Source organism: Rhinopithecus roxellana, chromosome 14 (genome assembly GCF_007565055.1).
Source record: "Rhinopithecus roxellana isolate Shanxi Qingling chromosome 14, ASM756505v1, whole genome shotgun sequence".
Taxonomy (NCBI): domain Eukaryota; kingdom Metazoa; phylum Chordata; class Mammalia; order Primates; family Cercopithecidae; genus Rhinopithecus; species Rhinopithecus roxellana.
Window position 1 is genome coordinate 68938666 of NC_044562.1, and position 243793 is coordinate 69182458.

At 38.1% G+C, this 243793-nt stretch overlaps 1 protein-coding gene, 1 long non-coding RNA gene and 1 pseudogene across 2 annotated transcripts; 1 reads left to right on the forward strand and 2 right to left on the reverse strand.

Moving 5' to 3' along the window:
• Positions 1-35644: 35644 nt before the first annotated feature.
• Positions 35645-243422, forward strand: CCDC141 (coiled-coil domain containing 141). The gene is made up of 24 exons (XM_010382868.2): positions 35645-35948; positions 38371-38493; positions 101312-101503; positions 104818-104926; positions 118513-118766; positions 134705-134821; positions 159964-160158; positions 173832-174004; positions 188045-188186; positions 189849-189968; positions 191634-191825; positions 199238-199417; positions 205130-205309; positions 205888-206013; positions 208120-208308; positions 209221-209400; positions 211527-211676; positions 218788-218928; positions 219650-219844; positions 221252-221435; positions 224723-224835; positions 230057-230173; positions 238128-238978; positions 241416-243422. Exons 1-24 carry the CDS (start codon positions 35847-35849, stop codon positions 241681-241683), a joined length of 4593 nt encoding a protein of 1530 aa, XP_010381170.2. The 5' UTR covers positions 35645-35846; the 3' UTR covers positions 241684-243422.
• LOC115893240 lies at positions 82350-83706 on the reverse strand (annotated as a pseudogene).
• On the reverse strand, positions 147280-164629 carry LOC115893268. Its single transcript, XR_004053251.1, has 3 exons — positions 164086-164629; positions 163165-163239; positions 147280-147400 (listed from the first exon to the last, which is right to left on the reverse strand). It is a non-coding gene; the product is annotated as an uncharacterized LOC115893268 (long non-coding RNA).
• Positions 243423-243793: the final 371 nt, after the last annotated feature.

Genomic DNA, 243793 nt, shown 5'->3' on the forward strand with positions numbered 1-243793 from the left:
AGTTCAGTTTTTATTGTGCCCTGTATTTTGTATTTTGATGTGCATAAAGGTGTAAACTATTTTTGTGATCCATATTGAAATATTAGAAGAAGCGAGTTTGGAATAACAATAGCATTATACATGGTCGAGAATGGCAATTGGAGCTATTTGAGGAAAGCAAAGACCTGTCTGCCCCAAACAGCTCCTCAAGGGGTTCCTATGCCTGAAACTTTAGCAATATTTCACTCCTTGAAAGGTTAAAGCCCAACCATGGTGATATATTAGCTAGAAGAAACAGCACTGGTTTGTTTATGTTACTATCACCACCCGTTTTCAGTAGGTAAAGTAAGACTGATTATTGAACAGAAAAGGTTCTTTTGTGATGAGGTTGAGGGAGTAGTGGAAAGCATGTATTGCTAGTAAGTCCCAGGTACAGCAATGTGAGAGAGAGTCACCTGGGCAGGGAAGTCCCGCAAATGGTGGTCAGAAGAGCAGAAAACGGAGTGGGAAAAAGTCTACCTCACAGTTTTGCATAGGGGATAGCTATGCTCTTACGGCACATTTTAGCGTTTAAAAATATTTTCAATATTGTCTTTCTTCAGTACCACCCAGCTGTAGTTTCTTCACACTCTGATGACTTTCTTATCCACTCTGTTTTACCTCTCCCAGCTGTTCTATTACACACAGCATTCACCTGTATTAGTCTATAAAATTATAATCATCTGTGTGTTTCTAATGCTCATTTTCAAAAATATGTATGGTTTATTCGATTTTTCCTGTTAATATTTTAAGGGCTGGGAAATTTGGCTTCTACTGTAAATCCTTATAATGTTCCACACATTGTAAATATGCAATAAAAATGTTAAAACCTATAATGGTAGCAGGTTTTGGTATGTATTTCTTTGATATATTGTCACTTTTGATTTCTATTAATAAAAATTGTTCATAAAATCTAGGGAGAATTAAGTCACACTGGTATCTATAAAATAATCTGATGAATTCTGCATCTTTGAATCAATTTGAATTATTTTTTGTAAAGGTTTAAATTTCTTCTAACAATGTTACCTAAAACCTTTTACTAAATCAAAAATGTAACTTGTACATTCTGAAACAACCTGGAGTCTTAGAAGACAGAAGCTTCTCCTTCCCTCTCCCGTGACCCCAACGCCCCGTTCCCACAGGCTTGGCACAGAAGTTCAGTGCTTTCTCTAGATCTTGTGTTGTTGTCAGAAATAGGTTCTCGCCATAATTGACAGTGGTTAAATTTCTTTTGTTCCTACTGAGAAGTCCATTTTTAAGGCATAAAAGATGGATGTGTATTTGGGGATGGAGGAGGCATATTAGAACAAAGCAATATTTAAAGTAAAGTCATGCTATAAACAATAGCAGTTCCAGAATGACTACTAGGGATTTCAGATTGCCAGAGTTTGGGAATTGGCAAGCCCTCATACCCTGTCCAATGAAGTTAACTACATTTGAGTGACAGTTCAACATACGAGCAAAAAAATATACAGAAGAATAATGTACATTTGTTATTAATAGATATGTTTACACGTTAAGAGTATCCACCCATCTCTAGGTTTTCCATTAGATGCTTCATGTATCCACAAACCTGTTTCAAACCATTGAAGTGATCTTACCATTGTGTTTGGTCAAAATAAAATTGGGAGAAAATGTGAATGAGTAGCAACGCTTGACATTCCTGTCTTTTTAATACATTTTATTCTTGTGTTTAGAACTTTTTCAGAATAGGAGTATCAGCTCCACTAATTGTATACATATACACAAATACTAAGAGTTGCATCCATCTGAGAGTCCTGTATTGATGGCAGTATCAGGCTTTCCTAGAATCTTCTGTTAGAACTGGGAACATATTTTCCCATAAAAAAATGATTAAAATGCAATTAGTCTTTTTCAACTACATTATGGGTTAAGCAAGCTACTTTAAGATGACCTACAAATCTAGCATTAATAATATTACTGTATAAGTTGTTAACAACTGACCTACCAATACGTTTTTAGGGTATGTCCCATTCATTAGTTGGAAGCCGCTCTTGTTCTAAGAAAATGTTTAGAACTCAGACCATAAAGATAGTACTGGTACTTAGGACATGAACATAGATTAAGTTCTAAAAGAGGAGTATAGTTGCATTATAGACATGTAGTTAGAACTAGAATATGTGTTCTATACCAATGGTTAAACGTGAATGTGCCTACAAATCAACTGGAGATATTATTAAAATGCAGTTTCTGATTCAGTAAATCTGGGGTAGGACCCAAGGTTTTGCATTTTCAACGTTTCTAGCTGCTGCTGGTGCTGCCAGTCTGCAGACCACACTTCTGACTGCAAGATTCTAGAGTACCTTTTATGAAAACTTCAGTATATAAACTTTTCAGAGACAACGTCTGATCATCCTGCAAATTACCTAATTTCTCTAATTTGAATAGAAGACTACAGAGATGGCATTTTGGGAATTATATACTTATAGGGACTAGAGAAACCAAATGTATTTATGAAGTTAACACATTCTGAAAGATTAGCACATCCAATCTATGGTAAAAATTATTAGCAAATTCAAAACAGTGAAGCCTGAACTGTCATTTTCCAGTATCTCATCACTGAGGGAAGGTTGTTTTCAAAACTGGAAATAACTAATTCCTTTATGCTTTATTCTTTAAAATTCTGTTTAAGAATAATGTGTAGTTACTATTTTTTACAGTAGTCTAGTAAATAGAGAAAAATATAAAAAGTAAAAACTGCCCATAATTTATCAATGCTGAGAACTTAACAGTTAATATTTGATATATTTTCTTTGTATTTAACCTAACAAGATTATGCTAGCATTCAACTTTACTTCCTGCTTTTTACAGCTATTATATCATTAAAAAGTTATTAAACTTTTTTCCAGTTTAAGTCAATAGCTGTGTAATATTCAATAATATGTAAATACCATGATTTAACTATTACACTCTTAGGTAAAACATTTAGTTTCTTTCTTTCTCTTTCTTTCTTAATGGTACTATAAGTAATGCTGCAATGAACATCCTTGCTCTTAACTTTTTGACAGCATCTCTCCTTGGGATTGATTCCTGAAAGAAGAAATCTTGGATTGGAATGTATCCATATTTTGAGGCTTTTAATAGATATGGCCAAATTGCTTTCCAGAAGGTTAGGTAGATGTATGTGTCTGTTAACAGTTACACATACATCGTGTGTGTGGCACTACTTCCTGTCTCGTGGCACTATTTCCAGCATGAAGTGTTGTTCTTTTTAAAGTCTTTACAAATCTTTGAGAAATTCAATTCACTGTACATTTCTTTAACCACCAGTGAGGCTAAAACAAATTTAGTGATTTATTATTATCCATTGTGTTTCCCTTCTGGTGACTTGTCTGTTACTGTTTTTGCATACTTTTCCTTTGGAGTTAGCATTTTTTCTTATTTGTTTGAAGAGGTTTTTGTGTGTTTTTTTTTTTAATAAGGCTAATAATCCATCATATTTGAACAAGTATTTTTCCTAGTTTGTTATTTATTCTGTCTTCATGAAGTTTGGTGATGTTATCGTGCTCATATTTATGGTGAAATTTATTAACAGATCGTCTTCTTGGTATTTTCTTTTCTTTTTTTTTTTAGATGGCGTCTCGCTCTGTCGCCCAGACTAGAGTGCAGTGGTGCGATCTCAGCTGACTGCAAGCTCCACCTCCCGAGTTTACGCCATTCTCCTGCCTCAGCCTCCCGAGTAGCTGGGACTACAGGCGCCTGCCACCACGCCCGGCTAGTTTTTTTTTTTTTTTTTTTGTATTTTTTTAGTGGAGACAGAGTTTCACCATGTTAGCCAGGATGGTCTCGATCTCCTGACCTCGTGATCCGCCCGTCTTGGCCTCCCAAAGTGCTGGGATTACAGGCTTGAGCCACCGCGCTCGGCCTTGATATTTTCATATTGTCTTAATGACTAGAAAATCTTTCCTCAGCTTAAATTTTGTTTCTCCTGTGCGGTTTATTACTCTAAACTCCTACATTCATAAAAACTGTTGGTGCCTTGTGTGAGGTGGTAATATGGTACATTTTTCCACATATCAAATGTTCTCAACATAACTTATTGGATAATCTATCCCTCCCATTGATTTCTGATACTCCTTTGAAAATATATAGAGTTGAGTTCTTAAGTCTTCTGGGGCTACTTCTGGGCTAGCTATTCTGTCCTGTTGATCAATGTGTTTATAATTTTGCCTATACCACACTGCTTTTAGTATTGCTTTAAAAATAAACAAAAAATAGAAAGTTCTTTTTTGTAGCATTGCAGAGAAACAGCTTTTCCTACTGAAAGAATTTTTTTTTTTGGTGGCATGGTGAGTATAGATGCCAGCAAATTTATGTGAGTGAAGAAAAAGTTTATATGCTTAGAGGTATTTTAGTCAAAACAAGAAGGGAAGTGAAGAAGTAGTGACTCTACAGCAGAGAGAGAACAACCTGTGCAGAATGCAGAGAGGAAAAAGTGCAACAGAAAAGATCAAACAGCAAGAGAACAGCACAAAATAGAAGGGAAGGAAAAAAAATGGAGAAACAACTGAAGATTTGTGAAAAGAATGGAATAGTAATGATTATAGTATTGCATTTACTGAGTATGTTTACAAACATATAAGTGTATTTACAGTAGTATATTTGAATATAACATGCAGAAACACACATACAAAAAGCCTGACCCATGAGATCAACAAAGACATACAAAACCAGAATGATGTATCAACATTAATGACAAGAAACAGACCGAGACAGAAACCCAGGTGCTCACACTAACAAAGTGCAACAGATTCTGTTGTAGTTGGATTGGCGGTCGAAAGAATTCACAAGTACAAGGCTCACATGACCTATCCTGAAATTAGTAATACATGTTTAATTTTTCAGTTTGGTAAAATCATTTATCATTGTTCCAATAGTTACTCAAAATCAGATTTACTTTAGACACCGTGACACAGAAAACAGAATACAGGCTTTGGGGTTTCATGATTTAGAGCCAGTGGTTCAGAATTCTGTTTTTGGTGTTAGGTTGGCATGGGTTAAGCCATATTAAACTTGTGATTTTGGATGTTATTTAACGTTTCTAGGTCAGTGTCCTCAATAAAATGGCATTAATATAGAAAATACTTCAGTGTTTCTCTAGTAATTAAGTGACATTATGTAAAATAAATCTTCAGCAGGGTATCTGGCACATGATGAGTGCCCTATATTGATATTATTTTCTCTGAGCTTCCTAGACAACAAGCTCCTGAGGGCAGGGATCGCATTTGTCTTCTTCCCTGATGTTTTCCTGGTGCTTAGGTCAATATCTGGTACATCAAAAGTGCTCAGCAAGTATTTGTTGAAAAAGAAAATGATAATTTGCATGGCATTTAAAATGTGAGGCAGGTGGAGTGGGTAGAGCAAGACGGTGGAATAGAAGTCTTCACCAATTGTTCCCCCTCAAGCCCCCTGCAAGAACATCTACACATGCACACACAAAACACCTTCATAAGAACGAAAAATCAGATGAGCACTCACAGTCGCTAAAAAAGGCAATGAAGTAGAACGAACAGTCTTGGATTACTGACACCACCTCCTCCTCCATCCCCTGAAAGTGGCAGTAAGATGAAGAGAACCTTGTGCCTTCTGTACCCTGGGAAGAGGAAGAGGGAAAGCACAGCAATTGTGAGGTATTGAACTCAGTGCTGCTACGTTATAGCAGAAAGCAAAACCAGACCCAACTCAGCTGATGCTCACCCATGGAGTGTGCATTTAAACCAGTCCTAGCCAGAGGGGAATCAAAGATCCCAGAGGTTGGAACTTGAGTTCCTGCAAGCCTCATCATTGTAAGCTAAAGGGCTTTGGGGTCCCAAATGAACTTGAAAGGCTGTCTAGGCCACAAGGACTGCAACATATAAATGAGTCCTAAGTTTGAACTGGGCCCAGAGTCAGTGGCCTGGGGGGACATGGGACATACTGAAGACACCAGCTGGGCTGACTAAGGGAGTGCTAGCATCACCCCTCCCCTAACCCCAGGCAACTCCAAAAGAGAATCCCTTCTTCCACTTGAAGAGAGAAGATGGAAGAGTGGGGCAGGTTTTGTATTGCATCTTAAATACCAGCTCAGCCACAGGAGGATAGGGCACCAAAGTCATAAGAACCCTATTCCAGGCCCTACCTCCTGGACATTTCTAGATACACCCTGGACCAGAAGGGAACCACTCACTGCCTTGAAGGGAAGGACCCAGTACTGGCAGGTTTATTACCCGGTAAATGAATAGCCCTTGAGCCCTGAATAACCAGCAGCAACACCCAGGTACTAAGTCAAGGGCCTTGGTTGAGACAGAGACTTACCAGGCACAAATGAGTCTCAGCATATTCCTAACTTGGGGTCTAAAGGGTGAGACTCCTGATTGAGAAAGCAGAGGGAAAAATAAAGGGGACTTTGTCTTGCACCTTAGATACCAGCTCAGCCACAGCAGGTTAGAGCACCAAACAGGCTCTTGGGGTCCCCAATTCTAGGACTTAGGTCTTGGATGGCATTTCTGGACCTGCCCTGGGCCAGAGGAGAGCTCATTGCTCTGAAAGGTGAGTCCCGGGCCAGGCAGCACTCACATGCTGACTGAAGAGCCCTTGGGCCTTAAGAGAACACCAGTGGTAGTCTGGCACTACTCCCCATGGGCCTGTTCCTCAACACACGGATCATTCTCAAGCATAGACCATATGTTAGGTCACGTAACAAGCCTTAAAATATCCTCCCAAAATTAAAATAGTATCAAGCATCTTCTCTGACCACAATGGAATAGGTGGCAATGGCCACCAGGTGAGGCTCCTCTGCCTTTGGAAAGGGGAGGGAAGAATGAGAAGGACAGCCTCTTGCGGTTTGAGTGTCAGCTCAGCTGTAGTACAATAAAATACCAGGTGGACTCCTAAGGTTTTTGACTCTAGACTTGGCTCCTGGATGGCATCTCTGGACCCACCTGGGAGTCTGGGGGAACTCGCTACCCTCAATGAAAGAACAGCATAGGTGTGACTGGCCTTGGCACCTGCTGATTATAGAGCCCCAGGGCTTTGAACGAACATAGGCGGTAGCCAGGAAGTGGTTACAGAAGACTTTGCATAATGCCCAGTGCTGTGCTGGCTTCAGGTCTGAACTAGCAGAATCCTAGGGGTGGTGGCCACCAGGGTGCTTGTGTCACTCCACCCCCCAGCTTCAGGTGGCTCAGGGCAGAAAGAGACTCTTTGTTTGGGAGAAAGTAAGGGAAGAGAACAAGAGTTTCTGCCTGGTAATCCAGAGAATTATTTGTCTTGGCCAAGACCATCAAGGTGGTAACTCTGCACTACTGGGTTTGGGGTCTGCCCTAAAGCAGATACAGATCAGAACACCCAAGCCTTTTAAAATATCTGGAAAACCTTCCCCAAAATGATAGTGCAAACAAGCCCAGACTGAGAAGACTACAAAAAAACAAAACAAAACACAAAAAACTAACTTTTCAATGCCCAGACACAGATGTACATCTACAAGTATTAATATGACCCAGGAAAACATGACCTCACCAGATGAACTAAATAATGCACCAGGGGCCAATCCTAGAGAAACAGAGATATGTGACCTTTTAGATATTGAAGTCATAATAGCTGTTTTGAGGAAACACATAAAGACAACACAGAGAATTCAGAATTCTATCAGAAAAAGGAACAAAGAGATGGAAATAATTAAAAAGAATCAAGGAGAAATTCTGGAGCTGGCAAATGCATTTGGCATAGTGAAAAATGCATCATAGTCTTTTAACAGCGAAATTGATCAAGCAGAAGAATGAGTGAGCTTGAACACAGGCAATTTGAAAATACACAGAGGAGACAAAATAAAAAATAATACAAACCAATGAAACACACCTACATATTTTAGAAAATAGCTTCAAAGGGGGAAATCTAAGAGTTATTGACCTTAAAGAAGAAGTAGAATGTCTATTCAAAGGGATAACTACAGAGAACTTTACAAACCTAGAGAAAGACATCAATATCCAAGTACAAGAAAGTTATGGAACACTAAACAGATTTCACCCAAAGTAGATTACCTTAAGGTATTTAATAAACAAACTCCCAAAGATCGAGGATAAATAAAGGATACTAAAAGCCACAAGAGAAAAGAAACAAATCGCTCCAATACATCTGGCAGCAGACTTTTCAGTAGAAACCTTTTAAGACAGGCGAGAGTAGCATGACATATATAAATTGCTGAAGGAAAATATTTTTAAACCTAGAATAGTACATCAGGTGAAATAATCTTTCAAACATGAAGGAGAAATAAAGACTTTCCCAGACAAAAAAAAAAGAAAAAAAGGAGAGAGATTTTTATCATCACTAGAGCTGTCCTACAAGAAATGCTAAAGGGAGTTTTATAATCACAAAGAAAAGGACAAAAAGGAGCAAGAAGAAATAATCTGAAGATACGAAACTCAGTGGTAATAGGAAGTACAAAGAAAAGCAAAGAATAATATAACAGGGTAACTGTGGTGTGTAAACTGCTATTAAGTAGAAAGACTAAACAATGAACCAATGAAAAAATAGTGACAACAAATTTTTATGATGTAGACAGTACAATAAGATACAAACAGTAACAACAAAAAATTAAAAAGCAAGGGGATTATTAAGGTATACAGTCTTAATTAGTTTTCTTTTTGATTGCTTGCATGTTTGTTTGTTTATGCAAACAGTGTTGTTATCAGGTGATCTCAAACCAAAAATCATACAACGTATACAGAAAAAATAAGCAAGAAACTAAATCATATAACCAGAGAAAATTATCTTAACTAAAAGGAGGACAGGAAGGAAAGAAGGAAGACAAGACCACAAAGCAACCAGAAAACAAAATAGTAGAAGTACATCGTTACTTATCAACAATAACATTGAATGTAAGTGGACTAAACTCTCCAATAAAAAGACAAAGTTTTCGATACAAAAAGCCAAAAAACATGACCTATTAATCTATTTTCTACAAGAAACACATTTCAACTATAAAGACACACATAAATTGAAGATAAACGGATAGAAGAAGATATTCCATGCCAATGGCAACCAATAAAGAACAGGAGTAGCTATAATTATATCAGACAAAATAGATTTCAAAACAAAAACTGTAAGAAAAGACAGAAGGTGACTATATAATGATAAAGGGGTCAGTTCAGCAAGAGGATATAACAATTTTAAGTATACCTGGGCCCAACCCTGAAACACTCAGATATACAAAGCAAGTATTATTAGAGCTAAAGAGAGAGACTCCAATACAATAATACCTGGAGACTTCAACACCCCACTTTCAGCATTGGACAGATACTCCAAATAGAAAATCAACAAAGAAACATCAGACTTAAAATGCACTGTAGACCAAATGGATCTAATAGATATTTATAGAACATTTCATCTAATGACTATAGAGTACATATCCTTTTCCTCAGCACATGGATCATTCTCAAGGATAGACCATATATTAGGTCACATAACAAGCCTTAAAATATCCTCCCCAAATTAAAATAATATCAAGCATTTTCTCTGACCACAATGGAATAAAACTACAAATCAATCATAAGAGGGATTTTGGAAACTATACAAATACATGGAAATTAAACAATATGCTCCTGAATGACCAGTGGGTCAAAGAAGAAATTAAGAAAGAAATTGAAAATTTTTTGAAACAAATGATAATGAAACACAATATGCCAAAACTTATGGGATACAGCAAAAGCACTTCTAAGAGGGAAGTTTATAGCTATAAGTGCCTACATCAAAAAAATAAGAAAAAGTTCAAATAAAAAACCTAACATAGGATTTTAAAGAACTAGAAAAGCAAGAGCAAACTAAACCCAAAATTAGTAGAAGAAAAGAAATAAAGGTCAGAGCATAAATAAATAAATTTGAAATTAAGAAAATAACAAAAGATGAATGAAATATAAAGTTGATTTTTTGAAAAGTTAAACAAAATTGACAAACCTCCAGTCAGACTAAAAAAAAAAAAGAGAGAGAGAGAGAAGATCCAAAGAAATAACATCAGAGATGAAAAAGGAGACATTACAACTGATACTGCAGAAATTCAAAGGATCATTAGTGGCTACAAGGAGCAACTATATGCCAATAAATGGGAAAATCTATAAGAAATGGACAAATTCCTAGACACATGCAAACTACCAAGGTTGAACCATAAGGAAATTTAAAACCTAAACAGACCTCTGACAAGTAATGAGATTGAAGCCGTAATAAAAAGTCTCCCAGTAAAGAAAACCCTGGGTCCTGATGACTTCACTACTGAATTTTACCAAATATTTAAAGAATAACTAATACCAATTCTACTCAAACTATTCTGAAAAACAGAGTAGGAGGGAATACTTTGAAACTTATTCTACAAGGCCAGTATTACACTGACACCAAAACCAGAAAAAGACACATCAAAAAAGGAGAAAACTACAGGCCAATATCTCTAATGAACATTGATACAAAAACTTCAACAAGATACTAACAAACCAAATTCAACAGTACATTTAAAAGATTATTCATTGGCCAGGCACAGTGGCTCACACCTGTAGTCCCAGCACTTTGGGAGGCCAAGGTGGGCGGATCATGAGGTCAGGAGATGGAGACCATCCTGGCTAACATGGTGAAATCCCGTCTCTACTAAAAATACAAAAAATTAGCCGGGCATGGTGGCGGGTGCCTGTCATCCCAGCTACTCAGGAAGCTGAGGCAGGAGAATGGTGTGAACCCAGGAGGTGGAGTTGCAGTGAGCCAAGATGGTGCCTCTGTACTCCAGCCAGGGTGACAGAGCGACACTCCATCTCAAAAACAAACAAAACAAAACAAAAAAAATTATTCATCAAGACCAAGTGATATTTATTGCTAGTTTGCAAGAATGGTTCAACATATGCAAATCAACCAATGTGATACATTGTATTAACAGAATGAAGGACTATAACCATATGATCATTTCAATTGATGCTGGAAAAGCATGTGATAAAATTTAGCATCCTTTCATGATAAGAACTCTCAGAAAACTGGATATAGAAGGAACATACCTCAACATAATAAAAGTCATACATGGCAGACCCACAGGTAGTATCATACTAAAGGGGTAAAAATTTGAAAGCCTTTCCTCTAATATCTGGAACACGACAAGGATGGCTTTCCCTGCTGTTATTCAACATAGTACTGAAAGTCCTAGCTGGAGCAATGAGGTAAGAGAAAGATATAAAGGCCATCCAAATTAGAAACAAAGAAGTCAGATTTGCTAATGATATATTATATTTAGAAAAACCTAGACTCCACAAAAAATCTATTAAAACTGATTAAAAAAAAATTTAGTCAAGTTGCAGGATACAAACTCAACATATATAGAATTTCTATATGTTAACAGAAACTGAAACTAAAGAAACTGAAAAATAAAAAGTAGTCCCATTTACAATAACCACAAATAAAATTAAACATGTAGGAATTAACTGAAGGAGTTAAAGATCTCTATAATGAAACCTAAAAAACACCGATTAAAGAAATTCAGGCAGGGACACCATAAAACACAAAGATATTCCATGTTCATGAATTGGAAGAATCAATATTGTTAAAATGTCCATAAAACCCAGAAGAGTCTACAGATTCAATGAAATGTCTATCAAAATACCAATGATATTCTTCACAGAAATAGAAAAAAACTGTGCTAAAATATATATGGAACCACAAAAGATCCAGAATAACCAAAGTCATCCTAAGCAAAAAGGACAAAACTGGAGGAATCACATTACCTGACTTCAAATTACACTACAGAGCTATTGTAACCAAAACAGCATAGTAATGGCATAAAAACAGGCACATAGACAAATGAAACAGAATAGAGAACCCAGAAATAAATCCACACACCTACAGTGAACTCATTTTTGACAAAGGTGCCAAGAACATACATTGGGAAAAAGATTCTTCAACAAATGGTTCTGGGAAAACTGGATATCCACATGCAGAAGGAAACTAGTCCCCTATCTCTTGTCATACACAAAAATCAAATCAAATCAAAGGGGATTAAAGACTTAAACCTAAGACCTCAAATTATGAAACTAACACAAGAAAACATTGAGGAAACTCTCCAGGCCATCAGTCTAGGCAAAGATTTCTTGAGTAATATCCAACAAACATAGGCAACCAAAGCAAAAATGGGCAAATGGAACAGCATCAAGTTAGAAAGCTTCTCTGTACAGCAAAAGAAACAATCAACAAAGTAAAGATAAAACCCACAGAATGGGAGAAAATATTAGAAAACTACTCATCTGACAAGGGATTAATAACTAGAATATATAAGAAACTCAATTCTACAGGAAAAAAATCTAAAAATCTGATTTAAAATGGGGGAAAGACTTGAATAGACATTTCTCAAAAGAGGACTTACAAATGGCAAACAGGAGTATGAAAAGGTGTTCAACATCATTGATCAAAAGAGAAATGCAAATCAAAATCACAATGAGATATCCTCTCATCTGAGATAAAATGGCTTATATCCAAAAGACAGGCAGTAACAAATGCTGGCAAAGATGTGGAGAAAAGGGAATCCTCATACACTGTTGGTGGGAATGTAAATTAGTACAACCACTGTGGAAAACAGTTTGGAGGCTCCTCCAAAAAGTAAAAGTAGAGCTACTACGTGATTCAGCAATCACACTGTTAGTTATATACCCATAAGAAAGGAAATCAGTATATTAAAAAGGTATGTATACTCATGTTTATTGCAGCTTTTGTCACAACAGCCAAGATTTGGAAGCAACACAAGTGTCTGTCGACAGATGAATGGATAAGAAAAATGTGATACTTATACATAATGGAGTACTATTCAGCCATAAAAAGAACGAGATTCAGTCATTTGCAACAACATGGACAGAACTGGGGGTCACTATGTTAAGTGCAATAAGCAAGGCACAGACAGACAAAATCAAAACAATTGAAACCATGGAGATAGAGAGTAGAAGGATGGTTATATGGTACAGCTGTGTCCTCACCCAAACTTCATTTTGAATTGTAGTTCCCATAATCCCCATATGTCGTGGAAGAGACCCAGTGGGAGGGAGTTGAATCATGGGGGCAGTTATCCTCAGGTTGTTCTCATAATAGTGAGTTCTCATGAGATCTGACGGTTTTATAAGGGACTTTGCCTGCCTTTGCTCAGAATTTCTCCTTGCTCCAGGAATGTGAAGAAGGATGTTTGCTTCCCTTTCCACCACTGATTGCGAGTTTCCTGAGGCCTCCCCAGCCATGCTGAACTGTGAGTCAATTAAGCCTTTTTCCTTTATACATTACCCAGTCTCAGGTATGTCTTTATTAGCAGCATGAGAAAGGACTAATACAGTAAATTGTTACTAGGTAGTGAGGTGCTGCTGTAAAGATATCTGAAAATGTGGAAGCAGCTTTGAAACTTGGTAATAGGCAGAGGTTGGAAAGTTTGGAGGGCCCAGAAGAAGATAGGAAAATGTGGGAAAGTTTGGAATTTCCTAGAGACTTGTTGAATGGTTTTTACCAAAATGCTGACAGTGATATGAACAATAAAGTCCAGGCTGAGGTGGTCTCAGGTGGAGATTAGGAACCTGTTGGGAACTGGAGCAAAGGTCACTCAAGAGACTGGTGACATTTTGCCCCTGCCCTAGAGATCTGTGGAACTTTAAACTTGAGAGAGACGATTTAGGGTATTTGGTGGAAGAAATTTCTAAGCAGCAAAGCATTCAGTATGTGACAGAGGGTAAAGTTAGGAAAATTTGCAGCCTGACAATGCAGTAGAAAAGAAAAACTCATGTTCTGGGGAGAAATTCAAGCCTGCTGCAAAAATTTACATACGTAACCAGCAGCCAAATGCTAATTACCAAGACAATGGGGAAAATGTTTCCAGGGCATGTCAGAGACCTTCTCAGCAGCCCCTCTCAACACAAGCCTGAAGGCTTAGAAGAGAAAAAAAGGTTGTGTGGGCAGGGCCCAGGGTCCCCCTGCTGTGTCCAGCCTCAGGAAATGGTGTTCTGTGTCCCAGCTGCTTCAGCTCCAGCCACGGCTAAAGGGGCCAAGTTACAGCTTGGACCACGGCTTCAGAGGGTGCAAGCCTTGGCGGCTTTCATGTGGTATTAGTCTTGCAGGTACACAGAAGACAAGAATTAAGGTTTGAGAACTTCCACATAGATTTCAGAGGATGTATAGAAATGCCTGGATGTCCAGGCAGAGGTGTACTGCAGGGGCGGTGCCCTCATGGAGAGCCTCTGCTAGTGCAGTGCCAAAGGGAAATATGGGATTGGAGCCCCCACACAGAATCCCCATTGGGGCACTGCCTAGTGGAGCTGTGAGAAGAGGGCCATCACCCTCCAGACCCCAGAATGGAAGATCCACCGACAGCTTGCACAGTGCACATGGAAAAACTGCAGACACTCAATGCCAGCCATGAAAGCAGCTGGGAGGGGAGCTGTACCCTGAAAAGCTGCAGGGGTGGAGCTGCCCAAGACCATGGGAACCCACCTCTTGCATCAGGATGACCTGGATGTGAAACATGAAGTCAAAGAAGATCATTTTGGAGCTTTAAGATTTGACTGCCCTGCTGGATATCGGACTTGCATGGGGCCTGTAGCCCCTTGATTTTGGCTGATTTCTCCCATTTGGAATGGCTGTATTTACCAAATGCCTGTACTCCCATTGTAGCTAGGAAGTAACTAACTTGCTTTTGATTTTACAGGCTCATAGGTGGAACAGACTTGCTTTGTTTCAGATGAGACTTTGGACTTGAACTAATTTTAGGTTAATACTGGAATGAGTTAACACTTTGGAGGACGGTTGGGAAGGCATGATTGTGTTTTGAAATGTGAGGACATGAGATTTGGGAGGGGCCAGGGGCTGACTGGTATGGTTTGGCTGTGTCCCCACCCAAATCTTATCTTGAATTGTAGTTCCCATAGTCCCCACATGTCATAGGAGGGACACAGTAGGAAGTAATTGAATCATGGGGTTGGTTACCTCCAAGCTGCTATTTCTGTGATAGTGAGTGAGTTCTCACAAGATTTGTTGGTTTTAAAAGGGGCTTTCCCCTGTTTTGCACAACACTTCTCCTTGCCGCCACCATGTGAAGAAGGATGTGTTTGTTTCCCCTTCTGCTATGATTCCCCTTCTGCTAAGTTTCCTGAGGCTTCCCCAGCCATGCTGAACTGTGAGTCAATTAAACCTCTTTCCTTTATACATTACCCAATCTTGAGTATGTCCTTATTAGCAGTGTAACAACAGACTAATACAGATGGTTACGAGGCTAGGAATGGTAGTGGGGCGGGGGGAGGTTTAAGAGGTGAGGATGGTTAATCGATACAAAAATATAGAGTAAATGAATAAGGTCTAGTATTTGATAGCACAATAGGGTAACTATAGTCGATAATAATTTAGTTTTACATTTAAAATAACTAAAAGAATATAATTAATTTTTTTATTATACTTTAAGTTCTGGGGTACATGTGAAGAATGTGCAGGTTTGTTATATAGGTATATAAGTGCCATGGTGATTTGTTTCACCCATCAACCCATCATCTACATTAGGTATTTTTCCTAATGCTATCCCTCCCCTAGCCCCCGATCCCCACAGGCCCCAGTGTGCCCCAGTGTGTGATGTTCCCCTCCCTGTGTCCATGTGTTCTCATTGTTCAACTCCCACTTATGAGTGAGAACATACAGTGTTTGGTTTTCTGTTCCCGTGTTAGTTTGCTGAGAATGATGGTTTCTAGATTAATCCATGTCCCTGCAAAGGGCATGAACTCGTCCTTTTTTATGGCTGCATAGTATTCCATGGTATATAAGTGCCACATTTTCTTTATCCAGTCTATTATTGATGGACATTTGGGTTGGTTCCAAGTCTTGCTATTGTGAATAGTGCTGCAATAAACATACGTGTACATGTGTCTTTATAGTAGAATGATTTATAATCCTTTGGGTATATATCCAGTAATGGGATTGCTGGGTCAGATGGTATGTCTCGTTCTAGATCCTTGAGGAATCGCCACACTGTCTTCCACAATAGTTGAACTAATTTACACTCCCACCAACAGTGTAAAATCGTTCCTATTTCTCCGCATCCTCTCAAGCATCTGTTGTTTCCTGACTTTTTAATGATTATCATTCTAACTGGCATGAAATGGTATCTCATTGTGGTTTTGAATTGAATTTCTCTAATGACCAGTGATGATGAGCTTTTTTTATATGTTTCTTGGCTGCATAAATGTCTTCTTTTGAGAAGTGCCTGTTGATATCCTTTGCCCAAAAAGGATATGGGGTTGATGGGGTTGTTTGCATTTTTCTTGTAAATTTGTTTAAGTTCCTTGTAGATTCTGGATATCAGCCCTTTGTCTGATGGATAGACTGCAAAATTTTTTCCCATTCTGTAGGTTGCCTGTTCACTCTGATGATAGTTTCTTTTGCTGTGCAGAATCTCTTTAGTTTAATTAGATTCCATTTGTCAATTTTGGCTTTTGTTCCCATTGCTTTTGTTGTTTTAGTCATGAAGTCTTTGCCCATGCCTATGTCCTGAATGGTATTGCCTAGGTTTTCTTCTAGGGTTTTTATGGTTTTAGATCTTACGTTTAAGTCTTTATTCTACCTTGAGTATGTTGAGTAAGTATCCTTGCATCCCAGGGATGAAGCTGACTTGATCTTCGTGGATAAGCATTTGGAGGTGTTGCTGGATTTGGTTTGCCAGTATTTTATTGAGGATTTTTGCATCAATGTTCATTAGGGATATTGGCCTGAAATTTTCTTTTTCTGTCATGTCTCTGCCAGGTATTGGTATCAGGGTGATGCTGGCCTCATAAAATGAGTTAGGGAGGATTCCCTCTTTTTCTATTGTTTGGAATAGTTTCAGAAGCAATGGTACCAGCTCCTCTACCTGTGGTAGAATTTGGCTGTGAATCTGTCTGGTCCTCGGCTTTTTTTTGGTTGGTAGGCTAGTAATGACTGCTTCAATTCCAGAACTTGTTATTGGTCTATTCAGGAATTCGACTTCTTCCTGGTTTAGTCCTGGGAGGGTGTATATGTCCAGGAATTTATCCATTTCTTCTAGATTTTCTAGTCTATTTGCATAAAGGTGTTTATAGTATTCTCTGATGGTAGTTTGTATTTCTGTAGGGTCAGTGGTGATATCCCCTTTATCATTTTTTATTGTGTCTATTTGGTTTTTCTCTCTTTCCTTCTTAATTAATCTGGTTAGCAGTCTATCTATTTGGTTAATCTTTTCAAACATCCAGCTCCTGGATTCATTGATTTTTTGATGGGTTTTTTGTATCTCTTTCTCCTTCAGTTCTTCTCTGATCTTAGTTATTTCTTGTCTTTTGCTAGATTTTGAATTTGTTTGCTCTTGCTTCTCTAGTTCTTTTTTTTTTTTTTTTCAGAATCTTGCACTGTTGCCCAGGCTGGAGTGCAGAGGCACAATCTCGGCTCACTGCAAGTTCTGCCTCCTGGGTTCATGCCATTCTCCTGCCTCAGCCTCCTGAGTAGCTGGGAATACAGGTCCCGCCACCATGCCCAGCTAAATTTTTGTTTTTGTAGTAGAGATGGGGTTTCACCTTATTAGCCAAGGTGGTCTCAATCTCTTGACCTAGTGATCCGCCTGCCTTGGCCTCCCAAAGTGTTGGGATTACAGGCATGAGCCACCGTGCCCAGCCTCCAGTTCTTTTAATTGCAATGTTAGAGTGTTGATTTTAGATCTTTCCCACTTTCTCCTGTGGGCAGTTAGTGCTATAAATTTCCCTCTAAACACTGCTTTGGCTGTGTCCCAGAGATTCTGGTACGTTGTGTCTTTGGTCTCATTGGTTTCAAAGAACTTATTTATTTTTGCCTTAATTTTGTTATTTACCCAGTAGTCATTCAGGAGCAGTTGAGTTTCCATGTAGTTGTGTGGTTTTGAGTGAATTTCTTAATCCTGAATTCTAATTTGATTGCACTGTGGTCTGAGAGGCTGTTTGTTATGATTTCCATTCTTTTGCATTTGCTGAGGAATGTTTTACTTCCAATTATGTGGTCAATTTTAGAATAAGTGTGGTTTGGTACTGAGAAGAATGTATATTCTGCTGAATTGGGGTGGAGAGTTCTGTAGATGTCTGTTAGGTCCACTTGGTCCAGAGCTGAGTTCAAGTCCTGAATATCCTTGTTAATTTTCTGTCTCATTGATCTGTCTAATATTGACAGTGGGGTGTTAAAGTCTCCCACTATTATTGTGTGGGAGTCTAAGTCTCTTTGGAGGTCTCTAAAAACTTGCTTTATGAATCTGGCTGCTCCTGTTTTGGATGCATATATATTTAGGATAGTTAGCTCTTCTTGTTGCACTGACCCCTTTACCATTATGTAATGGCCTTCTTTGTCTCTTTTTATCTTTGTTGGTTTAAATCTGTTTTATCAGAGACTAGGATTGCAATCCCTGCTGGGGTTTTTTTTGTTGTTTTTTTTTTTTTTTCTGTTTTTTTCCTTTTGAGATGGAGTCTCGCTCTGTTGCCCAGGCTGGAGTGCAGTGGCGCAACCTCGGCTCACTGCAAGCTCCGCCTCCCAGGTTCACGCCATTCTCCTGCCTCAGCCTTCTGAGTATCTAGAACTACAGGTGCCCACCACCACGCAAGGCTAATTTTTTTGTATTTTTAGTAGAGACGGAGTTTCATTGTGTTACCCAGGATGGTCTCCATCTCCTAACCTCATCATCTGCCCACCTCAGCCTCCCAAAGTGCTAGGATACATGTGTGAGCCACTGCGCCTGGCCCAATCCCTGCTGTTTTTTGCTTTTCATTTGCTTGGTAAATATTCCTCCATCCCTCTGTTTTGAGCCTATTTGTGTCTTTGCACATGAGATGGTTTTCCTGAATATAGGGCTCTAATGGGTCTTGACTCTTTATCCAATTTGCCAGTCTGTGTCTTTTAATTGGGGCATTTAGCCCATTTACATTTAAGGTTGATATTGTTATATGTGAATTTGATCCTGTCATTATGATGCTACCTGGTTATTTGTCTGTTAGTTGATGCAGTTTCTTCATAGTGTTGGTGTTCTTTACAGTTTGCAGTGGCTGGTACTTGTTGTTCCTTTCCATGTTTAGTGCTTCCTTCAGGAGCTTTTGTAAGAGAGGCCTGGTGGTGACAAAATCTCTCAGCATTTGCTTGTCTATAAAGGATTTTATTTCTCCTTCACTTTTGAAGCTTAGTTTGGTTGGATATAAAATTCTGGGTTGAAAAAATTCTTCTCTTTAAGAATGTTGAATATGGGCCACTACTCTCTTCTGACTTGTAGGGTTTCTGCAGAGAGACCCACTGTTAGTTTGATGGGCTTCTCTTTGTTGGTTACCTGATCTTTCTCTCTGGATGCCCTCAACATTTTTTCCTTCATTTCAACCTGGTGGATCTGATGATTATGCGTCTTGGGATTGCTCTTCTCGAGGAATACCTTTGGGGTATTCTCTGTATTTCCTGAATTTGAATGCTGACCTGTCTTGCTAACTTGGGGAAGTTCTCCTGAATTATATCCTGAAGAGTGTTTTCCAACTTGGTTCCATTCTCCCTGTCACTTTCAGGTACACCAGTCAAACGTAGGTTTGGTCTTTTCACATAGTCTCATATTTCTTGGAGACTTTCTTCATTCCTTTTTCTCTAATCTTGTCTTCACGCTTTATTTAATTAAGTTGATCTTCAATCTCTGATATCCTTTCTTCCACTTGATCAGTTTGGCTATTGATACCTGTATATGCTTCACTAAGTTCTCATGCTGTGTTTTTCAGCTCCATCACGTCATTTATGTTCTTCTCTAAAGCGGTTATTCCAGTTTGCAATTCGTCTAACCTTTTCTCAAGGTTCTTAGCTTCTTTGCATTGGGTTAGAACATGCCCCTTTAGCTTGGAGGAGTTTATTATTACTCACCTTCTGAAGTCTCCTTCTGTCAATTCATCAAGCTCATTCTGTGTCCAGTTTTGTTCCATTGCTGGCAAGGAGTTGTGATCCCTTGGACAAGAAGAGGCATTCTGGATTTTGGAATTTTCAGCCTTTTTGCACTGTTTTTTCCTCATCTTCAGATTTATCTACCTTTGGTCTTTGATGTTGGTAACCTTCAGATGCGGTTTTTGTGTAGATGTCGTTGTTGTTGATGTTGATGCTATTTCTTTCTGTTTGTTAATTTTCCTTGTAATAGTCAGGCCTCTCTGCTGCAGGTCTGCTGGAGTTTGCTAGACATCCACTCCAGACCCTATTTGCCTGGGTATCACCAACAGAGGCTGCAGAACAGCAGAGATTGCTGCCTGTTCCTTCCTCTGGAAGCTTCTTCCCAGAGGGGCACCTGTGAGATGCCAGCCAGAGCTCTACTGTATGAGGCATCTGTTGGCTTCTGCTGAGAGGTGTCTCCCAGTCAGGAGGCATGAGGGTCAAGGACCCACTTCAGGAGGCAGTCTGTCCCTTAGCAGAGCTCAAGCACTGTGCTGGGAGATCTGCTGCTGTCTTCAGATCTGGCAGGCAGGAACGTTTAAGTCTGCTGAAGCTGTGCCCATGGCAACCCTTTCCCCTAGATTCTCTATCCCAGGGAGATGGGAGTTTTATCTATAAGCCCCTGACTGGGGCTGCTGCTTTTCTGTCAGAGATGCCCTGCCCAGAGAGGAGAAATCTAGAGAGGCAGTCTGGCTACAGCAGCTTTGCCAAGCTGCGGTGGGCTCCACCCAGTTCAAAGCTCCCAGCAGGTTTGTTTACACTGTAAGGGGAAAACCACCTACTCAAGCCTCAGTAATGGAGGAGGCCCTTCCCCCAACCAAGCTCAAGCATCCCAGGTCAACTTCAGACTGCTGTGCTAGTAGCGACAATTTCAAGCCAGTAGATCTTAGCTTGCTGGGCTCCATGGGGGCAGGGTCTGCTGAGCTATACCACTTGGCTCCCTGACTTCAGCCCCCTTTCCAGGGGGAATGAGCAGTTCTGTCTCGCTGGCATTCCAGACGCCACTGGGGTATAAAGAAAAAAACTCCTGCAGCTAGCTCGCTGTCTGCCCAAATGGCTGCCAAGTTTTGTGCTTGAAACCCAGGGTCCTGGTGGTATAGGCACCCAAGGGAATCTCCTGGTCTGCGGGTTGCAAAGACCATGGGTAAAGCAAAATATGCGGACTGAATGCACCATCCCTCATGCCACAGTCCCTCACGGCTTCCCTTAGCTAGGGGATGGAGTTTCCAGACCCCTTGTGCTTCTCGGGTGAGGCAATGCCCCAAGCTGCTTTGGCTCACCCTCTGTGGGCTGTACCCGTTGTGTAACCAGTCCCAGTGAGATGAGCTGGGTACCTCTGTTGGAAATGCAGAAATCACCCACCTTCTGCATTGATCTCGCTGGGAGCTGCAGACCAGAGCTGTTTCTATTCTGCCATCTTGCCTCCCACTCAATGCAATTTTTTTTTTTTTTTTTTTTTTTTTTTTTTGAGACGGAGTCTCACTCTGTCTCCCAGGCTGGAGTGTAGTGGCCCGATCTCGGCTCACTACAACCTCCGCCTCCCGGGTTCAAGCGATTCTCCTGCCTCAGCCTCCTGAGTAGCTGGGACTACAGGCATCCACCACCACCCCCAGCTAATTTTTGTATTTTTAGTAGAGACGGGGTTTCACCATATTGGCCAGGCTGGTCTCAAACTCCTGATCTTGTGATCCGCCCACCTTGGCCTCCCAAAGTGCTGGGATTACAGGCGTGAGCCACCACGCCTGGCCTATGCAATTTTTTATAACACAAAAGATAAATGCTTAAAAGGATGGATACCCCATCTTCCATTATGTGATTGTTATGCATTGCATGTCTGTATCAAAACATGTACCTTGCAAATATATGTGCCTACTATGTACCCACAAAAATTTAAAATTAAAATAAACTCACATATCCCATAAATATATATACCTAGTATGTACCCACAAGTACAAAATGAAACATGAATAAAATAAATGAATAAAATAAAATGCCATGCAAATTTTTGCTGTTTTTTGTTTTTAGCCAGTTTGAGCCTTTTGGGGGGCTTTTTAAACAGAGATATAAGTATGATGATAGGAGAGGAGAGAGTGGACCAGGCTTACAAGTTTGCTTATTGAGGATCTACTCTCCTCTTGTAAAAACTCTTTCTTCTTGTTACTAATCCCCTTTAAATGCAACGTCATGTAGAAGAGGCCAATCTTTAAATCAGCATTAAGTAACACATTAGGCCATGTGCCAGCCCCTTAAGTGGGATCTGGTCCATGATCAGGTAAGGGCAGGAGTTATGGGACAGAAGGCAGAGGCCATGGCAGGTGGTGAGTGCCCTGGAAGAGGAAACCAGGAGGGCACAAGAACTGAACTCCTCTACCGTGAAATTCTCCTTTAACTGATATTTTTTTTTTCTGTTTATTTTATTCCGTAAAATTTGTACATCCAAAGGTAGTTGTGAGATGGAATTCTGTGGAGAAGTTTATAAAATACAGATTATTCGTTATCCTGGAGGGTACATTCTGAAATAAAGAGCTTTCTTTCAGTTCTGTGATCTCAAGGTTTTGCTTTTAAAGAATTGAGTTTGAATTCCTTATTGAGTTTGAAATGTGCTTTGGTCTCAGCCATTGCACCTCCCCAGCCCTCTTAACAACCATGAAGGAAAAAATGTAGAAAACTGTATGAATAGTGCTATACCCCAGATGTCCTCAAACCCAGCCAGTCTATGGATGCCAGTGGGGAGAGGAGTCCCCCGTTACAGCAATAACTCAAATTTCCTGTTTAACTATATTATTTGTTCACATGTTCCACCACCTGTTTCACCTGGCACGTTTGGTCTGCTCAGCCAAATGCACCTGTGACTTTAGAAGGACTGAGAACCGCCAAATCACCCACTCCTGGTACCAAAATCTGTATTAGTCAGAGCTCTCCAGAGGGACAGAACTATAATAGGATATATGTATATATAAGAGGGAGTTTATTAAGGAGAATTGACTCACACAATCTCAAGATAAAGTCCCATGATAGGCCGTCTGCCAGCCGAGGACAAAGAAGCCAGTAGTGGTTCAATATGAGTCTTAGAGCCTCAGAAGTAGGGATACTGACAGTGTAGCCTTCAGTCTGTGGCTGAAGGCCCAAGAGCCCCTGATAAATCATTGATGTAAGTCAAAAAGTCCAAAGGCCCAAGAACCTGGAGTCCAATGATCAAGGACAGGAAGCATCTAGTACAGCAGAAAGATAGAAGCTGAAAGACTCAGCAAGCCAGCTTCATCAGTGTTCTCCCACACATTCAAGTTGCAGGGTTCCATTCTTTTCCATTCAATGCCCTCACTTTAACAGCAGACACTTGGTGAAGCTGTGTGTGCACCTTCCATTGCAGGTCCCAGCCACTCACATCATAAGAGCTTATGTTTGATTTTCTGCAATTTCAGCCCTTTGTCTATAGGAGATAAGACTCTCACTCAGGGCAATCTTAGAAGATTTGAGCCTAAATATGTGCTTCTGGAGGCAGGAGTTGGAATCCCTGAGCTTATCATTTTCTTTCATCACTTTGTTATGCAAGCTTAGGAGCAACCAACCAACTTCATTACATTCCTTGTTTCTCCACATACAGTCAAAGGTATTATGTATAGGGTCACTAAACTTGCTTCTCAAGAGGAGTGAATCAGGAGTGTCAAATGCATTTATTTTGCATAACTGTTCATGCCAAGGACTATTAGTGTTCTCTATACTATTAGAAGTAGAGTCCTTAGCATTTTTGTGTCTAATTAGATTAAGCAGCCAACTCCCAAAACCCCCAAACTGACTAAAGAGATCCATCCTTAAAATTCTGTTCCTCTAGTACCACTCCTGGTACCAACTTTTTGTATTAGTCCATTTTCACACTCTTATAAAGAACTGCCCCAGACTGGGTAATTTATAAAGGAAAGAGGCTTAATTGACTCACAGTTCTGCATGGCTTAGTGGGCCACAGGAAACTCGCAATCATGGCGGAAGGGGAAGCAGTCACCTTCTTCACGAGGTGGCAGGAGACAGAAAGCATGTGAAGGAGGGACTGTCAAACACTTACAAAACCATCAGATGATATCTGATGGTTTTATACCTACATCTAACTTCTTTTTCCTTCCAGACAGTCTCAGTAATTATTGCCTTTCATGTGGGTTCTATGACAGAGGTGAGTGATATAATAACAGAAAGGAAGATGCCCATAGCAAGGGATAGCTATGTGAATGCTGGTGTGATGCGTTTGGCTTGGAACGAACATGCAGATCTGAACCAAACCATATTACCCTCACATCTTGTCCATGTCCTTATCAAGCCAGGTAGCAAAAGTGATTTTAAAGGTAAGAAGAAGAACTACGACACAAACCCAGAGCAGTTTTATTATAATGATTGGTTTACATCCATGTATAAAACTTGTTCTTGTATTAACATTGCTCACATTGATTTGGGGAATTATTTAAAAGGGTTCTTCTCATTTCCAAGGCATTTCAGTTTGGCATGTTTCCTAGATGTTGTCATCACATCTTCCTATCAAAATGCTTCACGTGTGTATTTCATCTTCCCCATTGTGATGGTAGGGTGTAGGGGTTGCTGAAAACAGAGATAATTTTGTACTTCTTTTGTTGTCTTTTAAGGGGTCTTGGTGCAGTGCTCTGAGTCAAAGGACTCTGTTGCAGGTGTTCAACTGTGTAGATTAGCTGAGTGACGAGTATGTGTGGACATTTGTACAAATTTGGATATAGCACTAGGATAGTAGAACTTACTCCCTGTGAGACTGGAGCAAGAAACTAAGAGGGGAGTAGTTGGGGTCTCGACTTACTGGCTTCATGAACTTGGATAAGTCACTTTACTTCTCTTGCCTCAGCTTTTCAACTCATATGGCAGAGCTAATAGTCTAGAATACAAGCCCAGAGTACAGCATTGTTGAGAGGCTCAACTAGATTAAATGGCTACATGTTTTACAAACCTAAAATAACTGGATGAACCTGGGCCTTGTGTACAGTGGGTGCTCAGCAAACATTGGTAGTGAGGCCATTGGCTCTCCCTGCTAGCAGGAGCTCAAAGCAGGAATGGGCCAGAAGCAGAATCCAAACTTTCCAGAATATAGGCTGACTTTGCTTTTGAAGTCCTTCCTTTGAGGGTGGAATTTGTGACAGGAAATGGGTTTGCTTGGAGTGGTGAGGGTTGCGTGGGGTGGGGTGCAGATGATCTGCTACTTTTGTTTCCATTTTGGATTTCCAGGTTTCTGTGAGTTTCTCTCATCTTGTTTCCTGTTTTTCCTAAAAGCCTGTGTATATGAATATCTTTTTTCCTGCAGGTGTTTCTAACTTCTTTTTCCTTCCGGACAGTCTCAGTAATTATTGCCTTTCATGTGGGTTCTATGACCGAGGTGAGTGATGTAATAACAGAAAAGAAGATTCCCATAGCAAGGGATAGCTATGTGAATGCTGGTGTGAGGCGTTTTGGCTTGGAATGAAGATGCAGATCTGAAAAACCATATAATATATATATACACACACACACACATATATACATATGTATATATGTATGTGTGTGTGTGTGTGTGTGTGTTTTGAGACAGAGTCTCACTCTGTTGCCCAGGCTGGAGTGCAGCGGCGAGATCTTGGCTCACTGAAATCTCACTGAAGTCCCCATCTCCTAGGTTCAAGTGATTTTTGCGCCTCAGCCTCCTGAGTAGCTGGGACTACAGGCATGTGCCACCATGCCCGGCTAATTTTTGTACTTTTAGTAGAGACAGGGTTTCACCATGTTGGCTAGGCTGGTCTCGAATTCCTGACTTCAAGTGATCTTCCTGCCTCGGCCTTCCAAGGTGCTGGGATTACAGGTATGAGGCAGTGCGCTCGGTCAGATTTTTTAAAACTCAGTTAAACTGTATAAAAATGATTTACTAAAGTATATTAAAATATGTGTTCTTCACTAAACTGATGCCAATAAACTATCAGTGAATCATCAAACATCACCACTGTACAATGGAGACAGCCCATTATAATATTACTTAAAACAGTCTCTATAACTTATATATCTATACCCCATATATACATTAATTTCTTCAATCACGTTTTAGTGTTTCTTAATAAAATCTTATATTTTAAAAACTTTCGGCCGGGCGCGGTGGCTCAAGCCTGTAATCCCAGCACTTTGGGAGGCCGAGATGGGTGGATCACGAGGTCAGGAGATCGAGACCATCCTGGCTAACACGGTGAAACCCCGTCTCTACTAAAAAATACAAAAAATTAGCCGGGCGAGATGGCGGGCGCCTGTAGTCCCAGCTACTCGGGAGGCTGAGGCAGGAGAATGGCGTCAACCCGGGAGGCGGAGCTTGCAGTGAGCCGAGATCGCGCCACTGCACTCCAGCCTGGGCGACAGAGCCAGACTCCGTCTCAAAAAAAAAAAAAAAAAAAACTTTCTCTTTTTAACTTTTTACATACTTTCTGCTTCGAATCCATCCACAGGTAATAACCATGCCATTTAGGCTATCTTATTTTTATTTATTAATAAAACCATGGGTTTTATTAGATCATTATTTCTTCCTTAGCAAGAGTTATTGCTGCTTGAGAAAGTGGTGGCTTAGCCTTAGTGTCACTGCTGTCTTCCCAAGCCACTGGAATGACTGCTGCTCTCTAGGTCTCCCTGGGGACTACTCTGAAATGGAAAATTCTCAGCCCCAACTGGAATTTAGCCACAGAGAGGAAAAACAAAAGAAATGCAGTTTTCCAAAATCAAGTTGACTAAGACTCCTCCTATCATTACATATAATCTCCCTGCCTCCTGAAGACTAACTCTTGGGACACTTCTTTGTGTAAAGAGGAATTATAACAGAGAACCCTGCTATGATGGAGCTTAAGGACACAGCTCAACACAGGTAGGAAGGCAGGTGACTTGAACTCTAAAAAAATAAATTTTGCACATGAAAGCTTTTCAGCAATTAAAAAAAATGTTTTCTGGCTTATTGTATACATCTTTCCCATTTAGAATAGAGTTTGCCCAAATCAATAATAGCCATATGTTTACCATTTATTTTAACTTTAGTCTACACATGTATTTGATAGTTTTCTAGATCATGCATAACTCTAACTAGAGACTATTCAAGAAAGATGTCCATAGTAATTTAACAAGTATTGGTATTACCTAGCATATCATTTTTGGCAAACCATTGGTTAAAACTAGAGTAAATACAGCATCTTAGTCTTTTGACCAAGTTAAGTATTCTTTAAATTTGCCCAAGTTTTGTTTTCTTTTCTTTAGCACTTATAGAAGGGAAACTTGCTAGATATAAAAGTTGCTTGTTTATAATTATTCTACCAGATCTTAGGGAGAAGCTAAGGATTCATATGTCATTAAACATGTTTAATTATAAGGAAATCTATGAAAGTCAATACATAGAATAAAACTGCCAGTAGGAGTCACAATGTTTTGGACATGTCATTCTTCTTAAGGAAAACCTAAATGTCCATAAAGAAACATCCCAAAGCAGCAATGTGTTGGCATTTGTGGATTAGGTGCTATGGAATTCATCCTACTTCCTGCTCCAGTCTCTTCTTCACAAATAGTTTTTAACAATGTTAAGTCAAATGATGTCATTTCTTGGACGTAAAGCCTGCAGTACTTTTCTATCTCAAAATTAAATCCAAAGTCCTTACCTATGCTTAACAGTAAGATTATCACATAATTCATCATACAAACGGGATTCCTCTGAAAATGAAAAGAACCTTAGGAGCAATCACTCCAGGCCAACAGGTGCAAACCAGAATTGTTCCCAAGCAAACCAGGACCTAGAGGCACCTACCTAGATGGCCCTAGATGAACGAGTCATCCCTCTCTCTCATATCTCATGTTCTATCACTGTCTCCTTCTCTCTGTCCTCAGTTAGCTCCAGCCACAACAACCTACTGCATGCTTTTCAAATATAACAAGCATGTCTCAGTTGCCTGGAATGTTCTTCCCCAAGATACTTGTGCAGGTCTTGCTGTTTTCATTTAATCCAGGATTTCTACTCAAATCTCATTTATTAAAGAGACTTTTTCTGAGGCCCTCCTAAACTAGCATCCCTCTTCCTCTGTTCACTCTCTCCACCTTACTCTGCCTGATTTTTCTTCATAATACTTATTACATCCTGACATAAAATATATGTACTTTTTTATTGTTTGTTTTCTTCCTTTTTTGTGTGAGACAAGGTCTCATTCTGTCACCCAGGCTAGAGTACAATGCCATGATCCTGACTCACCACAGCCTTGACCTTCCAGACTCAAGCAATCCTCCCACCCCAGACTATAGAGTAGCTGGGACTACAGGCATGCACCACCATACTCCACTAATTTTTAATTTTTTTGGTAGAAATGGGGATTTCATTATGAAGCCCAGGCTGGTCTGAAACTCTTGACCTCAAACATCTGTCCCACCTTGGCCTCCCAAGGTGTTGTGATTATCCGCGTGAGCCACTGTACCCGGTTTTTCTTGTCTAACTGGGTATGTCTCCCTCACCAGAAGGCAAGCTCCATCTGTGGATGAATTTTGTTTTGTTTATTACTGTGTGCCTGGCATCTAGAATAGTGCCTGGCACTGAGTACATATTTAATCATACTTGATCAGTGAACAAATGAGTGCATGCATGGAAGAATAAGTTGTTGTTTAAAATCGGAGGCATCTTTAAGGGGAAAGAGCAACTTTCATTTACTTTTGGATGGCAGTTAAGTGAGAATGCTTGTATTCTAAGAAATAAGTGAGAAGTACCAGGAGGAGCATTACATGATGTAAAGAATGAGTTGCGGAAAATTTTGGCTAATGTGAATGATGAAGGTATTCTAGAAATGGCTCACTGAAATGTTTTTACAACTGATTACAGTCAAATAACTTACTCCCTGGTGATGCATATTTTATGTGTTGATGTCATATTGAATCCATTCAGATTGCCTACCTTGTGTTTTAATTCAACTTAATTTTAAAAACTCATTTCAAATTTTGTGGCAGCCACTAGATTTAGGAAATCCCTTAACAGATGATGTTGCCATCTTTTGAATAATAATATATATCTATCAGACCATCACCTATGTGCCAGACATTATCTTTAGTGCTTTTAAGTATTATTTCATTTAGTCTTCTCACCGTATTATACGGTGTAGGCATTCCCATTATTCCCAGTTTACAATGAGGAAACTGAAACATGGAGAGATAGAGGCAGTCTGATTTCAGGGTCCATCAACTTCATCACATTGTGCAATGTGTTTTTTTTTTTTTTTATCGTTGTTGCAATCACTATTCGTTTATTATTCCCATTAATTTCTGTATTTCGATAGAAATATTTTAATAGAATTTCTGGATTTCCCTGGCAAATTCTAAATGTAACCTTTTGTGATTCAGTCTACTTAAACCACTACCAGTTGTTTTTCTCTTAGCTTTTATGACAGTGTGTTTTTTATCTTGGTTATTTATTTCACTGTTTATGGTCTATCTTTTCTTACTGAAATGTCAGCTTCTTGAGGGTAGGAACTTCTTTGTTTTGCTTACTGCTATATTACCAATGCAAAAATGCCTGGTGTATAGTAAATGCTCTGTAACTGTTGGCTGCATGAATAAATACGGAATGAATGAGTTATATTAATTAGTTGTATCCTTTTACTATATGACTCATGTGATTCAGTCAACCAATGTTTATAAGCACCAATTCCATGCCTAGCACCATGTTCCATATATGGACTTAAATGTCAAATCTTCTTCCAAGCACTTCATGTAAAGCAACTCTTAATCTCCACGGCAACTCTATGAGGTGATCTGCAAAGGTCCAAAAAATGTTGGGACATGGCTCTTTTCCAGAAGGAGCTTCAAATAGAATTGAGAAATAACAATAATGCAAGTGAAATAATTAGAAAATGATACAAGTTTATAATACAAGTATTTTAGGCCATTCTCATATTGCTATAAAGAAATACCTGAGACTGAGTAATTTATGAGAAAAGAGGTTTAATTCGCTAATGGTTTTGTAGGCTATACAGGAAGTATAGCAGTATCTGCTTCTGGGAGGCCTCAGGAAGCTTCCAATCATGGCAGAAGGCAGGAGGTGCAGGCAGGTCACTTGGGAAAAGCAGGAGCAAGAGAGCAAGGAAGGAGGTGCCACATACTTTTAAATGATCAGATCTTGTGAGAACTCACTCTCACAAGGACCACACCAAGGTGGATGATGCTAAACCATTCATAAGAAGGCCACCCCCATGATCCAATCACCTCCCAAAAGGTCCCACTTCCAACATTGGGGATCACCTTTCAATATGAGATTTGGGTGAGGACAGACATCCAAACTACATCAACAAGCATTTAATTATTAAATTTTGAGTTACAATTATGCTTTAAAGAAAGAAGTGTCAGGCCTCTGAGCCCAAGCTAAGCCATCATATCCCCTGTGACCTGGGGGTATATATCCAGATGGCCTGAAGCAACTGAAGATCCACAAAAGAAGTGAAAATAACCAGTTCCTGCCTTAACAGATGACATTCCACCACTGTGATTTGTTCCTGCCCCATCCTAACTGATCAATTGACTTTGTAACAATACACCCTCCCCACCCTTGGGATAATGTACTTTGTGATATTCCCCTGCCTTTGTGAATGTACTTTGTATACCATACCCTCCCTACCCTTGAGAAGGTACTTTGTAATATCCTCCTCCACCCTTAAGAAGGTACTTTGTAATATTCACCCCACCCTTGAGAATGTACTTTGTAAGATCCACCCCCTGCCCACAAAAAATTGCTCCTAACTTCACCGCCTATCCCAAACCTATAAGAACTAATGATAATCCCACCACTCTTTGCTGACTCTCTTTTCGGTCTCAGCCCACCTGCACCCAGGTGATTAAAAAGCTTCATTGCTCACACAAAGCCTGTTTGGTGGTCTTTTCACACAGATGTGCATGACAAGAAGAATATAGGTAGATATTTCAAATTTTTTAAAAAATTGATACTCATCTTGGCCTCAAAAGATGGGAGGAATTTGGATAGATGAAGGGAAGAGTGGAATGATATTCCTGGATAGAACAACTGAATTAAGGTGGAGAACAAGAATGACCTTTGGGGTCTGGGAATAATGGTATACATGACTGGGCAGACAGGGAGAAGCCAGCCATAGATAGGTTTGAAACCCAGGCAGAAAAAGTTGAACTAGAGGTGACTGGAATTAGTGAATTGCTGTGTGTGAATATGTGTGTGCATGTGTGTGTGTATCATTTGTAAAATTAAAGAAATGTTTTTTTCCAACCTTATTATGTAGATGAAATGGGATAAAGAGTGTAAAGCACTTATTCCAGTTCCTGGCCTGTATGAAGCAGTCACTAATTAGTAGCTATTATTACTACATTAGTGATAATAGCAGAGAAAGATTTGCCTTGAATTAAAAAAAATATTTTATTTTTATGTGTATGAATTTATGGGGTACAAGTGTAATTTTGTTAAATGCATAGATTGTATAATGGCAAAGTCAGGGCTTTTAGGGTATCCATCACCCAAATCATTGTACCCGTTAAGTAATCTCTCATCATCTACCCACTCCCACCCCCTCACCTGTACAAATTTTCATTGTCTATCATTCCATTCCCTATGTCCATGTGTATATATTATTTAGCTCCTACTTATAAGTGGTTTTCTGTGTCTGACTTGCTTCACTTAAGATAACTTTCCTTGAATTTTTAATTTGGACACATAGACTCATTCTGGGTTATCTATACCAGGTCTATCTAATTGGTCTTTATAAAGTTTAATATAGTTTAACCAATAATACTATCGATGAAGACAAACACCTAGGATCTTACTTAAAAATGAGCAGACCCCCACATACACTCCAGCAAAGAAAATGTGTTATTTTAATGGCGTCACCACTGACAGAGTTAAAAATAGTCACATGAAAAAGTTTTCAGACTACTGACTATTTCATTAAAAATGTGCTATTTGCAACTCTACTGAATCCAGTTATAGCCTTATGATTCCCCATGGAGGATATTTCACTAAAACTCAGTTGGTATAAAAACAGGCATTTCCCAGAGGGATAAACAGAGAAGGCATAATAACCTCTGTAAGATCCTCTATAAACTTCAAAGGTATGAGAATGCCTGGAAGGTTTTTGTTTTGCTTTGTTTTGGTTTTTTTTTTTGGTGATGATAGGGGAGGCAGAGTATAAATAAATTGTAACTCAAGAAGTTTTCAGTTCTTTAACATTAAAAAATCCATCTTAGTGTACTAATATCATTAGTACTATATATTCCACTCTAACTATTCTTCAAGCTGTTTGTATGAGTTAATGGTGCAACTTATAATTAAATATTATTCTAGATGAAGAAAACAAGGCCAAAATTCTAAATAAGCTAGTTGTGGATGGAGAGATCTGAGCCACAGGGCTTCTGTAGACGGAAGGACTAAAAAGTTTAGGAGGAAAAAAAAGAGGAACAGAAAACAAGAACAGAGGAGAAAAACATGATTCAAGTCCTTTGAAGATTTTAAAGTCAAGAGTTTAAATTTAAAATAAAATAGAAGCCAGTTAAATTCATGTACGCAGTTTGCATTATTGCTCATGTCCACCAATGCAGAAAACATTTCTTTTGTGCAACAGCTTGGACCTGCTCCATCTAATTAACAGAAAGAAAGGTCATACACACACACAGGGAAAGGCACTACTTTTGTTGCTGAATAGCTGGGTTAATCTTTTAACAAAGTCTTATATTTTTCTAATTCCCTTTGCCCTTAAACCTTGGAATTAACCACACTTCCAGCCATGTGTTCTCTCCTCTTCATCTCCTTTCTACTTTTCCCTCTGTCTGGGCCTGCAATTCCAGACATTCCATGCTATCTTCCACGCCCCTTACACAATCATCCATCCTAACTAGGGCTTTGTGGACACAGCCACTCTTAGCTTGTGGTCTTTGCGGCTTGCTGCCAAAACCCTTTCCCACCTGATGGCCTTTATGCAACTTGAGGCACACACTGAGTTTCTAGCAATAGAATTAACTTTAGGTGAAAGTGCATTGAGTTTATTTTTATTTATTTTATTTTATTTTATTTTATTTTGAGACAGGCCTCACTGTGTCACTCAGGCTGGATAACAGTAACGCTATCGTAGCTCACTGCAGCCCCCAACTTCTGGGCTCAAGGTGAGGTAGGAGAGTAGGATCTGGAGGCAGGGCACTTAAGGCCAATTCGTGCTGACTTCCTAAAGCTCAATCAAGGAAAAACATCAAGGTCTCGGGGCAGGGACTCTGAGGCCAATTTGTGCTGATTTCCTAAAGCTAAATCAAGGAAGAACACAAAGGCCTGGGGACAAGGAATCTAAGGCCAATTCATGCTGACTGCCCAAAGCTGGGTCAAAAGGAAAACACCTGGGTCTGGGTGCAGGGAGCCTAAGGCCAATTAACATCAACTTCCAAAAGCTAAACCAAAAGGAAAGACCCCATCTTCCCACACCAAGTAGCAAAAGTTCAAAGTTCAAAGGCTCCCTGCAACCCTCCCCCTTCCCCAGGGCCCAGATGGAAAGGGAGAGTGCCTTGGATTTGGGCCAAGTGTGGGCCATCCCTTCATCTTCATAGGGCATCAATTCACATCAGCCTTTAATTAGCCACAGACAAAATCCTTCATTCAGATAAGGAGTAGCCACTGGGGACCTCATAAGACATACTTAAAACCCAGAAAACGTTGCAACTCGGTCCTTATTCAGGGTGGGCCCACTCCCACACTGTGGAGTGCTTTCTTGCTTTAATCCCTGCTTTCGCTGCTTCGTTCCTGTGTTTCATTCCGTTGTTACTTTGTGCGTTTTGCTCAATTCTTTGTTCAAAATGCCAAGGACCTGGACGACTCACACTTGGCCTTCCTTCCGGTAACCTTAAAGGGATTGTCTCGCCTCAGCCTCCCAAGTAGCTGGGACTAAAGGGGCACGTCACCATGCCTGGTTGATTTTTAAATTTTCTGGACTCCTGGTTCAAGGAATCCTCCTGCCTTGGTCTCCCAAAGTGCTGAGAGTACAGGTGTGAGCCACCATGGCTGGCCTGCACTGAGTATTTTGAGCGCAAGTCACTATTTGCCGTTCCAATTGGCAAAGTACACAATGACAAGCTATGCTTCTTGGGCATTTTAGTTTACAGTGTAGATATTCTGAGACACAAGTGTCAACTCTTGCCTTTTCTTGAGGACAATTAGCTAAAAACTAGTTGTGATCAGTTCATTTTGGTTTGTTTGGACCAACTATTCGCTCGAGTGGAAGGAGCCTGCCTTCAACCTTCCAGGTCAGTTACCTCTCTGCAAGCTCTCCAGCCCTGCCATAAAATGAAACCCTTTGCAATAGTTGCTACATCATAGATTGCTTGACATATGCTTTCCTGAGCTTGCTACAGTTGTTCCCTTCATGGGGTCAGGTGAAGTTCGCGTTGCATAGGGACAAGGATCTAGGTATGGTTTCCATCTCACTGGGGCAGCAAGCAGATGCTGAGTGCAGAGGACCTGGGTGGTGGCTACACAGTTGTAGAGCAGCCATGACATGCTCTTGGAAACAAAAATAATTGTTGAACACTGAAGTATATGTAAAAGTACTTTTCCCCTTTGAATCAAGAATATGATCATGAACCTTAGCAAAACAAAGCAATGGTGCTGACGGAGTCTTCTGACCCTGAACCTACTATTAAATTGGGCTAAAAGGTTTACAGAGCAAGTGGATTCATTAAAACTGTTTTTTTGCTATATTCTCTGTTCTGGCTTTGTCCCAGAGATTTCCAATGCTTCCAGCAGCTTTGGAGTCAGTAACTCTGACATGTTTGCATCTGACTTCTGACCTAAACTTTAGTGTTATTTTCAGCTGTTCTTTGACAGGGAATCCAACAGCTGCTGTTTAATACCACAGACAACTTGTGACACAGGCTGAGTTTCTAGCAATAGGATTAATCTCCCAATGTGGGGCACTGATTTGAAGCTGGCTATAATTTTCCTGCACAGGAGGTGGGGGTAGGGAATAAAAATCAAGCCTGAAGTACAGTGCTTTCCTTTTTGTTTTTGTTTTTAATTGCAGCAAAATATATGCCTTAATAACCTTTAACCACACCAAAAAATTTTCTTGCTGAAATTAAAAGGTAACAGCAAAGTATTTTGCTTTCTCATGGTATTGATAACTGAACTTGAAAACCCTTTTCAATGGAGCAGAATAGTCACAAAGAAAATCTGAAATGATAGGTACCTATTTATAAATGGTGGTTGAAATATTTTTAAAAAATTCCTAAGAAATCTGAGGCTCTGAGAAAATGTGGTTATTCCATCTAAACTTCATTTGGCAAAGAACAGTAAGTTTTAGAAAAGCAGATTAATCTAAAACTGTCTTTTAAGCAATTTGTGACTTAACCCCAAGACAAATACCAAAGCTTTTTTAGAGTACACTTTGGTAGTTTTCTTTGCATGAGAGAGACTTCAAAAATCTTGAAAAGATTGATAGCCAGGTCAATGACTTACTGGTTTCAAAGTCCGTGGTTACAATTGCATAGTTTCGGTGGCAAAACTAATTTGGGTTGTCAGGATGTAATTTTTTTTTCCATTTGTTATCAAACATCAGCTGATAAGGAAAGAGCTTGAAGCTGTCCTCCACATTTAAGATAACAGCAAAAATAACAGGCACTTAGTGTTACCATACTAGGGGCGTGGCAGTTCTCTCTCGTTGGCTTCGCTCCTTTCTCTCTCACGATAAACTCAATGGGGTTGTCTATTTTTAACCTCCTGTTCTTTCCTTTTGGCAGAGTAATCAGTGTGAGCTGAGCTCTTTCCCTGAATGAATCCAAGTAACCCTGGTGGTTGCCTTCTGAAATGACCAGCAGACACACAACTGTCCAGAGGCTGCCCAAAGTATAAACTGTGGTTCTAAAGTACCATGTCCAGCCAAGGAAGTCCTAGTGTGGAGCTTTCTACGACGACAGTCAGTTCAGTTGCTGTGCAGGCTGGGGACTCCAAAATCGTTATAGCTGTCATAAAGGTAAGCTAACAACTTCCTTTTTTCTGGGCGGCTGTGGGCTTCTAGCTGTGTGTTGAAAACCCTAAAGAAAATCCCATACAATCGTCAGGACACAGCATAGAGAAGACAACGCAGCAAGCACTCTTACTGCTTTCTTAAATTGGCTACTAAGAGAAACCTCTACAAGTTTCAGCAGTTACCAGAGATTCTCTTTCCTTTCAGTCAGCCAGAAAGCATCTACACCTGCTTGATTTAAAAAAAAAGAAAAGAAAGAAAGAAAAAGAAAAGAAAACTTCTAGCATATACTATCAATTTGGTTTTTAAAAGCAAGGCATTGGTAATTGGAAGTTCATGATTGCCTGACTGAAGAATCCAATGGACCTGTGAAATGCTTGTGATTTTTGAGACTGGATGTGATGGAGGTGGAAGGAGGCAGGTCCTGACAGACATGGGGAGGGCACCGCTTTAAGCATGATGGAACTCAGAAAACACCTAAGGAAAGGGCTCCGACATGTACCCTTTGCAACACTGGTTTTGACATGGTAAAGACACTACTAAATCCTTGTTCAGTAATGAAGACCCTGCAGGGAAAGGTACAAAAGGTTTGTGTCAAATTTGTTCTTAACAGCAGGAAGTAGAAGCCACTTAGGGTTTACGATTACTGCATGTTTTATGACAAGCCATTTGCCCATTTGCAAAGATGACCACACATCTTTAGGTTGAAGAAGACATCGATGATTTTATTCTCCATGGAAATGCCCTGCAAAAAAAAAAAAAAACCTTTCAAGCACTAGGCTTGGGCTTTAGATGATATTCCACCTAAATAATTCAGTGTTGAATGAAGGGAAAGCTGGCAAACAAGCTGATGGTCACAAACCAGTTACTTTCAGGTCCCCACTAGGCTTAATTGAATGACTTTTCTGGCCTTTTGTTAGAGCATGGACAGCAAGCGTGCTTACTTTAACTTAATTGCTGTGAATTTTATGGTAATGTGAAAATTCATACCAGGAAAACAGCACTTGATATTGAGCAAAACGATTCACTGTAGAAGGACAGAATGGAAAGTGTTCCTACCAAGGCAGATTTTCTGGTGTTGTGAGACTTATCTCCCACAGGAACCAGGCCTCTGCTGACTTCCTCACCCTCCCATCTTTTCAGAGTTCCGGAGTGGAGATGAAAAGAAGCCTGGCGCAGAAGTGGTGCGAACAGACCACTTGCACGGGATTAATGATACTTTGAGTTAACTGCCGATTTCAGCAATGAGGGAAAAGAGACAAACTCACTATTTTTCAAAAAGTTAACTTTTCATTTCCTCAAATATGAAACATTCTTGGAGCAAGATGAGGAATAATATTAGAGGATAAATTACAGAAGAATCAGAGGTAGCTTGAACACAAAAAAATTACACTGGAAAATTACACAGGAAACTCTTATTTTAACTGAATTGTGTTTCTAAGAATGTTCCCCCACTACCCTCTCCTCAGCTCTCTTACCTTACTGCCATCTCCATACAAAACACACCCCAAGCAATTCAGAGTAGAAAGTCCATCTTAATGGAATAGGAGTGCCTGTGTGTGATTTATAGTGACGTTCCAAACTGTCTCATGGGACTGAATATATTCTAAAATAGAAACACGTTTTTCTAATTTCTCTTTAGTAATTCATGTATCTACATGCACATGTCTGTTAGTGGTTCCTTTTGCTTAATGAGTTGTTGCTTCTTAGAAAAGCAATTCCTCAGGAAATGCAATGACAAATTATGTCTTAGAGCGGTGTAAATCTTGTGTGGAAAGCAATTTGACTGTGCTCAAATGGCAGTTGTCACAGGCATCTAATTTTGTTAATATTTTCCTACATGCTTTGATGAATATTCAACAACTAAGGTTGGAAAACAGTATATTTTACCTTTGAAATAAGATAAAAATCAATTCCTTCATCTGATATTTATTATTTTCAGCTAAACCAGCAAGGCCAATGTAAAGACACTTATCAACCTAAACTGCATTTACAAGAACTTTCCTCTGTGGTGAAAATTTGCATCCTACTTGCCCAAGTGGAATTTCACTGTTTTTATTGAGTTCAGTTTTATGAGTGAGAGAGGATACAGTTGTGTAAATTATTCTGTAACTTTATAATATTCAGTAATACGTAATCCATTGTATGTTTTCCTCATTTGGGAATTTTTAACTCAAATCCCATATGCCATGAAAGAATAATTTATCCTAAGAATAAAAAATAAAAGGCAGGGCATGGATTTATATTAGATCTGCTATGTTTCAATTGAAGTAAACCCCATATCTATGGAAAGAATGGACAAAATAGAAAATAGAAAAAAGTGTTTACAGTATAACTGGAAATTTAAAAGATATATTGAAAATGAGAAGGGTGAAGAGGAAGGAACAAGAGGAACTAAAAGTGCACTTAATTTAATTTTTATTTTTAGTGTGGCAAATGGGTACAACTTCAACTGGCTGAATCACAGCCCAATCTTCTAGAAATTGGCAGCAGTCAAGATGAAACCAAAAAACTTCTTCATGATCATGAACTTCTTTTGGCCAAGCTCAAGGTAAGATGCTAAGATGTGAAGCAAAAACAAAATTAAAGAGAAATAAAAAACTATTTCTTATACTTCTTGATTCCTCTGCTGTTACTGGCCTAGTGCCACTTTAATATGATACCAGGTAGATAATGGAAAAATCAGTAGTTATTTACGCACAAACGGCATCAGAGAGAAGTAACAAGATTTAAAAAAATTTTCCCTAATGTGATAGAAAATATGGAATGATAATATTTTCACTGTGGAGAAAAAAGTAATTTTTTTTCCTGGCTGCCTCAGTGGAAAAAAAACTCCATCATTTTTTCATTTCATGCATTACACCATCAAGTCACAAAAACAGATCCACAATTTCTATTGTTAATGATACCTGCTGGCAAAAATAATTTAGAAGACTTTTCCCCCGTTGGACTATTGGAAATATCTGATTCCGTGCTTAGTATTAAGAGTTCTTGAAACCAAATAATACTTTTAGCAAAACCAGACATACTATTTTATATATGTTGAGAGTATTTAGTTAGAAATCTAAAAGTAACATTGGTTTGAGGTTGCCAGATAAAGGCCAGATAAGATCAGAGCCAGCTACATAATTTGTGGGACCCAGGGCAAATAAAAATTTGGGGCTTTTTGTTCAAAAAGCAGGGAAAAGCATTTTCTTGACCCGTCATGGTGAATTTTATTCATTATTTAATGTCTAGCTCCTTCATGTGTAAGATGAGTGCAGACCCTCACAGGTGCATGGCCTCACCCATGACTCAGTGCAAAGGACCTGGCTTTGACCCCACCCTTCTTAAGTTTCACCTTGGCCACAGCTCCAGCTATAGGAGGTGGCAACAGTCACTGAGTGGAGCTGAGGAGCAGACAGGACAGCCGACTCTATCTCCAGGAGATAAGACCACATGTCTGATGAGGTGCCAAGCCCTCAGAACTTGCTCTGTTGTCCCATTGGACTTAATTTACAAAATTTTCAACACAGTAACAGATACAGCATTAAACCCTAAACGGTGTTCCATTCTGAGGAACCTCTGAGGGAGCCAGCCCTGTGAGTAATAACCTCATAGACAAATGAAATATCTTCACTAAGATCAAAGAGGTTCAAAGAGGTTTAATGAGGATTCAGAGGACTGCAAAGACTAGGATGCTCTGCATTTTTAGTACTTTAATATTACTGTTTTCTTTGTTACATCTAGGCTGAAATTCATATTTGCTTTCTAGATTTAGAAGATTTGATCTGCATCTGATATATAGACAGTGGTTTTCTGCTTGAACAGTGGTAAAAGTAATTGAGTAAATAAAACCAAGAAGCTGAAGAAAGAATTAATACAAAGACGAAGGCCCTTAGAATGCAGAATTTATTCCCCTGTTTGACAGCTCCTTACTCTGGGATTTAGGTTGTCTTGCAAGGCAGAAATCCCTAGTTATTGGTAAGTCTTTTGTATGTAGGAAAACCCCATTATGACGTGGAAGATCAATGAACCAGGAATTAAAACACCTATTGTTTAGCTCTACTTATGTCACAAACTAGTGTGATTTGGCTAACAACTCAAGGTCTTCCTGCTACACAAAACGTTGTGTAAACTTGTCATGAATCCCCAATTCCATGAACTGTAGAAATGCAATACTTACTTGAAGTTTCTGACCATTTCCAGAAGTTTGCTTTCTCATGATCTCTTGTGTCCCCAGCTCCTTTGTATATACCAGCCAACTGTGTCTGCTGAAGCTAACCTGGGCTTGAAACCACATATTTTTCCCAGTTCCCACTAGTAATTCACGCCCAGCCAGCATTTCCCAGTCCACTGATAAATTGTGGGTAGTGGTGGGTGAGCTCAACTCAGTTTGGAACTCAGGCTACCTTGCTTCTCCCTTCATCCCTACTCCATCCAGGGCTACAGAAGGGAAATGCCTTCTTAGGTGCAGCAATTCAGCTCCTGCCTTCTACCCTGTGCTCAAATGTGCATACCTAAATCCATCCTGTAGCTCAGCTAAAAAAGGGTTTTCCTGTAGTATAGTTTGAAGTTGGGTAGAGTGATGCCTCCAGCATCATTCTTTTGCTTAGGATTGCCTTGGCTATTCGGGCTCTTCTTTGGTTTCATATGAATTTTAAAAGTTTTTTTCTTTTTCTTTTTTTTTTTTTTTTTTTGAGACAGAGTCTCGCTCTGTCGCCCAGGCTGGAGTGCAGTGGCCGGATCTCAGCTCACTGCAAGCTCCGCCTCCCGGGTTTACGCCATTCTCCTGCCTCAGCCTCCCGAGTAGCTGGGACTACAGGCACCCGCCACCTCGCCCAGCTAGTTTTTTGTATTTTTTAGTAGAGACAGGGTTTCACCAGTATTAGCCAGGATGGTCTCGATCTCCTGACCTCGTGATCCGCCCATCTCGGCCTCCCAAAGTGCTGGGATTACAGGCTTGAGCCACCGCGCCTGGCCAAAAAGTTTTTTTCTAATACTGTGAAGAATGTCAATGGTAGTTTAATGGGAATAGTATTGAATCTATAAATTGCTTTGGGCAGTATGGCCATTTTCACGATATTGATTCTTCCTATCCATGAGCATGGAATGTTCTCCCATTTGTTTGTGTCATCTCTGATTTCTTCAAGCAGTGGTTTGCAGTTCCCCTAAAAGAGGTCCTTCACTTTTCTTGTTAGTTGTATTCCTAGGTATTTTATTCTTTTTGTGGCAGTTGTGAATGGGAGTTCATTTGTGATTTGGCTCTCGGCTTGCCTGTTGTTGTTGTATAGGAATGCTAGCAATTTTTGCACATTGATTTTGTATCCTGAGACTTTGCTGAAGTAGCTTATTAGCTTCAGAAGTTTTTGGGCTGAGATGATGAGATTTTTCCTATATCTTTAGATGTAGGATCATGTCATCTGCAAAGATAGTTTTACTTCCTCTCTTCCTATTTGAATGTTCTTCATTTGTTTCTCTTGCCTGATTGCCCTGGCCACAACTTCCAATACTATGTTGAATAGGCATCCTTGTCTTGTACTGGTGGGCAAGGGGAGTGCTTCCAGTTTCTGCCCATTCAATATAATATTGGCTGTGGGTTTGTCATATATGACTCTTATTATTTTGAAGTATGTTCCTTCAATACCTAGTTTATTCAGAGTTTTTAACATGAATGGATGTTGAATTTTATCAAAGGCCTTTTGTGTGTCTATTGAGATTATCATGTGGCTTTTGTCTTTAGTTCTGTTTATGTAATGAATCATATTTATTGATTTGCATATGTGGAATGAAGCCTACTTGATTGTGGTGGATAAGCTTTTTGGTGTGCTGCTGGATTTGGTTTGCTAGTATTTTGTTGAAGATTTTTGCATCGATGTTCATCAAGGTCTGAAGTTTTCTTTTTTGTTGTATCTCTGCCAGGTTTTGGCATAAGGGCAAGTTAGGGAGGAGTCACTCCTCCTCAATTTTTGAATAGTTTCAATAGGAATGGTACCAGCTCTTCTTTATACCTCTGATAGAAGTCAACTGTGAGTCCATCTGGTCCTGGGCTTTTTTTTGGTTGGCAGGCTATTTATTACTGCCTCAATTTCAGAACTCATTATTGATCTATTCAAGGATTCAATTTCTTCCTGCTTCAGTCTTGGGAGGGTGCATGTGTCCAGGAATTTATTCATTTTTTCTAGATTTTCTAGTTTATGTGCATAGAGGTGTTTATAGTATTCTCTGATGGTTGCTTGTATTTCTGTTGGGTCAGTGATGATAACCCCCTTATCATTTCAAATTGTGTTTATTTGATGCTTCTCTCTTTTCTTCTTTATTAGTCTTGCTAGTGGCCTATCTATTGTATTAATTTTTTTCAAAAAACTAGCCTTTTGGATTCATTGATTTTTTTGAAAGTTTTTTTGTGTCTCTATCTCTTTCAGTTCAGCTCTGATCTTGGTTATTTCTTGTCTGCTGCCAGCTTAAGTGGTTTGTTGTTCTTGGGTCTTTCTTTTAGTTATGATGTTAGGTTGTTAACTTGAGATTTTTCTAGCTTTTTGATGAGGGCATTTTAGTGCTGTAAATTTCTCTCTTCATACTGCTTTAGCTGCATCCCAGAGATTCTGGTACATTGTATCTTGGTTCTCATTAGTTTCAAAGAACTTATTAGGCTGGGCACAGTGGTTCATGCCTGTCATCCCAGCACTTTGGCAGGCCAAGGTGGGTGGATCATCTGAGGTCAGGAGTTTGAGACCAGCGTGGCTAACATGGTGAAACCTCGTCTCTACTAAAAATACAAAAATTAGCCAGGCATAGTGGTGTGCAACTGTAATTCCAGCCACTTGGGAGGCTGAGGCAGGAGAATTTATTGAACCCAGGAGGCAGAGGTTGCAGTAAGCCGAGATTGAACCATTGCGCTCCAGCCTGGGTCACAGAGCAAGACTCTGTCTTAAAAAAAAAAAAAGAAGAAGAACTTCTTGATTTCTGCCTTAATTTCATTATTTGACCAAGAGTCATCCTGGGGCACATTGTTCAATTTTCATTTAGTTGTATGATTTGAGTGAATTTCTTAATCTCAACTTCTAATTTGATTGTGCTATTGTCTGAGAGACTGTTATGATTTCAGTTCTTTTGCATTGGCTGAGGAATCTTTTACTTCTGATTATGTAAGCAATTTTAAAGTAAGTGTCATGTGGCGATGAGAATAATGTATGTTCTGTTGTTTTGGGGTGGACAGTTCTGTATATAACTATCAGGTCCACAGTTAAAGTCTGCTGCGGTGTTAAAGTCTCCCACTATTATTGTATGGGGGTCTAAATCTCTTTGAAGTTCTCTAAGAACTGGGTTCTCCTGTATTGGGTACAAATATATTTGGGATATTCAGCTCTTCTTGTTGAATCGAACTTTTTACCTTTATGCAATGCTCTTCTTTGTCTTTTTAAGTCTTTGTTGGTTTGCAGTCTCTTTTGTCAGAAACTTGGAATGCAAATCTTAATTTTTCTATTTTCTATTTGCTTGGTAAATTTTCCTCCATCCCTGTATTTTGAGCCTATGTGAGTCTTTGCGTGTGAGATGATCTCTTGAAGACAGCATACCAATGGGTCTTGGGTCTTTATCCCGCTTGCCATTCTGTGTCTTTTAAGTGGGCATTTCCATTTACATTTAAGGTTAGTATTGTCATGTGTAGATTTAATCTTGTCATCATGGTGCTAGCTTGTTATTTGGCCAAAAAAAAAAAAAAAAAAAAAAAAAACCCACAACCAACCCCATTAAATAATAGGCAAAACACATGAACAGACACTTCTCAAAAGAAGACATACATGCAGCCAACAAACATTAAAAAAAAGCTCAAAATCACTGATCAATAGAGAAATGTAAATCAAAACCACAATGAGATACCATCTCACAACAGTCAGAATGACTATTATTAAAATGTCAAAAAACAGTAGACGCGGCCGGCCGCGGTGGCTCACACCTGTAGTCCCAGCACTTTGGGAAGCCGAGGTGGGTGGATCATGAGGTCAAGAGATTGAGACCATCCTGGCTAACACGGTGAAACCCCATCTCTACTAAAAATACAAAAAATTAGCTGGCTGTGGTGGCAGGCACCTGAAGTCCCAGATACTTAGGAGGCTGAGACAGGAGAATGGTGTGAACCCAGGAGGCAGGGCTTGCAGTGAGCTGAGATCATGCCACCACACTCCAGCCTGGGTGACAGAGTGAGACTCCATCTAAAAAAAAAAAAAAAAAAAAGCCAGGCACGGTGACTCACACCTGTAATCCCAGCACTTTGGGAGGCCAAGGCAGGCAGATCATGAGGTCAGGCGATTGAGACCATCCTGGCTAACATGGTGAAACCCCAGCTCTACTAAAAATGCAAAAAATTGGCAGGGCTGGGTGGTGTGTGCCTGTAGTCCCACCTACTCGGGAGGCTGAGGCAGGAGAATGTCATGAACCTGACAGGCGGGGCTTGCAGTGAGCTGAGATCACACCACTGCACTCCAGCCTGGGTGACAGAGCGAGACTCTGTCACAAAACAAAACAAAACAAAATGAAAAAACAACAGCAGAAGCTGGTGAGGTTGTGGCAAAAAAGGAATGCTGTTACCATGCTGGTAGGAGTGTAAATTAGTTGAATCATTGTGGAATTGTGGAAGACAGTGTGGCATTTCCTCAAAGACCTAGAGGCAGAAATACCATTCAACCCATCAATCCCATTACTGGGTATATACCCAAAGGAATGTAAATCATTCTGTTATAAAGTTATATGCATGAGCATGCTCATTGCAATACTATTCATGATGGCAAAGACATGGAATCAACTTAAAATCCCATCAATGATAGACTGGATAAAGAAAATGTGGTACATATATACCATGGAATATGATGCAGCCATAAACAGGAATGAGATCATGTCTTTTGCAGGGACATAGATGGAGCTGGAGGCCATTGTCCTTGGCAAACTAACTCAGAAACAGAAAACCAAATACCATGTGTTCTTACTTATAAGGAGGAACTGAATGATGAGACCACATGGACACAGTTGGGGGAACAACACACACTGGTGCCTGTCAGGGTGGGAGGTGGGAGGAGGGAGAGCATCAGGAAGAATAGCTAATGGATGTTGGGCTTAATACCTGGGTGTTGGGATGATCTGTATAGCAAACCACCATAGCACACATTTACCTGTACAACAAACCTGCCCATCCTGCACATTTAGCCCTAAACTTAAAGTTGGAAATAAAAAAAGGAAGAGGGGTTTCCATTTCTATCCTCTTTAGAAAGCACTGGTTCTAGAGTTAAACATCTTGTTCTTTGATGCCATTCAGGCTATGTGTGGACTAGCCATTTAAGTTTTCCAGACTTCAGACTTTTTATCTTTAAAATGAAGGAACAGGACAGATTAAAGCTTCATATTTATTGTGGATCTTACCATAATGTACCATTGTCCCTCCCTGCACATGGATCTAAGAAAATGAGGTCTCAAACAAAAAGATCTTTTACCTTCATCTAGACCTCTAGCCATAACCTCTTAAGGTCCATCTCTCATATTCTCCCCCAACTACTCACCACTCTCAATCCAGCCACTCAGCCCTAACAAACTTTAACTAGTAGTTTTATCATCTAGTTATACCTAAATCTAATATTATGAGTCTAAAAAAGAAAATGATCAAGGAGTCTGAAGTCTATTTCAGATTTGCTGAGAAAAGACTTTTAAAAATAATGAAAATGTAAATTCCATTTCACAAATGGATAGATCATAAATTCAACCAATTCACTAGTTAATATGCTGTCAAGATAGGCACAGATTTAACCTGTAGCAGAAAATTGTTAGATCCAAGATAGTCTGAATGTGAGCTTTTGAAGGATGAGGACATTAGTAGTTCAATAAGCCAATAATACTTAATATTTAATGTTTATTCCAGTCCTTGTTGTATGTACAGGGTCTTGCAATTTGTTCTAATCATAAAGAATGCTGTGAAAATGGCATTGGAAGGGTGTAGTATTTGGTGCTGAGTCCACTCTGATTTGGGCACAACACTTAGTCTCTCTGGTCTCAGGGTCTTTATTTGAGAAATCAGAATAATAACAGTTACCTTCACACACCTAAAAAGAAAATTTGGGGAAGAAATACAATAATATATGGAAGTACATGCTACTTTTCAAAGAAAAAATGGCATAATTATGTTAATGAGTACATCAGAGTAATTTGATATATTAAATGTTTAATTTAATAGAAAAGCTATTTTCTGCTTTCCACTGAAAATTATTTCAAACGCTAGTAATATAGACTAAAGAAAAAAATTCTGAAAACCCAGAATTTTTATAAGTGCCTCTAATGTGGGTAATATCTGTACCCTAGAGATCTTATTTTCCCTTCTGCGATGTACTTAATCTCAGTGGAGTGTCCAGAGAAAAAATATTTTCCTGTTTTCAGTGATGAAAATATAATCAAGTGGAAAAAACTTTAATTCCCAAAAGGCATCTAGATTTCCAAACCATATTCAAATCATTTACAATGAAAAAGAAGGATTCCGGAAAAGGTAGATTTAAACCAGGTAAAGAAGATCTGCCTGTGGCTACTATTGACATTACATCCTCAGGTGAGGTACAGAGTGTTAAAGAAAGAAAAAAAGTTGGAAATTCCTTAGGGAAGTTGCCAAGAATGTTCTTAACATCTGACTTTCCATTACATTGCTGTTGTCTGGGGGAATTATGACTGTAAGAATCAGGAAAACCTCCTGGGCACTGGCAACTGTAGTTGCAGTTAGCATTCAGTGAAGAATGACCGTTTAACGTGGTAAAACTCTGGAAAATTTCACCTCTAATTTGACTCTCATAAATTTACTGGTGTCCTGTTCTGACTGAATCTCCAATTCAGGGAATGCTTATTTTTGCCCTATTTCTATTTTCTGAGCTAGAAATGAACGTACTATGAATAGAATATATTAGTAGTAAAACTAAAAGTCTTGTAAAAGACTTACATAAAAGAGATAGCGAGGTTTTCTGGTGTTGATGTGAAATATTTACTAAGAATGCATTTAGAAAATATTTTTATTATGGTAGAATACACATAATGTATAATTTGCCATTTTATTCATTTTATATGTACAATTCAGTGGCATTAATTACATTCGCAGTGTTGTGCAACCATCACCACTATTTCCAGAACTTTCTCATCACCCCAAACAGAAACTCAGTACCCAGTAAAAAAATAACTCCAATTATTACTTCCACTGGTAAGCTCTAATCCACTTTCTGTCTCTATGAATTTGTCTTTTCTAGATACCCCATATAAATGGAATCACACAATATTTGTCCTTTTGTACCTGACTTATTTCACTTAGCATATGATGTTTTCAAGGTTCACCCATATTGCAGCATGTATCAGACTTTCATTCCTTTTTGCGTAATGAATAATAATCCATTGTAATGACATGGTACATTTTGTTTATTCATTCATCTGTCAATAGACACTTAAGTTGTTTCCACTTTTTGGCCCTTATGAATGATGCTACAATGAACGTTGGTGTACGAGTATCTGTTTGAGTATCTGTTTTCAATTCTTTTGAATATATATGTAGGAGCGAAATTGCTGGGTCCCATGCTGGGTATTTCTGTTTTTAGCGTTTTGAGGAAACATCAAAATATTTTCCACAGCAACTGCATTAACTTTTGTTCCCACCAACGTTATATGTGTTCCAATTGGTCCACATCCTGTCCATAACTTGTTTCTTGTTTGTTTCTTTTTTAAAAAGTCATAGCCATCCTGTTAGGTGTGAAGTGATATGTCATTGTGGTTTAAATTTGGATTTCCCTAAAGTGGATGATGTTGAGCATCTTTTCATGGGCTTATTGGCCAATGTATATCTTTTTTGGTGAAATATCTATTCAAATCCTTTATCCACTTTTAAAGCAAGTTGTTTGGATTTTTTGTTATTGAGTTGTAGAAGTTCTTTTTATATTTTCGATATTAATGGCTTATCACACACATGATTTACAAATATCTTCTGCCATTCCGTAGGTTGCTTCTCATTTTCTTTATGATATTCTTTAAGAATGTATTCCAAAGCTGTGTGACTTGAATTATTTATATTTGCATATTAGAGGAAATTTCATAGCATGTGTGTTGTGAATGTGATGAAACACTTTCAGACAGTGTTAGAAGAGGACTAACCTGTTTTACATTATCTATGTCACAGCAGTGTTTTACTCTAAATGCTTACTTTATATAGGAGCCACTTTATCTCTTTCCCTGTGCTCCTGTTGACCCACACCTTCAAGAATTTACTCTCTGAGAAGTGTTGGGGAAGATGTTTCCATTTATATCTCCTCACTTTCTCTTTCCCACACAAGTAGGGAGGCCTGTGTCACCTTATTGGTGAGACTGGGGGAGCCTCAAGGGCTCTTTCCACAGATCCACTTAACTATGGGCTGCAGGTTCTCTTTTCTCTCTGCTTCTGCTCACCTGGCCAGATGTCCCCACCTGGCAGACACAGGCCACAATCCCACCTAGGGCAGCCAGTTACATATCTGTTCCTCAGATCCGCCTCTCTCCACAGGGAGGTTCTATGGGATAGGTTATAGGGAGAAAATGCAGAAATGCAAATCAACTCCATCCTCCAGTCTAACTTTACCAGTAATAACAGCATATATTCTTATCCCTCACTCACCCGGATTTCTATTTCTCAGTTGATTCAGAATCTTGAAAGGAAAGGAATGAGATCAATTGGCACCTTCCAAATTCCAACATGTATTGATCTGTGTTCGAAATAGATGGTGTTCTTGTCTTCTGTGTATGTAAAGTTCCTGCCTTATTCTTCATGGATCATTTTGAAGAAGGTGACTGGAACAACGTGGGAACGATGCCGGAATTGTGGCCGGGTGGTAATTAGTTAGTGCTTTAATTTCTCTTTTAGGGTTTTGAAAATGGAGAACTTTTTCCACTAAAAAATGAAAATAGTGTTCTCATAACTATGAGGCAGCACAACTTCCTGGTGACTTTCCCTGCCTCGCTTGGCACCTTGCTTGTTTATAGAGTGTTTTCTTTCCCTGGTTCATTTCCAGTGACTAGAAGGGAGCAGTACAGTGGTCCAAGAGGCTTAAGTTTAAATAGCATTCTTTATATTTGAAAAGTGCCTTGGCCGATTCTGTAAAATATGGTTTTCACAAGTAGATGTGAGACATGTTGATTTAAGAGAGTCTAGGGTGTCCATTAAAATAGACTTCTTCAACATGAAGTTAGGGTACATAATATTCTGGATTTCACAAATAATTTACCAGTTCAGGTTGAGTGGGCGTTTAGAGTATGGCCATAACCAATGAGGTGCTGATGGAGTTGATTTACCAAAAGGGCAAGAATTCTAGGAGAGAATTTTGTAGGCAGAGACCGAAGAGTAAGAAAATTTACAAAAGACACTCCTGACCTCGGCCCTGTCCTGGCCCAGGCATCAAGGTTGGACTTCTTAGCAGAGGCTGACAGGTCTGTGAAAAAGATGAGGCACACGCCATACTTCTTTGTTACTGGGACACCAAATGACACAGAATAGGCAAAAAAGAGAGGTGTCCTCCATATTTCTGCAAGGAACAGAACCTGGCTTGGTTATAGCAAATACTGTCAACTCTTTTGGCAACTTTGAAAAGACCTAGTACTCAGGAATATTATGGTAGATGAAAGATGGCTATTAATTCTTTGAAATGTCTCCTCCTGAGAAGTGGGATCTATATCCCTTCCCTTAAAATAGGAGACTCTGTGACTGTTTAGAGTAATATGATGATGTTGTGCCATATTCTGGGCCCAGGCCTCAAGAGATGGGCTGCTTTTACTTCCTGAAACTTGGAATTGTAACTCTGGAAACCCACCCACCTTGTGAGGAAGTCAAACAGCACTGTAGAGAAGCCCATGTAGAGGAGAGCTTAGGCTCCCAGGTAACAGCTTTGGCTGAAATCCAACAATCAATCAACTTCCAGTCATGTGAGTGAGCCACCTTGGAAGTGGATTCTCCAACCCCAGTTGAACTTCCCAGCTGACTTGCATGGGTCAGAGACAAGCCTTCTCCACTGAGTCCTGCCCAAATTGAGAATCATGAACAAAGTAAATGGTTGCTGTTTCAGGCTACTAGAATTAGGGGTGGCATGTTACACAGCCACAACTGCAACAAAGTGCAAATGCAGAAGGAGCACGCTATAGGGATTTTGAAGGCAGTGCTCATAAATGAAAAGGCACAGGCAGAAGAAAACAAGAGTTTTTATGGGAAGACAGTGGATTAGTGGAACTGAGTTTCTCTAAAGAGAAAGATGGGGTGATAATCCTAATGATAAGTAAAAAGAAAATTCTGAATTTATGAGAGATTTACTTTATGAAGAGTGAATGAGAACAGATTCAAAGATATGTCTATCATAATGTTAGAGTGTTTGACTTGCATTCTGATAAATTTTCTTGATAGAAAAATGTTGTAGTTATAATTCAGCACACAGATATATACACAAACTATTATGGGTATATTGTAGAAAATAGGGTATTTAGTTCTTCCAGGAAAACCTTGACAGAAAAAGTGATATTTGAGCTGCCCTGGAGATGAATATGAGTTTTCCAGAACCCATAGACTAATTTAATGGACAAACAATAGATAGGGAGAAAAATATTTGCAATTTACATGGAAGTCAAATGGTTATAATCCTTCATATTGATAAGAAATACAAATAAAATAAAAAATGGACAATTTACAAAAGAGAAATAAATTTCCAGTAAACATTTAAAAAGATCAACATCAGAATTACCTGAGAAATGAAACAATAATTAAAAAGATACACCATTATTTGCCTAATATACCATTATGAATTCAAAATATCAATAACATCCAATGATGGTGAGAATGTGAGTAAAGACTGGCTGAGACTTTGGATTGACACAAGCTTTTGGAAACCGGAAAGCATGAAAATGTAAAATGCATGCATTCTGTGATCTACTAACTTCACCTCCAGGAAACTATCCTTGGAAATGAAAGCACTAGTAGAGATATTGATATAAAGATGCTTTTGATCTGATATTGACCATGTTTTCACATTTTTTTTAAACTTTTAAGTTCAGAGGTACATGTGCAGGTTTGCTATTTAGGTAAGATTGTGTCATGGGGGTTTGTTGTACAGATTATTTCATCACGCAGATATTAAGCCTAGCACCCTACTAGTTATTTTCCTGATCGTCTCATTCCTCCCACCATCCACCCTCCATTAGGACCCAATGTCTGTTGTTCCCCTCTATGTGTCCATGTCCATCTGTCCTCATCATATAGCTCCCACTTACAAGTGAGAACATGCAAAATTTGGTTTTCTGTTACTGCTTTAGTTTGCTAAGGATAATGGCCTCCAGCTCCATCTATGTCCCTGGAAAAGACATTATCTCATTCTTTTTTATTGCTGCATAGTATTCCATGGTGTTTACCACATTTTCTTTATTCAGTGTACCATTGATGGGCATTTAGGTTGATTCCATGTCTTTGCTATTGTGAATAGTGCTGCAATGAACATGTGTTTTTAGTAGAACAACCTAACTAGAAACATAACAATATACAATAACAGGGGAAATAAAATTTTAAATTGGTAATTTATGCTTTTTTCATACTGTGAAATATTATTCTGAGCCCTAGGCTTCTTACTTGTGACATAGATAAATACAGAAGTTTAAGCCAGTGTTCGTTGGGCTTTATGTTATTTGTCACTAAAAACATTTCTATTTGAAAGGCCAGGATCATAGCTAGCATTTTTGAAATCATAGGCCTGTAGTCTCCAGATATTAGTTTTCTATTTAGAAGGTAGTCCTTTAAAATATAAACCTACAAACAAAATTTTTTCATGGAAAATAGAACACATAGTCCTTATTAGTATGACAAAATGGCTCTAGGTCTGAGATTTAGACAGACAGGACAAAACTCTGACTGTTCGATGTAAATGAAAATGACAGAGATAAAGTGGACACAGAATCCATCCATCCCCTACTCCCAATCTTCAATACGTCTGAGTAAGATTAAATGTTAGGATAAAAATATACTTTTGTATTCTGTCAAGAAGGTAACAGTTCTTTCTACTCTAGGAAAGACATGAAATTGTCTCTCGGTCCCTATGTGGGATTGGTTCCAGGATCTCTGCAGATATCAAAATGCACTGATGCTCAAGTCCTTTATATAAAATGGCATAGTAGTTGTGTATAAGCTATGCACATCCCCCTTTATACTTTAAATCATCTCTAGATGACTTATAATATATAAAATAATGTAAACATTATGCAAATATTATACCACATTCGTTTCATATTTGTATTAATTTTTGTTATTTTTTTCTGAATATTTTTATACATGGTTTATTGAATCTGTGGATGTGGATGTGAAGAACCAACTGTCCATATGTATTGTACTTAGCCTAGAATGAGAGGATTTTCTTTTCTTTTGTTTTGGTTTGTCTGTGTGTTTTAAGTCCACTATGACTCCTGCCTGATTAGCCTTAGCCAGAATGAATCTTTTCTAAACTATAGACTTTGTCTGAGATATAGTAATAATGTATAATACTGTATAAATGTATTATATACATATATAAGAAATATAATGTATAAATGTGTAAAACACTAGAGATTTCAAGTGGCATGACTATATCATTCTCATGACAAGTTCCTCTAGCTAATACTCTTCGGGAGAATAAAGCAAACTTCTGACTCTGTGATTAGCCTTGTTCTCCAAATTGTCTGTGTACTCCATCTTCTTGCTACCGTATATTTGAAACTTAGGTCCTTGAGTGAAATTACAATTTTCGTCTTTTTTACTGGTTCTAGTACCACAAAAGATGAAATGAACATCCTCCACCCTGTCTCCACTAACCGCGACTATAAACCCAGGTGGAACGCGTGTATGACGAGGATGATGAAGAGTTAATGCCCACAGATAGATTGGGGGAAAGGATTAGAATTCCAAATACCACCAAACCAGCAGTGTTTTCATATGTCCTTGCTCTGGTATTTCCCAGGTTGAATTCAAAGACAAATTGACACTCTGATATATGTACCAGATGTGGACAGAAAAAGTTCCAGAAAAGCCCTCTCAGTTCTGAGCAGAGGAAAGAGGATCCAAGGGTCAGAGAGGGAGAGGGAAAATCCCTTGCTTTTGTTTTTGGCTTTTTGTGTTTCTATTGTCTCTGCCTCAGTCCAGGCCGCAATGGCAGTGGTGATAGTGAAAGTGGAAGCAACCAGGCAGATGCCTACCCTCCAAGAGAGAGGAAAACTCTCTGGCCAGAAGATCGATGGTCCCAGAGCTTGGAATGAATTCACATTGCTTTTTTCTCTCCCCACCCTTTCTGCTGCTTGGTCCTACAGGTGCCATGAGAGGATGTGCACAGCAGAGTGAGGAAGCTAAAGCCCCGGCTTTAATGCCAGAGAACCAGTAAGAGGGGCTTCCCTGGTACAAATTTCAGGCACTGAGTCAAGCCAGTAAAGTGGGAAGACAGAGAAGGCGAAAGAGCAGTCTCACCTTTCAGCTCCATCACTCATATTGTATAGATGGTTCTCTGATTTTTTTTTTAAGTAAGCTTAATTACTCTGTCAGTAGACAGGAAACTCTGAAGAACCATAAGTTCTCAAATTCAGTTTCATAAGACATGTTTTTCACTTTAACAGCCAACTCAAAACCCATCCCAAGTATTTCCGTAGTTGAAACTGGAGAAACGCAAACCACCCAAGGCTATTGCTGACTGCTTTGAGTGCCTGAGATTCTTAGGTTCAGTGATCCCATAGGCTATTAAACTTTTATTAACATGTTGAAAAGAAAACACTTTGCTAGTGTGTCACACTTCTTGGAGCAGCAATAAATAGAAATCCATAAGACCACAAATGCAAGCTGCATATGTAATTTAAATTTTTTGGTAGTCCATATATGAATTCTGGAGCATTAAATGTTTACATTACCAAATAACAAATGCCTCAAATTGATGATCTAAGCTTTTCCCTTAAGAAACTGGAAAAATAAGAGTAAATTAAAACCAAATCAAGCAGAATGATGGAAAAAATGAAGATAAAAGCAGAAATCAATGAAATTGAAAATAGTAAAACAATAGGGAAAATCAGTAAGATCAAAAGCTGGTTTTTTTGAAAGGCTTTCTCGGCCAGACTGAGAAAGGAAAGAAAGAGGGCAAAAATTACTAATATTAGGCATAAAAGATGGGTATCACTATAAACCCCACAGATACTAAAAGTATAATAAAGGAATACTGTGAACAACTCTATGCACGTATTCAACACTTAGATGAAAGAAACCAAACCTTAAAAATCATAAGCTACCAAAACTACTCAAGAAGAAAAGTAAAAAAAGAGCCAAGTGAAAATAATTTAATATGTTTAATTCACCCCAATATATAAAATTATCTCTTAGCGTCTAATCTTTATAAAAATTGAGATAGTTTAATCGTTTTTGTATTAAAACTTCAAAGTCCAGTATACACTTTATACTCATAGCACATCAGAATTTGAACAAGTCACGTTTCAGGTAGCTAGTGGCCTTCCATATTGGGTAGAGCAGATTTAGAGAATAAAGAAGACTACAACTTCTGGGGATGAAAATAGTTCATTTTTTTAGCCCAGGAAAAGCCTGCTTACCAAACTAATGCATACAGAGCCTGAAAAGGAAAATTGTGAGAGGAGATTTATTTCAAGGATGAGAAAAGAAAGAAAACCAGGCCAAATTATTTCTAATAGCCAATGTTTGAAGGCAACTAATAAAGCAGTATTATTAGACACTGTCATAGGATGAGTAGGAATATTTTTCTTAATGTCATATTTTCAAAAATAGGTATGCATGTAAATTTATTTGTATATGCATGTAGTAACTATTCCAATTATTTTACTTAGAAAAGCAATTTCTTTAAAATGAATGAATTATATAAGCATTTTGCAACAATGAAATGAAAACATACTAATCCAGTTTGAAAGACTAGCAGTAAAAGACAGTAATTAAATGGTGAATTGTCTGTTTACAAATTCTGGAAGCATTAATGCACATTTCAGTAATAATATTATATGTAATTAATTTGTTGTTCATTGTTCATCCGTTGCTCAAATATTGCTCAGTGGATTTTTTATGGTTATGTTTCTTAATAATGATAACAACATGGGAGGCCAAATGCAATTCAGATTCTAAAAATAGCTGAAAGGATTTTGTTAATATGCCTTAGTTAGTTTTGCTTAATGTTGGTTAACGGGTCATTAAAGATTTCCGTTAGCATATTTGGAAAATGAACTAACTTAAAAATTGTTTTTGGTATTGCTTTATTTATAAATGTTTCACATGTGACTAATTTTCATTTATGGTTGTAGATGATGGCCTAAGTTCTGAATAATAAACAAAGGGGGGGATATATATGTTATTTAAGAATGTGATCTCTAATAACTTCAGTGTTCTATCAATGTTTATAGCCATTTAATGTATTGTGCTTGGAGAGGAGAGAATTATGCTCTGGATATTACATATACAAATAGGATAAAGATTTAAATCTCTGGTAAAGCCTGTTCTCCAGGACTAAGCAAGACACCTGGAAAAAGTACTGGATAATTAATCAAGATTAGAAAGGCAAAAAATTATAAATTTTGGATTTTCTTTTTCTTCCAAGAACAGAAAACTTTCTATATCACCTGAGACTTAGAACTGGCCTTCAAAAAGGGTTAAACACAGGGATATCAAACTACATTTTCAATCCTGAAATTTCCGTCATAACCAATTGATTAGTTATCATAAGTGATTCCTTTTAATAAATCATGTTTATACTTCTAACCAAATAATCCCTGCTAAGCTTGCAAATAGGATTTTGCTGTAATTCCTAGAATGTTCATGATTAACTTATGGACCAATATGTAACTATGGGACACCCTCTGTGTAAACAGCTCAGAGTTGGTACACAAAGGATTGTGGATATGAAATATTGCAAAATAAAGTTTTTACTCCCTTGAAAAACTTATAGAAGCTATAATGGTTACTATCTATGAATCATCTATTATATGCCAGTCATTGTATTAGATGCATTAGATATTTAATCTTTAACCTTGTGAGATAGGAAATATTTTCATTTCACAGATGATTAAACAAATTCAGAAGTGGCTATGCCCAAGTCCCACAATGGCCTATTAGTCATTGCTACTCTAACTTATTTAAGGAGGTATTATTAATATTTAAAATATAGTCATGGCAAGATAATATGTGGAAGACTATATACAAAATGCTGACAGATGGCTCATAAAGAGTCATCAGCCCAAGAGAGGGAAGTATTTATTTGGATCTCAAAAGAAGTGATGGGTAAAGATTGGGAATCAGAGTGGCATTCCAGATTAGAGTACAGGATTAGCAAATATCCTGAGATATTTGCCTGAGACAAATATAAGCAAAATACACATGGGGCACGTGAAGAACTCTGTCAGGAAATATGAGATGAGGTTACTCTGTTGTGGAGAATAGGGCCCGGGCCTGAATGGCAGTACACACTGGGCTACACAGTTAGATTTGATTGTGGCCAAGAGTGGGTTTTTAAAGTGGGGGTAGATTTAATAAAATAGAGTTTTATGAAGGTTGCCTTTATAACAGATGTGGGATGGACTTGAATGGGAAATTTGGGGAGTTAAAGTAAGTATTTGGATACTATTAATAGGCATTGGAATTTAGTCTGGGGTTTTCAATGAGCGTAAATAGGATAAAATTTAAAAGGTTTTGTTTAGCAACATAGTATATTTGTATAGTATATTGATGAAGTAATTAATTATAAACTATATTTTAGAATCAATAATTTTACAAATAGTGAGGGAAAAGTCAAAGATAATCCCAAACCTTAAAGCCTATAGGATAAAAAACAACAGATATCCCACTGGTATTATTACATAATTGCCAAAGGGTACCATTTTGAATCAGAATGTCCTTTGTATTTGGCAGATTGGAGGTCACTGATATCATTTGCTAAAATAGTTTCACGGGAGCCATGATGCTGGATACAAAGTTGCAATAGTTTAATGAACAAATGTAAAGATAAAAATTTGCAATAGTAAGAGTAAACTATTGTTCCACTGAAGAGTGATGCTGACTGAGAAGCTTTTGTTAGTATGGGAGAGATGAGGGTTCAGGAAATGAGCAGCCTGCACTTATAAAGTATAGTGTGAGTGTTAGTGAAGAATTCATTGGCTATGAATCTGAATTTCCCAGAGATACAGTTGTGAAGTTTGGAAGGAAGTGAAGCAGTGATAGGAAGATTATAAAGCAGACAGATGACCAGTTCTTAGGTGAACAAAAACGGGAGGAATGTAAGGCAAGGTGGAGTTACCAGCCTTACAGTGCCCAGTGCTCATAGTGGAATTGATCTCATGGTATTCTGGTTGGGAAGTCTGGGATGGTGACCTCTTGCTCCAGTGTTCTCAGTCTGATGACTGTTTCTAGGCAGTTCAGGAAACCATGAGAGGAAAGGAGGTGAAAATGAACAATCTCATCTTGCATGTTCTCACCTGTAAGTGGGAGCTAAACACTGAGTACACATGGACACAATGAAGGGAACAACAAACACCAGGGCTACTTTTGGGTGAACTTTTAGCTTGTTTTCATGCTGCTAATAAAGACATACTGAGACTGGGAAATTTACAAAAGAAAGAAGTTTAATGGACTTACAATTCTACTTGGCTGAGGAGGCCTCACAATCATGGTGGAAGGCAAGGAGGAACAAGTCACATCTTACATGGATGGCAGCAGATAGAGAGAGCTTGTGCAGGGAAACTCTTCTTTTTTTTTTTCTTGAGACAGAGTGTCGCTCTGTCACCCAGGCTGGAGTGCAGTGGCACAATCTCAGCTCAGTGCAACCTCCTCCCAGGTTCATATAATTCTCCTGCCTCAGCTTCCCGAGTAGCTGGGACTACAGGCACTGGCCACCATGCCCGGCTAATTTTTTTGTATTTTTAGTAAAGATGGGGTTTCACCATGTTAGCCAGGATGGTCTCGATTTCCTGACCTTGTGATCGCCTGCCTCAGCCTCCCAATGTGCTGGGATTGCAGATATGAGCCACTGCACCTGGCTGGAAACTCTCATTTTTAAAAGCATCAAATCTCATGAGACTCATTCACTATCACAGGAACAGTGCAGGAAAGAGTTGACTTCATAATTCAATCACCTCCTACTAGGTTCCTCCCACGACATGTGGGAATTGTGGTTGTTACAATTCAAGATAAGATTTGGGTGGGGACACAGTCAAATCATTTCATTCTACCCTCACAAATCTCATGTCCTCACATTTCAAAACCAATCATGCCTTCCCAGCAGTCCCCCAAAGTCTGAACTAATTTCAGCATTAACTCAAAAGTCCACAGTCCAACGTCTCATCTGAGATGAGGCAAGTCCCTTCACACCTTGAGCCTGTAAAATCAAAAGCAAGTTAGTTACTTCCTAGATACAATGAAGGTACAGGCATTGGGTAAATACAGCCATTCCAAATGGCAGAATTTGGCAAAAACAAAGAGGCTACAGGCCCCATGCAAGTCCAAAATCCCGCAGGGCAGCAAATCTTAAAGCTCCAAAATAATCTCCTTTGACTCCATGTCTCACATCCAGGTCATGCTGATGCAAAAGGTGGGTTCCCATGGTCTTGGGCAGCTCCACCCCTGTGGCTTTGCAGGGTACAGCCTCCCTCCTGGCTGCTTTCATGAGCTGGCATTGTGTCTGTGGCTTTTCCAAGTGCACGGTGCAAGCTGTCAGTGGATCTACCATTCTGGGTCCTGGAGGAGACTGGCCCTCTTCTCACAGCTCCACTAGGCACTGCTGTGGGGGGAATCTGTGTGGGGACTCTGACCCCACATTTCCCTTCTGCACTGCCCTGGCAGAAGTTCTCTATGAGAGCCCTGCCCCTGCAGCAAACTTCTGCCTGGACATTCAGGTGTTTCCATACATCCTCTGAAATCTAGGCAGAGGTTCCCAAACCAATTCTTATCTTCTGTGTACTTGCAGGCTCAACACCACATGGAAGAGGCCAAGTCTTGAGGTTTGTACCCTCTGAAGCCATGGCCTGAGCTTTATGTTGGCCCATTTCAGCCATGGCTAGAGTGGTTGGGACGCAGGTCACCAAGTCCCTAGGCTACCCACAGCACAGGGACCCTGGGCCTGGCCCACAAAACCACTTTTTCTTCCTAGGCCTCTGGGCTTGTGATGGAAGGGGCTGCAATGAAGACCTCTGACATGACTTGGAGACATTTGCCCCATTGTGTGGGAATTAACATTTGGCCCCTCATTACTTATGCAAATTTCTGTAGCCAGCTTGAATTTTTTCTCAGAAAATGGGATTTTATTTTCTATCACATTGCCAGACTGCAAACTTTCTGAACTTTTATGCTCTGCTTCCCTTATAAAACTGAATGCCTTTAACAGCACCCAAGTCATCTCTTCAATGCTTTGTTGCTTAGAAATTTCTTCTACCAGATACCCTAAATCATCTCTCTCAAGTTCAAAGTTCCACAAATCTCTAGGGCAGGGACAAAATACCACCAGTCTCTTTGCTAAAACACAACAAGTTCTCATTTTCATCTGAGACTGCCTCAGCCCGGACTTTATTGTCCATATCACTATCAGCATTTTGGACAAATCCATTCCATAAGTCTCTAGGAAGTTCCAAACTGTCTCACATTTTCCTGTTTTCTTCTGAGCCCTCCAAACTGTTCCAACCCCTGCCTGTTACCTAGATCCAAAGTTACTTCCACATTTTCGGGTATCTTTTCAGCAATGTCCCACTCTACTGGTAACAATTTACTGTATTAGTCCATTTTTACACTGCTGATAAAGACATACCCAAGACTAGGCAATTTACAAAAGAAAGAGGCTTAATGGACTTACAGTTCCATGTGGCTGTGGAGGCCTCACGATCGTGGCAGAAGGCAAGGAAGAGCAACTCATGTCTTACATGGATGGCAGCAGATGAAGAGAGAGAGAACTTATGCAGGGAAACTCCCGTTTTTAAAACCATCAGATCTCGTGAGACTCATTCACTATGACAAGAACAGCACAGGAAAGACCCACTCCCATAATTCAGTCAATTCCCACTAGGTTCCTCCTGTAACACCTGGGAATTGTGGGAGTTACAATTCAAGATGAGATTTGGGTGGGGAGACAGCCAAACTGTATCTGAGGGTGAGGATCAAAAAATTACCTATTGGGCACTGTGCTGATTAACTGGGTGACAAATATCTGTATACCAAACCCCTGTGACACACAATTTACCTATATAACAAACCTGCACGTGTATCCCTGATTTTAAAGTGGAAGTTAAAAAAAAGAAAAAGAAAATGAACAATCTCCCTAAGGAGCAGTAGAGAAGAGGAAGGAAGTCCTAAGTAGGTGATTCTTAACTGGGCTGGCATCAGAATCAACTGAGGAACTTAAAAAAATAAATGACAGGACTCATATATTCAGGCCCCAAATCCAAAGAGTCAAAGAAAGGCTGGAGTGCCTGTATGATTTTTAAAAAAGTTTTTGCAGTAATTCTAAAACACAATGAAGAATAAGACGCTCTGACTATAACCTAAAGAAACATTTTTCCATTAAACAACAACATTAAAGTGCCATCAATGGAACTGAAAAAGAGACTAATGGAAAGTTAGAGGCAAAAATATTCAGGGTCCCATCACAAACATTTTGAGAAAAGGAAATTCTAACAGGTATTGAATAGTGTTGAAAACAGCCGTGTGTTTGAGGAAGCTGCCATGAGCTCTGACAATGAGGAAATTACCATTGCTCTCTGAAACCTTCTTGGAGTGCTTCCCACTTACCTTATTTGGCCATGATCTCCTCTGAGTACCTTCTATAACTTGTAGCCTACCTACCTCTACTATAGTATACGTTCCATGACAGACCATGAGTGTTTCGTTTTCATCTTTGTGAGATTGTGGACATATTTCTATCCATAGAGCCTAGCACTGTGCTTGGATTACATGTTCAACAAATGTTTGTGGAATGAATGAATGAATACATATATTCATGACATAATCACAGGAACAGTTCATCTCTGTGTAATAACAAGAGAAACACGCAAAAAAGGAATGTGGGTAAAGAAACAAAATAGTGATGATTTAAATGGTATTCACATACCTTGCTGTTCTTGCTTGCAACAGTTCTGAGGGTTTGAAGAAGACTCAATTATTAATGTATGGAACATTTGGGCTCCTAAGAGAACATGGTGGAACGGATGAATAATTAATGTTGTTAGTTTTTCTGATTTGTGTCATTATTCTTCTTTTAACTGAGCCAGAGGATGGATTTCCCTGTAAATTATAGATGTCCTCATTTTAGAATGTCAGTGTGGTCTCCTGAGCTTTGCCCTCGCCTAAGCCGGGCCTGTCTTTCTCTACTGTGCTTCCTCCGAGTTTCTCAACCAGTGTCTCATTATGCACAGTACAGTGTCACATTAATGTGGTACTTACACAAGCATGGCCTGTATAATGTATTTCAAGCGTGGCTTATGAAGTATTTACATTCATATCATCTTGGGTACCTGTTAAAGGGCAGCTCTCCAGACCTCTATGAGATAAGACTCTCTGTGGGTAGAGCAAGGCCATCTGCACTTGGCACCTGCAGCTCTAAGGCTCTTCCTCATCATTTAGCATTGATTTTAATGTGAGTTTGCTTAAATTTTTACATATGTATATATTTCTCATAAGAGTGTAAGTTTTCCTCAGGACAGAGATTGTGTTGGTGCACATTATTTTCTAGATAATTTTTGTCTAAATTTGTTGTAAGAAATTTAGAGCCCAAGTTGTGATATATGTATAAACATAACACAGTGGACTTTTATTGCATGACTGCTAGGTGCCAATCACTTTCAAAAATTTAATATTTAATTTCAAACTTTACATATATTTAAATGTTTTAAATGTATTAATCTGTTTAACCTTTAAAATAATCATATGCGTTAAATTTCGTAACAGGCAATGTAACTTAGCAGTTGAGTATGTATGCTCTGCCTGCCTGGATGTGTGTTCCAGTGTTGCTGCTTGGATGTGTAACTCTGGGAAAGTTACTTATCCTCTTTCTGCCTCAGTTTCCTCATCTGTAAAATGGAGGTAGTAATACCTACCTCAGAAGGTGGATGTAAGGATTTAGTGAGTTGAAACCTTTAAAGAATTTGAAACAAGGCTTCACACATAGTAAGTGCTGAATGATTACCTCTTATTATTTTGAATCTCCATTTTACAACTGAAGAAACTAATGCATACACAAGTCTGTATACACAAATGTATATACAGTCATTTGCCCTGGTCATACAGCGAGGAAGCTGTGGAGCTGGGGCTCCCACTCCAGTGGTGTGCATTTGTGCGATTCCCCATACCCAGCATGCTGTGTGCCCTTCAATCATTAACTGTAGTATGAGATCCCACTCATTCAGGGGATCACTTCTAAGCTGACTGGAAAGGACCACTCAGTAATTTCTTTAGCAATACTGAGGCCGTGGATCTCATAGGATTTGCAGGAACCTCATCACATAGCACCAAGATGGCCCTGCTCCACCTGGCTAGCTTCCCTGTCTACTATGTGCCTCTGTCCTTGGCATTGGAAGGGACACACACACAAAATGTAAAAGGCATTCTTGACCTCAAGAAATAGATGATGTATAATATATAGAGAACAAAATGACCCTGGTAGACTCACAAAGCAGTTAAATAACAGTGAAGTCACAACATCAAGGCACTAGCTGATTAAGTCCCCGGATGAAAGACATTGATAGTGCAAGTACCATAGACATATTCATGGAGAAAGAGAAATTAATTTAGCTGGAGTGGTTTCATGGAGAAGGTAGAATTTAAGGTCAACCTTGATGTACAAGGTTGTGGGAGTAAGTGACGTGAGACAGAAAAGTGTTTGTGGGAGGGAAGAGAGCTAGCTCTTCAAGTTAGAAAAGCTGCCTCTTTCCTCTGCTTTGGCTTCATCCTGTGAGCAGATGTTAGCTTAGTACTCGTATTTATTTATCCTTCTGTTTGGTACAAAAACTTCCTATTGCTCTAGCTTTCATCGAGTCTTAGGGAATGTGTTATTCTCTTTGTTGTTATTTTTGTATTTTATTCAAGCATGGTAGAGTTCAGATTCCCCAGTAAAACACACAATGGTGTTCTTGATAAGCCTCCAGGACTCTGTTTTTTCCGTCACTTGAAAGGCCACAGAACTCTGCAAAAAAGGTAGTGAGATCCAAACAGATCCAAGCGCACAGACAACCCCCTCAAATAGCAGAGACTACTATTAATTATTTGGCCCATACACCTGTAGATTATTTCTAATTACATTATTTACTTCATTTAACAGAAGAGTCATTTACATGCAAATATCCAAAAAGAAAAAACTAAGGAAACGCATTTATGAGAATTAATGTTGTAGAGCCTTTTAGATGCATTTGAAATCTGTTTTAAAATACCATCTTTTATTAGGCCTATGCAAAAGAAATATTTTTGGAACTTATTTTGCAGTAAACTGAGAAGAAAATGTCTGATCTGGTTCCATTTACAATGCACTTAGTCCTATGTAATTATAAAGGGACTAAGTTGTAACTGGCGTTTCCATTATAAACAGATTTTATGGTCCTTTAATACATGGTTCTAGTTTGAAAAGTGACCAAGAAAACACAAATCCTTATTTTTTTAATCCAAATTGACTGATTCAATACAATATCAGAATTTTCCAGGTTGCTTTTCATAATTTTGTCTCTTTCTGTTACTGTGTATGTCACTGACATTTCCTAGTGACAGCAGAACCATTTGATCTTTTACTAATTCGGTTTTAGCACAGGAGCCCCTGAAAATTAAAGAGCTGACACGAGAATTCTCAATTCACTGAGGGCTGTGGTCTAGCTTTCAGTTAGAGGCGATTTCCACTCGGGACAGCTGTGACCCTCAGGTTTTCAGCAGCCCATTAGCTGCAGCTTCTATTTCAAACTGAAGCCAATCAGAATACTAGTTCTGTCATTTGTGTGCCAGTTTGGATTAGGGGCAGCCTATACAAGTAGGACAGGGTAATACCCCCTTCAGATAGGCATGGGCAATTAGGTTTGCATAGCTAAAATTAAGTGGTGGTATGTTCATTTCTCTTTCACCAGAAAAAAATAGTTGAAGCCAGAAATTCATTGTGCCTGTCAACAGTATGTGTAAACTCAAAATCAAATTCAGCATGGTTTACAAAGGAAGGTATAACCTATTTGTTGACAAAATAAAGGCATAAAATGCCTATAAAAGGAAGTATGTAATTTCCAAAGTATCTATTATCTTATAATTATCTTACATTTTGGTTACTATTAATGATGATTATTATGCTAAGTTACTAACTTTTATGGAAGACTGAACGGTAGCCAGGTGATGTGCTAACAATCATATGCTAATTAGCCAGCATGTGAAAAAAGATTTATTATCAACATCAAGGTTTTCCTTACATCCCTGAAATCACACCACATATTTGCTTATTTATTCTGTCAACATTTATGGCTAACCCTAACTGCCATCAGGAAATGTTGAAGCCTGTAGAAATATAAGCATTGCATGTAACTGGCTGTAACCACTAAAATATCTTCACAGAATCCAAGTAAAACTATATTAGAATAATTAACATTACATAAATGCATACATATTTACTTTAGAGACTGCTTTCATATCATTGTCTCATTTTAGCATACATAATAAGGACCAGTGTGGTATGGACTCATTTTCACAGGTAAGGGAGCTGAGTCTCAGAGAGATTAAGGGACTTGCTCAGCTTTAGTAACTGACTGAGCTGGGACCCACACTCTGATTAAAATCTCATTTTCATGATCTTTCCATGATGTTGGATCCTGTGGCTTCCTGGCACAAACTGAGCATGGAAGCCTGCTGCTATCTAGAAATACACACCTGATCCCATGAGAAGTGCTGTCATATCACAGCCAACAGTAGTCTCATGGGATCAGGTGTATGTTTCTAGGTAAGCCTAAGACTGGCCCAGTTCCAGCATGGAGGATTCTGACATGCAGATCCTTAGTTCCCCTGCGTGGGGCAGTGTTGATCAGCCCAGAGTAGCACTGTGGCACGCTGGATAGGAGTGTGGGGGCCATGTAACTGACATAAAGAGTAGGAACATATTTAGGTAAAATTATGCTTTTGGATTTTAGCTCTAAAGCTCCTTACATTGTTGAGTGAGAGAAAAAAACACACACCTGTATTTGAAATACGCATGCCCTTTCTATGGAACTTTTTGGATTCTACGTGATGGTTATAATAGTCTTTAGTGCTAATAAATATGAAACTATGTTCTCTTATCTTGTCTTTCAAATGATCTTTCCAGCTGGGCATAGTGGTCCATGCCTGTAATGCTAGCACTTTGGTAGGCCCAGGTAGTCAGATTGCCTGAGCTCAGGAGTTTGAGACACATCTGGGCAACAAGGTGAAACCTCATCTCGAAATTAGCTGGACATGGTGGTGCGTGCCTGTAGTCCCAGCTACCTGGGAGGCTAAGGTGGGAAGATTGCTTGAGCCCAGGAGGTTGAGGCTGCAGTGAGCCATATTCATGCCACTGTGCTCCAGCCTGGCAGACAGAGTGAGATACTGTCTCAATAAAATGAATAAAATAAATAAATAATAATAAATATTTATAAAAATGATCTTACCATCACTGCAAAATAGACAAAGAGCTATACTGACATATTGGAAATATATTGTTTCACATTTAAAGTTAATATTAATTATTAAAGTGTAGTTTCCTACTATAGAATAATCATTTTACTTTTGATATGAGCCAAGTGTGAAGTAAAGGGGATAGAAATGGAAAGAAAATAAATAGCAGTTTATGAGTAGATTTTTCTTTCTGAACACTGCTAAAAACTTTCCTGTATGAAATAAATATTACGTCATTAAACTGGAATTACTGATACAAGAAGAAGTGATGTGCAGTAAGTATTGAGCAAACAAAGGGTACAATAGTGAGGCCCTGGTGTTGATATGTCTTTACGTGAATGCTTCTCTCTCATCATTAATGTTCTGCATAGATGAAGTAATGATTATGGGAGTCATTTTTTTTAATAAACATGCAGGTGTTTCACTTATCAGCAGTGTAGACCATGAATATATTTTGTTGATTCCTGGAGTCTCCAGGGAGATCCATCAAGATGATAGAAATATTGGGAAATATATTAAGTATTTGGATTTGGATAAGTGTTGGGAACCAAAAAGACTTTTGTCTTCTAATATAATATTGGCTTGCTGGACTGTGGAACATTGGCTCAGTGGACACAGTTTTATTTTTGAGTAACCAAATGGTAATTAACACTGACAAAAAGCCATGTTCTGAACCTGGAGCTGTGGGAGTCCAAAGAAGAAGGCCATGGTCTGGCTTTTGGGAAATTATAATCAAATGGAAATTGGATTTTTATTTTTGATTTTTAATATTTGCTTTTAAAGAATTATCTGAAACATATTTTATTGACTTCTCAGCATATGAATTTTAGAACATTGATTTGTACTTTTTTTGCTATTTACCTTTTTCAGTAACTTCATATTGTATTTAAAAAGAAATATTATACTGTCCAATAAGAAGTACAAAAATGAGTGAGACTGTTTTTGCTCTCACCTAGTTTATAATCTACAGAATTTAAAACTAGCTCACTCACAATTGTACTAAATAGTGAAACATAACAACCACATTAGGAAGGTGGAAAGAAAGTGACAGAGGAGTCCACGGCAAAGAGTTACTTTTTGCTGCTATGGAGAGAAGGGTTTCATGGAGGAGGCAGCATTGTAATTGGGACTTGAAGGCTAACAGGTTTTAGACAGGCAGATGTTAAAGTGTAGAACATGCTAGCTAAAATCCTTCAACAAAACAACAGCAAAAGCTAAAACCAATTCTTGATATTATTTGAAAGAGACTGAAAAAAAATAAAACTTAACCATTTACTGTTCCCCAAGTTTTTAAAAGTTTGTATTCTTTTAAGTGTCTTAATTACCTCCAGTTTAGTGGTAAAACTAAGTGTGTTTCTATAAACTAGAGACTCTACCTGTATCCCACAGTTTATGTTACAGATAGACTCCAATGTCAGGAAAACATATGCAGGGTATGCCACATATGTTTGCTCTTTTAGAAAATTGCTATTCAGGGGACCATTTAACGCTCTACTGAAGAGAAAGTCCATAATCCTTTTTTGTGGTCCGTGTAGCAGTTGAGGTGGTGCAATGTCTATAAAATATGCTGTCCTTAAAAGCAGCAATTTCAAAGCCACACTTAAAAAGACAGAGTGCATTTTTCAAGTATTGCCACACAGCCTTGGTTTCCTATCCTTTTGGAAGCAAAAGGGAAGTAGTGCCTTTTAGCGTTTTCTTAAATAACCAGCTTTATGATGTTGGCCAGAACATCTTTTTCTCAGATCCAATTCCAAAATATTTTCCTTAATGACTAAGCAAGCAGGAGAGGAAAACTTAAATTAAGCTGACCTTGACTGAGTCTTGAGGCAAGCCATTTTTCATGGGCGCTCTTCTTATAAGTGCTATGTCTCATTGTCAACACAAAGTCTGCTCACATTGTAAACTGGGCATTCCGTTTTGTTCCCTTAAACAACTAGTTTTAAAAAATGTTATTAATGCTGCTATCAATTTATCCAAGGGTTTTATTTGGTAACTGCCCTGATTTTAAAAAAAATCTGAGAATATGTGTTTTTTTCAAGGTAAGGACAAAAATTGATTTTTCAATACTTTGCAAATAGATTGAAGTGTATTTTTTCACCTCAGACAGGGTCTAATTTTCTTTTAGGATAGTTTGTGTAACCTAGCTGCTGCTTTCTTCAAGTTTAAAGATGGTACCAACATGAAGAAAGGACTTTATTACGCTTTAAAGCAGGGGAATGAGGATTTAAGGAAGGGCACAGAAATGACTTGAAAGTTGGGAACCCAGTGTGCTTAACTCCCAAGGAACAGAAAAGAAGGGTTATCACCCACCCCAGACATACCCCTATAAGGTATCTTTCTTCAAAAATCGATGTAAGTAAGAAGTGGAAGCTCATTTGTAAGATGGGCTTCTTTAGTTTACAATAGAATGATGTGATTCCTTAACACAGGTGTCTCTATCAAAAGATAGAACTAGAAGTATTATTATTATTATTTTTTTTTTGCAAAAATCAACTATTTTTCAGAAAGAAATAAAGAAAGATGTGGAGAACACTGGATAAATAGGCCACCAGTATGCACTTTCTTTTGTTGTAAATAATTATTTAAAAGTTCAAAATATCTGGATAAAGTAGAAAATTTGATAATCATAACTTACAAATATTCATACTGTATGAAAATAAAATCTGCCAAATGAATAGATTAATACATTTTTTTTGTGTGGGAGAAATCTCCTCCCTCCCCTATTAAAAAAAAAATTAGAAAAAGAAAAAACACTTCTTGAAGCATGGTGACCCACATAGGGAATATGTTTTGCATCAAATGTTTGCCTGGGGACCAATTGACCCAAACTTCAGCATATGTAACACCTTTTACCCTTCAGAAATATGAAGTCTCAGCAGTTTATAAAGCCCACCCTACTCTGCTCTTCACCCTCCACCCTGATGCCAACCCTCACCTTCTGACCTCAACCAGAATTCCACTTGTTTTCCACTAGGTAAAATTAACCAGTACATTCTTAAAAAAAGAAAGAAGTTTATTCTTGCTTATTCATGAAAAGGTATCAAGACATCAATGTGTCATTCCTACCACTTACCAATTCACTCAAAAGTCAGTAAAAGCATACTCTATGTCAGGTACTAGATTAGATTCAATCAATACAATTATGATTATGACATAACTCCTGTACTCTAGAAGCTTACGTGAAGACGGACCATTCTTAGCAACTTTTTATTTTGAAAAATTTCAGACCTGCAGAAATCATTCACTTATATGTTGCATATTTTCTTTCTCTTTCTCATCTTGCCTCTAAACATGTGTTTATGTGTATACATTTTTTATGGTGGGGGGAGAACTATTTACTTTTTTTCCCCCATAAGTTATTGGGGTACAGGTGGTATTTGGTTACATGAGTAATTTCTTTAGTGGTGATTTGTGAGATTTTGGTGCACCCATCACTCGAGCAGTACACATTGCACCATATTTGTAGTATTTTATCCCTCGCCCCCCTCCCACTCTTCCCCCCAAGTCCCCAAAATCCATTGTCTCATTCTTATGCCTTTGTGTCCTCATAGCTTAGCTCCCACATATCAGTGAGAACATATAACGTTTGGTTTTCCATTCCTGAGTTACTTCACTTAGAATAATAGTCCCCAATCTCATTCAGGTCATTGCAAATGCTGTTAATTCATTCCTTTTTAAGGCTGAGTAGTATTCCATCATTCATATATATATATATATATATATACATACACACACACACACACATATATGAATACTATATATATATATATATATATATATATATATATATATATATCACAGTTTCTTTATCCACTCATTGGTTGATGGGCTTTTGGGTTGGTTCCATGATTTTGCAACTTGAATTGTGCTGCTATAAACATGAATGTGCAAGTATCTTGTTCGAATAATGATTTCTTTTCCTCTGGGTAGATACCCAGTACTGGGATTGCTGGATCAAATGGTAGTTCTACTTTTAGTTCTTTAAGGAAACTCCACACTGTTTTCCATGGTGGTTGTACTAGTTTACATTCCCACCAGCAGTGTAGAAGTGTTCCCTGATTGCTGCATCCATGCCAGCATCTACTGTTTTCTGATTTTTTTGCTTATGGCCATTCTTGCAGGAGCAAGGTGGTATTGCATTGTGGTTTTGATTTGCGTTTTCTTTTTTTTTTTTTTTTTTTGAGACGGAGTCTTGCTCTGTCGCCTGGGCTGGAGTGCAGTGGCCGGATCTCAGCTCACTGCAAACTCTGCCCGCGAGTTTACGCCATTCTCCTGCCTCAGCCTCCGGAGTAGCTGGGACTACAGGCGCCCGCCACCTCGCCCGGCTAGTTTTTTTTTTATTTTTAGTAGAGACGGGGTTTCACCGTGTTAGCCAGGATGGTCTCGATCTCCTGACCTCGTGATCCGCCCGTCTCGGCCTCCCAAAGTGCTGGGATTACAGGCTTGAGCCACCGCGCCCGGCCTTGAGCCACCGCGCCCGGCCGCGTTTTCTTGATCATTAGTGATGTTGAGCATTTTTCATGTTTCTTGGCCATTTTGATGTCTTCTTTTGAGAACTGTCTATGCATGTCCTTAGCCTACTTTTTGATAGGATTGTTTGCTTTTTCTTGATGATTTGTTTGAGTTCATTGTAGATTCTGGATATTAGTCCTTTGTCAGATGTGCAGATTGTGAAGATTTTCTCCCCCTCTGTGGGTTGTCTGTTTACTCTGCTGACTGTTCCTTTTGCTGTGCAAAAGCTCTTAAGTTTCATTAGGTCCCAGCTATTTATGTTTGTTTTTATTGCATTAGCTTTTGGGGGCTTGGTCATGAAATCCTTGCCTAAACCAATGTCTAGAAGGGTTTTTCCAATGTTATCTTCTATAATTTTTATAGTTTCAGATCTTAGGTTTAAGTCCTTAATGCATCTCGAGTTGATTTTTGTATAAGGTGAGATATGAGGATCCAGTTTCATTTTCCTACATGTGGCTAGCCAATTATCCTAGCACCATTTGTTGAAAAGGGTGTCCTTTCCTCGCTTTATGTTTTTGTTTGCTTTGTCGAATATCAGTTGACTGTGAGTATTTTTATATTTCTGGGTTCTCTATTCTGTTCCATTTGTCTATGTGTCTATTTTTATACCAGTACTATGCTGTTTGGGGGACTGTGGCCTTATAATATAGTTTGAAATGAGGTAGTGTGATGCCTCTAGATTTGTTCTTTTTTTTTTTTTGAGACGGAGTCTCGCTCTGTAGCCCAGGCTGGAGTGCAGTGGCATGATCTCGGCTCACTGCAAGCTCCGCCTCCTGGGTTCATGCCATTCTCCTGCCTCAGCCTCCCGAGTAGCTGGGATACAGGCACCTACCACCATGCCCGGCTAATTTTTTGTATTTTTAGTAGAGATGGGGTTTCACCATGTTAGCCAGGATGGTTTCAATCTCCTGACCTCGTGATCCACCCGCCTCGGCCTCCCAAATTACTGGGATTACAGGTGTGAGCCACTGTGCCCGGTCTAGATTTGTTCTTTTTGCTTAGTCTTGCTTTGGCTATGTGGGCTCCTTTTTGGTTTCATGTGAATTTTAAAATTGCTTTTTCTAATTCGGTGAAGAATGATGGTGGTATTTTGATGGGAACTGCATTAAATTTGTAGATTGCTTTTGGCAGTATGATCATTTTCACAATATTGATTCTACCCATCCATGAGTATGGGATGTGTTTCCATTTGTTCATGTCATCTATGATTTCTTTCAGCAGTGTTTTGTAGTTTTCCTTGTAGTGATCTTTTGACTCCTCGGTTAGGTATGTTCCTGAGTATTTTTTTTTTTTTTTTTGCAGCCATTGTCAAAGGGGTTGAGTTCTTGATTTGATTCTCTGCTTGGTTGCTATTGGTGTATAGAAGAGCTACTGATTTGTGTATATTAATCTTGTATCTGGAAACTTTGCTGCATTCTTTTATCAGTTCTAGGAGCTTTCTGGAGGCGTCCCTAGGGTTTTCAAGGTAAACAATTATATCGTCAGTAAACAGGGGCAGTTTGACTTCCTCTTTACTGATTTGGATGCCCTTTATTTCTTTCTCTTGTCTGATTGCTCTGGTTAGGACTTCCAGTACTATGTTGAAGAGGAGTGGTAAGAATGGGCATTCTTGCCTTGTTCCAGTTCTCAGAGGGCATGCTTTCAACTTTTCTCCATTCAGTATCATGTTGGCTGTGGGTTTGTCATAGATGGCTTTTACTTGGCTTTTACTACATTAAGGTATGTCCCTTGTATGCTGATTTTGCTGAGAGTTTTAATCGTAAAGAGATGCTGGATTTTGTCAAGTGCTTTTTCTGCATTTATTGAGATGATCATGTGATTTTTTAAAAAAATTCTGTTTATGTGGTATATCACATTTATTGACTTGCTTGTGTTAAGCCATCCCTGCATCCCTGGTATGAAACCCACATGATCATGGTGGATAGTCTTTTTGATATGTTGTTAGATTTGGTTAACTAGTATTTTGTTAAGGATTTTAGCATCTATGTTCATCAAGGATATCAGTCTAGAGTTTTCTTTTTTGGTTATGTCCTTTCCCGCTTTTGGTATTAGGGTGATACTGGCTTCATAGAATGAATTAGGGAGAGTTCCTTCTTGCTCTGTCTTGTGGAATAGTGTCAAAAGGATTGGTACCAATTTTTCTTTGAATGTCTGGTAGAATTCTGCTGTGAATCCGTGTGGTCCTGGGTTTTTTTTGTTGGTAATTTTTAAACTACCATTTCAATCTTGCTGCTTGTTATTAGTCTGTTCAGGGTATCTAATTCTTCCTGATTTAAGGTAGGAGGGTTTGTATTTTTCCAGGAATGTGTCCATCTTTTCTAGGTTTTCTATGTGCATAAAAGTGTTCACAGTGGCCTTGAATCATCTTTTATATTTCAGTGGTGTCAGGTAGACTATCTCCTGTTTGCTTCTTAGTGAGGTTATTTGGATTTTCTCTCTTCTTTTCTTGGTTAATCTTGCTAATGGTCGATCAATTTTATTTATCTTTTCAAACAACCAGTGTTTTATTTCATTTATCTTTTGTATTTTTTTGTTTGTTTGTTTCAATTTCATTTAGTTCTGTTCTGATCTTGGTTATTTCCTTTCTTCTTCTGGGTATGGGTTTGGTTTGTTCTAGTTTCTCTAGTTCTTTAAGTTGTGACCTTGGAATGCCAGTTTGTGCTCTTTCAGTCTTTTTGATGTAGGTGTTTAGAGCTATTAACTTTCCTCTTAGCACCACCTTTGCTGTATCCTAGAGGTTTTGATAGGTTGTGTCATTATTGTCATCCAGTTTGAAGAATTTTTTAATCTCCACCTTGATTTCATTTTTGACCCAGTACTCATGCAAGAGAAGATTGCTTAATTTCCATGTATTTGCATGGTTTTGAAGGTTCCTTTTGGAGTTGATTTCCAGTTTTATTCCACTGTTGTCTGGGAGAGTGCTTGATATAATTTCAATTTTCTTCAATTTATTAAGGCTCGTTTTATGGCCTATCATATGGTCTATTTTGGAGAAAGTTCCACGTGCTGTTGAATAGAATGTGTATTCTGTGGTTGTTGGATGAAATGTTCTGTATATATCTGTTAAGTCCATTTGTTCCAAGATACAGTTTAAATCCGTTGTTTCTTTGTTGACTTTCTGTCTTGATGACCTGTCTAGTATGTGTTGTCAGTGGGGTATTGAAGTCCCCCACCATTGTGTTTCTGTCTATCTCAGTTTCTGTCTAACTCTATTAGTAACTGTTTTATAAATTTTGGAGCTCCAGTGTTAGGTGCATGTATGTTTAGGATTGTCATATTTTCCTGTTGGACAAGGTCTTTTACCATTATATAATGTCTTTCTTTGTCTCTTTTAACTGCTGTTGCTTTAAAGTTTGTTTTGTCTGATATAATAATAGCTAACCCTGCTCATTTTTAGTGTCCATTTGCATGAAATGCCTTTTTCCAACCCTTTACTTTAAGTTTATGTGAGTCCTTATGTGTTAGGTGAATCTCCTGAAGGCAGCAGATAGTTGGTTGGTGAGTTTTTTGGTCCATTCTGCAGTTCTGTATCTTTTTTTTTTTTTTTTTTTGACAGAGTCTCACCCTATCACCCAGGCTGGAGTGCAATGGTGCAATCTCGGCTCACTGCAACCTGTGCCTCCCAGGTTCAAGTGATTCTCCTGCCTCAGCCTCCCAAGTAGCTGGGATTGCAGGTGTGTGCCACCACACCCAGCTAATTTTTTGTATCTTTAGTAAAGACAGGGTTTCAACATGTTGGCCGGGCTGGTCTTGAACTCCTGACCTTGTGATCTACCCAACTCAGCCTCCCAAAGTGCCGGGATTACAGGCATGAACCACCATGCCCAGCTGGTTCTGTATCTTTTAAGTGGAGCATTTAGGCCATTTACATTCAATGTTAATATTGAAATATGAGGTACTGTTGCATTCATTGTGCTCTTTGTTGCCTGTGTACTTCGGTTTGTTTGTTTGTTTGTTTTTGCTTTTTAACTTGTATTTTTGTTTTATAGGTCCTGTGTGATTTATGCTTTAAAGAGGTTCTGTTTTGTTGTGTTTCCATGATTTGTTTCAAGATTTAGAGCTTCTTTTAGCAGTTCCTGTAGTGATGGCTTGGTAATGGCGAATTCTCTCAGCATTTATTTGTCTGAAAAAGACTGTATCTTTCCTTCATATACAAGGCTTAGATTCGCTGGATACAAAATTCTTGGCTGATAATTGTTTTGTTTGAGGAGGCTGAAGACAGGACCCCAATCCTTCCTAGCTTGTAGGGTTCCTGCTGATAAATCTGCTGTTAATCTGGTAAGATTTCCTTTATAGAGTACGTGGCGATTTTGTCTCACAGCTCTTAAGATTCTTTCCTTCGTCTTAACTTTGGATAATTTGATGATAATCCGCCTAGGTGAACATCTTTTTGCCATGAATTTCCTGGATGTTCTCTGTGCTTCTTGTATTTGGATGTCTAGGTCTCTAGCAAGGCTGGGGAAGTTTTCCTCGATTATTCCCCCAAATATGTTTTCCAAGCTTTTAGAATTTTCTTCTTCCTCAGTAACACCGATTGTTCTTAAGTTTTGTCATTTAACATAATCCCAGACTTCTTGGAGGCTTTGTTCATATTTTATTCTTTTTTCTTTGTCTTTGTTGGATAGGATTAATTTAAAGACCTTGTCTTCGAGCTCTGAATTTCTTTCTTCTACTTGTTCAATTCTATTTTGTGACTTTCCAGAGGATTTCACATTTCTAAAAGTGTGTCCAAAGTTTCCTGAATGTTTGATTGTTTTTTCTTTAAGCTATCTATTTCCTTTAATATTTCTCCCTTCACTTTTTGTATCATGTTTTGGATTTCCTTGCATTAGGCTTCACCTTTCTCTTGTCCCTCCCTGATTAGCTTAATAACTAATCTCCTGAATTCTTTTTCAGGTAAAGGGATTTCTTGTTGGTTTGCATCCATTACTGGTGAACTGATGTGATTTTCTGGGGAGGCCGACCAGCACAGAAATAGAGCATTAAACCACCAAAGCTAAGAACCCTCATGGAATCCACTGCACCCCAACCCCCACCCCTGCCACTTCCACTGGAACAGGTGATGGTATCTAAGGCTGAGAGACCCATAGGTGGTTTACATCATGGGACTCTGTGCAGACAACCCCCATTACCAGCCTGGAGCCGGGTAGACTTGCTGGGTGGCTAGATTCAGAAGAGAGAAAACAATCACTGCAGTTCAGCTCACAGGAAGCCACATCCATAGGAAAAGGGAAAGAATACATAGGAAAAGGGAACACCCCATGGGACAAAAGAATCTGAACAACAGCCTTCAGGCCTAGACCTTCCCTCTGAGAGAGCCTACCCAAATGAAAAGGAACCAGAAAACCAACCATGGTAACATGACAAAATAAGGCTCTTCAACACCCAGAGGGGAGAACTATTTAAAAGTAAGTTTCACACATCAGAAGTTGGGCATTTAAACAAATAAGCCCAATAAAGTTGTAACAGCTTCAGCAGAAACCCATATAAAATATAGTTACAAGGAAAAGGAGGGCATAGGAGACAATCAAGAAAGTCTTCCTCAGAGATGATTTGCCAGGTATTTTAGAGATGGGAAGACAGCTTGAGCAACAGGAAAAACGTGTATCAAGGTCCCAGGACCAACCCCATGCACAGCATTAGGAGAGCAGTAAGTAGTTTTGCATGGTTGGCCCATGTGCTAGGGATAAATAGATTGGGAAAAGCGTCATGAGAAAGATAGGATGGACAAGTAGGCAGTGGCTGAAATGCAGAAGGCCTCGTATGCAACTACAAGGAGGTTTCTCTTTATCTTATGGCTGACAAATAATCATTGACAAGGGATAGGCTGAGGAGTGATCTGATTTGTGCTCTGTATTCAGAACTTTATAGAGAGAACATCTAAAGTTAACAGAACAATGGTGAAGAAGGAGATTTTCGGCACTCTGATAGTCCTGTGGGTAGAGATATTTGGGGAACTCAAAGCTTTTCAAATGCCCCAATATCTTATCCATGAATTGGTGCCCTGATTTTTCCACCACAGAATATGTATGTGGAGCAGTGCTTCCAAAATATGGTTGTGTGTTACAGTCAACTGAGGAGTTTTAAAAGAAGCAGAGAGTCACAGCTTTTACTCCAGACCTATTGAGTCAGAATCCTCTGAAGTGGAACCTGGGGATCTGTATTTTCCAGAATTTCCTCCAGGTAGCACTGGTGCAGCCAGTTTACTGAGTGAGGTTTGGGCACATCAAGTTGCAGAGGGAGAGTAGGAAGCAATGGCTACAGAGGTCTTACAAAGGCTCAGTTGATCAGTGTCCGTGACACCTACCAAATGCTGTGGGAGCAGGTTGGTTATATTAGCCTGCATTGCTCAAGCTGCCATGTCATATGTCTCTTTGTGTCCTTGGAAAGTCTTGCAAAGTCAGGCATATGGTAGAGGCTCCTCAACTATTTGATAAATGAATGAGCATGGTTGAACCCTAATGTTAGCGAAGACTGGCAGTATGACTAACAGTGTGCTTGCATATTTTTATTTGACCAAAATACTCTAAAATACCAATTTGTTAAAACAAGAGATACATATAGCCTAAAGCCCAGTTATTTATTCAGACTTTTCAGCAGTTCTGTTCATTTTAATTTTAAAATTAGGGCTCAGTCATTTTGATAAAATATCTGCTCTGAAGAAGGTAACAGATCTTAGAACACAGAAGATGACATCAGTCATCTTGTGAACACTGTTACACTGAGATTTTATGAGCTAAACTAAGAAAATGTATTCTCTGGTACTACTTCTGATTCAATTATCATCACTGTGTGATTGTGATAGATAATCTAAGTGATGACAACTGGACATAACATTAGTAGTTAATTCAGACATATATTAAATAATGGAGACAGGAAAAATCATTTGAAGTTAAACTTGACAGTCATGGCGTGATGTTTATTTCAAACATGTTTTGAAAGAAATGTTTTAAAACATTTAATCTTTTTGCTTGGTAAAAGAAGAGATAGTATTATTGCATTCATTAGTTGAGGTTTTATTATAGATGTCAAAACCAAGACTCTTATTAGACATTAATGTTTTTAAAATAATTGTGTCTGACCCTCGCCCATTTAAAATAAAAATCTCATTTAGACATTTTATGTCTAGAGAGGTGCTGAATGGACAGTCAGAAGGTGGATGTTGGGGAAACAGAGCTGATCTTCAGGAATCTACAGTTGACTCTGTTCAAAAACCATGTTCCAAAGTAACATGCATTTTAAAGCAGCTAAATAATGTTTATCAGATGCAGCTCTTTTGATAAACAGAGGTGATTTAAAGATTTTAATTTACTTCACATGTTTATTAAGTTCAGTTTGGAGAAGCCGTGAAAAATGTGGATTAGGTCTCAGTGTTTATTTGCATAAATAGGAGACCAAGTTAGAAGCAGGCTGAATACAGGAATACTGTAACATTGTCAAGTCTCTGTCTCTCTAGCTCGTGGACAGTCTCTCTACACATGGCTGATGGTATGGCCAGTCAGCTACACCAAGCTCACATCTTACCAAATTTGTAACCAGTGAATAGAATCTTTACAGATACCCTCAGCAGAAAAGATTCTGTGGAACCTGATTTTCCAGACTTTGATCATTTTCCATCCTTGAATCAATCATGTTTTCATCCTTGGGCCCATCAACTCAATAATAAGGGGGAAGGCAACTCTTATGGAGCTGGCTCTATGTCATTACTTTCCCTTGTCAGTGGGTGGAGAAGCAGGTTGATCCTTCCCCAAATCCTGTGTCATGGATTTCTCACATGGAAGGGGTGTTTTACTAAGAGAGAAGAAAAGCGTTGTTCTATTGGCAAAAGGAAAAGAAAAAAGTCAACAAGTGGCTTAATTTTCCCATTAGTGTTTAATATGTTTAAGGTACGAAGAAAAATCAGTCTTTAATGGCAAAAACAAATTTTATGCTCCCAAGTGAGGAAACATTGCATCTCTTCAACAGTGAAAACAATGGTTTTATTCTTGTATTTCAGTAATGTCTTAGATGTTATATGCCTCTCGCCAACTCTGGGTCTAATTTTAAACTCTTGTATAAAATGTGTTAGACAAAAAAGTTAAACATTTCACATGCAAAGTTTCTAGATTTTAGCTACTCCTTGTGCCTTGGAAATGGTAAATACTCAATATCTGTTGCATAAATTAATTAATTATTGTATCACTGAACCATGGAAATAGATGGGTCCTTAGAAGGTATCTAGTTAATCTCTTGGATGGATGCAGATATTTCCTACAATGTCTTGCAGAGGGATCATTGAACCACTCTCTGAACACTTTCATGTGAAAACTCCCACTGATTTTGTTCTCAGGGAGTTTGTTTGCCATCTACCAACATCTTACATAGTTAACAGAAACTGGTAACACTGAACAAAGGGACATTCACAGTTTGCTTAATTTCTTTTTATCCTCCCCACCCCCATGTATGTTCAGATAAAAATAACAAATTGAATGATATATCAAGTAATATTATCTGCCAACGAAATGTAAATGAACTAGCTGGTCTTTGTTCAGGGGAAGTGGGGAAGAATTCCAATGAGGGAATTGATTGAGAGATAGAAGTCATGGACCATTGTTTCAGCCTTGAAGCTGCCTGAGAGGAAGTAATGATTCTCCTGGATAGTTGGTACCTGAACTGAGAGCTAGGCTGGCTTCTTTGTGGCTGTGGGAGGTGTATCTTCACTGGAATGACAGAGAAGAGGAAAATGAGGTTCTGTGTGATTTAGAAGGTAGGGAGGTACAGAGTATCCAGAGGCGTAGCTTATGTTAAGAAACACCAATACCACTGGGCATGGTGGCTCATGCCCACAATCCCAGCACTTTGGGAGGCTGATGTGGGTGGATCACTTGAGGTCAGGAGTTTGAGACCAGCCTGACCAACACGGTGAAACCCCATCTCTACAAAAAAATACAAACATTAGCAGGCATGGTGGCACATGCCTGTAGTCCCAGCTATGGGGGGGTTGGGGGAAGTAGAGGTTGCAGCGAACTGAGATCGCACCACTGCACTCCAGCCTGGGCGACAGAGTGAGACTCTGTCTCAAAAAGAAAAGAAAAGCAAGAAAGAAGCACAAACACAGTGTTGAAGCAGGCATAGGATGGTGAAACACAGGTTCCACATGTCTTGTAGTGTTATTTGTCACTTCTGGTGACAAGATTTTTTATAATGTAATATGCCTGTTCTTTGTAATGTTACTTTTTTATTGTTTTTTTTTAATAGATGAATTACATATGTAAATAATCTCTAAATGCATCTCATCTTTGAATTAATTTGCTTTGTCTTTTTATCCTGTAATATATACATTATAATGTATTTTAAAACTATTTAAATAATGTCGGTGTGTTACATTGTTTAATAATTTTCTAAACCTTTTTTTAAAAAATTCTCCAAATAATGTTCACAAGTATAAGAAAATCTGTGAATAAGTTCTTGTGGAATAGTTTAGATCCATTTACCTGAATATTTTTCACTACAGGTAGTCTAATTGGAGGGAAATCACTATCAATGAATCTTGTGTAGTTGAAAATATTTAAAGAAATTTGTTCATATTAGGTTTGAATAGAGCATTCCTAAAGTCTTCTCTAAATTGTAAGTTTGGTGATTTAAAAGCTCTCAAGAAGTCAAAAAAATTTTGTGACTTTTAAGAACTTAGTCTTTAGGCCGAGTGTGGTGTCTCATGCCTGTAATACCAGCACTTTGGGAGGCCAAGGCAGGTGGATAACCTGAGGTCAGGAGTTCGAGACCAGCCGGGTCAACATGGCAAAATCCCATCTCTCCAAAAAATACAAAAGTTAGCCAGGCACAGTGTCACGTGCCTATAATCCCAGCTGTTAGGTGGGGCAGAGGCAGGAGGATGGCTTGAACCTGGGAAGCAGAGGTTGCACTTAGCCAAGATCGTGCTACTGCACTCTAGCCTGGGCAACATAGCGAAACTCCATCTCAAAAAAATATGTATATATAGTCTTTAATGTTCTTTATTTAGGAAGCATTTTAGATACTTAATAGAGAGGACAAGATGTAGTTTCAAGAAAATTTCAGGAAATCAATATCCAGATGTCATTCATAGAATAGAAATTTCAGATGGCATCTTCATCTTGACTCTGAAATGATTAATTACAGAAATGGTTGGCAGTAGAATTAGAATCAAATTGACAATAAAATATTTATTAATTCAAATACCATTATTTCACATACCATGGATAACAGTTCCATGAACAATTTTCACATATAATTTACCTGTCAGGAAACGACTATTATTCTTCAAAATTGGTCATTTGTATGCATTGTATGATTTTTTGAAACAAATGTATTAGAACAATTATTAGCATTAGAAGAAGTAGCAAAAGATGAATATAAGCATTGGCAATATGGTAGCAATAATGACAGCATATGTTTGCTCTCACATATGTTCATTTTCTTTTAGTGAGGGATACCCCAAGGATTCATAGAGAGGAATATATCAGTATCTCCCTAATCATTAATGCAGTCTTCAGCCCAAGGGAACTGCAAATTCCAGAATGCAACATTTCATTCTTATTTTAACATGGATTTCAGAAACCAATGGACCAAATTTGATGAGGAAATTGGACTTACTATGAAGCCCCAAATGCTAAGACTTGAACTTTATACAATGTAGACTTTTGCTAAGTTTACTACATTTCTACATTCAGTTTTAAGTAGTAGATGTTTGTACTCTCCACCTCATCAGCATATGTGATACAATTACTTGTTTTCATATACAAAAAATAAATCATTTCACCACAGAGAATTAGTATGAAGTTTAAGAACAAAATGAATGATTGTGTTTTTATTCTGAAAAAAGCAATTATTTTAAAAACATATTCTAACATACATGTTTCTTGAAAGTAAATCATTGTTATTTGGATTCAGATTAAAATATCTTATGTTTTGAACTTTCATCGTTTCTGAACTTGTCATTGCAAGCTATCATGATTGGCGTTCCACGTAGACACTTCAAATCAGAAATAGGTTTTTGTTTCCTCTTGTGGGTATGGCGTCACTTAGTTTACTACTACTGTGACTTCAATATATTCTCTACAAGTGGTTTGATAAATACACAATAATAATAGTGTAAGAAGGTATACAAAAATATAAACATAAGTAAAATAATAGCTAATATTTATTGCATACTTACTATATTTGAGGCACTTTACTAAGAGCTTCCATGGATTACTTCATTTAATCTTCACAAAATCTTATAAGATAGTTACTATTAGTGTTGGTATTTTATTTATTTATTTATTTATTTATTTATTTATTTATTTATTTATTTTGAGATAGAGTCTCACTCTGTTGCCCAGGCTGGAGTGCAGTGGCACAATCTCAGCTCACTGCAACCACTGCCTCCCGGGTTCACGCCGTTCTCCTGCCTCAGCCTCCCTAGTAGCTAGGACTACAGGCGTCCGCCACTACGCCCAGCTAATTTTTTGTATTTTAGTAGAGACGGGGTTTCACTGTGTTAGCCAAGATGGTCTTGATCTTCTCGTGATCCGCCCGCCTCAGCCTCCCAAAGGGCTGGGATTACTGGGATTACAGGCATGAGCCACCGTGCCCGGCCTAGTGTTGGTATTTTATAACAGGCTGAGGCCTAGTGAGAAAAAGTAATTTTTAAAATGTGCAGAGCTCCTACCTGGTGGAGCCAGAATGTGAACTCCAGGGTCTGGTTCTTAATCACTATGTTACGCTGCATGCCATGCTTTGAAAGGAGATTTATTTTACAATGTGGCCACTCAAGGCAAATTCATCTCCACCACTGGAGAAACAACTCAATGTGCATGATTTTTTTTTCTGTTGGAAAACATAATCTTTATACATGAAAGATAATGTTATGTCAACATTTTCTTCATGACCAAAATTGTCTCCGTTTCATGAGAAGAAAACTTTTCAATTTTATTTTAAAAAGTTAATATAAGTGAAAATATAAGGTTAATTCCATCCAAAAACAATCACTGGGCAAAACAGATCTTTGTCCCATTTTCCAGATTGACTCAATACATCAATCAAGTTATATGAGTAATTGCTCAACTGTTTACTTATCTTTCTGGCAGAATATCTTTTACAACTATTTTGAGTTCACAAAAAGAATATCAGTCCTACTCTATTTGTGAGAGGTATTATTTTGATGTATTTGTGATGTTTCCTGGGAACTTTACCCCATTCATTACAGTGTCCTTTCTGGTCCCGACCTTCTTTTTGGGGAGAGTAGTCTGATTTTATTTACTCATTACTCAAAAGATATTATTATAGACTGGACTCAGAAGTAGGCATAGGCTGCATTTCTTGGTTGTCTGCTCCTGGCATATTTCTTTGGCTTCCTTCATTCTTTTGGCCAAAAGTTTAGCATGTTCCGTAGTATACTGTTTCTGCAGAGCAACATAGCAGCATTTGTGTTGTGAGACATCTGGAGTAACAAGATGCTGAATCTTGGGTGTTTTGGTCCTAGGCTTACCTTCTTTGTTAAAGGCCTTTCTTACCACATATTGTTGGACATCATCTTTTTTAGAGAGATTGAAAAGTTTGCAGATTCTGCTAGCTCTTTTGGGCCCCACGTTATGAGGCATCATAGTGTCAGTCAGTCCAGGAGTATTCTTCTCTCCCTTTTTTACAATAAGTTAGTCGAGAACATTTAGATTGGCATCCACAATGCAATCCTGAACAGCTTTACACTTTCCTTCTCCAGTTCTTCTGGGTGTATAACAGGAATGCCCTGTACTCAGTAGCAGGTGGACATGGTCATGGGCCAAGACATCCTGCTTCATAGGAAAACCTTCTTATTCCTACCACTGATTTGGACCACATAATCCTTCCATTCTTCACCCAGAGCATCAGCAGTTATTTCTGTGGTCATGTGCTTCTCATAAAAAGTATGAACTTTAGCCAGAAGTAGTGGCTTATGCTTGTAATCCCAACACTTTGGGAAGCTGAGAGGGTGGATCAGTTGAGGTCAAGAGTTAGAGACCAGCCTGGCCAACATGCCGAAACCCCATCTCTAATAAAAATACAAAAATTGGCCAGGTGTGGTGGTGCACACCTGTAATCCCAGCTACTCAAGAGGCTGAGGCAGAAGAATCACTTAAACCCAGGAGGCGGAGGTTGCAATGAGCCAAGATCACACTACTGCACTCCAGCCTGGTTGATGGAGTGAGACTCTGACTTCCATGAATTTCTGGCAGCTGGTGACTGAGAAGGAGATATTCAGCTGTTTCAAGAAGCAGCTGATTGCCTCCAAGGTGCCACAAAAAAGAGCTGGTCTCCACTTTCTTACATCAAACTCTGTAATGTCCTGTGTCTTCCTGGCTTTGTTAATCCTGCCATTCCTGCCTGTGCTCCCCAAGGTTCTCTGATTTCCAGATGCTCTGCTATCTAGCACAGCCCTCCATCTCTTTTTAACTCCTCCTCCTCTGATCTTTTTGGTTCAACTTTATGATTTTTTAAAGTTGCTATTCTCTTCATACCTTCCACAAATGCTGCAATCATAAGTCTGGAAAGGCAGAAGTGGTTTCTGGACAGTTGGAATATATTGACTCCACAGTTCGTTGGCATAGATGATCTCTGGTGTTGGTTGCTGACACTGCAGCTGCACATCAGCACATTTAGGTGTTACTCCCAAGGCTCCACTCCTTTCTTCATTTCCTCTGTTGAGCTGTTTCTCAAATTGTGCATCTCATGTCCCTAAGAGTTCACAAATATACTCTCAGAGATGCATAAGTACCTAAAATAATCTCAAATTTTGATTGTTTAAAAATATTTCATATAAGTTACCAAATTTCATTGCATACACTTGTACTTGTATTTTCATTTCATTGGTGCCAAAGGAATGGCAGTGTTTGACTTTTTTCATGTTTTCTCAAACTGGGGATTCATAGCTTGTTCTCTGAGTTCCTGTGCTCTCAAGATTGAGAAAAACTGCTCTGCAGTGCTTGAAATGGACGTGGGCAAATGAGCATCACCCAGGCCTGGCTATTCACTCCTCATGCATCTGTTGTGTACTTTTTGCATTACACACTGCGTTACACACAAGGAATGAAAAACGGTTCCTTTCAAGGGTTAGTGGGGAAGTCAGATAAGTAAACAATTTTAATCTATTATGATATTGCTAGTCAATTGGTACAAACTTTCTGGAGAACAATGAAACAATTGCATCAAGCCTTGTGGATAATCCTTAACCCAGTCATTTCACTTTTAGAAATTTATTTTATGAACACAAGAGAGGTCTACAAAGATTTGTATGAAGGACCCAGAAGACAAATTAAATGAGGATTATTGGAATTGACTCAGCTCAACATTATTTATAATAGTTATAAATGGAAAGCAGATTTAAAATTTAACAATAGGGGAATAGTTACATTAATTATGTACATAAACTCCCATCCCATGTGATGGGAGTTTAGATAGCCATTAAAAATATTATTTTGGCTGGCACGGTGGCTCATGCCTGTAATCCCAGCACTTTGGGAGGCCGAGGAGGGTGGATCACAAGGTCAGGAGTTTGAGACCAGCCTGGCCAAGATGGTAAAACCCCATCTCTACTAAAAATAAAAAATTAGCCAGGCGTGGTGGCATGCGCCTGTAGTCCCAGCTACTCGGGAGGCTGAGGCAGGAGAATCCCTTGAACCTGGGAGGCAGAGGTTGCAGTGAGCCGAGATCGCGCCACGGCACTCTAGCCTGGGCGACAGAGCAAGACTCCATCTCAAAAAAAAAAAAAAAAAAAAAAAAAATTATTTCTACAAAATATTGAAAACAAAGGACTCATAATACTATTTTAAGCTGAACAGCAACACACAGCTCTCTATACCAGAAGTCAACAAACTTTTTCTGTAAAAGGGTCAGACAGTGAATATTTTAGGATATTTTATCTACATTTTAAATCATTTTAGGTAAATATTTTAGAATCATGTTACTTTGTTAGTATTTAGACTAGGCTGTTGCATTGTGATAGTAGCTGTGGACAGTATGTTAGCCAGTAGACATAGTTGTGTTCCATAAAAAAACTTTATTATGGACATTGACATTTGAGTTTCATGTAATTATTATGTGTCATGAAATATTCTTTTTTAAGTTTTGTTTTCAACCACTTAAAAATGCAAAAGCCATTCTTACCTTACAGGCCATACAAAAACAGATGGCAGGACAGATTTGGACCACAGGCTATAGTTTGTTGATCTGTGATCTATACTATGTGATTCTAATTGTGTGTGTGGTGGCGGGGAGGTGGTGAATCTCTGAGCAGTGGAATTATGGGCAATTTTTATTTTTTATGGTTTTCTTGTATTTCTCCATTTTAAAATATGAACTTACATTACTTTTATAATCAGAAAAGCAAAAAATAAATGCACTACAATAATGGCTATAATGGTGGAAAGTGCTTTAAAGGGGCTAATACACTTGACCCAAGTAGGAGAGGAGGATGAGGGTCAGGGAAGGTTTGCTGAGACAACTTCTGAATAGTGTTGCAAAGGATGATGAAGAGTTGTTCAAGGATAGGTGAGTCACGGAGGAAATAAGGGAGAGTGAGAGGCCAAAAGGAAGAGAATTCTAGGCTGAGAAATAGATGATAGACCATAGGAGAGTCAGGGAACCACAAGAATTTCAGAAGGCTAGAGAACAGTGTTAGGGATTGAGCCAAGAGGGATAGGACTAGAAAAAGAATCAAGCACTGAGAATCTTATTTGGTATGCTTGGACTTTAATTTTTTGTCTTAAACTCAATTGGAAGCATGGAAAGAATCGTGAGTTGCTGAGTGACATGCTCATACTTCTGATTTAGAAACTTCTATATGGCATATGGGTAGATAATGGATTGGGTGAGGGTGAGCCTAGAGGCAGGAGAGCAAGTTGAAAGGCTGTTGTAGGAATTCGGGTGAGAAGTGTTGAAAGATGAAACTGAGGTACAGGGTTGGAAACAGAGAAACGAAAGGGTTCAAATCATATGTAGGAGTTGACTCAGTGGGCCTTGGTAACTGATTAAATCTTGGAGTTGGAGGAGATGCACAGGAAAGAATGAAGGTACCCTTCTGTGTTTTTGCTCCTGACAGTCAGGTGAGTTTCAGTGTAAATATAGAAGGTATGATCTATTTGTAGATGGTTTGAGTTTGAGGTAGTTGTGGAAAATTTGAGTGGAGATTTTCAATATGGAAAATTAGGAGAAATAAGTTAGTAGACAGTGGTTGCAGATATAAGAGCTGATGTGTTCACTTGGATGAGGGTGTTGAATAATGACTGCTACACTTTCTCCGCCATCCCTATTGGACTGTACAGAGATGCAATCCAATCAATGTTCACGACTTGCTGTGATAGTCTATTCAAACTTTAGAATCACTTGTCCTCAGGTCTCAGAGTCACATTAGCATTTCTGGAGTAAGTTAACTGTAGTTTGAAAAAGTCGCCCAGATGATTTTGATATATGCTCCTCAGACCCACCATTGATACTTGCTTGAGAAGAAAACATCAAAGACTATGATATCCTGAAACACCTAGATGTTTAAAAATAGGAAGAGAAAGTGAATCTGTAAAAGAGAACAGAAACACAGAAGAAAAATCAGAGTGCACTGGTAGTCAGTGGAAGAAAAAAAAATTTTTAATGGAGCATGCAGCAGTATTAATCACGAAGAGGTAATTAAATAAAGATTGCTGGTGTTGACCAAAATGAGGTCGTATAGACCTATACAAGAATATTTCACTAAGATGATGGGGACAGAAACCGTTCAGGAGTGAGTGGAGAAGTCGATGGGTATTAAGGAAAAAAAAAAACTGAAGCATGGAGGAAATGAAAACAATACAATAGCAGACTCCTCCTCAATCTTTTATATTTGTTACCACAATGTGTACTATTATACTTAAGAGGTCTTCAAAAATGCTTGCTGAATAACTGAGACAATGGATGAGTGAATACATTCATGAATAACTTCAGCTTCCATTTGATATTATCTTCGCTGAACTGTAAGGGTCATTGAGAGTATTATTTTATTTGAACAAGGGCAGTTTGGTTTTAGCTTTAATAGAGGATAAAGAGCACCTTTTCCATTCTAGTGAAGTACTTTCTATGGCTCCCTGTTGATTGAGAATGTTATAAGTGCTGTAGAATACTATATAAATTCTTAAACTAGAAATCAATATACAAATATTTTTATTTATATTGCAATATTATTGCTGAATTTATAAATAAGACATACAAAAATGAGATTTCTCCTGCTTTTAAGTGTGTTTTCAGATATGAAGTTGTCTTTCCATACCTTATGGTTTTTGATGGTCATCCATGGGGAAGAGCTGCTTCTCTCCATTTAGACAAGAAATCCATCTACAGCCAACAGCAATGGAGAGAGGTCACTTGAGGGGATGGGTTAAAGGCAGGAGCACCAGGCTCATTTTCAGTGTTCAAAATCATATCCTCAGGTTTGCCTGGTTTAAATCCATAGTACACAAATCTTATGAAATTGCTAAAATAATTCTATAGCTTTAAACAGGAAGTGAGAGAGAGAGAAGACTTAGAGGTTGTTATCAAGGGTTTTCCCAACATTGGAAAACTGGGAATCATGGCATTCTGGGGAATGAGGAGGAAAATTTTGATCTGGTCTAAACAGACTTCTAGGCCAGGCGCGGTGGCTCAAGCCTGTAATCCCAGCACTTTGGGAGGCCGAGACGGGCGGATCACGAGGTCAGGAGATAGAGACCATCCTGGCTAACACAGTGAAACCCCGTCTCTACTAAAAAATACAAAAAACCAGCCAGGCGAGGTGGCGGGCGCCTGTAGTCCCAGCTACTTGGGAGGCTGAGGCAGGAGAATGGCGTAAACCCGGGAGGCGGAGCTTGCAGTGAGCCGAGATCTGGCCACTGCACTCCAGCCTGGGCGACAGAGCAAGACTCTGTCTCAACAAAAAAAAATAAAAATAAAAATAAAAACACTTCTAATACCTATGGAAGACTCTGTTCCAAACTTAAGAGAGCCCCACCACTCTAGAATCAGTTCTGGGCGGCAGTTTTGTTACAACTTCCTAAAGTTGATGTCAGATTGGAACGTCTTCTCTAACAACTTGTGAAATAAAATAAAATAATTTTCAAGAGAAAGCGAAAGAAACCTCTTAGACTTTTCCCACACTTCTACCACAAACATTTATTGAGCCTCTGCTGTGTGCAGGGCATTCTGTGTTTCTCAGTAGGGGTGCTATTTGGTGGGACAATCCTTCCTCAAGCCCCTCCAATCACTACCACACACCATGTAACAACTAAAACAGTCTCAGAACCAGTGCTGGAACCGTAAATGTGAGTGAGACAACTTAGGTCTCTGTATCCCCTTCCCAGATCTGAAATCATTATCGTCGGCATGCTAGGGTATCATGCCCTGTAGCTGTCTCCATTAGTACCTCACTTGTGTTTGTGTTTCAGGCTGACTAACTGATAGATACTGCTCCATAGGGGAAGAGAAAAGAAAGAAGTAGCTTCCATGGAGGCTCAGCAATGGACAATAAAATAAAATAGTATTTCCTGAGTGCTGACAGCATATGAGCAATCCCCAGATTCAAAAGGGAAGGCCTGGCCCACAGGATGATGTGGCACATGGGCAAACAGAAAGCTAGACCACTAAAAGAACCACAAAGCCTTCCTAACACCTTTACCAAGGCTGAAGAAGTATCACAGAGACCCAATTACTCCACATCAAAAACCTGGATTCTGCCTTTGGGTTCAAGATCATGTTCTATTTCCAGAATCTCATAGGAGACACATTTTAACTGGTCACTCCTGAGATTTTGGATTTACTAGAAATATCCCTGCTCTTTAAATCCTGTCTAGTTCACTCTGTTTGAGTCCCTGTCTCTTCCAATATTTCAGATGATATTTGATAGGTCTTGGGAAGCATTGGGCCATACCTGGCCTCTGATCCCAGCAGCTTAAGAGCGATCTAAAATTCCAAGGAAACTTGAATCAGACAGTTTTCTACGATTCCCAAAGCAGAATGTCTGCTGACTTTCTTGGAGAAAATCCCAAGTGTAATTTGTACCAAATTAAATCCAGAGGGTTCTGCAAGAATGTTCTGGCCTTGGATCTGCAATGAATAGAACATTTTGTGGTTCACAGCAGAGGTCATGGGAGAGTCCCAACAAAATATTGGGAGCCGTAATCATAGTTCTTTAAATCGCTCTCCCTAAAGCCTTTATATCACTGATTTATAAATTGTCATTTGAGTGGGAAAAGAAAAATACTAAGAGGAACTTATTTTATGTGTTTAACAAGGCTAAGAGGTTCCAAAGGCAACCCTATTAGATATAGAAATAGCCCATTCTTGGATTTATTTTAGCACCTTTGTGCCAAATCTGAGAAATATTACTGGAAAGTTACATGTTTACCTGGTTTTCCCTAGAATGAATTCGTAGTCTATTATTCCTTATTCTTCCCTGTATCACTGCCATAGAATTTTCCAATTCTGGCTGGGTGCATTGGCTCACTCCTTTAATCCTAGCACTTTGGGAGGCCAAGGTGGATGGATCACCTGACGTCAGAAGTTTGAGACCAGCCTGGCCAACATGCCGAAACCCCATCTCTACTAAAGATACAAAAATTAGCCAGGCATGGTGGCACATGCTTGTAATCCCAGCTTCTTGGAAGGCTGAGGCAGAAGAATCTGGGAAGCAGAGGTTGCAGTGAGTGAAGATCGAGCCACTGCACTCCAGCCTGGGCGACAGAGTAAGACTCCATCTCAAAAAAAAAAAAAAAAAGAGAGAATTTTAAAATTTCATGGAATTTATATTTCAGTTATTACCACACTCTTTGTCATATGAAAAAAGTTAAAATTTAAAACTTTTAATATAATATTTTCATCTTATATATTCTTGAACTAACACCATTATAAGTGGAGATTGAGGCCAGGTTAACCTATTTTAATGTTAAAAAGTATAAAATGAAAAATATGCACAACACAAAATTAACCAGCCCTTACTATGGTCTCAAACTTGTCACACAAGAATGAAATGTCCAGTTATTATGCTCTCAAATAGATAGGTAAGAAAATACACACTTTTGGTCAAACTCTCTTGTCAATGTAGACACTCGGTTGTCTGTTTATTCTAATAGCAAAGAAAACAGAGCTGGCACATACTCATCTATCTCTTAGTGGATATTCATTGCCGTTTCTACCCAGTCTGCTGGAGACCTTTTTTGAGGTAGCTGTGAAATTATCAGTCTATGATCTAGATTTTTTGTTTTGTTGCATTATAAATTTTATTTTTTTCTTTATGAAGTATAAGAGAACCTTGGTGACAAAATGTACCAGTAAAGGATTTTTACATTAGTAAATGTATCTGTCAGCTTGATATGGTTTGGTTTTGTCCTCACCCAAATCTCATCTTGAATACCCCTATGTTGCGGGAGGGACCTGGTGGGAGGTAATTGAATCATGGGAGTGGGTCTTTCCTGTGCTGTTCTCATGATAGTGAATAAGTCTTATGAGATTTGATGGTTTTAAAAATTGGAGTTTCCCTACAACAAGCACTCTCTTTACCTGCTGCTATCCATGTAAGATGTGACTTGGTCCTCCTTGCCTTCTGCGTTGATTGGGAGGCTTCTCCAAATGGGTGGAACTGTGAGTTCTCCATTAAACCTCTTTTAAATTTTCCAGTCTCAGGTATGTCTTAATCAGCAGCATGAAAATGGACTAATACAGTAAATTGGTACCAGTCGAGTGGGACGCTGCTGAAAAGATACCTGAAATGTGGAAGTGACTTTGGAACTGGGTAATAGACAGGGGTTGGAACAGTTTGGAGGGCTCAGAAGACAGGAAAATGTGGGAAAGTTTGGAACTTCCTAGAGACTAGTTGAATGGCTTTGCCCAAAATGCTGATAGCAATATGGACAATAAAGTCCAGGCTGAAGTGGCCTCAGATGGAAATGAGGAACTTGTTGGGAGCTGAAGCAAAGGTGACCCTTGTTATGTTTGAGCAAAGAAACTTGTGACATTTTGCCCCTGCCCTAGAGATTTGTGGGGCTTTGAACTTGAGAGAGATGATTTAGGACATATGGCAGAATAAATTTTTCAGCAGCAAAGCATTCAAGAGGTGACTGGGTGTTGTTAAAGGCATTCAGTTTTATAAGGGAAGCAGAGCATAAAAGTTTGGAAAATTTGCAGCCTGACAATGCGACAGAAAAGAAAATCCCATTTTCTGAGAAGAAATTCAAGTTGGCTGCAGAAATTTGCATAAGGAACAAGGAGCTAATCCCCAAGAAAATGGTGAAAATGTCTCCAGGGCATGGGAGAGGTCTTCACAGCAGCCCCTCCCATCACAGGCCAAGGCCTAAGAGGAAAAAGTGGTTTTGGGGCCAGGCCCAGGGTCCCTGTGCTGTGTGCAGTCTAGGGACTTGGTGCCCTGCCACCCAACCACTCCAGCACGTCTGAAAGGGTCCAACGCAGAGCTTGGGCTGTAGCTTCAGAAGGTGCAAACCTCAAGCTTTGGCACCTTCCACACGGTGTCAAGCCTGTGGGTACACAGAAGTCAAAAACTGGGCTTTGGGACCCTCTGCCTAGATTTCAGCAGATGTATGGAAATGCCTGGATGCCTATGCAGAAATTTGCTGCAGGGGCAGGGCCCTTATGGAGGTCACTACTAGGGCAGTGCAGAAGGGAAATGTGGGACTGGAACCCCCAAACAGAATACCTACTGGGGCATTGCCTAGTGGAGCTGTGAGAAGAGGCCCACTGTCCTCCAGACCCCAGAATGAGAGATCCACTGACAGCTTGCAAATAGAAGCTGGAAAAGTCACAGACAACTCCAGCCAGTGAAAGCAGCCAGGAGGGAGGTTCTACCCTATGAAGTCACAGGGGCAGATCTGCCTAAGTCCAAGCATGACCCAGATGTGAGACATGGAGTTAAGAAAGATCATTTTGGAGCTTTAAGATTTGACCACTCGGCTAGATTTCAGACTTGAATGGGGCCTGTAGCCCCTTTGTTTTGGCCAGTTTCTCCTATTTGGAATAGCTGTATTTACCCAATGCCTGTACTCCCATTGTGTCTAGGAAGTAACTAACTTGCTTTTGATTTTACAGGCTCATAGGTGTAAGGGATGAGACTTTGGACTGTGGACTTTTGAGTTAATGCTGAAATGAGTTAAGACTTTGGGGGACTGTTGGGAAGGCATGATTGGTTTTCAATATAAGGACATGCAATTTGTGAGGGGCCAGAGGTGGAATAATATGGTTTGGCTGTGTCCGCACCCAAATCTCATCTTGAATTCCCACATGCTGTGGGAGAGACCTGGTATGAGTTAATAATTGAGTAATGGGGTTAAGTCTTCCCCATGCTGTTCTCATGATGGTGAGTAAGTCTCATGAGATCTGATGGTTTTAAAAATAGGAGTTTCCCTACACAAGCCCTCTTTGCCTGGCGCCATCTACGTAAGATGTGATTTGCTCCTCCATGCCTTCTGCTATGATTCTGAGGCTTCCCAGCCACATGTAACTGTGAGTTCTCCATTAAACCTCTTTCCTTTGTAAATTCCCCAGTCTCAGGTACATCTTTATCAGCAATGTAAAAATGGACTAATACATAGCTTTTATTAGCTAGGGTAACAAATGACCCCAAAATAGCAGTGGCTTACAAATAACAGATTTTATCTTACCATGTTGGCTGCATGGTAAATGCAGTTCAGGTTTGTGTGTCTCCTTTATTTTAGAATCCTGGATGAAGGAGTGTATTAGTCTGTTCTCATGCTCCTAATAAACACATACCCAAAACTGGGTAATTTATAAAGGAAAAAGGTTTAATTGACTCACAGTTCACTATGGCTAGGGAGGCCTCAGGAAACTTACAATCAGAGTGGAACGGGATGCAAACACGTCCTTCCTCACATGGTAGCAGCAAAGAGAAGTGCCGAGAAAAAGGGGGGAAAGCCCCTTATAAAACCACCAGCTCTTGTGAGAACTCTGTCACTATCACAGGAATAGCAGCATGGGGTAACTGCCCCCATGATTCAATCATCTCCCACCAGGTCCCTCCCATGACACATGGGAATTATGGGAACTACAATTCAAGATGAGATTTGGGTGGGGACACAGCCAAAACACATCACGAAGCAACCACTATTTATGGAAAGAGCAATGATAGACTCACTCATTGGTTCTTAATACTTCTACTCAGAAATGGCACACAAAACTTCTGTTCACAGTTTGTTAGTCTAACCAAGTGCATACAAGTCTGGTTTTAGGAGGCATAGAAGTACAATCCTCTTACAGAGAGAAACAGCAAATAACTGGGAACAATAATGTAATTAAAGTGTGTAATGTGTCTTAGAATATAATTTGGAAGGATAAAGAAGGAAAAGACTGTTCAAGAATAATAATTGGAGACAATTTAGGTCCATGATTCCAGTATAGCAATGGCATGTGTTGTTTTTCCTTTAAGAATAGGTCTATTTTACATAATTGCAAAAATAAAAATATTTCCTCCAGTAATAAAAATAACATATTTTTATTATAAAAAATTGAAAATATACAGAAAGATATAAATAAGAAGGTAAAAGTAACTGGAAAACCCTAGGTAAATACCTAGAGAAATTAAAATATATGTCTACCCAAAAACTTGTACATAAATATTTATAGCAGGTTTATATACAGTAGTCAAAAATTGGAAACATCCAAATTTCTACAGGTCACTAAATAAACAAATTGGCATATTCATCTATTCTTTTAGGGACATACTTGAGAAATTATTCAATATTTTCCATGGTGGTGGCAGTCATAATAGTGATGATGAGGCAGATGATGATAAGATTTCCTTGGGGCAATTTTGGTAACATTTTAAAGAAAATTTTCCATTTTATCCCCATTTTTGTTTTTATTTGTAGAAAATCCAAAACTTGCTATATGCATTTATAGCCCTCAATCTTAATATTATATAATTATGTTAAATAAAATATTTTAAATGATACATAATAATTGCACATATTTATGGGGTACATGTGATATTTTCGTACATTTTTACACTGCATAATGATCAAGTCAGGATAATTGCAATATCCATCACCTCAAACAGTTATGATTTCTTTGTGTTGCTGGCATTATAAATCTTCACTTTTAGTATTTTGAAATATATAACAATTAGCTATAGTCACTCTACTATCAAACACTAAGGCTTATTCCTTCTATCTAACTATTTTTGTAACCATTAACCAACCTCTCTTTATCTTCTTCTTCCTTCTTACCCTCCTAGCCTCTGGTAACCATCATTCTATTCTCTACCTCCATGAGATCTGCTTATGTTTTTTGTGTATCACTTTGTTCCTTTTAAAATGTCATAAGTTAAAAAAAATGTTTGAAGAGACAAAACTCATATAACATAAAATTAACCATTTTAAAGTGTAAAATTCAGTGGCATTTAGTACATTCACAGTGCTGTGTGTGAAAAGTTCAATATAGAAATGAACTTCTGAAATTAAAATGTTTTATTTGGGAGAAAAGTACTGCAATTCAGGGCATAAATGCAGACTGTCTGGTCTTTAGTATGTCTGAAAAACAAAGAGAAAGTTAGAGGTTTTATAAAAAGGAGAATATGTATTGCTCTTTGAGAAATTTCATTGCCACTAGTAAGGTTTTGAGGAGCTGGTAAGCTCTGATTGGCAAGTGACAATAGTGGGCAAAACTAGTTTCAGAGTTGCAGCAGGTTGTTTCAGTAGCCAATAGCTAAAACTGGTTTCAGGTTATAGTATGCAGTTTCAGCTTGCAGATTTGCATGGAATTACATTTTTGGGGCAATGTTTCGTGCCCTGAGTGGTTTTCTCCATGACCTCTCAACTCCATTTTTGTTGAGTATGACAAGAATGACCCAGTTCACATGATCAACTTTCGCATGTGAAACCATCACCTCTATCTAGATCCAAAACCTTTCCATCAGCCCAGAAGAAAACCCTGTACCCATTATGTAGTGACTCCTTATTCACCCTTCCCTCAGCCGCTGGCAAGCACCATTCTGCTCTTTATTACTAAGATTTTAGCTATTCTAGATATTTCCCCTCCCCTCCCCTCCCTTCCCTTCCCTTTTCTCCTTCCTTCCTTCCTTCTTTCTTTTCTTTTCTTTTCTCTCTTCTCCTCTTCCCTTTTCTTTCTTTCTTTTTTTCTCTTTTCTTTCTCTCTCTTTCTTTCTTTCTTTCTTTCTTTCTTTCTTTCTTTCTTTCTTTCTTTCTTTCTTTCTTTCATTCATACTATGTATCAATACTCCCTCATATGGATAAAGTACGTTTTGTTCATCCATTCACCAGTAAATGTACACTTGGGTTGTTTCTGCCTTCTGGCTGTTGTGAATACTGCTGCTGTTAATATGCGTGTGCATGCTTTTGTGTGGACATATGCTTTTACTTCCTGTGGATATATGCCTAGGAGCGTAATTGCTTGGTCATATGGTAATTCTATGTTTGACTTTTTGAGGAAATGCCAATATATTTTTTTAAAGCAGCTGTACCATTTTATATTATCATCAACTATATACATGGATTCTAATTTTCTCCATGTTCTTGCTAACACTTGTTATTTTCCTTTTTTTTTTTTTTTTTTTTTTTTTTTTGAGATGGAGTTTCACTCTTGTTGCCCAGGCTGGAGTGCAATGGCGCAATCTCGGCTCACTGTAACCTCCGCCTCCCAGGTTCAAGTGATTCTCCTGCCTTAGACTCTCGAGTAGCTGGAATTACAGGCATGTGCTACCGTGCCCGGCTACTTTTGCATTTTTAGTAGAGATGGGGATTCTCCATGTTGGTCAGGCTGGTCGTGAACTCTCAATCTCAGGTGATCCACCTGCCTCAGCCTCCCAAAGTGCTGGGATTACAGGTGTGAGCCACTGTGCCCAGCCTCCTTTTTTTTTTTAAGGTTATAGCTATCCTAGTGGGTGTGAAGTGATATCTCGTTGTGCTTTTGATTTGCATTTTTCTAAGATTAATCATTTGAGCATCTTGGTGTGCACTTGTTTGCCACTTATATATCTTTGTTGCAGAAATGTCTTTTCAAGTCCTTTGCCCGTTTTATGATTGTATTGTTGTCCTTTCTATCGTTTTATTTATTTATGTATTTATTTATGTATTTATTTATTTAATTTTTTGAGACAGAGTCTTGCTGTCTCACCCAGGCTGGAGTGCAGTGGTGTGATCTCGGCTCACTGCAACCTCTGCTTCCTGGGCTCAAGCAATTCTCCTGCCTCAGCCTCCTGAGTAACTAGGATTACAGGTGTCCACCACCACACCTGGCTAATTTTTGTATTTTTAGTAGAGACGGAGTTTCAACATGTTGGCCAGGCTGGTCTTGAACTCCTGACCTCAAGCGACCTGCCCACCTCGGCCTCCCAAAGAGCTGGGATTACAGGCATGAGCCACTGCACCTGCCCCTTTCTATTGTTAAGTTGAAAGAGCTCTTCATATATTCTGGATACTAGATGCTTATCAGATACATAATTTGCAAACATTTTCTCCCATTCTAAGGATTTCCTTTTTACTGATTTGATAATGTCCTTTGTACATAAAAGTCTTAATTTTGATGAAGTCCAATTTATCTGTTTGTTGTTGCTGATGCTACTGATGTCATATCTAAAAAACTATTGCCAAATTCAAGGTGATGAAAATTTACTTATAAAATTCTTCTAAAAATTTCTTAGTTTTAGCTTTTACGTTGAGATCACTGATATATTTTGAGTTAATTTTTATATGGCATGAGAGGTAAGAATTCAATTTTATTCTTTTACATGTGAATATCTAGTTGTTCTAGCTCCACTAGTTTAAGAGACTATTCTTTCCTAATTGAATGGTCCTGGCACCATTGTTGAAAATCAATTGTCCATAGACATATAGGTATATTTCTGAACTCTCAATTCTAGGCCATTGCCCTATATGTCTATCCTTGTGTCAATACACTGTTTTTGATTACTGTTGCTTTGTAGTAAGTTTTGAAATTTAGAAGTGTGAGTCCTCCGAATTTGTTCTTTTTCAATATTGTTTTGATTATTATGATCCCCTTACAAGTCCATATAAATATGAGGATCATCTCTTCAATTTCTGTCAAAAAGCCTGTGAAATGTTTATATTGATCTGTGGATTACTTTAGATAGTATTGCTTTTTAGCAACAGTGTCTTCCAATTCATAAACATGGGTTCTCTTTCCATTTATTTAGATCTTCTTCAATTTCTTTCAGTAATGATTTTTAGTTTTCAATGTACAAGTCTTTCACCTCCTTGGTTAAACGTATTCCTAGGTATTTTATTCTTTCTGATGCTCTTGTAAATGGAATTCTTGACTTTCTTTTTAGATTGTTCATTTCTTTAGAAAGAAACACAACTGATTTTTTTGTGTGTTGATCTCATACACTGTAACTTTGCTGAATTTATTAAGTAGTTTTAGCACCATTTCTTCTTTAAACATTTGGTAGAATTCACCAGTGTAGTCACCTGGGTCTAGTGCTTTCTTATTTGGAAGGTTATTAATTATTGATTTAATTTTTTAATAGATATAGACTTGTTCAGATTGCCTATTTTTTCTTGTGTGAGTTTTGGTAGATTGTGTCATTCAAGGAATTTGTCCATTTCATCTCAGTTATCAAATTTGTGGGCATAGAGCCACTTATAGTATTCCTTTTTATCCTTTTAATGTCCATGGGATCAGTAGTTGTGGCCCCTCTTTCATTTCCAATATTAGTAGTTTGTTTCTTTTCTCTTTCTTTCTTGATTAGCATGAGTAGAGATTTATCAATTTTATCGATCTTTTCCTAGAACTCGTTTTTGCTTTCATTGACTTTCTCTGTTGTTTTCATTTCATTGATTCCTCCTCTAATTGTTATTATTTTCTTCTGTTTACTAAAGATTTAATTTACTCTCTTTCTCTAGTTCCTATGGTGAAAACTCAGAATATTGATTTTAGGTCTTTTTTCATTTCATGTATATGTATATATTCAATGCTATAAAATTTTCTTTAAGCACTACTATTGTGGCATCTTAAAAATTTTGATACATCGTATTTTCATTTTCTCATTTAGTTCAAAATATTTATATTTCCCTGAGACTTCTTTGACCCATGTTTTATTTAAAAGTATGTTGTTTAATATTAAAATATTGTGGTATTTTTTGGTTATATTTCTGTTATTGACATGTAGTTTAATTCTTTTGTGGTCTGAGAGTACATTTGTATGATTTCTGTTTTTAAAAATTTGTTAAGGTATGTTTTATGGCCCAGGATATGGCCTATCTTGATGAATGTTCCATGTAAACTTGAGAGGAAGTATGTTATGCATTGTTGGAGGAATTATTGTATAAATGGCAATTAGATCAAGTTGATTGATGGTGCTGTTCAGTTCATCTATATACTTAATCATTTTCAGCCTGCTGGATATAATGCTTACTGATAGAAGGATGTTGAAGTCTCTATTTTAGTATATTTATCTATTTTTCCATGTAGTTCTATTAATTTTTGCCTCATATATTTTGACTCTCTGTTGTTAGGCTCATACACATTTAGAATTGTCATGCCTTCTTGTAGATTGACTCCTTTATTATCATGTAACACCCATCTTAATCTCAAATAATATTCCTTGCTCTAAAATATTATCTGTCTAGAATTAACATAGCTACTCCAGCTTTCTTTAGATTAGTGTTAGCATGGTACATCTTTCTCCATCCATTCACTTTTTTTTCCATCCAGCTTTACTGAGGTATAATTGACAACTAAAAATTGTATACACCTAAGTTATACAATACGATGTTTTCAGGTATGTATACATTGCAAAATAATTAACACATGTTAAATTAATTGAGCTAATTGACATATCACCTCACATTGTTACTCCACTTCATTTACTTTTAATGCACCTCTGCCTTTATATTTGGAGTAGGTTTCTTGTAGACAACATACAGTTGAGTCTTATTATTCTTACCCACTCTAATAGTCTCTGCTGAACCCAGGAGGGGTTGAGCAAGGGCATGTAAAAATATCTCAAAGCTTTTCTACCATTTTTAAGTCACCTTTTTCTTGCTTCAGCCTTTATTTGGTTGCTGTAAATCTTTGACTACTTTCCAGAGTTCTAACAAAAATAAGACAGTTTTTGCCTGCGTGTTTGTTTGTTTGTTTGTTTCTGAGGCAGAGGCTTGCTCTGTCACTCAGGCTGGAGTGCAGTGGCACTATCTCAGCTCACTGCAAGCTCCGCCTCCCGGGTTCATGCCATTTTCCTGCCTCAGCCTCCCTAGTAGCTGGGACTACAGGTGCCCACCGCTACGCTCGGCTAATTTTTTTGTATTTTTAGTAGAGATGGGGTTTCACCATGTTAGCCAGGATGGTCTCGATCTCCTGACCTCGTGATCCGCCCGCCTCGACCTCCCCGCGTTTTCTGATGTTTCTCTACAGAAATGGTCACTTGGAGCTATCTACTCTCCCATTTTTATTGACATCTGTCAGCTGTTTTAATATTTCATTGGCTTTTTAATTAATCAACTTAAAAAATCAATTCTAATATTTTAATCTAAACTGCTAATTTCTGATTTTGTATTAAATCAGTTTAACCCCCTTAATTTGTTGTTTTATTTATTTTTTAAATAATTTAGACCTAGATGTTGAGATAATTTGTTTTCTTTCTTTGTTCAAGTTGTCTAATACAATGTATTTAATCTGAGCATAAGGTTAGCTGTATATTTAAAGTTTTTAAATGTAGTAGCCTTATTATTTTTAAAAACAGTCTATAATTGTAGTTCTTATTCTCTGTTCATTTGATGTAAGATTGCTTATATCTACTTGAAATACTTCAGAGCCACAGATACAAAGGTTCATGAGTGTCTTTACTGTGGATTGCACTATTTATCATTATAAATGCCATTTTTAAGCATCAGTGATTTTAGTTTTGATTCTAATTTGTTCAATATTATAGTCCTGCTTTCTCTTGTCTGTCTTTGCCTGATATATCTCATCTCTTTATTTTCAAAAAGTATTTCTTTTTAGGGACACTCTAGGAAACACAAATTGGTTGAATTTTGCTGCCTTTTTTTCTCACTCTGATAGTGTTTGTCTTTTTGTTTAAAAAGTTAGCTCATCCACATTTTTTGTGTTAATTGATATTTAATTATGTACTTGTCATTTTGTTTGTGTGTGTGTGTGTGTGAATGTGTCCTTATAAACCTGCTCTTATTTCTTTTGTTTTCTTTGTTGTATTTTTCTTTATCACATTTTTAAGTTCCTTTTTATGTTGATGTTTTAGAATTTATTCATACTATTTTAGTCTACTGTACTCTTTAAAAATTATGCCTTTGCCGGGCGCGGTGGCTCAAGCCTGTAATCCCAGCACTTTGGGAGGCCGAGACGGGCGGATCACGAGGTCAGAAGATCGAGACCATCCTGGCTAACACGGTGAAACCCCGTCTCTACTAAAAAATACAAAAAACTAGCCGGGCGAGGTGGCGGGCGCCTGTAGTCCCAGCTACTTGGGAGGCTGAGGCAGGAGAATGGCCTAAACCCAGGAGGCGGAGCTTGCAGTGAGCTGAGATCGTGCCACTGCACTCCAGCCTGGGCGACAGAATGAGACTCCGTCTCAAAAAAAAAAAAAAAAAAAAAATTATGCCTTTATTTTGATGCTAACTTCAAGAATTATATGGAACTTATTAAATTCTCCTATCCCTGAATGAGACAATTATGTAAGCACATGTTCCTTTTCATTTTTCATATTTTGTTCAAACAGTAGATAATGTTGGTTACAGATATCTTAAATTTTAAATTATGACTAGTCTGGTTTAAAAATCTACTCTTAATATTTACATTAAGCATCACAGTCATATTAACAACTAATGACAATTATTTGCAATAAACAGTAAGCTTTACTGGGCTTGTTTCTCACAACCTTTATTCTTGATCACTCTTCTAGGTGTGTTCTTATTAATTTTCTTATTTTTTTTGGAACTGTGAGATTAACATAATATTCTATACCCCTTGGGAATGTAGACATGTGTCTTTAACAGATGTCAGCAGTGTTTGGACAATGTTTAAATGTGAATCCCTTTAGCCTGGCCATGCTCCCTGGCTCACCTCAATCCTGATCGCTCCTTCCTTCCTGTTTGATATACCTTCTTGTATAACAGTTTGTGTTTATAAATTATCTTTCCTAGACCACATACAATTTCTAATATCCAAGTATTTAAAATGTGATCCTGTGTTCTTACATTGAGTTAACATCCTGCCTTATGCCTTTTTCTTTTGTACTTAGGCTTTGGAAGATCAGGTATGGGAACTCTTGCAGGAAGCAGACAAGACAGCTGAAGAGAACAAGGATCAGAGTCGGGTCTACGATGCCATGGCCGAGACTCTGGGTGAAGCATGGGCAGCCCTGGTGTCCATGCTTGAAAGAAGAATGGAGCTCCTTAGGTTGACTTCTGAATTTTTTGAAAATGCCTTAGAGGTTTGCGCTTTAAAAAACTTCTCCCTTCCCAGCATCAGAACAAATGAATAGCACTCCTGAAAATGTTTGTTTTTCCACAAATAGACATTGCAAGCAGTTAAAAAAATGGCAGTATAACCATAGACAATATATTTAATTTTTGATTGTCAATAAATAAAATTATTACTATTTTAAGAGTAGGTCTTCAAACAAAAACAAAGTACAGTTAAGTAACTAAAATTTGGTAAAATATTAAGTAATAATGGGAATGCTCGTAAGTCATTATGATTATTTCCCTCTATTGAAGGTAGTAATACAGTTACTAAATCAAACAATTACCCTGATTGTGGGATTACTAAGAAATGCTGGTCTAGAGTGTTGTTCTTGGCTAAAAGTTGGAGAATAAAATTGCATTTTGCTGCCTATGTTTTAAAAAGATAATTATAGAATATTCCATAGGATATTTGATTCATAAATATAGCATTTTATAAGTACTTTCCTAAGGCGTATAGTTGATTTTCCATAGTTTGAACACCTTACAATACTAGAGAAGGAAAAAGTCCTTATGGACCTAAGAAGGTCATGTCTCCATGTGAGTTTTCTCGAATTCTACAATTTTTTGAGGTTTCTAATTTCAAAATGTGAGTTTCAAAGAACATTATCAAAAGAGGTATTATATTTGGTATAAGACAGTTATTGGAAATTTCACTTTTAACTTCTCTGTCAAGTGGCAGCCCATTCATTTTGATGTGAGAGCACTGCTTCATTATGATAAAGCACTAGCTTTGAAAAATATGACATTTTTAAACTAAAAATTCAGGACTTAAATCCAAAATAATGAAGGAACGAAGATTAGTAATAGAACCTAAAAATTGGAGTAGGCAATCTCATGCATCATGAACTTGTTTAAAAGCAAAAGGGAGGAATAAAAACCTTATTATAACTTTCAAGGCTTGTTTTTCACAATTTGAACACTGAAGTTTAACTCATTTCAGAGACCATCTTGGAAGAAGTTTCATACACAATCTTTCTTCCCTGAAAAGAAATAAAACAGCTGAAATACACCTACAGAGGCCAAATTATAGATATATCTGACTCATTCTAGCTTAGTAAGTAGGGTACAGGTGTCAACTGTCCTTGAAACTCAGCTGTTTTGAGTCCAGGAAATTTTCTTCTTTTTCTAGCATTAGAGCAATATTTGTTTCTCACTGTGCTTTAGTGTTAACGCTAGCTTATCTTCTCCATGATGAGTAAATTCCTTTCAGATATAACATGAAGTAAAAGGAAATAGCAGGCCAAACCATAATTCAACCCAACACTGTTATTCTTACACTTGTGTGAGCTTTTATTGCATCTAGTGAAAAGACTAATTATTACTTGTATTATTCCATTTCCAGTTTTGTAAATCACTTCATACTAAACTGAAGACAAACTGCTATATAATTCTTATGCCCCCTTTGTATGCCAAAGCCATTTTTATTAGTGATAAAAGAGAGTGGAGAAAGGAAAATACCGATAAAAGTAAACAGAACTTTAGGGAAGCTTTTTCTGAGTAAAGCATTGTTTGCTTATTGGTTTATTTTTAATTTGATAACAAACTGAAATATAAATATAAGTTAAACAGTGACCGTGGAACTTTTTGTAATGTTTTGCAGGTAACAAACAAACCACCTACTAGGAATTTTTTTTTCTTTTTGAAGATTCTCTTTAAATAATATTTTAAAAATCAGTTATTAGAAATTGAGTGAATTAGGGATGTAAATAATGTGGATATTGACTCCCTTATTGAATTATGTGCATGCAGAAATTTTTGAGAAATTAAAAATTACTAATGATTGCATGGTTTATCGTTATTACAAGATTATTTCAGGCTCACTCACAGACATAACTATCAGTTGGGTTATTCTCACCTCAAACACTGTGCTATAATTTAGAAACACTGCCCCTGAGTGGCAGCAGCAGATGTCCATCAGGTTGTTCTAATAGGATGACAGAGGCCTTCCTTTCCAAAACATGTCCCATGCTCTTCAGTCTCTCTCTCATCATTCCGTTTCATTTATAACTGGATTTCATATGGCTGTTGTAATAAACTACAGTCGATTGTGTTAATCAAATAGTTACATTAAAATATTAAGAATCCCCAGATTCAAAGATGATAGTTTGGAGAAGACTTGAAACAGAAGATAAGTAACATCACAAGCTTCTGTGTCTTTTACACTGATACTTTTCCTTAATTAGTTTATTCTAAACCCAATCCAAAGGTGAATATATTAAAATGCTCATATAAATAGTGATAATTACTGTTGAATCTTAGTGCTAAAACAAGCCAGCTATTTGTCTACCACTATAGACATACTATGACAGGATAACCAAATGTATTTTGCCATCTTCTAAAACTTGTTTCTAAGATTATTTTCCTGAGCATTTTAACATCACGTTAATTATCTCTCTCAATTTCCCACTGCCTCTATAGAGAAAAAGAAAAAGAGAGACCAGTCATATTCCTCACCATTTAGAGTGTGAAATTGCTATGCATTTTCCTTGTAAGAGAGGATAAATTTCTCACTTGTCATTCTTGCTCCATCTAATCTCATTTTATTTATAGATGTAATGCATACAAATTATTGATAAAAATGCAAACGGAATTACAAATTATAGATTCAAATATTAAAATTTTACCTCCTCTTGGTCATCCTTAATTTCATTTCTTCTCATTAAGTCACCATTTGGCGTGTATTTTTTCAGACCGCTTTCTATACAAATATATATATATTTGCTTTGTATAAAATATAGGATTAGACTATGTATTATTTGGAAACTTGCATATTTCACTGCTAAGTTCATTTATAGAGGGAAAAAATAACTATACTTCAACCTTCTCTCTAAGTGAGTTCTTAAGCTACATTTACTTGTAAATGTGTAGATTACTTTTTAGTTAACCTCTTCCTGGTTTCCCTTAGCTAACTATCTGCTTATTCTTAATTAAGTGCCTTAGAATGTTGAAAGTGACTGTATACATAGGACATTATAATTTTGTTTGAAAAATTTAATAGGCATTTGGACCGTAAAAAGGTTGGTTTATTTCAGCATACAAAATTAGATATGAAAGGAGAAGAAAATTCTTACCAATGACACTTTGTAAATTGACCACATGCAAACACACACCCTCAAACACCGTAAGCCAACACACACTCACACAAACACATACGAACATATACCCTTGCACAAACACACATCCTCAGTAGGGCTACTAATTTATGAAAAACATCTACAGGTAACTAACAATGGCACATTAATTTTTATACAAATGTCTTTCCTCTGTATTTCTATTGTAGTTTGCTATTAAAATAGACCAAGCTGAAGATTTCCTCCAGAATACTCATGAGTTTGAGAATGCTGAGTCCTTAAAATCACTTCTTCAGCTTCATGAACATCATACTAAAGGCAAGAAATACGTTTATTTCTCGCAGAAGTGTTTAGAGGTTTTAAAAGATGTCAATGTGAGAATGCTTATGTATGACAGTGTATTTGAAATTTATCTATTTATGTATACCTCAGCTTGTTCTAAGAAAAGTTAAATAAAGCTTCATTTTTAGTCATCTTCTGAAAGAAAGAAGTAGTTGTAGATATTCTGAGAGGACGGTAGAGGGCATGCCTCCAGGAGATTCTGTTATTTGGTCTGCTAGAGTTTAGCTCCTGAGGGCAGAGGCCATTTCTACCTTGTTCATCCTTTTGCCCTTAGCATCTAGCAAATGTTCTTAGTTGAATAAATCATTGAATTCGGTGAATGTTCCAAGGGTCAACGAATGAAGGTCATTCTTTAAAAAGCAGGTCTGGATCAGCAAAATTCCTCTTTCACTGTTGCAGTTAAAAAATGGAATAGTGAATTTTTCCAGATGCAAATCTAATAAAACACTCTACAAAAAGATTTTCAATTCCCTTTGAACAACTAGAAAGACAGTCTAGTTGTTAACCAACAATTTGTGTGCCAAGGCTTTCTACAAGAATTTGGTGTGGGCCAGGAGTGGAGTAGGGAACACATTTGTGGAAAAGTAGTAGTTAACTTGTCATCTTTTGCTATGGAAAGAGGTTAAATAAATAGATAGAAACAACCATTTCCTTTCTGCCTAATATGTCTTCTAGTTTTACTGCTAAATAGAACAGGGTCTGGATGGAAAGACTTCCTGAATTCATTTGTCACAGTTCTAACTTGACTTCTAGCTCCACCAGCCTGTCATTCTGGACTTTAAAAAACCAAAAGGTGTTTTAAAGTCACAAATAGATTGAGTGTTTATATTACCCTTCAAAAGACTCTAGACAATAGATCATTATGATAAATTACTTATCACAACTTTCTAAAACTCAAAGATTAATGGACTCAATTTTTCCTGTGTAAGATTAAAGGATTTAATCTTTCCTATGTAAATTCTTATGAGATCCTACTAAATACATATATATAATTTCCACTGATTATTGTTCTATACGACCTATCACTAATAGGGATTATAAAAAGCATCAAAAGCTTGTGCTTTAAAGCGACAGTTGCCCATTATTATACAGCAGTAGTAATCTAGCTAGGTCCAAAGGAAATGAGTAGAATCACGTGAAATTCCTCCTAGGAGACTAGAAGGTAACAGATGGGTTCTGTGGTCTCAGTTCACTCTTCTTTCAACCAACATGATCATCACACAGCAGTTTTACCTCCAGAAACCTGACAGTGACGGATGCTGTTGTTGAAGAGTTTCAATACTGAGGCAATCAAATGAAAGCATTCTCCGGAGGGATGGGGGACTTGTAGAAGTAGGGGCTTTTCCATAAATATTTGGGAATGGAGCTGGCAGGGGAACGTAGCCTAAATGCTGTTTTGTTGTTGCTACTGCTGTTGGCTCCTTCAGAGTTCCTAGGATCTGCGGCACTGTGGGCCAGTTGACATGGGGCACGTGCTGCTTTGTTTGCACTTCTTTGGCATCCAGCTGACAGTGAAACCGATGTCTTGCTTTTCAGGGGTACAGCCTTCAAGCGTCCACTGGGTCTCCTTAGTCTGAAGAAATGGATACAAATGCTAGTGGAAGACAGGAAACATAGTTTATTTTTGTGATGAAAAAATATTCTTCCATCTTGATGACATATTTATTGTGAGAGTTCGTGCCCTTCTGTGTGATACTTGAAGCACAGAGATGACAGAAAACTCTGGTCAGGATATTTCTTCCCAGTTCATATGCCCTGTGGTGGCTTCAAGGGCTTTTGTTTTCATAAAACAAAAAAATGAGTGTTGATGCAATTTATTAACCAACTAATTCTGTGGGATATGATTAAGATTAGCAGATTTGAAATGCTTATTAAAGGGTGAAATTCTGATTTTTTAGTTAAGGGCTTCATATCTATTATCTTTAAATTTAAGCAGTAAAATATGTCTGTAAGTGCAGCTAGCCATTCTAGTAAGTTTCTGAGATGCTGATTGGTTGAGTAGTACAAAACATGAGTGTCAAGGTGACAAAAGCTGGAAAAACTGTAATCAAACTTACCCCTAATAGTCACTTTATTTCAATTAGCTTCACCTATGCTTTCTCCTTATTCAGCAATGCTAAGGTTCTCTACTATGTAAGAAACGTATTCTTTAACACTATGGAAGTCAGAACCAGGATTAATGGGTTGAAGTTTCTGCCCCCTGGAATGTTTCAGAATAAGTTGGTTCCCTCTACTACATAACAATCCTTGAAATAGAGGGAATAATATACCTTTTTCCAGTCTTCTCTCCTTGGGGTTAAAATTACCTAGTTAAAGTCTTCCAGCAAATATGGTTTCCAGATTACTTACTGGCCTAGTTACCCTCAATCCAAGAACACATAATTAAACACTGTTTTCTGAACCCATAACCTGGTGAGAAATCCAGGGCCACATGTCAGGGGAGTACGTGGCCCTTTTCCTCAGGAAGCCTGCAGTTATCGGCACATGTGCATATTCCTTGGTAACTCCCTCTGTACTTCCTGTGGGTACTTCAGTACATCACCTCACACACCGTGTAGTAATGATTTATTTTCTTATTTGTCTTCATCACCAGGTTGTGAGACCCTAGATCTCCGAAGCTGAGAATAGTGTGCAACCTGAAGTATATTTGTTCAGTGTTATTTATGTATAATTCCAATATATGACATGGCAGAATGATGCAAAAGTGAGCAACACACGAGGAGCCGTAGGGACATTAAGGAGAAGAAAATTTACTGTAGGCTCCAAAGAATGACAACTGCACCCTCCAGTTTTCTAAGGGTCTTCTTAAAATGAATGTAAGAACCGAGAAGCTGCATCACAGGAAGGATCATATTACTTCTTTTTTCTTCTTGGATGTTGTATATATCGTTTTTTAAAATTTATTTTTATTTAGTTTTTTTTTTATTATACTTTAAGTTCTGGGGTACATGTTCAGAATGTGCAGTTTTGTTACATAGGTATACACTTGCCATGGTGGTTTGCTGCACCCATCAACCCGTCACTTACATTAGGTATTTCTCCTAATGTTATCCCTCCTCTAACTCCCGCCCCCAGACAGGCCCCACTGTGTGATGTTTCCCTCCCTGTGTCCATGTGTTCTCATTGTTCAACTCCCACTGAGTGAGATCATGTGTTGTTTGGTTTTCTGTCCTTGTGATAGTTTGCTGAGAATGATGGTTTCCAGCTTCATCCATGTCCCTGCAAAGGACATGAACTCATCCTTTTTTATGGCTGCATAGTATTCCATGGTGTATGTATATGTGCCACATATTCTTTATCCAGTCCATTATTGATGGACATTTGGGTTGGTTCCAAGTCTTTGCTATTGTGAATAGTACTGCAGTAAACATACATGTGCATGTGTCTTTATAGTAGAATGATTTATAATCCTTTGGGTATATACCCAGTAATGGGATTGCTGGGTCAAATGGTATTTCTAGTTCTAGATCCTTGAGGATTCACCACACTGTCATCCACAATGGTTGAACTAATTTACACTCCCACCACAGTGTAAAAGCATTCCTATTTCTCCACATCCTCTCCAGTATCTGTTGTTTCCTAACTTTTTGATGATTGCCATTCTAACTGGCGTGAGATGGTATCTCATTGTGGTTTTGATTTGCATTTCTCTAATGAACAGTGATGATGAGCATTTTTTCATATGTTTGTTGGCTGCACAAATGTCTTCTTTTGAGAAGTATCTGTTCATATCCTTCGTCCACTTTTTGATGGGGTGGTTTTTTTCTTTTAAATTCTTTTTTTTTTTTTTTTTTTTAGTGGAGTCTCGCTTTGCCACTCAGGCTGGAGTGCAGTGGCACAATCTCAGCTCACTGCAACCTCCGCATCCCTGGTTCAGGTGATTCTTCTGTCTCAGCCTCCCGAGTAGCTAGAACTTCAGGCGTGTGCCACCAAGCCCAGCTAATTTTTGTATTTTTAGTAGAGACAGGGTTTCACCATATTGGCCAGGCTGATCTCAAACTCCTGACCTCGTAATCCGCCCACCTCGGCCTCCCAAAGTGCTGGGATTAGAGGCATGAGCCACCATGCCCATCCTTTTTCTTGTAAATTTGTTTAAATTCTCTGTAGATTCTGGATATTAGCCCTTTGTCAGATGGATACATTGCAAACATTTTCTCCCATTCTGTAGGTTGCCTGTTCACTCTGATGATAGTTTCTTTTGCTGTGCAGAAGTTCTTTAGTTTAATTAGATCCCATTTGTGTATTTTAGTTTTTGTTGCCATGGCTTTTGGGGTTTCAGACATGAAGTCTTTGCCCATGCCTGCCTTGAATGGTATTGCCCAGGTTTTCTTCTAGGATTTTTATGGTCCTAGATCTTACATTTAAGTCTTTGATTCATCTTGAGTTGATTTTCATATAAGGTGTAAGCAAGGGGTCCAGTTTCTGTTTTCCATATATGGCTAGCAGGTTTCCCAACACCATTTATTAAATAGGTAATATTTTCCCCATTGCTTGATTGTGTCAAGTTTGTCAAAGATCAGTTGGTTGTAGACATGTGGTGTTATTTCTGAGGCCTCTGTTCTGTTCCATTGGTCTATATATCTGTTTTGGTACCAGTGCCATGCTGTTTTTGTTACTGCGGCCTTGTAGTATAGTTTGAAGTCAGGTAGTGGGATGCCTCCAGCTTTGTTCTTCTTGCCCAGCATTGTCTTGGCTATGTGGGCTCTTTTTTTGTTCCATTTGAATTTTAAAGTAGTTTTTCCAATTCTGTGAAGAAAGTCAGTGGTAGCTTGATGGGGATAGCATTGAATCTATAAATTACTTTGGGCAGTATGGCCATTTTCACGATATTGATTCTTCCTATGCATGAGCATGGAATGTTTTTCCACTTGTTTGTGTCCTCTCTTATTTCCTTGAGCAGTGGTTGGTAATTTTCCCTGAAGAGGTCCTTCACATCCCTTATAAGTTGGATTCCTAGGTATTTTATTCTCTTTGTAGCAGCTGTGAATGGGATTTCACTCGACTTGGCTCTCTGTTTGTCTGTTATTGGTGTATAAGAATGCTTGTGATTTTTGCACATTGATTTTGTATTCTGAGACTTTGCTGAAGTTGCATATCAGCGTAAAGAGATTTTGGGCTGAGATGATGGAGTTTTCTAAATATATAATCATATAATCTGCAAACAGACAATTTGACTTCTTCTCTTCCTATTTGAATACCATTTATTTCTTTCTCTTGCCTGACTGCCCTGGCCAGAACTTCCAATAATATGTTGAATAGGAGTGTTGAGACAGGGCATCTTTGTCTTGTGCCAGTTTTCAAAGGAAATGCTTCCAATTTTTGCCCATTCAGTTTGATATTGGCTGTGGGTTTGTCATAAATAGCTCTTATTATTTTGAGATACATTCCATCGATACCTAGTTTATTGAGGATTTTTAGCATGAAGAGGTGTTGAATTTTGTTGAAAGCCTTTTCTGCATCTATTGAGATTATCATGTGATTTTTGTCATTGGTTCTGTTTATGTGGTGGATTATGTTTATTGATTTGCATATGTTGAACCAGCCTTGCATCCCAGGGATGAAGCTGACTTGATCGTGGTGGATAAGTTTTTTGATGTGCTGCTGGATTAGGTTCACCAGTATTTTACTGAGGATTTTCGCATCGATGTTCATCAGGGATATTGGCCGAAAATTGTTTTTTTTTTTTGTTGTGTCTCTGCCAGGCTTTGGTATCAGGATGATGCTGGCCTCATAAAATGAGTTGGGGAGGATTCCCCCTTTTTCTATTGTTTGGAATAGTTTCAGAAGGAATGGTACCAGCTCCTCTTTGTACCTCTGGTAGAATTCAGCTGTGAATCCGTCTGGTCCTGGACTTTTTTTTTTTTTTTTGGTTGGTAGGCTATTAATTACTGCCTCAATTTCAAAACTTGTTATTGGTTTATTCAGGAATTCAACTTCTTCCTGGTTTAGACTTGGGAGAGTGTATGTGTCCAGGAATTTATCCAATTCTTCTAGATGTTCTAGTTTATTTGCATAGAGGTGTTTATAGTATTCTCTGATGGTAGTTTGTATTTCTGTAGGATTGGTGGTGATATCCCCTTTATCTTTTTTTATTTATTGTGTCTATTTGATTCTTCTCTCTTCTTAACTAGTCTGGCTAGCAGTGTATTTTGTTGATCTTTTCAAAAAACCAGCTCCTGGATTCAGTGATTTTTTGAAGGCTTTTTTGTGTTTCTATCTCCTTCAGTTCTGCTCTGATCTTAGTTATTTCTTGTCTTCTGCTAGATTTTGAATTTGTTTGCGGTTGCTTCTCTGGTTCTTTTAATTGTGATGTTAGGTTGTCAATTTCAGATCTTTCCTGCTTTCTTTTGTAGGCATTTAGTGCTATAAATTTCCCTCTACACACTGCTTTAAATGTGTCCCAGAGATTCTGGTACGCTGTGTTTTCATTCTCATTGGTTTCAAAGAACATCTTTATTTCTGCCTTCATTTCCTTATTTACCCAGTTGTCATTCAGTAGCATGTTGTTCAGTTTCCATGTAGTTGTGCAGTTTTGAGTGAGTTTCTTAATCCTGAGCTCTAATTTGATTGCACTGTGTTCTGAGAGACTATTATGATTTCCATTCTTTTGCATTTACTGAGGAGTATTTTACTTCCAGTTATGTGGTCAATTTTAGAATAATTGTGATGAGGTGCTGAGAAAAATGTATATTCTGTCGAATTGGGGTGAAGAGTTCTGTAGATGTCCATTAGGTCTGCTTGTTCCAGAGCTGAGTTCAAGTCCTGAGTATCTTTGTTAATTTTCTGTCTCGTTGATCTGTCTAATATTGACAGTGGGGTGTTAAAATGTCCCACTATTATTGTATGGGAGTCTAAGTCTTTTTGTAGGTCTCCAAGAACTTGCTTTATGAATCTGGGTGCTCCTGTATTGGGTGCGTGTATATTAAGGATAGTTAGCTCTTCTTGCTGCGTTGATCCCTTTCCCATTATGTAATGCCCTTCTTTGTCTCTTTTGATCTTTGTTGGTTTAAAGTCTGTTTTATGAGATTAGGATTGCAACTCCTGCTTTTTTTTACTTTCCATTTGCTTGGTAAATATTCCACCACCGTTTTATTTTGAGCCTATGTGTGTCTTTGCACGTAAGATGGGTTTCCTGAATACAGCACTCTAATGGGTCTTGACTCTATCCAATTTGCCAGTCTGTGTCTTTTAATTGGTCCAGTTAGCCCATTTACATTTAAGGTTAATATTGTTATGTGTGAATTTGATCCTGTCATTATGATGTTAGCTGGTTGTTTTGCCTGTTAGTTGATGCAGTTTCTTCATAGTGTCAATGTTCTTTACAGTTTATTATGGTTTTGCAGTGGATGGTATGAGTTGTTCCTTTCCACGTTTAGTGCTTCCTTCAGGAGCTTTTGTAAGGCAGGCCTGGTGGTGACAAAATCTCTCAGCATTTCCTTGTCTCTAAAGGATTTTATTCCTCCTTTGCTTAGGAAGCTTAGTGTGGCTGGATATGAAATTCTGGGCTGAAAATTTTTTTCTTTAAGAATGTTGAATATTGGCCCCTACTCTCTTCCAGCTTGCAGGGTTTCTGCCAAGAGATCCGCTGTTAGTCTTTGTGTGTAACCTGACCTTTCTCTCCGGCCCCTTAACATTTTTTCCTTCATTTCAACCTTGCTGAGTCTGACGATTGTGTGTCTTGGAATTGCTCTTCTCAAGGAATATCTTTGTGGTGTTCTCTGTGCTTCCTGAATTTGAACGTTGGCCTGCCTTGCTAGGTTGTGAAAGTTCTCCTGGATAATATCCTGAAGAGTGTTTTCCAACTTGGTTCCATTCTCCTCATCACTTTCAAGTACACCAATTGAACATAGATTTGGTCTGTTCACATAGTCCCATATTTCTTGGAGGCTTTTCTTGTTCCTTTTTATTCTTTTTCCTCTAATCTTGTCTTCTCTCTTTATTTCATTAATTTGATCTTCAATCACTGATATCTTTTCTTCTGCTTGATTGATTCAGCTATTGAAACTGTGTATGCTTCACAAAGTTCTCGTGCTGTGTTTTTCAGCTCCATGAGGTCATTTATATTCTTCTCTGCACTGGTTATTCTAGTTAGCAATTTGTCTAACCTTTTTTTCAAGCTTCTTAGCTTCCTTGCATTGGGTTAGAACATGCTCCCTTAGCTCGGAGGAGTTTGTTATTACCCACCTTCTGAAGCCGACTTCTGTCAATTCATCAAATTCATTCTCCATCCAGTTTTGTTCCCTTGCTGGTGAGGAGTTTTGATCCTTTGGAGGAGAAGAATCATTTGGGTTTTGGAATTTTCAGCCTTTTTGCACTGGTTTCTCTCCATCTTTACGAATTTATCTACCTTTTGCCTTTGATGTTGGTGACCTTCGGATGAGGTCTTTGAGTGGACGTGCTGTTCCTTTCTGTTTGTTAGATTTCCTTCTGACAGTCAGGCCCCTCTGCTGCTGGTCTGCTGGAGTTTGCTGGAGGTCCACTCCTGACCCTGTGTGCCTGGGTATCACCAGTGGAGGCTGCAGAACAGCAAAGATTGCCACCTGATCTTTCCTCTGGAAGCTTCGTCCCAGAGCGGCACCTGCTAGATGCCAGTCAGAGCTCTCCTGTATGAGGTGTCTGTCGGCCCCTACTGGGAGGTGTCTGCCAGTCAGGATACACAGGGGTCAGGGACCCACTTGAGGAGACAATCTGACCCTTAGCAGAGTTTGAATGCTGTGCTGGGAGGTTCACTACTCTTCAGATCTGTCAGGCGGGGATGTTCAAGTCTGCTGAAACTTCACCCATAGCTACCCCTTTCCCCAGGTGCTCTGTCCCAGGGAGATGGGAGTTTTATCTCTGAGTCCTTGACGGGGGCTGCTGCCTTTTTTTCAGAAATGCCCTGCTCAGAGAAAAGAAATCTGGCAGTCTGGCCACAGCAGCCTTGCTGAGCTGCAGTGGGCTCCCCCCAGTTCGAAATTCCCAGTGGCTTTGTTTACACTGTGAGTGTAAAACGGCCTACTCAAGCCTCAGCAATTACGGATGCTCCTATCCCCACCAAGCTCGAACATCCTGGGTCAATCTCGGACTGCTGCTGTGCTGACAGCGAGAATTTCAAGCCAGTGGATCTTAGTTTGCTGGGCTCTGTGGGGGTGGAACCTGCCGAGCCAGACCACTTGGCTCCTTGGCTTCAGCACCCTTTCCAGGGGAGTGAAGAGTTTTGTCTCGCTGGTGTTCAAGGTGCCCTGGGGTATGGAAAAAAAGAACTCCTGTAGCTAGTTCGATGTCTGCCCAAATGGCTGCCCAGTTTTTTGCTTGAAACCCAGGGGCCTGGTGGGGTGGGCACCGGAGGGGATCTCCTGGTTTGTGGGTTGCGAAGAAAATTCCCCTACCCTTTGTGCTTCCTGGGTGAGGTGACACACCACCCTGCTTTGGCTCGCCTTCTGTGGGCTGCACCCACTGTCCAACCAGTACCAATGAGATGAACTGGGTACCTCAGTTGGAAATGCAGAAATCACCTTCCTTCTGTGTCAATCTATCTAGGAGCTACAGACCGGAGCTGTTCCCATTCAGCCATCTTGCCAGCAATCGTGAATGTTTTTTCTATCTTAAACCTAGCTAGGGTATACATTCCTGGTGGCCCATTATACTATTATCTGTACTTTTGTCTCTATTTGAAAATACCCATTAATTATGTTCAAGAGAAACCATCCCACTGGGGAACATTTAGAATATTTTTTGAAGTATTAGGAAGAAATATCATACATTATCTCAGGACAAAGATGGTGACCTTGATGGATTTTATAAAGTACTCATTTGGAAAACAAGCTATAAACCTATCCACCTTGTGTATACCTATTATACCATCTAAATTGGTTATTTATACTTAATAATTGTGGCAAATTATAGAGGTATTAATATAAAATATGTATTTTGTGAACTTTAATGATAATTTTTTAGATAGATTGAAAATTAATCAAAACAATTAATGAAAATTTATCGACTATTTTCTAAGTTCACATCACAAGGTATTGTGTCAGTAAGAAGAATTTTGTCTGTGCTGATATACAATCTTTAAAATAAATTGACTGTAAAGATGTTCTTGAAGGTCGCAATATATCTAGACAGTTTACCCTTGGGGAAAAACACATCACTTTGTAAAATCAACGGATGGAATAAATAGCTAGGAAAATGTAAACTGTGAAGAAGCAAAATGTAAGAAACTGAAAGACTGAGGGAACTGGCAGAGGAAACTGAGGGAAGAATCCATCCACCTCAACAGCCGTCGTGGTGGCAGGTAACAGACTGACTCAGCCTGGATACATTTTACAAGTTAATACTGGCTCAGGAGGCTGTGTGCGTGGCAATATTGTGGTAGTTGTTATATTATTTTGGCAGAAGGTGAAACAGAAAACCAGGAAAGAAAAATGTGAATTGTAATTTTGGCTAATTATTCGTGTTCTCACGGGAACCAGAACAGGTTGACCATTAGTCTGCAATACCTTGAGAACCTAAAGTTGTGCCTCCCTCTCTCATTTGGAAAGTCTAATGTGTAAGAATTAGTTACAGGAAGGAAGGAAACCCTGTGGAGACCCTGTTGCCTTCCCAAACTTCTCATGTGTGGTCTGTATGTGTGTGTATGTTTATGTGTAGCTGTTCACAATATCATAACAAGCTCTTCAATGCAAAGGAAAAAGACTATTTCTCTCTATATATAAAAGGAGACTCCATCATACTTTTTACTTCATTAAGGATATACAAATTAAACTATTCAGTCTGATAGGTAAGGCCTGCTATAACTCGTTTCTCCAGTTGTGTCTTGGACCTCCCCGTAAGAACTTGTTCTGAGCAGATAGATCTTTTCCTGAACCCTACCCTCAGTCCCATCTTGTTCATGTTTGCTTCCATTTCTTTTTTCCAAAGAAATTGACTTGAATTATGATGTTCTCCCTGACTTTTCTTATGCTATCTACATTCTCCCATTCTTCTGACCTGGTTGAAGTCTGTGGTTGTTTTTGTCTTTTGTTTCTTTGCATTGTTGACTCACAATCAAATTGCCCAGGGGGCATAATCACACTGTCATTCGGAGCAGATACTACTAGCTAATATTTTACAGGACAGATCTAGGTCATGTGGAATAAACTACTTCAAATTATTTCCTTTTCATCTCAAAATGCCTTTTTACAGTATATTCACTTATCTTATTCTCTCCTCCAGCTTTCCAAAAAAAAAAAAAAAAAAAGGTGTCAATTGAAAGAGAAAACTGGCCCAACTACCTCAGCCTACATCATAATAAACTGCCAAAAGTGAGAATGCTGAAGTTGAGTGTGTCCCTATAGTGGAAGAACACTGAGTTATACTAATCACAAGTCTTGAGTTTCAGCACCGGTTCAGTCCATTTTTATTAGTGTCAGACTTGGTAAGATGCTTACTCTCCCAGTGTTCTCCACAGTTCCCCCATCCTGAAAATAAAACCATAATAATAAAAAACAGTATATTTGACCCTGTTATTCTCTCAAGATACTATCCTAGCATTTTCTTTTCTTATAAAAACAAATGTCTCAAAGATTGTCCTGCTTGTTGCCTTCCCACTTCTCAGCTCACTTTCTTCTCACTTCTCATTGCCTTCTCACTCCTCACCCTGGTAACTTGGCTTCTGTTTCCATCACAAAACTCAAAGTCTTCTCAACTTCTCTTTTTTACATCTCTGGAGAACTTCTGATCTCTAACATCTGTAGCTCTCCCAATCTCCTCCCCCCACATTTCAAAATATTTGTTCTCACTCTATCATTCTACAAAAATGATAGCAAATCTCCTGTACCAGTCACCCTGCTAAGTGCTGGATGCAGTCATGGTCTCTATCCTCATGTTGCAATGGAGCCTAGTGGCAAAGACAGACATTAAGTATGAGAGTATTTGATCTCATCTGGTTTGTCCTTTGAGGAAGTGACAGTTGACACGAAGTATGAGTACAGTAAAGGTAACGAAGGAGGGTGTTGAGGAGAATGGTGTCCCTGTGAGTGGACATAGTGAAAAGTTCAGGGTCAGGAGGGAGTATAGCATGTGTGAGGATTTTAAAGAAGAATGAAAAATTGAGAAATTGAGACAATTTGAAAAGGAAGGAAGAGACTAGACCATGCCAGACATAGTAATCTACATTAAGGGGTCTGTCTTTAATTTTAAGGCAATGGGGTGCCATTGTTTAACTGTATGTGTGTGTGTGTGCGTGCGTGCATGCATGTGTGTTTGAGAGAGAGAGGAAAGGAAGGAAGGAAGGAAGGAAGGAAGGAAGGAAGGAAGGAAGGAAGGAAGGAAGGAAGGAAGGAAGAAAGAAAGAAAGAAAGAAAGAGAGAGAGAAAGGGAAAGAGAGAAAGAGAGGAAGAAAGAAAAAAGAAAAAGAAAGAAAGAAGAAAGAAAGGGAAAGAGAAAGAGAGGAAGAAAGGAAGAAAGAAAAAAGAAAGAAAGAAAGAAAAAGAAAAAGAAAGAAAGAAGGAAACAGATGCTATGTTTAGAAAAGATCGCTGTGGCTAAAGTCTGGAACACTGATAGATGGATTGGAGAGAGGATACAATTAAGAGAAGACTGTACATCCTGGCAACAAATGATACTTTCCGTGGTGAGGATAGAGAGAAGTAGACAGATGCCAGAGATACCATGTAATATCAACAGGTCTTGATGATGGCGGGATGAAGGAGAGGGATATCATGGACAACTCCTTCATTTCTGCCTGATGGAGAGTGGATAGTTCTCCAATTGCTCCTTCAGTTGATCCCCAAGTGTAGATGCCCCTCAATGTGTTATTCTCAACTCTTTCTTCTTCCTACACTTTCTCCCTTAGTAGTTCTTCAATTTCTAGGCTTAACATCCCAATTCTACAAGATGTTACTCAAACTTACAATGCTATTTACTCCAGAGATCACATACTGGTAGCCCATTTGAGAGATATCTATGCTTCATTATCCTGTGAATTAAAAAATATGAATTATGAAAGATTTAGAAGTCAGAATTTTCATATAAAATTTGCATTTGAAACTCTTTTAATAATTGGAAGCTCCATCAACACTGAACCCATATTCTTCATGTCAACAGTTTGTCAGAACTGAGTGACAGCTGACCCTTTTAGCAAGCATTTTCCACTTTGCTGTAGTCCCTGACATTTGGGCACCTGGCCACCACATTTATTGAGTTTTTGTTTGGTCATCCCAGGCACTAGCCTTTAAACCTCAGCTTTAGTCCAATCACCTTAGAATGTAGAACACTTACCCAGCATCATACCGCTGAAAACTGCAGCAATGTCAAAATCCCACGCTCATTCTACTCCCTGTCCTGAATCACACAATTGCTGAACAAAGCATCCCATCAGTTGGCAGTTAGCACTATCACAATTGCTAGGCTAAGGTGTTTGACCAGTTTTTTCTTTGAAGTACTGTAGGCAGTTTCTGTCCACATATTTTAATTCCTTGCAGCACAACTTGTTTTTTATTAACACAAAAATTACGTATATTTTACATTGTGAAGAGTCTAAATATTGCTGTATAAAAGCTTGCTAATATCATTATTCTTTCTTCTTTCTAATTTTCTTCTAGAACTCTTGGAACGGTCTTTAGCCCTTTTAAACAAAAGTCAACAACTCACTGACTTCATAGAAAAATTCAAGTGTGAAGGACCTAATGTGAATCCTGAGTTGATTCAGGGAGCTCATAGCAGCTGTCTGAAGATTGACAGCCTTCTTGAACTTCTACAAGACAGGAGAAGACAGTTAGACAAGTACTTGAAGCAACAGTGGCAAGAATTGAGTCAGGTTCTGCAGATATGTCAGTGGGACCAACGAGAAAACCAGGTAACCCAAAGGGGCATTGGATGATGTTCCAGTCTCAGCTGATTAGTTGTTATATGGATTAACCATTCCCTGGGGCAGTTCGTCAGTCTTCATGGTTAAATCCTTTGGTCTTTGGTCCAAAAAGCTTTCATCCAAACTACCATGTTATTTTTCCCTGTAAGTAATATAAAATCAAATGTATGCATTTTTTCATTATACTGTTGATTTTATAAATGAGAGAACACCTGTGGGTAGTTTTGAGAATGAATGTGTTCTATTGTCGGATTCTTCCTTCCTTCCAGGTCACTACTTTTAGACATGTTTCTTTAACATTTTGAAATGTTAATTGCAATTTTCTTAAAAGTTGAAGAGGCATGATGCTGCCAAATTGTGCTAGATTGCTGCTTACATCAGTAAAAAAAGTCTATCAGCCCAAAATAGAGATAATGTTCTTAGAAGAGTAGTTTGATGCCAATCAAGAAATATGACCTTGGCCCATAGCTGCAGGATCTGTGGTCAGAGGGCTTTGGGGGTTGATGAGTTTGTAGGCTCATTAGAGCTCATTACCCAGGCTGCGAGCACATTTCTGATGGGTTGTCAATGTGCTTGACATGGATTTCTTCTGCTACAATTATTTGATGCGAAGAGTGGGCAGAACTCTCTTTGCAAACCCCCAACTCAAATAAGTGAGAAGTTTATCACAACACTTCTGATTGTCTTAATTCCATGTTTAAATCTGTACAGATTAAGTGAAAGGAATTTTTAGGGAGAAATTATGTGGAGGGAGGTCTCCTGGCCTAGATACACAGGGAAGAGGTTTTTCCATATGTTTAATATTATTGCTCCATCCAAATTGAAGAGACATTCATATATTTGGAAGCGCATATGAATCCAGAAGAAACTGGTTCTTATTTCAAGCTGGAAAAATGAGAACCTAAATGATGATCAGCCTTTCAATTAATACTTATTGAGCACCTACTATGTACCAGTTCCTATCATAAGTGTTGGGGATATACTAGACCACAAGAAGGTGCCTTTTTCCTCTAGGAAATTTTCTTCTAATTCAATGTTTCTCAACCTTCACACTATTGACATTTGGTGCTAGGTAATTCCTGGTTGTGGGAGGCTGTCCTGTCCAGCACACTCTAGGATACTGAGCAGCATTGCTGGCCTCTACCAACGAGATACCAGTACAACATCCCCAGTTGTGAAACACCAGAACTGTCTCTAGACGTTGCCAAATGTCCCCTGGGGGACAAAATTACCCCCAGTTAAGAACCATTGTTCTAATGTGATGAGGACTTATAATAAACAAATGATGAGTACAATGATAAACCTGATGATGAAATCGAATAACGTAATGAATTTTGACATGTGTTGGTCAACTTTTCATCAAAGAAGGAATCGAAGAAGCCTCTCCGAGAAAGTGGCATAGAGCAGAGACCCAAATGTAGATGTCAGTCACGTATTCTCCTGCTTGCATTTGGTTGCCATTGCCCTCTAAGTCACCATACACTTTCTAAGCTACCTTGCTTTTATCATTTTACACTGACTGCCGCCCGCTCCTCCTGTTCTGCTTCTGCTGTGCTTGACCTGCGGACTCTGCTCTAGCCATTATACACTCTGACATGCACTTTCACATGCTCATTTCCCAAAGCATTATCGTCCAATGCAAAGGTCTTTTCCTGATGACTCTGGCATAACAAGGAGGAAATTAATCCTCAGGACAAGAAACTTAAAATTGTAAGACAACTGTTTCCAAAGTTCTTTGTCCTTCCAAGCATGAGTGGGTGTATTTTAGCTCCCTTGCTCCTCTCTGTCTGTCTCTGCCCTAATCCTGACCAGCCACCGTGTTCCCAGAGCTACTATCCCCTTAAAGGAACCTTCCTTTTATCTCTTCATTCTTGTGTTTACAACCCCAAGCCCCTGCCTCTAGTGCTTCCAAAAATACATTAAAAACTCCTCTTGCTTTATCATACAGAGAAGTATTTGTATTTTAAACCTCAACATCTCTTATCTGGATTAACACAGAGACCTTCTGTCTCCAAAAAAATAAAACCTCTTCAAAGAGGCTTCCCAAACAGAACAATTTCCCAATAATGAGAAAATAGCTACAGTAATTTTATTTATTTTTAAAACAGTAATTTTGCCTTTCTGCCCCATGACTATGGCAGTAATCATCCACTTGAATCCTCTGTAGTAAAAAGAAAAGAAAAAAATCACCTGAAAATTTAGAAGATTCAAAATGAACATTCTAACTCGGCCACATTCTTAAAGGAAATCTAAATCCCTTGCTAAACCTGGAAAGCAAAAATATATTTGCTAATAAGTTAAGTAAGGTATAGTAGAAGATTTCTGACTTGGTAAGTTCTCTAACTTATGGGGTCTCATTTTGTTTTAGAGGTGAATGCTTTTGGGAGGGGTGCTTTTTAAAAAGTAAAGTTTATTTTTTAGAGATCTTTTAGGTTCACAGAAAAATTGAGAGAAAGGTACAGAGATTTCCTATATGTTCCCTGCCCCCACACGTGCAGTTTCTCTCTTTATCAGCATCTCCCCTCAGAATAGCTTGTTTACAATCAATGGGCCTACAGTGACACATCACTATCACCCAAAGTCCACAGTTTACAGGAAGGTTCACTCTTGATGATGTACATTCCAAATGTCCAATTCCACGTACATATGGGTTTGAACAAATGTGTAATGACATGCATCCACCATCATAGCATCATGGAAACCATTTTCACTGCCCTAATAATCCCCTGTGCTCTGCTTATTCATTGCTCCCTTCCCTCTAACCTCTGGTAAACACTAATCTTTACTGTTCCCATAGTTTTGCCTTGTCCATAATGTCATATAGTTAGAATCATACAGGACTTTTCAGATTGGCGTTTTTCGTTTAGTAATATGCATTCAAGTTTCCTCCATGTCCTTTCATGGCTTGATAGCTCATTTATGCTTAGCGCTAAATAATATTCTAGACAACTCTGGGCAAAGCAGGGAGACCCTGTCTCTACAAAAAATTTTTTAAAGTAGACAGGTGTGATGGTGTGTACCTGTGATCCCAGCTACTCAGGAGGCTGAAGTCGGAGGATCCCTTGACTCTGGTAGGTTGAGACTGCAGTGAGCCATGATTATGCTACTACACTCCAGTCCAGGTGACACAGAGCAAGACTCTGTCTCAAATAACATAAATAAATCAATAAATCAATAAATATCCCATTGTCTGCATTTACCACAGTTTGTTCATCCATTAATCTACTGGCATCTTAGTTACTTCCAAATTTTGGCAATTATGAATAAAGCTGTTGTGGACATCCATGTGCAGCTTTTTATGTGAACATAAGTTTTCAATTTATATAGATAAATACCAAGGAACTCGATTGCTGGATCATATGGCGAGAGTGTGTTTAGTTTTGTAAGAAACTGCTAAACTATTTTTCAAAGAGGCTGTACCATTTTGGATTCCCACCAGCAATGAATGAGCGTTCCTGTTGCTCTACATCCTTGTCAGCATTTGGCATTGTCAGTGTTCCAGATTTTGACCACTTTGATAGCTGTGTTGTGGTATCTCATTGCTGTTTTAATGGGCCTCATCTTTAAATTGGGAATAATACTTAAATCACAGAGTTGTTATAAGGATTAAATGAAATAATGTGCAAAACATGTAGCACAATGCGTAGCATTTTAAGAGGTACTTAATAAATATTAGTTTCTTTGCCCTCCCTCTCTGTGGTTAAACCTTACAACTTATGAAAGCTTTCTCATTTAGCCCAGATTCTTTCCCCTGGATGTAGCATTACTGTTGTCATACATGTCTAGGTCTCTTAATACTGTTTAGTTATTGGAGGCTGTTACAAGTATAGTTAGGATTTAAGAATGCACATTCGTGGTTAAGGGAATGAGGCTCTCGTTTAGACTCCATTCCTAACAGCACTTGAACAAAAATTAATTATAATAAGAAAATCAACATTATAGTAAATATAACCAGTCAATAAACAAGATAGTCATTTCCTTAAACATAAAATTTAGGCTCTTAGGCTGGGTGTGGTGGTGAATGCTTATAACACCAGCACTGTGGGAGGTGAGATTGCTTAAGCAATCTCTGTCTCAAAAAGAAAAATAATAATAATGATAATAATAAACAGAAGTTTAGGAAAACTGAACAACTCAGGTGAGATAATTTGTGCTTATACATACCTGGACTTTAAAGTGATTCCTTTTTCATATAATTATCAACAGAGTAAGCAGGCAGATTGCTTGAGCCCGGGAGTTCGAGACCAGCCTGGGTGACATGGCAAAACCCTGTATCTACAAAACACATACACACACACACACACACACACACACACACAAATGAGCCAGGCATGGTGCCATGCTCCTGTAGTCCCAGATACTTGGGAGACTGAGATGGATGGGTGGCTTGAGCCCAAGAGGCCAAAGCTGCAGTGAGCCAAGATTGCACCATTGCATTTCAGCCTGGATGACAGAGTAAGACCCTCTGTCTCAAAAAATAAAATAAAAATAAAATTTGGACTCTGAATCTTAAAACACCTATGTGACATTTTCTCTTGTTAACAGCAGTGACAGCAGTTGGAGTAGTTAGTTAATAAAGCTAAGTATTGTCTCTTTATGTTGGTAAGAGTACAGATCCTGGGGCCAGACTGTTGGCTGGGTTCAAATCCTAGCTTCACCACTTACTGGCTGAGTAACAGCAATTATTTAACTTCCCTGAGGCTCAGTTTTCTGTAAAAATATGAATAATAATACCAACTACTATCTTAGTGTTAGCAGTTGTTACCATCATGTCTGAAAAAGATGGTGAAGGCCCGACATGTTACATACTCTCCCCACTCCTCACCCCGCAATGTCATGCTCAGATGACGATTGGTCTCAGATTGAAGACCAGTTTTATTATTTGAGTTCACAGGATGTGATAAAATAAAAGTCGCTTTAATAATGTTAACAGCTACCCTTGTTCAACGGGCACTGAAATGATAGTTTAAAACAAAAAGTAGTATCTTTTTTTCTGCTTGTGATTTTAAAATGCTTCTTTGTTAAAATGTAGCGATCACCCTCCATGCAGATTGCTACTAGAAATTTGGCATACTGCTACCTTCTAGACTTTTATTCAAGTGTGAGCATAGTCACAGGCACACACATTTATTATAAAAAACTAAACAAACAAATGAAAATTAATTGAATTAGCCTATATATACTGTATTACAACCTTTTTTTTGTTAAATTGAAAACAATCAGAAACATATTCTGTGTTTAAGTAGAGCAATTAATTTTAATAAGTGTGTAGTATTCTGCTATTTGAATATAAAACAATTTAAACAGTATTTGATTAATAAGGAGATAGATTTGCTTTGATTTCTTAATATTATAAACAATAATTAATGCTTACTCTGTTGATAATTATATGAACAAGGAATCACTTTAAAGTCCAGGTATGTATAAACAGAAATTATCTCACCTGAGTTTTTCAGTTTTTCTGAACTTCTGTTTATTATTGTTATTATTATTTTTTTTCTTTTTGAGACAGAGTCTCATTCTGTCACCCAGGCTGGAGAGCAGTGGCACAATCTCAACTCACTACAACCTCCACCTCCAGGGTTCAAGCAATTTTCGTGCCTCAGCCTCCCGAGTAACTGGGACTACAGACACCCGCCACCACGCTGGCTATATGTTTTGCATTTTAGTAGAGACGGGGTTTCACCATGTTGCCCAGGATGGTCTTGAACTCCTGGGCTCAAGTGACCTGCTGGTCTTGGCCTCCCAAAGTGCTGGGATTACAGGCATGAGCCACTGTGCCCGGCCTGAATGTTCTAAAGTGTTATTGATGGTACAATGGTGAAGAATTGCGGCAGGGACACTGAGCTGAGTGTCACTCAGTTCGCAATTTGGGTTTTATAGTTATCATGTTCTTGAATGATCTACCTGATAATTCTAGAACATATGGAACCACATTTCATTGGAGGGCAAAGGTTTTTTTTTTTTTTTTTTTTTGTCAGTTCTGTCTTATTTTAAGTGAACACAGGAGCTATCAATCTTTACATTAATGAAATATCAACTTTGTCAATCATTTTAACCAATTAAGAAAAAGGGAAATTAAGTAAAGAAATAGGGCAAAGATTACTGATGAATAATAATGTGGATGTCTGAATATGTGATGTGTCTTCTCTCGTAAGGGCCATTTAAAAGATACATTTAGTGCTTCTCTGTTTCTGAGTGCTGTGGTCTAATGCTTTTGAACTATAATAGTTCAGCTAATTCTCCTTTGGAAAAGAAATTAAGTGACCAGCATGATGGGGACTTAGGATTCACATCAATTGCAGGAAAACAGTAAATGAAAACCACATACTTTCCTATCTTAATTGGGATGTGATCGCCTCATACAGATAATTATAGCATGTTCTTTCATCATTGTTTTTCAGATGTAAAAATGAACTCTTGTTTTACATTTAAAGATAAGCAGCTGACCTTTCTTTTCAGCTCCAGCAGCATCTTATTTTGTCGATAATCTGCCTCATTAATGAAAATCAGAAGCAGCTTGAAGTACTTCGTGCATAATTAATTATCTTGGCAAGAAGATTTATGAATGTAATTTTTCTCAATTGCTCCAATCAGGCATAAGTGAGACAAACAAATATATTAAAACTAAGCTATTCATGGTCTGTGTGTACAAGACAGTGTCAAGGACGTCTAGGAGAATTAAGACATGAGGGCAGACAATCTCTTTTTACTACCCAGATCACATATGGGTTATACATCTTTAGGGGCAGGAAGGATAATAGAATTCACATCAGAAGGTTTTGTGGTTTTATAATTTGAGTAAAATGTGTATCATAATCATGCAGTATATTCCTTGTCAATGGGCAATTTAAACGATATTAAAGATGACATATATGAGCATAGCCTCTGGGCACCAATCTTGTGTCTGGTGGACATCTGTAAAACTGTGCACCCATACAGGCACATGTGAGTGTATTCTCTTATATAGGATGCCGCCTTCTAACTAGGATTTAGAACTTGAATGATTGAACAGCTTAAATGCATAATTTTGAAAGTCCTTCTCTGGAAGTTCCTTGACTTACCTGAGCTTATCTATTGCTTTGGAAATTTTGAAATGGAGATACTAAACCTATCACCAAGAGATTTTGTGAAAAATAAATGAGAAGGTGTGAGTGAAAATACTTTGAAACATTTACATCAACAAAACGTCAGTCCTGGTCCCATGATTGTGACGACGCATAATGAGCCTCTTCAATTGCATTCTTGAGTGTATCTTTCATATTCCAAGAGGTGGTATTCCTGGATAAAGAGTGTTATTCCCAAAAGTGGAAATTGGGGGTTGATAGAATGTGAACAAGTTTTAAGTCCCATGATCCATCTGTCAAATTACCCCCACAAAAGTTGTTTAAATTTGACTCCAACTAGTTGGAGTTGAGTACTAGTTCCCACCATATTGGTCAGTCTTGAGCATTACCTTTTATTTTCATGTTTGCAAATCTGGTCTTGTTGTTTAACTTAGTATTTCCTAAATCTCTAGTGATTGCATTAAAAATACATGCATTTGCATCTCTCAATAAATGTGAGCTGCTGCCTCAAAAAAAAAAAAAAAAAAAAAAAAAAAAAAAAAAAAAAAAAGGAAAAAGAAGTCCTCTGAAGGCAGCTTTCATACGTTGGCTGGCATAAGGCCAAAATAAGGGTTGCATTATTTTGGTGACACTGGTATCAAACCGTTGGGTCAGTAACAGGTATAAATGACTGTCCCACTGTCCACAGATGAAAATTTATCACAGAATTTCATTTTGGTATGCAGTCTGTCTCTAGAATTCTCTCTAGGGCACGCCAACAGTAAATGCAAAAGATCTGATAGTATTTGTAGAAGGATCATGTAATTTTGACAGGAAAAAAAACCTTTTCTAACTGGAATGTATGCGAATGACTATTGCTTCCAATGGCACTGCAGTTCAAAGGTTGAAACAGAGGGACTCTGGTGCAGATGGCATGGATACCAATCCTAGCTTTTACATTTACTAGGTATGTGGTTTTGGGCCAGTTACTTGGCCTCTGTGCCTTTTTCTATAAAATGGGGATAATAACAGTATCTACCTATAGATTTATTGTAAAAATAAAAAATATACATTTTAAAATGCTTTGAGCACAGCTTGGCATATTGTAGGTGCTCAATACTTTTCAAATGTTCGCCATATCACTACATACTTTGGTGGTCACTTTCTGACCTTTACTGGATAATCACTAGCCTACAAAATCAGACACACTGGCCACATCCCACACCAATTCCATAAACCACTAGATAGTCTTAACTTTCTAAAATGTTCTGATATGAACAGGGCATAAATACCATTTCATGTCTTTATATCCAGTCTAGTTTACTCAAAAGGTCAGCTTTAGCTGGAAGATAGAGTTTAAAACCAATTTTCCACTTCTTAAGTTTCTCCGCCCTTTAGCTATTTCTTTAGGTCACTTATACTTATTATAGTTGATTACATTTTCATTAAATTAGGTCATTCCTGTATACTGTTCAGTTGAACTGATGGTTTACCAACATTTTGGTTATTGAAGCCCCCAAGTCGGTTGGTAAGGGGGATGGGGACACACACTGTGACCACATTCACTCTCAGAAGTGATGTGTGTGTGTGCTCCCTGGGGAAGGCTCTGTGGTTGCTTCTAATCCTCATGCCCATTGTATGACAGAATTAGCTGTTGCTGCCTATCTGCTAAGCCCTGGGGCTGCCTGTGGGTCTCCTTTTACCTCTCTAAGCTCTTTTCCTTCCCTACCCCTGGTGTTTGTCCCTGGTGATCATTGGCTTCTCTTTTCTCCTGCCACCATACCAAACTAGCCAGGGAGTAGAAATCATTTTCCCCTCTTCCCTCATTCTCGTGATCCAATCCCAAAGACAACCCAAAAGGATGAATTAATTTTAATGCATATTGTAGGGAGACTCTTAAGCAAACAATAAATGGCATGCTTTAAAAAGATGAAGACATCTTTTAAAATTTACCAGTTATTTATTCTGTCTATATGACAGTTTCTGATTCATTGTTTTTCCCAGCAACCAGAGGTTCAGGCCAAAACTTTGGTAGGAAATCCATTAAGCTGCCTGACCTAGGAAATGGGAAGGTAAAATGAAAATGTCAAACTTTGGTCCCACTCCTAAGTAGCTCTGTACTGTCTGTCGGTCCGTCTCTCACTCCCTTTATCTTACACACACAATGAATATAATTGGCTGAAGATCACTTAGGGTGGAACTTTAAGTTATATTGGGAAAACCATGCCTTCGATATCTTTGGCAGGGATACACATTGCCAAGACACTGGATGGGGCTGTTTCCTCTCCTGAAAAACAATTTCTTTCCACTGCTTGGGAAGTTATTTTCAATGAGTCAGAGGTAATGTTAGAAATAAAATTTAAGTCCAGAGACTTCTACTGTACTGATTTTGTCCATTGGACGAAATAACTTTCCATCCATTAAGTAGTTGGAAGTAAAGAGCCTACCTAAACACAAATAATTGTTGTGGGCAATGTTAAGAAGGGAAGTCCTTACTGCCTTTTTTTTAAATGAAATATAGATGTGAGAAGAGAAATTATATGCTAACACAAGTCAGAATAGTTAAATACATAAAATTATTATTCTAGACAGGAAAAAGGATTGTATGTAAAGCTGTTCATAAAGTAACAAGTTTTGCCTTAAAATAACATATTTTAGTTTTCCTACTGCCCCTCGATAGAGAATACCGGGATTTGATACTGGAATTTGTTGAGGAGATACAGATACCTTCCAGTTGATTTCAGTAATTCACAAAGGGCTCCCAAATTCTGCAGAAGAAAATTGTGAGCATTGTCCTCCTGGAATCTCTAAGTCCAAATAGTACCAGGCCAATAACTAGATCAGTCCCAGAATACATCTAAAAATGGAAACCCAATCCACGTTTTTGGCAGTAATTGTTTTTTTCTGCCCTCCTCCCAAGTCTGCAGGTGCAAACATCAGCAACACAGCTTTAGCATCTCTTCTAATGTGCATTAGAATCACCTAGTGGACCAAACAGATATTTCAAATCTGGTTATTGCTAGTTAAGTCCAGAGCTCATTTGACTGTATTGTCTAATACAAAATACAACTGGTTCCTCTACTGTAAAAAAAGAAGAAAAAAACCCAAAGCCCTATGGAAACATGCCTTCAAAATCAAAGCAGGCATTAGAACTGTCACCTGTGACCATCAACTACAGTTGAAAGCATTTCTCTGTATGTGTGTATTTTTGGTAATTGCAAGAGAGACGGTCAAAAAGTCTTGGGTTAAAGAAGATAAATAACTGATGCTTTTTTCCTTTATCAGTTTTTTGTCCTTAATAGAACCTGGTTATTCAGCAAGTTCTGCACGTGGAAAAGAAAATGAAAGTAATTTGATGAGATTTTCATCTCCCCTTAAGCATTTCTGTTAAGGTGGTTTGAATTGCTTATTGCTAGTTCACCTCCTCCAGCATAATAAAGATAAAAAAGATCTGATTTCAGATTGTAGAACAAATTGCAGAAAAATAAGCTGCAGTGGTTTATGACATTCTGATGCATTGCTTTGGGCTGCAGCAGAAGTTCACCTTCTTGATGCCTCCATTGTTTATCCTTGACCATCAGAGAGGATTTTCTATTGCTTGCATGCCCCATCTTTCAGTCCTATCTTTGGCACATGTCATTTGAGAAGTGAAATTCTCAGCCTGCTCTTGCTGTCACCACTGCCCGCAGCTGGCATCTTGCTCTCAGGGACTCCTTCTGACAGGCCTGACCCACACATTCATTCTCCTCTCTAATGAACTATTTTCACTGAGCCCCTGATTGTATACAGGACCTAATTCGGTGTTAAAATTGGGTTCTATAACCATAGCTTTGCATTTTGGTTTTTATTTTAAGAATGTTCATAAATATAGCCTAATGAGATATATATAGGCCACTTCTCTTCTCCAGAATCCTTTATTTCTGCAGATATATATAATAAGCAGGAAAAATATTGCATAGTATGAATTTTGACACTGGCATTTCTGTCCCTACCTACAAGAATTTCCTCCTATTGGTGGTTTGAAATTAGGCAAGTTATTGAACTGTCTATTGAACTGTTACCTCATCTATTGAAAAGACAAATATCTTTATCACAGGAGGGGTGCAAAGATTAGTTGAAGTTATGTTGTAACCTACCTAAATTAGTACCTAATGCTTCTCTTGGAAGGAAGGCTTGTTCACTTCTTTTACTTTCTTCATTCTTATCTACCAGCAGGGGTCCAAAGTGGGACTTCCAACAAGACAAAAATTAAAAATATTTAAAAAACGGAGTCCTTCTTTGCTCAAGGCTAAATACCTTCAATAGGTATTTAGCCCAAGCTTCCCTCTTTTCCAACCTTCCCACTATTTTTGGTACATCCCTGTATCAACTTTCCTCATGCGTCTTCAGTGATGAACAAGACAAGCAAAGAAATGCATGTCTCACCTAATCAAAGAAAAAAATGTTGGGAGGAGCCCCTTTGTTACCTCTGCTTTCCCGAAAGCTATCATCCTTTACTCAGCCAATGAATGTAGCCAGTGTCTTAGTCCATTTTGCATTGCTACAAAGGAATACCTGAAACTGGGTAATTTATGAAGATGAAAGGGTTATTTGGCCCATGATTCTGCTGGCTGAAAGATTGGGCATCTGTTGAAAGTTCAGGCTGCTTCCACCCATGGCAGAAGGTGAAGGGGAGTTTCCATATGCAGAGATCACATGGCAAGAGAGGAAGCAAGAGAACACGTGGAGGCACCAGGCTCTTTTTAACAACCAGGTCTGCTGGGAAGTAATAAAGGGAGAACTCTCCCACAGCCCCCACAAAGGAAGGGCGTTAATCTACTCATGAGGGGTCTACTCCTATGATCCAAATACCTTCCATTAGATCCCATCTCCAACACTGGGAATCAAATTTCAACATGGGGTTTAGAGGGAACAAACATCAAAACTGTAGCAGCCAACATCCACACTTAGATGTTCATAAATGCTACCAACTGATACCTCACACCGCTCTTCTCCTGACTCCACTTTTTAAATACCCCTAATTAAAGCTCAGTCTTTAAGTCTACATTTAACAAATATAGTCCAAATATATTTTAATTGGAGAACCATCCAATAATAATAGAATGCAACCTACTGATGTGATTTTAAATTTTCTAGTAGCTACATTTTAAAAGTAAAAAAATTAAAAAGCAAAAAGCCACATAAAAAGAGTGAAAACCAATAATATTTTTAAATTAACCCAACATATACAAAATGTTATTTCAATAGGTAATCAATAGTAACTTTTTTTTTGTTGAGACAGGGTCTCACTCCTATTGCCCAGGCTGGAGTGCAGTGGCATGATCTTGGCTCACTGCAGCCTCAACTTTGCAGGTTCAGGTGATCTTCCTCCCTTAGCCTCTCTGAGTAGCTGTGACTACAGGTGTGTGCCACCACCCAAAGCTAATTTTTTGTATTTTTTTAGTAGAGACTGGGTTTTGCCATGTTGCCCAGGCTGGTCTCAAACTCTTGTGCTCAAGCGATCTACCTGCCTCAGCTTCCCAAACTGCTCGGTTTACAGGCATGAACCACCATACTCATACTCATACTGATATTCTTAATGAGATATTTTCATTATGCTTTATGCTAAGTCTGTGACATCTGCTGTGTGCTTTATACATGGAGCATGTCTCAATTAGGACTAGTCACTTTCCAAGTACTAGATAGCTATGTTGATTAGTGGCTACTGTATTGAACAGTGCAGGTTTTCCTGCCACCCCACTTTAACTTTGAAGGAAGCTCTTTATTTTCACTGAACATTCCTGATTGCTTCCTCTCTGCATCTTTGCTGACTTTCCTTTTTCTCCATCTCTTGTCATTCTGTGATAGATGCCACCCTATCACTACACACACACCACTGCAAAGATCTGCCTCACTCCTCTGCTGAGTTCTGTCTTCTCTGGACATCAAATACCTAGAATGCCCTATCAAATTAATGGGATGACCACGAACACATTGCTCAGATGAAACTGAAAGAAACTGGAAAGAAAGGAAAAATATTCTAATTTACCCCTTTAATCCATCATTGCTCAGAACCAATTTCCAGTGCATACTTCGAATACTTTTTGTTTTCCTTCCATTGCACATCTCCTCAGCTTATGGCTCATGTTTTCATAGTTTTGCAGGGACCATGTTCTACATAAATGTCCTGGTGCATCATTTACTGTACTTATCACTCAGGCTTCTGGACAGCAGCTGACATAATTTAAAACCTTATAAAAAGTGCACTTAGAATATCTATGCAGCTGTCTGAAGTAGCTACTCGCCAGGCACAATGACTTACTGGGTGGCAGAATATTATGATTGACATGCTCCTGGTTATTTAGGGTGTCCTATCTTGTGATCAGAAGGACTCTGAGAGCCTATTTTGTGTGCATCCCACAGCATACATGGTAAATCTGATCTAAGAGTCTGCTCCTGTGTGTGGATACCTCATAATGAGATGTAACACCCTCATGATGATTGACTTACTTCCGAGTGTTATGCCAACTTGTTTTATGTTTCTTTCCAGGGTGCATCTGGTAGTAACAATTTGTAGATCTAGAGAGTCAGCATGATTTAACAGGCAGGAACGTGAATAAGACACGCTGAGCATTATCGTAGTTCTTTACGTTCTCTTAAAGAGAATAGTATTGTCTCACAGGAATAGTATCCTTTGGGAGTTGAAATAGTATGTGCCAAATCCAGAAGATGAGGTCAGTAGATACCGTTTAAAAATCAAAACAACTCACTCTTTCCCAGCTTTCATCACTGCTGGCATGTGTTAGATGACAAGTCTTTGACTCACAAAGTTTAATAAGATTATCTGAGGGTTCAGGCTTCTCACCTGTTTTTAGAGATTAGAGAACACCTGTTTGTACCCATTTTTCATCCACTCTGATTCTATATTAACTGTCCCTATTAAAGCATTGTTGAGATGTCAAGTCCCTCCCACTTTAGCTAAGAATAAATAAAACTCACTTTCATTTAATAAAATAAACGATCTCTGGAAGTTAGTTATATCATGATCCACTTTGAGGAAACCCTTAAATCATTGCTCTAGTTGTGTTTTTATAGGGGTTTACTGCATTTTTGGGAGAAAATTATTTTGTTTTACACAATAAAATAATAAATTTTATAGCTGTTGATAAAATGCTCTGCGTGTGTTTTCATAGGCACATTGTACATATCATCTAGCTCTAACTGGATACCAGAAAAACAGACTCTCTTCAAATAATTGTAAATACATAAGCACAATACTTGTGTATCTTGGGGACTAACTAGATAATGTGTGTATTGTGCATAGATTACCATATATTCAGAAGACAATGAGATGTATGTCACATGAAAACTGCTACAAGGTCACCAGTATTCTTTTCTTTGCACTAATGATGGACTAAAATGGTGGTTAACAAAGACATTTCCAATTAGCAGAAAGCTGGAGAAATGCTTCCATCCTGTATTTTAACTGCCTAGTCCATGCTGAGAAATACTAAGAGTTGGTGTAGACCTTCTTTGTCATAGTCAGCTTTGTGATATCAGCCCTATAAATGGTGTGTCCTATTCTAGGTGAGCCATTAACTCTGACGTGTGTGTGTGTGTGTGTGTGTGTGTGTGTGTGTGTGTGTGTGTCATGTGCATTTATTGTGTGGAACTTCCAAACTAATCTAGAGTTCTCCTTGGCCACCTGTTTCACACATTTCTCCATGTTACAGGATTTCAGAGAAATCCTGAGACTGTAACAGGCAAGACAACCTAGGCTGGGGAAAGACATAGTATCAGGCTTGGGATTTATATGCCCATTGTTTTGAATGGGCTGCCAGCGTTCATTTTTCAGATTTGAAGTCATTTCCCCTGATGGCAGGGCTATAAGATTTGAAATGACTCAAGCATGGCAGCAGGGCACAACGGAAAGAGCATGGACTTTGAAATCCTGCAGACTGGATGGAGGACAAACTCTGCTACTTACTATGTGGCTGTGGATAAGCTGCTTAACCTCTTCAAAACTCAGTTACCACATCTCTAAAATGATGATATCATTCATGACTGTTATAAAGTTGTTGAGAGAAATAGAGATGATGCCCAAAAAGCAACTAGCAAACTATCTAGCTGGTAGTAGTCTCTTAAGAATCAGTCATTATGATATGATCGTAAGGATAACGCTATACAGGATTCGAGAGTAAAAAATCTAAGTCTCCTTTAATTGGGTTAAGGAATCTGTATCCAGGGCCCCCGTGACAAGTGTTGGCATCATTTAAAAAGGTACAGATTATTTCAAGTCCTTTGCTATTTGTGGTTTCAGCACTGTATATGGCATGTATGATAAATCAAGTCAATGTAAATGTGAGTCATGCCCTTACCACTTATAATGTCAATGGATTTTAATAACCTCTCTATTTTCTGGATATAGATTTCCAGCACTTGTAGCAAACTAAATATTTCTGCATAGTCTATTTTATGGCAGAAAGTATAATTCTACCTACACTGTTTAATATTTTCATATGGGTTTATATAACTATACTTAGATTCATATTCATTTCCAGGAAAGAAGATATGTTTTAAACGAATTCATGATTTTTGGACTGCTTGGGAATGTGTTTTGATTCTTTGTTAGGAGATTTTGATTGTATTCATGCCATATAATCTACTGAACTGATTAGTCATTTTCATACTTTTCTGGGATTTTTTTTTCTTTTATGCATGTAGAGGTTAAATGAAGAAAAAATTCTAAACTTGTTCATATTATTTTAATACATGAGATAGTTTATATAAAGAGAAATTAAAGTAGCTTAAGTTTTGAAAGGTTGAGGGACTATTTCTGAATTTTTACTCACTTATTCTGATTATTTGAATTTTGATCTTTCTTTGTTGCTTTTTACCTAGGTTACTTGTTGGTTTCAGAAAACAATAAGAGATTTACAGGAACAAAGTCTAGGTTCATCACTTTCAGACAATGAGGATCTAATTCGTAAGCACGAGGAACTGATAATAAAAGCAAAGGTAAGAGATATATTAGACACTTTAAAAATAATTGAAAAATGCATTAACTTTTCTTGAATATGCTTCTGTGGGTAATTTAGAGGAGAACTGAGAAGTCTCTTTGATTAATCTACTATTCATGTAAAAAAATATCCCAATAACATTAGCAATACCACTGTGCATTGACAGGGCTTCCAGAATAATGATAGACAAATTAACAGCTTCTACAACAATAACTATGTTGTTCTGAATAGTTACTATATGCCAGGCACTATACTATGTATATGAAATCCATTATCTAACTTATCATAAAACCCCTAAGGGGGAGGTATTATTTTCCCCATTTTATGCATCAAAACAAATAAAACACAGAGGCTTGGAAATGCAAAGTCGCTTGACCAATATAATCTTGTCAGTGGCAGATTTGAAATTCAGTTCTAGGTTTTGTCTAATACAAAGGCCCAAGCTCTTAAACATTATACTTTTTTAGCTTTCTAAAATTTTTTTCTACACTGAGATATCATTACTATGAGTCATCACTTTTATGACTTCCAGATATAATTTGATTGCTGTTCCCATTTACATATCTTTTGCTCCTTAACTTGCTTTAGATTTCTCAGTTTTGCAACAAGTAATGGTTACCAGCCCGGCAGCCACTTGTAGGTATATAGAATGCATTAAAATGCAAGCATGAAGTGCTGAAAGCAAGATGAGTAAAGCACCTGTGTTGTGGTTGACCTTCTCTCCATTGTGTCTTGTTATTTGAAAATCAATGCATTTATACATCTGGGGGTCTGTAAATACTTTCCAAAATTCTTTACAGAGGCTCCATATTGATCTGCAAGAAAACAGAAATCCATCATAGTAGATGGAATGAGAACAGTGAATAATCACTCTCAAGATTTAGAGAACTTTGTATTATTAATATTTTAGATGATTGATAGTTGTAGGTAGAGCTAAGTCATAAAGCTCTAGAAAACAATGGGTCAACACTACTAAACAATAGCTGAATACAGGCTAGACAAGTCAAATATTCACATATCTGGGAGGATAGGAGTCGGCAAGATGAGGACGGAGGCAGTAGATTGCATTTATTTAGACTTAAATCTTTTCATGGGGATCATGACACATTTGTTTCAGTTTCTTGCTTCTGTTTGAACACTCCAGTGTCTTCTAGGCATTCAAAGTGTTTGGTTTGAATATTTGACTGATTGGTAAAAGGTGCACTTACAGAAGACTGTTGACTAATAATGACTGATTATTTTTTAAGTTCTTAAAATTTTTCAGCATTTGGTTTATCTGTTTAGGAGGTTAATTTTTTTCATTGAATTATATGGCAATTGATTCTGTTTGTATCTAACTCAAGTTTTATCAGGAAAATTCTATTGAAAGCCTCAAATGCTAAGCACAAGAGATCACCAGAATTGCATAGGATGCTGCTTCCTTTAATACCAAAAAAAAAAAAAAAAAAAAAAGCAGTATATAGTGTACACATAATTTATACATCCCTTGGGGTTATACTCACGATAAATGTGGAGTTATGGTTTCCTCTAGCCTGAAGACAGTCTGGAGTAGAATATTTGTTAATGTTTGACCTTAGTAAGCCACAGTTTTTCTCATAGTTTATAGCTGTATTTCCACCTCTGATGTGCATAAGCAAAAAACATATAGATATTATTTCCATCAATATTATTAAGTTGCAGGTATAAGGGATGTAAAAAATAATTTTTAAAAGACTATTTTTAGAGCAGTTTTAAGTTCACAGCAAAATTAAGGGGAAGGTGTAGAGATTTCCCATATACACCCTGCCCCCACACATTCATAGTCTCCCCCATTATCAACATCCTCACCAGAGTGGTGCATTTAATGGACCTACCTTGACACATCATTATTACCCAAAGTTCATAGCTTATATTAGGGTTCACTCTTGGTTTTGTACAGTCTATGGGTTTGGACAAATGTATGATGACATGTATTGAATGATTGAACATCATTGAATTATACAGATTATTCTTGCTACCCTAAAACTCCTCTGTGCTCTGCCTGTTCATTCCTTTCCACACCCCCAACTCCTGACAACCACTGATCTTTTTGCTCTCTTCATAGTTTTGCCTTTTCCAGAATGTCATGTAGTTAGAATTGTACAGTATGTAGGCTTTCAGATTGATGTTTTTCACTTAGTAATATGTATTTAAGTTTCCTTTCTATCTTTTCATGACTTGATAGTTCATTCCTGTTTAGAAATAAATAATATTCTAGATAAGCCTGCATGACATAGGGAGACTCCATCTCTACAAAATATTTAGCCAGGTGTGGTGGTGCATGCCTGTGGTCCCAGCTACTCAGGAGGCTGAGGTGGGGGGATTGTTTGGGCGTGGGAGGTTCCATACAAGTATATCCACTTCCTTTAGGGTCCTGAACTACTCTGCATCTTGTGCAGAAGCTGAGTACTGCCCCATGTACTCAAGTAGTTTTCAAGCCAAACTGTTTTTGAAAAGTGAGGCAGAGAAACCTATTTCTCTACAGCATTCCTGAGAGTAAGTTTTTTTCCTTTTTATTTTTATTTCTTGAGATGGGGGTCTCGCTCTGTCACTCAGGCTGGAGCACAGTGGTGCAATCATAGCTCGCCACAGCCTCGACATCCTAGGTTCAAGCGATCCTCCCACCTCAGCCTCCCGAGCACCTGGGACTGCAAATGCACACCACCACACCTGGCTAATTTTGGTTTTATTTTATTTTTTTTGTAGAGATGGGGTCTTGCTATGTTTCTCAGGCTGGTCATGAACTCCTGGCCTCAAGTGATCCTCCCACCTCAGCCCTCTAAAGTGCTGAGATTACAGGCATGAGCCATCATACCTGGCAAATTTATTTTCTTAAAAAAAAAAGGATTAGTTTATTTATTGGGATTTCTTTTTTTTATTTATTTCTGTGAAGCATTCTTTCCAATGTAAGATTTTCCTTCCGAACTATGGGTTGGGCTAGAGAGCTATCAATCTTAATCCACCTTTAATTACAAATTACTAAAACGTGGATTAATTATTTAGACTGATTCATTCAAATGAAAATGAATGCTCAAATATAACTTGTAGATACAAAAAGGTTCTAAAGATATTTGCCATGAATTTCAGACACTAGAGAATTCACTGGCAAGATAACTGGTTATTAAGACTTCAGGAGTCTCCGAATCATATGGGTTCACCATCAGTCTATATGCACAAGGGGGAGTGGTGCTCTATTCTGGGGTGATCCAGGACAGCTTTCTGGAATGATGGGGCTTGAACAGATGGATAGAATATGAGTTTTTGGTTAGGAGGGGGTGGTCAAACCAGAATATGGCAGAATAAGGCAAACAGCAATCAAACCAGGCTGTCTATGATGAGAGTTAAAGTCTTCGTAATGTGTAAGCCAGAGAAGAGAGGCTAAGGGGAGTTGTCCTAGAGGCAATAGACATCCACAGCCATTCTGTAGGAAAGAAATAATAATTCATGGTCATGACAGAAAAGCAGACTTCCACAGGTTGGGACTATTAATAGAAGAGATTCCTGAAGCAATGAGAGGTAGGCCTAGATGACCTCAAAACTTTCTTTAATTTTCAAATCCTGTAAATGAGATAGGATGTACATTTCAATATCAATTATGCTTGTTATATTGAAAGCAAGACGAGTGTAAAAAACACCTTTCCAGAGCTGGTTGAAAGGAATAAGTCTGGGTGGGGGAAGTAGCAGTATTTTTTTAAAGTAGACAGTATCTTACCTTGGTATATGTGCCTGATATGAAAAGGACATTTGATTGATGTCTGTGTAGTAAGTTTTTTACGTTGTGAAGAAGAAACATCCTTTTAGATTTTCTTTGTGATTCCCTGGTGACTTTAGATAATCACTTAGCCTTCTTTTATCTATCTATCCACCCATTATCTTTAAAATCATTTTTGTAGCCCTCAGAGTAGAGTTACACTTCCCTTTTGGTTTACCTTATTGTCTTTGCCTTTATTCTCTGTCTCCCTCACAGTCTCATTCTCACAGGCACCTACTCTAATGGGCTCAACTTTTGTCTTTAGACATAGTCCTATTTCTAAAATATAGAGTTACATGTTTTAATTTTCATAAATAGTATGAAGACATGGATCTCATATTGCTTTTTGCCATAACACTCTTTGCATCTAGTTTATACAGTTCTTTGTGTTCTTCAGTATGCTAATTTCTAGTTGCAATGTAAATTTGGAAAGTTGTATTACATACATGATGTTCTACTTATATCCTTCTTAACTTGTCACTGCCTCCCCCTATTTCTTTATTCCTTCCTAATCTCTGATCTTATAGCGCACTCATTCTTTCTTCTGCTGTACTCCTTCTGCCATTCAGCCCTTCTGCCAAGTTCTTCACTTCAGCTGTTATATTTTTCATGCCCAATTGCTGACATTGATTCTTCTTCACAAATGGTTTTCTGTTTTACCTATCTAATGCATTTCCTCATATCTTAAGATATACTTTTTAATATATTAAATTTTTGGTCTGTCCAGTGCATTAATTCTGCTTCTTCTGTATTTCAGTGTTGCCTGTGGTCAACAGATGTTGTTTATCCCTGTGAGTTAATGTTCCATTGGGATATCAGTAACTTTGATATGTTGGGGATATGAAAGCCAGTGCTCTAACTTACCCCTTCTGGGTGAGTTGGGGGGAGTACCCCTAAGTGCAGATGACTTCTTTTGCTACAGTTAGTATTCAGCCGTTCCCATTTGTCCCCCAAAACCCCTCCTCCACCACACAAACAAAAGAGTATACCCCTTGGACGACCTCCCAGTGACTGGATTCTGGACCTTGCTTTTATCCATGATCTATTTCTCTGGGTGGTATTCTACCCAGCTCACATGGTGGAGAGTTGGTATGGACACATGAAGAAACAGATCAGGTTGCCTGCTTCTCTAATATCAACTGATATCCATCTAATTAGATTTCCATGGGATTCTGTTTTTTCTCTCTTACTGGTACTGGACTGAGGGTACTATTTTCTATCCAAAAAAAGGTACAAAGATGAGCAATGACCAGGGAGGTAAGGAGAGAAAGCATCACACCTAAAAAGTTCTCCCCTGACATATCTCCTGTCTATGGCATCCAACCTTATTGTATGTAGACAGCCATGTCCTCTGAGACTCAACTACCTTTTGTCTCCCACAGAAAAGTTCTGTGATCTACAAAACCTTGCTTTCACTTTACGGAAAGAACCAGCTACAGAATTTGTGGGGCCCAGTGCAAAATAAAATTATGGAAGGTTTTCTTAAAATATTATTGAGAGGTTCAGTATAGGGACAGCATGGGCCCCTTTTAAACATAAGGCTCTGTGTGATTGCACAGGTCAGTTGACCATGAAGTCAGTCCTATATATGGGGTTAGGATTTCTGGAAAGACCTGGCAGCCTTTGCTGGATGTACATTTTCCTTAGCCACTTTATTAACCTCTTCTCACTTGAATTAGCAGGCTTCCTACAACAAACCAAAGCAAAAGAAAAAAAACATGCAGATTAGATTAGAAAAAATGGAATTATAATGACAAAATGTTTATAGTTCTATATTCTTTGTCTTCCCTTACTCCAGAACAGAGTATGTTCTGTGAACAATGCAATATCTAGAAGTTGACTATAATGCTATACTTGGTTGCATCTACATGGAGAAAAACAGGTTTAAACCCCTGCTATGACATTCACTACATAGTGAATGACATACCTTGGGTACATTACATACCTGTGAGCCCCACTTTCCTCACCTGTAAGCCTTGAAAATTCAATTAGAAAATTTTTATGACAATAATAGTGGGAGACTTCAACACTCTACTGACAGTATTAGAGAGATAATTCAAGGCAGAAAATTAACAAAGATATTCAAGACCTGAACTCAACATTGGACCAAATGGATATGTTAGACATCTATAGAACTCTTCATCCCAAAACAACAGAATATACATTATTTTTATCACCACATGGCACATACTCTAAAATTGACCACATAATTGGACATAAAACAATCCTCAGCAAATGGAAAAGAACTGAAATCATACCAAACACACTCTCAGACCACAGCACAATGAAAATAGAAGTCAAGACAAGGAGAATCACTTAAAACCATGCAATTACATGAAAATTAAACAACATGCTCCTCGGTGACTTTTGGGTAAACAATGAAATTAAGGCAAAAATCAAAAAGTTCTTTGGAACTAATGAGAACAAAGATACAACATACTAGAATCTCTGAGACACAGCTAAGGCAGTGTTAAGAGGGAAATTCATAGCACTAAATGCCCAACATTTAGTGTTCTCCCCTAAATGTCTTTCTAACATCAAAAAGTTAGAAAGATCTCAAACTACCTATCATCTCAACAGAAAGAATTAGAGAAAAGAACAAATCAACCCTAAAGCTAGCAGAAGACAAGAAGTAACCCAAATCAGAGCTGAACTGAAAGAAATGAAGACATGAAAAAACATTCAAGAGATCAATGAATCCAGAAGTTGGTTTTTTGAAAAATTTAGTAAGATAGATTGGCTGCTAGCTAGAGTAATAAAGGAGAAAAGAGAGAAGATCCAAATAAACGTCATTCAAAATAGTGAAGGGAATGTTACCACTGACCCCACAGAAATAAAAATCACCATCAGAAGCTACAATGAACACCTCGATACCGACCTAAAAAAATTCCTAGACACATATACCTCCCAAGACTGAATCATGAAGAAATTGATTCTCAGAACAGACCAATAATGAACTCCAAAATTGAATAAATAATAAATAGCCTATCAACAACAACAAAAAAAGCCTAAGACCAGATAGATTCATAGCCAAATTCCACCAGAGGTTCAAAGAAGAGCTGGAACCATTCCTCCAACAACTATTCCCAAAAATTGAGGAGGAGGGACTCCTCCCCAACTCATTCTATGAGGCCCAAACCTGGCAGAGACACAACAAAAAATGAAAACCAGGTCAATATCCTTGATGAATATTGATGCAGAAATCCTCAACAAAACACTTACAAACCAGATTGAGCAGCACATCAAAAAGCTAATCCACCACAATCAAGTAGGCTTCATCCCTGGGATGCAAGGTTGGTTCAACATATGCAAATCAATAATTGTGATTCATCACATAAACAGAACTAAATTAAGCACCGCTTCATTTTAAAAATCTTCAATAAACTGGATATTGAAGGAACATACCTCCAAATAATAAGAGCCAACTATGACAAACCCACAGCCAACGTTATACTGAAAGGGCAAATGCTGGAAGCCTGGCACAAGACAAAGATGCCCTCTTTCACCACTCTTAATCAATATAGTATTGGAAATCCTAGCCAGAGCAATCAGGCAAGAGAAAGAAATAAAGTGCATCCAAATAGGAAGAGAGGAAGTCAAACTCTCTCTTTTTGCAGATGACGTGATTCTATATCTAGAAAACCCCATAGTCTTGGTCAAAAGCTCCTTCAGCTAATAACTTCAGCAAAATTTCAGGATACAAAATCAATGTACAGAAATAACTAGCATTCCTATACACCAACAACAGCCACGCCAAGAGCCAAATCATAAAGGCAATCCCATTCACAGTTGCTGCAAAAAAATTTGAATTCCTAGCTAACCAGGGAGGTGAAAGATCTCTACAATGAGAATTAGAAAACGCCGCCCAAAGAATTCACAGACAACACAAACAAACGGAAACACAATTCCATACTCATGGATAGGAAGAAAGAATATCATTAATATGGCCATACTGCACAAAGCAATTTACAGATTCAACCCTATTCTTATCAAAATATCAATGACATTCTTCACAGAAGTAGAAAATCCTATTTTAAAATTCATATAAGATCAAAAAGAGCCCAAATAGCCAAGGCAATCCTAAACAAAAAGAACAAAGCTGGAGGCATTATGTTACCAAACTTCAAACTATACTACAGGGCCACAGTAACCAAAACAGCATGGTACTAGTACAAAAACAGGTACATAGACCAAGGAAACAGAATAGGGAATCCAGAAATAAGGCCACAAACCTATGACCACCTGATCTTCAAAAAAGCTGACAAAAACAAATGATAGGGTAAAGACTCCTTATCCAATAAATACTGGAATAATTGACTAGCCATATGCAGAAGATTAAAGGTGGACCCTTCCTTACACCATATGCAAAACTCAACTCAAGATGGGTTGATTAAGGACTTAAATGTAAAACCCAAAACTATAAAATCCCTGGAAGACAACTTAGGCAATATTATCCTAGACACAGGAATAGGCAAAGATTTCATGACAAAGACACCCAAAACTATTGCAACAAAGCAAAAATTGACAAGTGGGATCTCATTAAACTAAAGAGCTTCTGCACAGCAAAATAAACTATCAACAGAGTAAACAGACAATCTACAGAATGGGAGAAAATATTTATAAACTATGCATCTGACAAAGGTCTAATATCCAGCATCTATAAGGAACTTAAACAAATGTACAAGAGAAAAACAAACAACTCCATTAAAAAGTGGGCAAAGGACATCAACAGACCTTCTCAAAAGAAGACATACGTGTAGCCAACAAACATGAAAAAAATCTCAATATTGCTGATTATTAGAGAAATGCAAATCGAAACCACAATGAGATACCATCTCACACCAATCTGAATGGCAAAGTGAAAAAATAACAGATGCTGGTGAAGTTGTGGAGCAAAGGGAACACTTACACACGGTTGATGGGAATGTGTAAATCACAGTATGGAGACTCCTCAAAGCTAAAAGCAGAACTACCATTCAACCCAGCAATCTCATTACTGGGCATATACCCAGATGAATAGAAATCATTCTACCATAAAGATATATGCATGTCAATGTTCATTGTATCACTATTCACAACAGTGAAGACATAAAATTATCCTAAATGCCCATCAATGACAGATTGGATAAAGAAAATTTGGTACATATACACCATGGAATACTATGCAGCCATAAAAAAGAATGAGATCATGTCTTTTGCATGAACATGGATGGAGCTGGAGGCTATTATCCTTAGCAAACTAATGCAGGAACAGAAAACAAAATAGTGCATGTTTTCACATATAAATGAGAGTCAAATGGTGAGCACTTATGAATACAATGAAGAAAACAGCCGACACTGGGGTCTTCTTGAGGGTGGAGGATGGGGGAAGGAAGAGGATCAGAAAAGATAACTATTGGGGACTGGGCTTAATACCTGGGTGATGAAATAATCTGTACAACAAACCCTGTGACACGAGTTCACCTGTGTAACAAACCTTCACTGTATCCCTGAACATAAAATAAAAGTTAAAAAAAAGAAAATGTTTGTGAGCACATCCACGTTTTAGTAGTAACTCCAAAAATATTGTTTGGTTTCCTTTCCCATCCATCGTGTAAACTTCCAAATAGTTTTAATCTGTGGTTTTTCAACAATCTAATTTCTTGTTCATGGAAAAGAAATTCAATTTTATATGTCCTTAAGTAGTAAGCAGCGTATTACATTTTGGACTTTTGTTTGGGTGTCGATACGAGGCACAGAATAGGAAATGTTCCTTTCAAAGAAGATTTAACATAGAAATAAGGCATCAAGCTGAGGATTCATTAGTGAAGCTCCTCTAATTAATCTGGTAACACAGAGAAAGCAGGTGTTCTCTGCTACCCACAGCTAAGTTCAACAGCAGGAAGCTGGTGTATATGGCTTTTAGTTTACTCAGTGAGTTCTTTCTAAGTAAACTTTGAAAATGTCTCTATCATTTCTTACTGGAATACATTCAGAACAAGAAATACAGCAACTTTCATAGCTCTTAATAAGTGTGATACTTTATTCAGAACGTATTGAAATAAATAAACTAAAGGATTTTTAAATATGACCTTTGACTGTGGGTAATTGTTTTAAATTATACTTTCTTTACTGAATATGAAAATTCTTTTTTTCTTTTACGTGCGTAAGAGACAAAGAAATAGCAGACATGGATGATTATAAACCATCCTTTGGTTTAAAACCTTAAATACTCTTAAATTGTATTATAAATCAACTTGATGCCCCAAAGCTTGAATTCAACCTTTGAAACTCAGAATTTGTTGTAGGATGTATTAAAATACTATGCAAACAAATACTTGCTAATTTTTTTTTTTTTTTTTTTGAGGAGGTATAATCAGTCCTTCTCTTACACATCAGAAATAATGTTCATATAATAGAATTCCCTTCATGAACCAATCTGTACTTCTATAGCTTCAACCCTTGGTTAAGTTCAGGCCCTTTCTAGTTCGTGCCATGGGGGAATGTGTGGATTAGTGCTTCTCAACTCTGGCTGCAACTAGAGTCACCTGGGGGGTGTTGAAAAAATACTGATGTCTGCATCTCATTCCCAGAGATTCTATGTAGGTTTTGGTGGGCATCTGGCTTGAAAAAAATAATGTGAATCTTAAAATGTTGGAGTTTCTGTTAAAAAAGAAATCTAGATTTCCTGTTTTTTTTAAAAAAAACTGGAAGATCTGGCATTATCAACTCATCTTCCCACATAGACATAGTGACTCCTGGCTGGAGCCCAGTAATACCTGTTTCTTTTAGAAAAGGTATGTGCACATCAGTCTGCCACAGTCCTTAGTTTGCCACTATTCCTCATGACCTACCTCCCCTTTTAGCCTTGCTTCACTTATTCACATTATGTGCCTGGCTGCTGTAAACATTTGGATTTGAGACCAGATGGGCAATTAAATATCATCAAAGTATAGCTTAAACTGATTTGCATTTTGGGAGATTACCTTGGAAACAATGTGAATGACAGTAATGGGAGGGAGATAGAAGACAGAAAATCACTTAAGAAACTACTGTGGTTTGAATGGGAGTGACTTTAGGAAGGGCATGATCTCTTTCGAGATGGAGGTTATTAATCTCCATCTTTAAGGCTTAAAGGAAACTTATATAACCTTGTTATTCAAGGTGTGACTCCCAGAGAGCAACAGCAGCGTCAGAGTTGTTAGAGATTTAGAATCTCAAATCCACCCATCACACTTATGGAATGAGACTGTGTTTTAACAAATTCCCCAAGAGGATTTGTATTCATGCTAAAATTTAAGAGGCACCAATTAGACGTTTCACCCATGTGTTTCATGTATGTTCATGTTCCTCTTAATTTTTATGGATGACTTCTTATATTGTTGTCTTTTATTATGACATATATTGTTTATGAAGTTCTTGATTAATAATAATTTTTAAAGTTCTGGGAGAGAAGCAAAACTGAAAATTGTGTATAGAAACATCATCTTCAGTGTTTTAATATAGCAGCATTCACATATCTCAGCTTCAAGATTAAAACCATCTTCCACGATTCATCATCTAATCCGATTTTCCAAGTCATTGAAAATATTTTCTAGTCATTATTGAGTGATTTCATAAATTGGATTTGTGATCTTGGCCCCAAGTTCCTTCAAATAATATTATTTGGAGATCTTCAGAAAATATCAATGGTTAGGTGCTTAGGTCCCACAGAAACTTTAGTCAAAGGGAAGAGTTCAAAGTTAAAACATATTTATAAATATAGGATAAGGAAGTAAAGCAGAATATCCCACAAGCTTATTTAAGTAATTTAAATGCATAATTTTCATCAGTAGAGCCAATGCAAGAGAGTGACTCTTTCAAAATATGTTTATTGTTTTATTTTTCTGATTACACAGTACCTTCTCATCTTAGAAAAAATAGAAATGACATAAAACTAAACAAAAGAAAATTAAAATCACACTGTATGTGGGTGTATATGGAAATAGGAAAGAAATATAAAACATTTACATGTGAGTGTTCCAAAATTGTGTATTATGTGCACATATACACTATATGTGTGTATACACAAAAAATTGTATGTGTTGTTTTACAATGTGATGCTTTTTCCAATTAACATTATATCATAAACATTTCCTCATTTTAACACATATTTTAAATTTGTTTTCTAAGGATTACATGTTACCAAACCGTGTAGATATACGTTATGTGAAATGGCAACATGTAGCATCTTAGACTATTTAGCAGAGAGTGAATGGGACGCTCCCAGGTAGCATACAGGATGGCAGCACTCAGGCAAGGGAACTGGAGTTAAATTTGAGCATCTCTGCTTACTTCTGATATAATCTTGGGCAAATTTTTTGTGTATTTGGGCCTAAGTTCCAGTCCCTTTTTGTGAAAGGGGTTAACAATTGTACCTAATTTACAGTTTGTTGTGAAGATTAAATGTGGTCGTTTATAACAGTTTTGTGTGTGTGTGTGTTTGTTTTTTTGGTTTTGTTTTGTTTTGTTTTGTTTTTTTGAGACCGAGTCTCACTCTGTCGCCCAGGCTGGAGTGCAGTGGCACGATCTTGGCTTATTCAGGCTCTGCCTTCCAGGTTCAAGCAATTCTCTTGCCTCAGCCTCTTGAGTAGCTGGGATTACAGGCATGCGCAACCATGCCCCAGTTGATTTTCTTATTTTTAGTAGAGACAGTGTTTCATCATGTTGGCCAGGCTGGTCTCGAACTCCTCACCTCAAGTGACCTGCCCTCCTCATCCTCCCAAAGTGCAGGGATAACAGGCGTGAGTCACCACAACTGGCCATATGTAACAGTTCTTAGCACAATGCCTGGCACAACAGAAACACAACATAATATAGGCTTTAAGAAAACAATGGTAAAGTAAATATTACAAAAAATTTATCATTAGTGACATTTAGTAAATTAGACAGTATTGTGTAACTATCATGGCTACCTAGTTCAAAATATTTTCATAACTCCAAAAAGAAACACCATAACCATTAAGCAGTCAATCTTCATTCCTGTCTCCCCTCAGCCCCTGACAACAACTAATCTGCTTTCTGTGTCCATGTATTTACCCATTCTGGTAATACCATTAAATAAAATAATATTTAATGGCTTTTTGTGTCTGAATTCTTTCACTTTGCAAGTTTTTCAGGTCTATCCATGTTGCAGCGTGTATTAACACTTCCTTTTTATACTGAATAATATTCCATTGCATGGATATACCACCTTTCATTTATCCATACATCAGTTGATAGGCATTTGTGTTGTTTTCACCTTTTGTCTAGTGTTAATAGTGCTGCTTTGAACATTCATGTATATGTATATTTTTGAATACCTCTTTTCAATTCTTTTAGGTAATACCTAGGAGTAGAATTGCTAGATCGTGTGGAGTTTCTATGCTTAACTTACGAGAAATTACTATGCTGTTTTTCCATAGCAGCTGCTCTGTTTTATATTTCTACCAGAAAGGTAGAAGATTCCAATTTCTCTAAATCCTCTCCAGCCCTTGTTTTCTTTCATTTTGTTTGATTTTTATAGTCATCTTAGTCTACATCAAGTGCTAGTTCATTGTGATTCTTATTTGCATTTCCCTAATAACTAATGATGTTGCAGATCTTTTCATTTACTGACTGGCCATTTGTATATCTTCCTTAAAAAAAATCTCTAGTCAAGCCCTTTGACCAAAATGTTCTTTTCTAAGTAAAAGTTTTAATTTTGATAAAGTTTATCTATCTTAATTTTTCTGGTTATGTTTTTGGTGTCATATCTAAGAAACCATCACCAAATCCAAAGTTATGAAAATTTATCCCTTATGTTTTCTTATAACAATTTGATGGCTTTAGTGTATATATTTAAATCTTTGTTCCATTTTGAGTTAATTTTTTGTATGCTGTGAGGTAAGGGTCTAACTTCATTAGTTTGCATGTGGATATTCAATTGTCCCTGCACGATTTGTTGGAAAAAAATATTCTTTCTCTATTGAATGACTTTGGCACACTCACTGAAAATTAATTGACCACAGATGTGTGGGTTTATTTCTGGGCTCTTCTATTCTGTAAATCTATGTGTCTATCTTCATGCCAGTTTGCCACACTGCTTTGATTGCTGTAGGATTGTAGTAAGTTTTAAAATCTGAAAGTGTAAGTTCTCTAATTTTCTTCTTATTTATCAAGATTGTTTTTGCTATTTAGGATCCTTTGCAATTCCACATTAATATTAGGATCAGCATTTCCATTTCTTCAAAAAAGGCCAGTGAGATTCTGATAGGGATTGCATTGTATCCCTAGAATACTCTGGGGAGTATTTCCATCGTAACATTAAATTCTCCAATTCATGATCATGTGATATCTTGTCATTTATTTAGGTTTTTCATTTTTTAACAGTGTTTTGTAATTTTCCTTGTATAAGTTTTCAATCTCCTTGATTAAATTTATTCCTAGGTATTTTACATTTTTTTGATGCTACTGTGAATGAAATCATTTTCTTAATTTCCTTTTCAGTTTGTTCAATGCTATTCTATAGAAACACAAGTGATTTTTTTTGAGTGTTGGTTTTATACTCTCCAACGCTACTGATTTAATTTATTTGCTTTAATTTTTAAAAATTATCCCTTAGAGTTTTCAGCATGTAAGATCATATCATCTGCAAGTTTCTCCTTCCATATTTTTTGTTCATTTGTTTTTTGCTCATCTGTCTAGTTGTAAAAAGCTGCTATTTCAGTGTATTCTAGACCAGAGCTTCTCAAACTATAGTGTACTCATGAATTACCCATATATTTTAAAAGGCAGATTCTGATTCATCAGGTTTAGAGTGGGACCTTAGTATCTACATTACTAACAAGCTGCAGGGTAATGATGCTGCGGGTCTTGGGGCTGCCTTTTGGATAACAAAGTTTGTAAGGGAAATAACTGCACAATGAAAGAGTATAAGTGATAGAGTCAGAATACTGCGTCATTGTTAAAACTCAGAAGATATAAGTCAAAATAAATCTTTGAGTCTCTTAAGGTATGGACATGCTTGCCCAAGCTTACAACTTATTTTTTGTTATTGTTTTTATTTAGTCCTAGATGCATTACTCAGGTAATTGAAGATCAAAAGATAAGTATTTAAATGTTCTGATTGTTCATTTTCAAAAATAGGAATATTTCCTCAGAAGTAGCTCTTATATTTAGTAACAAAGGAGCTACTTATACGTCTCATGGGTAGTTAAAGAGGTATGTAGCAATATCCAGAGTTTGCATAATCACAGTGTCCAGGATATCCAAATATTTTCCAAGTGTATCACAGGCATTGTTGAACAATTTTCTTCTCATTGCTGCACTTATTAACCTGTATAAAGAAGCTGATTCTTCTGCTATTTGAACTTTGATTACCTTCCCAAATTCCTTCACCAAAGGTATGTGAAAAAATTGTAAAATCACTATAAAATATATTGCTTCAGTAAATCAGCTCACATATCTGATGATTACAAAGAAAATCAATACAATGAAAGACAGTCTGTTTTATAATGTTTCATTTAATTTAAAAAATAAAGTGGGATCTGAATCTGAAATGTCTCAAGGCAGAAATTAGTGAGTTCTCCAAAGAGTGAGACACCTGCATCAGAGCATTTCAATTCCTCTGTCTTCATTTTAGTGAATAATTTGTTTTACTTGTCTGATTCTTTAATGAACTTTCCAATTAAAAGCAGATGTCATTTTTCACAGAACATAAATTAGAAATCATTTTATTACTAACAGGCAAAATATATACAAATAGTATTGAATTTGCCAGCAAGCACTGGGAATGTCCACACAATGATGGGATTTTCATATTGGTGACCCTATTCTAGCCTTAACTTGCAGCTCAATTTAAAGCTTAGTGAACCCTATGTTTTAATTTCCAAGGGAATGTTGAATTTAGAAAGTCCCTCCGAAATATTTATATCCATCTAAGAAAGGGCTGAGTTAAGAAAGCAAATAAAGAACATTGTGCTCTATGATCTATGATCATGAGGTTTAAAACTACCTGCTGTTATTTTGCTTACAGAATCTTTACCAGCTCATTAAGTTTAAATGCTTAGAAAATCAGTTTTAGTTTTGACTTTTACAAAAATTCCTCATACATCTTTTTTGTTTTTTTCCTGGCATTTGTCAGCCCTTAAATAAAATGTCCCGGAAAGCATGGCTTTTTACAGTTAATACTATTATATTGCATGGTATTTTGCTATCATGATAATAATAGTGAAATTGAATCTACTTTAAGTGAACACCTGAGAGGACTTCTTATACCTTAACACAGTCAATCCCTGAACCGCCTACAGCCTTCCTGTGCTAATTTAGCCATTTAGTGACTTATTTAATGCCCTAGCCTTCCCTTTCCTTGACTTTTTTTTACTCCAAAGGCCTATTTTTAGCTAGCTTCACCTTCCCGCTCCTGTGGCCACAACACTTTGTTTTATAGTATCACCCAAAACTGCTCTCATCACAACCTCCCTGCCTTCTTTCTTTTCCTGGTCTCTGTTGTTTGTGCTACTCAGCACGGACCACCAGGGCTGTTGTGAGTAAACTCAATCACCCGGTTTCTCTGTTTCTTCCTAATTCTGAAACAATTAGCATAATTATTCTGATCGTAATTTATCTGTTACCAGTTAGCCTTTCAAATCCCTTTATTTATCATCTGTTAATTCCCTGCTCCATACCCCGTAACAACTAGTCCAAAACCTTCGCGCTCTTTTAAAATTCTCAACTACCGTGGAGCCAGGCTTTAACTAACCTCAAAGTCACTTCATCCCACAGAGTGGAATTGCTTGTTCTTTCCTTCTCTGCCCAAACTCTGTCTCTTCCTTGCTTCTCTCTTTTACTTCTTTCCCCTCATTTCCAGGAGAAATGGATCCTATTCTAGATCCCACTGGTTCTATCTCCTGTTCACTTTATATCTCTTTTCATTCTTAATATCTCATTTTTCTGTCACTCTTCACTGCCCACTCCACCTCCACTCCTTTTTTTGCCTAGATAACTCCCACAGCTTGTTTGAGGTCTCAGCTCAGACATCGCTTCCTATAGGAAACTCTTATTAATTCTCTGGAAACCATTAGCTCCATTTCTCTATGATCCAGAATCGTCCTCCACATTTTCTTGATAACACCGACCCCCTTGCTTCAGTGCTCTGGCTCGTGCTGTCTCTCCTGCTTGGGACATGGTGGGTCATCCTTGCCCTCTCCCAAGACCCACCTCTATCCTCACCAGGTGAAATTCCCGTGTGTGTTTAAGACCCAATAAGATGGCTTCTCAGGTACCCCAAAGCAGAAACTGATTTCACTTTCTACTACACACTTGTTTTGTTTTCCATTTGAGCTTGTGTTCATAAAAGGTGCTGAATAGTACTTTTTAGATGGTTTCACATTCAGCGTAGGAGAGTTATGGAATGCCCATCCCGGTATCATTTGTGGCTGGCTCACAGATTATTGACTATGGAATGAGAGTCCTGTGCATATACTTAGTGGTGAACTGAAACCCAGAGCCTGCAAAGAGATGAGTTGAAGAAATTCTAGCTTTCAGTGGATTTTGTTAGAAGACAAGTGATTTCTTCCACACCATTAGAGGTGAGGATTTTTTCCTATAATAGAATACATAGCTATTATAAATATAGTTACAAAAATTTTACAAGGAAGGTAAAAATAACCACATGGGCATATAGACAATTTTGGGAAAGAAAAACCTGATCATATTTTTTTACCTTTTCTTAGCTTTTTTTCTTTGAAGTGACACATAATAATTGTACATATTTGTGGGGTACATAGTGATGTTTCAATACATATAACATATGTATGTATATCAGATTGGGCTAATTACCGAATCCATCATCTCGCACATTTATTATTTCTCTGTGTTGGGAACATCCAATATCCTTTCTTCTAACTATTTGAAAATATATATTATGGTCATCCTACAGTGTTATAGAACATTAGAACTTATTCTTTATATCCAGCTGTAATTTTGGATCCTTCCCCTTTTAAATCAGTTGTGCCTTTGTTGAGACAATGATGTCAATGAAGAAAGTAGGAAGAAATGCGTCAGTTTCATCTTTCTGAATTAAGACTAATGATATTCAATATTGCACAGGGCTGTTTAAACTCCTGATGGATTAGTGTAACAATCATTCAAGGAGTCTAAGGGTGAGGATTTTGTTTATTTGTCATTGTATCTTCCACAGGCTAGCTCAATACTTATTGACTGAATGAAGTAATGTGTAAAACTAAAGTTAAATTTTAGATTTAGAAGTCATTAATACAATAATGTAATTTTCAGAGTCAAGTTAGTTGAAAGTTTTAGGTTTAAACTACTATTCTTATAGAATCTATCTTCCAATTATTGGTATAATTAGATATCAATTATTCTAAGTAAAATGTTACCTATTCATTAAATACCTTAGAATATACTGGATCAGTGGTTCCAAAATTTGTCTGATTGTGTCATTTCCTTGTCCCTGACTGCAAATAAAATGCTTCAGATTTTTTTTAAATCCTTATTATTTTCACCCTACCAATATAAATTATGATTCAGTGGATAGGGGGTGAGCCTGGAAATATGTGTTTTTAAAACTTTCCCAAGAGATACTAACAGCCAATCAGATTTAAGAGCCTTTTTAAAAAGTCTATATTTGAGGTTTATTGTGGATAAAACATAAATAGACCCTCCCTTCTATTAAGTTAGCCTATTTCATTTAGGGAAATCACCACACAATCTAATAATTTCCCCTATAGCTGAATTATATGTGTTGAGATCCTGAAAATATCTCCAATGGATTGTGTAGACAATGAAAAAGTAAGTCCTCGGAGGACATTAAGATAAACTGGGACCACCTGGTCAACCCATGACACAATCTGATTGTAGGCAAATTGTGTTAGATGCAAGTATTTTGGCCAGCTAGACTTTTATTAAATTTAATTTAAAATGGAAACACCAACCAAGCTCTCTTACTTAACTAGAAGAAAATGTGATTAATAGGAACAACAAATCTAAGAAAAATAGGGACAAAACACTAAAGAAGAAAATGGTTCTTGGAATACACAAATCTTGGGAATATTTTCCCCAGAATTCCCTTGTAATTAAATTTTCATCTATGTTGAACCAAGGAAGAAAGAATAAATGCATTTGTGCTCCAATGACTATTTTGAAGATTTGTTTATAAGCATAGTGTGTTGTGATTTTATTTTCCAATTTTATTTTGCCACATAGTGATTTTCTTCAGTATGTATTAGCAACAAGCACCCTGCTTCATGCTGCTAAAGTGCTGCTGAGTGGAATCATTCAGTGGCCGAACACTGAAGAGAACAAGGGAAACAAGAGATTTCCAAGTCATGGGCTATTTTCCTGCAACTTTAAAAATATCTGAATGAACTAAAACAAACTAAATCTCTAAAATATCTAAATGAACTAAGATAAGAAAGCAGCAACTAATACTCAGAAATTAATTTGATGATATCTGTCACTTCTACTATAGACTTGCAATTCTAATGCTGGTAAGGTTAATTTATGGATCAAACAGCCAGTATCCCACAGTTTGGGAGGGCATGAAATCCAGGAACTTGAAGCCCAGCTAATTTGTCACTGAATTAACAGATGAGTCACTAGGAAAGCAGAAATGTACAAACTGGTGGTGACTGTCATTGCACTGCAGTAAAAATAAGGCTCAAAAAAACAAAATCTTCTTCCTGAAGCTGCTTAACAAGCTTAGATAAAAAGTGCACCTCTAGCTGGTGTTCTTTGCTCTTATCCACAAGCTCTCCCTGGTTCAATCGCAATGATTTGCACCCTATGTCTGGGAGGTGAAACAGCACACTTCTTTCATCTCTAGGTGAAATGCAAAATCACAGTCCTTCCTGTTTGCAATCTGTGCCTTTGCTGGACTGCATCATAGTGAGGGCAAAGTTCAAATGGCCTGTAGACACCTGAACTCAGCAAGCATGGGAGACTGAGGCAAGACACTTCTCTCCAGAATGACCCTGACATTTGCATAGGTCAGCATAGAAATGCCCCTGAAGGGAACATGAGGAGAAGAAACTGCCACCTACTTTATAATCCAACTTGATATAATCAGAGTTTCAACTTCTAAAGGGCTCAATGCCACTCTTCAAAAGCATAAACATTTCTGTTAAAAACAAAAATCTTAAGCAGACTTTCAAATATTCTATGATTAAAATTGCCAGGTTTGTTTTACCATCTGCTAATGCAATCATGCAAAATTCTATGATTTTGTGTCAATGAGTTAATTCTAGTTGTTCCAAATGGAACTGTGGACTTGGGGGTTAAACAAAAAATAGGCTATAGTATCTAATGAGATGGTCTAGGAATCAGCCATGCTTTCGGAACTATGCGTGAACTCAACACATGCTTCTGCCAGATTTGATTTTGGCCAGTAATCTCCACAGTTAATATTTTTTAGTACTTTTCAAATATATTCCCGATTGTTTTTTGGTCCACCTTTCCCCCACTTAAAACTTAAATTCTGAAGTCAAGCTTATAATGAAAATTTACCACTTGATTTTGAATGGTTAAAATCCCCTCATACACAGAGAAGTTTTTGTGTGAGCGAAAGCTTACTAAACATACTGTGGTTATCATTATTTTTTCATTTCAGTTGGAGCCCCTAACATTCTTACTTTTTGGATCTGCTTGCTGGATAATTGTTATGCCAAGTCATAACTTCATTTAAAGAGCTAAGCTGGGACTAGCAGTGGGGGGAAGGAAAGAAGAAATCTTTTTTGCCTTCTTGTCTATCAGCACTAATCCTCTGAAAAGTACCCTTTCAATCAAGGGATCCAAGAGAAGCTCAATTGCCTCAGCAAATGGAATACTGAAAGGTACAGTTAAAAAGGTTCCTACTGTGAGTGAAAAATGAAAATAATGGAGTGACCTATGGAGACACTGCAAACCCGGGAACACACAGGGCCTCATGTCTGTATCAGGTCCGAGATATGCACGCGTCTCTGTCAAATTGAAAAGCCAAGGAAGTGAGCGGCTTTGACTTCCTGCTGGTGGGGACAAGTACTGGAAATATTTTATTGCAAAGTGACTGAGACCCTGTTAGAAGTTTAGCACTTAGCAGGCAGGCAGCAACCGCTTAGAGAAAACAGAACGAGATTTTCTCCATTGGGCTCCTCCAGCCTTGACAAGGGTGACGACTATATTTTTTAAATAGTGTGATGGATTCAAATGGCTCTGGAAAGTTTTATCTTAAAAATAAAATGGTGGAACTGTCCCCTATGAAAAATGGCTGGGGAAATAAATACATTACCAGAATGGTATAGAAATGCATCAGAAACTGCCTATAGATTGCCCAAAGAAAACAGAACCAATTTTCCGAGAAGACTGAATAGAAATATTGAATGGACCCAGCTTCATTTAATACCCACAGAGTTCATGTGAAAATGTAATTAAGAAGACTGGGGATGGAGAACAAAAAAAGATACGAGACACAAAATGGACCTTTACAGCTTCTTTGGAAGGTCACAGTCCACTTTTTATAGCATGATGTCAAGCACAAGGTCAAAGTGGGTTTTCAAAGACTTGGCTCTGCGCCAAAGGTCTCTCTTTAATGTTGCTTGCAAAATTTATACTGAAGGCAGATTTATGAACATTGCTGGAGAACAGGTATTTCTCTTCTTGTTCATAGAGAAGAGGTTTATTATTTTGGTCCAGTTGCTAAGCAAAACTAAGTCTGAGTTTGGGCTGTAAATTTTCAACTATATCTATATTAGCTTTATGTTTATTCTGAAATGGCGAGCCTTCTGATTTCAAAGCTGAGAATGCCAGGGTCATATGAGATTTTTATCACCTCCGAGGTCTTGTCCAGGCCATATGGAAGTTTTGCCTAGCCAATTCCAAAATAATATGGTTAATCGTTATTTGATGAGAAAAACAGTGTATCAAGACTGAGAAGAGTCAAACTACCTGAGTTTCAAATTTGGCCTTTTCACTTACTAATGTTGACACCTTGGGCAAGTTGGTCATCTCCCTGAGCCCCAGGTACTCCATCTGTAAAATGAAGATAATAACAGTTCCTACTTCATAGGGATATGATAAAAATTAAATGAGATAATGCATGTAAAGTGTTCAGCACACCACTAACATACAGGAAGAAAAATCAACCCTTACCATCTTGCAGACAGTTAAGACAACATCCTAGAGCTTAGTGTTGTTAGACTGAGCATGCAATGGCTATATTTCATTTCCTCATATCCTAACTTCTGCATTTTCCTTGCCCCTGTTTTTCTAGGCCCTCCCCAGCTTCTCCATATTTGTTAAGTAGTCTCCCCCTAATCAGCACAGAAGGTTCTGATCAATGCCAAATCTTTTTGAAGAATTACCTGCTTTATTCTGCATCTTTACACATTAAGTATTTCTCCACCTGAGTTTGAGCATTAATGCCCCACAGATCTTAACAGACAGAAGAAGAAAGAATGGTACAAAGAGAGGAAATGAACTAACAGAGGAGCTGGAGAACAGAGACAAAGCAAAGAAAGAAACAGAAAGACTTGTGAGAGCTGGTGAACTCGGTGATTCAGCTGGTCTTAGCTACAGAATGTTTTCCCCCAACGTTGTTCCATCTGGAGCATTGGTCTCCTGAGATGACTAGCAAACAGTTTATTAATCAAGAGAGTTTGTCCAAAATATTCCACACCACACTTTCCTCTAGGAGAGTCTCAATGCGTATTAGTACATTAAAGATGCCAAGAAGTACTACAGTAAAAAAACAAAAACAAAAACAAACAAAAACCACACCCACAAAAAAACCATTTTACTTTGTTTCATCTCGTAAGACTGATCAATACTTAACACTAATCAATAACATTTTGGGAAACATTTCACTACCATTATTTTACAACTGGGTTGCAGGAATACCCATAAATAAAGAACAAATTTTGGATAATTAATGAACCAAAACTGATGGGCAGAAAAGTGGGACTAACATTTAGTGAGTGCCTATTATGTGTGCCAGAAATTGTACTGTTTTAAAAATATTTGCTCATTCCCAGTAGGTTAAAGTAATGGTTTTTAAGTGGTAGGGTTGATAAAAGTGCTTTATGAAAGAACATCTTGGCACATATTAGTTTTCCTTACGTGGGGACACAATAGCTCTTTAAAAATGGAAAGATCTTGAGAACTCATGTAGCCCATATCCATGCTTAAGAGTGTTGCTTTTGCATGCACTGAGAAATTGCAGATTTTTGAGTCTATCCTCAGTCCCCTGGAAGGTAGCATGAGACAAAGATCTGTGAACTAGTCCTGGTACTGCCACTTACTCGATATGTAACCTTGAGTAGCATACTCTTCTGAACCTATGTCAATACTAGAAAAAATAATATCTAATTTAAGGGTTTTTGAGGATTATAGTTAATTTTATATAACTGATACTCCAAATAATTCAAATTTCTTACTCTACGTTTTATGGTCCTGTATTCATTGATCAAAATGTTTTTCTCTTGCACCTAAAACTATAACGGTTCCCATGGACACCACAAATTAGTTGGTACAATATCTTATCACCTGCTAACTGTTACTTAAAATACTACTGTATTGAGAGAGAGAGAGAGAGAGAGAGTGTGTGTGTGTGTGTGTGTGTGTGTGTCTGGAGTTCAGTGACATGATCACAGTTCACTGCAGCCTCGACTTCCTGGTCTCAAGCGATCCTCCCACCTCAGCCCTACCAAGTAGCTGAAACTACAAGCATGCGCCACTATGCCCATATGCCCACTATTTGTATTTTTTGTAGACACAGATTTTTGCCATGTTGCCCAGGCTGGTCTCAAATTCCTGGGCTCAAGTGATCTGCTTGCCTTGGCCTCCCAAAGTGCTGGGATTACAGGTAACCGCACAAACCATTTTATTCTTTATATTCCCCAAGGCATCTGTTTTAGCATAGTGCTGGGTACATAGTAATACCATAGTAGTTACTTTGTGAAATGAATGAATGGAAAAATTCATGGCAAATTGCACTAAAATTGTACTTATTTTACACAATGTAATATAACAAATGTAACTTAATAGGATACTTTGTACTCGTAGAACAAGGCAGGATGGAGTCAGACTGAGACTTCTGAAATCTTGTGCTAAATTTTCCACGCTTAACAAGTAGCCTATGCCTATCACTCAACCTCAGCTTATGTGAATACCAGAAGATTCACTAACAAGACAGCCGTGTTAGAGATAATCATTTTGACAGTGGGTCTGACTTCAAGAATTTTGCAAGAAACTTGAATTTCCCTTCAAATAAATTGAATGTAAATATGCTTGGTTTACTGGGACTCATATTTTAATTCTGTTTAATGTTTTTCCATCCTCATGCAACAAAAAGTAAAAAGCTACCTCTTTTCATTTTCTGAAAGGTCTATATAATATTAAGAGTGAAGCTTTGAAAGGTGAAACTGATATCATGAAGGAGGAAATACAGAACAATAACAGCTATCCATTTTATGAAGGGTAGCAGAACTTCATTTTATTAGGTTGGTGCAAAGGTAATTACTTTTAGTGGCAAAAACTGCAATTACCTTTGTACCAACCTAATGGCTCTACGTGTAGGCAGATACAAAAACAACAGTCATAAGACGTGATTTCTCTTCATTTCTTGTACACAGTTACCCACATTGACAGTGAGACTGAATTGTGGGAAAGATATGTTTTTATACTTAAATGAATAAACACTGGACAAAACGAGTTCAAGATTTAAAACTGTTGTTCATTGTATAGGGGGTATATTTTTAGGTGGATTTCATAGAAATGGAAGTGACCTGTATTCGGGTCAGCTGGGAGCTCTGCCAGTCACTCATCCCAACTTCCTGCCTCTTTCTACTGTCCCATTTTAGCCTCTTTCTGTGTCTTTTCCCACTACATCTACATGACACTCAAACCTGTAGTGAAGCATTTACCACTACAATATTTGCTACACTTTCATGATTTGAAAATCGAATGGCAGATTTCTGATATACTCAACATATCGAAATATTCTCTGAATCTTATCAGAAATTATAAAAAGGGGTGTCTCTGCCAGTTTGAGTTTCTATAACAAAGTAACATAGACTGAATAACTTGTATACAATAGATATTTTTGTCTCATTGTCCTGGGTGTGGGAAGTTCCAGATCAGGGTACCAGCATGGTAGAGTTGTGGTGAAAACCCTCTTCTGGGTTGCAGGCTGCCAACTTACCGTATCCTCACATGGTGGAAGGGGCAAGGTAGCCCTCTCAGGCCTCTTTCATGAGGTCACTAATCTCCCAAAGCCCTACTTCCTAATGTCGTCACCTTGGGGATTACATTTCAGCAGAGGAATTTGCGGGGGACACAAGCATTCAGTCCATAACCGGGGAGATGTATAAAATAAACTTAGTAAGAATGATCTGTTGCAGGAATGGAATTCTGCTGTTGAGAAGCTGAAGAGTGGGGCACTGAGAATTCTGCTGTCAAAGGACTACGTGGAGAAAGAACACCTCCAGCTCTCTCACCAGAAACTGAGTCAGCTTCAAGAAGAATTTGGTCAACTCATGGTGGAAAGGAATACCTGGTTAAAGAAGGCAAATGAATTTTTTAACAGTGCTAACAAGGTCAGTGTGAGATCAAGTTGATAATTTTCAGTAATCAGGGAGACCAGTAAAAGACCCATTACTTCAACCAGCTGGAGCACATCACAGAAGTGAAAACTCCATGTAAAATTTCAAAACTGATAGCAGCAAAGAAGAATTTTTAACATATATTCCTATTATGGCCATTATTTGGTTCTCAAAACTAAAAGACTGTTTTAACATGTAAAAGGTGACTTTAAAAACTGCAAACACACCTCATGAGGGTTTTTTGTTTTTTTGTTTGGTTTGGTTTGGTTTGGTTGTTGGATGGTGTTTGTTGTTGTTTTGAGAAAGGGCCCGGCTCTGTCACCCTGGCTGGAGTGCAGTGGCGTCATCATAGCTTACTGCAGCCTCAACCTCCCAGACTCAAGTGATTCTCCCATCTCAGTCTCCCATGTAGCTGGAATCACAGGCACATGCCACCATGCCTGACTTTTTATTTTGTAGAGACAGGGTCTCACTACGTTGTGCAGGCAGTCCTCAAACTCCTGGGCTCAAGTGATCCTCCTGCCTCAGCCTCCCAAAGTGCTGAAATTACAGGCGTGAGCCACCATGCCTAGCCTCATGAGGGTTTTATCTTACAGCTGCCACTGGTCTGTTTGCGGGGGACACTTGTGCCCACATTATTGTGTTTCCCATGGAGGAAGAGAATTATCATAAATATGTCAAGGTTTAAAAAGACCTTAAAATTTTTACCGAAGGCCCTCCTTTTTTTCATCCTCTTTTATTTACCAGGTAAAAAATATATGAATATTGCAAGTCTTTTTGCACACAAGCCATAAGGCTAGAAACCGTGCCTTAGCCTGATTGTTCTACCTTAATCTTGCCATTTTAAGTCAGCCAGAGTGAAATCTGGCTGTGGACCATCTCCAGGTCTTCTTGAGTTGGAGAAGTGCTCTGCTTCTCCTCTCTGATTCATTGGACGTTCATTGCAGCAGCTGGTTCCTGCTAAGTGGCAGTGTTCACCTGTTCACATCACTTGAGTATGGCTCAGTATATGAGGCTAGGGATCTTATGTGAAATTTTTTTCTACCTTTTCCAATGTAAGATACACCTTCAAATGGTGTTTTTGGAATTCTTTCATACCTTAAATTTCACTGATGTTTTCAAAACAGACAATGTGGCAGGAAATGAAAGAGGAAACCCTAGAAGCTAGGTACGTTGTGATCTAAAATCATATCGTCAACACCCTGAATACAATGTCCTGTTGCATATCAAAATAGTGACTTAATTTTGAACTTCTTTACTAATAAAAACTTTCTGAAAAAAATAAATGTAAAATTTCAAAACGGAAGTGCTAAATTGTGGTAAAATGTTAAAGAAAGATTTATTGTCAGATTATTTGTCATTTGGGATTTCTTTGTTTTAAGAGAGGAAACAGACATACCATATTACTGGAGCTATTGAACTAATTCGATGTTAAGTGCTAATTAAGCTTCTCCTCAGTAATTCTGTTTTTGAATAAGAGACTTTTAAATTTAAACTGCAGTTTCATTTTTCAAAATGAGTGGGTCATCTACAAGTCAGTTATTATTGTTTCTAAGGAAAACAGTTATCAAACATATTGCTATAAAACAATGTGTCCAGTTCAAACCCTATAGTTTACAGCCTTGCAAAATGTAGTTTCTCTCTTTCATTCCCATTCTCTTACTCTGGTTTTCTCTGCTGTCATTATTTTGTACTTTGCTGTTATATCTTTCTGGGTTTTAGCAGAGAAGGAATATCCCCTCCAAAAGTCTTTTTTTTAAAAAAAAAAAAAAAAAAAAAAAAAAGAAGAGAGTAGTTACTTTCTCAGATTCATAGAGTAATTCAGGTCAGACTGGAGAAGAGAATGTATGTTTCTTAATCACAAAGACTTTTGATTTCTAGATTCCCCATTTTATCATTTGAAAGCCATGGCATGCTAACTATACAAATTATAATAAGCTCCACTGGGATTTATCCGTACTATAGCAGGTTCTATAGCCAAGTGGCACTCAGAATAGTGTTAGAATCCTTTCTCCCTTTTCAAAGCATCAAGGAAATAATTTGACTCCAAATCTAAGAACTCAATGTGAAAGATGATGGATATTTCTACCTCAGCAAAAATAGAAGCTGGAGTTTGGAATGTAGATGTTTAATCATGACTGTTGAATGAATTTTTTACTGTGTTACTAAGTAAAATAACTATATTATTTATACTATATAATTAAGCAAAATAAATGATGAAATTATGTAGTGTAAATCTACTTAAAGAAGAAAACTCTTCTTGTGGCTTATAAATGGTATTTTGTTTTATTTATATTGTAAAACCTCCAAATTTTATAAAAATTTGACTACTTTACCCAATTCTTAGCATGATACTTATAGCCCTAGTTTAAATAAAGAACTGAAGTTTTAAAATTAATATAATTTCAACATCCCTTAAAATGATTTTTCTAGAATAAAATTCTGTTGACACTAGTGAAAAGATATGTTCAGTTTACATCATCAATTATCTCCGAAACACTGAATTTTCCTTTTGAAAATTCACTTTGTTGTACCTTGAGTGCACTGGGGTTTCCTAATTGTGAACATTCCTGTTCTTAGATGAAGTCATGCTCTCAAGAACTGTGAGGGGTTTGAGATTTTACCCTATGTTCAAGCTAACGTGTTAACTTATCACAGTTTCATGGATGACTACAGAAGACACCTGACCTCTGGGTCAGAGGTGATTGATTATAGCAAAGCAGCAGCCAGAGTGTCAGCATACCACATCAATTCTCCTAGCTCCAGTTCCCCCTGAGTGATGCAGATGGGCCCTGATGGATGTATGCACCTGCAGCAGGTGGGGTTCAGGAGAGGAACCCTAAGCTTGGAGAATCTGTAGTTTTACAGCAAATAGGAAGCAAGTCTGCTCTTTGTCTTGGAGGGCAACATCACCTCAATCCTGAAGGTTACTAGTTGCAGACGCAACACTGAGAAATGGCCCAGATATAAAGGGGTCAGAGTCTTGTATTCTTGACCTACCTGTGAGATGTGTAGGAGCACAAGAGATCCATGAAGAACTTTCTCTCCCAGCACATGCAAATCTGGATGTTAGCACTGCAGGAATAGAAGATGAAGTCAGCACTTTACAAAAAGATACTTTCCTTGAAAATCAATTTCATTCTTGAAAAGTGGAATTATATTTCAGCAAACAATTTCTTGTTCCAAATTCATTGAAGCTAGGTCAATATACTTTTTCAATTTCTATGTCAAATACTAGTCTATCAAATTTGTTAGTATCATATGCAAAATATAAATGAGTGAGTGGGATAACTTGAATATCTGCTTGGTAAAAAGTGAAATACATGATTTTTTAAATATACTTTTTACTTTTTTGAATTTTGTTAAAATAAAAAGAATAAATATCCAATTTTATCTGCAGAATAGACTGTTAGTAATTTTCTCCTATCATATATATTTTTTCATCCAGATTTTTATCATATTTCTGGTTAAAATCATTGAGGAGTCCCTCTTCCCCCTTTTCTTTTCATTTTCTTTCTTTCTATTTTTTTCAGGGGGTGGGGACAGCGTCTCACTGTCACCAAGGCTGAAGTGCAGTGGCATGATCATAGCTCACTTAGCCTTGACCTCTGGGGCTCAGGTAATCCTCCCACCTCAGCCTCCCAGGCAGCTGGGTTGCCACCACACCAGCCTAATTTTTTGTATTTTTTGTATTTTTTGCCATATTTCCCAGGCTTGTCTTGAGCTCCTGGACTCAAAGGATGCACCCTGCTTGGCCTCCCAAAGTGCTGGGGTTATAGGTGTGAGCTACCATGCCCCGCCTTTTTTCATTTTCATTCATTCGCCTCTCTAACAATCCTAGATAGGGATATTATTATTTGCTAGAAATATTTCAAAATAATTTATTTTATTATTTAAAGGTGAATTCATGAGAATAATTACCCTTCTCCTTGGATATTCACGTATTTAGTATATATTTACTGAGTCGCTGCTATGTGTCAGGCATTGTTCTAAATGCTGGAAAATAGAGAACAAAACTTACAAAATTTGTGAAATTCAGTAAAATATAATTATCACTTAATTGCCCACATTGCCAACAGTTCCCCCACTGCCTTTGTCCAGTGGCTTCAGGAGTGCAATTGATTACCTTTAGTTCTACTAGGGTTTGATGAGTACCCAAGGTTCAGGAATGTTTCTCACCCAGAGGAAGTGTCTCGCAGCCTGTGACTAGAGATACGAATGTTTGGACCTGGAATGAGCAGCAGGTGGCGATGTTGAGACGGCATTAGGAACATCACTACCTGGTGCTTGCTGTAAACCAACCACTGGATTCAAGTGGAGTGAGCCGTATAACTCAAGAATCTGATATACTTCCTATTCTTTTTAGAGTTTCCTAACGTGTTTGGTGAATGAACCTATTTGTTAAGTCACTTAGCAGAATATACAAGTAAGTGTCAGTTGTCGACATTGACTAATAGCTGATTGGAGAAGAGTTCCTCTAATTATCAGATGTTGACAAGACTTATGAGAACATGGCATGACATATGAATTTAGCACCTATTAGAATAACTCATCTCGATCCTCCAAATTATTCATCCTTCGGGATTATATATTATCTTATTTATTATACTTCTAGCGTGTTCACAGAAAACAAGCTATGGTTGATATTTATTGATCACCCCAAATGTATTTATCATTGTTAAGGGAATGTAGTTTGAATCTGAGATAAATATATCATATGTTTCAAAAACAGAATGGGATGAGCCTGTTTTTACAGGACTGCTGCAATTGAACCCAAAACTGTAAAACATGACTGACTGGTCATAATGTATCATGTCCTATGCCTTCCATTCCCAGGGACATGATTTCATTGAAGAAAGCAAGCAGAGGAAACTGAGGACAAATCCATTTTATGAACATGGTCTGATTTTTGGGTGGTCAGTCTGAAAGCAAAGATGAAGCAAAAGTTGGAGTGGCCAAAGAAACACACAAAAAGTGGTTTGAAATGTAACAATTGTCATAGCTTCCTTTGTTTCTGCCATAGCTATTGAAACATTAATGTCCTTTAAAAAGATGCTATTGCTTTTTCAAGATATTTACAGTGATACACAGTAATGCTTATAGCAACATCACTGTTTCAGATGCAAACAGAATAATTCAGCATGGAATTTGGTACACATTTTTTCATTTATATATATATGTGAGATATATGTGATCTTACTGTTTTCAACATAAACACATTTTAGGCCCAGCTGATGAAAACAATTAATCAAAATGGTCCAGTTGTTGTATAGATTGAAATTTTAAAAAACCTGCCCGAGTACCTAAAAATATTATCCAGAAGGAATTTATTGAGGTGATATAAACAAATTCAAGAAATAGGCTAAATGTTATTAGGTATGAAGGAAAATGTAATTACTTTCAGTTTTATAATTCCTCAGCAGCCTGTCTTAAATTCCTCTTTTTCAGAACAACTCTCCTTTCTCTTAGAAATAACTAAAGCTTCTTATATTCCCTCCCTCTCTTCCTCTATGTTTGCATTCAGCTAATATGTTGTGTTCCTATTCTTGCCATGCATCAGATGGGTATTTGAGCAAAAGCAATGAAAGATATAATCCCTGCTTTCCAGACATTCTCAGTCAAGTTTAGACAAGACACAAGGGAACAGAAGTGCGCTGGGTTGTGGGAAAGCTATGATGGAGTATGCCCAAAGCATTAGGGCACACAGAGCGGAGACCCTTAACCTGGCCCAGGGAAAAAGAGTCAAGGAAGGCTCCCCAGAGGAGGTGACCACTGAGCTAAGTTTTTCTTCTTCTTCTTTTTCTTTCTTTCTTTCTTTTTTTTTTTTTTTTTTTTTTTTTTTTTTGGAGACGGAGTCTTGCTCTGTTGCCCAGGCTGGAGTGCAGTGGCGCAATCTCGGCTCACTGCAACCTCTGCCTCTTGGGTTCACGCCATTCTCCTGTCTCAGCCTCCCAAGTAGCTGGGACTACAGGCACCCACCCCCATGCCTGGCTAATTTTTGGTATTTTTAGTAGAGACGGGGTTTCACTGTGTTAGCCAGGATGGTCTCGATCTCCTGACCTCGTGATCCGTCTGCCTCAGCCTCCCAAAGTGTTGGGATTACAGGCGTGAGCCACTGTGCCCGGCCTGAAATAAGTTTTAAAGGATGGGGCAAGAAGGGTCAAGGAAGGGCTGGATTGTACAAAGTCATGCCATGTTTGGGGAACCTAACATAATTCAAGTTGCCAGGAGTATAGTATGTAAACGTAAAGTGATAAGAGACGAAGGTGGTAGAAACAGGTGGGGAGATCAGGAAGGGTTTTGAATAGCATGCGAAGGAGTTTCTATTTTATGCTGAACGTGTCTTTAAATATGCAGAGATATTTAAGAATTGAAAAAGCAATGATGATGCAAACCTCACCACAAGAAGCAGATGTTGTCTTAATTTACCTTCTTCCTGTACTCTCTCTGGGAGAATGATGACTGTTGGGTTTAGAAACCTTTGATTTTAGAGCTCAGAGGTCAGGCTATTTAAACCACAGCAAGCATTTGATAAGTATGGCTGTTATTAGCATACGATTATGAAAATAGAGATATCATAGAAAAATTATAGAAAAAGAAACACCTTTAACATCTTAAGTGTCTCATGAGGGCTCACAACTCAGTTCATATCTCACAGTCTGATAATCAAGCTGTTCAATTTTATTGTCCTCACTCATGAATACCTTTCATATCTAAGCTGTCAATGAATTTCTAAGTTAAGAGTGTATTAATTGGTTTCTCTTCTATGTGCAATATCAGATTGTTGCATCTCTCTGTTGGCGGTAAACACATTCTGCCTAGTATTACAGTTATTTCAGGGTAGATTCCTTTGGCTAAATTAAAATTTCTTGAGGGTAAGAAACAGGTTCTTTTCACTTTGTGTTCACCAGAACAGCTAGAACGTTGACTTCTAGTTAGTGGGGTTAGTTCTATAGTTTTCTTCCTAATTCTTATACTAACTAGAGCAGACTAAGAGCTGTGAAATATTATAAACTCTAGAGTTTCAAGGCCAACTACATGAAATTGTTCATTGGAGATTATATTGATCCAAGGTACTTGGGACTTAACCATTTTGAAAGAAGATAACTTAATTACTTTAATATACAAGGAACACAAATTTTAAGCTTCATCTCTGCATCGTATCTGAGAAGGCAGGTCGTGCTGTGTAAAGGGCTTGTCATCTACACACAGTGCCTCCTCTGAGGCATCTCCAGGCAGCACTAATTGCTTATTTTGTATCATTTCCATACTATTTCTCTGTATGCCTTAGAGAGAGATGATGTCCTAATCTTTGTGTGTCACATATGTTGAAAAAACTTTTGTCGGATGAATGAATAAATGACTGGCCATGTGACAGATCAATTTACATTTTGAGCTTGAGTTTTCTCTTTTCTAAAATCAGTCTAATAATCCTTATCTACTTCAGAGAGTCTCATTCAATAATGAAAGTTCTTATAATTGGTGATAAATTGTACACAATCTTTTTTGGATAGAGTTGGAGTGTAAAATAAATGGAATTGTAGGGTATTAAGTGAAAATTAGAAATGTTTGCTAGCATGACACTTTGCCAAAATAATAGTAGATTTTGGAGCCCAGATGCCTGTGTATGAATCTGATCTTGGACATTTATTAGCTGTATGACTTGGGCAGTCGCTTAACCTCCCTGTGCATCTGGCTTTTATAACCTGTAAAATAGAAGTACTATTGGTACCTTACAAGGACATTGTGCTAAGTAAGTTAATACATGGCTACAGCACAGGACTGCTAAGCACTCACTAAGTGCTAGCCATTATTTTGTCTTTATATCTCTAATGTGATGTAATGCTTTTGTTCATTTTCACGTTCCCAGCACATAGCTGAGTACATAGTCTATAGATTCAGTGTTTTTTGATTAAGTGAAAAAATAAATGCTTAACACATTATAAATGGACATTTTCTATATTAATATTTCCAAGATCATCTTAAAGTCATTCAGGTCAACTTAGAGAAAAGAAACCAGAAATTATAAATAGTGACTAGCTGCCTAAAGTGCTATTGAATGGGTCTAGTTGTATTCCTCAGAACAAAGATGGTCAATGCATAAACTTCCTCCATTCCTTGTTTATAAAATGCTTCAGATACATACCACTTTCAATCCCAAACCTCTTTTATTCCAGTGTTTTCTCAGCTTTCCAGATTATGAGACAAAAGCTTCCATAGGTGCTAATGGCATTTAATACCTCTCATTAATACCATGAATTCACCCTGGAACAAGGAGGGAGCCCTGGGGTCCAGGAGCAACTGCCATTGACAGGCAAGGAATAAGCTGGAGCTGCAGCAAGGGACAGCAAATATTGGGAGCTTAAAAATCACATCGCCCCTATACCCTGGCCTTCATGGCATTTGAAAGCTTGGGCAGATATGGGGAGGGAACCACCAGAAGTTCTCTTCAGGTGATGTATAGAAAAGGAAACTGAAGCTTTTGGTCTTTGTAACAGAACCTAAGGGAAATTTCGAATCTCTACAGGTAATGGAATCTGGTGCTCTAATTAGAAGCACTAATTAGACTCAACTCAGCACTTAGCTGAGTTTTGTGTTTTTGGTTGTTACAAGCATTCCAACGAAACTCTCTCCAGCCACTAGACTCATGGAAGGAAATTTTCTAGGTTCTGCTGTTTTCTTTCTGTTGTTGTTCCTGTTTAATGTTGACTCTCTTCAAATTGATTAATCAAGAAGCAAACAACTTTACTTATTAAACACCTTTGTGAAACAGCATGATAGAATTCTGCTAGATGACTCACGGCTCTTGTTTGATTTCGTCTTGTTGATATTTTTAAAAGAATGAAACGTGTCATGTCCTGATACTATCTCTATTTGATTTGGTGCAGGCTGCCTTGGGTCCTGTACTAAACAAGTGAAAAAGGAAAGGTCTTTATTGGTTTTGTGAAGAACAAACACCAAGCAACTCCTTAGTCTTTACCAAAACAAGGCCAAACAGAGTGGATTCATCTTCTTATCTGCCTAAAAACTGAATAGTACATATAAAATGGTCAAGAAGAGCTAGGAACCAGAGGGATAAAATATTACCCTTGTCCTACATCCTTTCTCCCCAATCCAGTCATAGTAGCTTTATTTGACTTGCACATATAAGGTTTGAAGAAAGAGAGATATGTGAAGGAAAAAAGACTAAAGGGAAAACACTGCTTCCAAAGGAGTTTATATGGGGGTCACAGTGTTCTTAATGCCAGAAATAATATGTTCTGTACTGCATGTGCAGCAAAGGGAGTCTTTCCAGGCTGGATCCAGTATATCAGGTTCTTTATGGATATGGTAAATAGTAAAGCACGCAGTTCTATTTTGAGGGTAGATCAAGTGAGAGCAATGATACTTAGCTCATTTCTGGAACTGGCACATGGACCTGGCAAATTCTGCATGGGAATAAGAGAGATGAACTTTGTGTATAATTCAGACAATCACAGACAGTATAGTCTTCTTGAAAGTAGCTTCCTGTTAAAGTCCAGACATTTAACTCTTATTTCTGTGTCTATAGATTATTCCTATTAGGGTTTGGTTAGGATTGAGGTCAGTATCGAGCCCATCGTACCAATAGGTATTCTACATATGTATTTGTTGAGCTAATGAAGGAATAAAATCACTTACCTCCTTTCTACTGCTGTAGCTCTATTAAGTGTGATACATAGAACAATTTATAGTAAATATTTTCCTTACACATTTGAGAAAAAGCTCTGGAAGATAATTTGACTATTTTGATTCTCATTATGGGCTATCTTTGTCCTTGGTATATCATTCCCTACTTCTAGTGAACGCTTAGTCTTTCAATTTATTTCCCATTTATTAGGAAGTAATACTTTTATTGTAACATTCAGGAGGGGGTGGAGTGATACCACACAAGCATTCAATGACCTCGTGGTTTTAGCATCTAATTCCAATAAAGATGAGACCAATGCCTGAGGATTTGAGAGTGGCAGATGTTCAGTGGGGCCACAGAGGAAAAGCCCGTGTGGGATGAATGACAGGCACCAGGTGGCCATGCACTTCTCATTGACTTTTTAAAGATGGGCTCAATCAATCAAGATTTAGAATAACAGCCAGTATTTTCCAAGTACCTACTACATGTTTACCATGAAACCCACTTACTTTTCTATATTTTTCTTCCTAATTCTCAAAACAACAATCATGACATGTATTAAGGTTATAGTGGCTTTATATTAGAAAATGGGGTTAAATGTGTAAGCAAGAAAAAGCACTTTGGAATTTTCTATTCTTTCTCCATTCACACTGAAAACGTGAGAATTATCTTAAGGGAAGAAAGGCGAGAAGGCTCTCACATTTACATACAGACTTCCCTTTTATTTCTTCCTTTAGTGTAGCTCAGGGGTTCTCAATTCTAAATGTGAATCCGAGTTACTATATGCACTAATTCACATATGTTAAACTTTAAGGGTGATTTAAGGGAGTTCAAGACGATTTTGACTATGCCAGATTTTTGCTTTAGGCATTGACTTTAAAACTAACCCTCAGCCGGGCGTGGTGGCTCACGCCTGTAATCCCAGCACTTTGGGAGGCCAACACAGGCAGATCACAAGGTCAGGAGTTCAAGACCAGTCCGGCCAACATGATGAAACCCATCTCTACTAAAAATACAAAAATTAGCTGGGTGTGGTGGTGTGTGCCTATAATCCTAGCTACTCAGGAGGCTGAGGCACGAGAATGACTTGAACCCAGGAGGCAGAGGTTGCAGTGAGCTGAGATTGCACCACTGCATGCCAGCCTGGTGCCAGAGCGAGAGTCTGTCTCAGAAAACAAAACAAAACAAAAAACCCTCGATTAATAACAAACTCCGCTTTATTCAAAATAAGCAATACAAATTGTAAAATGTATTTAAAATTTTCAGAAACAGTGGTTATTAGCAAATGATGTTTCAATGGGTTATGGAAGGATAGAGAAAGTCTTAAATCATCTTCTTTCCCTCCCTCCTTTCCTTCCTTCCTTCCTTCCTTCCTTCCTTCCTTCCTTCCTTCCTTCCTTCCTTCCTTCCTTCCTTCCTTCCTTCCTTCCCTCTCTCTCTCTCTCTCTCTCTTCCTTTTTCTCTTTCTTTCTTCTTTCTTTCTTCTTTCTTTCTTGACGGACTTTCATCTTGTTGCCCAGGCTGGAGTGCAGTGGTATGATCTCAGCTCACTGCAACCTCCACGTCCCAGGTTCTAGTGATTCTCCTGCCTCAGCCTCCAGAGTTGCTGGGATTACAGGCACGTGCCACCACACCTGGCTAATTTTTTTTTTTTTTTTTTAGTAGAGATGAGGCTTCACCATGTCCGTCAGGCTGGTCTTGAACTCCTGACCTCAAGTGATCCACCTGCCTTGGCCTCCCAAAGTGCTGGGATTACAGGCATGAGCCACTGTGCCTGACCAATCAACTTCTTTTCTAACATCAACATTTTGTTGCACTCGGCTCCATTGCCAACCGCAGGAAAGCAAAAGAGATAAAGAAGAGTTCTTCAGGTTCAAAGTTTCTTTAATTAAATTCTCTTTCTTTTACAGTCCTATAGTGTAAGAGAAATCTCTCAACCTTTCTCTGTATCTTTTCTAACCTATAAGAAGGAAAAGCAGAGACATACTTACAAAAAGTAAGTTTTAAAATCTCTCCTTTTCCACCCAAAATTACAACTTTATCTGAAATAGCCCTTCCTTCTTAAGCCTTCCAAGGTAAGAAGTTTTGCCACATGGCACCACAGCCCAAGGTTTAAGAGCAGTGGTCTCAGAATCAAGAAATGGGGTATAAATCCCAAATCCACTCCTTGGTAGAAGTGTCACTTTCTGCAATTTGCTTAACCTCTCTGAGACTCTGTTTTCCCAGTCATATACTGGGGATAATTTCTTACTTCCTCTTAGGACGGTTAAGGAGAGTCTGGAACTAAGCAGGCATTCAATATTCATTGACTGAATAAGAATTGTGCAACACACAGTATTGAAGCAAGCACATAGTCTGTTCTTATTAAAATATAGTTATATAACTATATATATATTTATATAACTATAATATAACTATATTAAAATATAGTTATAACTTCCTCTTCGCTGCTAAATAAGTGAGAATGATTTTGTTTTAAACATTCTAAATAAACAGAATTGCAGCATGGGAGACATGAGAACATTGCTGGGAAAATAGAATATCAGTGCATAAATAGTAAGACACTGAGTGATTTCATTCATAAATTCAAATTTTGTCCAGTTCCAATTCTACCACTAGATCTCACCCCCTGAGATGGCAGCAGGTGCAGGGGCATGAGTGCATTTGTGTACCTCCATGACCATAGCCTCTACATTTGGCTTCACCTGTGTTGCCCCAGCATCAGCTCAACCTTGCTTGCCTGGTCTCCTTTAGGTCTTAGTAGTACTGGACTCATGAGCCCATCTATTCTCATTTCTTCTGGTCTGGGATCCTTACCTAGGGTCTTCTGTGGGGTCTGCCTGCTCTACTGGTCAGCTCCTGGCAAGCTCACTGGCTTCCAACTCAGCAACCCAGGGAGGCTACACTTCAAGGCCCCTGCCTGACTGTTAGGACTATTTTCCAGATTGGTACGGAACATTCCCTAAGGTGGCTTCTTCCAATAGTGCTAAAGGGCAATGTGGCAAGACGTCCCATGCCATTCAGATTTTCTTCAATGTACCATTTGTTCTCTAGGTCGAAATTATTCCTAGAGACATTAGGTGAGATACCAGGAGACCTACAAAGACGACTGCACTCTGCTTTCTCTCTTTCTCCTCATATTCCCACGGTCTTCTTTCATTGCCTTTGTATCATACACTCCTCCATGTTAATACCAGCTAAGCCTTAATGTCCCAGTGGCTAACTCCTCTCTACTTTATGTTAATTCTATAAGCTTAATCCTGCATGCTGGGTTGTTGATCTGCTAATAAAGGAGGAAAATAAAGGAATTTGAAAATCTTCTCTCAAGACAATATCTTGGTTTGCAAGGCTATGTTTTTTCTGCATAATCCTATTTATGCATGTCAGAAGCTAAATATTACCTTGGTCTTACTCTTTGCAAGGCATCAGAACTTGCAAATCAGAATTCTAAACTCTTCTGAAGACAGATGGATGCATTGGATGGAGTAGGCTGAAGGTCTTATATCTGCAAAAGCAAGAGAAAAAAAGGACATTCGTAATTTCTTGGATATTTTCCTACAGTGTTTCAAGAGCAAAGTGGAATTTACTGGGAAATTTCCTCTAAAGAATATTAGAGAAACATTCTTGCCATAAAAACCTGCATGATATATTTAAATAACTCATCTATTATTTGTATACAGTATAAAATGCACAAAATAAACCAGACTGACTCTCCAAATTCTATGCAGTTATAACTCTTTGTGTTGTATAGATGCATTCTCAATGTAAACTATTTTGGTGATTTTATGATATTGACATTTATTTATGCTGAACTAAGCTATGATCAGTTTCCCTAAATGGAACACTAAAAAACTATACAGCTGTTTTCCAACAATCTTCCAAGATTAAGGTGGTTGTTTTTTGTTATAATGAAACTAATAAATTGTTTGGCCTGGTTTAATTGCTAGTGTTTCGTGTACACGTTGATGTCGATTTTAAACAAGAAAAGCAGAAAATGAAAGTATGTTTTCTTTGGCAGGCATTTGATGTACTTGGAAGAGTTGAAGCTTACCTTAAGCTCCTTAAATCAGAGGATTTAAGTCTGGCTGTTTTGGCAGCGAGGCATGAGGAATTACATAGAAAAATTAAAGACTGCACAGCTGATGCTTTGCAAAAGGGACAAACCTTAATCAGCCAAGTAGACTCCTGCAGGTGAGTAAAGTTGATTTCTTTCTCAGTGTAACAAGCTTTTTCACAGTTTCCACAACCTGCTAAAAAATAAGATGCATGATTGTCTTTTTCTGGTTCTAATGTTTTGCTGCATTATGATATGGCTTAAAAGGATCTGTTGAAGTTTGATCAACAGCTATTCTGAACCCAGCCATTGCTCATCCAGAAGTGAGGCCATATTCTAAGCCTGGAGACTTACATATGCTAAAGCTTTCTGTTTACTCATTTCTGAGGCGGGGAAAGAAAATGGACAAAATAAGAAATGGAGCTTTAGTTCCCAAGGCTTTTCAAACCCTAGCATCTTTATGGAATAGCTCCTTCCCTTTGGTTCATGAGTCTTGAGTCTATCCTGTCCCTTTTTTCTCTTACTGGAAGAAAATAAAATACCAGAATTTCCTTCCAGTTAGACCTTGGTGGCTCACCATGCAAAACCCTAAGTAAACAGTGACAATTATTAATCCAACGGCATGGGCACCAGACTCCATGTTTTTGAACAGTGCTCTAGGTGGGCCTGTTTTATGAGCACATTTGGTGAATGCATCAGTGTTGAGCTTAGTGGGTATGAAGAGAGAGAAAGACCTTGAGAAAGAGAGAGAGAATGCAGTAGGAAAGTACGGGAAAGACCAGGGATTGGAAGACAAAGAGGAAATGACGGAGCAGATAGTGGAACGCATATTGACCAGGAAGAAATGAAAGCAGGGCTTACATTTTTGACAGAGACAAAAAAATATATATTATAGATGGGTTAAACCCAGTTTTTCACCTTCCATGTCTACAATCTCCTTGAAACTCAAAGACATTCAGTTTGAAGAACCATGAAATAGGTGAAATGTGATAAAAATCATTTTATTTCTGTTTAAATCCCTGTTCTGTTCTATTTTAGACGTGTTTAAAGGTGTTGATTTGGTAACTTTGGGTTTGGGGAACATTCTTTCCAGAAGACAGTCTGAATCTGGACAGAGGTATTTAACCCAGCATTTCTGATATTTGCTACAGGACCATGCACAACTAAGATTAGAAATAATCCAAGGTCTTCCAATAAAAGCCAAAAAGTTGAGACTATGAAGACAAGGGATTCTCCCCTTTGAAAAATGAATAACTGTGTTTTTTACTAAGTTTCTTTACTTTAGCTCCAAGCCATGCAGTAGGTAATAGGGGTGTCTACTAGGCTTCAGGAGTTTCAAGGTGTTCCCTCCCATCCAGGCACAAAATATGGATACTGGAACTCCTCCTTCTCCTCTTTTCCAGCTTTTCCAGAATGTATAAATGTCTTGAGCAATACAGAAAATGTCCTGTGGGGTGGAAGGTTGGACATCAGGGTACATGTTGGACATTGATTTGAGTCATATGATGACTGAATTAAGCAGTGAGGTTTCCAGTTATAATTTTAAAATGCTCCAATCTCAGTTTAACAAATGGGTCTCCAAGCACGGACAGATGTTATTTCTCTGGTCAGGCTACTCTTTGCTTGTGACACGTTCCCTGGCTGTGGAAAGGTTCCTCTCACGCATGGGGAGATCACCGTGTAGCTGAAGACCTCTGCCCAAATCTCCGGAGTTCTGTTGGTGGGTTACTCCTTCCTGTCTGGTACCCTGCCCACAAATTTGAGATGCCTTGACTCAAAGCCTGATTCCTGTCTTCTCAACTCAGCAAGAACTCTGGGCTCTGCTTAGGTTCCACCTCTCTGAGCTTTGATCTAAAAACTACCTTCCAGGCAGTAAACTAGTGCAATCATAAGGCTCATCTCATGTATTTTCCTTCTCTAACCCATCACTGCCCTGTGCTACTAATTGTTCCGTGTCTGAAAACCGTTGTTCCTGTACTTGTTCTTCTAGTTGGTTAAGATATGAGGGTAAATCCAGTCCCTGCCTCTTGACCAGAAACTGAAGTTCCCGATTCAGTTTTGATACTTAACTCCTGGAGTTAGAAAAGTAGTCACAACTTTTTACTGCTGAATTTTATCCTGTTTGCTCTAATCAGTAATTCTTTGTTTTCAAAACTTACATATAAGAGGAAAGCTGCTTTTATTTTATATACATTCTATGTTTGAGGTTTTATTGACTATTTTTAGCCATCATTTTGTAATGGCTGATATGTTTATTTGCTTCTTTATGTGCCAAGAGTGGTGCTGTCTCATTCAACTACAAAAAACAAACAAACAAAAAACTCTATGAAATAGACATCTTCATTTCATAAATGGGAAACTGAGATTGAGAGAAGTTAAGTTTAAATGTCATGGCATTGTTTTTGACACTCCACATGTATGAAATTAAACTCCCTTGATACTAGTCTTAGTTTCCTTATCCATACCAGTTTTCTTTTTACCTCTTTTGCTCTTTTTGGTCTTAATTTTAACATAATTATCATTTTTCAAAGAGACAGCTACAATCCTGTTTTTCGTGATGCAGACTGGTTTCAATAGAAGAAGAAATAATTAGGTACCATTTCAAAAAGCTTGAATTAATGCTTAGGTAAGTGGGTTTAAGAAAATCTTTAGCAATATAGTTTCTGTCAACATTGTAGTTCCAAAGCATTTGGTTTCCTCAAGATTTTATATTTTATAAATCAATACTATCTTCATTTTGCAGGAGGAGCTGAAGATAAAATAAAATTGTTTCTTGGCAAAGGACATTTTTGGATTCAGAAGGTAGATGTAGAATAAAAACCCATTAAAAATTGAACTGAAATGCATTAGACTGTCAGTTGCAAACTAGAGCCATACGTTGCTATTGACCTCAATCCCATGTATTCTGTTTGGGATTTGCTCCCTTTCCTCATCTAATAATTTATGTGCTCAATGAACTGAGTTACCATCACAGGAAAGAAATAGAATGTAAGGATAATATTTCAAGTTGCAGCCACTGCTGGGGTGAAGATGGAGTTTAGAATGCTGGCAATGGAAATCAATGTAAATTTCAACAGAACAAAACAGATATTGCTGAACATCACAGTAGCTTCTGAGACTTCTGAGTGCCAGCCACACTCATGGGACACAATATATTAAGGTTTCTATTACCAGACACCAAAAACCTGGTATGGATAAGAAACCCAAGACTTCATGCTAAAGGAATTTTAATTCATACATTCTGAGTGCCAAAACAATGCCATGACATTTAAACTTAATTTCTCTGAATCTCAGTTTTCCCTTTGTAAAATGAAGATATACATTTTAGAGAGTTTTTTAAAAAATTGAATGAGACAGCACCACCAGTTGAGCACAAACTCACTTGTTTGTTGAGCCCTGTCTATGTGCACCACCGTCAGCACATAGAGAGGGCTTAATAAACAAGTACAGTGATACATCGTTTAACAGTGAGGATGCATTCGGAGAAATGAGTCTTACGTGATTTTGCTGTTGTGTGAACATCATAGAGTGCACTTACACACATCTTACACACACACCTACACATACTTAGACATGGTATAGCCTACTACATAGCTAAGCTAGCCTGTTGTTCCCGGGCTGCAGACTTGCACAGCATGTTACTGTATTGAATATTATAGGCAAATGAAACACAGTGGTATTTGTGTATCTAAACATAGAAAAAGTACAGTAAAAGCACAGCATTATAATCTTGTGGGAGCACCATTGTTGATTGAAATGTTATATGGTGTATAACTATACTTTTTTACTTTCTATATAAAGAGCTTAAAAAAATACTGAGGGTAATATGGTTGTTTCAAATGATTACAGCGCAGTCAGTTGTATCAAACTGTATTCATTTTCACTAACTGGAAAGGTAATATTTGAAATAGGGAAGATAAACACCTTAATGTAATAAAAGGCTTAATTTAGTATTGGGGCAGGTAGGAATCTCAGAGTCCCTTTGATCTGATTTTTTTTTTCTGTTAGTCAAAAAATAGGACCTCAGAAGTTTACATTTATCTGAGATGAAGCTTCCTTAGTAAATCTGAGACATTTTCGTTACTGTTCGGTAATTACTACTTTATTAGGAACAGGCCTACACTGTTTTACTATCATGCAATCAAATACATTTGAAGTTTGAGCAGCTTCACAAAGCAAATTGTGGTTATTTACATGTTTTCTTGCCTTTTCTATTTCCTGCATTTAATCTGATGATAATTCTGAGTCATTATTAAATAGTTGTTATCTTTTTGGAGTACAGTATCTGTCACATAACCACTTTAATTTTAAAGGCATTTTAGTGCATTCTTTATGATGCCTAAAAGTGTATGCAATAACAGTTGTCTCAGTCCATTTTCTGTTGCTGTAGAAGAATATCTGAGACTGGTAGTATGTAAAGGAAAGAAGTTTATCTAGCTCATGATTCTGGAGGCTGGAGGGCCAAGATTTGGTGGCCACATCTGGTCAGCTTCTGGTAAGAACCTCATGCTGCCTCCTAACATGATGGAAAACTGGAAGGAAACCAGTTATGTATGAAAAAAAGGCAAAACACAAGAGGCAGCCTTGCTTTATAACAACCTGCTCTAGTGGGAACTAATCTATTCCTGAGAGAACTAACCCAGACTTATGAAAAATACGTTAATCCATCTTAATGACCATGTTATTTACCTCTTGAAGACACCACCTCCCAACACCACCTCATTGAGAACCAAGCCTCCACAGGAGTTTTGGTGGGGACGAAACATACTTAAATCATAGAAATGGCCAAACTAAGACTTATAGTGAGGTTAAAAGCCCCTGGCTTCCAGCCTTCCTCATCTCTCCCTAAGCATCATCCTTGAGAACCAAGTCTAAAGAAAAACCAAAGATGGCCTGCTACCAAGCAGAAGTTTGGATTTATTAAGACACAGGAATCTGTGGTGATTGGAAGTGCTGGGTCCAGGACCTTGTGTGAAGGTAAAGTTTTCTATAATGGGACAAAAATGAGGGACCTCCTTTTTTTCTCTCAGTTCAGTTACCAATTCAGAGCTGAAAAACATACAAAAACCCAGCAAGACCAGGCTACCTTGTGAAGTATTCATTTGCCTTTCCCGTTTGCTAAAATTAACTTATATAATTTACAAATAAACTTGCTTCAGACTTAACTCAATTTCTACACCTGCCTAAAGGACTGTATAAGTTTTCATTCTACCTCATCATGGTAGATTTAAGCTTATATGCCTTATCCTAACTGAATATTTTGCTTTGGTATAACTTTAACACTTATCTGTTTTGATCCAACACTTCCTGCCTTCTTAATGTAGGTCTTCATATTTTCATATTTTATAGAGACATAAAACAGGAGTTAATTGGATTTTGCTTTCTTTTCCCACAATTTTCATTTGCATTGGTTACTGCTACTTCCTTTGGTTAATATTGTGCATGGTTATGAACTTTTTGGACAGAACATGATCCATTTCTTCATTTGTTTATTCAGAAATATTTATTGAGCATCTTTTGTAAATCAGATGTTCCCAGGCATCGAATGTGACAGGTGAAGTGTCCATCTTCATGGTGATTATGCTATTCTGGTGGTAAGAAATAGCCAACAAATAAATCAAATACCTAAGATGCTCTTACCCAGGAATGAGTACTATGAAAAAATATAAAAGGGAAATGAGATAGAGTGACTGAGCAGGAGATCATTTTAGACATTGTAGTCAGAGAAAGACTCTCTAAGAACAAAGGGGATTACCCTGTAAGCAGCCGAGAGGTGAGTGGACCAGGCAGAGCAATAGTAAGGGTGCCACAGAGACAGGGGTGGTGTGACTGGAGGAGGGGGTGGCAGGGGGAGAAGGGGTGTCAGACAAGACTACAAAGTGAGGGGGAGGTACACTGTGCTCAATGACTCGTTAGCAATAATGGCAAACACGTCTGTGCTCTAGACATAAATTAATTTAATCCTCAAAACCACCCTGTGAAATGGGTACTACTATTATCATTGTCCCTGTTGTGCAGATGAGGAAACTGGGGCACAGAGAGTTTTAATAACTTGCCCTATTGCCTGTAACCTTGCAGTAAGAGGTTGTGTGAGTACTTAAGGGCTGATCTGAACTACTATTAGGTTGCTAGCTTTTTGTCTTTCTACTCCTTTCATTCAGCTTTAATCAATAACAAAAAGCCTGTGGCTAAATGAACATGGATCCTTTTTAAAAAATGTATTAAAAAATGTATATTTTTGTGCACTGAAAATTTACTCCAACTTCTAGCTTCAGCTCAAGTCCCAACTTCTCTGCAAAGTTTTTCTTTCTTTCAGTTCATTTCAGAAGTTATTAAATGTACATATGAGCATCTTATATGACATAGCAGCACCAGGCCTCAGGGACGATCAAAGCCATATAAAACTGACCCCAAATCCCCTGAACCTGTCCCATGTCCAGTCAGGGAGCAGCACATCAAGGAAGTGTGCTCCACGCATGAGGGGACCATGAGTACAGTAGATGTTAGGGTCACTTCTTCAGAGATGGGAGACACAATCCTAAAGTCTGAGATCAGGACAGGCCAGGTGAAAGGGTGAAATCTGAGAGGGCTATGAACAGTTGCTGTATTTGGTAGGCTGAGATGGGGTCTACATCTTCAAGCCGAGATGAGCTGAATCAATACCTACCACATAATAGTTTATTTGAATTCCTTTTTATTTGTCATGTCTATCTCATGGCTTCACTTTTCATTCTGTGCTGGGCTGAATCACTCTTTAGTTATTTCATTTGTGACAGTATCATGTCCTCATTCAGACTACGATATCACCCCAGGGCTGAAACCACCCAAGAAACCTCTTTTTACCTTCCTTAGCTTAGTATTACATTACTCTAGTATTACATACTGGGTGACTTGATTTGAAATGTTAAGGGGTTGGCATGACATTGAAGGAAAGCCCTTATCATAATGAAAATATTTACAAAGATCTTAACAAACAAAAACAATCTCCATTCTCCAGCAAAGCAAACACATTTCCTTTGCCTAGTAGATTTGTCTATGCCTGCATTTTATATGAACTGTACTAAGCATTTAAGAACTTAAAAATAACTGCTTTTAAAAGAGTTTGATGATGCATTTAGATGGTAAATGTCAGATAGTGAAATTTAGGAAATTACAAAGTTGAGTTCTTTTGACAGTCTTAACCCAGCCACTTTCCAAATATTTTCATGTCTATATTAAGCTGTTCTTTTTAGAGGCTGGGTGAATGTCATAACTGCAATCTTGGCTTGTTAACACTGTTAAAGATTTTATCATTCTAAAACTCTTTAGTATGAAAAGTACCAAAAGCTCAGACTTTCCATTAAATCCAGGAGTAACTACACTAGATTCTCATAAAGTATCTTTACCACTGCAATATGAATGTATTCATTTATAATGCTGATGATGTGACGTGAAGTAGCAAAGATCCCAGAGTAAAAAGATCTGGATCCACAGAACCTCCAGAGGAAGGCTGACTAAAGAGGCAGAAATCCCTGCCCTGGGTGGTTGAGGAGTCCTCTCATATTACAGGGTTTAGGGAGAAGAGGACAAAGAAAAGAGACAGAAACAGATGTGAGGGGACATATTTATTAACAAGACGCTGATCACAGTGCTATTTATAATAGTGCAAATCCGAAAACCACCTAAATATTTGTAGAAACTAGGGAAATGTTTGAATAGTTTAAGGGAAAGCACATAATGGAATATTCTAAGTCCCTATCAAATGGTGTTTTGAAGAATATTTTAAGACAGAGTATCCTCACAATATAACAGTAAGTAGGTACAAGTGGGGCCCGAGTTCTCTATATGGCATAATACTAATGTGGGGTGGAGTAGGCGAGGAGGGCCAGGGGATTGCCAAAAAGAAAGTCTTTTTGGAAGGAAATACATTAAAAGATATTTTTATGTTTTCCAAATAATCTCAAATGTGGGCATTTATCTGTTTAGCTCTTGCTGTGCCCTTTTAATCTCAGTACGATGTCGCAAATTATGAGAAAATTTCAGCAATTATCTTTTTAAATATTACTTTTCTGCCATTACCTTTTTTTCTCTTCTCCTCCACCTTCTATTAGAAGAATGTTGGAGCCTCTTGGTCTCTTTCCAGTCTCTTACCTGTCTTTGTTTTTTTTTTCACTATTTTAACTCCTCATGTTGCATTCTCCCTGGGTCCTCAGGCTCTTTTCTCTTTTGTCAATTTCCCCTTTGTTTTCATTCATTGATTTCTTATTTTAGAAAATATATTGTTTTCATTTCTGTGATTTCTAATTTTTTTGTATCAAATTTTGCTTTATTTCTGACTGTTTTTGTTTCAAAGTTTCTTGGTCTTTTATTGTGGGTGTTGGTTTTTTTAATCTCTCTGACGATCTGAGGCATCTACTTTAAAGTCATTGTCAGATTGCTGTACTTATTTTCTTTACAAATGGAGTACATTTATCTCTTGGTTGTTGAATGTATCTTGGATTTGCTTTTCCTCATGTGTTTTGAGATTTTGGATTGCACTCTCATTTGGAGTGGGAGGGTTTTTTTCTTTGACTTTCTTTTGCTTACTTTCTTCTCTCTTTGCTCTTTCCTCCTTAGCAGCTTTGCAGTGACCACCTGGACTCATAGTACCTTCAGTCCAGCATAAAATGTCCTTCTGTTATTTGATCAGGGTCACACAAACGTCTATAGAGATATTCTGGCTCTTGAAGATGCAGTCAGAAAACCAGAAGAGGGCTTGATGTGGTTCTTGATGGCTCGCCATGTTTGATTCCATGGCCCCCATGGATATAGCAGTTGGCTGCAGTATTTTCAACCTCCCCTAATGAGGGTGGAGAATTTCAGCTCTGCTACTGATTTCAGGAAGAATCCTAGCAATGGCACCCTTCAAATAGAACATATATGTTGGTCTCTATGGCCTCACAGAAATGGAACTTCTGGCCATCTCTACATGCATCTGAACAAGAACTCAGGTGCCCTGTAGCTTCAGCCACACTTACTGCTTTCTGTTTCTACTTTGTTATCTATACATAAAAGATTGTGTGTGTGTGTGTGTGTGTGTGTGTGAGAGAGAGAGAGAGAGAGAGAGAGAGACAGATATGTTTGGTGGGAGAGATTTTCAAATTATATAACTTAAATAAGAATCAAATTTATTGTAGAAACGTAGGCACTTCACCTCTACAGTATAAATGGCACTTTTTCAAAGTGGGGATGAAAACTAGAGAGCAGCAGTTGTTTCCTCAAAAATAAAGACAACCATAAACATAAAAAGACACTCTTCAGGTTCCTGTTAAAAGAAGCAGCAAGCTAAAGATAAGGAAGATTTTTTTTCCATCTTCAAAGTATGATTTGTCCAGAGACAAAAAGAAAAATATGGTCAGCTAATCTCTCCCAATGAGACAGAGTAAGCTGTCAAGTGCTTACCATCTGGTTCAGCTCCTAATCCAGATGGGCTGACAATAGTAATTTATGAAAGGTTTGAAAGCAACTTACCATTCTTCAGAAATGATCATTAGAACACATTAACATTGGAATTTGCTCCCCTCCTCCAGCCCCAATTTACAACAAATGCAAAGATAAGGCAACTGCTTCCATACAGTAAATAGAACAGCCTATTCTTGAACCAAATTTTCTGCTCTTTGAGAAACAAAAAAAGTAATTATTTTTCTTCCTCCTCCACTCCCCTCTATTGGCTGAATGAGTAAGGGAGAGAATGTTCTCATTTGGAGTTTCTAACAAATGCCTGAAGAAGCCTTCAGTCTGTGATGCTTGGAAAAGTCAAAGTCAACATCAGGAATAATCTGATGTACCGCATGTTCACACTACAGACAGGCATCCTCTAATCCATTTTTACAGAGACGGCCCAAAGGTCAATCAATATTTCCAATGCAAATCACAGAGCCACAGACTGTTAGAGCTAGAAGTCTAGCCCATTGTTAGCCCCTCTCCCACCCAATCAGACTGCACATGGGCAGTGTTGCTTCCAAATCAGAACAAAATGACAGGGCACCACGTTTTTGGTTCAACCAAGTTTCATCATTAATTTAATAAGATTGTAAAGTAATAGGACTCATTTCTGGAAGACTGATGAGATTCTATTAATTTATTTTCAGTTCATGTAAGAATTGCTGGCAAAGAGTGGGGTCATACCTTTCCTTTGATCAGACCACCTGCCATTCAGGTGCTGAGGAAACTGTCAATATGCATGCTATGCAGGTTTTAAAATGTTTTAGAACTTTCAAAAGAGAAGTCTGGTATCACCGTATAAAGTTTCTAATGGAAAAGGATGGAATCAGGGCTGAATGTAACCTGCAGATTAGGATGTCACTAAGAAGAAATAGAAAAAGCCCTAGGACTGGGAATGTGATGGATATCTTCCAATTGGGAATCAGAGAAAAGGAACTGGTTACTGCCCAATCAGACAGAGATGACCAAGTTATAAGGGCATAGAGAGAGGGAAATGGGAACTGGCTAGAGTAACCAAGATGAATGGAAACTTCTCTTCCCGAGAAAAGGATCTAAGCCACATGTGAGAATGGAGTACCCACAGGACGGGCAATGATGCACAGAATGACAAGGCAGTTCAGTTTGTCCCTCTAAAGCTTTAAATAGAAGGAAGTATCAAACTACACATGATAATTTTGGTTTAACCTAACTATAAATGCCAAAGCATACCAAAGAAGAAATTGGGCAGTCTTTGGATAGCCTAAAACTTCTACAAGTGGTGAAAGTGCAAGTCATCATTGTTTAAAACTGCTGGACACTGTTACTATGACATTCCAAATATGGTAACTGTGCGTATGTTCTTCTCAATCTTTAAATCTATGTGTATTCTTCCCTTAAATAATGACCAGAGACTATTTTATTTTATTTGAAAATGGGCATTGATATTCGACTACTTAAAAGGCTGTGTGTTCAGGGCTACAAGGGATATAAGAATAAATAGGACACCATTTATTTCCCTCAAAGAATTTACAACGCAATAGATACACATAATAAGGCATAAATCACCACAAAATGAGACAGAATCTACAAGGTTACTGAAAAACAGAGAGAGATAGAGATATCCTATATGGTTGGTTGTAATTCACCTAAGTTAAAATTGTAGGTTCTTTAAAAAGCAACATTTTTATGGAAGGAATGCTTGGTTTGGTTTTGTTTACCTGTTTTTTGTGCTGGAGGGACCTTCAAGACAGGATGTAATTTGAACAAGCTACCATGACCCTCTAGTGGCCACTTGGAAAACTGCAGCAGGCATTGCATTACCTGGAAAAGCCAGGTTTCAAAAGAGCATGTCAGCTAGGCCACCCCTGATTCTACGACAGCCAAGAACACTCAACTCAAGGCAAAGTGAAATTTTAGAGGAGAAAATACTGCCTACCCCAAGTCATGTGTCATAGACCCAGAAAAAGCACTATGAGGTGTAGAATGTGAACTCTGAGATCAGATGTCAGCCATTTCAGATCTGGGCCAGTTACTGAGACTCTCTGTGTTCCTCAGTCTACTCATCTACGAAATGGGGATAACAGTCCTACTCAGCTCATAGGGTTGTTATGAGGATTAGAAAAGAGACTACTTAAAACATTAAGAATGGTGCCTTATCACAGTAAGAGCTCAATGACTGTTTTTATTAGTTGTAGTTATGGCATTTTATGGTAAAAACTAAACCAATGTAATCTGTTTTTCCTTAAATTTCCTGAAGGTAAGATGTATAACTAATCATTAATTCAATAAAATTGTTAAGTATATTAAGTCTATCTATTCAGGTAGCAGAGAGACTTGACATTAAATCAAGTCTTTGCTACTTATTAGATGTGTGTCTCTAGGGCAAGTTATGTCACCTGTGAAGGCTCAGTTTCATTGGCTAAAAATTGAAGTTATTGCTGCTTTTCTGACACTTCACAAAGTTATTTTAAGGAGTCTATCAAATAATGCGTCTATTGCACTTAACACAGTGGCATGTTTGGTGCAAGAATGTATTAAATAGTAGCTATTATTATGACTATATGCAAATTTATAAGAAGTGTGCATCTATAATCTATATTTCCCATGACACTGTACAATCGAGTGATACCATTTTAGAAAGAGAGTTCATTTTAGATTCAAATAGCCAAAGAGGAGGCTGGGGTTAGTGTGAGTGTTGAATTAGAGCATCATAATTACGACAAAGTAGGGATTCAAGTGGGAAATTTGGGAGGGGGAGGAGATGCTAGAGCAAGTTCAGGTGAGAGTCAGAGAGTGGGTCTGAGTTCTGGTACTTCTGATACCTGAGACATCATGGCTAGGACTTATAGATAACTGCAAGAAGCCGGCTAACAGTCTTATTTTTTGGAGAAGGCCAGGGAATAAAGCGTAATGTGAACAGGAATCAAGAGGCTTGGCTGGAGCTGGTTACTGAGATCTAGTTTCCCCCCAGGGAGTACCCTATTCAGAATTTGGACTCCCCTCCAAGCTACAGCTTCTTGGGACCAGGGAGGCCTGTATTCTAAGTTTAGTTGGTAAAATAGCCCCTAACTGGAATGGACGCCGAGGGCATTTGGGGTAGGACCACACAGGGCAGCTCAGAGGTGGGAGTGGGCACCTTTTATCTTGGCTTTTCTTTCTTAATTGTATTAATCATTTCCAAATTCCTTTTATTTTAGTAATGGCATTTTCTGCCACTTTCAGCTATATTTCTTCTGTATGTGTTTGCCCATTTCCTTTCACAACCTTTGTTCTCTGTACCTTCTTTCCACAATGCCCCTTATTCAATTTATTTTTCTCATTCCAGGTTTCCTTATTCTGCAGAAAACTTGGAGCCTAAAGTATACAGGAAAACTGGGCTTTTAAATGCCTTTTGAGCATACAATATTTCAAAGTCTAACGCCTAGTCAAAATACAATTCATATTACCAATACACTGCTTCTGTAGAATTATGGAATTTAGTGTTATTAAGAACAATTTCTTAATGATAAATGAGAAGAATCTCCTGATGTCTTGATTATATTCTTCACTGTCTATACGTATTAAAATGCAAAACTAAATGTTTAAAATGTAACATCTGTGAAACATTATGTGTCAGGAATAAGATTACTCATAGTGGTTTCATATTTTCCTCCAATTAAACGTATCTGAGACTCCTGTGGTCCACAAGACACACCTCAGCGTTTTCCAGCTCTGTAGTGGCCTCGTCATCACTCCAGTGAGGTTATTTTACCTCTCAGTCCTTTAGGATCTTGCCCTCATTTCATTACTAATTAAATTCATTTTTACAGAGTCATCAATTAATTATTTTGAGGTAAAATGAAACCTGTACCTTGTTCTGAGCTCTTTTTAAACTCTCGGTAATTAAATTTAAGGGCTATCATGTTAATCTTTATTAATACAGTATGCGAAGGAAATGACTGAGGGGAAATGAAAGACATCAACTTCTTAAATAGTCTTAGGGATAGGTTGGAAAATTTAAAAGTGTTCATTCCATCAACAATATTAGGAAACTTGTTAAGATATCTTTGGACTAGAGGTAGGGTCCAACTCGAAGTTCATGCATTGTTTTAGAGGCATTTTTGTTGCAGGAGCTCTCATGTCACTTTTCTTTGTCTCATGAGGCAAGCACAGGCAAAAAGATGATAATGGGAGGCTTGGCTTCTTTTTTTTATCAACAAGTATATTTGATTTCTAATTGTTGGTGATAACTTGGTTTTCATCTAATGAATACAGCCTTGAGCATTCATAATCATTGAGAACAAGGACCTTAGTGTTATATAAATATTTTATGCCATTGGATTAGTAAATGCTTTGTTAATTGGCTGATCCACATTTCTATTCAAAGAGCATCCTTCGATAAATGAAGTTTTTAAATAACACCCTAAGGAAAAGTCGTGGTAAACACACTGTGGCTTTGCCATCAGGTTTTCAAAATATCCTACAGAAATATTAAAAAGTAAGCCTTTAGAAAAGAAGATTAGACCTTGTTGCAAAAACCCATAACTCACCTTTTCCCTCAGGACTGACTGACAAAACAAAAGAATATAATTTGTTTTTGCTTTCTGCTATACCGAGATGATAGCTACTTAACTTCTATTATCCTAAAGCTGATGCCTTTTACCAACGCCTACCTAACATGAAAGCAGATCTGTTTTCAAATATTCTGTGTTCTATATTGGGGTAGAGTGAATTAACAGCTGGTTTGCTCTGTTCAGCTCTCAGGTGTCTGGCATCCACGAGATGATGGGGTGCATTAAGAGACGAGTGAATCATCTGACTGAACAGTGTTCAGCGCACAAGGAATATGCTCTTAAGAAACAACAACTAACAGCCTCAGTGGAGGGTTACCTACGGAAGGTAGTTTCATCAACTAAAACTTAAACATCTAAGTTGGTGATAATAGATGGTATGGTAGGGCAGTATGTGGGCATGGTGGGAGGACAGGGGCATGTCTCCTTAGGCTGCCCTTATGTTCCACATTGGGTCCTTTAATTGAACTAGACAGGGTTGTAATTCACTATTGTTCATCAACCATCCCTGACCCAGGTAGCCTGTCTGCGCCTCTGGCCTGAAGGTATATACACAAAGGCAGTTCCCGCTTTGCACAGTACTGTGTTAACTGAACCAAGTACATATGGGAATAGAGTGGATCTTTCATGTGCATCGTTCTGAGCGTGGTTCAAATATGCACAGGTTTCTGTTACCTTGGTACATACAACACCAGGACTATAGATAGGTAGATAGATTGATATATAGACAGATACCAAATATTATGAGTTTTAGGTTTTTCAAGGAATAAATTGCCATTGTTATATTTTATTGAACTAGACCACTGCAAGGCAACACAGTCATTCTGCATATAAACATACATGTGAAAATCCTCTCTGCAAAGTGAACATGATGGCTTCATATGGAAGAATTTTACTTCCTGTTTCCAAAGGGGAATAAAACTAAGGAGCTGCAATTTGACTAAATAAAAAAATTATTTATCTTCAGCAAAACTAGTAATATCTCAATGGCATTGATGCTAATGAATCTTGCTGTAGAGGCTGGGTCTCAAATTTTCAATGATGTTTTCATTTGATACGATGGACTTATGTGCCTGAACTTACATGAATAGAGTTAGTACCCTTCACTGGAGAGGACATTAAATATCAATGTCTGTATTTAAATTGCCTCCTCACCTGTTATTAATCAGAAACTTGGGAATTTTATCCTCGTTCTGGTGCCTGGGTTCAGGGAGTTTCCAAATATGGTGGCAGCTATGGTGCTGCATCCCCTGGAGCTTGAGAACCAAGCTAATTTGGTGGTGGTGGAACAGTAGGACCTCAGCTGCTGTCCTATTGCCAAGTATGTCCTATTGCCAATTCGGAGTCAATTTGAGTCTGGGGAGTATGGACTGGAGTTAGAGCAATGGGACAAAGCATGTAACTTGAATGGAACAGAGCCTTTCAAGGGTCATTTTAGTCAATGATTCATGTCCACTGAGGATCAAATCGTAGTCCTCGAAGCTCATCAATTAAATGTCCTAAGTATGCCCCTGTGTTTTACTATGACATGTCCAGGGTTTGGTGCTTCCCTAGAGTCCCTCTTCCCAAAATACTGCAATGCTCATGCTCTGGATCTTGCCTTTAAAATGTGCCTGTAAATTGGGTCCCATTCCACTCACAGATAAATTCATCTCTGTTGATGTGTTAGCAAGTGCATTATCCTTCATAGGTAATATAGATAAGTTCTTAGAGGATGTGGATGATTGCTTATATCTCACAGCTGCTAATAAAAGAAATACCTTTCCACATATAACCTTTGTTGGTGGGCCACAAGTATTACCTCCTGTGAAGAGCAGCATTATTAAAATATGAAATTCTGAATATTGAAAACTATATTAGATTAATATTGGTAAAATATATTTCAAGTATAACGAGAATCTATAAAATAATATTTATCTTCCTGACATATATGTGTACATATATGCAAAAATATATTACTAAGACTGCCATATATTATTCACTCCTAAAGGTGGAAATGTCAATTCAGAAAATCAGTCCAGTACTTTCTAATGCAATGAATGTCGGTTCCACCTGTTCTGAATCAGAGAAGATTTTGAATAAATATCTGGAACTAGATATCCAAGCTAAGGTAAGTAAAATGAGAATGATTATTATGGCTATAATTTTGTAAATATAATTTTTAAATTATTTGATAGCTATAAACTTAATCCTAGCGCCCTTGAGGTTTACAATTCTAAATTCGTATGTAGCGCACAATGACTTAAAAACTCATATTCTTACATGTCTAAATTATATTTATATGTGCATTTATTAGGACATTTGTGCTCACTGAAAGTCAGCATTATAGCTGGGTATTGGTCATTTGGTTCCCTTTCTTGCCTGGGCGGTTTCTCAAAAAAAGCTTCATTTTGGGGGTGACAGAGGAGGCAGGGACAGTGCTTCTCTGACTATGGGCAATTTTTTCTGCAGGAGCAAGTTACCAAAAAATTACCAGAAGCAACGTGCATTATTGCAAGATTCCAAGGATATAAATAAAAACAACCTTGTTTGCTTACCTAACACTCAGAGACAGAAAGTGTCACACCCCCATCATAGCACCTTCTCCAGCTCCCCTCCTACCCGTTTCATATGGCACTTAGCTCCAAACCTGCCCTGAAGTTTCTGTCTGCTCCAGCAAAGTTTAAGGAACCTAAGTCAAGTGCCCTCGTCTGGTTCTCCCAGGTCTGCAGGAAGAGCCCTGTGACTCCAGTTCTCAGCAGAAGAGCCTCCTTCATGGACTGTGTCCCCACTGGAAACTCACAAACACACCATTTTTTTTGTTAAATGGGGTATTTTTTATTTATTATTTAGAACACTTAAAGCTTATGTCTGAACTCAATTTCATTTTTTAATGTTAAACATTTTAGAAATGGGAAGGAGATTACAAGGGAAGAAATTCCCCACTTCTTTCCTTCCCACAGTGCTATCATGAAGCAGGGCCTGTAAATTAAAATTGCCTTCATTCAATGGAGTACTTGGGAAGCATATTAATCACAAGTAGGGAAGCAATCTCTCATTGCTGCAGAGCTTTTTTCTTTCCTTTTGCTTGGTTTTTAGCTTGTTCTCACATGAAATTTTACATGGCTCTTTCTATGACATGCGTAATCGTCATGGCTACAATTTCTATTCATCCATTTAATCAGTGGTTGGAGTTCACATAACAGAAATTACACTCAGAAGAAAACATAGGAGAACATCCCTGAGCAAGTCAAAGTCACTGATTTTTTAGGTTATTTAGGCCTGATATGTGATATTTTCCCTACTCGCCCTTCTAGATAGAGATTTAAATAAGACTGCACTATCGATATGTCGTCTTTTTGTAAACTAAAAACTAATGAATAAGTTTTCTAAATTTGCCATCTCTTATGTAATAAAATTACTTTAGGAATTTGCTAGAGGTATTGTTAAATTTCAAATAGCAATCTCGTGTATAATTAATTCATTTAAATTATTTAAAACCTTTTTAACCTTTCATACCAAACAACCTTTCTTTTATCTGTGACACAGAAAATAGAGTGCTCAAAATAAATATAGCTGGTAGAACCAAGAATAATTTGTGATGATTTTCATTCTAAAGTGCCCTTCTTTTTTTTTTTTTTTTTTTTTTTTGGGAAGTTGTGTCTTTCTTTATTGAGGAGATTCTTGGTATAAGTTCAATTAGTAATCATAATTGATGGATATGCAGAAGATAATGAAATGTGAATGTTCATGACTCCCCTGTCAGTTTCTGACCTCCAGTGCTTTGATTTTACAGGAGACATCACATGAATTAGAAGCAGCTGCAAAAACCATGATGGAGAAAAACGAATTTGAATCTGATGAAATGGTATCACTTTCCTCTAAAGCTAGATGGCTAGCAGAAGAATTAAACCTATTTGGCCAAAGCATTGACTACAGATCACAAGTCCTGCAAACTTACGTGGCATTTCTGAAGTCATCAGAGGAGGTATGGTACTATGTGTTTACCTTCTTCAGCAAGGTGGCCACTGCCCACGTCCTTGCTTTCTGTGGGCATATATGCTCTGCCTTGGTGGGTAGTTCCATGTCCTCTACCCCTGTGCATGGACTCACTTATAGGCCCTGTATTCTTGTAAACCAAAGAGTGATTGCCGCAGTTCTCAATCTATAAAGGTTTATTTAGCCAAGGTTGACATGTGCCTGGGAAAAATAAAAATCCCAGGAGCACCTGTGACCTGTGCTTTTTCCAAAGGGAGTTTGGGGAACTTCAGTATTTAAAGGAGAAAGGGCAAGCACAAGGAAAACAAAAAGGAGAGAGGATAGGCAGTGAGGCAGCTGGTTACATTCTTGTGAGGCTCTGATTAGCCTCAGCAAGTCTATATTTTACATGTGAAAACCTACACTTTTACATGGGGAAAAAGTAAATTATGCATTGTTGCACACCCAATAAATCTACATTTTACATAAGATAAAGTAAACATGTGAAAAGAGGAAGTAGAGTCTATGACATAAAGCTGTAAAATTACAGTTATCTGTTTGGAAACAAAAGCAAAGTAGTTTTTGTGTGTGTGACCCAGTTCCCAAGCTTAACCTTCCGTTGGGCATAGTGAGTTTGGGGTTCTGAGATTCTGTTTATTTGTTTTTTGTTTTTTCACATTCTTCAAGGCACCATACAAAGGCTCAAAAAATAAGTTGTTTTATTAAAAACATACAAATTTGTATGTGTGGATAGTGTGGTATATGCACAAATAAACAAACTGGGTATATTGGAATAATTTTTACTACATCCTACAAATATTTACAATATCCTAAACAGACAACAAAAGTATTTCAAAATAGTCAGTCACCTTCTAAACCATGGATCTTTTTGAATACCTTGGCAGTTAATGTGGTTCATTTGAAATACACAGAATTGGAAAATACAGGCTACTGGGTTCAGTCTCGAATCTGCCTTGTATGATGTGTCTTCCTATGTTACCCCTCAGAATTTCTTCTGAGGCCTTATTTTGTCTGGTTATACTAGACAACCTCTAATATTCCCTCTAGTACACTGGGTTCCATCTCAAAGGTCATTGCTTCTTGAAGCTGGCATCAGTAATAGAAAAGCCCTAGAGTCCCACTTTATTTAACCCCTATCCTAGGAACCCCCATGCAAATATAGATCACTCTCCTCTTCAGGCAGAGAGGTGCTGGTTTAGTGGGAGGCAGAGCCAGCAGGGTTCACTCAAGGGTGGAGCCAACTCAAGACAAGTATGTGCTTGATTTTTTCCTCTTGTTACCTCCACCTTCTCAACACCTTCCTTCTTAACTCTCACCACCACCATCCTGCCATCACACCTCTCCTCTGTCCAATTCCTTTATAATATTCTCAGTTCACCACTGCATCCTTTTCTACATTTTTACTCAACTGTTTGTCCCTTCTGACTTTCTAGCTTTTTCTCTTTATTTTTCTTTTTTCTTAATTTTTGATTTTTGTGCATACATAGGTATATATATTTATGAGATGATTGGATGCAGGCATGCAATGTGTAATAATCACATCATGGAGAATGGTGTACCCATCCCCTCGAGCATTTATCCTTCGTGTTGTTTTTAGTTCTTGACCCTAAACTCTCATGGTTTGGCAAGTTCCAAACTATTCCCAACTGACAGAATTATCTTGCTGATGAATATTATAATGCAGTACGTGAAATGGTAGAGAAGCTACAAAGAAGTGCTTGCCTTCTGCATCTTCATTGCCAAAAATGGACCTCCTCAGCCTTCAGTTAAGTATCCACTTTGATCCACTCTGGCCTTTGGACCAGAAGGCTTAGCTTTGCAAATAACAATTTAATCAGAACATTCTAGCTTCCTGCTTTCTGTTTTCTGCTAAATATGATTTTCTACCTGGCAGAGGCTTCCATCCTTCCAGTCCTGGCGATGCTCCCCGTACATTACTTCACTCCTCCTCTGGCTTTCCTTTCTTCCTCACTAGCTAATGGTTACTCATTTCCTTTCCATTCTCTATCCCCTCAACTCCCTGCCCTCCACCCTGACTAACCCTGCCAACTCCCAATACGAGATCAATCCAATAGTCTGTTTACTCAGCCTTTCTTTCCAAGCTTCCAGACACTCCAGTGGAAAATCATACAATTGTGCTGATTGGCCCCATTACAAATGCACAAGACTCTGCCTCATCTGGGTCTCCCATATGCTCCCTAGTTGGTGCCCATTTGGTAGCAATTCTCAAGCATGTTACCTTAGTTTCTATCTCTAAATCTCATCCAATGTTCTTAACTCATATGTCACTGAAAAAAAAAAAAAAATGAAACCATTGACAATAATGGCCTTGACTTCCAAACTTGTTGACATATTCACCCGTCTTCCATGGGTTCCAATAAATGAAAATCTTTGCTCCTGTCCAGCACAAATCTATGATTAGTCTTTTCCTGAATATTCCTACATCCTTCAGCATCTAGCTCCAGCAATCATCTTCTAATTTTATTTTTTAAAATATTATTATTATTATTTATTATTATTTTGAGATGGAGTTTCACTCTTGTTGTCCAGGCTGCAGTGCAATGGCGCAATTATGGCTCACTGCAACCTCCACCTCCTGGATTCAAGCGATTCTCCTGCTTCAGCCAGGAGTAGCTGGGATTACAGGCATGCGCCGCCACACCCAGCTAATTTTTGTATTTTTAGTAGAGAAGGGTTTCTCCATGTTGGTCAGGCTGGTCTCGAACTCCCGACCTCAGGTGATCTGCCCGCCTTGGCCTTTCAAAGTGCTGGGATTATGGTGTGAGTTACCACATCCGGCCATCCTCTGATTTTTAAAAGGTTTCTTTTCCATTGCTTCTTTCCCTTTGTTCTAAAGTTATGTCCATATAGTCTTGCCCTCACCAAGGCTACCACTCCATCATTTTATTTCTCTTCAAATGTAGACCTTTTTTTTTTTTTTTTTTTTTTTTTTTTTTTTTTTTTTTTTTTTTTTTTTGTGAGACAGGGTCTCACTCTGTCACCCAGGCTGGAGTGCAGTGGCATGATCACAGCTCACTGCAGCCTCAACTTTCCCAGGCTCAGGTGATCTTCCCACCTCAGCCTCCCAGGTAGCTGGGACTACAGGTATGTGCCACCAAGCCCAGCTATTTTTTTGTTTTTTGTTTTTTGTAGAAATGGGGTTTCTTCATGATGCCCAGGCTCAAATTTGGACTCTTGAAATGGGAAGAAGATATTGCTCACCTCTACTTGCTCATCCTGTCCTTGTCCCACTGCAATTCGCTTTATTCCTGTCTCAACCCTTCCACTTGCCACCTCTTCACTCCATTAAAAACATTCTTTGGCCGGGCGCGGTGGCTCAAGCCTGTAATCCCAGCACTTTGGGAGGCCGAGACGGGCGGATCACGAGGTCAGGAGATCGAGACCATCCTGGCTAACACTGTGAAACCCCGTCTCTACTAAAAAAATACAAAAAACTAGCCGGGCGAGGTGGCGGGCGCCTGTAGTCCCAGCTACTCGGGAGGCTGAGGCAGGAGAATGGCGTAAACCCGGGAGGCGGAGCTTGCAGTGAGCTGAGACCCGGCCACTGTACTCCAGCCCGGGTGACAGAGCGAGACTCCGTCTCAAAAAAAAAAAAAAAAAAAAAAAAAAAAAAAAAAAAAAAAAAAAAAACATTCTTTTAAGCTACCTACTGGTTGACAAATGAAATAGTATATTTTCAGTCTTCATCCTGCTTAATCTTTCTGCAGCATTTATTTGACCCAGTTACCCACTCTCACCTCCTTTGGGTTTTTTTTTTTTTTAATAACAGATTTACTGAGGTATAATTTACATAGCATGAAACTCACATATTTCATAATGCCGTGATTTTTCCTATATTTATAGAGTCATGCAACCACCATAGCACTCCAGTTTTAGTGTATGTCCATCATCCCCAGAAGAGCACTGGCATACATTTTTAGGCAGTCCTGGCTCCCACCCCCAGCCTCAGGCAAGCACTGATCTACTTTCTGTCTCTCTAGGTTTGCCTTTGCTGAATATTTCACCTAAGTGGAATAATCCTATCTACTTCTTTGTCTGTTCCTTGTCCTTTCTCCTAGTTCACTTTTCTTTTTTGTTCTTAAAGCATGGTGGGTCATAGAGTTCTTGCATGTGCCCTGTCTTTTGCACATTGTACCCACTTTTTTTTTTTTTTACAAAAACCACATTCCCACCTATGGTTTCTTCACCAATAACTCAAAAGTGGTTCCTGAGCCCCAGCTCTCCTGAGCTGTAAACAAATGCTTTCAATTAGCTATGTATCCTGTAGGCTCCTCCAACTCAGCAAAACACAGCTGGTGTCTTTTCCTCAAATATGCTTTTCCTTCTGTATTTTGGCATTGGGTTAATGACTCCACCATCCTTTCAGGAATGCTATTTAGAAGCTTCTATGTCTCTTTCAATCACTTTCTCAGTGAGCATTTATTTTGTACTAGGTACTGTGCTTTTCATTCCTGATCTTATTTAATCCTTATAGCACCCTATGTTTTAGTTACTATGATCCCGATTTTGTAAATATGGGAAACTGAGGCTCTGAAGGATGAGGTATGCAAGATTAAGCACTAGCAAACGTCAAAGCTGAAGTTTAATCCCAAATTATTTCCCTTTTGTTTTTCCTATTTCAAAGGCCGTGCTCTTCCATATCTGTTTATTGAGCCAACCTAAAAGATTTCTGAACTCCCCTTTCTCTGCACTTGCACCATCACTTCCTTGGTTCAGGCTGGCATCATCTCTTATCCAGCTTAATGATGTCATCTTCTGCCTGCTCAGTTTGCCTCCTGTATTTACCCCTTCACACTCCTCTTCTCTTTGTAGCCAAAACAAAAGTCATTCTAAGGCAAATCTGATCACATTACCTCCTGAAATTCAGGTAATTTGACAAGTGTAATAAAGCAAGTTGCAAATAACTTTTACCAAAAATGAATAAAATCTCCCATTAATTCACCTAAATCAACTAGTACAGAGTTAAGGGAATTTCTATAATAATATGGTTCTCATTTGCATTCAAGGAGGCTTTTGTGAGCAGTTAGAAAAGAAGGATGAATTAAAGTTTGTGTTTTGAGAATTGCACATAACTGACTGCCCATAATATTGACACCCAGCCTATAATGGATGATCTTATTGAAGCCCTGATGATTGCCATGCTGATTCCGAGTCATCTATCAGTGGTTTCAACCTAATCAGAATGTATCTCAATTATGTTGGTTACAGTAGGAAACAGGTTGAAACTTGCTGGCCACCTTTATCCTAGCACAAATATCCCTCCGTCTCTTATCTTACCATTCAGCTTGTGCAACCTCTACTTCACTCACACTAAGATCATGTATTGTCCTCTGAACCAGTGAGTGCCTTCACAGCTAGTGTTTCACACTTTTGCACAAGTTATCCCTCCTATCCGGGATCCCCTTTGACGCCTTCTCACCCTGGACAATTACTCAAGACACAGATCAAATGTCACTTCCTTTGGGAAGCACTTCCCTATTTACTCCATATAGAGTTGGTGGTCTCTCCTCAGTGTGCCCATAATATTGTCTGTATATGTGTCTCTGTGTCGTAATAATTTGATTATGGCTCTCTTTCTTCTAGAACTATCTTTGAATACCCCCCAAAATAGTTAACTATTACTAGGGCATCTTAGAAGGCTCCATGGAGGAAGTGGCATTTTAACTGCTCATGAAGGATAAATAAGAGAAGAAAATTGAGGACAGATCATTCTGGGCTGAGAGAACAAGCATCAGCAAAACGTAGAGGCGTGTATAAGTGGAATATGGAAATGAGGAGAGAGCTTCTGTCTCTGAGAGCTATTTGCAGGCTCTCCTATCAAGTTCAGTTAAATCAAGAACAATGTTAAAATCTTTAAAACATAGTGACTAACCATTGCCTGAAATTTCTTACCGTGTTTAGATTGGGAGTTACGAGCTATTTAACTCTAGTCCTGTCAGGCATTGGTGTTACTGAAAATGCATACAAACTTGTGTCAAATAATTTCTACTGTTTCTATATCATCCAATTACATATTAATCTGTAGGTCTACAGACACATTTGATTTTATATAAACTCTGCTCAAGAAGAGTGATTTAAAATGATCTAATATTGCTTACATTGGTTAGCAAATGAGAAAATATGATTCTAGGGAAGCATAGTAATGTACCTTAATAAGAGATTAGCTCATGGAGGCAGTTTAATATTAATACTTTGGCAGAAAATTAAGAATTATTTATACTTTTTTATTCTGGTTTATTGCTGATTAGAAGTAAATCGTGATTTACTAATTACTAATCATCTTTCACTGGCCTATATTTCTTACTGATTTGTATTATCTGATTCTATGTATGCATCTTTCTTCTGAATTATGAAACTTGGCTTTAAATGAAACCACACAGGTCTTTGACATAAATTGTCCCAAATTGAAAAACATGCAAACACAGAATTTATAAATATGATGTTTATATAATTAGTTTTTATGCTTAATAAACCTGTCAGCTCAGTGTTCTACCCAAACAATCAACAATCCAAATAGACTTTTATATCTTTTCAGTAAGTTGAAAACATTCAATAATTATTTTAAAAATTCTGAAAATGGGGTGGGGTTGGTGGCTAATGCCTGTAATCTCAGCACTTTGAGAGGCCAAGACAGGAGGATCTCTTGAGCCCAGGAGTCCAAGACCAACCTGGGCAACATAGCAACACCTCATCTCTACAAAAACGAAAAAAACAACAAAAAAAATTAGCCAGGCCTGGTGTCGAGTGCCTATAGTCTGTAGTTTTTAACTATTAATACTTGGAGGATGAGGAGGGAGGATCGCTTGACCCCAAGAGATCGAGGCTGCAGTGAGCTATGATCGTGCCCCTGCACTCTAGCCTGTGTGACAGAGCAAAGGACCTTATCTCTAAAAATAAATAAATAAATAAAATGTTTAAAAATTAAAAATTCAGGCCGGGCGCGGTGGCTCAAGCCTGTAATCCCAGCACTTTGGGAGGCCGAGACGGGCGGATCACGAGGTCAGGAGATTGAGACCATCCTGGCTAACACGGTGAAACCCCGTCTCTACTAAAAATACAAAAAAAAAAAAAAAAAAAAAAAAAAAACTAGCCGGGCGAGGTGGCGGGCGCCTGTGGTCCCAGCTACTCGGGAGGCTGAGGCAGGAGAATGGCGTAAACCCGGGAGGCGGAGCTTGCAGTGAGCTGAGATCTGGCCACTGCACTCCAGCCTGGGCGACAGAGCGAGACTCCGTTTCAACAAAAAAAAAAAAAAAAAAAAAAAAATTAAAAATTCAGAAAATGTAGTTTTAGGTTTTATATAGGCTTTTATTGGAATCTACTGTTCTTTTTCTTTAAAAAAAAATGTGTTTAAGTGTTCTTAACTCTCTTTTTCTTTTTTAGGTAGAGATGCAGTTTCAGAGCTTAAAAGAATTTTATGAAACCAAAATCCCTCAGAAGGAGCAGGATGATGCTAAAGCCAAGCCTTGTTCTGACTCGATTGAGAAGCAGTGGCCGCTATTTTTAAAGAAGAGTTTTGTAACACAAGATCTAGGGCTTGAGTTCCTTAATTTAATAAACATGGTAAGAATGACATTAAATGGATCACACCTTCTGCAAGGATTACTCATCAAAGTCAAAATAATAATTTCAAAGGTTCAGCTGTCTATTAATCAGCAGTTCTCTACTAGGAGGTTCTCGTTAGCTTCATTCAACCTAGACCAGTCCGGAAGCCCAATATTTAAATGCTTACTTGGCCTAGAACTTTGGTTAGTTTATAACAGGAAGGTTGTTTTAACTGTTAAGAAGAAAGAGTGACTGTAATCCAAATGCAACATTGTTATTATTAAATAGAGTCCGCAGAAGTCCACCCAAAAGTTCTGTGTTATGTTGAAAGCATGCAACAAGGTCCTTTCAAAATTTCTAGGGGCTAAAGACAACTTCTAAGATGAATCTTCTTTTGAAGAGTTTCTTACCTTAGCAGATCTTTTTGTTGTAAAGGTCCATTGCATTTAGAAAAATACCCTAACCTTTAGCTGTCTTGAATTATGTCTGTAAAATATTCTAGAATCCTTATATCCACCCATAACCGATATAAAATTCCCTATAGGATACTTAATAGATGGTTAGTCCACTTCTCTTTCAATACCTCAAGTATTTACCTAATGAAACTGCTCATTTCATTGTTGGAGAATGCCAGCTGCTAGAAAACTTTTTTTTTTTTAATGTTAAATATATCTGTTTCCATATCTACTCCTAATCTTCTGTAGCTACACAGGGACAAAAAGTATTCATATTTAATTTCTCTTATATATGAAAGTCCTTCCAACATTAAAAACAGTTGCTATGTCTGAGTGTTTTCTGCAGCATTAAAAATCCTTTCCATCATTTATGAAGGAGCTTTATTTTTCTTTCTATGCTGATCCTCCCTTCTCAGGATTTTCTGTGGTTTGTCGAGATCGTTCATTAAATGTAACCAAAGAGTGAACTACAGGTGCAACACAGAGTACAATAAACTGGACATTATTATTTACTAATGAGACCTACAATTATGCTAACGTTTTTAGCAGTAGTTTCACTTTGCTGGTACATATTAAGCTTGTGATAAAACAAAACTTTCATAATATTTTTATTGCAGCTTCTGTCAAACCATGTCTCTCCCATATTATACCTGTATCAGCCATTTACCTTTTTTATACAAATGTGAGTTTTTATATATTTTCTTATTTAATTTTATTTTGTTATTCTTCACACATGATCCCATCTTGCTAAACTAATTTGAACCTATCTAGTATATTAGCCATCTGTCTTGGGTTTAATTCTGTAGATATGACAAGTAAGTGTTCTATGGCAGCAATTAGTTCTTAAATATAAATGCCTAAAGGGCAGATTGACATTCCAGTTCATGAAGCAGTCTATTGATTAACCAGTTTTTAAAATAATCATGAATGCTCCCAATAATACTTAATTCAGCCACTACTTCATAATCTTTGTATTAAGTCTATAATGGGAGACTTTCTCAAATAAACTGCTCAAAAGAAGGTTTACCTACCTAGTATCCTATCAATGACACAGACATAATTTGACACAAATCAGGTTGGCTCCTAGTGATCAAGGCATTCTTTCCAAAATGCTCACAAAGTGCTTGATAAGTAATGAACTTATTGCATTGATTTTCAGTGTGAAGCTTACCAATCTGTAAATTGTGTAATCCATCCTTTCCTCCTTTTGAAAATCAGGGCATTTTCTGTTCTCTAATTTTATGGCCCTTCTAGTTTCTGTAGATTTTCAAAGATAACTGACAGCTGCAATTTTCTCTGTACCTGGGATGTGATTAATCTCAGTCTGGAGCCTGAATTCATTTGGAAGAGTTAGGGTCTAACTACCCTCATCTACTTTGAGCTACAATTTTCTCTTTGTCTTGTTTCAACTTTTGTTGTTTGAAGACCATTCTTGTTAAACCTACTTGGAAATAAAATATGCATTAGCTAATTCTAACTTATCCAACACTATCCTTAAGTATTAAAGAAAACTTGCTAAGCAATTTGCCCATGTACCTATGTGATCTAGGTACTTCACTGTAAAAAATAAAAAAAATAAAAAAAAATTAAAAAAAAAAAATTTCATTTAGAACATTTAGAACATGTATTATCCATCTATCTAGCTCTCTGTCTCTCTCTCACACTTTTACATGGTTCAATCAATCTTCTCCCATCTGTTGATTATGTATGTTTGTGATTTACCTAAGGGAATTCAAATACTTTCAAACTGCATAATTTTGTCTATCTTATTACTAACTTCATTTCAGAAATTTTAGTTCTGGAATCTACAGTTGGTACTTTTATTTATTAGAGTTAAATTGCTGATGAAATTCTGTTTCTTGTCTGCACTTTTCCCATCCTTCCAATACTTTCTTGAACCATATTAACCCTAGGCACTTAAAGTGCTTGTCAGCTAACTACAACATTTGGATCTGGAGCTCTTTCTTTCTTTTTTTCCTTTCTTTCTTTCTTTCTTTTTTTTTTTTTTTAGATGGAGTCTCGCTCTGTCACCCAGGCTGGAGTGCAGTGGCACGATCTCAGCTCCCTTCAACCTCCAGCTCCCGGGTTCAAGCGATTCTCATGCCTCAGTCCCTAGATTAGCTGGAATTACAGGTGCCCGCCACCAGGCCCAGCAAATAATTGTATTTTTAGTAGAGACGGGGTTTCACCATGTTGGCCAGGCTGGTCTCAAACTCCTGACTTCAAGTGATCTGCCCACCTTGGCCTCCCAAAGTGCTGGGATTACAGGCATGAGCCACAGTACCCAGGCGATCTGGAGCTGTTTCTATTGTCTAATTTTTCACTTGGTTTCCAGTCCTGTAGTCCTGTGTCTTGGCAGAACTAGTGAATATTTATCAAATGCCAGACATTATGTATAAAAAATTGGAGGATCGGCAGATGGTGTTTTCTTCTTCTAGAAAAGGTCACCCTTCTTTCTCCAGGCAGGTATTGGTGGGCAATCACTGAAGCCAATCAGAAGCTGGCAGAGTTGTGTTTGCAGTATAGTCCTGTCCCCTCAGGCTCCCAGAGTTTTGTATTAAGAGCCAGGTGCTTTCTCTGAGACCTGTGCCCCTGGCAAGTCGCAAACTCCAATCTTTGTTTGGGTAGTCTGATGAAAAACTCCACTCTGCTTTTCAGAGGCCTTTAGCTTAGGTTTTTTAATCCACTGCCCCATATACCCACGGTATTTTGTCAGTCTTCTTTAGAAGAAGATCATTGTGCTTGAAGCCCTCCAAGTGTCTGCCAAAATCTCTGTTGGTTTCTCTGCTCCAGGGAAGTCTCGATTATCAGCCTCCTGTCTGCACAGAATTGGGAAATCCCCCTGGGATGACAGGTGAGCTCATCACTGTCAGGTTCTTCCCTCTCTGGAGTCAGCCTCTCTAGTTCTGGTTGCAGAGCAGCTCTCTGCTTCCTTCAAATGGATTCCCTCTGCATTTTACCTAGCTTTTCTAGGTATTCTAAGCAAAAGCACTGCTCTGCCACTGGCTACTCCATTCTACCCAGAAGTCCTTTGTTACTTATTTAGAATGTTTAAGATTGTACAGTCAGATTTTCGTTTTTAAAGATCTGCAACAATAACTCATTCCAAATTATATTTTGTATCTATATCTAAATAAACAAGTTATCATAATATTCAATGCCTACTTAGATCTCCCAGAAATAGCATGTATTTTACTACTGTGCTTTGGTGGTCTTTTATCTTGATGTCATAAACATGGTCACTCTACCCCAAGGTCTTTGCCACTATCATATGATAAATAAGTTCCTCCTTATTGATTAAAATTAAAGCCCACATGATAATGAAATTTATTGATTAGCAACATTTGGAGAGATGAAATTGTTGGTAAAGTAAGTAAAACAATTTTTTTCATTCTCATCATATCTTTTGGACCACTAGGCTTTTAAACAAACATTATTGTTGAATCATGGTGACCAGTTTGCTCGTCAAGAAGCCAGAGGCTAGCTGGTATATTCAATTGAGTGTTCTGTTCTTTATTGGGTTGTCGTGGCTCATATTTTCAAGCCAAAAATAGAAAATTTTTCAGTTCATCTAAAAATCATTAAGATCAGAGAAACTGATTCAGGTTCAAATTATGACAGACGTCTTGATGAAAGTTCCAATTTATTTATTTATAATGGTCAATACCAAGAATGCTATCTGGGATACAGGCTTCCTATTATCAAGGTATCTGACAAGTAAGACATCAGAAAACCATTCATGGTGCGTGAATACAAGTGAAAAAGGAATGCTTATGTGGCCTATTTAGACTGGATTATGGCAAAAATTTTCCATGCCCTACACGGAAGTAAAATGAGTACTGTGTTTACTGATTAGACCTCAGGCAAATTATTCAATCTTCTTGAGTGGCCAAAATATTCATCTGCCAAATACAGGATCACTTTTCACAGATCCTACTAGCTAGACATCTACGAATCTTACTATAGCTCTCCTTTCTCTAGACCTCACTCAGAATCCACCATATCCTTCTGATTAAAGTTGTCATTGGCATGCTGCAGTTTCAAAATTTATGTTAAATTATATAGTACATTACATTCTGGTTAATCATTTCTTTAAAATATGTGAAAGATAACTTTATAATATAGATAAAAGTATAATTTGGGGTGGATTCTGCTGAGTTGTCTAATATCTTTCATAATTTATTATGTATTGTTAATAATGAGGGAATATATCATTTTATTACTAGATTATTAAGTTCATGGAGGAAATCTCACTTAGGACCTACAAATATATATATTTTTTGGAATTAGTTGCCACTTTATAATGTATAAAATTATATAAAAATATAAGTGCACAATATCAGTATCATTTAAAATAATTTTAAAATAAAATGGCCTATCTTTAAAATATCCTGTTAAATATTTATGATACTATCAATTGCTGTCATTGAGATGATAGAAATTTGAAGATTTATTGAGAAAGACTGGCTACTAAAAAACATAATAACTGTTTTGCCAGATGAATGTTCTTGTGCATTTTTCAAATGTTTCTACAGAAATAAAGCATGCGTAGTCTTACTCTTTGCTCCTATTATCATTTTACCACTAATTGAATTTCCCCTTGTTTAAAACCATTGTTTAAAAGATTTCTAATCAGCAAAGCAGAACGTATGAAAGCTTGGAAGTGAAATCTTCGATTTTAGATACTCTGCTTCCGGTGTATGATGTAGTTCTGAATACAGAGATACAGACCCATTTCAGTTCTCACAAAATGGAGGAACTTGAGAAACAGCAAAGGACGTTTAAAATAATTGCAATGTATACAATGGGATAGTTTAAAGAAAAAGAAAAACACTGGTCCCGAACAATCTGTCCCCTCCTATTCCTCGATACTGATATTTTGATGTATTCTAATGAGCGTGTTAGAATAAAAGATGGAGTATCTTTAAAATGCATATAGGTATACTTATACACATGTTTTAAATCTTGACTTCAAAAATTCTGGATCCCCTGCTCATTAAATAATCTTTTAAACCCCAGGAAATAACCAGACCCTAGGTAGGAATTCAAACACCCCTTGGGTCTTGAAGAACTCGGGACCTGACGTCTAAGAACAGTATGTGGGTTCCGAGAGCTGAACTGTGCCTCTGCGCAGGGAGTTCGAACTTGTTGGGATGTCAGAACCGTGCTCTGCTTTGGCTGTGATAAAGAATTTGCCTTGTCAAATAGTTATATACAACAAAAAGCTGTATCTCTTGGGAAAGAAAAGCTATTATACGAATTATTAATTTAACAGGCAAAAGAGAACGAGATATTAAATGTGGAAAATGAAGTGTACATCGTGAAGAACACCATGGAAAACCAGAAAGCAGAACGGGAAGAACTTAGCCTCCTTCGGCTGGCATGGCAGCTTAAAGCCACGGAAAGCAAGCCTGTCAAACAGCAGTGGGCGGCATTCAAAGAGCAACTTAAAAAGGTGAGGCAAGGGACAATGGGGTGTGAAAAGGAATGAAATTCTGACACAGGCTAACATGAGCGAACCTCGAAAACACTAGCTAAGTGAAATAAGCCAAACACAAAAGGATAAATATCGTGTGATTCCACTTATAAATGAGGTCCCTGTAGTCAAACTCATAGAGGCAGAAAGCAGAATGTAGGTTACCAGGGGCTGGGAGAGAGAGGGAGGGAATGGGGAGTTGTTTAATGGGTGCAGAGTTTCTGTTTGGGATGATGAACACATTCTGGAGATGGATGGTGGTGATGGTGATTGCACAATGATGTGAATGTATTAAATATCATGCCTCTGAAATGTGCACCCCAAAATGGTAAACATGGTAACTTTTATTATGTATATTTTACCACAATAAAACCAAAAAAGGCAGCAGAAACCAAGGGCCTTACTCCTTGGTTGTTTAGAACCCTGAGCTCACGCCACATCCTGAGTGTTTTCATGGGATTTGAAAAATTTGATCACACTCTGTCATTACTAGAATGACCACATTTGCTGGAGATGTCAAAGAAAATGCATGTGTAACTGTCCAATATTTATTTCAGACTACTCACAACTTAAAACTTCTTCAGGAAGCACTTATGCCTGTGTCTGCACTTGACCTTGGAGGGAGCCTCCAGTTCATTTTAGAGCTACGACAAAAATGGAATGACATGAAGCCTCAGTTCCAGGTGAAGAAATACATTGCTGGATTTGGGTGAATGGAAAAAATATTTAAAACTGTTTGGTTGCAGTTTACCTGATTAATTGTAATAGGCTGGTGAATTTCTATTTTTTAAACAAAAGTATTGCTTGTCTAAAAATCTACTGTAGAGACATTTTTTTTACTGTTTTCCTGCATTCTTTTGAATTTGATGATATACCGACATTTGGGCTACAAAATGTCCTAAATAGAATTTTATCTTATATTTTTAAAATTCACATGGCTAATTAAACTAGTAATATATTTATCCTGTATTTTCACTCTAATTCTTTTCCTGGGGAGTGCAGAGGTGTTTTAAATTGAGATATCTCAGAACAAGGATGGGCAACCTCAGACCCAGAGGCTCTGCTGCCCTGGGTCCCTGAGGTGACCACTGTTATGTCACTGTCCTCACCCACCAGCACCCCAGGCACGTACCATCACCCCAGGAATTTTGCTGTGCTCTCCACTCCACCTCTCAGGATATGAGCAACAAAACCACAAGTCATGTTCCTGACCCTGACTGCTTAACACAGTCCCTGTTTCCCTACCTCTTGCCTCTCCAAAATGTGACACAACTGCCAAAAATTGCCAGCTGCTAGTCACATCATAGTTCTGCCTGGATTCTTATGCTTTGCTGCAAAATTTAGATACCTGTGTTTCTAGCTGTCACTACTTCACAAATGTGGGCTTCAAAGAATCCCAGAATCAGAAGATTGAAGATTCCTTTAGGGAACTATAGGTTCCTTTAAGACAAAAACCAATGTAAAACACAACCACCACGCCTGCTACACACAAACACACCCACCACTGCACTCTTTAAAACTCTCAGCAAATGTGACTGGCCTATATTAGGTTCTTTAATACACCCTGTGTTATCTGCTTATATGTGTTTTGTTTGTGTGCACGTTTGCATGTACATGTAAGTTCCTCTAAATCAGGACCATTGCCATACTTCTTTAGCCCTGTCACTGTGGTGCACATATATTTGATGCCCAAATGCTTAAACTCGAAGACCCTTTTTAGGTCACTCTTCTGAAAATTATCTCCTTAGTCTAAATCATTTCCATTGCTTTTACCTTTCATACAAAAGATCTACGCTTGAAATTATAGTAGCATTCTCTCTCTCTCACTCTGTCTCTCTCTATTTTTTTTTTTTTTTTTTGAGACAGAGTCTTACTCTGTTGCCCAGGCTAGAGTGCAGTAGCACAATTTTGTCTTGCTGCAGGCTTTGCCTCCCAGGTTCAAGTGATTCTCGTGTCTCAGCCTCTGGGGTAGCTGGGATTACAGGTGTACGCCACCACGCCCGGCTAATTTTTGTATTTTAGTAGAGACAGGTTTTTGCCATATTGGATAGGGTGGTCTTGAACTCCTGCCCTCAGGTGGTCCACCCTCCTTGGCCTCCCAAAGTGCTGGGATTACAGACGTGAGCCACCGTGCCCAGCCTACAGTAGCATTCTCTTTAAAGTATGCCCCCATTGTCAATTCTATTCCAGAATCTGGATTCCCATAAGGGGTATCTGAGCAATGCCGGGTGAAAGAGAAGGCAGTTTATCCTTCCCTACATGTGATGGCTATTTGTGGATCATGGGATGACTGCTTTTGAAACAGTCTGTCTACTATGCTGTTCAGCTGGTGGTTCATTCTGATCATTCTTTTGTCACAGAGCACAAGTTATTCCCCTGATATATTTTAACACTCATCTCCTCATGGTGTTTTTACCATACCTCCTGATTCTGTATTAAATATCAGAGATAATCATGGGGCTGCATAAAATATCTAAAATACATTTACTTAACAGATGAATAGAATATTCAGTATGCCATAGAAATGTATGACTTTGTTTTTCCACATAGCTTTGAAACATTTTTGCATTGCTCATGCTATTTTTTTTTTTTAATTCTCAGATGAATATAGAAAAATGTATGTCTATCATCCAGCACAATGCCCAAATTTTTTGGAGGGTGGGGCATTCATATTAAGTATTTGTTGACAAATGAATGAGTGATTCATTGTTTAGACCTTTATATTGTCAGTTGTAAAGTAAAAAAGTTCTTTAAAAGCAAGTTTTTTTTTATCTCTTTCAATATTTTAGCAATTAAATGATGAGGTTCAGTACATTATGAAAGAATCAGAGGAGTTAACTGGCAAAGGAGCCCCTGTAAAAGAAAAGTCTCAACAACTGAAGGACCTCATTCACCTCCAACAAAAACAGAAAGAGAGAATCCAGGATTACGAGGATATCCTGTACAAGGTGGTCCAGTTCCATCAAGTCAAGGAAGCGGTAAGGCTTAGAAGGGATGTTTGAAAAATCCTGAGTTTTAAACTATGCGATTAAAAATGAATTATTAAATAATAAATAAAGGCCAAATTGTATCTTCTAATATCAGAAGTTTACACAATCTGGCCCCTATCTTTACTCTCACTATGTTCCTATTCTTCCTTTTGTTCCAGACAAACTGAGCTCTTCATCCCTCAGAGATGATGCACACATATCTAACTCCAACCCTTGACTCTCAGGCTGCCATTATTTGACAAGTCTGTCTTTCTCCTCCCTCTTATCTAAATCCTATACCTCCTTCCAACAATCCTACCTCACTTGGAGTGATTTCTCTCTCTTCAAAAATCCTAGAGCTCATCGTTTATTCCACATATCTTGCATTTTACTATCTTGATTCTTAATGACTTTTTGATAAGCATAGCTTCCCTCCCCTACCCCCTGCCCCGCCCAATTCAGTTGTAGGCTCTTTGAGGGCAGAAACCAAGTTCAATTTTTTTTTTTTTTTTTTTTTGCACTTCAAGTACCTGACATCATGGAGTGCTATTTGTTGGTGGCATTTTTACAAAAACTTCATAGTTATGGTCTCTATTAACATAAGATGGAGGAATATTAATTAATATCCCTTTAAAATAGCCTCTAAATTTACTCAGAGCACAGGCCTAGATCTTGCTAAGGTTTTGGTTCATGACCAAAAAGAATTTCCTTCTTTAATGGAACTGACAACATTAGCAGTTCAATTTTACCACCATTGGATTTGCAGCATTCTAACACTTATTTGGCTAATGCCAACAGTTTATAGATGGCCTTGGCAGCATTTTGACCAGCTAGCAAAATGTGCTACAGAAATTAGGCTTAAAAAAAAAAAATCTGTCTTCATATAAAACCCAGGTTAATTGTTAATGCCCTAAATTTTAGCTGGGACATCTCATCAAATCAAGAGAGCTGGAGTTTGTAGAGCAGCCAAAGGAACTGGGTGATGCTCACGATGTGCAGATTCACCTCTGGTGCTCTCAGGAAAAGCAAGCACATGTAGACCATCTCCACAGACTGGCCCTTTCCTTAGGAGTGGACATCATCTCATCAGTGCAGCGGCCTGTAAGCATCCAACAACACCATCATTTAGACTCAGCTCTAACTGGGGCTTGGGCTAGCATATGAAAGAAACCAGGCAGATTGCTTAGTATATGTTAAATTTAAAAATAAATTAAACCATTGGGGTAGTTATTTGTGATTCGTTTCTACCCTCTGTCAAGAGAAAAACTTTTAAGTAGAAAATCTGAATATAAAAGTCTTGTTGAATACCTCTATTCTCATGAAAAAATTTTTAAGAGTATTTATATAGTAGATCTGTATAGTCCAGTGTCGAAGTCACTTTTTTGCCTTTGACATGTGCCTAATGCAACTAAAAAACTAAAGTTTTAATTTTATTTAACTTGCATTAATTTAAACACAAATTTAAAAATTGATCATCAGTATAGTTATTGGAAAACTTTTAAGTATGTTGGGAGCAATTTGGGTATGGGAATCAACTTTTGAAACTGTAATTAAAAAAATTAAAATACAGATCAAATACTTCTGATCAAAATTTAGCAACAAGTGAGGATGCTCAAAGTATGAAATACACACCAGATTTCAAAGAGGTATTATGAAAAGCAATCATATTAGTATTTTTTATATTACTTACATGTTAAAATGGTGATATTTGGACACAGTTGGTTATTATATTATAAAAATTAATTTTACTCTATCTTTTTATTTGATTTTTTGATATGACTACTAGGCAGTTTTAAATTATTTGTGTGTTTACATTCTATTTTTGTTGGCCAAGGCTGTTTTAGCATTGCTGATCTGGAAGACCATCTAGATCTTAGAGTTCACCCGGGCCAGAGCTATCATTTTATGGATGAAGAATTTGAGGCAAACAGAAATTCCCACCTTACCCATAAAAGCCCAGAATGGAGAAGTCCCAGTCTCCTGATTCTAGCCAGGGCTCATTGGATTTGTTTGATTGCCACTGTCAGACTTCAAAAGAGGGGCCTAAAAGAGAAGGAAATATTCCCAGATCAAATTTTCATCAATAATACACTGGACATTGATTCTTAAAAAAAAAATCCTTCTTCAGCCTGGGCACATTGACTCACGCCTGTAATCCCAGCACTTTAGGAGGCCAAGAAGTTCAAGACCAGCCTGGCCAACATGGCGAAACTCTGTCTACTAAAACTACAAAAATTAGCCAGGCGTGGTATTACATGCCTGTAATCCCAGTTACTGGGGAGGCTGAGGTAGGAGAATCGCTTGAACCCAGGAGGGAGAGGTTGCAGTGAGTCAAGATCCAGCCATTGCACTCCAGCCTGGGCAACAGAGTGAATAAGACTCCATCTCAAAAAAAAAAAAAAAAAAAAGAAAAAAAACACACACACACACAAAAAAACACCACTACCAACAAACACAAAACAAAACAAAAAAATCCTTCTCCAGATTTCTAACTTGAGGGGAGAAAAGATTATGTTTACTCTAACAATAGGTATAACATTAATAAAATCACAATGGCCCATTTTATTTTAAAGTAAGATATCCACTAAACTATATGAAATGCAGTGAATCTAAAATATATATATTTTTAAACTGAAAGATATAGAAATACAAATTACCTGCTGTTGTTAATGGAATCGGTTTTTTGCCAGGAAAGAGCTTTCTTTTTTAAAAGTTTTATTTTATTAGTACATTTATTTTTAAAAGAAAAAGCAAGAAGTCTCACTTTGTGCAAATAATGTAAATTGTTCTCCAATCCTCCTCTGGCCTTGGCCCTGGCAGCCCCGCTGTGCTGAGCTGAGATTGGAGCACTTGCACAATGAACCTGAGGTTAAGCTCAAGTTGACAGGAAAATTATAGTGCAGAAATCAAATGTTTCTAATGCATATTTTAGGCCTTTTGAAGTAAAAATTATACCCTATAATGAATGGTATCTCTGAGGAGCTGGGTGTGATGAGTGAATCTTCAACACTAGAAATTCGAGCTGGGAAATGTCTTTTCCATAATGTTGGGTGTCTGGCTTCTTTCTGAAATAATTATGCTCAAATATGTTTAAGGTAAAATAAATCAGGAACCTATTTCTTTTTTTAAAAAGTGTCATTTATGAGTTTCATAATTCAGGTAAATAGCCTACTCATCTCATTGCTGTTTCGCCCATTCTCCCTGTTACCACCATTTGTCTCTTTTAGCACTGCTCTAATGTTTCTGCAAAGAACTTACAGCAGCAGCTGGAGCTTCTTGAGGAGGACAGCATGAAGTGGCGTGCCAAAGCTGAGGAGTACAAACGGACCCTGTCCCGTAGTATGGAGTACTGCGCCATGAGAGACGAGATAAACGAGGTGTGGGGGGAGTGAGAACTGGCACATTGCCAAAAAGCTGTTTGAACCTAAAGCATGTGTCTAAATGTCCGCATATGTGCACACTCCCACACACACAGACACACAGTGAATCAGGAGACTCTCTTCTCACTTATGTCTTTTAATCCACTAAGCAGTGACCTCAGGGCTCTGGAAGTTTGAGTAAACTTCAAGCTCCCAAATTTGTTGAAGTCAGTATGATGTCAATACATAGAAAAACCAATAATTCAGTAGTATGGTTTTTTTTGCTTGCTTTTGTTTGTTTGTTTTTTGCTTTCCCCTTCTCCCTCAAACCTGTATAGCAGTCATTTGCTTGAGTGGATACAGCTTTTTCAGGACCCAGAGGAAGGGGTGACATTGACCAGTTCATTGCAGCCAACTCCAGCCTGCTGAGGTTCTATTTAAGGGTCATTGACTCATGGTGAGTCAATGGTGCCAGAGGCCAGGGAGCAGGCACTTTGCTTCGGAGGCTACGAAGTATTATCACTGAGGTCAAGTGGCTGGTTTCATATTTACTCAAACTGCGTGGCTTTTCTGGCAAAACAACTCTTCGAGAATAAAGAAATAACAGATCAGAGTGATCTTCTACATCCATGCACTTCCACATGCTTAATTCAACCTCCTCTCCCTCAACTGTAACCAATCCACAACACCTAGATATTCACTAAATCACAACCACCACCTGCTCCTAGCTAAGCTTTCCATTGAAAGGCTTACTTGTTCTGGGAGAAAACAACTCACAGATTGGGATAGCAACAGTTCTGATTCTTGACTGGGAAGTGATAGCAGAACACAAGGGTACCCATAATTCTAGATTTATCTCCATTTAGAACAAAATGTTTCTGAGCCTATTAAGCCATGAGTCCATTGGGAAAGAAGGTGGTGGAAAAGGAGGCAGTAAACTTTCTTCACTTTCTATTTATGCCCAGTTTACATCAACTAGACCCAGCAAGTATCAAATATTATCCAACAACGTTAAAGCACAGAAATAAGTATAAATAACTCAACTTTAATGATGACCTGGCTCTGAAGTGGCCCTTCCTGTAGGCCACATATTTACAGACCACAGGCAGGTGCAGGATGGAGCATGGCTGGAAGAAAAACCAGAGCAGGAGTGGCCACTTCGATCCTGTTAAACAGGAGGGAAGCAGGAACTGACATCTGATAATGATGTTCATTTCAGCAGTGTGCTACAGGACTGTAGAGTTTCAGCTCATAATTTGTGTTTCAGGGAGTTACTTTTGGCTAAAGAGGTGTCGACTCTTTGGGGTTGAACCGGTAGTGTAATTTGCCCTGTAGGTGATAGAATGGCCACTTCGGGTTCCTGTACTGCTGCTTACATGTCAATCACGTCTCGTCAAGGAAAACCATCAGAGCACATTGGTCTCCCCAAGGCTACAAAATGTGGATTCATGGTTATGGAAACTGTTCCTTTACAGTCTTTCCTTAAAGTTATCTTCTTTATTCCTTCTTCTCTCTTCTTTCCTCCCCTCCCCCTCCCCTTTCCTCCGGTTTTCCCTCCTTCTCTTCCTCCTCCTGTACTTCTATTTGTAAACCTTTGTCTTGCCAAAAATCCTCCCTCTTTGCAGGGATGGTTGGGCTCTACATTTGCTGACGCTCAAGTGGAGCAGGCTGAGGGGTTTTCCCAGCCCCCTCTGGCTCCGTTTCCGTCTCCCTGTAGACCTGTGATATTTATGAAGCTGGGTCTCCCTGTTCAGGCCCTTCCAGCAGGAATTCTATTTATAGGGACTGCCTCATGATGAGACTGTGTTTGGAGCCAGCCGGCCGGGATGACAGATGTCCCTTCCTGTCAGTAGGGACGCCCCAGAATTGTCTGTACCGTGTCAGAATGAGCAGCCAGATACATGCGGGTTTGATTTAGGAATCAGGTATCACTTCAGCATGCTCTTACGTTTTAAGAGAGATATTCTTCCCATTTGCTTCCACTACAGATCCAGTTAATCTTTCATGTAACTTACAATTTCACATTTAAATGACCTTTGAGAACTTTGGGTCTCTGTTGCTTCTCCTTTTTTGTGGAGATATAAGGAGTGTGCACACCCTAGACTTTGGGGACTTTGTCTGTACAGCCATTCCTCTAGTGGGCCCCATCCTGGGTCCATCTGGATGGTATGTGTAAGAGGATAAGAAAGACTACAACTTCCTCTAAAAGCATCCATTCCATAAGGTTAAAACGTTAACATTTTGGTGTTTAACATCTGCAAAATGACTGGAATCTTTCTAAAGAATAAAGAGAGCTGAAGTTTTAAATTATGGTTATCGTACAGAAAATAAAACTTGACAAACATATTATGAAGACACAAAACATGCAAAATGGATAAAATATTTATTACTGACACCTGTTACTACCTACAATTTAAGGCAGAGCAATTGTCATGTCTTCCCAAGTTGTCCCACTTTCAGCCTCTAGCAGCTGGCCTCACACACAGGAAGACAAGGGTGTGGTTGCCAAATGGAAAGAGGACAAAAAGTCTTCTCCTGAAATCTCTCTAGCACTAAGTCTGAATATTCTACAATTGGGAGGCCAAAGTAGGAGGATTGCTGGAGCCCAGGAGTTAAAGTCCAGTCTGGGCAAGATGGTGAGACCCTACCTCTACAAAAAAATTTTTTTTTTTTTTTTTTTTTTTTGAGACAGAATCTCACTCTGTTGCCCAGGCTGGAGTGTAGTGGTATGATCTCGACTTACTGCAACCTCTGCCTCCTGGGTTCAAGCAATTCTCCTGCCTCAGCCTCCTGAGTAGCTGAGATTACAGGCGTGTGCCACCATGCCTAGTTAATTTTTGTATTTTTAGTGGAGATGGGGTTTTACCATGTTGGCCAGGCTGGTCTTGAACTCCTGACCTCAGGTGATCCACCCACCACAGCCTCCCTAAGTGATAATTGATAATTGTAGCAAATGATTTGGGTTAAATTTTGAGACTTTGGGTCTCTCGATTTTGAATGACGCATACCTGGGAGGTGATAACATCACAGCTTTCTGTTGCTGAACATGAGCATCAAAAAGCTTTTTTCTGGAGTAAATAAAATGACAGGCAAGAAATGACATTCATGAAGGGGACATTATGGAAATTAACCAGTCACTTTATATTTTTGCTTCTGGCCAAACATGTGCCATAGTTCTAAGGAAAGGTTTTCTTTTTAAATGCATTAAATGCATTTCTGTTTTAAATGTCCCATGTCCCTCACACAAATTGGCCTTGACAGCAGCAAACTTATAAATAATACATTTTCATGCCAAAGCTGGCTCAACCAGCTTGCCCAGGGTGGACTAACAATAGCAAGCCAGCCTCACTTGGCATCAGCCTCTTTCCCTTCTGCTTCTTTCCAAAGAAGCTTTGTTCATTTCTAACCCTGAGAGGGGGCTTACGGCATGCTAGAAAATTTGGCAAAGATGTTCATTCTGCTAATTTCAAAATATTTATAGTTTTTAAATCTTAATAGCTTATTTCTAATTATAGCTATGTTAACTCAGTCTGTTTATTCTATGGTAAATATAGAGGAGCTGACCATGTGAAAAGATGGGAAAATAAAATAATTCATTAAAAATATATTTTCCCTAATTTTCTGAAAACTTTGAGGAACTTTAGTATGAATTATGACATCATTTAAAGATTTCTAACAGGGAAAAATTTTTCTCACTCCAAGCTTGGGGTGTTTTTCTCCACTTATGTGCTCAACTGAAGCAGTTGTCTCAGCCCCATCCCACCATTCCCCATTGTTGACAAGTTGACTAAAGTTAGAAACAGCTGCTTGAACAATGGTACCACAGCCCAGCAACTATGGCACTCAGTTCCTTTAAAAATATGATCACAAGTTATGTTGGGATTAGATGGGAAGTTAAGTTTTCATATTGGAAAGTGCAGGTAAGAAAATTAAGAATGGCAAGATTTTTCAATTGCTGACGGTCGTTTCATGCATATTGCCTTCCACTCGTATCTGCAGTAGTCCTGACTTTGAGTTGAAAAAAGGCACAGAGATTTAGATTTAAAATGGATTTCCAGTGAAATCAAAATAGAAAAGTGCCAGCAACTTTGTCAAGGGAGCTCATGTGTCAGAAAGAAGCTGATCCCATTTCACATGCCCACAGTGTCATGAACATTCTTTGGCCTTATAAATCATCTTCAGTGGAAGTGCACACGTTCTGAAGCAAACAGAAATCAAATCACACTCATCATTTATCAGTCTTAAATTTCTTAATCCAAAGTAGATTTAAAATCTCATGGTTGAAAATTAAAGTATTAAATCTCAGCCTTTCTCTATTTATCATATAGTTTTCAAATAGACATTGAATTTTCCCATTTAAAGTAGATGTAATCCAGTGGTGATCAGGTTAATGATAGAGCCCTTCTTCCTTTCTATAGACTAAGGTTTTCTGATGTATGTCACATTTCAGTAGAGAAAAATATATAAGACTATATTTTATATATATTTTTTATATATATTAGATATATATTTTATATAGTCTTATATATAAGTAGAAGAATATATAAGTTTATTTTCCAATGGATAAATTTTAGTGACAGAGCATTTTTCCCTTTATTTTTACTTGTGGTAAAATACACATAGCATGAAATTTACCAGCTTAACTGTTTTAATTGTATAGTTTAGTGGTATTAGGTGCGTTCACATGGTTGTGAACCCATCGCCACCATCCATCTGCAGAGCTTTTTTGTCATTTTAAACAGAAACTCTGCACTCATTAAATAGTAACTCGTTATTGAGATGTTTTTTAAAACAATAACGTCTGGTTTCCTCAGCTGTGGTACTTATTACATTTATAGTTGCAAAAACTCCTGCCAAAATTTTATGTAAATTACTAAGGATATAACCCCTTTATATCTCAATCTTACAAAATTGACATTATTTATCCTTTCTTGTTAAAATCAAACATATGCACAGTAAAACATTGAGTGCCATAGAATGTAATTGTTTATTAGTTATTTCACAAACACATCAACAGAATATGATCTTTTAAATATTCCACTGAGTTTCTAATAGAGAAATAATGTTGAAATTCTGAAACTTTTCACTTTTTCTGAACATTACTGATTTATTTATCAGTTAAAGTAGTTCATGCGGTCTCTGTGCTTGGTTTAGTTTGTAACTTAAAAGTAATGTTCAACAACATTATTTACCATATAAACTAAACAACACTGATTAAGTATATGTGTATCAGATGCAAAAATTCTATCAGTATAATAATTTCCATGTGTAATTCCACTAGAGCTTTAAAGTTGATATCTCCAAGATGTGTTAAAGATAAGATAAAGGCTTTATTTTCACAGTCTGCAGAATTTGAAATAAGCATTTTGAAAAAGCATACATTTTGTAGGGCAAGTATGTTTTTCTGCATTACAATCCTAAAATCTAGCACATGCATGGTCTTTATTCCCTCCCAAATAATTTGTTTGCTGTCATTGAAAAGAATTTTAATGCTTTTCTGACTTAGCTCAAATTTATCAACCATGGCATTGTTCAGTCTTGCTGTTAAATGCCTCCATATAATCTGAGAAGGTATTTTTTTTTTCTCTGTACTTCTCTTTGTTGATAATACAGAGAGTTGCCTGTCAATATGCTTATACTTCTTAAATATAGAGAAGGGACAGAAAGTGGTGCATTTAATGGAACTGGGCTGCTTAGAAATTTGGTGCACTGGTAAAGTTGAACTGTTTTTAAGACTGTCAAAATCTTTCCCCTATGGATAGCTGTATGCTTTATTTATACACAGGTTAGCATAGCTGTCATTAGCAACAACTGTCACTTTACTTTTTTTGCTTTTGAAGGATCTCTGAAGTTAATGGTCTATATCTAAGAAGTAAAACTCTTTTCAGAACTTCTCATGAAAAATAATTTTTAACTGGGCAGATAATAGTTATTTTTCCCTACTAAATCTCATATTGGGTCTTCTCTTCCACCCCACCGATGTCCAGGTGGTCTAAATGTCAACACTTCATTGACCTCTTCAACATGGATAGCTTTTTGGAGCCTTAATAAATGTATACATGATGGCTGTGAGAGAGTATTGGAGATAGATCTGGGGCAAATATTAGCATATCGAAAACAGAATGAATGGGAAAAAAAGATATAAAAGAAATACAAATAAGAAAATTAGAGTTTTTAAAAGTTTATGGGGCCGGGCGCGGTGGCTCAAGCCTGTAATCCCAGCACTTTGGGAGGCCAAGACGGGCGGTTCACGAGGTCAGGAAATCAAGACCATTCTGGCTAACACGGTGAAACCCCGTCTCTACTAAAAAATACAAAAAACTAGCCGGCCAAGGTGGCGGGAGCCTGTAGTCCCAGGTACTAGGGAGGCTGAGGCAGGAGAATGGCGTGAACCCGGGAGGCGGAGCTTGCAGTGAGCTGAGATCCGGCCACTGCACTCCAGCCCGGGCGACAGAGCGAGACTCCGTCTCAAAAAAAAAAAAAAAAAAAAAAAGTTTATGTCTGATATATGAGAAATTTTCTTACTTGAGGGACAAAGGAATGTTCTATAGCTATAATTCCTAATTAAAAATTACAAATCGAAAAGTATTAAGCATTTTATAATTACTCATATTTGGAGGATGTATTTAAATTCACTTTGTGTGTCCACTTGGCAGATTTGTTTTCTATTGAAAATCACTCTGAGGCCAGGCGCGGTGGCTCAAGCCTGTAATCCCAGCACTTTAGGAGGCCGCGGTAGGTGGATCGCTTGAGGCCGGGAGTTCGAGACTAGTCTCGCCAATATGGTGAAACCCTGTCTCTACTAAAAGTACAAAAATTAGCCAGGCATGGTGGCACACATCTGCAGTGCTAGCTACTTAGGAGAGACATGAGAATTACTTGAACCCAGGAGGCAGATGTTGCAATGAGTCCAGATCGTGTCAATGCACTCCAGCCTGAGTGACAAAGTGAGACCCTGTCTCAAAAAAGAAGAAAGGGAAAGGAAGGGAATGGAAGGGAGAGAAAATTACCCTAAATACATTTTTAAGACTATAAATATGTTGAAGTGTTCAGATGCTTTGATTTATTTATGACTTACTTTGTTTTCTCATTTTAAGGAAATCACCTATTTCTTTTTGTTGAACTACAGCTCAAAGAGTCATTCAAAGATGTCAAAAAGAAATTCAATAATTTGAAGTTTAATTACACTAAGAAAAATGAAAAATATCGGAATCTGAAGGTGCTTAAATATCAAATTCAACAAGTTGATATGTATGCTGAAAAAATGCAGGTAACAAGAAAATATGGTTTGTATATGTGTGTGTGTGTATGTGTGTACTACACAATTATTGCAAAATTGTTTTGCATTTCAAATCTAGATACCTAACTCTGGCTTTTTGTAGCATTGGGACTCAAAGGGTATTTTTCCATTTTTATAACAATTTTATCCTTCATATAAAAATACATAATAAATTGATTTATCTCTTGAGGCGGATCCAGAATGGTTTCTGCCAAACCTACCCAGCTTGTCTACTTCCATTCTTCTCCCCAACACATAGACACACATGCATGGACACATGCACACGCCTTCTACACTCCTCCTCCTTTTCTTGCATCCATCTATGTCATTAGTTTTGCTGGTCCTATAGCCTCTTATTCCTACCCTGATTATCACATGTACTGGCTAGATTATTTAAATGCCTTTTCCAGGAGACAGTGAGCTTATTGAGGACAACTATTTGATTTAATTATCATTGTCTTTAAAAAATATCATATTACTAGTCTCAAAATCTGGAATAAACCTGTATACATCTTCTATTTATTTGCTGAATGCTAAATCAATAGAATTTGGGGAAAACCCATTCTTTCCATAATATATTTGTAATAATTATTATTTTAATAGATTGGAGGAAGCTGCAAAAGCTTTTTCTAGTTTTACTCTCAGTATTTAATCACTAGCATCATAAATACAAATTGAATGTTATTTTAAAAACTTCTTGTTTTTCACACAGGCTTTGAAAAGGAAAATGGAAAAAGTTAGTAATAAAACCTCTGATTCCTTCTCAAATTATCCAAGTGATAAAGTTAATGTCCTTTTGGAAGTCGTGAAGGATTTGCAAAAACATGTGGATGACTTTGACAAAGTTGTGACAGATTACAAGAAGAATTTGGACCTGACTGAGCATCTCCAGGAGGTGATAGAAGAGGTATCTTCTTTTTGCAGTGGCATCCATGTTGCAATGTTGTTTTCAAAAATTATTTTGCAACTTTAAAGCAATGTCACATTAGTTGTTATTGTCGTTATATACATGTATCATGCTCCGTTCCATGATTGTTTTTCTTAGGATAATTCTTTAAAATAGAATTGCTGGACTTAAGGGGATGAATGTTATAAGGTCTTTGATTTTATTCGTCAATTTATCTTGAGAAAGGTGTTTACTAATTTACCGGCAATGTATGAGAGTTCCTGTTTCTCCATAACCTCATCAATTGAAGATGTTTAATTATCATGAAATTATGCTGAATATCTGTTTAAAATGCTCAGAGTGGCTTATTTATTTCACAGAACTTGAAAATATTTATTTTAAAGATTGATACTGTGATTTTTCAGTTAAAAAAGTTGTTATTGGTGTTTTCTTTTATTACTGTCAAGAGGATAAAAGGTAGAGTATACATAAAATATATGAAATCTAACAAGTTAAAGTTATTGTTTGAACACTTTGTATTGAAGAAATTCTGCACTTGAAGTTCTTGAGTGTTCTTTGTTGCCCATTATTGTTTGAGATACAGAACGTCTTTACCACTAATGCAGTTGAGTTTTTAGATTTAACACCAGATTAAAGAGAATCAAAATGATCAGTCTTCTACATATGATGTATAGGTTTGTTGTGTCTTTGTGGCACTATTTAAAACCAACTCCTAACAGAGTCGTGTGTTCCTATCTCTCACCCTGCATAAGTGCTTTGGGTCTGGGTAAGACATTCCTTCCATCACAGTTATTTAGTTTTAATGAGAAACTGTCTCATTCTCCACTGTGGTTGGAAAATATAACTATTTTCTATTAAGAAAAGGTGAAATGCTATTTGTTGGATGATATTTTCCCATTCATAAACTAAACCTTATTCTTCAATGAGAATTTCTTTCTTAGAGTGTTCATCAGGCAATACTTTAGCAATGTATTGTTAATGATATCAATTCATTATGCTGGATTGGGAACATTTGACCTTTTTCTTGCCAGTTAGCATGTATTTGGATTCTTTTTAGTTCCAGATGCTTTTTATCCTGCCTGTTCTTGTAAGTCTGCAACATTCCTCTTAGGAATTATATTTTAGGCAAACCTAAGAAGGCAGGAGAATCAAATATAGTTTCATATTTTTACTTTCTTATAGTTTTATTTACATGTATTTTCATATTTGTACTTATTTCTGCCACTAACATTTAAGTGCAAAAGAATATGATCATGTTTTAATATTTTCTTTATTATGACTTAGAAAGTTCAAGCCAATGTGAACATAAAGTTGAGGGAATTAAAATTTGATACTCCACTGGTCAAAATTAAGAACTTTAGAAGGACCATATTTCTTTCATCTGTGCTTTATCCTATTTAAATTTAGTGTCACTTTTGGTATGAAGATGCAAGTGCCACAGTTGTAAGAGTGGGAAAATATTCCACAGAATGCAAGACAAAGGAAGCTGTGAAAATTCTCCACCAGCAGTTCAATAAGTTTATTGCACCCTCAGTGCCGCAGCAAGAAGAAAGAATTCAGGAGGCCACTGACCTTGCTCAGCGCTTATATGGTGAGATCTCTTTTAAGATATCCAGTGATTGGCCATTGAACAAATCTATACTGAGCCTAATCCAGTAGAAAGCAAGAGCGTGGCAAGTCCTCAAGGTCCTCAGTATACCAACCTATTCAGGGAAAATGTTCAAGATAAGAACCCACAGCCAGGGAAAGCAAACAGGGAACAGAGGAAGGAATTTCTGGAGCAGATGAAGCCTGCAGATTTTTAACTACTTTGTGTAAGCCTTCCTTCTCTATTCTCTTTTCTCCTCCATCCTTGTTGTTCATCTCTAGGGTAATGACACCAGAACAATACTCAGCTTATATAAACAACAACAACAACAAAAAAAAAACCCATCTAATTTCCACTAGAGTGATTCCTCGAAAAACATAGAAAACTTCAGTAATACTTTAACTAGACATAAAGCTAAGATGGAAGTCTCCAGCCCTCTCATTTCAACGAGGCTTTTGGTTCACGAATTTGAGAAAGACCTGGAAAATTCTCCTGTCTTCCTCTCACTTGTGGAATAAATGGGAGAACTCAAATTGCCATTTTACAAGTTCTGCTTTCCTCTCTTCCATGACTAGAAAAGATAATGTCATGTCAGCCTGGGAGATCTTTCCTCCTAAAAGAGGCACCCATTTAAGAAGTCCATGGAGGGTGATAGTTCTTGAGGGCTCTGAGGAATAAGTTCCATGAATTCCCTGGTATCAGTCCTACGAGACCCAGAGTAATTCCCAGTGACCAGGCAAATGCAGCCCAGAAAGAAGACACAGCAGTTGGTACAAAATGCTTAATTTGGCTGCCCATGGCTGCTGCCAGATATTTTCTCTTATATAACATGAAACACTATCCATGGAGAGCCATAAATTTTGAAATTTTGTAGTATACTACTTAAATTGTTGAGAATGAATTATTCATGATATTCCAGAAGAAAAGGGTAGAAACATAAAAATAATAAAATACGGATTGAAAAATTAATGGAAACTAAGGTGACATCTTCTTGCTGGAGTTACTGTGTAAGTGCACTAAAAATTTTGGAGACACTCTGCTCCCATAGCCTGGTATATATTTCCTCCACGACTGAACTTTTTACATTGTAGTATAAACACCTATTTGTCTTCTCTACTGCCCATAAACTTGAGGAAAGTATATTTTATTTTTCACTGTATTTGTGCCTGGATCAATGCCTATTCAATCTAAAAGCATGATAAGTACTGACAAAGCCCCTAAAAAGTTAAATTCCCTTCTTGACATGGAAGATCCTGCCTCTGGCTTTGTTTGTATCCCTGGCCCTTATCACCAACTGACATTTTATATAGGTATTTGTCTGTTGCCTGGCTTTCCTTACCAGAGTGTAAGCTGTATTCGAGGAGGGATTTTTGCCTGTTAGTTCACTGTCTCATGGCACATACCAACAGCTTAACAAATATTTGATGGATAAATGAATCACTGAATGAATAAATGAATGACATGAGTCTCCATCTGTTTGGTATGGAAGCTATACATTTTTTAAAATTAGTGCATCAAGGGAAGTACTTTAAGATTATATCAACTCTTGCAAGCTGTTCAAGCACTACTGAACTCAGAATTTTCATGCAAAAAAATTATCTCAAACTTTTGCCTACCTGTTATCTACTAAGAGCTGTGGCTGTTATAAAGACAAGTAAGACCTGGTTCCTGCATTCAAGAGACCACAGTCTAGGCCTTGAAGTCATGGTATGGTAAATGGATTGAGAAGGTCATAAAATGTTCGTGTTCGTTTTCTAGGGCTGCCGTAACAAAATACCACTGACTGGGTGGCTTAAACAGAAACTTATTTTCTCACACTTCTGGAGTCTGGAAGTCCAAGATGAAGATGCCAGCAGGGTTGGTTTCATGTCAGGCCACTCTGCTTGGCTTGCAGATGGCTGATCTCTTGTTGCCTCTTCACATGGTCATCCCTCTGCAAACACACGCCCCTGGTGTCTCTCCCTCTGCTTGTAAGGGCACCAGTCATATTGGATTAGTGCCCCATCCCAATGGCCTCATTTTAATTTAACCACCTCTTTAAAGATCTTATCTCCAAATACAATTACGTTCTGAGGTACTGGGAATTGAGACTTCAACATACGAACTTGGCAGGATGGGGGACATAGTTCAGCCCATAACAATGTGTGACACAATCTTGGCCTAGGGTGTGGAGTCAGATAGTCCTGGGTTCAAATCCCTGTTCCTCCATTTATTGTATTGGTCACCTAAAGAAGTTCTTTTTTTTTTTTTGAGACAAAGTCTTGCTTTGTCACCCAGGCTGGAGTGCAGCAGCATGATCTCGGTTCACTGAAACCTACACCTCCCAGGTTCAAGTGATTTTCCTGCCTCAGCATCCCGAGTAGCTGAGATTACAGGCATGCGCCACCATGCCAGGTTAATTTTTGTATTTTTAGTAGAGATGGGGTTTCACCATGTTGGTCAGGCTGGTCTCGAACTCCTGACCTCAAGTGGTCTGACCACCTTGGTCTCCCAAAGTGCTCAGATTACAGGCACGACCCACTGTGCCCAGGCAAGAAGTTCTTTTGAGCATCGCATTCCTCATTTGTAAAATGTGGATAGTAGTAGAGTCTATCCAAGGATTACATTGAGCAATGGTTATACAGTGCTTAGGCACAGGCAAATAATAAGCATGTGCTACATGATAGCTATTTTTATTACAATATATATGGAAAAGCCCAGTTGGAAAAGATTAAGAATATCTTCACAGAAATGTTGGCATTTCAGGTGGACCTTAAAGAGTAGGTTATATTTGGACAGCAGAAATAGAGAGTGGAGGGACAGTAGTCCTGGTAGAGGAAGGAATACTCAGCTGCTGTGGGGATCTTCAGGAGGAGTTGCTGGTTCCGTTTGGCTGGAGATAAAATACAGGAGAGAACTAGAGTGACATACATTTGGGAGAGGCAGATTGAAACCATGTTATGGAAGGGCCTTGAATGCCATCCTGAGGAATTTATTCTTCTGTAAGCAGAGAGGAACCACTGGATTTTCTGAACAGGAAAAACTGAGGAGAATTGAGCTTTGAGACTATTCATGTAGCAACATTATTTAGGTTATGTGAAAGTGGCATGGTACAGCAAATGTAATCATTTTCCTAGAATATCTAGCTTTTAGAAACATGTCTTTATTCATTTATTTATCTGTTCAGCAAATATTTATTAAGAACTTACAATTTATCAGCCCTTACACTGGACAGGGAGATGAATTTATACCTGGACTTTTTTTCTTGCTAAAAATTTGACCTTTAAAATTAGTTTCATCCTTCTCCCCAGGTTTGGAAGAAGGACAGAAATATATTGAGAAAATAGTGACAAAACACAACGAGGTTCTTGAATCTGTGACTGAATTATGTGAGTCCCTCACAGAGCTTGAAGAAAAACTGAAGGTAATTTCTTCTTCCTAGAATATGTATTTTCAAGCAAAATAAATAAAAATGTGTTAATCAAATGTCTTCTGGTGCAAAGACGTTTTAATAGAATTTGTCAAGGGATGTAATGTGCACATTTGTTTCACAGCTTTCTAACATAATTATCTGGGTGTTTCTGATAATTAATTCTATTTCTTTCCCATCACTGCAGAGAAAAATATTGCTGGGAATGAGGGCTAAACACAATTAAGGTGTCTGGTTTACATTTTCATGGATCATATCCTAAAAAATGTGTCCCATTAAGACTCTGCCAGTAAACTTTGTATTAAGTAGCCTATGGTTTTGTTTCATAATTAAGTAGCCTATGGTTTTGTTCATAAATAATAGATGCCAGGGTGTTTTTTTTTTTTTTCCTCTCCAAATTGTGGCACCAGAGAAAATAAAAGTAATCTTCAGGTATTCATTGAACACTTTTCCTCATGGAAATAGTAAACTAATCATGATCACTTTTCACAGAATACCAATTTGATGGTAACAAATATAGAGAATATGTTTATGTCTAAGCAAAACCAGTTAAAGTGAAATACATATGTTTCTCTGTCAGTGTCATGTCAAAAGCTGGTTTGATTAATGCTGTTTTCATAGCTGGCTGAAAGAACTGGTTGTTGAGGATGGGCAGAATAGCAAGGTCATTAAGATCAAAGGCTGTAAAGCAAAGCACAGTTGCCTTGAAATACCAACTCCCTAAATAATTGAATTTGTGACCTTGGGTACATTATTTAATCTCCCTGAGTCTCTGTTTCCTGATCTATAAAGTGGATCCCAGGGTAGCCCTGACAATTGACTGTGAAGATACTCAAGATTATTGTTGGGATAATTGTGATTGAGGCCTAGTGGTGGTCTTGCAGTTCAGAGCAGAATTATATTTATTTCTAGCAGCCACTTTTTATGGTAGGAATTTCTATGTCATAAATTTATGTGCCTCTTCCATTCAAATAGTTTGTGAGGCTTTTAATTCAGTGGGTGCCCAACTAACTTATCTTTATCCTTTGGTTAAGAATCTAGATTTTCTTGGTCTGCAGTCCAATGCTCTAACCCTGAGCTATAAGGAAACAACAGGTGTTGGAGAGGATGTGGAGAAATAGGAACGCTTTTACACTGTTGGTGGGATTGTAAACTAGTTCAACCATTATGGAAAACAGTATGGCAATTCCTCAAGGATCTAGAACTAGATGTACCATATGACCCAGCCATCCCACTACTGGGTATATACCCAAAGGATTATAAATTATTCTACTACAAAGACACATGCACACGTATGTTTATTGCGGCACTATTCACAATAGCAAAGACTTGGAATCAACCCAGATGTCCATCTGTGACAGACTGGATTAAGAAAATGTGGCACATATACGCCATGGAATACTATGCAGCCATAAAAAAGGATGAGTTTGCGTCCTTTGTAGGGACATGGATGCAGCTGGAAACCATCATTCTTAGCAAACTATCACAAGAAGAGAAAACCAAACACCGCATGTTCTCACTCATAGGTGGGAACTGAACAATGAGATCACTTGGACTCGGGAAGGGGATCATCACACACTGGGGCCTATCATGGGGAGGGGGGAGGAGGGAGGGATTGCATTGGGGAGTTATACATGATATAAATGATGAATTGATGGGTGCTGACGAGTTGGTGGGTGCAGCACACCAACATGGCATAAGTATACATATGTAACAAACCTGCACGTTATGCACATGTACCCTAGAACTTAAAGTATAATAAAAAAAAAAAAAAAAAAAAATTTCTACAACCGTGGTAAATCTTGGAGCGCTGATACAACTATGAAGATGCAGTATATAATGAAATCCTTTTGAAAGATTTATGCAACATGATTATGTATGTTATCCTGAATTAATAGGCATGCAAATTTCTTAAAAGCTAAAAAAAAAAAAAAAAAAAAAAAAACAGAATCTAGATTTTCTAACCATTTTACCATTTTAAATAACACCACAATGAACATCTTTGTGCATAGCTTTTTCTTTCTTTTGTATTATTACCCACACATAAATTCTACAATCAGGTTTGAGAAAACTGAAATTTTTAATATATGAAATGATTAATATTTCTAATATATATGTTATTTGCTTCCCATCAATGTTTCACAATGATAATAAACCATATATCTCATGTTATCTTTTTCAACATTTATCCTTTCCTCCCCACCTCCATCCCACCTCCTGAGGAGCTGCTGCTGCTTCTGACTTCCAATACACAGGCTGCAAATCACTGCTTCCTCTGACTCTTTGCTCTTCATTGTCTACAATATTCCTCCCATTTATATTGCACATCTTAAAGTGAGGGTCGGCTTCATAAAATCTGCTTTCTTCAAATTATATCCCTTTCCAGCTTTTACCTTGATGGCTATTCTTCCTGAAAGGGCTGTTTCCATGGCCTCTCCCACTTCCTCATTCTCCATTCCTTCCATACTCAGTGTAGCCAGGATTGCATTCTGTCTTTCTCACGCTCAGCCTGTCACTTGGATTCTCTTTTGCACTAGTCAGGAGTCCCCTAATTATACTCCCAGCTAGATTACCCTTCCTAAATAGTTCTGCTAGTGTCATCTTCACATTCACAACACTCCACTACAAACTCTTCCTTACCAAGTCAAGTTCCAATTCAAGGCCTTTCAATGTTCTGAGGCTGGTCACCTTTCCCAACCACTGTGCTTCTACATTCACTGTAGATCTGTGTCCTACTGATCTACTGTGCTCCCTGGGATTTTCCACTTCTAAACCTTTACTTCAAGGACACGACCTTCTGTCTGTTTTTCGAAATCTTACCATCTCTCAGAGCCAAACCCAAATGCTGCCTCCTCCATAAATCCTTCCTTAGCTATATCACTCCCTCCCTGATCTCTCATGCCACTTGTGTGCCTTCCTACCTGTCTTAGTCCATCCTGACTGCTATGCCAAATGCCATAGACAAGATGCCTTATAAAAAGCAGACATTTGTTTCTCATAGTTCTGGAGGCTGGAAGTTCAAGATCAAGATGCTGGCAGATTCGGTGTCTAGTGAGGACTTCCTGGTAGCTGTCTACTCACACTAACCTTACATGGTGGAAGAATGAGGGGTATCTCTCAGCCCTCTTTTCTGAGGGCACTAATCCTATTCATGAGGGCTTCACCCTCATGACCTAATCACTTCCCAAAGGCATCATCTTCTAATACCATCACCTTAAGGATGTGGATTTTAACATATAAACTTTAGGTGAACATAAACATTCAGGCTATAATGCTAGTATAATCACACATATAACTACTACATATAATTACATCACATAAAACTACTGTTGCCATCCCAATCCTCCCTACTTGATTATACTTAAGGAAACCCTCTGGCGCCGCTAAATTTAGTGTCCCACACAACATTTAACACTATGCTTTACCTTTTATTGATTGATTGGTTGATTGATTGATTTAGAGACAGTGTGTTGTTCTGTTGCCCAGGCTGGAGTGTAGTGGTGTTACCATGGCTCACTGCAGCCTCGTCTTCCCAGGCTCAAGCAATCCTCCAACCTCAGCCTACCAAGTAGCTGGGACCACAGGCATGCCCCACCACATGTTTTGATTTTTTTTGTAAAGTTGAGGTCTCACTATGTTGCCCAAGCTGGTCTCAAACTCCTGGACTCAAGTGATCTTTCCTCCTTGGCCTCTCAAAATGCTGGTGTTACAGGTGTGAGCCACCACACCTGGCCTGCTTTGCTTTTTAAAGCAGGTTATCTGAAAGAGTTTTGGCATTTGTAGTAAATGCCCAATGAATTGGTAAAGAGAAGAACTATCTTTCAGTGCTTGAAGGTGTTTAATTTGGGTGGATGTGGAAATGAGAAAGGGTCTCTCTGGCAAGAGAAATAGGCATCAGCATTATCTTTATGAGTTATAGCTGCAACAAATGCTTGCCAAAGAATGTTTACCAGCACTTTATAGGTGTTTGTATGAAGAGAGCAAATGTCTATTTTTTTATGTTTTTAAATATAAAGGTTGATGCTATGGCTCTCTTTTCAAACTTATAGAAAGTGGGCTCAGCAATTCCTGTCAAGGCTGAAATAGTGATAGAAATCCGTTCTAATGTATAGCAATTTCAGACTTACAAAGGACATTCATATATACATTATCTCCAGTGATTTCCAAATAATGTTGAGATGAAGGCAAACGTTTTCTGTGTAGAGGTGAAAGGAAAATTCCAAAGAGGGTAAAAAGTGCTTTACATGGGCCCCAGTAGTCAATAGTGGTAGATCTGAAATTTGAATTTAGATTTAATTCAAAATCTAGCATTCTTTCCACACCAGCTGATATTTTAGAATAAGATATCAGCTGCATACCAAAGCAGAGTGATTCATTGAGTGACACGAACCAGTTCAGTTTAGAGTTGGGACTAAAAGCAGAATCTCCCCAGTAGTGGGTCTCCCTGAATCCTCCTGAGCCAGTGTCGCATGTGCATTTTGATGAGCATGCTCCAAGGATCATATTCCAGGTGGAATAGAGACTCTTCCATTGCAGTATAATCATCATTCTAAACTGGCGTGTTCTATCACATGGGATACCAGTGGCTCTTTCCACCTTTACAGAGTCTTCTTGGCTCTCGCACTGACTCCACAGCACTTTGCAAACCTCCACTACCTCCGTGACTAAAACTGAGCCCCATGAAATGCAGGGAACAAAATATCTTCAACCACATGAAGCGTCCTGTGTTCTCAATTGCTGTTTTTCTTTACTATACTCAGTGAAATTTTTTTCCTCTTTTCAAGAGTCTCCCTGGTATTTTGCTTGTGTCGATACTCTGGATTTCCTACCTTCTTCTCCCCTAGAAACCTTTAATCATTTCTACCTCACTGCTGCTCCCCAGACTCTCCTAATGGTTTACACTGCCATGCATAATGATTCCTTTCTCTAGAGAATGCTCCTGCAGGAGCATCTTATTATAATGATTACTTTTTTCCTGCTGGGCCTTTCAACAACCAATTTTTACTGGCAAAGAACTCTGTCAAAGGAATGAGGCAGGAGGGAAACTGTGAGCTGGGAGGGATAATTTTATAAATCACATCATGGGAGTACACCAGTCTCTTGTGGAATGTATTTGCTGAAAGGTTGCAAGTGGTCTGTTTTCTTCCAAGTAGTGTATGGCACTGTTCCTCCAACTTTCCTGGCTCAGGCTCTCACTAACTGTTGCTTTGTACAGCAGGGAGACGTTTTAAAGATGAATCCGAATGTGGAAGACTTCCATGATGATTACATTGACTTGCTAAAGGAACCAGCAAAAAATAAGCAGACAATATGCAATGAAGAAAGGAATAAGGTAAAGAAAACTACTTAACCTCAGCTATTCAGTACTTTTGCTTTGAGGTTAGAGTCATTGTTCATTGCAAAATAAAAGTGAATTGCAGCCTTCTTATCTATCCAAATAGAATTTCCCAATGTAAATGCAATGTGAGTTTCCTCCTTCCTTGCTTCCATTTGCTCCTTACTTCGTGCTTCTTCTCTCTGCTATGCTGTTTCCTCTGAGCTTCTCACTATCAAGTACTGAAACCATGACATTTCACAGTAGCATTGGGACAGCCATTTAAATGCCATGTCACCCCAAACCACTTCTGTTTTTCCCATCTCTGGCTGCCTTTTCCATTGTCTTTTTATATCCAATCCAACTTCAAATTTTACTTCTCCCTTTTCATCATATTGCCAAGCCATGATTTTTATTGTTTTACACGACCCATTAGCAAAGCTTAGTTCATGAAATTAGATAGTATCTTGTTCCCATAGACTCTACCTCTAAGATGATATTTCCAGGCACATTTACCAAACCATAGAATCCAGCTGAAATATAAGTACTAAAGTATTTAGAGAAATGTTTAAATTATTGTAAAACTTATGCACTTACTGATAAATTAAAGCATGTAATGACTACAGATACTCACAAAAATGCAAATGTATCATGATTTTGAAAGTATTATTTAAATCATAACATCATGATGGTTTTTTGGCATAAGTTGCTCACTCTCTATTCATAGCTGCTGGACTATAATTAGCTTTTGACTTTTTGCTTTGCCAAGTTGCCTGCTCCCAGTGTTTCTCTCCTGAGGAGCTGAAGGAACAATCAGAGTCAACATTATTCTCCGCCGTTCTCAAATTAATAAAATATACTTCTTGTGACATGAGAGTTAAAAACAAACACAAACCCTCTCCATTTGTAGTGGTTATTTCATGGAGAAAGATTTATCTTTCCTGAAGTCAATACGGTTCTTTCAGCTTCCTTATAGGTCCTTTTCCACAGGTTAACCTATGCCAAGGCCTGGTGCAGTTATACAACCACCAGGCAGCAAGTACTGTTAAGCAAACTGCCTTTTTTTGTGGTAGGGTCTTGAGCCACTTAAATCCAGATTCCTCTCTGAGGCAAAGGAAAGCTGCCAAACTTTGGTCATTTTGCTGGATGTTATTCTTATATCAAATGATCTTACATTACTCCGTTTGGTCTAAATCAGGGTTTCTCAACCACAGCACTGTTGACATTTTGGCCACAGAATTCTCTATTGTGGAGAGCTGTCCTGTGCATTATAGGAGTTTTGCAGTATTCCTGGCCCTGCTCACTAGATGCCAGTAGCGTCTATTATACTAAAATCACTTCAGTTGAGAATGACTGGTTGATATAATAAAGAATAGCCTTAAATGCACCACATTTTCTTAAAAAGGTTTCTAAGAGTTACTAAATCCAGCATCCTATCATTTATTTTATGTAGTTCTGCACAATTTCCTACATTGTGAACTAGACACATTTACTAAGAACTCAGAAACAAAAATTATTGCTACCAAAGCAAACAAAAATAATTTATACTTAGCAAAAGTAGTTTATCTTGCTTTTATTTTCTTATTAGAAGAAACAGATTCCTTTAAATTAAAAAAAAAAAAAAAAAGATTTACCTTCATGGAAAAATCACTTTTATTCTAATATAAACTAAAAGGATATAGCATCAGTCATTTCAGGTGTAAGTGAAAGTCTACAATTACAGCTGTCAAGAATTCTTATTAACATTATGTCATGTCCTGGTGCAATTGGTGTAGACAGCAAAATGAAAGGGTGGCAGTAATCTTCACTTTTAAGTAGCTCAATCACATCTACCCTCTTATTTTCTCTATTATTTATATGTACATCAGATGTAATGATTCTCCACAACCCCATGTGGGCAGATAGGAAGCACCAAGTGAAAAGCTGGTCCTGGTATTACTGCAGTCAATTCTGATACCCTTAAATGATGGTAGCCTTCCTGAGGAAATTATTTGAGTCGGAAAGAATAGTTCCACTGAACTACTACAGAATATATTCAACACAGGGATTTTTTTTCATGGAGTTAGCAAAGTATTTCTCATTTTTCAGACCCAAAAATACAGTAGGTGGAATTAGGCAGTTCACTAAATGCAACACACGGAGCACTGCTAACAGATTAGTGATGGTGTTTTATTCCCAACGTGAGCACCGAAGCTATGAAAACTCCTAAGATTAAATGGAAGCACACAGTATTAACAGGCTCACCTAAAGTCATGGAACTATTCGGTGGAAGATGGTGGCTTTTGATGCCAGCATTTACAGTTATAGAATTTTAGTGCTAGAAGGGATTTAACAATAATCTGATCAAATATCATTTTACAGTTGAGGAAACTGAGGCCAAAAGGGATTAAATATATTGCCCTCCAAAAATTACAGAAAGTAGTGTAAAAACTGGCAGTCACCCCAATTCTCCTGAATTTTAACCACACACTTTTCCCACAAGACCAAATGGGAGCTCCCAGGAACTGTTGCATATACATAAGCTGTTTTGTAATGATACTGTAGATGTCCATGACAAACTTTTCCCGTCTTCCTATTTATCTGTTTACAATCAATAGCATGGAAATATTTTTGCACCAAAGAATTCAGTGGAGTGTTCTTATCAGACTGGATGAAGAGGATCCCTGCACTCCCCCTCTACCCTCAACACACACACACTAATCCTGATCACCTGGCAGGTACAGGAAGATGTCCCTGAAACACTTGCCTTGAAAAAATTTGGGAAGAGACAAAGTGTTCTTCTTCACCACCTCTCTGTTCCCTTTTCTTTTACCTTGTCCACGTAAAGTGCCCGAAAATGTCATATTACCCCTTTTTGTCTAAAGTCCCCGCTAAGGGCCTTCTCTACAAATGCCTCTTACAGACCAAGTCTTATGCTTAATATCTTTCTTTGTGTTCTTCCTACTTACTTTCATTAAATCTTATTTACCCTAAAGTAAGGCTATCTGTTATGGAGCTATTTTGGAAGATAAAGTCTTATGGTGTTCCTTCAAATTTACCACATAAGTAGTTCCCTGCTCTATGTACTTTGAGGATTGGTTCTGCCCCCTTAGTTGAATGGATATAGGAATATCACTGTATTCTCCCTTCCAGACACTTTTTCTGCCTACAGGGCAATGATTTAAATTCAAGGAATTATGCCCATGAGCAGAAATGAAAGTTTGGAAGTCCTGACAGAGATAAGACTTGAAGCTATAGATTTAGTATTAATTAAGAGTTAATTGTTTACTAGATATGTAAGTGGGTGACATCTTGGAGGGGCAAAGAATATAGAGACAATTAGAGAACTTCAAGATAAGACTGCAAACCATTCATATATTTAGAAGGTGGGGAAAGAAAAAGGAATCAACAAAAAGACAAAGATCAGCCTCTCAATTTGATATAAGAAAAGCAGATTGAGAGTTGAGCTGTGTTTTGGTGAATTAGATCACAGTTTCCCAGCTATTTTGCCAGATCTCAGACTGATGTAAATATGCCCTGTCTGTACTGAAAACCATAGATTTATTTAACCTTTTCTGGGTAAATAACACACACATTTTTTTTTTCTAATAACAAACATGGTTTTATGGTGAAGAAATATTAACAAATAATTAGTATATGTGAATGTTTGGATAGCATTTTCATAGTTGAAAACTAGACAGTTCTAGAAAATATAGGTCAGTGAGTTTTAAAGTAATGTTTCTTTATGTTTTTATGTTTAAACATCTTTTTAATGTTTACAGGCCGGGTGCTGTGACTTATGCCTGTAATCCCAGCACTTTGGGAGGCTGAGGCAGGTAGATCACCTGAGGTCAGCAGTTCAAGATCTGCCTGGCCAACATGGTGAAACCCTGTCTCTACTAAAAATACAAAAGTTGCTGGGCATGATGGCAGGTGCCTGTAATACCAGCTACTCGGGAGGCTGAGGCAGGAGAATCATTTGAACTTGGGAGGTGCAGGTTGCAGTGAGCCGAGATTGTACCATTGCACTCCAGCATTGGCAACAAGAGTGAAATTCCATCTCAAAAATAAAAAAAAAAATAAAATGATGTTTCCATAAAATTCCATAGTGACTTAAAAACTAAAATTTATTTGCATTTTTAATTTTCTTAAAAATTTGTATATGATACATAATAGATGTACATAGTTTTGAAGTACTTGTGATAATTTAATACATTCATTTTTGCGTTTAAGAATAAAAGCAGAAGTGCCAAGAGCCAAATGGATTTACTCAGAAAACCACTTGCATGTATATTAAACTCACCTTATCTTGTTTCCTGAGATGATTATTTAATGAGTAATTCTAGATTAGTGCCATAGGCATAATTTATTATGGTTTCAAGAAGTCATTTGATAAACACACTTATGATACTCTCTTAAGTGGAGAAATGTGTACTGAATGAGGGTTTGGCCAAGTTATAATTGTACTCAAGAGTGTTAAGTAGTTCATCAACATCAACCTTGGAGAAGTCTGTCTTGTAGAGATATCTGACTTTGTTCTAAACACGGCAGTGTTCCACATTTTCATCAATAGCACTAATGGATGGAGGAGGTAGCAAATTTTAGTTGACTACAAATTCAGTATGAGTCAATGGTCCCGTGTGATTTTTATTTTAAAAAATGAACTAATACTATCACCTTAATAAAAACATATCATATAGGTCAAGAAGATGATGAGTCCACTGATTACTTACCATCTGGAAAGTAAACAACTCTAGAAACAAACATGTTTAATGGGGAGTTAAATGATTCCAGAAAAAGATTTGAGAAAACTCTCTCCCTCTTATTGATAGTAGAAATTATTGAGTGGTGTTATTTTCTGAGGAAAGTACTTTTTCTATTTTAGTTATTGTTAGAAGTGAAAAAATGATAGCCTTGGATTCCTTTCCTGTGTTTGGCACCAGCTGAAAGTAAGATACAGGAGTCAGGAACCATTAAAGCTGGATGGCTTGAACTTTTCTAGTGGGTTTCCCCAAACTTCGTGCCTGATTTAAATAGATTAAATGTGTACCTAGTCCACTTGGGTGCCCATCTAGACAACCACAGGCTTCACCTCCAGGGGATTTTCGTGCCTTAGAGCCAACCTGAACCCATGCATTTCATGAAAGGCAAATCCAAAAGAGAGCCTCATATAGACAGATCTGAGCATGCTCAGTTCCTTCTTCCAAGCCCTCAATTAGGAAATAAATTTCTTCCCAGCAGGGATTCAGGAGTTGGGAGACTGGTCTGGACTTTTATTCAAGTTTCTCTCCTAAGCTTGTTGTAAATTTTCAGACAATTGTAACACATTATTCTTCTGTGGAGAGTCATAGGTTACCTGATGAAGTCATTAAGGAGTTGTCATTGTCTGCCCCTGCAAGGCCATCAAGTCAACAAATGTCCGTGCTCTTCTATGAAGGACCTTGTGGTCCAGTAGGAGTGAGACCTCCCAGAAATGACCAAAATGATGACAGAGAGTTGAGGCAAAAGAAGACCTGAGAGTGTCTGGTACAGAGAAAGAGGCTTAGACAGGTTGTAGGACCAATTCTCCAAACAGTCAAAGAGCTGTTAAAATTGGAGAGCAGCTGGACTTTTTGTGTAGCTCCAGGAGGCCAATTCAGATCCATTGGTAGAAATTGTAGGAAGGCAGATCTTTGCTACATGTAGGAAGATATTCTTAACACAAGTAAGGTGCACATTCTCAAAGTACTCTTTCAGAAAAAGCATTCAAATAGAGGCTGCCAGAATGTTGTAGCGGAGATTCTTAGACAATAGGTGTTTGATCAAAGTCCCTATAAGGAGGAAAATAAACATTCTACTTTCATGAAGAGAGAGACTGAGCTAAGATGTGGAACGACAACCAAAAGAGGGAGGGGCAATTAATAATTTTAATATTCTTTTTAATGAGAGGAACTTCTAAGAACATCTGGGTTTTAGACTCAGGATTTAAACTTTGACTAAATGGCAGAAGGAAACCACTTTCTCTAAGCTGGGTTAATGTTTCTCTAAGGACAGATCATCTCTGTGGGACAGTAGAAGCAACATTGTTTTGCTTCTGCTCTTCAACCTGAAAACACATTTTTTTTTTATTCTGGAGACAAAGTTTCACTCTTGTCGCCCAGGCTGGGGTGCAATGGCGCAATCTCCACTCACTGCAACCTCTGCCTCCTGAGTTCAAGAGATTCTCCTGCTTCAGCCTCCCAAAGTAGCTGCGATTACAGGCACCCATCACCATGCCTAGCTAATTTTTTGTTTTGTTTTGTTTTTTGAGACAGAGTCTCACTCTGTTGCCCAGGCTAGAGTGCAGTGGTGCAATCTTGGCTTACTGCAACTTCTGCCTCCTGGGTTCAAGCTATTCTCCTGACTCAGCCTCCCGAGTAACTGGGACTGCAAGAGCGCACCACCATGCCCGGCTAATTTTATGCACTTTTAGTAGAGATGGGGTTTCACCATGTTAGCCAGGATGGTCTCTATCTCCTGAACTCGTGATCTGCCCATCTTGGCCTCCCAAAGTGCTGGGATTACAGGAAGGAGCCACCGCGCCCGGCCTTATTTTCTTAAAAATCACTTACAAAGTGTATATCAAGAGCAGGACTACAGGCTAAAATCAAAAACTCAAAGGCAAGGCAAGACGTGACTTTCCTATATGCATCAGTTACTACACGACAAAACCCAGTACATACTAAATAAGAAGGCACCCAAATTGCTGAGGAACAGCATAAAAAGGAGATATAAAACAAGCAGGTGGGGATAGATGAGATCACTTTTCAGCTTCAATGTTCTTTTGAGTCTATGAAACAGGGACATTTGAGCCTCTTCTTAAACCAGAGATGGATGTGGATTAGACTAGGACAGTGGAAGCAGAGAAAGAAGTACTGCTACTCATAGCTCCTAGCAGAACTACACTCCAATTGGAGCAAAGAGACAAGTGGCAGGTGCTTTCCTATTGTATCTTGATATGCTCTCTTGGGAAAGGCCATCATGTCTGATTGTTCCATTAATATCTACCTCCTCCACTAGGATATCATCTTCTCAGCTGCAGAGACTGATCTACTTGTATTCACCAAATTATGCCTCTAATACTAGCATGGTTCCTAGCAGTATGTGCTCAATAAATATTTTTTCAATGCAAGAATAAACTAAGGGACTTTAAGAAAATAAAACTAGTCATGAAGAATTGCTTTCTCTATATAAGGTACATAGAGGGCTCAAATGCATAGAGCAAGAGAATAGAATGGTAGTTGACAAAGGCTGAGTCGGGGGAAGATTGAAGATGAGCAGGTTAGTGTTTAGTGGATAGAGTTTCAACTGGAAAAATGAAAAAGTTCTGGAGATGGGTGGCAGTGATAGTTACACTCAATGTGAATGCACTTAATGCCATTGAACCGCACACTTAAACATGGTTGAAGTGGTACATTTTTTGTATATTTCACTATAATTTATTTTAAAAAGGAATGGTTTTCTTGAGAGAGAAGACAGGTTATTCTGGGAGGGTCGGAGGAATCACCTAACAAGGGAGTCTCTGATGGCCAGCATCTGTGAGTTCACAAGGAGTGTAGACAAGCCAGACCTAAGCTGACTTTGCTGGTGTTCAGTATCTGTGTGTTTACAGCAAGTGTAGACAAGCCAGACCTAAGCTGACTTTGCTGTTTGAGGAGACTCCTCAGATCATGGTTTGAAAGATGTTGATCCAGTCCAACCCCTTCACTACAGATGGAAACTAGGGCTTTCTCTCTTCTGTTCACAAGGTCTATCACATTTTACTCGGAACTTGAGGTCTTTGTAATGATTCCTTAGTCATGAGAAGTGGGACTGTGCCCAGGATAGACAGACAAATGGTTTCCCTCTAGCCCCCTAAGGTTTGACCCCCTGTACGTTTTCTCAAGTTGTCTCTCTGAAGTTGAGTTTTACTGTGATTGAAACTGGAAAAAGAAAAATGAATGAATAAGGATGATTTGGCTTTTCTGTTTACAAGGGGCAGGTACAGGTGGCAGATCTTTTGGCCATCAATGGAACAGGGGAAGATCGGCTCCCACAAGACCTGAAGGTGTCCGCTGACAAGGAGGGTGGCGTCCAGGGCCTGCTCCTGCCTGAAGACATGCTCTCAGGGGAAGAATATGAGTGTGTCTCACCTGATGACATCTCCTTGCCTCCTCTCCCAGGAAGCCCTGAGTCCCCCCTTGCACCATCTGACATGGAGGTGGAAGAGCCTGTCAGCTCCTCCCTCAGCCTTCACATAAACAGCTATGGGGTACAGTCTGGGACCAGCAGCCCAGGGGATGCCCAGGAATCTGTTCTTCCACCACCTGTTGCATTTGCGGATGCATACAATGATAAGAGAGAAACATTTTCAAGTCATTTTGAGAGGCCCTACCTCCAGTGCAAAGCTGAGCCCCCACTAACCTCCGGAGGATTCCTGGAAAAGAGTACTGCCTTACACAGAATCAGTGCTGAACATCCAGAGAGCATGATGAGTGAAGTGCATGACAGAGCTTTACAGCAGCACCCTCAGGCTCAGGGCGGTTTGCTAGAAACACGGGAGAAAATGCATGCTGACAATAACTTCACTAAAACCCAAGATAGGCTGCATGCTTCCCCTGATGCATTCTCAGGCCTCAGGTTTCAGTCAGGCACCAGCAGGGGCTATCAGAGGCAAATGGTTCCTCAAGAAGAGATTAAAAGCACGTCAGCAAAGAGCAGCGTGGTCAGCCTAGCTGACCAGGCACCTAATTTCTCCAGACTCGTGTCTAATGTAACTGTCATGGAAGGTTCTCCAGTGACTTTGGAAGTTGAAGTAACAGGATTTCCAGAGCCTACACTGACATGGTGGGTAGCCTATAATGACAAGCCATAAATGCAAACAAATTCAATCACAGAGAAAAATCATTCTGTGAGCACTAACTGAAAGGTTTAGGGCTAGCTGATTAATATTCTATGACACTGCAACTCAGCATGATTCAATCTCACATCAGACCCCTCTCATTTCAGAAGCAGCATAGTTAATACCTTTAAGAAAAATAAAAGGTAACCATATAAAGTACTAATAATTTAACAAATTTCCAAAGCACTGTAGGTTGGTTGTGCTTGTTTTTTTCTGTTTAACATTCCACATTTCTAAAGATTGTGGGTTGAAATTATTTTCTATTGTCTATTTCTATATAAGCATGGCATCTGCTTGTTTTAACTACCTTTATGCAATTGAAAAATACAAGAATTTGGTTTTTTTTCCCTTCTCATTTACCTCTTTCATCTTTTTCCTCTTTCCAACAGAGTCACGCATGTCATCTTTGCAACATTTTATTTTACTAGGATTTCTTTTTACAAATTTTTTCAATGTGAGAGGTGGAATAAAAATATTTCTGTCACAGTTGCTCCAGGTGACAGGCAATAAACTCATTTTTGTAAGGTAGTATAATAACTGAGCTGTGAACGATATGATTTCACTCTGGAGACATCATTATTTTTTAGCCTGTTTGTTTCAGTAAAAGCAAACTGTAGAATACTGGTTTTGCATTGCCTACTGTTGGTAACAAAAGCAGTTCTTTCTCAATATGTGGGTTACTTTTAAACATCTGGAAAATTCTCATCCTTAAGTAAATTTATTTGAGAACAAAGTTACAAATCTGCGAGAGCTAGTTTATACTTATAAACTAAGATTAAGTAAAATAGCATTTATTGATCACAATGTTTCAGTAGATATTAAATGATCAGTTTCGATTATTGTATGTGCCCATGTACTTGAAATATGAACCAGTTATCCAAGGAACTTATGAGAAAACTTTGGTTTCTCAAATTATTAAAAGAAACTGCACTTGTGCTATATTAGTGCGGTCACTTTTGCTTTTTGTTTTATTGTCTTTATTATTGCATGCTTTTTTACAAATCAGGAGTGTCATATTCATGAATTTTAAAAATATTTAATTCATTATTAAATCTCAGTTCACTCCAAAGAAAAATGTTGTCAGATGTGTTTCTTGTTTTTGTCCACACAGTAAATATTAATAATTTGGTTAGTATGTATGTGGTTAAAGAACCACTGCTACATACATGTTGTTGAAGAGTATCACAGTGTCGTAAACAAATGTTTTGCCATCAGATTTTCAACTGTGCTCAATTAGTAACTGACAAGCTTTCAGGATATCGTACATTCTTAGGACACCCAGGAAAAGGCGAAGTTATCACTTAGGCAATGGGAACAGAAGACGATTCAGATTTGTCATCACCCCTGAGTGGTTGATTGTGGGTATAAATAAATAAACAAGAATCTCAGATATACAAAATAAACAAATTATTTGCTTTATAAAAACATGCAGTTAAGCACTCATGTTCATAGGAAACTTTTAGAAATATGTTATTAGTCATAATCCAGTTGCATAAATACCTTTTATAATTACAAGCCATTTTCTTCTAATGAAATTGCTTCAAAAAAATTAAATGAAGTGATTTCATCAGGAGGTGATGTTAAGTCCAGTCCTCTAAAACAGCACATCTGTATTGTCGTGTGGATACTGTGGTATGAATATGATGGAGTAGATGAGTCTCACTCCAGTACAATTTCTGAGGAGTCCCAGCTGCTGTTCCAGAGTGGCAAAAAGAATAAAGCTGGACAACATGAGGGTGCCATTTCACACCCTAGGTAATTGTTACTATGAGCAAATGGTGGCCTAATGTGACAGATGGTCTGTTTTGTTTTTGTTTTTAGATGTAGCTGTATATCTGAATTTTCATATGCAATATTCCAATTTTTAAAGGATTTCAAAAAATTCAGTTTTCCAAAAACATTGTCTGAGCCAGTTGAAGCAATTCTCTCCCCACCAGTTGCCAACTTTGGCTTGAAAGATAAACAGCCCATAATACCAGCTTCTCAGGAGGCTGAGGCAGGCAGATTGCTTGAAACCAGGAGTTCAAGACCAGTCTGGGTAACACAGTGAGATCCTGTCTCTTAAAAAGAATAAAAAATAAAAAACTTAGCCTGCTCATGGTAGTAGGCGCCTGTAGTCCCAGCTACTTGAGAGCCAGAGGTGGGAGGATTGCTTGAGCCCAGGAGTTTGAGGCTGCAGTGATCTCTGATTCTGCTACTGCACTCTAACCTACTAAAGAAAAAAAGATAAAGAGCCCCACTGGAATTTGTTGTGGCTACAACGTTCCTACTAATCCTAGGGAATATTGCGTGGTAATAGGCCTGTTTGCAACCATTATTAGAACTTGGAAATAATGTGAATAAATAGCAAACCTGACTTTAAAAACTGCCTCTCTGCTTCAGGTACAAGAAGGGCCAGAAACTGTCTACAGATGGGCACTTACAGGTTTTGCACAAGGAGAGAAGGCATTCCGTGTTCATTCCGAAGGTATGCAAGGCAGACGAAGGCCTCTATGTGGCTCAGGCCCAAAACCCTAGCGGCACTCTCTCTTCCAATGTCATCCTCCATGTGACGGGTAACTGCAGGCCGCCAATCACAAGAATAAACTGGATAACCCTGTGTGTCGTCTATGTTAGTGTGTCCCTAATGTACTGGCTACTCACACAATAACTGTGGTATTGGCACCAATGGACATTATTCTCATGTGCCTAAAGAACAATACCACTGTTTATCTTCCTGAACCTCCTGCAAAGCATCTCGCACCAAGTGTATCTCCAGTCTCATCACCATACCTGTTTGGCCAATACCACTGCTAGGTGAAATAATCAAATTTTCTTGAGTGTTTAATATAGTTGAGAAGCTTGATAAATTATCTGTAGTGGATAAGAACATATTTTTGTACTCTAGAAAGAGATGTTTTCAACATAATATGCAGCAAAATTATTCTATGCCTATTCCCTCCTAATTTAAGGGTGTGCAGATGAAGGCTGGCATTGGCATAGAGATGTGCTAAATTTCAAATACAGTTGTTTATTTACTTTTAATTGTATTTGAAAACATCTCTTTGTAGGGAATATCAGTAGAACTATTGAATTGATGTTGTATTTTTGCATTAGCTATCCTTTAATTTTGCTTTCCATGTCTTGATCTTTTTACTGAAATGCATTCTGTGTAATTTCAACATAGACTACATTCCTGAGTCTGATGATGTCACTGTAAATAATCATTCCTCATGTTGCTCTCACGGGTTTGACATTGGAGAATAGATGTGGCATCAACTTTAAATAGAGTTTCCATCTTTTGTCAGCTCTGCATGTCATATAGCAAGATGGAATACAGGTTGCAAGAAAGAACCAGCATTATTCCTGACATTCTATTGATGTGTTTTGAGCAGCAATGTCTACAACTGTAACCAGGTGTTTCTGCTTCTAATCTTGATTCTGCTGATGACCATTTTTACACTCTATGGCAAAGCATCTCATTGCCTCAGTTTCCTGTCTGGAAAATGAGTTCATCATCTACCTCTTGGGCAATTGAAAGTTTTCATTTTGTGTCTTTTAAACATCTGGAAAATGGGAAGCACTCTATGAGGGCTAAGGATAATGGTATTGTTTAATGTAATTTGTTGTCAGACTGGCCTCCTGCTCACTATTTCTTTTTTTTTTTTTTTTAGATGCTGTTGTTTTAGAATATTAAATTAAAGGAGTGCTGTTAGTATGTAATTTTCAACTAGTTCCATGGGGGAAAGTGATGGTTTATGAATTAGAGCTTAAATTCCTATCTAATTTCTTAAGACTGCATTCTTTTCAAAGACTTGAAATTAAACTCAGGAGGATGCATTTTGCTTGTTCCAAGGGGAAATGTGTAATAAAATGGTAAGACATGAATTCTATCCTTTTATAATAATTATTACGATAATATTGAAGTATCCTATGCCTTTCTGAAACACTTTATTCAGAAAAGATCATTTTTTGGCTTCCTTTTAAAAATAAGCATGAAGTAAGGAGGCAATTGTTTTTTAGATTTTAAACGTAGTCTTATTATGCTGAGGAAAATCTTTAGTTGAAAGAATAATTCATTACAGATTTTTGATGAAGGGAAGAAATTAATTATGTTGCTGGAAGACTGTCTACAAATAATCAAAATATTTAAATGTAATATATTCAAGTTGTTATTAAAAAGTTACTGAATGTTATCTGAAGATGTGAAATGTATACTCAAGTAAAAAGTTGGCATGTACTTTCTTGTGCTGCATATCCAATTTAATTAAAAAATTAAATCTCCGTTTCCCTCTAAATTTTGATAGAACCATATTAAAAGCTTGTATATACCACATCCTAAGGAATTTCTCTTAACTATCTTTTTTCTTTTTTTCTTTTTTTCTTTTTCTTTCTTTTTTTTTTTTTTTTGAGAGAGACTCTTGCTCTGTTGCCAGTGCAGTGGTGCCATCTTGGCTTACTGCAACCTCCACCTCCGGGTTCAAGCGATTCTTCTGCTTCAGCCTCCCGAGTAGCTAGGATTATAGGCGTGCCTACCTAATGTTTGTGTTTTTAGTAGAAACCAGGTTTCACCATGTTGGCCAGGCTGGGCCTCAGCCTCCCAAAGTGCCAGGATTACAGGTATGAGCCACCATACCCGGCCTCTTGTATCCTTTTTGTCCAATTTCAAATAATGTGCGAATGTTGCCTAACTGCTATTGCCTATGTTGAAGCTAAAGAGTAAAAACCTGTTCATGTCCAAAGAAGCCAGGTGAGACCTGGTAACAAACTGTCTCTCTTCC

What these genes read in the sequence shown, in the direction of transcription:
- CCDC141 (XM_010382868.2), top strand. Translation starts at nt 35,847, where the DNA reads ATGTCCAGCCAAGGAAGTCCTAGTGTGGAGCTTTCTACGACGACAGTC. An exon ending in AACTGATAATAAAAGCAAAG is followed by an intron (nt 134,822 to 159,963) that starts GTAAGAGATATA and finishes GATCTGTTGCAG; the next exon opens with GAATGGAATTCTGCTGTTGA. An exon ending in GCAATGAAGAAAGGAATAAG is followed by an intron (nt 230,174 to 238,127) that starts GTAAAGAAAACT and finishes TCTGTTTACAAG; the next exon opens with GGGCAGGTACAGGTGGCAGA.